Source organism: Myotis yumanensis, unplaced genomic scaffold (assembly GCF_028538775.1).
Source record: "Myotis yumanensis isolate MYYU_CA2020_CCGP unplaced genomic scaffold, mMyoYum1.0.hap1 SCAF_7, whole genome shotgun sequence".
Classification (NCBI taxonomy): Eukaryota; Metazoa; Chordata; class Mammalia; order Chiroptera; family Vespertilionidae; genus Myotis; species Myotis yumanensis.
The window spans coordinates 12,985,457-13,197,014 of record NW_027223758.1 but is presented as its reverse complement, the minus strand read 5'-3'; the positions used below and the strand labels follow the sequence as shown (position 1 = coordinate 13,197,014).

Sequence of the window (211,558 nt, the reverse complement as noted above, 5' to 3'; positions counted from 1 at the left end):
TAAACTGTCCTCTGGGCATTGGCTTTTTGTGCGGAATTGTATTGGCTTCTTTTGCACCTGTCTTCTGCCACCCACCCTGGCAGGTAGAATGCCCAAAAATATTTTCTCCAAAATTGTATAGCTGCAAGTTGAATAAAAAACCAGGAGGGGTGTAAACTTGGGGCTCAGTGTTACCCAAAGACGCTGAGAAGTATGGGACCCTGGAGCATGGTAGACCCTTTCTGGGGGCAGTGGTGTTGAGCCTCTCCTGGAGGTGGGGATGTGCCCTGGGAATGCACGCTCCCATCCTTGTCCTGTGGCTCCCAGGACACACATATGTAACTGCAGTTTATAGCTATGCATATAGACATCTCTTCTTTTTTTTTAAGGATTGGTCCTGACCATACATTGATTTTGTAACCCAGGATCAGCGCTTACCCACAGTTTAAGCTTAGTGGCTTGGACCAAGGTAATAAGCTAAGAAGCCATCAAATAGGGTCCTTTGGACTTGACTGAGGTGATGGCCAGTGGCTGCCCACTCACCACTCCTTTTTTTGTGCTTCCTCATCTTCAGTCGGCCTGTCAGGCACCTATAAAAACACTAACAGCTTGTATTTTTACTTTATATCCTATCTCATTCCCCTTAGAAAAGGACCTGCAGCCTTTCACATAGACAAAAGGTAAAACAAACAAAAACATGAAGAACCCAGGCAGGACAGGCAGGTCTGAGATAATATGAGCAGATCACACCCACTTCCTTGGCTGAGAACTTGACTTTGAGTCTCAGGGACAAAGCCAGAAGAGCACTCCAGCCTCATGAAAGGGCTGTCCAGCCCAGGGGGCAAGTGGTGTTTAGTGGTTTTTGGAGCCTCTGACACAGAGCAGTTACACAGTAAGATGCTACTGGACCAGGCCCAGGTGTCCCAACTCTCACCTGGCACAACGGTGCCTTACAGGCAGTGCTCACACCTAGAAAAAACATGGACTTCAGGACAAGAAAGAGTCTGTTCACGTTTCAATCCCAGTTTAAGAAAAGTGAGCATTTCCCAGATGTGAGAAGCGCCATGGGCAGTTCTAAAGTGTCCCAGAAAGGGGGTGTCACCTGCTTTGGCCTCTGGGCCCCCAGCAAACCCCAGATGCTAACACTGGCCCTAATGCCTTGGAGGACAGGCAGGCAGGTGAGAATTTCTGACCTGCTGAGTCTGCTCAGTTCCAGAGCCTAGGACCAAGGGGAGGAGAGCCAGCCATCAGGAGAGGCTGTGTCCCAGGTGGGCTTCCCTACACTGAGCTGGGACACACCTGAGGGGGCAGCTCAAGGCCCCATTCTTACTAAGTTCTCTAAGAGGTCACCAGTGCCAGGGGAGAGGAGAAGCTGGTTTGACAAAAAGCCAAACAAGACAAGAACCACCATCAGTTGAGTGACGGTGGCGATGGTCATAGGCTAGACTCAAGTCCCTGCACTCTAGCAGCTGCCCTGTCAATAGTCAGGGGTTCATCTAGGGTCCATGGAGAAACCCCAATGCCCATCCTCTGACATGGCCATGTCCAGTAAGCTTGCTAAGCATGAGGTTCAAAGGGTCACCTATGTAGGCCTATATTTTAGGAAAATACCATCTGCCACATCTGGAGAAGGCCCCTCCCTGGAAGGGCCTTGCCCACAGGCACCCCTCCACCCATGTGGCCAGGCTCTGTGAGTGGCCTGGGGTGGGGGCAGGTTCTGGGTGGGGCTAGAGGCGGAACTGAGAAGGCAAGACGGACCACCACCAGATTTTATTAAATAAATGCTCAGTCTAGGGCCAGGTTAGGTGGGCAGAAAGAAGAGGAAATGCAGATCACAGGCACCTCTGTGAGTGGTGGGACCCGCCTAGGGAGGCAGGGACATCAGAGAAGGCAAGCGGGGTATGTAGGGCAAGAGGGATGATGGAACCATTAGAGTCCGTTCTGCATGTGCTGGGAAGGGACAGGGCCCAAGGATCCCACATTCTCATGGGTGGTGCTGGAAAGCTCAGTGTGGTCCCAAGACCTCAGACCTCCTGCCCCGTTCTCCATGCCCAGCTCAGAAGTGTGGGACTGACAGGCCAGTGGCTGGCCTGCTGTGTTACTCTTTCCAAGAGCTCAGGTTGCGTGGCAGCAAGGAGGAGAGAGGGCCACATGCCTGCCACTCACATTTTCCACAAAAATCCATGCTTCTGGCCACCAGTCTGCCAGAGCCTCTTCTGCCTGCCATAGCTGGCATCCAAGTCCTCTCTCCAGGTGCACCGCAGACGCTGGCACCCGGTCTCCGGGGTGCTGGGTTGGTCAGAGGAATGGGGAGGAGGGCAGAGGTCTTCAAGCTCCTTCAGGCAGTGAGCTCAGTGCTGGAGCTCAGGTTCCGACTTCCCCAGGAATTCCCTAGGCCAGAGGACAACGGTCAGCCAAACCCGAGATCCTGCCTCCCCCCGTCCTCACAGCCCATCTAAAGAGCAGAAGCCTGGAGAACAGGCAGGGCACCAACGGCATCACAGTGACACGCAAGAAGAGAGACTAGCTTATGAGCTCTTCTTAAACTTCGGAGCTATACTCTGGTCTAAGTTTTCTATAATGATAGGGAAAAATTACAACCTCAGAGCAAATCCATACTCTTTCAGCTCATTGGTCCCTCTCAACAACCCAGGTCCGTGTGGCAAGGAATGGCAAACTGCGACAGAAACGTAGCTTTGCCTCTGGAACTCTCAAGGCAGCCAGAGGAGAACTCACGTGTGAAGTACAGTTACACACGGGATGAAACCCGCTGACGGCTGATTTGGGTGCCCCTAGGCTCAGAAGCCCAGGGAGGTGAACGCACAGCCAGGAGCACAGCCTCACTCCGAGAGGCAGCTGGGGACAAAGGTATTTTTGAGGAGCTGGTCCAGGCCAGAGCATCTGTGTGCTGTGTATGTGGGGGCAGGACCTGTCGGGTACGTGGGAAGGGACCAAGGCCTCGGGTGTGTGTGGGGATGGGTGGGGGATAGCGCCTGTACATGGATGTCTTGTGCTAGACGCACCCCTGTGTGGGCCTGCACAACCTGTACCCGGGGAGATCATGGGAACAGTCCAGGAGGGAAGGGCGATAAACACTCAGCTCCTCTCCGTGGAAATAAAAGGCTCATCAATCCTCCCACTGAGGCAGCGTTGGTGGGTGAACCGCTGTGTCTGGCCTGCACTGGCGCCACCCAGGACGACATCCCTGGAGAGAAGAGAATCTCTCACCTCAGTATCCGAGGAAGCTCAGGGCTCTTGTAGATGTATTTGTGCCTGTAGCCGAGGTCTGAGTGAAAGGGCATAAACTGAACTTTGAAGTCTCGGAAGCTGCGAGACAGTGCAGCGATGTTGTAGAGCTGAGGAGGGAGAAACAGGTCAGTGCCCAGAGATGGCGGCCCTGTAGTGACCTGCCTGGTGGCCTTCCTTTCAACAGGGGCCCGTCAGAGGCGGCTGCCTCTGCACAGCAGCCCATGGCCCCTCAAACAGCCCAGGAGCCTGCCATGGCCAGGGCCAAGGTGCTGGCAGAGCCAGCCCAGGCGCAGCCCCTCGGCCTGCAATTTAAGAACCTACCTGTCCCCACACCTGTTTCTCAGACTGCCCCTTCCCTAGGTGAGGTGCATGAGCCAGCACCATGTGCTATGATGATGTGGTGTAAGAGCCGGGAGCAGCCCTGAGGGCTCAGCCCTGGGGGCTGGGATGGGTCAGGTACCTCAGACTTTGCTGTGTGCCGGGTCAAGGCCAGTCAACAAGCTCTCTCAGGTTCTGTCCTGGCTCAGCCCCTCCCTCCTCCTACCGCCAGGACAGCCAGACTGTGTGCCCAGACTCGCCTTACCTCGGACCTGTTCACCCCCTCTAGGCTGCCCCTGCCCCTCTTTCTCACCATGGCCAGGCAATGCTGTCTCCTGCCTCACGCTCACCTACAAATTAATCCCGCTTCGTGGCAGCAAAGGCAAAGCAAATTCAGCAAAAGTACACACGGAGGCCCCGAGACTACATGGTACTCCTCTAGCATCGCTCCAATCCCAGAGCAGGAGAACAAATGAGAGAGTCTATGTCAACACTACTGACTGGGACGCCTGCGTTGAGGCTGGAGGAGTCTTGTCATCAAGGGGTCCTATCCTCCAGCCAGTAAATGGCGAGCCCTCCCAGCTGGGTCCCCTGTAGTCAAGTCTCTGTCAGGCCAGGACCCTGTACTGGGACCTGGGAAACATTTGCTTATTTTTTATGCTTCCTCTTGTGGATGGCATTAGCTGTCTAGCCTGACCCTCACCCTGCCAGCAGCAGGCCCCTCCTGTACATCTGCCTGTGCCCAGTCCAGCTTGAACGTGGGCCTGAGAGATGTCTCTTGCACCAGGGGCTGCATGGACACCCACCTTTCTGCCAAGATGGAAGGGCACGACCGGATCATCCTCGGCGTGCAGGATGAGCAGAGAGCAGGAGATGTGCTTCACACTGTGGGGGGTGGGGGAGAAAGGACTAGACCAAGATCTCAGGAAGATGGCTGGGTCTCCTGGCACCCTGGCCCCACCCTTGGCAGGGACCTAAGTTTAGGGAGTATTTCATCATGGTGTTTAACAGCTCTAATTCTGCTGGGCTTCTTTTTACTAGCGAACTAAAAGCTGATTTCTCAGATGTTTCTATCAACATCTATTCTAGGTGTCCATCAAATCTGGAGATCAATTTATTCACCAAATCTGGCCTCTGCATAGTTTCTGAAAATTGAACATTATTTTCGCCAGTAGACATATTTTTTTAAAGTTACAGAACAGTATTTACAAACTGAGTATTTTAGGGGGGGCCAAGAAACTTATTGCAAATGAATGTTACTAGGCATCTGTTGTTAAGTGTCTATACCAGGGGTGGGCAAACTTTTTGACTCGAGGGCCACAATGGGTGCTTAAACTGGACCGGAGGGCCAGAACAAAAGCATGGATGGAGTGTTTGTGTGAACTAATATAAATTCAAAGTAAACATCATTACATAAAAGGGTACAGTCTTTTTTTTTTTTTTTTTTTTAGTTTTATTCATTTCAAACGGGCCGGATCCGGCCCGCGGGCCGTAGTTTGCCCACGGCTGGTCTATACCCTCTAATTTATCTTTGGCGTAAATAACATGAGGTCACTCTTGAATGTTTACAAGCAAATTAACATTTGCAATAGGTTCACTTACTTCAACCCCTTTAGCAAACCACATATTAGGCTGAGTGTCTCTTGGCTGCCTCACAGAGGTCTCATGGTGAGCTGGTGGACACAGCACCCACCTGTGTCCATACTGATCACTGATCTGGGGGCTCTGTGAGGGCAGTGCTGGTGGGCAAGCCTGGCACCTGACAGAACCTGGGACAGGGGGCTCGTCATCCCAGAAATGCCCAGCCCATCCACTCTGACCTCATTCCACTGCCAGGGTGGAGCGAATCAAACTCTGAACTATCCGCTTTTTAGATTTTCACTGTGGGCAGTTTCCTTACCTTTACCTGCTCTGAAAGAGACCTAGCTCACATGCTTCACCTTGGCAAGTAACTGGCAACAGACCTGCCCACCAAGAGGGGGCTCCTGAATTCCAGTGGGTGAGGGCTGGGCCACGTGGGGGTGAAGTGCTTGCTGGACCCCACAGCTGCCACTACTCAGCTGGGGGGCAGGGCCTAAGGCGGCTTGCGGGGGAGAGCAGCACTCATTGCTGCTGCTGTTTAGAAAAAGTCCAGTTCAGATAATTCTTAAGTTCCAAAAAAACAACTGTATTTACAAATAGGTATTTTGCTTATAATTTTTGCTCAAATTTTAGTTCTATTTTTAGAACCAAAAAAATATAATTGAGGGGAAAAATATGCTATTTTTCAACATTCTGTTTCAAAATGTAGGTTTTTAGATATTAACTGAATAGATAAGAATTTTTTCCTTTCTTTTTTAAAAAAATTAAGAGATGAAATAAAGATATAAAAAAGACAATGTTAACAGAATATGAACGTTGTTCAGAGAATGAACCCTTAACTAGAATATTTACTTTTGATTTACCTAATAGAAAACACAGCCAACATCAATCAAATGGCTGAGGAAAAGTCAGTTTTTGAGTAAAAGTTACTATTACTGCTTTAACGCCTATTCAGGATTTGGTTTTGCCAAACTATTTTCACATACAAACCATGCAGACTCTGCTTTCACAAAGCTTTCATTCTGCAGTCTTCCCAGACTCCTCTTTCTCTCAGGTGCAGCTCTCTACCTGCTTTCCCTCTATAAAGAGAGGTTAGAGAAGAACCAAAGTCTTCAGAATCCCATCCTACTTGGTTAATGTGACTGAACAGGCTTATCCTGGAGGTTCTCAGTGTTTTTCTAAGTGAAAAATTAGATGCTCTACCACAGTACTCACTTTTCATCATTTGCAAATTTAATTCCATTGTTTGTAATGGGATCGAGGAAGAACCAGTCAAACCCAGGGAAGAATCGATATACCTGAGGAAGACATGGACACAATGTGCAGAAGAGTCATTAAACGGCCAGTGTGGCTCAGGTGAATGGAGTGTCGTCCCGTACACCAAAAGGAAATGGATTCGATTTCCAGTCAGGGAAGATACCCAGGTTTCGGATTCAATCCCAGATTGGGGAGCATGGGGAAGCAACTGATCGATATTTCTCTTTCTCCCCCCTCTTCCTCTCTCTAAAAGCAATCAATCAACTAATCAATCAAATAAAATACCTACATGGAAAGCCAAGGTCAAGGGTTCAGACAGTGGGCACTGAGTGCCCAGGGGACATCCCTGCTTCCTAGTATACTGACCTGCAGCTCGACCAGGGCTCTACTGGGCCACCCCTGCCCCTCTGTGCCCTGACCACAGATTCCCTGCTCAAGAGGACCCCAGACTTGCTGCAGCAAAAGCTGTCTGCAAATGGGGCTCCTACACCTCAGAGCAGCAGCCTGGAGACCAGACATCCCACAGACATCAGGGCCACCACCTCAAGAAAAATGGGGGTCCATACAACTTGGGAGAAAAGCAACAAACATCAAAAAAGCAAGACTAAAGAGGAATCTTGGTCAGCAACGGAGCAGTGTGAGGTCAGATGGTAGGCTGACACAGAAAACACAGCCAGTTAGGAAACAGTGGGATGGAAAAGGATGGAAAGGCCACAGAGGAAGTCCCTCTAGACCACACGTTACCCCGAAATCCAATGGTGAGAGCCTGGCTGCTCAGCACTAGCACTGTCTGTGGGGATGGAGAGTGAAGGCACTCACCAGCTCACCCCTGAGGAAACAGCTGGGGTAACAGCACCCAGCCTGGGCTGAGCCTCACCAGGAACAATGCCTGGTAGGCAAACCAGGCCACGGGGGCAAGGCTTCCTGAGGGTCCTGCCACTCTAGACAACCCAGCTGTGAACCCGTCCTACCTGGCTGCAAAGTTATAAACTTCCTGGGCAGCTCTGGATTCAGACCAATGCCCAGAACTAAACAAAGGTTCATTCATAATAAATCTGCCTTCATTAGAATATTTACATAATTTTTATGATTATTGTTTTTATACTTATTTACTATAGTCACTTCACAGTAATTATTTTAATAATGGAAATAAGTCCATTTTAAATAAGATCTGTACTTGCCACTGAGAACGGATGGCTCTTGGCTTCTTCGCGGATATTAGTGAATGGAGATTCCAATATAAGGGCATCTGGAGGCGTCTCTAAATTATTGGTAAAATAAACAGGAAACTGTGAGATAGGTAAGAAGCCCAGACAAAACACAAGCTCCATGGCCCCATGAGGGTCCATGGGAGGGGTGGCCCCCCAGAAAAGACAGTGGAAGGTGGGGTGCCAACCTGGACAGCTGCACCCCCTCAGGCCCTCCCACATGATTGGCATGAGGGACCCACACAGGGGACCCTCAGGTGGCCTTGGGTCACTCCTGAGAACCACATCTGATAAAGCTGGATTTGGAGCCTGGACCCTGGTGAGGCTGCACCAGCTGCTCAGGAATCCCTGGGGGGATGCAGGCTTCGGGCAGCTGAGGGTCTGCCAGGCCCTCGCCTCAATACCCAGCTCCAGGGGCTCCAAGGGGACACAGAGCACGGGCACAGTGTTGCTTGCCCACAAGCACCCACTTCACAAGAACTCACAGCAGGGCCTGGAACACAGCCAGGGCCCGAGCACTCTGCCTGCCCCAAGGGAGCGGGACCAGGAGGAGCCCTGCCCACACACCAGAACTCATGCCATGTGAGCCCCTACCTCGTTCACAGAGGCGCCGCACCAGATTTGTTGCCACTCTGAAGAGAGAAAAAAACAACAGTTCAGTTGAATTTTGACAAAAACTGTTTTATATGAGACTGTTCTCACACTAGAAAGTGAGCAGAGAAGCTGTGGGATCTGGGAAGAAATTGGTAGCATTATAGGGAAGGGGGTGGGGAGACAAAAATGCTCCAGGATTGTGGGTGGGCCCGGCTGCCCCAGCCTCAGCCAAGCCCTCTGTCAAGGATGGCGATGACAGCCATCCTTCATGTCCTCAAGGCGTGTTCTGCAGCCTCACCAGGAACAGCCTCCTTCAGGCTGCACAACACTGCCCCTCAGCTCACACCTGGTTGGAGGGAGTGCTCCTGAGACAGCTAAGAGCAGGCTGTGGTCCACCTGCCTGGTTCTGGGGGCCTCTTGCCATACCAGCCATGTCCTTTGCAGACAGCCATGGCAAGATGGCCTGGTCCCCTCCCCTTTCCAGGCACATTTTTGAGGGCTATTTTCTCCATGAGGAGAAGCCAAGAGGCCCTGGCCCAGACCATGCCCAGCCTGAAGGCCTGGCCCAAATGCAGCATGCTGAGCTCGCTTCAGCAGTACATATGCAAACTGCAGCATGCTATCAAGATGAGCAGCAACCTGGAAAGGTGTCGCAGCCACTGCACTTGAATGAAAGGCAGCAGGAAAAGATAGGGTTGCTGAAGGTCCTGGGCTTCTGGGCACTGACATCTTTCAGAAAAATTCTGGACCTCACATCAGCAAAAACAATGTAGGTGACCCCAAATGGAACACTAAAGTGCTTCCTGTCTTGGCACTGCTGCCTCCCCCAAGTTCTCTGGTAAGCCAAGTACGGCCTGTGTGGCCCAGTTGTTACAAATGCCCCAGCGTAGTGATCAGAGTCCTGGCACTGGGGCTTGCTGGCCAGCACACAAAGTCCAAAACCAGGAGATGCGAAGCCCAGGTACATCTGGAACTTGAACTCCATCTGGTCTGCTCTGCTCTGTCCCCCCAAGGGCAGAGCACCCTACAACTGCCCATGTGTGTCTCGAGTCACTTCTTGGGTTGAGGAGGTAAAGTAGTTCAAACCTTTATGGTCTCTGTGGCATCGCATCCCCTGCCCTGCATGCAGACGAGAGACAAGGCTTATTAGAACTAATGGTGCTACAGGATCTGTAGGGCACCGGGGCACCCTCGGGGACCAGGCTGGAAGGTCGCCCCATGAAGACCTGCTTTCCAAAAGGCCACGCCATGCTGGAAACTCTTACCCAGTGCCTAGGGAGTGGCCCCAAATATACACAGGGTTGTCTCCACTTCTTGCTTTGATCCAGTCAAAAACATGGAGTGCGTCATAGGTCATGCCCGGCTCTGACGGTGTGCCTATTGAGTCACCCCAACCTGGGGAGAGGCAGAAGAGAAGGAAGTCAAGCCCAGTTCACTGAACCTCTTGGGGGCAGATTCAACTCCCCTCTTTCTCCACAGGCAGGCCCAGACCATTAGGGGCAAAACAAATCTCTGCCATCACCATCGTCTCCATCCACAGCTCCACATGGAGGGTGTCCCGACAAACTTGTTCCTATTTCTCCCACCTCTTTACCCAATTACAACCCCTGAACCCAAATGCTGTCACACGCCCTAGATTGAGTCCTGATGAGCAGCAACGAAGAAGGGAGTGGTCCTGCTGGGACATCAACCCTCCCAACACTGGGGGCTTGCCAGTGGCTGGCCCAGGGTGAGGGGCCAATGAGAGCCCAGCCTGCCAAGGGACCCCTCAGCCCAATCCAGACGCCCTGGCTCAGCTTCAGCCCAGCTTTGAATAGGCAAGAGAGTCAGGAGAGGCTCTGATAAACAAGGTGGATGACAGGGTAGGTGGGGGTAATTCCAGGCTCCAGGCAACTCTGAACCAGAGAGACAAGGGCTCTAAGCATCTTGTTTGCATAACAGAGGAAAGCCAAACACATCTGCCTCCACTCTGGGTCCTCCCCAAGGGCCCTTCCACCCAGTCTCCAGGAAAGGTCAAGTGCCCTTGTCATTTCCACCAGCTCAGCAGTGAGTCATCATCAAATGATCTGAAAGTACCATAAGGTTCAGAAAGAGCAGGTTCTGCTGCATAAGCAAAAACCCACAGAGTAAATGGGCACAATAAGTCACTTCCCCTGGGCATCCCAGACACAGATTAGGGAATAAGTCACATGAGAAACAAGGCAAGAAAGGGCACAGTGGGAGGCAGGGATGCGGGGATAGGGAGGGACAAAGACACACAGAGCAAGACACAGACTTGACAGGGACAGTGAGAGACACTTAGAAGCGGAACTGCTCTCTCACAGGGCTTAGAAATGTAGAGACTTAATATACTGGATTTTATTTCTTGGCAGAAGCACAGGGAGGAAAAGAAGGAAGAATGCTGGCCCTTCTCTTTATCCTGAGGGCTACAGAGTAGAGCAGAAACAGAAAACCCTTTTTAGCAGAGACAAAAGGATAAATGGGTGAACTGATTTCAGGACCCTCATTTCAGAATTTTTCCCCAACCCTAACTTTCAACCTGACGGAACCAGGAACTAACTTCCTTCATGAAAGAACCATTCCTGAGGTAGGCAGAATGATGACCCCCCAGAAGCCCACATCCTTATCCTTATCCCTCGAACCTGTAAATATGTTATGTGAAAGTGACGCAGGTTAGTGAGAAACTAAGAAAATTCCCTGGCAAGCGAATGAAGAAACTGAGACAAACGGCTGAACAACCGGCCAGAATGGCTGAGCAATTAAAAGCAGGTAATCACAAGAATCTACCCTTCCTAACTAAAGATGTAGAAGAGAAGGTGGTTTAAATCACCTTAGTCTGACAGACAGATAACAACAACAAAAACAATTAGAGCCAGACTAATACAAGAAAAAGGTAAAACCAGAAAATGACCCCAGACCCCAAAAGTCAGGGTCCGAGTAATGCAGATACGAGGGGCCACCAGTCAAGGAATGCGGGCGGCATCAAGAAGCTGGAAAAGGCTCTACCTGGTTTGGCTCAGTGGATAGAGCACTGGCCTGTGGACTGAAGAACCCCGGGTTCTATTCCAGCTAAGGGCACATGCCCGGGTTGCGGGCTCGATCCCCAGTAGGGGCCATGCAGGAGGCAGCAGATCAATGATTCTCTGTCATCACTGATGTTTCTCTCTCTCTCTCTCCCCCTCTCTCTGTGGGTTCTTGATCTCTTCAGGGGCAAGCCCTCTGATTTATTCAAGAAGAAATACCACAGGGGCAAGAATAACAATCTTCTCTCTTAGCAGTTCCTGTTCCTGTTTTCATAACCTCAATAAGACAAACTCTCCCAAGCATAAAACGCATCTGATGTCCTGCTGTAGAGAAAGTCTTGAGTCCAATAAAGAAAAAAGACAGAATCTTCCACATCTCCCTTCCTCTCTGAAGTAAAATATATAAGACAAGCTGAAAAAGACAAGAAACCAGATGCTCCCATAGTACCTTTTGAAGGAACCAGCCCTGCCAACAGCTTGATTTTAGATCAGAGGCTAAAGATTTTGGACTTCTGACCTCTAGAACTGCAAGATAATAAATATGTATTTTAAGACAGTTAAGTTTGTGGTAATTTGTTACAGCAACAAGAAGAAACTAACATAACACCCATATCCTCGGTCTGAGGATAGTGGACAATAATGCCCTCCAAGAAGGTCAAGATAAGCCAGCCAAGTGGCCTTCAGCCTTTACTCTCTCCAACTAAGAACTGGGGGGCATACACTTCTCACACAGCTGCTCACTATTAATACAAAGTATTTCCTGGCTCACTGAGGTAGAATGTTGTTAGCTTACATCAAACTGTGGGTTCTTGATCTCTTCAGAGGCAAGCCCTCTGGTTTATTCAAGAAGAAGAAATACCGTGGGGGTGAGAGTAACAATCTTCTCTCTTAGCAGTTCCCTTTCCTGTTTTTACAACCTCAATAAGACAAACTCTCCCAAGCATAAAACGCATCTGATGTCCTGCTACAGAGAAAGTCTTGAGTCCAATAAAGAAAAAAAAGACAGAATCTTCCACATTTAAAATGTTGCTCACAGATGGCACGTGCCAGGGTTCCAGGCACTAGTGCCTGCCTGTAAGAGAGATGCCCCTGGCGGCTGCATGCAGGACACTCACTGAAGAACCGGTCTCCCTCTACTACCTTCACACACAGTTACTACAGGTTAGGAACCTGCTAGCTACACATCGAACATTAACTAGAGTGGGACAGGCCAGTAAGCCAGGATAAGCAGAATAGGGAAACTGAGACAGATAAACAGCAGTTTGCAGCCATCTAGAAAATCCTATCTTCCCTAAACCGGGGACACTTGAGAAGAAAGGATTTGCACTTCCCCTCCCCAACCAGCGTGTAATTAGCCTAAATCACCTTACTCAGGGAGACAGCGGAAATCCAATTAGTGCCATTTGTCAACCATACCCAAGGACAGATGAAGTTAAGAGAATTAAATCTCATTTTGTAACATCAGCATATACCTGATAATATTCTATTGATCCTCCCCTAAACACCCAGCCTTTAAAACCCCTCAAAACGAAGGTCCCAGCAGATCCCAGCATGCTCTCTCCCAGGAGCACAAGGCGCCTTTCCCCTCCCCCTCTTCTTTCCCCACAGGCAGGCATCTCCTAAATTCTAAGGGACCCCACGAGGCTTGCAAGCAGGGCAGCAATGGGCAGTGGCAGCTCATCCCAGGCTAACTCCCTGAATCTGTTCCCAAGGCCTCCTTTTCTCCGACTTCTTAGTAAGCCAAAGCAGACCATCATAGGCTCATTTCCCCAGCATTTTTAGTTTCACTGCCCCAGCTTTAATAAACATCCTCTAAAATTCACCTGGACTCATGTTGTGAAAATTTTCCTGCACAAAGTCAAGAACACACACACTATAGCAGACAGCCCCACCAAGGACCAGGTCCCCTGTCCGGTAACAGGAGGAAGCGGGAGGGCTAGGAGATGCAATTTCAAAAGAACCCTCACCTCTGTAGTCAAAGGTGACCACGTGGTAACCAAGGGAACTCAGCACCTGTAAAGTGAAAAATAACCATCTGGGCAAAAAGATCCTCGTACCTTGGACAGAGGGTAATTTGCCCCTCACTAAACCCATCCCAGTTCCGTCCTTACGCCCTGCACACATGGGAAACTTAACAAAGACTTGTCATCATGTTGCCCCAATCCCAGTGGGATCTTATAAAACCTAATGCCATGCTGCTACTGGATACACCGATGCCCTCCACCTCAGCAGTGTGAGCAGGAAGCCTCTCCCTTGGCTGCCTGCCACACCTGCACCTCTGCATTCAGGGGCTCACAAGGGGACTCTGACCACCCAGCAGCTCAGGAGGAGGAACTCCATCTGCAACCTAGCATGTCTCAGACTTTAAGCTTTCACTGAATTGTTTCTGTTATTAAAAAACCCTCTAGACTTGATGATTTCTCATTAGATATCCACTTACAGCCTCCTTCCACTCCCCACTCCACCCGCCAGGGTGGCTCGAGTGTGCCCACAGGCATGTGGAAGCTGCCAGCCACCAAGTCACCCAAAGTCACTGTCGAGCCTTTGCTCCTTTCTCCTTAGGCCGCCCAGGGCAGTCTGTAGGCGACCTTCTAGCTCCCAGCCTCCCGCAGATCCTACACTCTCCAGAGCCACACTGTTCCTGGTGTGAACCATTCTATGGACAGAAACCTCAAAACGGGACCTAGAGTTTTCCAAGCATTCCCTTCCCTGACCTGATCTAATCCACACAGGGAAACAAACACTCCAGAGCCCAGGGCAGTCCACCTGGTATATGATGAACAGAGCAGTGCCCGCACAGTACTGATGTTCCCACACATCTGCTTGTGTCCCTGTCTGCCTGTAGCAAATGCAGATGCCCATTTAAGAGAAGGATGGGGGAGACAGGCACGGTGACCCTGGACACTGGTAACAACTGCACATTTCAGGCTCCTAAACCCAAGCACCTGAGGAAGACAAGAACCAAGTAGAAGGGAAGGCCACAAGCCTGCCTGCAGCACCCCTTTACCTGGGGAGACCTGCTGGGCTTGAAATCCAATTTAAATGTGATCATATTTCCTGTGAGGCGAGAAACTTCTGTGGTGGCCCAATTCCTGAGCCTGCAACTTGGGAGTAAAGTATAGCTCCCTGACCCCTCTGTCCTCTCCATCCCTTTTATGTGAGTAACATACTAGTAAACAATTTCAAACAGCTTTTATGTAAATCAGCCAACATCTGGCATAAGATCTACAGGGTCCATTTATCCTGATTTTGGAAACTTTCCTGGAGGCAGCATTGTAGGAAGCACTCCATGATGGAGACACCCACAGAGGCAGTGCAAGAAATGCCACCATGATTAACAATCAAAATTATCAGGGGACTCCCTGCTGTTCATGCCACCTGGAAAGAACAGACAGGAAACAACACTCGGGCAATGCCCCCTCCATCAGGGACCCCTGTGGACACTGTTCTGTCCATCATACACTATCTGGACACTGCTCCCTCAGTCACAGACTGTGTAGACACCGCTTGACCCATCACAGACTGTGTGGATACTGCTCTCTCCGTCACATACTGTGCCATGCTCACCTACCTTGTAAAGCTCCACTCGGTGGTCACCTCCTCTAGAATGTCAGGGAGAAGGAAACAAGAATAGGTGTTAATGCATGTTCTCAAAGAGGCAGGCCCAGGGTCAATACTGGAGCATCTGGGCTTTTAAGGACTTGGTTCCCAAAACCATAAGGGGAGGGACGGGGGGGCATTGGTGGACAGGTGACCTCCTCCTTGGGATACCCTAAGTGGCTCTAAGCTTGCCTGTAGTACTGTGCCAAGCAAGGGATAGTGTTAGTACTTTGGAGATATTTGTTAATTACTATCTTACTTTTATTTTTGACTAGGTAATTCCTACATGCAGTACAAAATCCAAAAGACATAAGAGGATACACAGCAGGCCCACCCACTCCTGCCCCAGTATCCAGCCTCTTCCTCAGCCTCCTATTGTCCAGGGACCACCTATAACAGAAGCAAAGGCCCTTCTTTACTTGCAGACACACATACCTCACTTTCCACTCAATACATCACAGCCAACTCTCAAGCACACCCTTTTTAGCGGTGGTCGCTTTGCTTGTCTTGTGGTCATTTGGTTCTTTACCACCTGCTGCTGACTTAAGTTTTGCTGCCATGGCCAGATATATGTGAACCATGTGTGGGACTCATTCCTACACAAGGAACTACTATCTGAAGGCGTGCAATCGTAATCTTGACAATCACTGCTGAGTCTTTCAGCGGGCCCTCGCCTTTTATCCCAAGAGTGTGAGAACAGCCGGCTCCCAGATTCTCACCAAAAGACTAGTTTTTGTGGGCATTTTTTATTACCAAGGCTGAATAGGCTTTCATACATTTGAACTATTTCACATGTCTGTATTCTCTGTCCAAGGACCATCTATTCCTTCTCACTTTCTGTCCAGTTGTTGGTCAGTTGTCACTGTGGACAGACAGACTCCAAAGTGGGAATGGGGCAGCCTCAGAACAGGGCCTGAGACAAGAAAGCAGGTGGGCTCACCCTCTACAGACTGCTCAGCTGTATGTTTGTTTGTTTTTATGACGAGCATTTTGTCCATTTTGGGTGTGTATGTGGGGGTGGGGGAGGGTGTGTCCTTGGGAGAGACAAGGACCAGATGGAGGAGGAAACCAATAAAATGCAGAAACAAAAATACAAAGAAATGAGTTTCAAGTCTAGAATGAAATACTGCACAATATTTGCAGTTAACTTTGGAAGAGTTCATGGTGGCTCTTATCTGAATTTTTCAAATGTCCTACCTTGAACAAAAAGAAGGATTCAGAGCATAACACAAGGGTGGCAGCAACTGGGGGTCTGAATCTCAGGGAGCGGCATGAGTGTGGTCAAAGAGCAGGGACAGGCAAGATCTGCAGCACAGGCAGTCTCTGGAGCAGTGGGAGGGAGCAGCAAACCTTTCAACGTCACAATATTCCTTTAAGCCTGAAGTTACAGGCAGTTTGTTTTATTTACCATGTGACTAGCATTGCTTAACTGAATCTTATTCACAATAAACTTCAAAATTCTCTCATTTACAGAAAAATACTACAAGAGCTGTTTGTAGCCACTTGCTCTTTAAAAGAAGAAGAGAAACGCTCTGTGACTTGTTCCAGACACAGAAGAAAGCAAACAGCCAAGTGCATACATGATTTAGTAGCTAGGCACTCTATTCCTTGGCTCAGAAACCATCCTCGTGGGCCAGGCTTCCTGGACTCCCTGCCTGTCCTCTGCACAGCCCCTCTGCCCAGACTCCCCACTGTGGCCTGCTTTCCCCTCCAGAAAGGCCCGTGCAGTATTCACTTGCAGGTTCTGTCTATAAAATGACCACACCCCAGCCCACCACCATGGCCAACACGCCAGGCAGTGGCCCTGCCTCCTGCCAGCTCCTTGCCGGCTCTCTCACACGACCTAAGGCAGCTGCAGCAACAGGGACCCTCCCAAGGGATTCAGGCAGAGCTTTGTTCAGAAAATGCACATGCCCCCCCCACCCCACCCCCACCCCCAACACACACACAGCTCTCCCAAACAGACTCTTCTGAGTAATTCTGGCTACATGGGATGGAAGGAGCCCTCTTTAAACCAAGGGCGGTGGTAGCTCCAATCCCAGCTGGTCTGAAGAACATGGCATCAACGTCACTCTTGAAGCTGGGATAAACCTGGACAAGGGCTTTGTGTGCCAGCTGTGTTAGCACACTAGCCCAGCAGGATGCCCCGGCACTGCTGGCTTACAGCTGGAAGCAGAGAACTCACGAAAGTCACCCTGACCTGACAGCATGTGGGGCACCTCAGCTGGGGTCTCTTGGCTGGACTCCCTCTGCCTTTGGCTGTACCTCTTCAGTGTCACCCCTGCCTCTTCTCAGCACTCACTGGCCTTTCTAGGAGGTGTCCCACCTCCCCCAGGAGGGCATACCTGCCAGGAAGGAAGTGCCAACCTGCCTGCAGTCATCACACAGGGCTGACAGAAGCTGCTACTGAACAGGAGACAACTTTCATGAGGGCATTCTTTGGCCCTGAAGAGTCACACCACCCCTCTTTACACCGAGGGACCACTGCTTCCTTACCCACTGGAAAACCTTGTTCCCCAAACATGGGCCCTCAGACTGTTTGCCTTTTAAATTACACCAGGCAGGACACATCCCTTTCTGGCCCAGGATCTGGGTCACTCTGACAGAGATGCAGCCTCCTCCATCCCACCCAGGCACTGTGAGCTTCAGATAAGGGGTTTCTGCTTCACATGTTGGCTTCCAAGGAAAGAGGATCGGGGCCCACTTTGCACACAGCCCTGCCTTGCTCTGAGCCTGTGGGAACGCTGCTTCATGTGAGTTCACCTAGACCCCGCCCCCCTTCCAGCAAACCCCATAGGAACTCTGTCTTTTCCTCTGTTCCCCATGTGCCTGCTCCCTCATTGCAGTAGGTCAGTAAGCCCGACTGGGCCAGGACACTCCTGCTCCCAAAGGAGCCAGCAATGTATGGAGGACACATGTGTGAGCTCTCCTTCCTCACCGGGTGCCTGCATTCCCGTGCAGGTACAAGATGACAGGGTGACTGGAAGCCAAGGCATCCTCGTACCACATCTGGTCCTTCCCCTGGGCGGTCTTCCACCAGACAGCGGGGACAGTGTGCCTGGAAACAAAAGCAGAGAGGAACAGCACGACCAGATGATGATGGCTGTAGAAGGAACAACTATGAAGCCAATGTCCCACCGAGCAGAGAGCAGGGGATGGGTGTGCAGAAGAGGCAAACTGTCCCTGTCTCCAGAATAAATTACTGAACTCGGAGCTCCAAGGTGTAGGGATGGCTTTTGACTGCTTACACATATTTCCTAACTTGCAAATGGATATCTGCTGGCCATAGAGGCTCACACATAGCAGTTACTTGGGTGTGGGGACAGCTGTTTCTCCAGGAGGAACTAGAAGCTCTGTGAGGAAAAATCTCACCTGGATGGGTCACCAGGCCTTAACGTGGGACTAGCACAGAATGAGCACTTGATAAATATGAGCTGAACAACAGCATTTCCCTCATACATACCCATACCATATTTTCAAGCTGTAAGATAGTATCATGTTGCCACAAGTGCTAATTCAGCCAACACTGATCTCGTGAGCTGCACTAGAAACCTGGCCATCCTTAAAGTACCATTTCTAAAGTACAGCACATTCCAGACCCATGTCTGCAGACCCATGTCTGCAGGAGGACACGTTGCAGGCTGCCCCATCTCATGACTGAGCTTACAGTCAGCCAACTCATTCCATACCCGGCCAGGTTCTCAGAGACTCACTCAGTCTATCTGGCCAAACCCTCCTTCAGAGAGATGCTCCAGTTAATCTTAACTCAGGCCCACATCAAATACTGTTAATCACTGGGGAGAGTCTGAATTAATAAGGCTTTCTGTAAAAGTTATTTAAATTAGTAAGAATCCTTTAAAAATGCTGTAGTCAATGGCCAATTTCTTATTTTCTAGCTCTTAAGTTTCAGCATCTCATTTCTAACATATTTTTTTACTAGTTCCAGGGATAACACTGTGGGTGTTTCTGACCACTGTAATTATCACTCTCCTATAATCATAAACCTATGGAATGGAAAGGTATATATATATAAATTTATCTTTATTGTTGAAAGTATTATATTTGTCACCCTTTTTTTCCCCATCAACCCTCTCCACCCTGCACCGCCCACCACCTGCCCAGGCCTTAACCACACTATTGTCTGTGTCCCTGGGTTATACATATCTATACTTATAAAGGGTAATATGCTAATTAGACCGGGCATCTTCCGGACATCCTTCCGGATGTCCTTCCAGACAAAGCCATAGTGGCAGGGGCCAAGGCAGAAGCGGTTAGGTGCATCAGGCCAGCAGGGGAGAACAGTTAGGGACGATCAGGTAGGCAGGGAAGAGCAGTTAGAAATGATCAGGCCAGGAGGGGAGAGCAATTAGGGGCGATCAGGCTAGCAAGGGAGAACAGTTAGGAACAATCAGGCCAGGAAGGGAGAGCAGTTAGGGGCGATTAGGCAAGCAGGCAGAGAGGTTAGGGACGATCAGGCAGGCAGGCAGGCAGGTGAGCAGTTAGGAGCCAGCAGTCCCAATTGTGAATCAGACATCCCCTGAGGGGTCCAGATTGGAGAGGGTGCAGGCCTGGCTGAGGGACACCCCCCTTCCCCCGTGCATGCATTTCATGCACTGGGCCTCTAGTATGTATATAAGTTCTTTGGCTAATTTCTCCCTTCTTATCTCCCCCACCCCCACCTTCCCTCTGAGATTCATCAGTCTCTTCTATACTCTATGTCTCCAGATCTATTTTGTTCATCAATTTATTTTGCTCATTAGATTCCACATATGAGTGAGATCATGTGATACTTGCCTTTCTTAGACTGGCTTGTTTAGCTTAGCATAATACTTTCCATGTCCCTCCATGCTGTCTCAAAGGGTAAGAGATCCTCCTTTTTTACAGCTGTATAGCATTCCATGGTGTAAACGTACCTTTCAGTACTGGGAGCTAAGGCACTTCCAGTAGACAGCCTATAACAAATGTGGGACTCTTGACAAAGGCCCAGGAAGCTTCCAGCAAGAGAAAAGGGGAAATAGTCCTGGGGCTCACCTCTGTCCTGCCAGATGGATAACTCTGCCCACGACAGGCAGCCGAGATTGAGCTGACGGCCAAGCAAATCCTCAGCTTTAGATCTGATGAGGTGCCTGATGAGAGTAGTTGGTGCCCAAGGGCCCACACTGTCCTCCCAACAGCATGAGACAAGAGCAGGCAGCAGGTGCCCACCAGCACACAGCCTGGCTGTCACTACCAGAAGCTGTATTTGTTGTCACTAAATACAACTTTCTTGGGTAACTGCTATGAGAGCTCTCAGCCTAAGTATCAGCACCACAATCCCCCCCTTTGCAACAGAAGGAAGAAGCCCTAACTAAATCCCATGTCTTCAAAGCACAAACCCCCATTAACCAGCAGGAGGGCCAACCAATTCCCACCAAAGAGCTCTGGATGGAGAAGCAGAGTGCCCCCTGTGCACACAGTGGTCAGTAAATGCTAGATTAAATCAAATTGGAAATGACAAAGGACTCTATAGAGTCTCAGCACCAACTTGTAAGAACAAAAATCTCCTTTCTCATTTTATGTTCTTTACCCAGGACCATTATTAGAAATGCCTGAACTCCTCGCAATCCACACTGGGAAGCTATTCACAACATTTCATTTAGAAGCTTCTCACATACACAGTGGTTTTCTGAGACAGCAGGGAGAGACTTTATGGTACTGAAAAAACACCCCATCTAGATTAAGGGACAGCAATTCAGAGTGATTCTGAGAGGGAAAAGCACAACATACCACAGAAAGGTTGATCAATTTAAATTTAGTTGTTCGAAAACACCCACTTGTCCCCAGAAAAAAACATTAAAACATATTCTAAAGACAAAGAAATCACAGAGCTTAAGTCCAATTCAAATTTATGGCTACAAAAAGTACATACTCAGATAGCAAACACCAAAATTACTGCCAAAGTGCTGTATGTAAAAAGAAATCAAGCTGTTTTCAATATCTAGACATTCCTGCCTCTGAAAAGAAATGGTGTATCTCAAGCCTGTGCTCACAATTCTGTGCGTATATTCTCTGTTTCTAGTACTATCTTTTCCCCTGGAAATGAGGCTCTCTACAAAAAGCAATCTGGTTCACAAAGCCGTTTGAAAACCTCAGGATAGTTTGGTGCCATCTCATTGTGCTTCATTAGGATCAAATTTAGCAGAGCTCTTTGCTTTGGAAATAAAGTGGGTAAAAATAAAAATGGACATGCAGCCGAAACCGGTTTGGCTCAGTGGATAGAGCGTCGGCCTGCGGACTGAAGGGTCCCAGGTTCGATTCCGGTCAAGGGCATGTACCTGGGTTGCGGGCACATCCCCAGTAGGAGATGTGCAGGAGGCAGCTAGTCGATGTTTCTCTCTCATCGATGTTTCTAACTCTCTATCTCTCTCCCTTCCTCTCTGTAAAAAATCAATAAAATATAAAAAAAAAAAAAAAAATGGACATGCAACAGTTTTAGAGACTGCTGCCAAGGACAGCAGTGACCACAGTGCACAGGGTCCTTCCTGCCTCCTGGAGAGTCCACACAGTGGGTGCCTCGACCCTGCAGTCATTTGGCCAGACACTCACCAGACTCCAAGGGTCACGTCTTCTTCTGGCTGGAGGTAGTAATTACAGGTGTGATTCAAACCTTGATCCTGTGGTTTTTTCAAGTCAATGAAATAGGGAACTCTCACTGTGGGGGACAAAGAGATGAAAACCAGGATTACTGGGGTATACACACACACACACACACACACACACACACACACGGTAAAGCTCTCAAAAAAAAAAAAGTGCCAAGTCTTTTCCAACACAATAATGCCAGGCATACCAGACCCTCCAGCCTCAGGTGGAATTGTAGGCAAGCCTGCTCTGGGACACTATGAGTGAATCTTCAGAACCTCTAGCAAGGGTGAGGTCTGATTAGAGATGGACACACTGAAGTTTGATTATTCAAGATATGAGAAAGGAAAGATCCCTGAGAGACGTGAGGGTCAGCTGATCCCACCTTCGATAAGGAAGCTGTACAGATTTTTAGTTTTCTTTGGTGAAGAGAGTAGTTTCATTAAATAACCTCACACCATCCTTGTCCCCTTCTAGCTGATCCCACCCTCGATAAGGAAGCTGTACAGATTTTTAGTTTTCTTTGATGAAGTGAGTAGTTTCATTAAATAACCTCACGCATCTACGTCATATAAAAGCCAAGTGTGCTCATCTGCCACCCTTGTCCCCTTCCTGAGCTGCACTCATCAACCTCCTGCTCCAGGGCCTTTGCACTTGCCGTCCCCTTTGCCTGAAAGCTCTCCTACCACATAACCTGCACATCTGGCTCTCACTTCCTAAAATGTCCCTGCGGCTCAGTACACATTTGCTGAAGAAATAAAGTATCCCACTCCTGAGGATATGGGGTTACACCATGCTCTTTCCTCAGAAATTCCCTGAGCAAACGTTTCAGACCATGCAGGCAGACAAATCCTCCCACCAGGGCTGCTTTCATTATCTCCTGCTTCTTAATCCATCTCTTCCTCAAGAAGCAGGATACATTTTTTTAAAACACTAATTACTGTTTTCTCTCAAGAGAAAAATGGCAACCAAAGGAGGTGGCATAATATTTCCTCGTGCTTTTATGGTGCCAGCACTATGTTGTTCATGCCCTCACCACAGCACTTCTTGTAATCTGCACACCATCCTGATAGGCTGGTACTACTGGTGTTTCATAGCTCTGGTTAAGTCACCAGCTCACATGGGACAGAATGAGGATTTGCACCTTGGCTGCCCAACTCCATGACCCACACTCTTGACTAATCAGACAAGAAGTGAGAAAGGTAAACTGGTTCTAGTCCTCATTGACCCCAAGTGCCCTGTTATGGGTTGGCTTGTGCCCCCACCCCTGCCCAAAAGGATACACTGAAGTGCTCAGAATGTGACCTTATTTGGAAATAGGGTCTTCACAGAGTAACCAAGCTTGTTAGTTAGATCCCCATCCAATATAACTGCTGTCCTTCACAAAAGGGATAACTGAGACATACAGAGAGACAAGGACAGAAAAAGACAAAGTAAAGACACAGGGAGAAGGTAGCCATGTGACACTGGAGGATAGACTAGAGTGGAGTAGCTACAAACCAAGAAACCACGAATTGCTGGCTACCTACCACCAGAAGCTGGGAAGAGGCAAGGAAGGATTCCACCCATTCTCAGGGAGCATGGCACAGTTGACACCCTGCTTTCAGACTTCCAGCCTCCAGAACTGGGAGGGAGTAAATTTCTATTGTTTTAAATCTGCCCACCAGTGTGTGGTACTCATTTCACAACCTGGGAACAAATGTAGCCATGCCATGGAGTTCAGATTTTACTCTGGCAATGAGACTCAGAGAGAGGGCCTGAGAAGGACTTCTGTTTCTCGCGCTGTTTCAGATGCAGGCACCTACTCCTGCTGTCCCAATTCTGTGACTGTTCTATGCTGTGGAAGCTGAAGGCTGCAGCCGGATATGACAGCTCCTCATCCGACAAGTGTGAGGCGAAATAACTTACTCAATGAAACTCTGAATATCCATACCTAGTGCCCACTGTCAACCCCACACCCAAACCATTTAATCAATTCTGCTCCTAAGGCTGGAATTACATACCCCAGTCCCAGTGCCAAACAGAAAGTGTGTGCCATCAAGGGCTGAGGGCACTTGGCTTCCACTGGCTCAGTTTCTGAGCCTTGACTGGTTCTGTGTCCGGAGAGAAGGCAACCAAGCTATGTACACATTACCCCAGAGCTCAGAGGACGTCCCCCCGCCCCAAAGTATTTACGAAGATTAGCAGTTGATCCCCAAAGCCTCCAAACCCCAGAAAGTTAGGAACTGAGGAATCAGATTCTACTCCAGAATAGACTCATTCACGAAGCTCGTCTTCCAGTTCACTTTTATTTGTGTTTTAGAAACAATCATGAAAAAGGAGGTAGTAAATGCCCCAAGTCCAGCAGATGCTGTCCATGCATCTACCCTCCAGCTAATGGGGGCCTCTGGTTACTCTTGGGGGTCAGACAACCCTAGAGCAGTGGCCAGAGGAACTACCTTGCCACTACTGGTGTAAGTGAGCAGAAAAGCCACAAAGGAATGGGGTTGAGGGGTATAGGAGACCTAGGCTGGCCTGGGCGAGAACACAGTAACAGGCCAGGGCTCACTGACCTCCCATGTGATCATATACCTTGGCCTCACTGACTCTGAGATGCTGGCTGGAGCCCACCCTCTAGGCCAGAGCATTATATACAGGGTTGGAGTAGGGACAAAGCACATGGCCTGCAGGCAAGGTAGTCCACTAGGAGTTACAAACTCTACCTCACACACAGGTTGACTGCATGGCCCAGGAACCCAATATACAGGACCCAAGGCACATCCAGCCACTGGGACCCAGGTCTCTGGCTTTTCCTCCTTCCTGTTTGCATTGTCTACTCTCTGGCCATATCCACCATTTACCAGCAGCCACAACCATCAACAAACATGAGTTAGAAAGGATCCTGCACAATGGTTCTCCATGAATAATCAGTGAGTCAATATATGAATGAAGGGGAAAAGACCTACTCTGTCTTCTTTTTTTAAAACTAATCTGGAAAATATTTGATAGGGTAAGAAGCTGAAACTACTTACCTGCAAAGAACATTTTTGACTGCCTGAAGATTTTAAATATCGGGGCTATAGTTGATCCCAGTTACTGAGCAAGGAGCAACCCTCAAACACTGGATGACGTGTAGAGCCAACAAAGGGAGGGTTAAGAGGGCTCTCTAGGTTTTATATAATTACAACTCCATGATGCAGGCTGTAGGGGCTTCCATAAGAACAGAATAGAAAAGAAAGCTATCAGAAGGTAACAGGGGCTGCTACAGGGACTGCTACAGGGAAGCAAAAAGAGGAGGCGTAAGCACTATTGTCCCAGTAACCATTGAAGTGAACCGGCTGGCCTTTTGCTTTAAAAACAAATACATATGCCCTAGCCGGTTTGGCTCAATGGATAGAGCATCGGCCTGTGGACTCAAGGGTCCCAGGTTCTATTCCGGTCAAGGGCATGTACCTTGGTTGAGGTCACATCCCCAGTAGGGAGTGAGAAGGCAGCTGATCGATGTTTCTCTCTCATCAATGTTTCTAACTCTCTATCCCTCTCCCTTCCTCTCTGTAAAAAAATCAATAAAATATATTTTTAAAAAAATACATATTTCGCCCTGGCCGGTGTGGTTCAGTAGTTAATAGTGTCAGCCCAAGTAACAGAGGGTCTTAGGTTGAATTCCCAGTTAGGGGCAGGTATCTGGGTTGCAGGTTTGATCCAGGCCCTGGTTGGAGCGAGTGCTGTGAGTATCGAGAAACATATACATTTATGTTTATGTGTAAGACAGACAAGAGACCAGCAGGAAATAAATGACGATGTTAACAATTTTCTCAGAGTGATTTTCACTTTCTTCTTCATTGTTATTCAGGCATTTTCAGTTAATCTTTTAGAATGATGATGTATTTTTTTGCTTGTGAAAACATTTAAAGTAAGAATAATGCCTTAAATCATAAGTGCTAACCTTCTTCTAAAGCGTATTTATCTGATTTATAAATTTGGCTTCAAACAGATTTATTGTGAACTTAAAAATATATTCTTTAATAATATTCTGAGGCCTAAAAGATTGTTACACTTCCTTTGATATCTAAATGGAAAACCACAGGCTCATGATTCACATTTTGAGGAGACAAGAATAGAAGCATCACCCCAGCAGCATGAGGTGAAACCGCCAAGTCACTACAGGGCTGTGTTAGAGACCCCACCTCCTCTGCAGGGGAAGGGGGCACAGACAACTAACCAAAAATCTCCTTTAAAAACACCACTGTGGCCCAAGCCTCCTCTTCTGTGCCATTGGGGCTGGCAAAGTTCCATCCCTGAGGAACATCTGCAATTTCATTAGGAAACCAACAAAGCAAAATCTGTGGGTTGTGTCTAAAGTAGCCCAAATAACTGATCTGAAGTAAATCAATTCAATTCAAATATTTGCTGTAGGACCCACAGAGCAGCATGCCACACGTACCTGCTGCCACAAAGACACCAGCCCAAGGTACCTGCAGACCAGCAAAGGTGGAAAAGTGTGCAAGGTCAATTCTAAGGTCTGCCATCAGGAAATCTGCAGCCCTGTAGCTTTGTGTTTATATATAAACTCTAATTCTCTTCTGTGCTGGATAGACTGTGGACATTTAAGTCAAAAAACAAAACTCCCTTTTTAGAATATTGTTAGTTCCTTTTAAATTTGAGCTTCTCACAAGTGATAAAAACTTATAGAGATGATAAATTCCCAGAAGTTCAGCTATGTTTCTGTTAGAAAAGTCAAATGCCTCTTAGTATACTACATGTATTTTTACAATTTAAAAAAAATTTTTTTGAAACATGTCCTGTAATTTTATTAGAAAAAAATTTCGTATGATTTATGTTTCACCAGTCTGTTCTGGCATGCTTCTACTGATATCAGAATCCCTGCATGAATAACAGCCAGTGTGCACACCTGTAGTATATTCCACAGCCTGTGCCCAATTCAGTATCATTGCCATGGTAGTGGTGGACAACAATCTTAGCCAACATGCTGTAGTGCCCTATTTCAGATTTCCTCAAGGCTAGGCAGTTGCTGGCAAGGATGACCAATTTCACTTTACCTTGTCTGATTATTTTCAGAGTCTGCTTGTACTCCAACATGTAATTTCCACTTTTTTATAACAAGTTGGAGCCTAGAGCTGATTGACTCCAGCAACTTTGTCATCTTCTTTGTGGTCACTGTCTTTCTACCGTAAGTGTGGGACAGCCCCCAACCAAGAGCAGCTGCCAAGGTGGCCAGGGAGCAAGAAAGTTCTAGTTTGACATCAAATAAAAATACTGTTGTTACTCTTCAGAGCAGAAATTCCTTTTTAACCAGCAACTTCCAAGTTTTTGTCAGTAAATCTATTACAGACTTAACACTCCAAACTTATATACCCAGACACCTGGGGAGCTGGGAGCACTTCTGTTACCACAGGAAAGGGGATCTGGATTTCTATGACACACCCACCCCAGTGTGTCTCTCCTAGCATGGACCAGGCCAGTCACACATGGACCATCTCAACACCTCCTGTCTGTCCTCCCCCTGGCCCTCACGTTCTTCCTCCTCCCTCCCCTCTACTTGTTCCCCTGCTGCCTCCACAGCACCATCCCCAAATTCCCTAGTCTCTGGCTCCCAAACACATAAAGTTCAAGTCCACTCTCTGCAAACCAACACAGCCAAAGAGCATACACAGAGACCACTTTCCTCTCTCATCATTGATGTTTCTATCTCTCCCTCTCCCTTCCTCCCTAAAATCAATTAAAAAATATATATTTTTTAAAAAAAATGGTGCTCCTTAAAAGGATTATTCCCAACAATCACAGAACTTCTATTTCATATGCGTGATACTTCTGCACCTTTCTCCTCCCACTTGCGAAAAAGTAAATACATAGCGCGCGCGTGCACAAACACACACACATACACACAAACACCTTTGAGAATCTAAGTAACAAAATAAACTGATGAATGGAATGGATCCAGAGACATAGAAGCATGGAACAGAGTGAAGAATCTCAGAGGGAAGGCGGGGGAAGGTGAGTTGGTAGGAGGTAATAAAAAAAACAAACAAACCGCACCTTTGGAACACACAAAGTCCAAGATAACTCAAGGAGACTATTACACCTATAAAGCCAGCATATACTTTCATAGAAACCAAAGCATGTCAGGTGTTTTTAAGTGAAAACAATAATCTATTTTTAAAAAGAAAAAAAGGCCTAATTATTATTTTTTCAAGTGGTCATCTTTTCCAAGGACAGTTGCCCTTCTAGACTGTACAAGTGACAAGCATCTCCACATGACAGCTTCAGAAGGCTCTCCATGTGGTCAACCGTTTTACCTACCTCAGCTAAAAGAGGACTCCACTACCATGCAACAGTCATCTGTGCACACAAATGCCAGCCCTGGAGAGCAAAGCATTCCTTACAGCCTGTAACTGGGAAGGTGCCCAAGGGAACTTTCTGGGTAAAAGAAACATGCTATCTCTTGATCTGGGTGGTAGATATATAAATACAGGGTGGGGCAAAAGTAGGGTTACAGTCATGAGTACGTGAAACACAGTTTCTTCTTGTATTATTTATTGTATAATTTTCCAGAGGAACAACTGTAAACCTACTTTTACCCGTATATAAATCATCATCTTACTCAGGTTAAAGAAAAAACAGACACAAGGCACTTACCAAAATTTAAGAAAATCAATTTGGCCTGTATCCCAGGACATAGTCTGATGAGGAATGGAATGGCAACATATAATCCCAAAATACAGAGAAGGATCTTCCTCAGTTGGAACCACATGCCCTTTCGCCTGCGAGAGAAAAGCAAAGAACAGGTCAAAGGCAGTAGGTACAATTTTGCTAGTTTATTAATAGCATTATCGAAATCACTAACCAAGATCCACAAGTATCTTTTCCCACAAGAATACTATCAATAATAAGAATAGCTTCCCGCCTACTTTTGTTAAAATAATTATTTTAGGTCTTTTGATTTGATCTTAGAACACTTCTGTAAATTTCTTTTCCTGAAAGCTGAAGAAACAGTCCTGATGATTTCCTATGCTTGCCCTGGGATCAGAACACAGCATAGATATCAGATCTTCAGGAAGTGCCCAACCTAATATCAGACCATGGCTGCAACTTCATGTCAAATAATAGTGACTACATCTGGGCCTTGTGATCACCTTGTGATATAAGCCAGCCACAGGTGTAGGTTACCCATTATCTCATTGTAGAAAGTGCATACATCAACAGAATCTGCCTAACCAGGCCCTGAGAGGGAGCAAGGGCTAAGATTAAACTTGGCCATCACTGCAGGTCCTCCCATTTCTGCCTTCATCCCCTGTGGCACCGCCCAGTGGAGGCCCCTTCTCCGGACACTTCGTGTCAAGCTGTCATCCCAGGTCTCAAGATCCTCTTCTAATCTCTAACCAGCTTCATGACGTTCTCTTGCTGTTCCTGATCCCTTTCAAAAATGTCTCTCGCCCAGAAATTCGCAAACTTCTTGGACTAAGGGCCTCTCTACAACTAAAAAATTGAGGACCCAAAAGAGCTTCTGTTTACATGTTTACATGGTTTACATGTCTTACTACTTGTCATATGAGAAGTTAAAACAAAGGAATTATTAAACATCTATTAATGCATAAAACACATAAGCACACATTACATATTAATATAATTAACATTTGTTGTAAAAAGTGATTATATTTTCCAATACAAAAACTTTTATATTATTTTACTTTTTATTATTTTTTTAAATCCTCACCCAAGGACATGCTTTTATTGAATTTAGGGAGAGACAGAAAGGGAAAGGGAGAGAAATTTCCATCAGTTGCCTCCCACATGTGCCCTGACTAGGGAATCGAACACGCAACCTTTCGGTGTATGGGATGACGCTCCAACCACTTGAGCCACACCAGCCAGGGCAAAAATACAAAAACTTTTTTTAAAATATATTTTTATTGATTTCAGAGAAGAAGGAAGAGGGGGAGAGAGAGAGAAACATCAATGATGAAAGAGGATCATTGATGGGCTGCCTCCTGCACACCCCCAACTAGGGATTGAGCCCACAACATGGGCATGTGCCCTGGACAGGAATCGAACTGTGACCTTACGGTTCATAGGATGGTGCTCAACCACTGACCCACACCGGCCTGGCAAAAATACAAAAATTTTTAGTGAGGAGAGCAGCATCAATACTTTTACAAATTTCTTTAAAGGCAGACAACTCACTAGAAGACAGACTGGATTCACGTATCTGTTTTTTTCATTCAATCTTATTCCAACACCACATATCATGTAGTATCTGGAAACTCTACAGTACTCCAGGAAAGAATGAGTGAAAAAGCAAATGACAGCTCAGTGTTATTATGAAAATCATTTTGATCCTTATGGACACTCTGAAATGATTTGGGGGACCTCCCATGATTCCCTAGAGCAGCCTTGGGAACCACTATTCTAACTTACCATAACAAGTAAAATCTTAGTGGGACTAGTTATTTATTTCTGGACTGTTTTAAAAAAAAAGTTAAGGCAGTTTTAAAAACAGGTACAGATTATCTCAAAAGCATTATGCTAAATTACATAAGACACAAAAAGACTATGTACTGTACAACTCCATTTATCTAAAATTCTAAAAAAGGCAAAACTATATGGACAGAAAAACAGAACAGTAGTTGCCAGGGGCTGGGTATGGAGGGAGGAGGTTGCAAGGGGCACAGGGAACTTTTGAAGTGATGTAATATTTTGTATCTTGATTATGGTTACACAATAGTATACAATGGTAAATTTTTCTATCCTATATAATAAAAGTGTAATATGCAAATTGACCGAACAGCTGAACAGTGGAACGACCATCAGGACAACCAACAGGACGACCAACGGGACAACCATCCAGAACCACGCTATTAGCGCCAGGCCAGCCAAGGCAGTGCAATGTGATTGGTCGGGGGCCTGGCCATCGCTCCATGATTACCCCACAGAGAGATTGGCAGCAAAGGAGGCCCAGGCCACGGGCCGGCAGGGCGATCAATCAGGGGGCTTCACAATCGCCCCAAAGAGGGAAGCCCAGGTCACCAACCGGCAGGCTGCAGTGGGTGGGTGGAGCCTCCCTCTGCGAGAGAAGCCTGGGTCTCGGTGGTGGCCGGAGAGAAGCTGGTGCTGACAGCCGGGGGAAGGAAGGTCTACTCTTGCACGAAATTTGTGCATCAGGCCTCTAGTATGTAAATAATGCCTTAATAAAGCTGATGACAAATATGCACATCTGATAATGTCATTCAATCATTCATCTGGTTTATTCAGGTCATTATTGAGCACCTAGCACTCTCAGGCAGTGGACAATAAGGGCAGAAAAGGAGGATGTGTGCATCTATGTTGTGCTCTCAACTCAGTGGAGCAGACATAAGGGCTTTCAGAGAGACAACTGGTTTTACTCAGAGCTATCAAGTGTATTGGGACTCCCCAGGAAACCTGAAGCCCAGGATGGGAGGTGAGGACAAAGCAGGAATGGTAGTTAGTGATTAGTAATTTTAGATAAAACCAAAAGTAAATATTATACTAAGAAATTCACAGAACAAGAGAAAACTATTTAGTTTTGAAAACTCCATAGATCTTATATTAGAAATTTTATATCATTATTTTTATCCGAACGTTCTATACTTGTAAATAAATTCTGTAAGAATCTCATAACTAAAATCAAGGTTTCTGTAATTTAGAAACAAAGCCAGGACAGGGTTCTCCCCAGAACCTTTCTCTCTCCTGGATTACCTTTAGAAGTGCACTTGGGTAGTTCTTTTGGGTATGTTTCTTTCTCTCTCATCCTGGGAGTTTCTTCTTATATAGGACATCAGTTTCTAATGTTATCTCTTTATATGAATATTTAATAATGAAATACATAATTATTTAATAGCTGAGAGTATATGTTCCCACAATAAAATTTAATTTCTCTAAATTCCTTTTTATCTTTTTTACTTTTATTGATTTCAGAGAGGAAGGGAGAGGGAGAGAGAGAAACATCAATGATGAGAGAGAATCACTGATCAGCTGCCTCCTGCACACCCCCTACTGGGGATCGAGCCCGCAACCCGGGCATGTACTCTGGACGGGAATCGAACCTGGGACCTTTGGTCCGCAGGCCAATGCTCTATCCGCTGAGCCAAACCATCTAGGACTCTAGATTCTTTTTTAATCAGTACCATATGATCAGAAGTAAATCTTGTCCACAAGTCTGAAAATCTTTTTAAAAAGCACACAGAGAAAAATTTTTTACAAGTCTGTATTACACTTGCATAATCAGCAAGATAAAAATATTTTCATGTTGCCCTGGCAGGTGTGGCTCAGTTGGTTGGGTGTCATCTGGTGCACCAAAGGTTGCTGATTCAATTCCTGGTCAGGGCACGTGCCTGGGTTGCAGGCTTGATCCCCAGTGAGGGGCGTGTAGGAGGTAGCCAATTGATGTTGTGCTCTCACATTGATGTTTCTCTCTCCCTTTCTCTCCCTCTCTAAACAAGAGCCTAAGCGATCAGAAGACCAGACAACCGGATGACGGGCTGGTAGTTATGATGCACACTGACCATCAGGGGGCAGAAGCTCAACACTCAGCTTACAGGCAGGCGCCAGACACTGGGCTCAGGGCGGTAGCGAGAGCCTCTCCCAAGGACACTCTCCCTGTGTGCCCAAGCGGCTGCAGTGGCAGGTGCAGCGGGCCCGGGGGAGCGGGAGTGGTGCGGCACCCAGCCCGGGCTCGGGCTCCTCCCCAGCTGCCTGCCGCTTCCCGCACTACTTCGTGCTATGTGAGATTGACGAGTGCTGTGCGAGATCAAGGCGGACAGTGGGCTGGAGCCTGACAAGCTGGCGGGTAAGGCCAGGCTGCCATGGCGCGGGGAGGTCCATTGATCCCCACAGGCCAGGCCGAGGGACCCCACCAGTGCACAAATCTGTGTCCCAGGCCTCTAGTAAACTATAAAAAAATCTCTTTTTTTCATGTTTAAAAAAAGTCAGATGTAAGAAATACAAAAATTGATTAACAAATCCAAGAGTGGTTTCTTCAAGAAAAAACAAGAAACAAATTAAGTTTAGGGCTAGAAAGACAACATACAAAATTAGGGATGAGACAGGTGTGGACCCTGAGAAAGAAGATACTTACTAAAAAGGGCTCCTGGTGGATTAACTGGGCTTAAATTTAAAAAAGAACAAACAAACAAACCACAGGCTAGCAGCTATTTGTAAACAGGGGTCTCTCGTGCCACAGTATTTTAGGGCGAAGCCCGCACTAAGCTAGCTGCCTGCCTCTTGCAATGTTTCTGCCATCTGAGTCAACCCTAAGAGGAGCTCCTGGAATCCTTTTAACCAACGGGACTGGGGCTTCCTAGTCCAACTGAAGGTGTGCAGCTGTCTCCCCATCAATATCTTCACCGACCAATCAGAGCAGCTCCATTCTGACCAATCTGGATAGTGCCTTTTGGATCAATCAGAGGATTTAGAGTCCTCATGTGCATGAGGACAGACTAATCAGGGACCAGAGGCAAGGACATCTGTCCATATAAGCCAGATCCCCTCAGGTTCAAGGAGCACACACTTTCCCTTTACACCATAACTGCAGATTGCTTTTCCCCAGGCTAGAGCAGGCTGGAGCACAGACCAGTGAAGACTAGACCAGAGCAGAGCTGCCTGGCTGAAGAAGGGCCTAGCCCCACGCCACCTCCTCACAGCCATGCTATTTTCTTGCCGCAGAAAATCGCATTTGGAAGTAAACAAACACCACAGTCAGAGTTTGGCCCAAAAGGCTGTTCCTGTTTGCAGTGCCAGTTCACAGCTGGGAGGCTGGGGGGGTGGGGGGACATGTTAGGAGATCAAACAGGGGTGCATGCTGTCCAGAAAGCAGGAGAGGAGCAGGCAGGAGATCTGGGGAGAGCATGGTGCAGGAAGGACTAGGAAGGAGGCTGTAGCACCTATAAGCTCACAATGCCGAAAGTAGGAGGATCCCCCAACTGATTTCAGCTCTGGCACCAGAATACATCCTTCCACTGAAGTTCATTCACTGCCGGAAGCTGGTCCATCCTTGCTGCTTGACACAGTTGCTGCAGGAATGAAACATCTGCACAGCATATGTTTCAAGGGACCTGGCGTATATAGCATACTGTTCTTAATATGTTTGCTCCCCTTAGCGCTATGTGTTTTAACCAAGGTCACCTCTCCGAAAGGTTTCCCCAGGTAGGGATTTTTCCCTGAAGTTAGGGAGGGGATAAAACCCCTTAACTAAGTGCCAGGCGGGTAGTTAATCACTTTAACTACAAACAATCACGCTTAAGCTACATAATCTTTACTCCCTGGAATGGAGATAAGAAATGCCCTAACCTTTGCAATAGAAATTGACAGGATTAAAATCAACTGGTATAAATACAGATGTAACAAGACAATAAACACCAGAACTTTGCTGGAGATCCTGACCAGAACTTGGCTGGAGATCCTGGTTAGAGATCCTGGCTAGGCTGCTGATCAACTGAAGGCTGTCTCCGTGTCATTCCTTCTTCGCCGACTCCGTCCACACCTTTGGGGACCCCTGGACCTGCTGGGGTTGGACCCCAACAATTCACATTTATGGTTCAGAGTGTGTTTAAGCATTCTGGCTTTTCAGCATCAACTGGTAGGCCAGATGCCTTCTAGGCTAATATATATATCATGCTAAACATGAAAAACTGAGGCTTGTGTACATGACATATTGTCCATGTGGAACTGAATGAACACAGAGGAGGACACACTTGGGTCACAGCATTCACAAAGACACACAGGATCCCACATGGCCTGGGGTACATGGTAACACCACAGAAATCGAGCAGCCAAACTACTGAATCCACAAAATCTGCAAGACAGGACTGTATTTTAGAAGGAAAAAAAATGAACTTGTCTGGTTTGTTCAGCTTTTGCCCATCCCTTCCATCTTCTTCGAATACCAGTGTTCAGACCCCCTTTGGCAGTTCAAAGTTAGAAACCTGCCCCAATCAAAAGTTCCCATTTCTGCCCTAACTGGTTTGGCTCAGTGGATAGAGCGTCAGCCTGCGGACTCAAGGGTCCCAGGTTCAAGTCTGGTCAAGGGCATGTACCTTGGTTGCAGGCACATCCCCAGTAGGGAGTGTGCAGGAGGCAGGTGATCAATGTTTCTCTCTCATCGATGTTTATAATTCTCTATCCCTCTCCCTTCCTCTCTGTAAAAAAATCAATAAAATATATTTTTTTTAAAAAGTTCCCATTTCCTCATCTGACTTTACTTTCTCTTTCTTATCTCTCCTTTTCTTCTCCTTCTGTGCCTTCTAAAGAGATACTTCAAACTGTGCCTACAAACATAATTAAACTGCCTTGAACAAAGAGGACTTTTTTTTCCCTAAGAGGTACGAGCTGTCAAAGACTGTATATGAAACTGGAAAAAATAAATGGCTGGACAGTCCCAAAATAAATTCCCTCAAATAAATGCTATCACATTCCTGCTAAGCTACAGCTGGATCTTCTGGATATGATACTGAACCAACTGGTATTATCAAGTGAACATGTTTTTTATCCATTTGCAGACTGAAAAACACTTAATGCAGGATGTCAAGACTAGCAGAGATTTACTTTCATGTTCTGCTATTGCCTACCAAAAAAACAAACAAACAAAAAACCTAACAGGTAAAAAACAAGTAAGATTTTAAACCACAGATCCCTATTCCCAATTTTAAGGGCAATACAGAAAAATAGAATGAGGATGAGCTTGGATGGAGTTGTCATTTCGTTTTTATTTTTACCATTTCCTGCTAAAAGGGCATAATATTTTATTTGGATGAATTTAAAAGGTATATTTTTACAAAGATCTTTCATTGCCTTTCACCAAATGAAAGTTGTCATTTATAGTTTAGAGAGCCTATCTTCTTTTTCCCCACTTAGAGCTGTGAAACTAGGGCAATAATATGAACCACTGATTGACAGATAAAAAGGGTCCCCTTTCCTGAGAGAACGGAAGCTAAAATAGGAAGTCCAACATATAATTTTTAGTAAGGAAAACTTTGGTGAACGAGCTTGTTTATACAAATGTAGTTCCTGCACTTGAAGTTGAAAAAGAAAAGCATACCTTAAGTGTGTAATCTACAATCTTTCAGTCAAACGGCATCTCAAAACTGAAAGGGGAAAACGATACCCAAGGTCAGGCCACCACACTAGCTCCTGCTGGTTGTCTCTGAAACAGCTATGGTTTCACTTTCCACTTTCCATCGGGCCCTATGTGGGGCAGCTGGCACCAGCCCTCAGACTCCCCTTAAATCGGCACATATCAATAAACACTCAGTGAGTCTTTCCAGACAGTGGCTTTCCCATGACCCGATTTGGCACCCAGTGTTTAAAACTGTTGGGAACCGCCACCTTCACTTTCCTGGGGGTGTGATCTCAGCCAGTGCATCCCTTGCTGCTGGGACATGCCCACCTCTCCAGCATCAGGACCAGAGCCCTTCATGCGCCAACTCTGCCTGCATGACCCCCTCCATGAGAATTCCTCAGGTGTGCCACAGAGGAGGGACACACTGTCTGGAAAAGGGCTGGAGTTACAGGAAAACTGGTGAGAATAAGGAGCAGGCCTTGCTGAGCAGGGAAGTGGAGAACTGGTGCCTGCTTCCCCTCTGATTTCCAATTTGATAGTGATTTGCTTTTCATCTTACTGTTTCTGGGGTAGATGATTCCTCTGTGAGGGGAGGGACCAAGACCCCAATCTGGTAATATGTTCCCCCTCAGGCACTTGGGGCCCCAGTGTGCTGCACTTCCTCTAGAGTGAGCACAGGGTGAGGGAAGTGTGCAGCACAGGTCTCTCAACCTAGGCTCCTGCGTGAGAGCAAGGAGCTGCGATGACCAGATCCCTGGGCAAACCAACTCTGTTTCTTCTGTAATGGAATCTACCTAAAAGGCCATTGTGCAGAGTAAATGAGCAATGAAGTGAAATGCTTAGCACAGAGTCTCACACATGCAGCAGGCAACATTAAGCTGAACTGAAAGGGCCTCCACCAGGGCTGGGAAAGAGGCAAACACATCCTGGCTTTGTCCAGGCCTCACTGACACTGGCCCCTTTTTCTTGGCAAAACCATCCAGCTGAGCTCTACTTTCTTGCTCTGGTATCTTGTATTACAATCACTCTTTAACTACATTAGTGCTTAAAAGCAGTTTGATGCTTCAGAAATGACTCCAGTAATGCCACGTGCAACATCAAAAGAGAAGCTAAGCTGCAAGCAGGCACAGGGCTGCCAGCCTCCTCAGGGGAGTCAGCCCAGCCCTGGCAGCTCACTTCTCCTGCAGCCCTCAGTCCTGAGAACAATGACACCTATAGCCAAGTTAAAGGACCTTTCTGAAGAAGTTCTGCTTGAGTGGTTTCTGCCAGAGGTTCCCAGAGCATGCCCTAAGCCCAGGAAAGGCAGGTAGGGCACAGCGTTCTGTGCTGCACTAGCCTAGTACTGCTCCTCTGTCATCTGATACAAAAGGCTACCCGTTAGTTCCGCAGAATTACGTGGCAGTCGCTAGGGCCACTCACCAGTTATCTCTGGTTTTCTTTGGGCCTATAATAGAATGGTACGTTTCCACCCCTTTCCCCCGTAAAGTTAGAGGTGGGCCAAGTCACTCACTTTGTTAAGGAAACAGAAGAGCAGGGAGCAGAGCTGTGTCACTTCTGGGTGGATGTTTCAGGAGTAACCACTGCTGATGAGATGAGGTCCCTGCTGGCCTGGCTTCCCAAGTAACCACAATGAGCAGAGCCCATGCAGGGCATGTTGTGGGAGCAAGAAACACAACAATGAGTGGGGGTTCTGCAGCATGACCTACTCCATCCTGACCTGCACTCACTTCTTTACCTGAATGGAGGGTCCTCAGGTAAGATGAACAATGTTAAGACCTGAAAGGACTGGGCTGCAGGTCCCTATGTCCAGCGATCAACTTGGCTTCTTCATTTGGAGTTTCATAGGCAACTCAAAAGTAACTTGTCCAAAACCAAATCCTTTATCTTTCACATTCTCCCTACCCTAAGCCTGCTTCTCCTCTGGGTTTTCCAGGCCCTAGGCAGATCCCCAGGGATCATTCCTGATACCCCCTTCTTGCCCTTATCTCCACTTCTAATCCACATGATGTCTCCAAAATACATTTCAAATCCATCTACCTCTAGTCACCTCAACTGCTCCCTCTCTTGTCCAGGCCAGCGACATGTTGTTTAGCCCTGACGCAATGGCAGTCCCAAATCTTTCTGATTATATATTTGATCAGTAACATTTGAGCATGTCCACAATATATTAAATAATATATATGTACTAGTATAATTGTCTCTATGTGTATGTTGGTTCATTTCTAAATATGAATATAATTAGAAGTCCCAATATTTCCTTCCTATACCCCAGTGACCATTTCTCATATACCCCCCAGGGTCAACCCACCCCACTTTGAAGACCACCACTACCTGGGCCTTATGAAAGACCTACGGAACCTCAAAGACCTCAATACCCATCCACTTGAGAATCTCTAGGCCCTGGGGTTCCTTGTACTGAGAATGGAGCTCAAAAGCCTATCCTGTTGAATCCCACTGGCCAGGTAAAAAGGATAGACCACATGTCCCAGCATCATGCCATTCAGCCCTATGGGTTAAGCCACCCTGAGATTGTACTGAAATGTCTCTAAATGATTCCCTTTCCATTTTAATTTGAACAAAACAAAAACTCACAATGAGGCAAAACTCAAAATTTATCTTCATATCTACAGAACTATTTTGAGATATTTCCTGTTCCCAAAGCATGTGGCATTAGTTAAGATGACATGGAGAAATACAAATTAAACAATGAAGTTCCATCTTCATCTATATTATTGGCAAAAAATAAAAATACTGACAAAATGATATGAGTGAACACTCTCCTGCTGCCAGTGAGACCTTCTCTCTGATGACCAAGCAATTTCACTCTGAAGGACTGACCGCACAAATGCAATCATCCCAGTATGAGAGGAAGGCCCTGCAAAGACACCCTCTCGGCAACATGGTCTGTGACAGGAAAATGGAATATATTTGCAATATTCACCAGGGGTTACTTTTCATAGCTTTATGTCCTGCCTGATAACAGATAAATGCAGAACATTTTGCATGTTGCAAAAAGGATTAAAAAGAAAATAAAAACCATCTCAAATTACATGACTGTAAACAAGCCACTGTGAGTTAATGTACTAGTGTAGTATGTGTTTATAAACAGAGAAGCATATTGGATCTATCTTATAAAATTGGGTTCTGTGGCAGAGATGGCTAGCAGACTACCAAGTTTATACGCGACCTTCCTAAGGAATAAGCTGGTGATGGGAAGTGGCTGCCCATTTGGGTCTACATTTCCAGTCCAGCAGGGAGTGAATGGGGCCATGTGAGTCAGGAGATATGTGTCTGGTCATAGGTACTGATTTGGTAAAGCAGCTAGTGTCATCCTAACTACTATGAAATTATACTCTGTCTACATGCTCATTTTTGCTTTTAGCCTACCAAGAACTTTTTAAAGGTTCTATGTTTACATAGCTTAAAAATAAAACAATAATCTCACTGCCAATTTGGTTCCATGTGCCCTTGTCCCCTTCTTGCCCAGATAACCATTTTTAATAACTATTTTCTTATTCTTCCAGTGCTTCCTTATGCAAACACATGTACATGTATAAGTACAAAATACATGTACAAAAGGTGGCATACTGCCCTAACCGGTTTGGCTCAGTGGATAGAGCGTCGGCCTGTGGACTGAAGGGTCCCAGGTTCGATTTCAGTCAAGGGCATGTACCTTGGTTGTGGGCACATCCCCAGTAGGGGATGTGCAGGAGGCAGCTGATCGATGTTTCTCTCTCATCGATGTTTCTAACTCTCTATCTCTCTCCCTTCCTCTCTGTAAAAAATCAATAAAATATATATATATTTTTAAAAGGTGGCATACTACATGTTGTAAACTGTTTTACACCTTGATTTTCCTCTCTCAACAATATATCCAGGCAATTTCTCCATTTTAATTCCATTGCCTTTTTCCAGCATAGTATTTCTTTGTATTGATACATCACAGGTTTATTAAAGCAGTCTATCGCTGGACACTCAGATAACTGTTTCCAGCAATCAGTGTCACCATGAATCATTCTGTCCACATATAATTTTTTTCTATGTAAGCACACAGAGGACAGTCCTACAATAGACACTGTTGCGTCAAAAAAATCACTCTTTCAAACCCCTGGCTTCCTGAAAGCCTCACTAACGAAGCAGTGGTTGTTAAAGATGCTGCAACATGGCAAAAGATGTCTGCCCGTCTGATAGGTAAGAAATGGCATTGTGGAATAATTTTAATAAGATTTCTCTAATTATGAGTAAGTGTGGCTGCGCCCTTTCACATATTGAAAGGTTATGGTATTTTTTTTCTGAATTATGCATGTCCTTTGCACATTTCTCATTGAGTTTTGTTCTCTTTCCTTTCTTTTTTTAAATATTTATTTTTATTGATTTCAGAGAGGAAGGAGAGGGAGAGAGAGAAAGAAACATCAATGATGAAAGAGAATCACTGATCAGCTGTCTCCTGGATGCTCCACAATGGGGATCAAGCCTGCAACCCAGGCATATGCCTTGACCAGGAATCGAACTGTGACCTCCTGGTTCATAGGTTGACGTTCAACCACTGAGCCATGCCAGCCAGCCTCTTTATCCTTTCAATTCCTAAAAGTTCTTTATCGAATACAGAAAGTAGCTCCTTACCTATGAATTGCAATTTTTTTCTTTTGTCATTAGTTATGTCATGCAAACGGTTTTCATATTTATGAAATGAAAAACATCCTCAGGTGAGGATTACCAAAAAAAACACCCTTTTAATATAATTTAGAAAGATAAAAACAAAAAATAAATAAAAAATAAATAAATATAATTTAGAAGTTCTTGTTAGAAAGGCCTCTTCCATCACAAGACTATAAAGAATTTCACTCATGTTTCTTCTAGTACTTTTTTTTTTCCTACTGTCTCATTGACTTGTTACTCAAAGTTAGTGCCAAACTGCCTGAAGTGAGCAATGAAGTATGAACCCCTCTATTCACCACTCTTCTTTCTCCAGAGAGCTCCTGGGATACCTGTATGCCACATTTTCATTGAACTTCAGAATCAGCTTATTAGAACCCAAGAGAAAAAGTTGGGCATTTGTGTCTGGAATCTTGTTAAATGAATAATCTAACTTAGGGAGATAAGGCAGTTTCTGATGGTGAGCCTTCCTATTCAAGTACGGTTTCCTTATATTTGTTCAAGTCTATTTTTGTGCCTTTTGGTAATGTTTTCGTTTTACTCTCACAGAATTTGAATATTTCTTTCTAAGTACCCTTATAAGCATTATTTTTTTGTTATTTTCTGGGGTCTTCTCTTCCATTATATCCCACAACCAATTGTTGTTTGTATATATAGAAGCACACTACTTTGTGCTTCTATATATACACTAGAGGCCCGGTGCACAAAAATTTGTGCACTGGGGGGGGCGGTCCCCCAGCCCGGCCTGTGCCCTCTCCCAGTCTGGGACCCCTCGGGAGATAACGACCTGCTGGCTTAGGTCTGCTCCAGGGTGGCAGAGGGCAGGCCCAATCCCTAGATGCAGCCCCTGGTCAGGCTCAGAGCAGGGCCGATTGGGGAGTTGGGGCGCCGCCCCGTCATGCACAGAGCAGGGCGGATTGGGAGGTTGCAATGCCACCCTCAGTCACGCTCAGGGTAGACTGATTGGGGGGTTGGGGCACCGCCCACTGTTACACTCAAGGCAGGGTCGATAGGGAGGTTGCGGTGTCACCCCCGTCACGCACAGAGCAGGGCCAATCAGGGGGTTGGGGCGCTGCTCCCTGTCACTCACAGAGCAGGGCCGATCAGGGGGTTGGGGCGCTGCCCCCTGTCACTAACAGAGCAGGGTCCATCAGGGGAGTTGGGGCACCGCCCCCTGTCACACACAGAGCAGGGTGGATCAGGGGGTTGGGGCGCTGCACCCTGTCACACTCAGGGCAGGGCCAATGGGGAGGTTATGGCTCTACCCTGTCACACACAGAGCAAGGCCTGTGGAGGGGGGTTGGGGCGCCACCCTCTATCACCCACAGAGCAGGGCCGATCAGGGGGTTGGGGTGCCGCCACTGTCACACTCAGGGCAGGGCCGATGGAGAGGTTATGGTTCTACCCTGTCACCCACACAGCAGGCCCGATCAGGGGGTTGGTGCGCTGCACCCTGTCACACACAGAGCCGCAGGGCAATCGGGGGATTGGGGAGCTCCCCCCCTATCAGGCACAGAGCAGGGCTGATCAGGGGGTTTGGGCGCTGCCCCCTGTCACACTGATCCCGGTGCCGGGAGCCTCGCTGCTCCGCTGATCCCGGTGCCGGGAGGCATATTACCCTTTTACTATATAGGATAGAGGCCTGGTGCACGTGTGGGGGCCGGCTGGTTTGCCCTGAAGGGTGTCCTGGATCAGGGTGGGCGTCCCCACTGGGGTGCCTGGCCAGGCTGGCTGAGGGGCTGAGGGCTGTTTTCCTGCTGGCAGTTGACTAAAAGCTCCCAACCGCTCCTTGTTTTCTTTTCTTTTTTTTTTTTTATTCTGGGCCAGCTTTAGCTCTGAGGCCTCGCTGCTGAAAACATGGACACAATGTTGCGGTCCGGGGCTGACTGAAAGCCAGTTTTGTTTAGCTTCTTATTTGCAACATAGTAATAGTTGCTTAGAGTTGCCGTTGAGAGTCCGGCAAGTGAGGAGTCCCTAGAGGAAGCAAACCTCCCTGCTCACTTCAGTGCATGGCTGCCGGCCGCCATCTTGGCTGACAGTTAATTTGCATAAGGATACGCTGATTAGCCAATGGGAAGGGTAGCGTTCGTACGCCAATTACCATGTTTCTCTTTTATTAGTGTAGATAGCACACTACTTTGCTATTCCTCTAATAGGGAGTGCATCCACACAATGGATGGATGACATGCAGTTGTTAAGAACAAAGAACGCATGTCTATGTAGTGACATGCTGGGGGAGGAAGGACTTACAGTCTTCCAGGAGAAAGAACTTCACGTCGGTGATGGGGGAAGTGTGGGGCAGAGAATTCAACACAAATGTTTCAGCATACTAAAAAATGCTACATATATTTCTTTTATATAACAAAAAGATTTCAAAAATTGAAGGTTGTATTAGCATAAACAGGCTACACCATGCTACAGTAACAAATCCCCATCAAATCCAGTGGTATACTTTATTTCTTGATCTGGCTATGTGTTCAGCACAGGTTAGCAGGGGATTCTCCTAATCCTATTCACTCAGGAACCTGTCAAGAAGCGCCATCACTTTGTGATTTTGCCATCTCCATAAATGGCTTTAGGAAAGAAGGTAAAGAGAACCACAAACCTGCTATGAAATGCTTCTATCTAGAGAGTTACATGTCACTTCCTTCAAATCATGAGACCATGTCTCATTTAAATTGGGCAAGATCCTGAACTAGAAATTCGGTGAGCTGTAATGATACGCTCACAGGGTGAAACAGCTATATGTGCATGCACAGCGCTTACAAAATGGATAAAATGGGACATTTCACAACTTCACACTGGAAAAACTTACTCTTTAAAAGAAGCCCAAGTAAATTTTTTACAAAGGACTATTTTTAGATGTAAGTGAACCTGCCCTCCCCGCTTTAATTTTCCTATCTGGGAAGCCTAAGCTGCTGGGTAATTTTTTTTAAACCAACGCATACCGGCATTGCAGAAATCCCTACTTAAATTGATTACAGTAGACCTGGACATGTATACCCTTCAATGTGCCTGGTCCCTCCTGTTGATGACTTGAGGTCCCCATGATTCACAATGACAACATCAGAAAGCCAGAGGGGAACAAGACTGGCTTCACGTGAAGCTTCCCCAAGGCATCTGCAGCAGGTGTGTAGACCTAGAGAGCCACTCCAACGCTCTGACAAGGTGGAAGGTACCAGCCAACAAGGCGGGCCCAGAGTCGGCCACCAACCCCAAAGGAAGGCTCTGTGGCAGGCTTGTGATCTCAGAAGCCGCCCTCAGCATTACACTGTGTTCAATACAGCGGTCAGAGAAGGAATGTGACATCCTGGTTAACTCACTGATTTCCCTCAAGTGACACTTGACCAACATTTTTAACCTAGTATTTCCCTCTTTTAACAGACAGGATGTGTAAGAGAGACAGTCCTAACAGAGTTGGAAAAGTACAGTAGTTACAGCACAGACCTTGAACCCTGCCCAGCTCTGTCTTGGATGGCTGTGTGACCTATCTGTGGCTTGGTTTCCTTATCTGTGAAATGAGGATAACAGTGCCTAACCCATGAGGTAGTTGGAAGCATTTAATAATACATATAAAGTGATTAAGAGAATGGTATCTGTATAGAGTATTCAACGTTATTCTTAATTCTTCCTGTGTTTTCTACTGACTCTTCCCTTTTCCTTCTCTTCATTTCTTTTTGATTTATTGCCTCTACTACCCTCCTTTGCTTTGCTTCCCTCCCATCATTAGCAAACACCAACTTGCCAGAAGCTATTTTTGAAAGACTGAGGAGTCTAGGATACAAGAGATACTGGGCCAAATAGGAGACTATTGCTTTAAAAGCACAGCAAATATAGACTTCCTATTCTTCAGGGACTGAGAGCTAGAGTGGTAGCCTTGGCTCCCACACAAAGGTCCCCTTGGGTGATACAGGCATTTAAGTGCGGTAAACCTGTACCATGCCAATGCACCTAAGTGGCAGCCTGTATCACATTTCACTGTGACCAGCTCCCATAAATCCATTACATCCTGAGTCAGCAGCAGGCTCAAATGCATAGAAATGTCTGACTTTTAAAAGCCAAGTACTCCGTTATAAAATACTTAGCAATCATCTTGACTGTTTCATCTTTAACCTAGTCATCTGTCTCCAGAGGTGGTTCCTCCCAGCCTACTCCTACTCTCCTCCCTTCCCCCTCAAAAGAACTGGTCCCTACATTTTTGTATTTCATGGACTAAATTTTCCACCAAATGGGGACTGACATACTGTTGCCAAGTTTTTATTTTACCAAGTAACGATTTCAAACACAAGCTAATCTAATGAGAACATTTTAACACTAAACAATGTTTCATAATTCAAACATATAAATTTGTTTTTATGAGGGATTCTCTACACTGTCCTTATATTTTATTTCCCTTCTAGATAATAAAAATTTAGTCCAAAAGTGCCAGTATTTGGCACTCTCACTCCTCTGGAATAACACTGTAGTCTTTCTTCCTCTCTCCTCACTTCTTCTTTAGGTCCTATTTTCTATCCACTATGGATTCCCAAGAAGGACCTGGCTTCAGAACAAAGCAGGCTCTGGAAGCCCCCAGATCCAACTTAGGGCTCCCAGTCCTGTACTCCCCCTTTCATATGAATAGTACTGATTACAAGCTAGAAGATAAACTTCTGGCATCATCCCTCAAAGGGGTCTGGGGTAATGACATCTTTTTAGCATCTTTTTTTTTTTTTTAATATATTTTTATTAATTTTTTACAGAGAGGAAGGGAGAGAGATAGAGAGTCAGAAACATCGATGAGAGAGAAACATCGATCAGCTGCCTCTTGCACATCTCCTACTGGGGATGTGCCCGCAACCCAGGTACATGCCCTTCACCGGAATCGAACCTGGGACCTTTCAGTCCGCAGGCCGATGCTCAATCCACTGAGCCAAACCGGTTTCGGCCTTTTTAGCATCTTATATGAGGTTTTGTTCTTCCTGATCCAGGACAGCACAGGTCCTGGGTTTTCGATGAGTAAGAGTTAAGTGCACAAATGGTAAGAAGGTACACACTGAAGAAAAGCAATACCATACACTGCTTTTCTATTTTATCAGTAGTACAATTATGAAAAGTGACTTTTATTTTCTTTACCCCTAATAAGTCCATCTCAATAAAGAGACAAATTGTGGTATATACATATTCAGTCTTGAAAAGGGAAGGAAATTCTGAAATATTCTACAATTTGGATGAACCTTGAAGACATGCTAAGTGAAATAAGCCATACTTATTTCAAATACTCTATGATTCCACTTATATAGCTACCTAGAGTATTTAAATTCATAGAGACAGAAAGTGTAACAGTGATTATCAGCAGCTGGAAGTGGGGGTAGGGAGTTAGTGTTTAATAAGTAAAGAATTTTAGTTTGGAAAGATGAAAAAGTTCTAAAGATGGGTAGTTGCAATGACTGCACAACTTGTGAATATGCTTATGCCACTAAATTGTACACTTAAAAAGTATTAAAATGGTGCCCTGGCCAGGTGGCTCAGTTGGTTGGAGCTTCGCCCCGTACACCAATCTACCACCAGGTTAGACTCCTGGTTAGGGCATATACCTAGATAGTGAGTTTGATCCCCAGTCAGGGCATGTACCTAGATGGTGAGTTTGATCCCCAGTCAGGGCATGTACCTAGATGGTGAGTTTGATCCCCAGTCAGGGCATGTACCTAGATGGTGAGTTTGATCCCCAGTCAGGGCATGTACAGATGGCGGGTGTGATTCCTAGTCAGGGCATGTACAGGAGACAACAGATCAATGTTTCTCTCTCGCACTGACATATCTTGCTCTCTCTCTCCCTAAAATCAATAAACATATCAATGGGTGAGGATTAAAAAGATTAAAGTGGTAAATTTTGTTATGTATATTTTACCACAATAAAAATATTTTTAAAAGGTTATCTCATTTGGGAAATTATAGGTCCTTTTTCATTTAGTTCAATAAATAAACATTCTTTTGTGCAGCTCTAGAATTGTTTGAGACATTATGAATCTCTAAAATAACTAAGCACTCTTTAACAACTAGAACTAGAAACTACCTGCTCTTCAATGCTATTTTCATAGCAAAAAAAGTACCTGAGAAAGTTCTGAAACCTGTGGCAATACAAAACAAAAACACAAGGACTTAACATATATTAACAATATACACAACTTAATAATCTCTCTCCAAAAAAAGTATAAAAACTGGGAAAACAAGTTAACGTGTAAAATAGGTGTCTCCTACTAACTTCTTTTAAATTAACAGAAAAAGCAGATGAGGTGAGTAAATTGGGGGGAGGGGAAACCTGATATACCACTTTATAGTTGAATAATGCTGACAAATCTTAGTACAATTCTGTGGAGTAGGCAGAAGAGATAACACACCCCTTTATACAGATAAGGAAGCTAAACTCATAGCTATTAAGTAAGTTGCTCAAGGTAATGCCTCAGCTGGGGATGAGGTCAAGTCCTGGGCCTCTAAGTCTGGCCCATTCTTACCATTCCACCAAGTTTTCACTGGGAATGAATGAATAAAATATTGCCAGAAATTGAGGGGGAAAAATTGGAGAATAAAAGTTGGGGAATATATTTTTTTCCAAAATGTTCATGTAAAAGCTCTATATCTTAAACAGCTTAATTCTGGTATAATTGACATAAACTGCACATATTTAAAGTGTATAATTTGTAAGTTTTAACATTTATGAAAGCATCAAGTTATGTAGACATCGATATGTAAACATTTGTGAAACCCTCAAGACAGTGGACATTATCCATCATTTCAAAAGCTCCCTTTGCCCATTTTAATTCCTCCCTCTTGCCCCTCTCTGGTCCCCATTCCCCACCCCAGGCAACCACAGATCTACTTTCTGTCACTACAGATTAGACTGAATTTGCCAGTTTTTATAAATGGAATTTCTTTTGTCTGGCTTCTCTTAGTCAGAATTATTTTGCGATTCATTTCCTCATTCATTGTTGCCAGTATCAATAGTTCATCTTTTTAAAAAACGTTATTTTTTAGAGCAGTTTTAGTTTCACAGCAAAACTGAGCATTAGGTACAGAGACTTATCATTAACTCTGCCCCCGACACATGCACAACCTCCCCCACTATCAATATTCCACATGAGAGTGGTACATTTGGGTTGTCTCCAGTTTTTGCCTATTATACTATTACCATTTTCTATTTTGACTTCTGATTTGATTTTTACTATATGCTTTTTTTCCTGCTTACTTTGGGTTTAATTTGCTCTTTTTTTCTAGTTTCTTAAGATGAAGCTGAAGTCACTGACTGAAGACCTTTCTACCTTCCCACTATAGGCATTTAGTGCTATAATTTCCCTAACGATGCTATAGTAGGGCATACACATCTTTATTTTCATTAAGTTCGAACCACTATCTGATTTCCTCTTTGATTTCTTCCTTGACCCATGGCTTATTCAGAAGTGTGTTATTCAGTTCTCATATGCTTTGGGAAATGTTTTATTATTGACTTGTAATTTAATTCCTTATGGCAAGAGAACAGACTTTGCATGACTTAAATTATTTTAAGTTATTGAGATTTGTTTTATGGCTTAGAATATAAATATAGTCTATCTGGTAAATATTCTGTATGCACTTGAGGAGAATGTGTATCTTCTGTTTTGGGGGGAACTGTCAATCAAGGTTAAGTTGGCAGATGGTGCTGATCAAGTCCTCACTGATTTTTCTGCCTCCTACTTCTATCAGTTATTGAAATTTCTAGCCTCCAAAATTGTGAAAACATTAATTTCTCTTGTTTCAGCCATTCAGTCTGTGTTACTTTGTTATAACAGCCCAAACAAACTAATAAATCTTAAACTGGATGTCAAACCTTATGAATTTTACTTCGTGAGTGCTGGATATTTACATATGCCTATAATTGTGTATATGTCTATTTCCTTGCATTTCTATTTTTTATTTATTTTTAAATTATTCTTTGAATTAATAAAGCATTTCTTATTCCATTTTATTTTGTTAGGCTGCTATTAACTCTTTTTTCTGTTACTTTAGTTGTTTAATGTTTACACTATACATTTTAATCATATTGACCAAGTGAAATTATATTATTGCACATATAATATTAAGTACCTTACAAAAGTATACTGCCATTTATTCCCTCCTGGGCTAAATGCATTTGTAATGAGAAATTTTAATTTTATATATTATAAACCTCTCAAAAGCATTGTTATTTTTGGATAAAATATTTTCATTTAAAGAAATTAAAGTATTAATAAAAAGAGCTTATATATTTTCTTATGCAGTCATTTCCAATGTTCTTCATTCACTTGTGTAGACTGATTTCCATTTGGTATAATTTTTCTTCTGCCTGAAGACATCCTTTAACATTTCTTACAGTGTGGATCTGCAGGTAATGATAAATTCTCTCAGCTTTCATATGTCTTTGTTTTTCAAAGATATTTTCACCTGGTAAAGAATTCTAGGTGCACAATGGTTTTTTGTCCCGTTCCCCCTCCCAACCCTATCCTTCCCAGTGCTTTAAAGATGTTGTTCCAGCCCTAGCTAGTTTGGCTCAGTGGGTAGAGTGTCGGTCTGCAGACTGAAGGGTCCTGGGTTCAAATCCAGTCAAGGGCACATGCTCGAGTTGCGGGCTTAATCCCCAGTGGGAGTGTGCAGGAGGCAGCCGATTAATGATTCTCTCTCATCATTGATGTTTCTATCTCTCTCTCCCTCTCCCTTCCCCTCTGAAACCAATATAAAATATAAAATAAATATGTTGTTCCAGCCCTGCTCAGTGGTTAGAGAGTTGGCCTGAGCACCAAAGAGTCGTGGGTTTGATTCCCAGTCAAGGACGTGGACCTTGATTACAGGTTCGATCCCTTGCAGGAGGCAACCAATCAATGTGACTCTCTCATACTGATGTTTCTCTCTCTCTCCTCTGTCTCCCTCTTCCTCCCTCCTCTCCACTCTCTGAAAAGCAATAGGAAAAATATCCTCGGGTGAGGATTAACAACAAAAAAGATGTTGCTCCACTGCCTGTTTTTTTGTTTTTTCCTGACAAGAAATCTGCTGTTGCATACATCTCTGTCCCTCTGTACAGGACATGCCTTTTTCCCTCTGGCTGCTGTTTAAGATTTTTCTCTTTATCACTGGGTTTGAACAAGCTGATTATGATGTGCATTGGTGTAGTTTTCTTCATGTTTTTTGGTGGGGGTGATTCACTGAACTTCTCAGTGAGTTTACAGTTTTCATCAAGTTTGAAAAGTTTCTGGCCATTATTTTCTTTCCCCTGCTTCTTTAGGGACTTGAACTACCCATATACTAGTATTAGGCAGCCTAGAGTTGTGCTACAGCCCAGTGCTGCTTCTGAAAATTTTCTATTCTATTTCATGTTGGGTAGCCGAATCTTGTTTTCCAATGTCTAATCTACCATGTCCTTCAGTGTATCTTTCATATCACACAGTTTTCATCTTTAGAAATTTTATTTGGGTAATTTTCCTATCTTCCATGACTCTACTGAACTTTTTTAACAGATGAAATACAGTTCAGCCCTGACCAGTTTGGCTCAGTGGATAGAGCGTCGGCCTGTGGACTGAAGGGTCCCAGGTTCGATTCCGGTCAAGGGCATGTACTTTGGTTGCGGGCACATCCCCAGTGTGGGGTGTGCAGGAGGCAGCTGATTGATGTTTCTCTCTCATTGATGTTTCTAACTCTCTATCCCTCTCCCTTCCTCTCTGTGAAAAATCAATAAAATATTTTAAAAAAAGAAATACAGTTCAAATAATTATTTTAATGTCCTTCTTTGCTAACTTTGACATCTGTGTCAGTTCTGGGTTGGTTTCCATTGATTGATTATTCTCCACATTATAGATCATATTCTTTTATCTCTTTGCAGAATATCTCTTTGGTGTTACGAACAGAATTGTGTCTCCCTCCTCCCCCAAATTCATATGCTGAAGTCCTAACCCAGCAGTACTTTGGAATGTGGCTGTATGTGGAGTCTTTAAAAAGGTAAATAAACCCTGGCCAGTTTGGCTCAGTGGATAGAGCATTGGCCTGCAGACTGAAGGGTCACAGGTTCGATTTCAGTCAAGGTATGTTTAGTCAACATACCTTGGTGGCAAGCTCTATCTCTGGCTCTGGTTGGGGGGCATGCAGGAGGCAACCAATCAATATGTCTCTCTCACATCAATGTTTCTCTCTCTGTGTGGCTCCCTCTCCCACTCTCTATATATAAAAGGCTAATATGCAAAGTGTCCCCTCGGGAGTTCACTCGCTCGCTATGATGTGCACTGACCACCAGGGGGCGGCACAGAACATGGCGGGCAACCAGTGGCAGCAAGATGCTGAGGGAGTGAGGGAAGGAGGAGGCGGGGAACCTGATCAGCCCTGATCACCACCAGGCCTAGGGACCCTACCCGGGCACGAATTTCATGCACCAAGCCTCTAGTAAATAAGTAAAAAGGTAAATAAGTTAAAATGTGATCATTAGAATGGGATGTAATCTGATAAGATTCTCGACAAAGACATGATAGAGGGGAAAACCATTTAAAGATACAGGGAGAAGATGGTCATCTATAAGCCAAGGCCAGCAGCCATAGAAGAAACCAATGCTGCCTCCTTCATCTCAGACTTCTAGCCTCCAAAATTGTGAAAACATTTATTTCTCTTGTTTCATCCACTCAGTCAGTGTTACTTTGTTATAACAGCCCAAACAAACTAATAAATCTTAAACTGGATGTCAAACCTTGCTGAATTTTACTTTGTTGGGTACTGGATATTTTCATATGCCTGTAATCTTGTTTCAGGATGTAGTTAAGTTACTTGGTAACAGTCTGATTCTTCTGCGTCTTGTTAGGTGGGTCCAGATTTGATAGGATGGTACAGAGCATTAATCAGTCTAGTGCCCATTACTGAAGCACAATGTTCCTAAGCGATCTACTAAATTTCCTGGGAATTACGTTCTTGCTATAGAGAAATGGAACTATTCTATCTAAACCTTCTTTGAAGTTCTTGCCCCAGCCTCAGATAGTTCTTACCCGCATGTGCTGAGCACTGCTCTACTGAATACCCAAGATGGCTCCTCTGCAAATGTCTCTGTGCCCCTTTCTCCTCATTGGTCCTCTCTCCTATAAACCATAGGCACATAGGTCTCCCCAGACTCTCAGCCCCTTACTCACAACTCAGAGACTGCACCAGGCACCACATCAGTTTCTCCGTTTCTGGGCTGCAGCAGAGAAACTCTCTCCCGGCAGTAAGCTGGAGTCATCTCAGGAGTCACCTTATTTGTTTGTCACGAGATTACTGTCTCTCATTATTGGTGCCCAGTGTTAAACTTTTGTGTCATGCATTTTGTCTGTCTTTTGTTGTTGCTGTTGTGATTACTTGAAGGTAAATTCAGGCCCTGTTACTCCATCTTGGCTGCAAGTGGAAGTTCTGTATTTCTTTTAAAATGTGTCTATCTCACCCTAGCTGGTTTGGCTCAGTGGATAGAGCGTCGGCCTGTGGACTGAAGGGTCCCAGGTTCGATTCCGGCCAAAGGCACATGCCAGGGTTGTGGGCTTGATCCCCAGTAGGGGATGTGCAGGAGGCAGCCGATCAATGATTCTCTCTCATCATTGATGTTTCTATCTCTCTCTCCCTCTCCCTTCCTCTCTGAAATAAGTAAAACTAAATTTAAAAAAATAAATAAAATGTGTCTATCTCTGGTTTTCATCAATTCCTCCATAACTGTAACCAGTAATGTTATTAAGAAAGAGTATGTTTTATTTCATTATGTTAATAGATATATCCCGTAATGTATTATATGATAATATACTTACATTCTATAATATATGTCCTATTATATCACATATATTCCATTATATTCTTTCAGAAGGAACAAAAGAGTAAAGTCAAGATTCATTCCCCGACTAAAATTTGGATTAAGTTCTTCTCAAGTTATAGGTGGAAACTGATAGACAAAGTTCAACATTTTATTTGACCAGTCAATATCGGGAGCAACTTCACTCAACAAAATTGAAAACTTTAAGCCCTTAATAAAATATACAAGAGCAGCCTATAAATGTCTCTGTTCCCAGAGGAAAGAAACAACAAAAAAATCATGGAATGTTTGCATAACTGAGTAACTGGTAGGTATCCTACTGTGAAAAGGCCTTACTCCCCTGGCAGAGATAAACGAAACAATAATGTTTTACCACCAAAGCACAGCTCATTTTCAGGTGCTTTACACACAACTATATTACCTACTGTTAAAAAATCAAAATTCAGCTGAGTGTATTTTGAAGATCTTACTGGCTTTATTCAGCAATTCATGAATCAGAAAGCATCCAATCTAGCTAACAGAAAGGAACTCAGAGAAGCTGTATAAAATGAGATTTTACAGGCAGAAGGGAGCAAGGACAAGGAAGTTGTACTAGGCAAAAAGGCTGGTTGGTTGTTGCAAGGTCACTTTCCTTTAGGGGAAGGGAGGGGTATGTCAGGCAGATGGCCTAACTAGTGCTAGCGATAGGTATCCTCATTGACTGGTTATGATTCCATTGCTGGGAGAACCCAAACTCTTGGTTTGGTAACACCAGGCCATTTGGGGCCTATAGTCTTGTTTTAACACTGCATTGCTTAGTTTTCTTCATAGTATTTTATCACTCCTTGAAATTTTACTGAATATTTACCTGCTAGCTTTTTGCTGTCTCTCTCCTTCATGAGAATGTAAGCTCCATAAGGGTGGGACCTGTCTGACTCTTGTGCAATGTTTTATTCACATCCTCTAGCACACAGTAGGCCCACAGTATTTATTAAATGAATGAAAGTACAAACAGGCAAGCAATATCCTTGCTATATGGCATAACGTAAACAGTAATTATCCAGGGATTTTTCATTTTCTCAGTTATCTTCTCAGTTTTAAAGTTTTATTAAGAAATCTTTTTACTTTTGTAATGAGAAAAAAGATAAAATAGAAGAGAAGCAAATGGAGCCACAGAGGGTGCCTCAGGGGCCACCTTGACCAAGGCAACTACCATCCCCCAGGAAGGCCTCACACCTGGAGATTCCTGCAAAATTTCCCTGGAGCTTTCCCTTGAGGCCCTGTGGCTGACTGGCAGGCTCCCAGCCAGTCTACACCACTAGTGTAACAGCTCCTTCCTTCTGGAACCCTAAGACAAATATCAAATATCCTAGAATAGCAGTTTTCTTATTTTCCTTCCTATAGGTTCTGCCATGACATTCCTTGTCAAAGTGTTCTGTGTTCCCAAAATATGAGAGTTTTTCTTATCTACAGATTCCCTGATACTCCAGGGATGAAGTGAGAGCCTAAAATATGAGATACTCTGAAGAAAAATCAGCACACAAAAAAAGTCAGAGTAACAAAGGCTGAATGTGAGATCAGACTAACCATCTCCAGCCATTCCTGAATTTTTTCTCTACTACAGACATCATTAAAATAGTTAAGCATTGCCCGGCTGATGTGGCTCAGTGGTTGAGCGTCGACCCATGAACCAAGAGGTCGCCAGTTCGATTCCCAGTTGGGGCACATGCCCAGGTTGCAGGCTTGGTCCCCTGTTGGGGATGTGCAGGGAGCAGACAATCAATGTCTCTCTCTCTCTCTCTCTCTCTCTCTCTCTCTCTCTCTCTCTCTTCCTCTCCCTGCCTCTCTCTCTAAAATCAATTTTAAAAAATATTTGGAAATTAAGAGCTGATGGCTGCTATGCAGAAAGATGGATAGACAACAAACTCCCTGGGGATAGGTACTGTCGTCTTCTTTTAAAAAATTTTTTTTAATTCATTAATCTTAAAGAGAGAAGAAAAAGAAGAGAGGAAGAAACATCAACCTGTTGTTCCACCTATCCATGAACTCACTGACTGATTCTTGTATATGCCCTGACCGGGGATCAAACTTTGATGTATTGGGATGATGTGCTAACCAACTGAAATCTTTTTATTTTTGTAATGAGAAAAAATGAGCTACCAGGCCAGGGCCAAGGTACTGTCTTCTTTCATCTTTACAGACCTAATGCAAAGCATGGCTTCTGTTGACATGATAACTGCTTGATAAACACCCAGCAGTGACATGGCCACTTTCAGGTACAAACAACATGTTATGCCAGGACCAGGATGGCACAAATCAGGATGAAAAGAATAGGGAGTCTCTGGTGTACACAATATTAGAAGAAAACAGATGAAGGTTAAAAGCTATATATCTCTTTTAAGGCCCTGAACTACAGCATCAAAATGACCTGCTTCGACTTTGAACATTTTCCCCTTCCCATTATGAATAATTCAGTCAATATATCTAAATCTTTTTTTAATTGTTTGCAGAAAGGAAAGGAGAGGGAGAGATAGAAATGTCAATGATGAGAAAATCATTGATTGGCTGCCTCCTGCACAGCCCACACTGTAGATCAAGCCCGCAACCCGGGCATGTGCCCTAACTGGGACTCGAACTGTGACTTCCACGTTCAACCACTGAGCCATGCCAGCCAGGCAATATAGCTAAATCTTATGTGGAGAGCCCACAAATCTGGTAAGAACTGAAAACTATCTGAACTTCCTTTCTTTACCTTAAAGCTCAGGCTCACTTCTTTCAAGCTTCAAGAATAAACCCTAAATCCTAGCATTCCTGAGCTGCACTTGTAGTATTCCTTCACTGATACCCTTTCTCTGCCTTCATCTTTGCAAAATGGAAGTATTAATCTTCTGAAACTCCTTATACTGACAGCCATCTACTCGGTCCTCTTTTTACCTTCTCAAGACGTTTTCATACCTAGTAAATAGATCACCTGATTAAGACAAAGTCCACAAGTACTATCTCAAGATAAATTCTATTTAGAAATTTAGCTATTTGTGTAACAGCAAAACCTGAGGTAAGAATTCTACCGAGGTCCCACATAATCACTCTATCTTGATCTTAGTTCATGTTGATCTTTTTCCCACTTCCTCCTCAAACCCAGCTCTAACCCCTTCCTCACTGGGATTGTGTAGGGACCTCCCTTCCCCACAGGGACCTCGTGGAATGCTGTCTTCCTGCTCAGTGGCCCCAGAACTGGGCAGCACTGTGCAAAACATGCATGGCTTCTCAGACACACCGCAAGTCATGGATGAAACGACTTCCTAGGGGAGACATTTTTGTCATCCATTTTTGAAACATTACATGTCAGAAAGAAGAGTCCTTAGCAAGCAATTTGATTGTTCATATTAATGAGAATTTAGGAAATATGGTAGGAAATGTCTGATCATATCAAGAAGAGAGAACTAAGACTGGGTCCAGACAGAGAACTGAAAAGGAAAGACCTTCTTTCCCTTCAGCAGGTGACCTTGTTCTTATTTCAGAGAAAACACAAGTAACCAGAAGAGAACTTCCAATGGTTCCCAAAGAAATCCCTGAACCTTCACAGCATCCTTAGCCTGCCTTCTTATCTGGGGACCCTCCAGTTGGCCTTGGGGCACTGGGTCCCAGAGACACCACGCCCACAGTGTCTGCAGAGCCAGTCTTTCTCCTACTGGGTTGTCCCCATGAGCATACCAAGGCCTCTAGCAACACTGGTCAGAAACCTCCTCCCACTTCAGCTTCCCCCTCATTTCTGTTCCCTTTTATGGCAAAACTCCTTGAAAAAGCTACACTTCTACCTCTCCCTTGAGCTACTCCATCAGGCTCTTACTCCCACCACTCCAATTGGCCACACTCGTTAACCACTCATCTCCATGTCATCAAATCCAGTGGCAGATCTTGCTTTCCTCTGCAAGAGGCCTTCAAGTGGCTGCCTCGACCCCTTCCTCCTAGCTCTCCTTCCAACTCCCTCCCCTCCAGGTCTCCTTGGCTTGAGCCTCCTTTTGTCCGAGCCCCTAACCATGCAGGGCCCAGGCCAAGCCTATGATCCCCATCATAACTCTGAACACCATCTATACGCTAACAGTCATATGTTGCTCTAACTCTCCCTGAACTCCAACTCCTCCTAGCTATTCCACTTGAACATTTAATAAGCACTCACTATGCCCAAACAAAACTCATTACACCCCAAAGCACCTACTCTTCCCATAATCACCCCATTTCAGCATATGGAAGCTCCACTCTTCCTGTTGCTCAGGAGAGAACTGGTGAATCCTCTCTGACACTCGTTGCTCTTTCATATTAATTGATCAACAGCAAATCCTGTTGACACCTACTTCAAAGCACATCTAGAACGCAACACTTGTCATTTCCATAGCTACCCCAAGCCTAAACCCCCATCATCTGTTGCCTGGATGACTCCTAACTGGTCCCTCTGTTCCCGCGGTCTCTCCAGTCTGTCCTCATCACAGTAGTCAGGGTGACATGGTAATGACATTTCTCTGCTCTAAAGCAGCCAGTGGCATTCCTTTCAAATGTCCCTTTATCAGAAAGGCCTTCTACCACCCAAATTGTGCACATACAGTAGCTGCTCCTTACTGGCTTTACTTTTCTCTTCCAAGCTCTGAGCACCTGATGCGGTATCTGTCTCCCCCTGTAAAGTCCAGAAGACAGGACCTGCACCCACTGCTACAGCCTCAGCACTTAGAAGAGTTACTGTGTGTAACAGGTACTCAAACTCTGCTAAATAAACAGGTGAAAAAAAGTGTTGAATAACCAAACAGTATTGTTTAAAATTGTTCTAATACCAACACATATGTTAATTAATCATGAAGACAACTAAAGTATAGGCATGAAAACTGGCTAAGACATACTATAACAGTTTGGGGGCTAAAAAGGAGGGGAGGGGTAAATGCTATTTGACTTAGTTAACGGAGCTTTCTCAACTTCGAAACATCAGAGCCTTACCCTAATCCTACAGGGAAGATATTTTTATCCCCACATCACAGAGGAAGTAACAAACTCAGAAAGTTAGGCAACTCACCCCAAGCCACAGAACCTGAAAACACTCACTTGGGGCTCAGTTATCTCTGCAAGCTTTCCTCTACAATAGCAAATGATACCACAATGGGCACCAAGCCTAAATAATGAGTCTTTCTGCTAACTGGACATTTTCATCAAGGCTTCCTAGATATTGTTCTTCCTTGTGTCAGCATCCCCTTTTCTCAATGCCAGTCCAGATTTCAGTTCAGGATAAAACAAACGACTTACCCACTCTCCATGCTGAAAGAATTCTCTGGCAGAGCATAAATCCACTGACACCCCAGTTCTGTAGGCACCATCTCTGGGTAAAGAGTGTTTACTTAATCTGTCAGTTTTCAAGATCCTATTACAGAAATTGTTCTACAGACATCATTTTTGAAAGAAAAGTGCTCTAATGGGAGGAAGACCCTGAGTCTGGAACAGCATCCCGTTTTTGTCACTGTCAACATCCCTGAGAAAATGACCCATCTTCTATACCTCTTTCTAAGGCTATCTCCATCAAAGTGTCTTCAGGAGCTTTTAATCTACCCCAAAATATGTCCCACATTTGAGCAGTGTCTGCTCAAAGTTACTGCAGAAGACAGACACTCCCTTGAGAAGGGAGTACACACTAGCTGAAAAGAACTGGGAAGCAAGCACACATACAAGGACACAGAGTTCCCCCAAATGCAAACAAAGAACCAAGTTCCAGAGTCCTGGAATCTGGCCTTGATAAGATAAACCACAAATGGGAAGAGATGGACCCAACCAGGGGTCCCTGCTGAGGCTTCATAACAAAGTCTTCCCCCTTGCTTGTCACAGTCCCGGCACAAACTATACTCTGGGGGAGTAAGAGGAGAAAGGGGATGGGGAAAAAAACAAACCTGAACTATAAAGGCTAACTCAGAACACATTCTCATCTTCTTGATGGATAAAGAGAGGCTTAGAAGATGGGCTTAATATTAACTCCCAGGAAGGCTAATGTTAACCTCAGTCACCCACCTTTCTAGGTTATGGTGAAGCCATTAGCAGTTCTAGATGAAGTCCCTTCCTTTGGGTCAAAGAGGAAACAAGATGATACCTCAGTTCTTCTGTGTTTACGTGCAAGGGTTCCTCATCACTATGTGGATGAAAAGGGGCCACATACTACAGAAAACCTGACAAGCTCAGGGAAGGCCTGCTTAGTGGCCTTGTGTAGTCAGAGACCTAAAATAACCACCAAAGATGGTCTGAAATTAAAACCTTTTAAACTAAAAGCAGTTTATGGTGGGTACTCATGTCCTAGGCTAGAGTCTTCCCTGACAAAGGTCAATATTTACCTTAACTAAGCCTGTCTTATTGTCTTTTGCATCTCTAATAACATTCCTTTGAAACGTCAGGGTAACTCCCCTTTATCCAGACCCCTCAGGGTACAACCAACACATCTAGGTGGAAACTATAAATCCTCTCATTATTTTATCTTGTTAATTGTTGACATGATAAAACTATCCTGTACTGACCTATGTAAAAGATGTGTCTATCATTTTACTTTTCCTCCAATCCCAGAGGTTTCCCCACTTTGCTATCTCCCACCACCCTAATCACCAATGGATTTCATGTAACCCACTTAAGTCTCCTCTTTTGATTGTAATGTATAAAATAAGGTGCAAAACTGCTATTCTCTGGAGCATTATCTCAATCCATTGAGACTTGCCTCCCAGCAATCATGGACAGTTTGGCTCAAATAAACTCACAAATATTCTTCACAAGTTTGAATGTTTCCTACGTTGACAGCTATGCCACCTCCCATGCAGCCCAAAGATCTCGGTCATCCTGCAGATCTGGCCTGAGGGCTGGAAATTGAAGGATAAAGCCTAGCTGACTGAAACACACAGACCTATACATCTCATTATTGCCTTCATAGGGTCCAATTTAGATCACTTATGCCTTTAATGCATATTTCCAAGAACTCTAGGGTTACTGAAAAGAACATGAAAGGCCCACAAAATCTCTCATTTGGCAAGTTCTTCCTCATACCAGATTGCAAAGCAAAATTATTATCTAGTTTCTCCACCCGTGGAATGCAGGGTTGAGTTAGATAAACATTTACCTTTAAGAATAACCAGAAATTTAATTTTAGTAAATTTAAATTTAATTTAATCCATAAATTTAAAAACAAAACAAAGCTAGGTATATGTTGACCTCCCCAAAGTTGTTTTCATCTGAATTAGTTGCCAATGTTTAAAAAGTTAGCGATCACCCTGCCCAGTGTGTTCAGTGGTTAGAGTGTTTGCCTGCTCACCGAAGGGTAATGGGTTCGCTTCCTGGTCAAGAGCACATACCTTGGTTGCAGATTGCAGAAGGCAATCGACATGCCTCTCTCTCACTGTTTCTCTCTCTCTCTCTCTCTCTCTCTCTCCCCCTCTCCCTCTCTCTCTCTCTCTCTCCCTCTCTCTCTCATCTCTCCCTCTCTCATCTCTCTCCCCTACCACTCTCTCTAACAAAAACCAATGGGAAAAATCCTCACTCCTTGGATGAGGATTAAAAAGGAAAAAAAAAACTAAATTAAAAGTCAGAGATCTCACACACACAACCACAACCAGTTAGTCTACTGGAGAGACTGGAAGATCTGGCCACCCTGGTCCCACATTCCTGCCAGGCAACAACAGGAGAGAATACAGTAGCTGCTGCCTCCTTCAACAAAACAAGTTCTCAGCACTTCTCTGCAGCCCTCAGCATCATCCTGGTCTCCCAGAATTAATAAATAATATATGTTTGATATGTGTGATACCATTGTTAATAATCTGGTTGTTATTTAACAGGAAAGGAGTAAAGGGAAGACTAGATAATATAGGCATGGCATTTACACAGCTTTGCTAGAAAGCTGTAAATTAACATTCTCCCAGTCTATTCCCTGCTGATCAATGGGGGACTGGACAAAGGCAGTTTGGACACACATCCAGGAAGGTCTGAGTGATGTGGAAGGTGGCTGTTTTGTCAATCACACCTGGGAACAGGTAAAATGGCCAGAATAGGTGTGGCCACTGAAAGAGTGAAAAACCTGAATATTTAAACTTCTAAAAAAGGAAGTCCCTTCTCTTGGCGCTTGCAGGCCAGGCTCCTGGCTCTCCTTTTGCAGGGGCTGCGCTCCCCTGTGCCCACACAATGAACTAATGGACTTTAATTAGTCTAATACTGTCCGGACCCCAGCTGCAACTTGGAACAGACACTCTGGATGGACACTAGCATTGCTTTTGGCTGTACTGGAACCCCAGCTGCATCACTTTCAGGACTGGTTTAAGGGACATGGGACTTTACAACCCAAGGAATGTAACTCCATGCAAATAAAGCCTTCTACCACATCTCATTCTCCCATGGGGGCTCCTGAAAATGCTTACTTCAGCAGTACCCCAAGAACCTCATGCCCACTTGTGCCTGGGAAATCTGGCTCACTGATTTATCCGATGACAGGTGCATGGGTATGTAGTAGGTGTAACAGTGCCTGTATGGACAAAAAGGTGCCATGCTAACCTGACAAGCTCAGAGAAGGCCTTGTAAACTCTGAGACCTAAAGTAAACACAAAGGATGGTCTGAAATTAAAACTTTTTAACTGAAAGCAATTTATGGCAGGTAGTCATGTCCTAGGCTAGAATATTCCCTGGCAAAAGTCAGTCAATCTTTACCTTAACTAAGCCAGTTTATTGTCTTTTGCATCTATGATAACATTCCTTTGAAATGTCAGGGTAACTCCCCTTTTTCCAGACCCCTCAGGGCACAGCCAATGCACCAGCGTGAAGGCCACAGAGCCTCTCATTGTTATTATCATGTTGTTGACTGCTAACTATCCTGTACCCACCTATGTAAAAGCTGTATGTGTCTATCATTTTACTTTTCATGCAATCCAAGAGGTTTTCCCACTTTGCTTTCTTCCATCTCCCTAATCTATCACCAATGGATTTCATGTAACTCACTTACATCTCCTCTTTTGATGGTAATGTATAAAACAAGGTGCAAAACTGCCATTCTCTGGAGCAGCGGTCGCCAACCTTTCGGACCTCACAGACCACCAGTGGTCCATGGACCACCAGTTGGCGACCGCTGCTCTGAAGCATTGTCTCAGTCTGTTGAGATTTTGCTTCCCAGCGATTGTCGACAGTTTGTCTCAAATAAACTCACAAAAATTCTTCATAAGTTTAATGTTTCTTACATTGACATGTAGCCTAGATCAAGGGGGGAGGGGGAAAGAGGAGGGAGCTATACAAAATGGGGAACAAGACTAGGGAAACAGCCCCAGGTACAGAGGAAAATCTGGACATAACTAATGATTTCCTATGAGCATATAAATCACCAAAACGAACCCAGAAAGAAATAACAAATGTAAGAAACTGTAATAGTTATTCAAGTTGCTTATATTTTAAAAAATCGGTAGTTTTATAGGGGAATTCTACCAAAATTAAAGAAACAGATAATTTTAAAAGTATTTAAACTGGCTAATGAAAAGAAAGAGAAGGCTTTTAATAGAAAATACTAGAAAAACTTGATAAAAATGGCATTAAAAAGAAAATTACAGACTAGTCTCACAAATAATAGTGTTAAACTACCAAGTAAAATAAATAGAATGTAGCTGACTACACAATAACAGAGTTATCACTGATGATTCAATAATGATGATTCAGTAATATAGTCTATTACTACAACTGAAATGAAAGGAGAAAATCTATATGATTAGTTCATAGATGCTAAAACAGCCTTTGATAAATCTCAACAACCATTTTTTATTAAAAACAAAACAGCAACAACACACCCCTTAGTAAAATAACTAGTGTGGCAAAAACACTAAAAACATGCTCATTAAAATCAGGAACAAGACAAGGGTACCCAATATCATCCCTATTATTTAACCTTGTTCTGGAAATACAATGTAATAATAATTAAAAAAGAAACAAGAGACATATAAATTAAAAGCAAGAGACAAAATTCTTATTGCTTGCAGCTGACAAGATAAGATACCTGGAAAATCCAAGAGAACCAACTGCAAAAATTACTAGAAATTAAGATTATGTAAATTGCAAATTATAAAATTATTAAATAACAACTAATAACAGTATGTAATATAAGAGAGGATCCTTGGAATAAACTTAAGAAATGTACAGGATTTAAAAACAAATCAACCTAAAGAAGACATTTCTGAGACAACTGTAAAGATGTATGTAGACTATTAGATAATATTAAGTTAATTACAGTTAATTTGTTAATTTTGATAAATAATAGCATTGGGGTTATTTTATTTCAAAAGTCCTTATTTGTTCAAGACATACTGTGAAATATTTATAGTTGAAATAATTTTATTTATTTTAATAGATGAAATAATTTATTTTAAAATAGTCTAGTCTCCCATCCTGCAAAAAACGGAGAGGAGGAATAAATAATTCCAAGAAAGACAAATATGGAAAATTGTTGAAATGAAGTGATGGATACATAGAGGCTCATTATATCGTCTTCTCTACTTTTGTATATTTGAACATGTACACAATAGAGAGGCAAAAGAAATGTGTAGGAGGACCCCAAACAAAGAAGGATCTTAAAAGATGTAAATAATCCCAAAGGTATATAATAGTTTATAAAAGCACACAAAAATGGCCAGCGCACAATTAAGAAATGCAAATTAATGCTACAAATCAGATGCTGTTTTCTTCAATCAAATAGAATAGATAAAAATACATGGTACTATTCAATACTTGGGGTAGCAGCTGACACTGCTGGAGGAAGTTACAGATCACAACTTCTTTGGAAGGCACTTTGGCATCACCTTTCAAAGTTAACACACAACCTTGGCCCAGCAATTCCAGTTCTAGGTATTTATCTTAGTCATTAATTCAGTAAGTATTTTCTCCCACCTACTGTGTGCCAGGCACTGGAGATCAGAAATGGAGAAAACAATATCCCTGCTCTCATTCTTATGAGGGAGGAGACAACCCACAAAGCAAGTCAAGTATGCAGGCAATTACAAGGTCAGGTAAGGGATAAATGCAATGAAGAAGAAAATAAACAGAATAAGGGGGTTGGGGTGGCATGAACGCTCTTTTGGATGTGCCGGTCTGAGAAGGCCTCTCTGAGGAGGTGACAATTGAGCAAAGACCCGGATACAGGAGGAAACAAAGCAGGATAATGCCCAGGAGAATTACAGGCAAGGGAAGGAAGCCATGGTATAACACACACATTTGCCCTTTCTGCCCTCCGCTTTTCTCTCTATTCCCCTAACAGCCTTTTGTTCATCCAGAGGACAGGAACACCACTTGAAGGTCTCTCTTTTGTCCCCCATACAAATCCTTTTAATATAGCACATCTTTCAAGGAAGGTATCAAGTCAGCATTGTTTCTCCAAACATTACTGTGCATCACCCTTTGATTTCTTTAAAGAATTTCCCAACCTACCTCAGTGTTATGCTAAGCCTGTTCATAAAAGTGCACTAAAGCTAATCATGATTTTTTAATCAAAAATATTGTCGTTCCCTGCCCTTCTAGGACTACGGGAAGCACTTACTCAGAGGAGTACGTAGTTTAATTTCATGATTAAAAAAAATAAAATTGAATTTTGAAGGAGCTACTGTTTTTAGTTACCCAAACATTCATATTTTAAAACAATTCATATTTTAGGCAACTGATATTTTCAGGGACTATTTGAATAAATATTTTACACCGAAGTGGCCAATGTCAATTAAGGGCATTCCAGTTCGCCCTGGAGGAAATGACTCTGATACAGCACCTGAGAACACACCAACTTCTTCCAACACCACGAAACATCAGGACTTCAAAACTGCCGTGAACGATACGTTCTACAAACAGCCAGATAGTTAAGAAACCAACTTATGGGAAGAGAAATTTGGTCACGGTAAATACACTATCTCAATTCTGAAATCAGTTTTACATTCAACGTATTCCTCTACAAAGAGGCAAAACCCAACCAAATGCCTTTCCCAGGAGACACCCAAGCGGGCAAATTTCAAGCACGAGGAGCCAACTGCAGAGCGCACGGCAGGTTTCCCTCCAACAGCTGGGAATGCGGGGCATCCGTCCTCCCCCTCGGGCACAGCAGCCCATTGAACTTCTCCCTAAAGGTCCGGCAGCTCCGAGCAGGGACTGCCGCTCCTGACCACCAGTCCCCCTAGAAGGATTCGCTCGGTGAGAACCGGGGTCCCCGCCGGCTTCCGTGCACCTGGCCAGCCTGGTGAGGGGGGCGCTGGGCTGAGCCCGAGGCGGAGGAGGAGATCCGCGCGGAGCCAAAGCTCTCGGATCCGGCGCCCACCCTGCCGCGTCCCACCCGTCCCCATCCTCCTCCTCTCCCGCGCGGAGCCGTGATTTCCCAGCCTCTCCATCTCCCCGGGAGACGCGCGTCCAGTTCAGCTCGTAGCTGAAGGGGTCCCTAAGGGCTCACCGGGGAAAGGGTAGGGGTGCGGGGCTGGATTTGGAGCCCTGGGTGGGTGGGGGCCAGAAGACGACTCGGGGGCTGGGGCGCTGGCAGGGGCGCTCCTGCGGGTAGGGACCTGGGAAAGGGATGCAGGGGTTCAGGGACCGGAGAGGAGAGGGAGGGCGTCGGGAGGTCGGAGGCGGCCTCCGGAAGGATGGAAGGTCGGTGTGGGGCGCTCCCGCAGGCCGGTAACTTATGCGGGGACCTCACCTCACCTGCCTAGCGCTCGCTTCATGCCCGCGTCGGCGGCGCAGCGCGGCTCAGCCGGCGCCTTGCCCGCCAAACGCAAGTTGCGCTTCAGGCGGCAGTCGGCGTCCAGCACCGAGGCGGTCAAGCCGGAGGAAGACGAGCCCAAGGCGACGCAGCTCTCATGCTCCAAGGCGACGGGCTCCGTCCGCTTCCTCATCCCGCGGCCGTCACGGCCGGCCACCGAGCGCAGCTGGCCTGGTCCGCGCCGCACTCGCCGCAGTCGCCGCCGCTCCAGGAGATGCCGCCGCCGGGAGCCCGCCGCCCCTCACATTCCAGCTCCTGGTCGCCGCAGCCGGCTACGGGCCGCGGGGGCCAATCAGCGCGCAGCTCCCGCCGGGCCCGCCCCGGCCCGCCTCCTCCCCCGCTCGGCGCCGAGCGCACCCAGAGTCCCCTGCGCCGACCGGAAGCCATCTTGGAAGAGGGCGGATGTAGCCGCACGGTACATCCTGGTTGAGGGCGGCGGAGCGGCTGACTCGTACCCCGTGGGGCCTCCGTCGCTCGAAACCCCGCATCGTCCGGCGGTCAGTGGCCGAGCGGAGAGGACGCTGGCCGGGAAGGGAGCGCCCACCAAGCCGGAGCCGCAGTAGGAAGTTAGCTCCCCCGCTCCCACCCCAGGCTTCCCGACTTGCCCCCAAGGCTGGAAACCCAGTCTGTATCTTTCCTTGGAAATGCCCTTGTAAAGATTTATAAGAACAAAAAGGAAAAGGTAACAAAGTAACAGTTCTTTTCTAATGATTTGTAACCATTCCCCCACCAGGACTTTACTTTAAAAAATAATGCTTTCAGCTCTACCTGGCTTGGCTCAGTGGATAGAGCGTCAGCCAGCGGACTGAAGGGTCCCGGGTTCGATTCCGGCCAAGGGCACATGCCTGGGTTGCGGGCTCGTTCCCCAGTAGGGGGCGTGCAGGAGGCAGCCGATCAATGACTCATCATTGCTGTTTCTAATGTTTCTATCTCTCTCCTTCCTTCCTCTCTGAAATCAATAAAGAAATGTATTTTTTTTAAAATGCTTTCAGGTAGTCTTATTTTAATTGGAAGCAAATGTATAGATATTTAATTTTTGCTTTGGGCCTGAAACTATTTTTGTAAACCTGCATTAGGTTTTATATTTTTCTAAGACAATTGGAATTAGCTGATGGGGGAAAATCTATTTCAAAGGTAAATTCCCATTTGTGAAAGACTAAGTACTAACTCAACCCATCCTAAAAAGAGAAGAAAATAAGAGAGCAGTGTCACAAATTTGGTGTTATAGCTTTTGCTTCCTTTAACATGGTAGTAGTATTTTACAAACGATCTGCAACCAAGAGATTTGCTTACTTATTCCAAAGTAACTTTTGGAATTTCAACATTTGTGTAAGTGAAAACTATTGGCAACTGATCATTTAAGATCAATTAGAAATTCTTGAAGAAATGCAGTAGCTCCTGTAGTGATACTTAGAAATTGCAAAACAGTTTCATTGATCATATTACTAAATAATCACAGCCATCATGCATATTTGTCCAAACATACTTTTGGAATTTAAATGGTGAATTCTTTAAAGTGATATAGCAACACATACTGGAGATTGGGAATCCAGCAACTAAACAGTAAATAATTTTTTTCCACTTTAATACTCAATTGAATCCTTTTTAATAGAAAAAAAAAGCTAGGAAGGTAGGGCTGGAGATAAGAGCATAAGGGGAACTGTGTCCTTGGTACCAGGCCTTGCCCATAGAGTCCTCAACTCTTGGACCACACTTACTTTCTGAGTGGTGTTATCCAGGCTTTCAATACCACATTGGTGACACCGACATTTGTATCTCTTGTCCATATCCTACAGGCACCTAAAATTATACTCAAAGCTGAGCTCTCTACCCTTCTCTCACCTCAGCTCCATCCATAACCTTCCTGACCTCAGGTGACAAGGCCCTCCTTCCAGTTCCTCAGGTTAAACCCTGGGATCATCCTTGACTCCTCCCCCGTTTTGCCACAGCATGTCTACCACTTGTCAGATCTCCCTTCAAAATCTACCTAGGATCCACCCACTTCCCGTCACCTGGACCAAGCTGCCATCATCTCTCACTTGGATGATTTTAATAACCTAAGTGATCTCCTGCCTCCACCTTTGCCCCGTTTCTGTCTACTTAACCCAGCTGCCACAAAGGTCTTTTTTAAAACCTAGGTTCAGTCCTGTCACTTGTTCACTCAAAACACTTCAATGGCTCCCCATCTCACTGAAAATACAATCAACGTTTAGGAAAGAGCCTCTAGCCCTGGATCTGCTCTTAGCCAACAGCCTCTCCATTGCTCATCTTGCTCCAGCATCACTGCCTCCTTGCTGATACAGGGGCCCCCAGGAGGGGTGTGGGTGGCATGCGTGCCAGCCACCACACAACCCTCCTCGGAGGCCTTTGCCCTACATTCTTGCTGCCTGAATTTTCTGCCCTCCCAATGGCTTACTTACTCCCTTCCCCACTTCAGGTCTGTGCCTTCTCTGAACACTAACTCAGAATCCCGAGGCCCTCTCACCATCACTCTGCTCACCTTCCTTGGCTTATTTTTAACGTCTTTTTTTTTTCTTTTTTCAAGCTTTTCACTAATATATTGATCAATGTATTTGTATTTGTGTGTTGCTGTTTCCCCACACTAGAATATAGGCTAAGATCAAGGACTTTGTTCATTGCTTTATCTTCAGTGTCTAAAACAATGTCTACTACATGTAGACACATCATAAATAAATATTAGCTGAAGGAATAAAGAATCATCATAGCCCCTCAGAAGTAGATACCGTTGTCCACACTGTACTGGTAAGGGAGTGAATCTCAGGCCTGAGGTTCAGAATTAGAAAGGTTTATGGCAAAGGAAAGCTGTGGATGCTTTTGCTCTTTGGATCACAGTCCACTATAGAACTGTGTATTTAATAAAAACCCTTCCCTAAATTATCCCTTACTGTAGAGCTGAAGAGGAAATAGCACTCAATGTAAAGAGGTCATTCCCATGCTCATTTGTCAGATCATACATCCATTGTATATTTGCAAAAGAGGAACATAGTTTCTCAGGTTAGCTAGAATGAATCCAAGTAATATTGCTCATTTAAAAATACTGCTTTTTAAAAAAAATGGCCAAAAATGAATTTTCTATAGCAGTAATTCTTACCTTTTGAATCTTATGGTTATGAAAATTTCCATAATTATGTAAACAAGAATAGGGCTATGTGAATTGATGTTATAATCTAGGGCATTTTTCCCTCTCTGTAGACCTTGTGACTAGAGCTGTTTTACAATTTTTTTTTTAATCCTCACCCGAGGATATTTTTTTCCATTGAGTGGAAGCAAGAGGGAAAGACAAATATCGATGTGAGAGATACACATTGATTGCTTGCCTCCTGCACAAGCCCTGACCAAGGCCTGGGCTGGGGAGGAGCCTGCAACCACGGTATGCGCTCTTGATCGGAATCAAACCTCGGGACCCTTCGGTCCACAGGCCAGTGCTCTACCCACTGCGCCAAACCAGCTAGGGCTGCAATGACTACTTTAATACCAAAGGTGGTGCCGTGGAGTCAAAAGCTTAAGTACACGGTCTGTGTGACCTTAAGCAAGTTACCTAACTTCTGTTTCCTATTCAGTACCAAGAGTCTTAAAAACCACCTTAGGGTTGGTTAATCCTGAGAAGCAAATGAAATATGTCATCGCCTCTACCACATAGTCATAGGAGATGCCCAATAAAAGTTGGTTTTCCTTTACCATGAAACAAAACACCCACACTGCAAAACTAAACAAAGGAAATGCTGTGTCATAAGATTAATGCTGCCCTAACTGGTTTGGCTCTGTGGATAGAGCAATCGGCCTTCGGACTGAAAGGTCCCAGGTTCGATTCCGGTCAAGGGCGTGTACCTTGGTTCGGGCACATCCCCAGTAGGGGGTGTGCAGAAAGCAGCTGATCGATGTTTCTGTCTATCCCTCTTCCTTCCTCTCTGTAAAAAAACAAACAAACAAAAAAACCCACAATAAAATATATTTAAATAAATAAAATAAAAACCAATATTTAAAAAAAAGGTTAATGCACACCAAGTTTCTGAGCCGTTTTACGAAATTATATATATATATATATATATAATTGCTTTCAGAGAAGGGAAAGAGGAGAGAAACATCAATGATAGAGAGTTATTGATCAGCTGCTTCTTGCACGCTCCCTACTGGGGATCCAGCTCCAAACCCAGGCTTGTGCCCTGACTGGGAAGCCTGGATCTTAGGTCCACGCTCAACCACTGAGCCAGGCAGGGCTGAGCCTTCCTTAACCTCAAAGTGCACACCTCTTTGAACTTAAATGAAAATGAATTAGTCAAATGGGAAAAGGAAGTTGACCAACATGCGTTTATGTGAAGCTGTGCTGCGCTCCAAGTTTCTTGCTTAACCGCTTGGGAATTCGAAAAGAAAGCTGCTCAGTTTACAGGCTCCAGCAATGGCCCGCCCGCTGTCCCCTATTCGCCAGGGAAGGACTCTTTTTGTAGTGCGGCTGCGCGGTGGAGGTTAGTGTCCCTTTACGGCCGCCGTAGGCCAGGAGGCTCATCGGCGTGCTCCTATTGGCTGGGCGCGTTTGGCGCCAAAGCGCAGATCGGAGGCGCAGGCAACGATCCGGAGCGGTGGGACCTGGAACTGCGGGATCTGAGAATTGCGGCCGGGAGCTGACCTACCGTTTGTCGTGAAGCGGGCAGTTGACGAGGCCACGGGCCTGGGGCGACTGCGCCATGTTCTGCGACAGGGCCATTGAGCTGGTCCGCGAGCTGCACCGGGCGCCCGAAGGGCAGCTGCTGGCCTTCAATGTGAGGGGGACCGGGTGGACGGGATGGGCGTGTTGGTGTTCTTTGCTTATCCAAACGTTTATTGCTTGCCTGGTCATCTAGCATTTGCTGTGCACGCCCGGCAAAAGCTAGGCTTCTGCCCTAGCCGGTGTTGCTCAGTGGCTAGAGCGTCGGCCTGCGAACTGAAGGCTCCCGGCTTCCATTCTGGTCAAGGGCACGTACCTGGTTGCAGGCTCGATCCCCAGCCCCAGGGCAGGGTGCGTGCAGGAGGCAGCCAATCAGTGTGTCTCCCTCACATCTATGTTTCTCTCTGTCTCTCCCCCTCTCTTAAAAAAATCCATGGAAAAATATCCTCCGGTGAGGATTAAACGTACTTTTAAAAATTAAAAAAAAAAGCTAAGCCTCTGGAGCCAGGCTGGGATTCTGGCCCTGTCGGGTGACTTGGGGTCAGTTGCTCAAGCTTTCTGTGTGCCCAGTTTCCTCTTCTGGGAAAATGGGGATGATGATAAAAACTGCCCGGTTCTTGGTGTAGAGAGGGCTCAGCGAGATGGCATACTTAGGGTCCCTGAACAATACTTGACACAGGAGTAACTAAGTCTTGCTGCTGCTGCTGCTGCTAATAACTGTTATGTTTTTTCCTGTTTTTTTATTGCTACTACTCCAGTCAGCGTGTGAAACACTTGATCTATGTGATCTCTTGTTCTCTTTATCATCCTGCGATGTTTAAACTGTTGTTTTCCATTCTTTCTGTCTCTATTCTAGGTATTTCAGATAAGTGGACTCATACAATATTTGTCCTTTGTGTCTGGCTTGTTTCACTTAGCGTAATGTTTTCAAGGTTGATCCAGGTTGATGCATATACTGCATTGCTTTTTTTTGTTTTGTCTTGTTTTGTTTTTTCATTCTATTATGCTTTTTGTTGTCCCCCATTCTCACCCTTTTTATCCACCTCCACCCAACCCTGCCCCGCCTCTCTCTGGTCATCATCGCACTGTTGTCTGTGTCCATGAGCTAACCCCATTGCTTTTTATGGCCAAATAATATTCTATCAAATGGATATACCATATTTGGTTTATCAGTTCATCAGGGAATACATTCAACTTTTTGGCTATAATGAATAATACTGTTTTAAACATTTGTGTACATGTTTTTGTAAGATTATGTTTTTTAATTCTCTTGAGTATATGCCTAGGAGTGGAATTGCTGGTTAATATGGTAATATGTATCTTTTTTGAGGAACCATTAGATTTTTTTTCAGTGCTGTACCATTGTACATTCCTATCTGCAATGTACGAGGGTTCTAATTTCTCCCCATCCTCGCCAACACTTATTATTATAGCCATCATAGTAGGTGTGAAAGGACTATTGCTTTTTGATAAGATATGTAAATCAAATATAAACATAGTATAGATAGAATATTGCTGCAGACTTGGTGGGGGAATTAATGAATTTGGATCAATATCATTTTGTATATTCCAGGAGGATGGACTCAGGCAAGTTCTGGAGGAGATGAAAGCTTTATATGAACAAAACCAGTCTGATGTGTAAGTTTTGATAAAATTCATATTTTAAAACAATTGAAGAAATGTGATATTGAAAGATAATCTTACATCAGTTTTTAGATGTGACTTTTTTTAAAATTCCGAGTCTGATTATACTCTAGGTATACAGTATTAAAGGGATTTGTGTTCATTATGGCTATCTCTACAGCAGTGGTTCTCAACCTTCTGGCCCTTTAAATACAGTTCCTCATGTTGTGACCCAACCATAAAATTATTTTCATTGCTACTTCATAACTGTAATGTTGCTACTGTTATGAATCGTAATGTAAATATCTGATATGCAGGATGGTCTTAGGCGACCCCTGTGAAAGGGTCGTTCGATCGCCAAAGGGGTCGTGACCCACAGGTTGAGAACCACTGCTTCAAAGGGATTCAGGTAGTGCTTGGTATATGGTACATGCTCGATAAATATTTGTTATTTGACTGATATGTCTTGAAAGATATTAGGGTAAACCTAAAAGAGATGAGAGTTGAGCAAATAAAAACCCTAACAAACTGAAATGTATGGTTTCCACTGCTTGCTTTCACTTACAGAATGAGAGAATGGGTATTTTGTAAACTTAGCAGGAACAGTAGTGATTCCAGTAGCTTGAGTGAAGGTCATTGAGACCTAGGGCTACAAAAGGCTACAGATTGGACCTGAGAAGGCTCTAGATTTATAGGCTAGTTAGAGCTAAGCGTTTGGGCTGTATAACAAACTTCAGAGGTCCCTGCGATTTGGTGAAGAATAAGACACAAAAGAGTCTTAAAACACCAAATTCTAATCAGAAATGAGGTATTCAGATCTCAACCTAGAGCCAGGTCGGCAAACTGTGGCTGGCGAGCTACGTGCAGCTCTTTGGCCCCTTGAGTGTGGCTCTTCCTAAGTCTTAGGAGTACCCTAATTAAGTTAATAACAATGTACCTACCTATATAGTTTAAGTTTAAAAAATTTGGCTCTCAAAAGAAATTTCAATCGTTGTACTGTTGATATTTGGCTCTGTTGACTAATGAGTTTGCCGACCACTGACTAGAGAGAAGTTATATGTGACATGAGGTTTCATCTTTGGCCTTGTTAAGTACAATGATTTTATCAGTTACTTGGATATTCAAATCAGTAGTGTGGTGGAGCTTACAGAACAACAGGAACACTTTCAGTACAGTGTTTAAGAATGGATACAGAAAATCTTTATAGAATGTGGGACTGAACCGCAACAGATTTGCAGTAAATCTAAAGTCCTAAAAGGAAGTTCCTGAGACATTCATTCATTCACCCAACAAATATGTATTGAACAATTATGTGCTGGTAAATGGCTCTGGTTGTAAACACAGTAGTCAAGATTTCTGTCACTATGGCCCTCACAGTCTAATGCAGAAGACAGATAGACCAAATTGGGATACATGCTATGAAAGAACACAACAGAGTGCCAGGAGAGAGAACACTGAAGTGAAGATATAATCAGATCAAGGAATCTGAGAATTTCTTTCCAAAGAAGAGACATTTCAGCTGAGGCCTGAAGGAGAAGCAGATTTTTAGCTAGGTAGTAATTGTGGCAGAGAGCAATCCAGGTAGAGGGAACAGCATATGCAAAGTCCCAGAGTCATGAAAGAGAGTGGGATGCTCAGGAAACTGCTAAAGAAGGCCAGTGTGGCTTAAGCTTGTAAGCAAGCAAAGCATGACACCACGTAAGGATTTTAAATGTGTGGGGCAGGTGGTAGCATGTTTGTGCTTTGAAAGATCACACTGACTGCTATGTGGACAGTGGAAGGAGAAGCTGAGAGGAGAGGGAGGCATGCTGGTCATCTAGGTGAAAGGAGAGGTGACTTGGAGTAGATAAAAAGTGAACAGGTTAAAAACATGTTTGGGCCCTGGCCGGCTTGGCTCAGTGGATAGAGCATCAGCCTGGGGACTGAAGGGTCCCAGGTTCGATTCCGGCCAGGGGCACATGCCTGGGTTGCAGGCTTGATCCCCAGTGGGGGGCGTGCAGGAGGCAGCCAATCAATGATTCTCTCTCATCATTGATGTTTCTATCTCTCCTTCTCCCTTCTTCTCTGAAATCAATAAAGAAATATATTTTTTAAAAAAACATGTTTGGATGTGGCCTAATAGACCTTAGTCCAGTAAGGGAATGATTTTCCTGTATTTGTACCATTTGCAAATTCATAATCCCAAAATTCTATTCCTTATCCTCCTAGTTTATTTTTAAGGAGACAATCACTATTACCAGTTTCTGGTTAAACTTATTTATCACAGGAAATCTATTTTAAATTACTCATGTGAATGTAAATTTTTTAGCAAATCCTTCTGTGCTTAATAAAGTACTCTGAAGTTAAGTTAGATGTATTTTATTTGTACTATTACTTTGTAATCCAGAGCATATTGTAAACAGTGTGGTGAATAATCTGACTTAGAAATGTGTACAACAGATCCAGAAGACATGATTGGATGGCACATAAATTTTGGCTCTGTTTGCAGGGCCTGCAACATACACTGCATGAAGGAGTTGTTTTTTATATTTATCTGGTTCCTTTTAAAACTCTAAAGTTGGTTCTTATTCTTTCTGTACATCTGGTCTTGTTTTGTTTTTGTTTTTCCAATTTTTAAAATATATATAACAAAATTTGCCATATTAACCATTTTTAAATGTACAGTTCAGTAGTGTTAAATACATTAATAATGTGCAACTATCACCACCATTCATCTTCTTAACTCCTCATCTTGTAATAATGAAATTCTATACCCATAAGTAATTGTACATTTGATTTTAAAATGTCATACTTGCCCAATATCTAAGGAGATGTACATAGGGTAGAACCAAAATTTCCTTTCTGTGTGAAGCACATTGAAGTGCAGTACATGCACATTGTTGAAGATCAACAGATATTTGTTGGATGAATGAAGGACCATGTTGACTCCCATTTTTATTCACTTAATTATAATGGGCAGTAATACATATAAAAAATATAATAGAGGATCATAATGTTATGAACCATGACATTCATTTTGTCTCTTATTCTAGGATGATAAAGGAATTCCAATGTTTGTCTTTTGGAAATAATGGAGATTAATCAGTGTACAAAAGTGCAAAGTATTAAATCGTTAAATGAAATGCTGATAGCCTGATCTTAGGCAAATTATTTGGCTTTAGGCTTTTTTATCTTTTAACATATTAATAAAAGCTCTGAAATAGAGGCAGGTACTGCTTAGGTTAACTGCTAATAAAACCAAAAAAACAGGTACACCCCTATGTTCATAGCAGCACAATTTATAATAGCTAAGATTTGGAAACAGCCTAAGTGCCTATCAGCAGATGAGTAGATTAAAAAACTGGTACAGTGCTGGGGTCCAATCCCAGCAGGTCCAGGGGTCCCCAAAGGTGTGGACGGAGTCGGCAAAGAAGGAATGACACGAAGACAGCATTCAGTTGATCAGCAGCCTAGCCAGGATCTCTAGTCAGGTTCTCTTGCCATGTTTTCTTGCTAGGTTCTGTCTCTAGGTTCTGTCTCTAGGTTCTCCAGCCAGGTTCTCTTGCTAGGTTCTGTTTCTAGGTTCTGTGTAGGTTCTGTCTAGGATCTCCAGCTAAGTCCTGTCTCTTGGTTCTCTCTCTAGGTTCTCTGTCTTGTTACATCTGTATTTATACCAGTTGATTTTAATCCTGTCAATTTCTATTGCAAAGGTTAGGGCGTTTCTTATCTCCATTCCAGCGAGTAAAGATTATGTAGCTTAAGGGTGATTGTTTGTAGTTAAAGTGATTAACCACCCGCTTGGCACTTAGTTAAGAGGTTTTATCCCCTCCTTAACTTCAGGGAAAAATCCCTACCTGGGAAAACAACCTTTCTCGGAGAGGTGACCTTGGTTAAAACACATAGTGCTAAAGGGAGCAAACATATTAAGAACAGTATGCCATATACGCCAGGTCCCTTGAAACACATGCTGTGCAGATGTTTCTTCTCTGCAGCGACTGTGTCAAGCAGCAAGGATGGACCGGCTCCCGGCAAATTCCCCCTTTTTTATTTTTTAAATGATAGCGCATGTAAATCAGCGGCCACCTCTCTGATTGGGTTGCTTAAGACTTGGAAGAAGACTGACAAGCAATGATAGCGAGCATAGCTATAAACATAGTGGATGGAGCGCACATGGAGCCTTGTTCCTGTAGAAGGTTGCTGGCCTCTTTAGTCAAGGGATTTCAGCTGTCCTCAAGTCGGTGGTTTGGTTGTCCATATTGATTTGGCTAGCGGGTGGCGTCATTGGCGACGGGCTTCCCAAAGCGTCAGCGAGTTGAAGGGCTGTATCAAAGGGTCCATCAGGGCCGTGCTTGATGGTGGTGTCGTTGTCTGGGGAGGAGTCACCTGTGCCCTCTGGGTTCAGACGATATGGATGATACCGGGGAGGAGGAGGATGAGGAGGAGACGGAGGGTGGTGTGACATAAGGTCGGATTAGACGATCTGGAATCCACACAGGTGAGTCTGCATCCTGTGGAAATATACAAGCATCTCCTCTCCCCCAGGTTAAAAGTACATCAGGTCCCTTCCAGGCTCCTGTAAGTAAGTCTTTCCATTTGACGAAATAAGTGAGTTTCTGATAAATGGAAGTTTCTTTTGCTGATTTACTCAGAGTCCTCGGACTTGGCTGAGAGAGTAGCTTCCACTTCTTGCTTTTCTACCATCTGTTGGGCCTCAGTTGTTAACTTCTTCAGCTGACCCCATGTTGGCACCTCAGTCCCTTGCATAGCCTTCCTTTTCTTTTTTCCGCTTTTCTGTCATCGGGGCAACTCTAAGTCTCTGGAACGATGAGACAAGGAGCTTCTCTGGGTCCATTGTGGTGATGCACGTAATGCATTTACTCAATCCAAAGCAGGCATTAAAAAGGAAAACCCCAAATGCTCTCTTGTATCCATTTTAAGAGTAGGATTGGCGCTTTCCGCTGTTACCTGAGTCCTGATCTATCACCCCAGGGAGAGCTTTCCAATCCTGCACTTTTCTGGGGTAGAAAGGCTGCAGTGGGGTTAAGGATAAGGCTCCTTGGGCCTACCTTCACCCATGCCTCTACATTTACCTTTCCGGCACCTTTCCTTCCTCAGAAAAGCATGGACATACTTCTTGTATAAAACATTCCGTCTGACTGGGAGTAACCTTAACTCCTCTGCTAGCAAGCATATGTGTTAAAAGATCAATACAGAGTCTTTTTTCTTTAGACCCAGTATGGCACATCTTCTTAATCTAAAGATCAATACAGAGTCTTCTTTCTTTGGACTCAGTATGGCACATCTTCTCAATCTAAGTTCTGTACTATCCACCTTCTTACCCTACTTATCCTCTATAGGGGGGTCTGTAGCACCCTGGTGGAGTCCTATCCGTCCCGAGTGTGGGGGTTCTCAATGGGGGGGGGCTTACCTAGGGGAATCCTGTTCCAGGGGTTCCCAAAGGTGTGGACGGAGTTGGCGAAGACTATCCACCCTCTTCCTACGGTGGATTCCTATCCGTCCCGAGAGTGGGGCTTACCTAGGGGGATGAGGGGCTTACCTAAGGGTCCCTGTTCGGGCGCCAATTGCTGGGGTCCAACCCCAACGGGTCCAGGGATCCCCAAAGGTGTGGACGGAGTCGGCGAAGAATGAATGACATGGAAACTGGTTTCAGTTCATCAGCATAGCGAGGTTCTCCCTCCAGGATCTCCAGCGAAGTTCTGGTCAGGATCTCCAGCGAAGTTCTGGTCAGGATCTCCAGCGAAGTTCTGGTTAGGAACTCCAACCAAGTTCTGGTCAGGATCTCCAACCAAGTTCTGGTGCCATGTTCTCTCGCTAGGTTCTCCAGCTGGGTTCTCCAGGTTCTCCAGCCAGGTTCAGTCACCAGGTTCTTTAGCCAGGTTCTATCCAGGTTCTTTTGCCATGTTCTGTCTAGGTTCTCCAGTGAAATTCTGTAGCCAGGTTCTGTCCAGGATCTTTTGCCATGTTCTCTGGCTAGGTTCTGGTTAGGATCTGATGATTATTGTCTTGTTACATCCGTATTTATACCAGCCGATTTTAATCCTGTCAATTTCTATTACAAAGGTTAGGGCGTTTCTCATCTCCATTCCAGGGAGTAAAGATTATGTAGCTTAACTACCCACCTGGCACTTAATTAAGGGGTTGTATCCCCTCCCTAACCTCAGGGAAAAATCCCCACCTGGGGAAACAACCTTTCTCGGAGAGGTGACCTTGGTTAAAACACATAGCGCCAAGAAGGTGAGCAAACATATTAAGAACAGTATGCCATATATGCCAGGTCCCTTGAAACAGCAAGGATGGACCGGCTCCCGGCAGTACAGCAATCTAAAATTACCTAACAAACTGCAGCTGGGTCAGAGAAAACCAGAACATCCAAAAGAAGGCCCAAGGCCCCACAGCAGCTTGCATTGCTTCACAGTTGGGCCTCATCTGGGCACCTCCAAATCCCAAACAAAGAAGAGGAATCTGAGATCTCTCCATAGCTCCTGCTGGGTAGCCTCAGGCAGAGGCTAAATTAGCACCTCCTTAGAGATCCAAGAGCCAGTGTACCCAGTGGTCAGAGTGGGACCATCCAGATTACAGCTCCTCAGATCCATAAGGGACACACTTAGCAGGCAGACTCAATGAGCACCAAAGCCCCACTGAAGCAAACCTTGCCCCATAAGGGTGTCTCCAGCACAGAAGTTCTCCCACCGTAGACATAGGTGATTCTCACTGCCAATTGGCCTGGAGGTCAATTCTTCCCAGTGATACCTACAACAATCAAGGCTTAACTACAACAAGACTGTGCACAAAGCCCACAAAGGGGTGCCCCAAGAGTGTCCACCTCAGGTAATTGGGGAGGCTGAGCCACTGCGCCCTATAGGACACCTAGCACAGAAAGCCACTCTATCAACACAGGGAAGCATAAAAAATAAGGAGACAAAGAAACAGGTCACAAATGACAGAAATGGAGGAAAGAAAACTACTGGATATAGAGTTCAAAACCACACTTATAAGGTTTTTCAAGAATTTTCTAGAAACCGCCGGTAAATTTAGTGAGACCCTCAAGAAATCTAGTGAGACCCTTGAGGATATGAAAAAGGACCAACTAGAAATTAAGCATACACTGACTGAAATAAAGAATATTATACAGAGTTCCAACAGCAGACTAGAGGATCGCAAGAATCAAGTCAAAGATTTGAAATACAAAGAAGCAAAAAACACCCAACCGGAAAAGCAAAATGAAAAAAGAATCCAAAAATATGAAGATAGTGTAAGGAGCCTCTGGGACAACTTCAAGCGTACCAACATCCGAATTATAGGGGTGCCAGAAGAAGAGCGAGAGCAAGATATTGAAAACCTATTTCAAGAAATAATCACAGAAAACTTCCCCTACCTGGTGAAAGAAATAGACTTACAAGTCCAGGAAGCACAGAGAACCCCAAACAAAAGGAATCCAAAGAGGACCACACCAAGACACATCATAATTAAAATGCCAAGAGCAAAAGACAAAGAGAATCTTAAGAGCAGCAAGAGAAAGACAGTCAGTTACCTACAAGGGAGTACCCATACGATTGTCAGCTGATTTCTCAACAGAAACTATGCAGGCCAGAAGGGAGTGGCAAGAAATATTCAAAGTGCTGAATACCAAGAACCTACAACCAAGATTACTTTACCCAGCAAAGCTATCATTCAGTATTGAAGGTCAGATAAAGAGCTTCACAGATAAGAAAAGGCTAAAGGAGTTCATCACCACCAAACCAGTATTGTATGAAATGCTGAAAGGTATCCTTTAAGAAGAGGAAGAAGAAGAAAAAGGTAAAGATACAAATTATGAACAACAAATACACATCTATCAACAAGTGAATCTAAAAATCAAGTGAACAAAAAAATCTGATGAACAGAATGAACTGTTGATTATAATAGAATCAGGGACATAGAAAGGGAGTGGACTGACAATTCTCGGGGGGAAAGGGGTGTGGGGATGTGGGAAGAGACTGGAATAAAATCGTACAACTATAGATGAGGACAGTGGGGGAGGGGGGTAAGGGCAGAGGGTGGGGTGGGAACCAGGTGGAGGGGAGCTACGGGGAGAAAAATGAGGAACAACTGTAATTGAACAATAGAGATTTAATTTTTTAAAAACTGGTACATCTACACAATGGAATACTATGCTGCTGTAAAAAAGAAAGAACTTTTACCATTGCAACAGCATGGATGGACCTGGAGAGCATTATGCTATCTTACTTTTTTGTAGAATATAATGAACAACATAAACTGGTGAACAAAAAATAGATCCAGAGACATAGAAGCATTGAACAGACTGTCAAACCTCAGAGGGAAGGCAGGGGAGGGTGGGGTAAGAGATCAACCAGAGGACTTGTATCCATGCATATGAGCATGACCAACGGACAATAGGGGTGTGGGGGCATGTGCTGGCAGGTGGGGAGAGGTCACTGGGGGAAAAAGAAGACATGTAAAACTTGCAACAATAAAGAATTAGAAAAAATGAGAAATAAACATGTTAGTTTTTAGTTGGCTTTAAAAATTTTATTTATACTGAAATAGACATATTTGTTCTTTTCCTATTCAAATGTTACTAGGAATGAAGCGAAGTCAGGTGGACGAAGTGATTTGATACCAACCATCAAATTTCGACACTGTTCTTTGCTAAGAAATCGACGCTGCACTATAGCATACTTGTAAGCCTCTCAGATTTTGCTTCGGGTGTTAGGGAATAATGGAGCATTTTCCATGTGGTTTCCTTTTAACCATTTCAAATGGAAAACAAATTCTTAAATTTGTCTCTCTCTATAAACATTCTAAATTATTTTTTCCATTTTAAAATTTTTATTATGAAAAATTACAATATTCATAAAACTAGGAAGAATAATGTTATGGACCCCCAAGGACCCACCATACATGTGTAACAATTTTTAACATTTTGCCATAAATGTTTTTTGTTTTTGTTTTTTTTTGTTTAATATTTTTATTGATTTCAGAGAGGAAGGAAGAGGGAGACAGAAACATCAATGATGAGAGAGAATCATTGATCAGCTGCCTTCTGCACACCTGGGGATTACACACCCCACACTGGAGATTGAGCCAGCAACCTAGGCATGTGCCCTGACCGGGAATCGAACCGTGACCTTCTGGTTCATAGGGACACTCAACCACTGAGCCATGCCAGCTGGGCTGCCATAAATGTTTTATGTTGTTTTATTTATTTATGCTCCACTATTGTAGAGCATCATGACATTTTTACCACTGAATACTTTAGTATGCATCTCTAATCAATAAGACTTCTATCTAATCAACATTATTATTTTCTGCCTTGTCCCCAAGATGGCAAGTTTTCAGTTTGTTTGTCTTGGGAGCTAAATAAAGTCCACATACTAGTAGTACATTTAGATTAATTTGAGTCTTTTCTGATCAAAACAGCTTCTGATATCCCTGTTTTTAAGCATCTAATACCTTCTTAATCTCCTAGGTATGACCGATTGCTTCGGATTAGAGCACTTAGGTGGGAATATGGAAGTGTTCTGCCAAATGTTTTACGATTTCACATGTCTGCTGAAGAAGTAAGTTAGCACTATTATTCAAATCTATGAATTTGGAAAATGCTGAGGTTCTGGCATTGTTCTATAATATATTTATTAGTATTTATTTTTTTGTTTTTTGTTTTAACATTTTTATTTTGTAATATGTAGTCTAGACTTGGGAAAATCAATATCAAAATAATTATAAGACATTTATAATATTAGTATATAAACATAAGTCATTCGTGTCTAAAAAAATGATTGTCTTAGTTGTATAAATAATCAGAAAAGCATTTAATCATAGTAGTAACTGGAAATTTCAACTTTTTCAGAAGTAAAAAATTTTAGTACGAATAAAAAAATCAGCACAAAACTGCGAAGATTTTGGAGTTTCTCTATCAGATAAGAATGTTCTGTTTTCTGTAAAAGCTACCAAATAAGAAGATACGATTTTTTTTTCTTTTTTTAAAAAGTAGACTGAATAGGCAAAGACCATTTCTCCCTGAATTGTTAGTTTTTTCTGTTTATTATTCATAAGGTTCTCAGTTTCATAATTCTAGTATAACTTTATATGTAAGTGTAAACATACTGGTACAGAAATGCATATAAACGAGATGAAAATTTTAAAGCTTAAATTTCAGCCTTTAGATATATTAACTGTCATTAATTTATATAAAACTATGAATGTACTACATCACATTTATCATCATAATTAGAGCTTTACAAAGACCAAATATGTGTTGCTTATTTTGCATTGCCTTTGTAATTTCTATCTTTAAACTTTTAATCTCTTAGAAAGTGTCCAGATAACCAAAGATTTCAGATAACCAAAGTTTATCTACAAATTAACTTAATATTAGTCCAATCCCTAAGGATGTTGGAAATTATATTTATTTATTTTTATTTTTTATATATATATATTGATTTCAGAGAGGAAGGAAGAGGGAGAGACAGATAGAAACATCAGTGATGAGATAATCATTGATCGGCTGCTTCCTGCACGCCCTCTACTGGGGATTGAACCTGCAACCTGGGCAAATGCCCTGACTGGGAATCAGACGGTGACCTCCTGGTTCACTGGAGGATGCTGAACCACAGCCTCGTCAGCCAGGCTTATTTATTTTTATTTTATGTGTGTGTGTATGTATGTATGTATGTATTTATTTATTTATTATAATACTTTATTGTTGAAAGCATTACATATGTCCCCTTTTTTTCCCCATTGACCCCCTTCAGCCCACCCCCACCCCCCACCTCAGGCCTTCAGCACCCTATTGTCTGTGCCCATGGGTTCTACATATATTCATATAAGGTCTTTGGTTGATTACCTCCCACCCACCCACCCTCCCCCGCCTTCACTCAGAAACTCTGCACTCTGTTCCTTGTCTCTAGATCCACTCCATTCATCAGTTTATTTTGTTACTTAGATTCCACATATGAGTGAGATCATGTGATACTTGTCTTTGGTTGACTGACCTATTTCACTTAGCATGATACTCTCCAGGTCCCTCCATGCTGTCTCAAAGGATAAGAGAGTCTTCTTTTTTTACTGCTGCATAGTATTCCATGGTATAAATGTACCACAGCTTTTTTATCCACTCATTTACTGATGGGCACTTGGGCTGTTCCCAGATCTTAGCTATTGTAAATTGTGCTGCTATGAACATAGGGGTGCATACATTCTTTCTGATCAGTGCTTTGGGTTTCTTAGGATATATTCCTAGAAGTGGGATCACTGGGTCAAATGGCAGTTCCATACTTAATTTTCTGAGGAAACTCCATACTGTTTTCCATAATGGTGCACCAGTCTGCATTCCCATCAGCAATGTACTAGGGGTTTCCTTTTCTCCACATCCTCACCAGCACTTGTCATTTGTTGATGGTAGTCATTCTGACAGGTGTGAGGTGATACCTCATTGTCATTTTAATTTGTATTTCTCTGATAATCAGTGACTTTGAGCATTTTTTCATATGTCTCTTGGCCATCTGTATGTCCTCTTTGGAGAAGTGTCTAGGTCCTTTGCCCATTTTTTAATTGTATTATTTGTCTTCCTTTTAAGTTGTATGAGTTCCTTATATTTGGGATATTAACCCTTTATCAGATGTGTCATTGTCAAATATGTTCTCCTATTCAGTGGGCTCTCTTTTTGTTTTGTTGATAGTTTCTTTTGCTGTGCAGAAGCTTTTTATTTTGATGTAGTCCCATTTGTTTATTTTCTCTTCAGTTTCCTTTGCCTTAGGAGATGTATCTGTAAACATATTGCTACGAGAGATGTCTGAGATTTTGCTGCCTATGGCTTCTTCTAGGATTTTTATGGTTTCCCAACTTACATTTAAGTCTTTTATTGAAGAGACTGCCTCGACTCCTTTGTATGTTTTTGCCTCCTTTGTCAAATATTAATTGAATGTGTGTGTGTGTGTGTGTGTGTGTGTGTGTGTATATGTATATATATATATATTAGTTGAGCGTACTGGCTTGGGTTGATTTCTGGGTTTTCTGTTCTGTTCCATTGATCTGATGCCTGTTCTTGTGCCGGTACCAGGCTGTTTTAATTATGGTGGCTTTGTAGTATAACTTGAGATCTGGTATTGTGATTCTTCCAACTTTGTTTTTCTTTCTCACAATTGCTGCAGCTATTCAGGGTGTTTTTTTTTTATTCCATATACATTTTTGGAATATTTGTTCTAGCTCTGTGAAATATGACATTGGTATTTTAATTTTAAAAGATGAGTATACAATTTCTGCAAGTTTGTTTTCTTAAAACTTTGTCAAATGCATTTTTATGTTTGCAGGTGGAATGGTTCAATCATTACAAAAAGTCTCTTGCTACTTATATGAGGTCATTGGGAGGAGATGAAGGTTTAGATATTACACAGGATATGAAACCTCCCAAAAGTTTATATATTGAAGTAAGTATACTTAAAAGTGGATTTAAGCCTAAGTGACCATCCGACCGGTAACTGTGATGTGCAATGACCACCAGGGGGCAGCCACTCAATGCAGGAGCTGCAGAGCTGTAGTGACTTGGCAGCTGCGGTTTTCAGGTGACATACCTGAAACCAGAGAGGAGGGAGCCCGATTCCAGGATGCGTCACCCAAGGACCGCCCTCTCGAAATCTGGGACCTCTCGGGGGATGTTGGAGAGCGGGTTTTGGCCGATACCTGCAGGCTAGCCCGATTGATCCCATGGGTGCACAAATCCATGCACTGGGCCTCTAGTTTTATATATTATTAAATCAAAGTGGGAAACCAACCCACAAATTTTGAAAGCAAAATGAAATGAACCTATGTTTTAAATTGGTGGATTAGTCAAACTGGAATTATTTTAAATTACTTTAAAACACATAAATTGATTGTATGTTGCTAGTGGGTATGTTCTAAGGATGAAAAGAATTGTAAACATGTTAATGTATTTTTATAGTCATATTCTCAGTAATAATAGTTACTGTTGCCGAAACCGGTTTGGCTCAGTGGATAGAGCGTCAGCCTGCGGACTCAAGGGTCCCAGGTTCGATTCCGGTCAAGGGCATGTACCTGGGTTGCCGGCACATCCCCAGTGGGAGATGTGCAGGAGGCAGTTGATTGATGTTTCTCTCTCATCGATGTTTCTAACTCTCTATCTCTCTCCCTTCCTCTCTGTAAAAATTCAATAAAATATATTTAAAAAAAAAAATAGTTACTGTTATTTTGAAACAATTTATATGTTGAAGAATAGAGCAAAAAAGTATAGCAATAGGAACCAAGATTTTTAAAATAAGAGAAAAGAGATTTGAATTTTAAAATGAAAAAGTTAAGTGAAAAGTCTATATTCCCAAACTCAAGTTTGAAATATCAGCATGGAGTCCAGTTGGATCATCTCCTTTTAATTATTTATTTATTTTTAATTTATTTCAGAGAGAGAGAGAGAGAAACATTGATGTGAGAGAAATATCCATTGGTTTCCTCCTCACATGCGCACCAACCTGGGATCAAACCTATTACTTAAGCAGCAATTGAACCTGCCCCTTTTGGTGTGTGGAATGGCGCTTCAACTGAGCCACACCTGCCAGGGCAGGGCCATCTCTTTCTTTTTGTTGAAGTACTTTTTAGCTCTTTCCACTGAAAACGCCTAGAAACAACCAGCCCAGTAGTTATGAGCATTCAAATTGTGGAGTCTAAATGCAATTTCCCAGTAAAGAAAACCAGGACTCCTTGGGGATAAAAAGGCTAATTCTTGGTCTTAAATAAAAAATGTACAAACTGAGCATGGGATACCTTGTCTTTCTAGAAAGCACAGAAAGTATCAAGGTCTATGTGAGTGCTCTAAAGTTTGGGAACTGATTTAAAGGAGTTCCCACTTGCCAAAGAAGGGGCACTTTGAACATGAAAATGAAGAGTAACTGCATTGAATTGAGTCACATCAATTATGTTAGAAGTCTGAATGCATAATGATACCAAACAATAACAGTTATGACAAATATAAAAAAATAAAACCTCTTTGGGTCCCCTTGGAGAATATGAGGGCTGCAACTCACTTTGAAAAGCAATAAGTAAAAGAATGGAATAAAGCATCCATCTGCCTTTACTGTACAAACTCTATCTCAGGGTAGCTAGATTATAAGGAAAAAATTTTTGTAGAAGAATTGCTGCTAATAAGTGCACCAAGAATAAAAGAACTAGATTAATAATACTTTGTAACCCTAATGCATGGAGGCAATTCGTTACTAAAACCTTAAGTGAAAAGTTAATAGAGACCTTAATAATGAATGGATATGGCCCTGACAAGTTTGGCTCATTGGATAGAGCGTCAGTCTGTGGACTGAAGGGTCCCGGGTTCAATTCCAGTCAAGGGCATGTACCTTGGTTGCGGGCACATCCCCAGTAGGGGGTGTACAGGAGACAGCTGATCGATGTTTCTCTCTCATCGATGTTTCTAACTCTCTATCCCTCTCCCTCTCTGTAAAAATCAATAAAATATATTTTTAAAAAAATAAAAAATAATGAATGGGTATGGACCTAGACCCACTGATTAACTTATCATTCATTAGGAAATTCAAAAGGCATTGGAGCAGAAAAAGGAGAGACTTTATTCATGTAATAGTTTGCAACCCAGGGAGAAACAGCCTCTGGCAGAAAGAAAGGGTTGTTCTACTGAAACAAAGGAGAGGTCATCTTTTTTCTAAAAAAAATATTTTTTCAAGAGAGAGAGGAAGGAAGAGGGAGAGACAGAAGCATCGAAGTGAGAAAGAAACATCAATTGGCCTGGCCGTGTGGCTCAGTGTTTGAGCATCTACCTATGAACCAGGAGGACGCGGTTCGATTCCTGGCATGCAGGAGGCAGCTGATCAATGATTATCTCTTCTCATTGATGTTTCTATCTCCCTCTTCCTTCTTCTCTGATACAATGAAAATATATTTTTTTAAAAAAAGGAAGAAAGAAACATCAATCGGTTGCTTCCCATACGCACACCAACTGGGGATTGGGCCTACAACTTGGGTATGTGCCCTGACTAAGAAGCAAACCCAAGACCTTTCAGAGTATGGGATCAACCAACTAAGCTACACTGGCCAGGGCAGGAGAGGTCATTTTTTATAGGAAATTTTCTTACCCATAGGTTCCGTTTTGTTCCATTTCATGTAAATGAGGTTTTCAAATTGTACAGTTCTGATTGGTCCAAATCATGCAATTCTGGTTGGTTAGTATACATGCAAATAAGGATATAATTTGCATAGTTCCAGTTGGACAAGGCAGCTCTCAGTCCATTCCTCAAAAGATGAAACTAGGGCCGAAACCGGTTTGGCTCAGTGGATAGAGCGTCGGCCTGCGGACTGAAAGGTCCCAGGTTCGATTCCGGTCAAGGGCATGTACCTGGGTTGCGGGCACATCCCCAGTGGGAGATGTGCAGGAGGCAGCTGATCGATGTTTCTAACTCTATCTCTCTCCCTTCCTCTCTAAAAAATCAATAAAATATAAAAAAAAAAAAAAAAAGATGAAACTAGGGCATCCCTTCAGACGGTGTAAACCAGTGTGGCATAGTGCATAAAGCAGAGATTTCAGTCTTCCTGGCTGTTCCTGGTATGCAGAGTATGTGAGAAGGAGAAGTCCCTGTCAGCAAGTGGCCATTAGGCTCTTATTACAGGGGTGGGCAAAAGGACGGTTTACAGTTGTGAGTACGTGAAACAGTTTATTTTTGCATTATTATTAATTATATTATTTTCCACATGACCAACTCTAAACCTTTTGCCCACATGATATTAGAAAATTTAGGCCCTCCCTTGATCATGGGGAGTCCATCTCAGCACATAGATTCATTTTCAAGGACATCAAATGAATCTTTCTTCTCGGGGCCCACACATCCTGAGGGATAGTCAGCCAGCTGGTGTGGATCAGTGGTTGAGTGTCTACCCATGAACCAGGAGGTCAGGGTTCAGTTCCCAGTCAGGGCACATGCTAGGGTTGTGGGCTCAATCCACAATGGGGGGTGTGGAGGAGGCAGCCGCCAATTGATGATTCGCTCTCATCATTGATGTTTCTATCTCTCCTCTCTTCCTCTCTTTGAAATTAATAAAAATATATTAACAAAATATATTTTTAAAAATACAAAAAGGGATAGACATTCTGTGCTTCATAAGGTCTTGCAAGAAAAAGGACATACATAACACTGTTTGCCAGAAAACCAGACCTGATATGATCCAGCCTCTAGACCTAACTTCCAGTTTATAGGAAATCAGGGTAGGGAGGGGAACATGTTAAATGACCCACAGGAAACCACAACAAAATCTAGTTTATGGGAAGCTACCAAAATGTTCAGTTTCTTTAACAAATTGTGAAGAAGAAGGGAAAAGGGGGGGGGAGGAACTCTACAGATTAAGAAAGAGACATTAGTAACATGTAGTGTGCAGCTTTTGTTGGACTCTTATTTGAACATGGCAACTTTAAAAAAACTTATGAGATAAATGGGGAAATTTGGATACTGACTGGATATTTCATGATTTAAAAATTCTTTTTTAAAAAAATATATTTTTATTGATTTTAGAGAAGAAGGGAGAGGAATAGAGAGATAGAATCATCAATGATGAGAGAGAATCATTGATCGGCTGCCTCCTGCACGCCCCCCACTGGGGATCGAGCCTGTGACCCAGGCATATGCCCCTGGCCTGAATTGAACCCAGGACCCTTCAGTCCGCAGGCTGATGCTCTATCCGCTGAGCCAAACAGGCTAGGGCTTAAAAATTCTTAATAAGTGCTTGCTTCAGCAGCACATATACTAAAATTGGAAGGATACAGAGATGATTAGCATGGCCCCTGCACAAGGATGACATTCAAATTCATGAAGCATTCCATATTTTAAATTAAAAAAAACTCTCAATAAGATGCAGTAATGGTATTGAGATTGTTTTTTTGTGTTGGTTTTTTTTTTATTTCAGAGAGGAAGGGAGAGGGAGAGAGAAACATCAATGATGACAGAGAATCATGGATCGGCTGCCCCCTGCCTGCCCCCCACTGGGGATTGAGCCCACAACATGAGCACATGCCCTTGACCAGAATCGAACCCGGGACCCTTCCATCCACAGGCCAACGCTCTATCCACTGAGCCAAACCAGCCAGGGCGAGATTGTATTTTTTAAAAAGAATCTCATTGAGAACCTGGCTAGAGAACCTGGCTAGGCTGCTCATCAACTGAACGCTGTCTCCGTGTCATTCCTTCTTCACCGACTCCATCCACACCTTTGGGGACCCCTGGACCTGCTGGGGTTGGACCCCATCACCTAAGTGTCAAATTGTTGGGTGCAAGATTTTTACTATTATGCTTGCATTTCTTCATATTGTAATACTTGGGGAACTTTAAACAACAAGCACCACCCACAAATCGCTAGGTCCTCCTTCGCCTACAAGAGGGCCTAGACCAGGGGTGAGCAAACTTTTTGACTCGAGGGCCACAATGGGTTCTTAAACTGGACCGGAGGGCCGGAACAAAAGCATGGATGGAGTGTTTGTGTGAACTAATATAAATTCAAAGTAAACATCATTACATAAAAGGGTACGGTCTTTTTTTTTTTTTTAGTTTTATTCATTTCAAACGGGCCGGATCCGGCCCGCGGGCTGTAGTTTGTCCACGGCCGGCCTAGACACAAGAGTAAATGAGAGATAAGGCCCTTGGATTCCTAATGGCCTAGTGTGTGGAAGACTCATTAAAAACAAAAAATTAAAGCAACTTCTATCCATTCCCTTCAGCATACTTTATTGTAGGGAATCTGAGTTTCTTAATTGTTAAAAAGAAAAACCAAGTCAGTGGCTCTTTCAAGAATGATAATAAAACCTGCCCTTCCCCACAATGTAATATTTATATGCTGGTGAGAGACTGAATATACACACAGGCGATGGCCAGACCACGTATAAAATCAGAACCCTGGTCCACAGCTGCGCTACCTGCCCTGGAAACCAACCCCCTATCTGCCATAACCGACCTGCCACGGCAGACTTGTAGCAAGTCAGCCTGCTATCTCTAATTTCGAAGTCAAATGATTAGCCCTGTAGCCATGGGCCCCAAATACCCAGGACTTGATTAATAGCTGACAGCTTCTGTGAGTTTGTCCCTGCTTCTACCTTAGGACCAATCAGAGAAGAGAAAATATGCTCCCTAACAACCACATAGGACGCCCTGCTTCTCGTTAGCCTGCCTCCTGCTTCCCCAGGCCAGCAGCCTGGGCACACTTGGGCCTTCCACTTTTCCCCTTCTAAAGAGTCCCCACCCATTCGCCTCTCTTTAAGTCTCTGCCAAAACACAAGCAAGCTATGGTTGACTCCCTTGTTATAAATAGCAAGTTCGGAATAGCCAAAAAAAATAAAAATAAAAAAAAAATAAAAAGAATCTCATTTTGTAGAAATAGATACTAAAATATTTATAGATTAAATGAAATTATGTCTAGGATTTGCTTCAAAATTTAGAAGTAGATAAGGGAATAAGATTGGCCAGATGTTGATAATTGTTGAAGCCAGTTGATAGGACATTGAGTTTGGTAGTATTGGTCTTTTTACTTTTTTTGTTGTTAATATCATTTTATTGATCTCAGAGAAGAAGGGAGAGGGAGAGAGAGATAGAAACATCAATGATGAGAGCAGATCATGGATCGGCTGCCTCCTGCACACCCACTACTAGGGATTGAGCCCACAACCCAGGCACGTGCTCCTGACCAGGAATCGAACCCAGAAACCTTCAGTCCACAGGCTGGCGCTCTATCCATTGAGCTAAACTAGCTAGGGCAGTCTTTTTATTTTTTTAAAAAAAAAATGTTTTTATTGATATTTAGAGAGAGAAAAGGAAAAGGGTTAGAGACATAGGAACATCATAGAAACATTGATCGGCGGCCTCCTACATGCCTAGCCCCCTACTGGGGATCTAGCTGCAACTCAGGCATGTGCCCTGACCCGAAATCGAATCAGCAACCTCCTGGTTCACGGGTTGATGCTCAATCATTGAGCCACACCAGCTGGGCTAGTGTTTTTACTTTTGAATATGTTTGTGATTTTCCATAATCTGTTTAAAGAAATAAAAAGGTGTTATTGGTACTAGGTAATTTTCTAGAATAGCATTTCTCAAACTAAGTTAAAATACCTTGAGGAGTCATGGTAGAATTCCAGAGGAAGTACAGGACATGATGAAATTACCTAGGAAAAGTAGATGACTGAGACTTATTTTTGAGTTGGCTTTACTAATACTAATCCTAGTACTCAGGAAAATAAACTCCAGTTTTGAGTTCTTATATAAGATGAAAAGATGTCCTGGTTTCCTGTGGCAGCAGTTGGAACTATAGTCAGGAATGTAACCTTCTCTCTAGGAACATTTTGCTCTGCAGTTGTAGAGGGTCTATCAAAAGGCAGTCTGATGCCTCCCACCTTCTGACTAAGAACCTCTCCTGATTCTTACAACATGAGTCTGCATCTGCTCTTCCATAGTTTACGTGTAAGTATTTTTGGGAAAGAGTCTGTCAAATGAAATTGAAAAAATCTTTTTAAAACAAGTTTTGCAGACTCACCTATGGTCTGTTTTCAGATATTGATATTTCATGGAAGGGAACCATAAAGAGGCAGGTTGGAATTGATCTAGAACATTCTCTTTTCTTTGTAAATATATATTTTAACTGCTTGATAGTTCAGGATTTGCAGAGGGAAAAGAACGCAGCTCCCTGGGTTTCCTTGCTGTCGGCACAACACACTTTACATTTGAAGATTTAGCCATTCTTCTTCCTCTCCATCAAAACAGGACAGTTAGAACCACTAGCATTCCACAGTAGGAGTATGAGGCTCAAGTACTCAGAGAGTATACAAACCAACAGAAAGCCCAATACTTTTACTTTGTGAGTATTTAGATAATCCTTATTTACTTTGTGGTCATTTCATGTTAAAAAATAATTTAGATAAAACATCAGTTTTTCCTTTCAGGTGCGATGTCTAAAGGACTATGGAGAATTTGAAGTTGACGATGGTACTTCAGTCCTATTAAAAAAAAATAGCCAGGTATTTTTTGTCTAAAGATACTTTAAATCTTATAAGAGTGTTGCATGATGGGAACGTTGAAAGCAGTAACAAAATAAATATCATATTGTGATAACCATTTATATATCTAAGCATTTTGGTTAGTGTAAGACTACTTTTTATAAATATAAAAAAAGGTTGAGGGAAATGTTGCATATATTAAAAGGTTAATTAATTTCCTAGAATATTGCTTGTATTTAACACTAAGTCTTTTCCAGGGAAATGATCACAATGGGCTTTATTCTAGTTAAGGCACTATGAAAATGTTGGATTTAGATCCTTTGAATTATATTTTAACAGGTGATAAGCACTTATTTTTAGCTTGTACTTTACATTATAAACCCTAGTTCTTTAGCAAATAATGAGATAGATCAAAATTTTCTAAGTAATATATTAACAGAATTTAATAGGGAAAGACTAAAACTTTGAAGTTGTAACAAATCAAATTTTTCCTTACAAAATAATCTTAACATTGTTTCCTTAGAAATCTTCAAGTTCACATTAGATTAATTTCATATTAGCTAAATTTATCCTATTTTAATTTTTTGTAGTCACACTAATACAGGAGGAAAAATGACTTAATGAAAACCACTCTTTCTTTATTTTCCATCTTGTTATCAGCCGGTTAGTGTCTCTGCTTATGCCTGGAGGAAAAGCATGCTTCAGGTTTTGTGGTTTTTGGACTAATTTCCTTAAGAGAGGGTGACTTGATCTCTTATTTTACAAATACCCTTAGAGCCTTGAGTAGTTTCCTAAAACAAAGACTGAATATTTTAAAGACAGATTTTCAGGGTGCACTAAATAAAATCTCTTTGTTAAGGCAAAATTTCCCTCCCAGTGTCCTCTTGGAAGTAGGATACTGATGAATTGAATAATACTAGTGGATTAATATTAATACTGATAAATTAATGCTTTCATAAAAATCTGTATTTCTGGAGGACCCAGTGTGAAGCTCTGGTTCACAAGAATAAAGCTTATCCTCAAAAAGCAAGATATGAGAAAATGTCACTTTCCCCTAAACACTGTCCTGTGGTTGAATTTCTTTCTCAAGCTTATGGCTGATCTTCCCACCAGTGTGCCCAGATGGTGGTGATTGCTCAGTGGCAGGGAGTCCTGGGTGGGGCTGGGGCAGGTGGAAACCCAACTGAGCCCCTCATCCTGCTCCTGTGTTAGTTGTTTTCTGTGTGGACCATGCAGAAGCCTTCCCCTTGGTGATGCTTGTAACTTAGTTTCTCAGTATCGCCCCACCTCTCATTATAAAAATGGGAACAAAATTTAAAAACGTAATCTACTATAGTTGGTATTAAGGGGTTTCTAAAAATGTCTGACCACATCTAAAATCAGTTTTCTATGGAATCTGTCCATATCATATAAAATATTAATAGATATTTTCTTACCATACATTCATTTATGCTTATCAGTATGGCAAACATTTATCTGTTTGTCTAGAAATCAGAACCCCTTCTTTTTAGAAGAAATTGGAATAACTTTTAAACACCTTAATAATGTCACCCCTCTTTTTCTTTTGGGGTAGTGGTGGTGATAGGCCCCCTTTTTTATATTATTCATTCTAAAGACTTTAATAATTCAGTTAACATGTTAGGTAAAAGTCCTTGGCCTGTGTGTTTTCATGACACGTTTGGAGGTATGTATTTGGTCATGGGTCTTGCATAAGACCTTTTGAGTTTGTGAGGAGGAACCTTCAGGTGCACAGTGCTGCTGAAGTTACATTTCGCTTCCTTGAATAGTTTTGATAATTTCTCCTACTGCATTATTTCCTAAGGCTGTTTGCTCTGTACTTTCTAATATTTTTCATTTTTACCAAAGTATGTCTTTCTTTGAGATTTCTTTGCTCACATGAGCTTGCTTCCTGTTCCTCCTCACTCCAAAGTTTAGGACATGTTTACTTCTGTTTTAACTCCCTGTGTGTTGAGAGGGGATCAGACAAGAAGACTCCTTTCCACTTCAGAATGAGAATCGGTGCCCTCTCAGGACATGGAGGACAAGCGTTAGCTGGCACTGGTGTCTTCACAACACGGTGTGTGAACAGCACCTACTTCATAGGTTACAAATTCTTTTAATCCTTGAAAAGGACAAAGAGAATAGTTGTCACTTGTTATTAGAATAAATGTTCAGACTCAAATCCTAGAAAAGGTTTAATGGAAACGTGTCCTTGTTTTTCTTCCTGTGCATGAATTCAAAATGCAAACCCTTAGGAAAGTACCAACTAGAATTCAGAAGTCTTTAAATTTAACTTAAACAAGCTACGAATTTGCTTATAAAATCAGAATTCAGTACAGTTCTGCATACTATCAGTTTCAGTAGATGAAAACAGCGGATACGCTATAAGTTTAACTTTTAATTATATAACTGTTGGAATTTGAATAATATATAATCAGTTGCCGCTTTTTAATGATGTAAAATGTAATTTAAAACTCTTCTACATTCATTTCTCTTTCTTTCCCCCACCTGTTCATTCAGCACTTTCTACCTCGATGGAAGTGTGAGCCGCTGATTAGACAAGGTGTTCTGGAGCACGTCCTGTGGTGACCTTCTGTGGTACGAGGCTGTACCCAGGCACAAAACTTACACACTTCCTTCTCCCTTCCCTTCTGCCCACCCATCTCTGGTTTCAAAGGTTACAGACACTCTTTAATATAACCAGGAATACTTAGCTGAGAATGGTTTGTTTTTATATTGTATAGGATTCTTTTTTGTAATCTTCATCTATAATTATAACATTCCTACAGTTACAATGTCTGTGTGTGTGTTTTTTTTCATGAAAGTAAATGTTTATTACACTCGAATCTTTTTTTAAAAAATATATTTTTATTGATTTCAGAGAGGAAGGGAGAGAGAGAGAGACATTAATGATGAGAGAGAATCATTGATTGGCTGCTTCCTGCTCACCCCACACTGGGGATCGAGTCCACAACCCGGGCATGTGCCCTTGACTAGAATCAAACCCGTGACCCTTCTGTCCATAGACCGACACTCTAGCCACTGTGCCAAACCAGCTAGGTCTACACTTGAATCTTTTAAACAATAGGAGTTACCCTTGGCTGTTCTGGGATAAAGTAGGCCCCTGTGCATCTTGTGTTGTTTCTGACAGTGTGCATTGTATAAGCCAAGGAGCTGAATTTCTGGAGTATGTGTTTTCAGATGATGTGGGCAAGTGGAGATGGTGGTCTATAAGTGTTTTCAGTATATGTAATGTTTAATGACAACTGCCTGGCTATTTGGGAAGGAAGAAGTAAGGACACAATGAATTTGCCCATTTCCAGCAGTGGTGGGTGGTCTGGCTCATGCCTGCCTGTGAGCTTGTAGGGTGAGCACCAGTATCGCCACTTTGAAAAGGGAAATATAAATTGGGGCTAGGAAAGAACCTTTGTACAGTGTTCCCCCAGATTCACATTGACAGAAAAGCCACATGAAGAGTTGGTCAGCTGAAGGGAGGGAAGTTTCTGTTGTCTGATGATCTATGAATGGTAGGGGTTGGAGAGGCACAGAGTGGTCCTGCCTGGTGGTCAGTGGCCTTTCCCCGCTAATCCCCTCCATTACCAGCCCAGTAACATGAAAGAGGCTTTCAAATGTAAAAGACTCAGAAGCCTAGTACCTGGTACATACTATACATGCAGTTTCGTTTTTGTATAAGGGACTGTTTCTGGCCAAAATCAAGTCACAGAGAGGCTTTCCAAACTAGGATGTGGATCTGTATGTTTTCATAATAGACCTACTTAGGTCAGTAGGCTCCCCTTTGCAGATTATTTTCATTGTTGAAAATGATTTCTCCCCATTGCTTTGGTAGCCAGATCAGATTTTCAGCTAAATTTCTGCTGATAAAGAATAAGGAAAATTTTTCTAGTGAATGGGATCAATAATGTTGACATTTTAACTATGGGTCTGTAGTCACTTCGCTCCTATATATTTACTCCCAGAGCACAGAGAACCATGTAGACAAGTGAGCCTCCTGTCTTTGTGTGGTCTCTCCATGTGGTTTTTTCTAGCAAGCTGGCTGGGCTTCCTACCTGGCAGCTCAGGACTCCCACAGTGCTAAGAGGATGGAAGTGGGCATTGTTAGAGTTCTGAAAGGCTAGGCCTGGTACTGGGCTAGCACCACTCCTGCTGCATTCCGTCAGTGGGTATGTGTGGTCACAGGATGCCCAGATGAGTGAAGGGACTACATGAGCCACATGAAGGTGGGAACACTGAGTAGCTACTAGCTTTGGTGTCAGTGTCTGGTGTATAAAATGAGTTATTTGTTCCTTTACCTATTTTAAATAGAAATGTAATAGCTTTAATAATGATAGAGCTTGCCGAAACCGGTTTGGCTCAGTGGATAGAGCGTTGGCCTGCGGACTGAAAGGTCCCAGGTTCGATTCCGGTCAAGGGCATGTACCTGGGTTGCTGGCACATCCCCAGTAGGAGATGTGCAGGAGGCAGCTGATCGATGTTTCTAACTCTCTATCTCTCTCCCTTCCTCTCTGTAAAAAATCAATAAAATATATTTTTTAAAAAAATGATGATAGAGCCATCTGGGTATGAACCTTGGGGATAGATGTTGATATTTGTTATATTTTTTTTCCAGTGTTAAAAGAACTGTGTTGTTGGCATAACCCCACTGGATTTGATTTATTAAAATTTTGTTTATAATTTTTGTATCTATGTTCATGAGGGATATTGGTCTGAAATGTTCTTTTCTTGTCATGTCTATGAGTAACCCTGACATATAATGAGCTAGGAAATACTTTTTCCTCTTCAATTTTTTTTAAGAGTTTTGTAGACTTGATACTATTTCTTCCATAAATGTTTACTAGAATTCACATTTAAAACATCTGGGCCTAGAGTTTCTTTGTAGGAAGGTTAACCACAATTTCAGTTTCTCTCATAGATATAGGGCTATTCAGCTTATTTTTCTAATTGATAATTTTCATCTGCTCCATTATATCTAAGTTATTGAATTAGTGCTGTTTATTATATTGTCATAGATTTTTGTAATGATGTCCCTCCCATCTTGATGTTGGTAAATTTTTTTTCTCTTTATCATGATCATCCTGGCTAGGGGTTTACCAATTTAATATTAATGTTCTCAAAGAACCAGCCTTTGGCTTCATTGGCTTTTTCCGTTTTTTGTTTTGTTTTCTGTTGCAGGGACCAACAAACCTTTTCTGTATCTTAGACTTTGTAGGCCAGAGTCTCATGGTTGCTGCTGTAGCACAAAAGCAGGCAGAGACAATACATACACGAATAGGTGTAATTGTGCCAATCAAACTTTATAAAAACAGGCTACAGGGCTGGGCTTGACCTATAAGCATGTCGTTTGCCAACCCCGGTTCTTCTATTCCTTAACTTCTACTGTGATCTTCATTATTTCCTTTCTTCTGATTACTTTGGGTTTAACTTGCTCTTCTTTTTTCAGTTCTTTAAGGTGGAAGCTGAGGTCATTGATTTTGAGACCTTGCTTCTTTTCTAATACAAGTATTTAGTGCTATGAATTTTCCCTTAAGTAATGCTCTACCCCACAAAGGTTAGTATGTTGCATTTTTATTTTTATTCAGTTTGAAATATTTTCTGACTTTTATTTCTTCTTTGCTTTGTGTGTTATTTATCAGTGTGTTATTCATGTTTCAAATATTTAGGGGATTTTTAAGATATCATTCTGGGCTTGATTTCTAATTTAATTTCATTGTGGTCAGAGAACATACTTTATATGACTTGAGTCCTTTTCATTTTTTTGAGACTTGTTTCAAGGCCCAGAATTTGGTCTAGTTTGGTAAATGTTCCAGGTGCACTTCTGCTATTGTTGGCTATTGGGTTCTATAAGCATCAGTTGGTTATTAGTGTTATTCAGGTGTATTAGACTAAATCTCCTTGTTACTCCAGTCCCAGCCAGAAGCCCAAAGTGAATGAAGACGTGCATCCTTTGAATTTTATTTTGTTTTAATTGATTTCAGAGAGGAAGGGAGAAGGAGAAAGAGATAGAAACATCAATGATGAGAGAGAATAATTTATTGGCTGCCTCCTGCACGCCCCCTACTGAGGATCCAGCCCGCAACCCAACACATGCTCTGACCGGGAATTGAACCGTGACCTCCCAATTCATGGGTCGACACTCGAAAACTGACCCACACCAGCTGGGCTAGCCTTTGAGTTTTGACCAATGTATTCACCCATGTAACCCAAACTATATTGAGACTTGCTGGGGTGTTTTTTTAAACATATTTTTTATTGATTTCAGAAAGGGAGAAGGAGAGAGGGATAGAAACATCAATGATAAGAGAGAATCATTGATCGGTTGCCTCCTGCACACCCACACCGGGGATTGAACCGCAATCCAGGCATGTGCTCTGACCAAGAATCAAACTGACCTCCTGGTTCATAGGTCAACGCTCAACCACTGAGCCACGCCACCCAGGCAAGACTTGATGTTTTAATAACTGGTAGAACTAACCCCCTTTCATTGTTTTTTTTTCCCCTCGTTTCTCAGATTATTTAATTTGTTTATCTAGTTGTACATATAAACTTTAGAACTGCCCAATTCTGGACAAAGAGTTCATTGAGCAGTTTGTATTTTTATTGGGAATATGTTACATTAATCAGTTAATATTGTTGAATCTTCCTACCCAAGAACTGAGCTTTCCATTTATTCCAGTCTTTGGGTCTTTCCTTTAAGGTTTTTCACATACGTACAGTAAATATGCAGATAGAAGAGGATGGGCACAATAGCTACAAGACAACGGTTAATTCCAGGAAGGAAGAGGATGAAATGTAGCAGAATGGGGTTGTTGTTTGTTTGTTTGTTTTAAATATTTTTTATGATTTCAGAGAGGAAGGGAGAGGGAGAGATAGAAACATCAATGATGAGAGAACCAATGATCAGCTGCCTTCTGAATGCCCCCTACTGGGGATTGAGCCTGCAACCCAGGCATTTGCCCTTAACTGGAATCAAACCTAGGACACCTTCTGTCCACAGGCAGTGCTCTATCCACTGAGCCAAACCGGCTAGGGCTAGCAGAAGGTTTTTTTTTGTTTTTGTTTTTTTAAACAGCTTTCTTTTTTATATATATATATTTTTTTTTTTAATTGATTTTTTACAGAGAGGAAAGGAGAGAGATAGAGAGTCAGAAACATCGATGAGAGAGAAACATCGATCAGCTGCCTCCTGTACATCTCCTACTGGGGATGTGTCCACAACCTAGGTACATGCCCTTGACCGGAATCGAACCCGGGACCTTTCAGTCCACAGGACGACACTCTATTCACTGAGCCAGACCGGTTTCGGCAGCAGAAGGTTTTTTTTTTTAGTGCATCTTGTTGATGGGCTCAGGAATGTTTCTTATAAAAACTATTTTTCTGCTCTAGCCAGTTTTGCTCAGGATAAAGCATCAGCCAGCGTTTGATTCCTGTCAAGGGCATGTACCTCGGTTGCAGGCTCAGTCCCTGGCCCTGGTCCGGAGTGTGTGTGGGAAGCAACCAATCGATGTGTCTCTCTCACATCCATGTTTCTCTCTCGTTTCTCCCCCTCCCTCCCACTCTCTCTAAAAATCAATGGAAAAAATATTCTTGAGTGAGGATTAACAAAAAAAAAACCCCACATCTATTCTTCTATATGTTTGAGATATTTTATTTTAAAAAATTAAGCCCGGGTTTAATTGGTTGGAGCATTACACCAAAAAGGTTGTGGGTTAAACTCAAGGTCAGGTGCATATGGGAGGCAACTGATCCTTGTTTCTCTTTCACATTGATGTTTCTCTCTCTTTCTCTCAAAATCAATAAACATATTCTTGGATGAAGATTTAAAAAATTGGCCCTGGCCAGTGTGGTCAGTGGTTAGGGCATTGTCCCATGCACTGAAGGGTCTCGTGTTCCATTCTGGGTCTAGAGCACGTACCTGGGTTGAGGGTTCGATCCCTGGCCCCTGTGGGAGGCAACCAATTGATGTTTCCCTCTCTTCCTCTTCTCCCTCCCTCCCTTCTATTCGCTCTGAAAAAGCAATGGGGAAAAAATATCTTTAGGTGAGAACTAACAAACAAAGAAAATTAAAAACAAACTTAGAAGTTGAATCAATTTTAATAGAAAAATTTATTGCAAATAGTGACTCTTCATATTACAGTAGTTTATTCTGATAAACCAAATGACCATAATTTGTGTATTTTGGATATAAAACTATACTTTTTAAAAACTATATAATACATTTTCCAGTGTGATGACATTTCAAGGAGGAAAAGATTGCATTCACAATAAATATCATTATCCCTGAGCACATAGACTTAAAATAAGCATTGTCCAAACACCTTTCCATGGTGCAGCGGTCCCTAAAAAAGGGTTTTCCCTCCTTTGTCCCTTCTCACTGGGTGACAGTCACAGAGAGTGAAGGCTTTCTGGAATTTTTGTATAGACTCACCATTAAGAATACTAATGATTTAAACCCAAAGCAGTAACAGTGGAATGGTGAAACTGTGCAGAGCTCTAATTTTGCACATTAATCTCTGCAGCCAAAGTCAAAAGCACAACATTGAAATTGTTTTTACTTTATCATTGTCTTTTAGTCATTCCTAGCTGAGAGCCCCCATGATCTGATTTCACCAGTGACTAACACAATTGGAAATTACCTCGGACTAATAAAGGTGTAGTCTTTTCCAGCATGTCTGTTTCCCCAGCATCTGGCTCATATGTCCAGGGGTGCATGGCCAATGAACCATAGAAAATTATGGCATCACAGTGGCTTAATTTTAAAAGATGCTCTTTCAGAATGAATTTCAGGAAAACAAGCAGTCTACACAGAGAAGGATGCTGAAGTTATTCTACAGATTAGTTTGTTGAGAGCTCTTACTTTTTCTTCCAAGATTCGGTTTTCTTTCTCAGCCCCTCGTTGCTTCTCTTCAGTGACCTGAAGTGCTTTCATCAGGTGAGCATTTTCCACATAGAGCTCCTTGAGCAGCAAATCGGATTTTGTGTTCTTTTCAAACTAGAGAGGGAAGAAAGCCATACTTTATTGTGAATCTAGTGCAGAAATGCTACACAACCCTTTTACTCTTCCATCTTTATTCAAACCATATTTTGGGGTTCTTACAGATCTGATACAAACATTGAATGTCATAATTTTTGTTATCTTGGCATGAAACAGGAAATTAGAATCTGAGGAACTATGTGGTAGAGAACATTTAAGTCAACTTTATCAAAGATTTTACCATGAAATCACATGAAAGGCCAAAATCATAGGTCTCGAAAAGAACTATTCTGGGCAATGTAAAACAAGGAACTTGTCAAGAGTGCCAAAAATGAGTTGTTCATCAGTGTGCTCCGTAAGCCCATCTTCTCACCCAGGTCACTGAGGCACTGCACTCACCCTCACAGACCAGTGCAGTCACCACACACAACAGCCACAGGGACACAAGGCCTCTAGTCATGAGTCCTTGTTCAAGATACAAAGACAAGGACGTCCAGACCTTGTGCTTCTTAAGTCAACACTGAAATCATTCATTCACAGAGCACCCCTCATTGCCTGGCACTGCCCTAGCAACAACCCTTCACTCATAGAGCACATATTCTAGTGGACAGAGACATGAGAAACTCATGTAGTGTGTCAGGTGGTGAGAAGTGCTAAGAGGAAACCCAGACAGCTGAGGAGGGTTCCGTTTTGGTTAGGGAGAACAGGGTGTGTCTGTGTGTGACATTTGAACAGGTCTGAATAAAGCACGGGAGTAAGTCCCAAGGCTGGCTAGGCCTGAACATTCCAGGCAGGGGGAGGAATAAGTACGAAGAGCCAGAGGTGCATGCTGTGGGTGACAGGATGGCCAGCAGGGCATGGTGGCGAGAGGCCTAAGGAGAGGAAACCACCTACGAGGCTGCCTGTGCAGGGCACTGATCCTGCAGAACCTTTGAGGTCACTGTACAAGCTCTGCCTTTTACTCAGGGACCTGGGAAAACAAGGGTTCCAAGCAGAGGAGGGCCAGCACCTCAGCCACATTTGGTGAGGACTGTTGCTGCTCCAGGGTTGGTAACAGATTACAGGAGGAAATAAGACATGCCAGTTAGGATGCCGAAGATGAGTGTGAGAGCAGTGGAGGTGGGGCTGTCTCCACTCTGAAGGCGGAACTGGTGGACTAGATGGAGACAGGGTGGGTGGGGGGAGGAGCCCACTGCACTCCAAGGTTTTGGATCTAAGTCAATGGCAAGTGAACCAAAGACAACTCTTTGAAGGTATTTCTGTGAAGAGCAGAGAACTGGTCAGATGAAGCCTCCTAAGGTTTGTGTTGGGTGGCAGCCAGGGCCCCCGAGGAAGGAGGAGATGGGGTGGACCAGGCAAGGTGACACAGGCCAGGTCTAGGTGTGCATGGCCCGAGTACAGTGCATATTCGCTTTGGGCACTTCGGGTCTCCCAGGGACCGCTGAGAGAAGACATGCGGGAAGTCAGAAGGGAGGGCAAGGGCTCAGAGTGCTAGCAAGCCAGGAGGTGTGGGCAGCGCTGGTGGGCAAAAGCCACAAGATTAAACTAGAACTGGTTTTGCCAGGTGAGGAAGCACACAGTGTGCAAATGAGTGACTATAAGGGGAGTCAGACTCTGACACTGGGAGGAAAAGAGGACCAGGGAGAGTGAGAGGGTTAGTGGGTGGCAGAGCAAAGCCAGGAGGTTAGACAAGGAGCGGGACGGGCCTCAAAGAGTGACTCAGCCTGGGAACCTTCCACGAAGATTCAGGAACAAGAGGTGACACAAATGTTTCATCGGCTCAGGAGCTCTCATAAAGCATACTTGATTACTATGTAATACAAATGTTTCTACAGATTCTCACATTCCTCTTAGCTGCCTCTAGCACTACAATAGAACTTTCGGGAGTAGCTGGCATTTGCCTTTGTGTCTCTTCACCTCTAGCCTTGCCTCCCCTCTCAGCACTCCCTGTGCAGGTAGGTGTTCCACTGATTTAACTGCTGGCTGGGCGAGATTGTAAATGCTCAGGGCAGCTGTGATCTTTTTGTGTTTTTTTTTTCTCTAGAAGCCCAGGTTATCTCCCCACCCCCATTGGTGATTTTTCAAAAAAATATAGATCAGCCTGGCTGGCGTGGCTTGGTGGTTGAGCATTGACCTATGAACCGGGAGGTTGCGGTTCAATTCCCAGTCAGGGCACATGCCCTGGTTGCAGGCTCAGTCCCCAGTGTGGGACGTGCAGGAGGCAGCCCATCAATGACTCTTCATCATTGATGTTTCTATCTCTCTCTCCCTCGCCCTTAAAAAAAATAATAATAATAATTATATATATATCAGATCATGCTCTTACTTGAACTCTTCCAATAGCTTCTAATTATCTATACTATATAATAAAAACCCAGTGACCATAATGGCAGAAAGACTGCTCGACCAGTCACTATGAGGTACATTAGCCACCTCTCAGTCCCTTTCCCCAGGCAGCAGGCTCCGATCGCCCGATGGCAAATGGGGATCTGGGGGTGGGTGGTGGGGGATGCAGGTAGCACCAGGTCAAGGCCCCCACCAGTTGCCCCACACACAGAGGGTGACCCACGGTGGGGGGTGGGGCCAGTGAACGGGCAGGAACAGCCAACCTCTCGGTCCCTCTCCCTGGCTGTCAGGCTCTGATCGCCCAATGGCGAATGGGGAACCGGTGTAGATGGCAGCTGGGGGGGGACAGGACTGGCTGCTGGCAGCCAGGGAAGATGACCCTGATCACAGGCTAGGCCTAGGGACCGTACCCATGCACAAATTTTGTGCTCCTGGCCTCTAGTCTATATATATAAAAGCCTAAGTGACCCTTACGACTAAACGACCATAACGACTGGTCGATCAGTCACTATGATGCGCACTGACCACCAGGGAGCAGATGCTCAACACAGGAGCTGCCCCCTGGTGGTCAGTGCACTCCCACAGCCAATCTCCTTCGGCCAGTCAACCGCCCACGGTCCCTCCTCCAGGCCAGCCAGCCCACATCGGCCCCTGGTGCTAAACCATTCATAGGCAATCTGCTTCTGGGTTGGGGTTTCGTACATAGCAGAACAGCTCCCTCGTTGCAATCTATTGAAAGTCAGCCCTCAACACAAGGGTTTGTCTTGCTCCCATCCTCTCCCTTCCCCGGGGGCTGCCCACCCACCATGGTGGCAGTGCAGTGGTAAGGACAGGAGTGGGGCTTGGCAGGGAACCATGCAGTGGCAGAGCGGCATCGGCGTCCATTCCTTCTGCGCCCAGCTCGGCGACCATCACTTCCTCTCCTGACCCCACCAAGGCCTTCAGGCCCCAGGCTGGGTCGGGGAACCAGGGATGGTTGGCAGCGGACGCAGCCTCTTTCCCAGGGCTGGCCAAGGGCCAGCTCCCTCCTTGGAGCTGGCAGCCAAGCCAACCTCTGGCGGTCCTTCCCCCGAACCCCCGCTGCAGGAATTCATGCATCGGGCTTCTAGTAATTAAAATAAAATCTGAACTACTGACTTTGATGGGACCCTGTCTACCTGTTCCTGCCCATCAGTTCACACCAGCTACAATGACTCCTCCCTTGCTATGCCTGGTCCCATCTAAGGACATTTACCTGCACTGCTCCCTCTGGAATGCACCTTGTTGGGGATCTCCATGTCCCCCACCACATGTGGAGACTGTCCCAGTGATTGGAGGTACTATTGGCATTTAGCACTATAATGCACAAGACAGTCCCACCCAATACGCATTCTCCCTTCTAAAATGCCAACCTGGCCTCTATTGGGGGACACAGCTAGACCTTCCCATGGCTGGGCCATCAGGTGCCTGCCCCCACACCATGTCCTGACCATCCTCACCAAATCCCCACCATCACTATTTCCTTTTCTTCAGAGCACTTCTTACAACCTGAGGCCAGTTATGTTATCTGTCTCTGCCTTTAGAGTGTCAGGTCCTTGAGGGCTTCTACCGAGGACAATGCCTTGACACTTAACAGGTGCTTGGAATGACTGAATGAACAAATGAAAACAGACATCTTTTCTGAGGTTATGTGAACACCTCAATATCTTAAAACAATTTCCAAAAGAAAATGAGCACAATGTACAAATATAATGTAGGGTATGTATAGATTTAGTAAAATCAGTTTCCTATTGATTGCTTTTAATTGTTAATCTGAAAAATATTTGTACAATCAGATTCAAAAAATGAAGTTTAGGCAGAGCCCCAGATTCATTGGTTCCAATGAACACCCATAAAAAGAAAAAAAAAATGTTCTGAAAGAGTATATTGATGTGTACTGACAGAAGCCCCTCACTCACCTGCTCTCCCAGCTCACCCACTTTTTCTTGCAGGAGCATTTCCATGTTCTTTAAAATCATTTCCACCTCTTCCACCTGCTCTTCTGTATCTTTAAGCTGCTTTTTATGTTCTTCCTGCCACAAAAGAAGGTTACACACCAATATTTTACATTTTAAAAAAGAATCATCTCAGGCTTATTTATTTTAGAGTGGAAATTAGCTAAAATGTACAAATATGAGAGTGTGTATTGATAACCTTTCATCTGTATAGAGTAAGTTAAAAAAATGTTCTGTCACAAACCACAAAACTGTTATTTCTTTTTGTAGTTCAAGAATTAGCAGACCACCCTATCTGGTTTCACTCAGTGGACAGAGTGTCAGTCTGCAGCCTGAAGGGTCCCAGGTTCGATTCCAGTCAGGAGCACATGCCCAGTAGGGTGCTTGAGGCAGCCAATCAATGTTTCTCTCCCTCTCCCTTCCTCTCTGAAATCAATAGAAGTATATTAAAAGAAAAAAGAAAAAGAATTAGCAGACTAAGTATTCCTAAAGAATTTCTGATTGTATTTCCTTGTTTTGTCATTAATCTATTATAGTTTATCATTATCTCTAGCTGAACACTTTTGCATAATGCTGAAAGGTTATTTGATGTAGAATTTATGCTTTAAAAACATTAAATTTTACCTACCTTTCAAGTCTTGCTCTAATTTTTGCCCTCTGGTTCCTGATCTCCACATCCCTCCTGCCTTGAACTTTTCCTCATGAACTGTGTTACTCAGGATCAAGTTACTTTCTCAGGCTTTTAAATTAAACACTTACACAGGGTGCACACGTTCCACAGACCATTCAAGCACTTTAGAAGTGCTAACTCATCGATGCTTCACAATAATGCTTTGAGGCTGGTATCGGAATTTTACAGATGAGGAAACTGGAGCACAGAAAGGTTAAGTAACTGGCCCAAGGTTACTCAGCTGGGAGGTGGGGGAGCCACGGTCCCAATCTCCTCAGGCAATGCTCTGAGCCACCGTGTCCTGCTGCCCTTTAAGGCAGTGACCCTCTTTCTGCATCTCTAGATGCCTGGCACACAGCAGGCTCCTCAGGTCGATCCTGTTACCTGGCTGACCTCTTGTCCCACTGCCATCCCCCTCCCGCCCTCCCTCCAATCCTTGCTATTCTTTTTTTTTTTTTTTTTTTAATCCTCACTTGATTTTTTTTCCATTGATTTTTTTAGAGAGTGGAAGCGAGGGAGGATGGGAAGAGAAAGAGAAACATTGATGTGAGACACATGAATTGGTTGCCTCCCACACAAACCCCCACTGTATCCGAGAACCAAACCTGGAAACTTTTGGTCTGAGGGCCGCTGTTCTAACCACTGAGCAAACCATCCAGGGTGACCTTGCTGTTCCTAAACATGCCAAATACATACCCACCTCAGGGCCATTGCACATGTTGCCCCTGCTGCCTACAGTCCTCTTTCCCCAGGTAACTGGATGGCTTGCTGCCTCAACAACTTCAGACGTTGGCTCAAGAACCACCTTCTCTAGCTATCCTATTTAAGACTACAAGCCCCCCCCGCCCCCCAGCACTCACCACCATCTGACGTGCTATCCACATGATTCATTTTTTTTATTTTTGGGCTCCCTACCACCACTATAACTTGGCTCCAGATTTTTGCCTTGTGTGTCCTTTCTGTATCTCCAATACCTAGATCAGTGTGTACCCAATAAATAACTTCTGTATTTCTTATGTGCCTTTGGGTGGATTTTCTTTTCAGTCTGCATAATAGTTTAAGATTGTTTTTTTAATTAGGGGCATCATTTGGAAACTGGGAGTGTTTATATAAAAATCTAGTTTTTAGCTTTTCTTTGAAATCAGGAGCATTGAAATGCAGAGGCTACACAGCTGAGGAGCAGCACCCATTGCCTCACTCACAGCCTGTCCTCTCCACCTTTCAGGCCCTGTAAGCATTCAGTGTGGGGCCCCTAACGGGCCTACCACAGCTTCTGCAGCCCCCAAGGACAGACTGCAGCTGAGAGGAACTAGACCCCAGGAAAGAGACCTTCAGGATCAGCTCACGCAGGGCCTCCCAGAGAGGCTCCCTGCACCTCTCACCGCCCTGGTCCTTCCTCAGCATCTGTTAAGAGTCCTCATTATTCACAGTGGAAATCGGGGTCCCACAGCTTCTGTACAACCAGTGCTCATGGAGATAGGATGGCTGTTGGGCCATCTTCCCATTGGCACTAGGACAGTTTTAGGCTGAGTGACCCACGATCCAACCTCTCCCTCCCCCCCACCCCCGACTTCACCATCAGCTGGAACCTCAGGGCTCTTGTTCCCACTCACCCGCTGTCGCCTCCCTTCCTCCTGCTGGAGGCTGCACTCCTGGCAGAGCTGCTGAGCTGCCCGCTGCTCCCATTCCAGCAGCTGCCGCAGCTCTGCCACGCAGCCCACAGGCACGCTCTGCTCCGTCTGCTTCTGCAGCTGGTGGACGTCCTGCAAGGGCTGGTCAGGGCTCAGGTTGGCTCCGTGCAGCTGTACCAGGGAAAAGGCCACAACAGCGTTGGTGTGACTGCTGAGAGTTACAGGGTCACTGCCAGACACGAAGGACTGTTTAAAGACACCCTACAACTGGAAGCACAAGGAAGGCATCTGCTCTCCTTTGTGGTCCCTGCATATGCAGCAAAATGCAGAATTTGTAAAGGGCCTATTCATTGGAATTCTGACAGCAAAACTCCCAGGGAGCCAGAGCTGCACAGTGAGAGGAAAAGTTGTGCCTGTGATCCTCAGAATGACGCTGAGCCTTCACATTGGATCCACGGGAGATCACGGTATATGCTGTCCAGTCTACCGTCCAGCATGCCTCATTGGAGCCTGATTCCTCACACACTATATAACCCATGCAAGCCAGACATGGTAATAATCTAAGTGGGGAATTTACACTTCTGAGACCCACTGAGGCAGGGTCACAGGGTAAGTAGCACACAATGAGAGCAGAAGGAAACTTGGGAGCAGCTGTGGGATGAAGCTCCCCAGCCACAAAGGACTGCCCAGAACTCATGGAGTTATGCTGAGTCCTCATGACTGAACTGCGTATCATGTGGCCAGTGTTTTCACTAAGCAAGCGGGAGGTCAGATCCAAACGCCATTTACTAGTAATTCACTCTGGTTCTGGGGGCTTCATCTAGAATACACACCATTCCCTTGGCTCCTAAAAGAACTGGCCACAGCAGCCCTCATGCACCTCTGAGGCTCTATCAAATGTCGCACTCAGGAGGGTATCTTTGCTCCCCTGATACATGTCATCAGTTTAGCTCAAAGACACTCTCACAAAAATTTCAAAAAATGTCACACTTAGGGCAGGTCTCAAAGAGGCCACGAGGCCAGAAAGGGCGGGTGCCACCCAAGAGTGAGCGGCTGCAAACCTCCAGCCCAGGTTCCTCTCAACAGTCGCTGCTCACCTCACATCTCTGGAGGGCCCTGCGGGACCACGTCATCACTGACACACAGCAGTTCTAGGACAGGAGTCATCCCGGAGGATGCCCTGGTGCACGCTTCCTTTGAACACACTGCTTACCCTCCTCACTGCCGCCTTCTACAGCCACCCCGTTCTCTGAATCGGTGCCTGACATGGACCTTTACTGCGGGGAGAGCAGGGGAGTCCCTGCAGTGCTACTTTGCGACTATCTACACGGGCAGCTAGCCCATCAGTACCCACAAGCTGAATTCTGTCCAGTCCTTTTCATCTCCCTCTTCATGAAAGTGAGACGCAGATGGAGCTGGCCCAGCTCCGGAGTGCACAGGCGGCTCTTTCTCCCCGTTGGGAATTGGGCTCTGAGCCTCTCCCTCATTCACAGGTGGGGACTGTGCTGTCACCCACTGACCGGTGGGCTCTGAGCCCTCCCCTCGAATCCAGGTTGGACCAACAGAATGTTGGATTTGGTCAGCATGTTTTTAAAAAAACAGCACTGGGACCTCCCTTGGCCTCATCCAAGCTGCCCCCCTGCTAGTGCCTGTCCCACCCGCTTGGCTCTGTGACCTCCTAGACCAGCCGTGGGCAAACGGCCCATGGGCCGGATCCGGCCCATTTGAAATGAATAAAACTAAAAAAAAAAAAAGACCGTACCCTTTTATGTAATGATGTTTACTTTGAATTTATATTCGTTCACACAAACACTCCATCCATGCTTTTGTTCCGGCCCTCCGGTCCAGTTTAAGAACCCATTGTGGCCCTCGAGTCAAAAAGTTTGCCCACCCCTGTCCTAGACGTTCCTCCTCAGAACCATCCACGGATGCACCAGTGATAACAATGAGTCCGTCCCACGTATCTCCACACCCACTCTCCCACAGCACACCCAGAGGTGCCTTAACTGCTCTGTAGATGCCTCTACTTCCCTCCTCTGGGCTTTCATCAGTGTGGTCTTGGGGGGAATCTTCTAAATCACAAAGAAGCTCGTGCTGCAGCAGATTAAGTCAGGTAACTTCTGCCTATGACGCTGGCTGACTCAGTCTCAAAGGGCTCAAACTGGCCAATGCTATTTCTCAAGGGTCCTTTCAGACTTAAAAACAGAGAAGGGAACCCCCAAATACAGAGGTACCCCTGGGAAAGTTCTTGTTTGCAGTGGGAAAGCTCACAGCCTACAAGATCCCCCAACAGCCTTACAGGGCCCCACACCCAGGCTGACCCCTCTGCAGCTTTGGGCATCTTGCCCTCACACCAGGCAACCACGGCCGGGCAAAAGCCAGTAGGGGAACCCGCAAAGAGGCTCAGAAGAGGCAGGCACTCAGGTGCCACACTCAGGTGAGGCTGTGCTGGGACTGCGGCCACAGGGGTTAAGACCCCTTCCATACCATGCTTAGGGTGGTCTCTCCCACGGCCCCTCCTTCCTCCCTACAGCCCCCGGGCCCTCCAAGAGCACCCCACACGAGTCTGCACTGGGCTCTCAGTACTCAGGATCCCTCCTACTGTCACACACCTGTCATCCCCTCCCCCTCTTGAGCCTGGCTCTCCCAGGAAGAACTGGCTACCCACTCTGTGTCCCTGCACCTCACACTGTCAGGGCACCCTGCGGTTCCTATTCGCAGCTGCGAGCTCCCTGCCTCCTTGTCTCGGCACCTCGTGAGCCTGGCATGTGCTGGATAAATGCTGGAGCAGGAGAGAGTGGGAGCCAGCAGACAGGGACGTGCAATTTGAGGGCTTCACTGTGCATGTAAATGTGTGTGAGACGAGGGCATGGAGATCCTCACCCATGGGGTCTACTCTGCCCCCGGGCCTGGCTGGCTGCTTGGATCTGACACCACCTCCCCTCAGAGGCTACCCTGAAGCTCTGCTCTGGCTCCTTTGTTCTATAAAGGGCACCAAAGACATGCTCACTGAGAGACAGCTCTTCACACGGCTGCTCAAGGTCACCCGACTCTGGACTAGGCTTGACTTCAGTCCTGGGCCTGGTAAGTGCCCCACTGGCTGTGCAATCTCAGGCCAACCCGAAAACTCTTCTGGGATGGATTAGTCCTAGGAACGCTCTATCAGACTGACCTGCATTGACTCTCCTTCCCAGACGGGACCCAGCGTCTCAGGCCATCACACACACCTTCCCAGCAGGACCCAGCGTCTCAGGCCATCACAATCACCTTCTCAGCAGGACCCATCGTCTCCAGCCATCACAATCACCTTCCCAGCAGGACCCAGCATCTCAGGCCATCACATACACCTTCCCAGACGGGACCCAGCGTCTCAGGCCATCACACACACCTTCCCAGATGGACCCAGCGTCTCAGGCCATCACATGGACCTTCCCAGCAGGACCCAGCGTCTGCAGCCATCACAATCACCTTCCCAGACGGGACCCAGCATCTCAGGCCATCACACACACCTTCCCAGACAGGACCCAGCGTCTCAGGCCATCACACACACCTTCCCAGACAGGACCCAGCGTCTCAGGCCATCACATACACCTTCCCAGACGGGACCCAGCATCTCAGGCCATCACATACACCTTCCCAGACGGGACCCAGCGTCTCAGGCCATCACACACACCTTCCCAGACAGGACCCAGCATCTCAGGCCATCACACACACCTTCCCAGACAGGACCCAGCGTCTCAGGCCATCACATACACCTTCCCAGACGGGACCCAGCGTCTCAGGCCATCACATACACCTTCCCAGACGGGACCCAGCGTCTCAGGCCATCACACACACCTTCCCAGACGGGACCCAGCGTCTCAGGCCATCACAATCACCTTCCCAGACAGGACCCAGCATCTCAGGCCATCACATACACCTTCCCAGACGGGACCCAGCATCTCAGGCCATCACACACACCTTCCCAGACGGGACCCAGCATCTCAGGCCATCACATACACCTTCCCAGACGGGACCCAGCGTCTCAGGCCATCACATACACCTTCCCAGATGGGACCCAGCGTCTCAGGCCATCACGTACACCTTCCCAGCAGGACCCAGCATCTCAGGCCATCACATGGACCTTCTCAGCAGGACCCAGCGTCTCCAGCCATCACAATCACCTTCCCAGACGGGACCCAGCATCTCAGGCCATCACATACACCTTCCCAGACGGGACCCAGCATCTCAGGCCATCACATACACCTTCCCAGATAGGACCCAGCATCTCAGGCCATCACATACACCTTCCCAGACGGGACCCAGCATCTCAGGCCATCACATACACCTTCCCAGCAGGACCCAGCATCTCAGGCCATCACAATCACCTTCCCAGACGGGACCCAGCATCTCAGGCCATCACATACACCTTTCCAGACGGGACCCAGCGTCTCAGGCCATCACATACACCTTCCCAGACGGGACCCAGCGTCTCAGGCCATCACATACACCTTCCTAGATAGGACCCAGCGTCTCAGGCCATCACATATACCTTCCCAGACGTGACCCAGCGTCTCAGGCCATCACACACACCTTCCCAGACGGGACCCAGCGTCTCAGGCCATCACATATACCTTCCCAGACGTGACCCAGCGTCTCAGGCCAGCATGTACACCCACCTGGTTTCGACTTTCTTCAAGGGTCTCTCTCAGTTGTGACCATGACAGTCTCAGGCTCTGGCATTCCTGATTTATGAGTTCAAGTTCAAGTTCGAGTTTTTTAATTTGGTCACCCTGTTTTAAAAATAATCAACCTCCTGAGTGTAAGCAATAGCAATTTGATACATGTTTAATGTAGAAATGTCAGACAATTACAGAAGGACAGAAATTGCAAAATTTAAACCACCTGTGCTCCCGGCAGCCCAGAGCCCCACCTGACATTGCGCTGTCATCCTCTACACACAGCGTTTTTACCATAAGACTGGTACAGTGTCATATGCTGTGCTTTTCTCATTATATCTTTCATTTCCCCACGACATTAGATATTATTTGAAAACATGGATTTTAACAGCTTTCAGTTAAATTTACTGACTCATTCAGTAAACTGTTGATGGATGATTCAAGCAGATTCCAATTCTGTTTTGCTATTACAAATACCACAGCAACGAAAATACTTCCAGCTCAGTCTTTCCACAATACTCCAGTGAAGTGCCCATAAGAAGAATCATGAAGTCAGAGGATACTGACATTCTTGAGGCTCTTGATACATAGTTTGCCCAACTGCCCTCCAGAGAGGCTGACAATTTTACTCTTTTACCATCAGAATGTAACTCCTTTCTGCTGCCTAGGGACCTGCAAAAGCTGCTGAAGTCCACACAGTTCCCAGGGCTTGCCTGCTCGGAGCCTTACGCTCACCTGCGGGGCAGTGCCTACCTCTTGGCACGTTAGGGCTGCTCCTGATATGTGTGGGGCTGCCTTTCCTATGTGCCTGCCCCTCTGTACCCCACTGACCCGGCCAGTACTCACCTGCACCTCCTCCCTGCGTCCAGCCTCCTCCAATCTCTGTGTTAACAGCTGAATGGTGATGCCATTGTTCTCAATGTGGGCCTGCTGGCTAGAGGCCTCCTCTCCAAGCTGAAGGACCCTGTGGTTGAGCTGAAGCAATTCATCATTGCATTTCTGACTCTAGAACAAAAGGGATGAAATGGATGAAAAAGTCATTGTTTTTTAACCAACAGCTCAATTCAGATCATTTCAGTGATTCTCAACCAGGAATGCTTTTGTTTCCCAGGGGACGTTTATAATGTCTTGAGACATTTTCGGTTACCACCTGTGGGAAGAGGACTGCTACTGGCAGCTAGTGGGTGAGGTACTCAGCACCCTGCAATGCAGAGAATGATCGAGCCAGTGCATGCACAGGAAACTCTCCTCTACCCCAGGAAAAAGGAGCCACATCTGGAAAACCAGAGGTGGTTATATGCCATGAAGATCCAAACCACTGTTCTGAAGACCTTTCACATTTTTCCTATTTCTTCCAGTTATTTCTAACATTATTTTAAGCAATTTGAAGGAAAAACCCTAAATGAAATTTATAAATCTCCTCAAAATACCCTCTGATCTTTTTCATTAAACACATAAATGCAGCTTTTAGTAGGGTATAGGAATTGATTGAATTGTGTGTTTTGCTTTTTCTAAATAACCACCACCCAGCTGATAGTGGGTGCTGAACAAATGCTCATTGGAGGATGTGCAAATGCACTGAATTGAAACAGCAACTAGGAAGTCCCGCCTTCAGAATGGGTTAGGGGCTGAGGAAGGTAGGCAAGGAGAAGGTGGGTATGGTTATAAAAACATGAAGGGTCCTTGTGGAATTGGAACTATTTGGTATCTTGACTGATGGTGGATATATGGACCTATACAGGGGATAAAATTGTGTAGAATTTAATACACACACACACACACACACGAGTATAGAAGTAAAACTGGTGAAATCAGAATGCGACCCATGGATTGTATCAATGTCAATAGATTGGTTGTGATATTTGTAATAGGCTGATTTGTGTCCTCCCAAAATTCACATGTTGAAGCCACAATTCTCAGTACCTCCGAATGTAACTGTACTATATTTAGAAATTGGGTCTTTAGCGCGAACAGCATGGCTCAGGGGTTGAACGTTGACCTGTGAACCAGATCACGGTTTGAGTCCCTGCCAGGGCACATGCCCGGGTTGTGGGCTCAATCTCCAGTGTGGGGCGTGCAGAGGCAGCCGATCAATGATTCTCTCTCATCATTGATCTTTCTATCTCTCTCTCCCTCTCCCTTTTTCTCTGACATCAAAAATATGTATTTTTAGCCCTAACCTGTTTGGCTCAGTGGATAGAGCATCAGCCTGCGGACTGAAAGGTCCCAGGTTCGATTCCAGCCAAGGGCATGTACCTTGGTTGCGGGCACATCCTCAGTAGGGGGTGTGCAGGAGGCAGCTGACCGATGTTTCTCTCTCATCAATGTTTCTAACTCTCTATCCCTCTCCCTTCCTCCCTGTGAAAAATCAATACAATATATTTAAAAATACACATATGTATTTTTAAAGAGAAAGAAATAGGGTCTTTAAAGAGGTGTTTTTTAAAAAGCCTCTAAAAAAAAAGAGGTGTTTAAGGTAAAAGGAAGTCATTCGAGTAGGCCCTAATCCGATATGATGGTGTCCTAATAAGAAGAGATTAGGACAGACACGAAGCAGGGAAGACCATGTGAGGACATAGGAGATGACAGCTGTCTCTAAGCCATCAGTAAATGATGGTAACATATTATAACCCATTGAATAAAACAGGGCCCTATGATAGGAATATAATGGTGTAAATAAATAAATAAATGGGGAGAAGAGACATTTCTTCCTTACACTGGAATACCAAATAATAAAACAAAAGGAATGGGGGAGTTCATCACCGATTGGCCACCATCAGAGTGATAACTGACTCCACCAAGAAACAAACGATGCTAAGGTAAGTGGGTGAGAGTTTGATGAAGAACAGAATATTTACATGATATCAAAGTGCTCACCCATAAAATGCTCATTAATTACACAGGGAAAAGCGACTTTACTGTGGAGCAGCCTGGCCAGCACCACTAACCGAGAATTGTTAGTAATGGGACAAATCACTGTCCCCTTGGCAGGATGAATGAGAAGAACACAGTATCACTTTTTTTATATTCTTTTTTTAAAATATATTTTTATTGATTCCAGAAAGGAAGGGAGAGGGAGAGAGAGATAGAAACATCAATGATGAGAATCATTGATCAGCTGCCTCCTGCACGCCCCCCCAACAGGGGATTGAGCTCGCAACCCGGGCATATGCCCTCGACCAGAATCGAACCTGGGACCCTTCAGCCCACAGGCCAACGCTCTATCCGCTGGGCCAAACCAGCTAGCGCTCATTTTTTTATATTCTTACCAACAATGCATTATCTAAATCTAATCACAAGAAACATCAGAGAAACTAAGCTGAAGAACTTCATACAAAGTAACTGCTTGTTATCATCAAAAGTGCCAAGGTCCTAAAAACCAAGGGCAGACTGACAGAAGGGGACTAAATGCCAAGTGGGATTCTGAATGAGGGGGGCGGCTGGCAAAACTGAACAGGAGGAGACTGAGGTGGGGTCTGTACCACATTCATTTCCTGACTTTTGAAGGATGAGGGGGGCAATGGGTCAGCAACTCACTCAGATCTTTCAGAAAAAAAGTTCTCTATTTCCTTATAGTAAGTTTGAAATTATTTCAAAATAATGAAGAAAAGGAGGGTAGCATTAGCGGCATGCCAAGTGTCGATACTTGACCTGTTTGTTGAGCTCTTCCATTTCGGAGCAGGCCTTCTCCTTGTCTCTCTTTAAAAGCTCAATTTCCTTCCTGTTGAAAAGCAAAATTAACAATATCACTCTGACCAACAGTTTCTTTTTCCCAGTCATCGCCCATGGCAGTGATGGCGAACCTTTTGAGCTCGGCGTGCCAGCATTTTGAAAAACCCTAACTTAACTCTGGTGCCGTGTCACATATAGAAATTTTTTAATATCTGCAACCATAGCAAAATGAAGACTTACATTTTTGATATTTATTTTATATATTTAAATGCCATTTAACAAAGAAAAATCAACCAAAAAAAATGAGTTTGCATGTCACCTCTGACACGCGTGTCATAGGTTCGCCATCACTGGCCCATGGTAACCGCAGCACCTTGGATCTGTGGCCACATACCACTCTCACACCTGCTCTTGGCACCCACAGCCACCACTCTGTTCCTACTGTACACTATTCCCGCTGCTGATCCAAGCGGGTCCCAATCCTCAGGACCAGCGGGTGCTGCCAGTGTTACAGAACAAAAGCCTCTACAACACCCCTCAACTGCACCCATGAATCTCTCTCGGGCACAGCATGCAACTGTTCACTACCAACAGCATGGAGACCCAAAGGGCCCTACATCCACTAAGGTCTGTTGTCAAAGGGGGGGCTGGCAGCAAACGTAGGGGGGAAATGGTTCCTAGAGTGAAAAAAACTCTTAGATTTCAGAACTTCTATAATGTGATAACAATCACTTGTTTGCCTACCTGTTCTGGATTCCATATCTTAATTAATCATGGCAATTTAATCAAATCAGTACCACATTCTCAGCCTTTTAGAGCTGAGCTCTTCTTCAATTTCAGAGCTAAATAAAAGGTCAACCCACTGTCCTTGGATAAGATAGGGCTACGGGAGTGAACGCAGAAATCCACCAGCAGCTTTTCTGTGTCCGCCTCACCCCCAACAGACTCACTAAAATCAATAGACAGAACTGAATCTTGGAGAAAAGCATAGCTGAAACCATTATCAGGACATGAGTGAACAGATTTCCTTGCCCAGAAAGGCCTCTGGGGCACCACTTACCCCTACAAAAGTACCTGCTGCTCCCCCGCGCTTAGCATAATGGGGACTATTTCTGCAGCGGGGAGAAGCATGGGAACATTGACTTCAGAGGTAAGCGGGCCTGTGCTGGAGCTGCTCACTGTGGTGATGACTGTGCTGCATGCTCGCACTTTCTGCCCAAACTTCTGAGATGAGACCAGACTCTCAGGAAGGAAGGCGGTTGCCAGCATTTGGAAGGAGGCCTGAGGCCTCTCATGCATGTCCAGGCTGGTCAGAGGTCAGCACGGCTCTCCCACTTAGGGTTTTCTGGAATGCGGGATCGCTCTGTGAACATCTCCCACTTTCTACAGCAATACCGTCTAAGCTCATTCTACAAAGAGTAACATGTGTCATAGGCTGTAAGTTCTGAGCGAACCAATGAGACAGGGCCCTTACCTTTGTGCATCATTTGTCCTTTCTGTAGATTCAAGCTCTTGCTGCATTCTCCCCAGCTCATTTTTCAACACTGTGTTTTCTTCAGAAAGCCTATCCAACTTAATTCTGCATGAAAAACAGAAAAGAGAAAGGACTGGAAACTCAGGCACTAGGTACCATTTGCAGCCCACATCAGTCGGGTCTTGAAGTCGGAAGTCATGGTAGTCCTGCCGTCTCCATTTCCCCTTCTCCAGATGATGGCACAGGACATACTTTTCCTTTTCCTTTCTCTCTATCCAGTTACAACAGGCTACAGTCTGCATCTCCCCAGAGAGCAGCTTCAGAAAGCAAAGCTTTCTTAGCTTCCAAAATGGTCACACAATCAACAACTCACTAATATATTCAGTACCTTGGTTCCATTTACTCTGTGTTTACAGTTGACCTGTTCCTGCATCTTATAAACTCTAACTGAAATGTTTCTGTGGTTGGTACCAGTGCACAATGTTGGGTGTGAGTCCTCGGTTATTGCAGAGGATATCCGTCCTTCCACCAGTGAACTCCAGCACGGAGCTAAGAAACACAAGGAGTAAGAAGATCGAAACACATGGGCACGTTTTCCTCCTTAGGTAGAGTACCTCCCCCTATCCTGTTCTCTGAGGCCACAGCACTGGGAGGAGAAACCTAGGAAGATACCCACATCGATTTATGGAGAGAAACCTGATATCAGGTGAATTCTTCCAGGGAGAAAAAAGCAAGTATAAACAGCTACTACATAAACCAACTGTGTCTAAAGCCACCTTTGCTCTCTGATGATGCTAGAGTCTCTGCTTATATAACACCATCACTGTATGACAGATGAGCAACTTACCAATAAATACAACAAATGAGGCGGCCAAAACCCATACTTGCTGACCAGAGAATTTATTCCTGTTTTAAAAGCTACATTTTTTAAAAATCCTCACCTGAACATGTGTCTTTTTAAAAATATGTTTTTATTGATTTTAGAGAGAGAGGAAGGGAGATGGAGAGAGAAGAAGAAAAAAACATTGATGAGAGAAACACTGACCCCCTAGTGGGGATGGAGCCCACAACCTGGGCATGTGCCCTGACCAGGAATCGAACCAGCGACCTCTTGGTGCATGGGACAATGCTCAATCCACTGAGCCACACCAGCCGGGCCAGAGACTTTATTCTTACTACATGTTGGTCTGGCTGACATTTATTACCCCCAATAGGTTTCTGGCATTAGCTTGTAATGTTTTCAACCTAAAAATACTCAAAGCCACATGATCTCATTAACGTGACAGTTTATGTATTATGGTTATAATATCAAGTACCTCTTTCATGGCTTCATTTTATCTCACAAGGAACTAAAGAGAAATATAAAAAAATAGAAATCACTGGAATTTTAAAAGCAGCAAAGGTTTTCAAGCAGGGGAGTAAAAAAAAATGAGATCTGTGTTTTGAAACTGTCACTCTGGCTCCAGTATGGAAAACAAATTGATTCAAGGCAGGTATATGTGTGTGTAGTCGGGAGGGGCGGGGGGGGGGGGAAGGGGGGGCGGGGGAAGAAGGGGAGATAAGGGGAGGGAAGCAGGGCATCTACTTCCAGCTTCCTAGATGTCAGATAAGCTGATGGTTGCCCAATCCCATCCCCCACACACTCACCAAACAAGTAGAATCTGTGTGAAGCTTGTCACACAATGTGTGACTGTTCTCACTGAAGGTAATGGAAACCACCAAGGGCCCCCAAATAAAACAAAAACCTGGAAGCTGAAACCAAAGCTGTGAGCATTAAGTAACACAAAGCTGGGGTTACCCGAGGCCAGTGCCTATGTCAGCAGCATGGAGACACAGCACAGTGGACAAGTGCATTAAGCCAGTACCCTAGAAGGAGGTTAACGTGGTCCCAGATTAGTAGGCCCCCAATTGTGGGCAAAAGCAAAATGCCTTCTTCCTGCAGAAAGCATCCTCTACTATAGCTCCCAGGATTTCGAGATTAACATCACATAAACAAGAGCTCACAATAAAAAATCACCACAATATACATGGAAAAAAACCACCTATCAGAGTCAGCAGGAGCAAAAACAACAGAATTAGACCCCATAGAAATCTTGGATATTGGAATCATCAGACACAAACTAAAGATAAGTATTATGGAATGTTTATGTAAGTAAAAGATTGAAATTTAAAAATGAACATGAATAAATTATCAAGAGAGTCCAGACAGGACCAAACAGAGTTTATGGAAATAAAAGAAAACCACAAAATTTTTGGAAATGAAAAAAGTCAATGTTAAACACTGAATGGGTTAAATGGCAGACTAGACACAATTGAAGAAAGAATTACTAACCTTAAACACAGAGATATGAAAAAAGTACCCAGAATGTGACAGAGAAAACAGGATGGAAGATATGAAAAAGAGTTTAAGAAATGGAAGAAAAGAGAAAAGTTCTAACATCATTTATTTAATTCAAGAGGGTGAGAGGAGAGGCAATAGTTTAATAGCTGAGAGTTTTTTTAATATGTTTTTTCTTTTAATTGATTTCAGAGAGAGGAATGGAGAGGGAGAGATAGAAATATCAATGATGAGAGAGATCATTAATCGGCTGCCTCCTGCACGCCACCCACCGGGGATTGAGCCTACACCCGGGCATGTGCTCTAAACGGGAATCGAATCGTGACCTCCTGGTTCATAGGTCGACACTCAACCATTGGGCCGGGCTGAGAGTTTTTTAAGACACAAATCTATACATTTAATAGGCATAATATTTTAAGTAAGGTAAGTTAAAAGGAAACCGCATCTATTCCCTATGGCCCAACAATTCCATTCTTAGGTACATCCCAACCTACATGCTCAAAAAGATATTTACAAGAACTTTTTCAGCAGTATTACTCGTGATAGCTAAACACTAGACACTACTCAAATACTCATCAACAAGTGAATGAATACATTGTGGTTAATTCACACAACGGACTGCCATAGCAACACAAATGCACAAACTATAGGTATAAGCAAAAACCTGGATGAATCTCACAAACATATGTTGAGCCAAGAAAGACAGATACAAAAGAGTACACATTGTGTGAGTCCTTTACATAAAGTACAAAAATTGGCAAAAGTAATCTATGCGGTTAGAAGTCAGAATTTGGGGAGCTGTTTCTTGTTCTGGCTGCTGATAACATAGATGTGTTCAATTTGTTGACAATTCTTCTAATTGTGTATTTTTTCTTGTGTATATAATAAAAAGTTAAAAATATACAACTAGCCCTGACCGGTTGGCTCAGTGGATAGAGCATCGAGCCATGGACTGAAGGGTCCCAGGTTCGATTCCTGTCAAGGGAATGTATGTACCTTGGTTGCAGGCTCGATCCCCAGTAGGGGGCGTGCAGGAGGCAACTGATCAATATTTCTCTCTCATTGATGTTTCTAACTCTCTATCCCTCTCCCTTCCTCTCTGTAAAAAATCAATTAAAAATATTTTTTAAAATATACAACTAAATACATAAAAGAAAAACTGCAAAATATAGATTTAAAAAGCAGCCATCCTGGCTGATGTGGCTCAATGATTGGGCATCAACCTATGAACCAGGAGGTCATGGTTCGATTCCCAGTCAGGGCATATGCAGGTTCCATCCCCAGAGTGGGTGAGTGCGGGAGTCATCCGATCAATGATTCCCTCATCATTGATGTTTCTATCTTTTTTTAAAAATATATTTTTATTGATTTTATAGAGGAAGGGAGAGGGAGAGAGAGATAGAAGCATCAATGATGAGAGAGAATCATTGATAGGTTGCCTCCTGCATGCCCCTCACTAGGGATTGAGCCTGCAACTCAAGCATGTGCCCTTGACTGGAATCGAACCCAGGACCCTTCAGTCTGCAGGCCAACTGAGCCAAACCAGCCAGGGCTGATGTTTCTATCTTTGTCTCCCTCTTCCTTCCTCTCTAAAATCAATTTAAAAAAATATTATTTAAAAAAAAAGCAGCCAGAGAACTTAACTCAGATAACCTACCATCGCAGGCAGAATAACGGACTCTAAAAGATGCCCATGCCCTAGTCCCCAGAACCTGTGACTGTTGTATTACATGGAGAAGAGGAACTGATGTTGCTAATTAGCTGACTTAGGGAGAGTATCCTGAGTGATCCAGGTGGGCCCAATGTAATCACAGGGTGCTTAAATGTGGAAGAGGGAAGCATAAGCGTCAGTGTCAGGCCCTGGCCGGTGTTCTCAGTGGTTAGAGCATCGCCCTACGTACCAGTGGGTCAGAGGTTCCACTCCCAGTCAGGGACATGTGCCTGGGTTGCAAGTTCGATCCCCGGTCCCAGTTGGGGTGTGTGCAGGAGGCAACCAATCGATGTGTCTTTCTCACATCCATGTTTCTCTCTCTCTCTCTCTCCTCCCTCCCTCCTTTCCACTCTCTGAAAAAACAGTGGAAAAAATATCCTCGGGTGAGGATTAACAAGAATCAGTATCAGAGTGATGTGATATAAGGAGGGCCTGACCAGTCATTGCTGGCTTTAAAGATGGAAGGGGTCAGAAACCACAGAATGAGAGAATGAGAGCAGTAGCTGAAAAAGGGAAAGAAAAGAGATTCTGAAACTGTGACATCATAGACTGTGTTGTTTTAAGCCACTAGCTTTGTGGTGATGTGTTACAGCAGCAATCGGAAGCTAATACACATACAAAGGGACAACAATTAGACACAGCACAAACTATTCAATGCCAACAAAGGAATCTCGAAGATACTGAACATGTACAGCAGACAGCTCTTGAACTGTTAACCTAGATTTGTATCCCTAGGAATACTCTCTTTCAAAAATAGACACATATCTGAGACACATTCAGACAAACAAAAACTGAGGGAATTTATTCCCAGGAGAGTCTCACTAAAAGAACTTTTCCACAGGCTCCACATCAGAAAGAAAGAACATGGTCCTCTAAGGAAGGCATGAGATACAGGAAGAAACAGGAGCCTCCACATGACCAGCTGAGGAGGATGCAATATCAGCAAACAGTAATCTCGCCTAATATACTTCATCTGAATCGAGCCATGAAGAAAACAGGCACCCAAACTGAGGGCCAGTCTGCAACACACCTGGTGTTGAGTCTTTTAAAATGTGAATGTCCAAATGCCTAGAAAATACATGATCTACCAAGACTGACTCACGAAAAAAACAGAAAATCTGAAAGACCTATAACTAACTATTAAGGAGGTTTAATCATCATCAAACACCTCAGAACAAGGAAAAGCCCAGGAAGCAGATGGATTCTCTGGTGGATTTAGCAAACATTGAAAGAATTAATAGCAATCCTTCTCAAACTCTTCCCAAATACTGAAGAAGAGGAACTACTTCCTGGCTCATTCTATGAGGCCAGCATTATTCTAATACCAAAGCCAGACAAAGACACTCGAGGAAAACTACAGACCAACATTTCTTATCAATATTGCTGCTAAAACCCTCAATACAACACTAGCAAAAATTACTGTTTAATAGGCACAGAGTTTTTGTTTGGGATGATGGAAGTTTTGGAACTGCATAGTGGTAGCAATTGTGCAACACTGTGAATGTTTAACGCCACTGATTTACACACTTAAAATGATCGATTTTTACTGACAAAAATTAACTTAAAAACTGATACACTCTCTTAGATGAAAGGAAATTAAAGAGCTATAACTAAAGGCATAGCAGAATCCTTGATTGGGTCTGGAGTGTATGAACAATAAAGAACATATTGAGCCCTAGCCGATTTGGCTCAGTGGATAGAGCGGACTGAAGGGTCCTGGGTTCCATTCTGATCAAGGGCACATGTCCGGGTTGTGGCTCAATCCCCAGTAGGGGGCATGCAGGAGGCAGCCAACCAATTATTCTTTCTCATCATTGATATTTCTATCTCTCTCTCCCTTCCACTCTGAAATCAATAAAAATATATTTTTAAAAAAGAACATATTGAAACAATTAGGGATAACTGAACATGGAGTGTAAATTAAAAATAGCATTGAATTTATATTAAATTTCCCGTATCTGATGATGATATTGTGGATATATAGGAGAATGTCCTTGTTCTTACAAAATAGCATGCTGAAGTATTTAGCAATAAAGTGTCTGCAATAATGTCTGCAATTATCTCAAATTCAGAAAAAATAAAAAGGGTGTGCATATGGATGTGTAGTACAAAAGAGAGAGAGATGGAGAGAGGGGGCGGGAAGGGGTGACAACCTGGAGGAGGACCTGGCTGCACACCTGGGCTCTCTGTCCCTTGCCAACAGACGGACATCCCTGCTGTTCTCTAACCTGCTGGCAGAGATTCTTTCACGACTCAAATCTGGTCATGTCACTCTCTAGAATTTGCTTTCTCTATGATAAAGGCCAAAATCCTCCCTGATTTCTTTAAGATCCTGCAAGTCTGACCTTCGCCCAGCTAGGGTCCTGTAGCTGCTATGCTTGGGAGATGGTTTATTTAGAAGTGGCTATAAGACCACACACTGGAGTTGTGGCCAAGGGCCCACTGGCTGGGGACAGACCTGCCCCCACAGAGCAGGAGCCGAGGCTGGGGGCCCAGCCTCGGGATAAAGGATGCTGGTGGTCTCCGGGGGTGCCTGCTCCTTCGGGCTCTCAGTGGCTCCTGACACAGGTGTCCCTTCCTCCTACAGCAACCTTCTCCAAAAGACACCAGCCCCTCCGTTTGGGATCCGCCCCCGTCTCCTCACCCAACCAGCCTCTACAGGGGACAGTACCAAAGGCTCCCCAAAAGTAATGCAATCCCACCCCCCTTTCTTCTCCCTTCCTGGTGGCATTTCCTGGGAGTTCTTTAATTGCTCTGTGACCCATTTCCAACCTCCCTGCCCATATCCCATCCACCCATAACCCATCAATTCAGTCTCCAACTTCTGCCGGTCAACATCCCGCACCTCTGCGGCCATCACTATGGCCCAGCCACTGTCACCTCCTGCCTGGGCAGCTGCAGCAGCCACCTCCTCGGCCCTCTCATCCACTGCTGTGCCCAGTCCAGGCCCCCAGCAGCTTGCTCTTAGGAAGCCCTCCCATTCCCATTAGAGCAGGCACCTGCCCACCTTCCCCTCGAACATTGTCTCCTCACGCTGCAGATCCCTCTAACCCAGTGGTTCTCAACCTTCTGGCCCTTTAAATACAGTTCCTAATGTTGTGACCCAACCATAAAATTATTTTCGTTGCTACTGCATAACTGTAATGTTGCTACTGTTATGAATCGTCATGTAAATATCCAATACGCAGGATGGTCTTAGGCGACCCCTGTGAAAGGGTCGTTCGACCGCCAAAGGGGTCACGACCCACAGGTTGAGAACCGCTGCTCTAACCTGAGACAAGCCTCTTTCCCTGTCAGACACACAGTAGGTCTCCTTGGCCTGATGGGGGCTGGGCCTGTGCCATGTGGTCTTCCCAGACCTGAACCCCAGCCTCGCAGGAAACCCACAGCTTGAATTTGGGTTGATTCTTTCTATATATTCTCTTAGGATTTCACCACACATGCATGTGTCCCTGAAAAATGGACCTGGTTTGAGTGGCATGGCCTTTGTTTCCTCAACCTTTGAAGGATGATGCATTTCCTTTTAACACGGGGACATGCGGGAAGCATGGTGCTTTGCAGTGGGATGAAAGCTCCAAACGTCTGTTTTGCTCCCAACTGCAACCCTAACTGTGCTGGCAAATAGCAGGTGACCCGAAACACTGTTAAACAAGTGAAGACCCTGCTGAGATGAACTGTGACCAGCTGTGGGGCCAACAGGCCGGGGAATGTGCATGTCAGGGAAGCAGGAAGAGAGCAGGGCAGCCCGCCAGGACTTGTCAGTGAGTGGCGGACCACTGGGGGCTGGGGTGGAGAATTCGAATAGCACAAATCTGGGCACACATGTCTATCCACAGAGAAGCATTTGAAAGGGACGGCAGAGTGGGATTCCAGGAGCTAGGCTGCTTCTGTGCCTGAGTTCCTGGTATGTAGCTGTGGACTCACGCATGGAGCAGGTCCCCAAGGTGCTCGCGCTGGGCCCATGAGTGGCCTGTTTATGGGGGACTTGCTATGGAACAGCCGCAAAGGTAAGCTCATGTTCACACATTCATCTCATGCTTCTTGCCCCTGCTTTTTTTTGTTAATTGTCACTCAAGGATTTTTTTCCATTGCTTTTCAGAGAGAGAGAGTGAACGGGAGGGAAGGAGAGAGAGGACGAGAGAAACATTGATGTGAGAGACACATCAATTGGTTGCCTCCTGACCAGGGATGGGGAGTGAACCCACAACCCAGGTACATGCCCTTGACTGGGAATCAAACCTGTGTCTCTTCCATGCCCAGGCCTACGCTCTAACCCCTGAGCACCACCGGCCAGGGCTCCATGCCCTTTTTGAGGTACAGCACCATCTCTCTATGGGTAAGGAAACTTAGAAGTCAGGCCCCCACAAACAAGGTCCCACATTGTTCAGGAACACCCACCTAAGAGGCAGGAGCATGAAGCAATGCCTAGAGGGCAGTGAACAGCCCCTTCAGGATAGGCACCTCCCAGGGGAGGGAGTGCCCAGGGACCTCTAGCACACTAATGTTTTCTTTGTTAAGCTGGGTGGTGTACTGACATTTATTCTTTTAGGTTTATCATAAATCCTACATTACCTTTTATTTTTTCAATAAAGCAACTTGTCCATGGTCCCAGCTAGAGGAGCTGGCGCCTCAGCTGGAATGCAGGTCTCCCCACACGCCTGTGATCACGCTCAGACAGCCCGCGTCTGCTGTGAACCAGGATCACCCGCTTGGACAAATGACACAAGACCCCAGCCAGCTTCCATCTCCACATGAAGCAGGCACCTCCCAGGTGGGACCTGATGGCTCTGCATGCAGAGCAGTGACCATGTCACACAGTCGCTGTGGCATGCAAGTGCCCACAACACCTCCCAGGGCAGCCCTGTCTCCCGAGGAGCCGGAAGAGCACCTGGAGCCGAGCTCTGCAGCATCGGGAAAGACCTAGAACTCCAGGCTTCTGAGAAAGAGCATGTGCCGGCCTGAGTCCCTCATGGGAGCCTGGAGGAGGACCTGGCTGTACACCTGGGTTCTCTGTCCCTTGCCAACAGACAGACATCTCCAGGCCACCTCCCCACCTTGGGGTGCCCCTGAGGCACCGGCTGCAGCAGTCTCAGGGCCTGTTGGGGCACCGTGCCCAGCCCTGTCGCTGCAAGCCCACACACGGCAGCACAGGGACACTCTCCTTAATGGACGGCCTCCTCTGCTGCTGCCCCAACAGCACAGAAACCTGCCGTTCAAGGACAATGCCTGGTACACACACTGGTGGGCGCAGTGGTGCATCCTGCTTAGTCACATGGAAGAGGGCGCAGGTGACCAAGGATGAAAAGGGGCTCTGGGCACAGCGTCTTGTCTTGTGACACCACCAAGAACTTCCTAAGGACAAGGGCAGGGGACACCAGAGCCAGCTGAGATGCCCCCTCTTGGGAGCCTGGAGATCTGTGGGTGCCTGAGGTCGTGTTCGGGCTTAGGACCCCTGCACAAGCACCTCATCAGCAGCTGCGAGCTGGTCGGGGGAAAGGCACATGTGCAGTTAGTGAGAGGTTAGAGGGTGTAACTTGCCATTCTGAAAATGGGAGACACCACACCTGTTGTTTTCTCTTGAATCTGCCTTTTTCTCAAGAGCCCAAATAACATCTTCCAGGTACGAAAGTTTGGTTTTCATGTCATTCTTCTCTCTTTCAGGGCCACCTCAGCCTCTGCCTCCCCCAGGGCATCGAGCTCTTCCTGCCCAGCCACCCGGGGGCCAGTGAGCCTGGGTGGGGCTCGAGGTGCCCCTCCTGGCCTTTCCCCACTGGGCTGCAGCCCCACTCCAGGGTGGTCTCACTGCACTAGGCCTGCCCCACGGTCCCAGCAGGGGTTGGCTCCCTGCTCAGGTTCCCAGCTTGCTCCTTGACAAGAGCCCACCCTCTGGGACTCAGTCCACCCTCTGTTCGCTGCGTTTCAAGTTGGCTCAAGCCGGCTGGGCCATCAGAAGGCATTAGGTCCTCCGGGACCCCTCGCCTGTGGTAGCAGAAGCCACCTTCTCGGGGTCCAGCACACTCCAACCGCGCTCTCTGAGGCTGACACTCTTTGAGGGCATTCTGGGTGCCAGGGCAGGGGCTGGGCTCTGCCTGGGGCCACCATGGACAGGCTGCTCCCTCCTGCCTGCACTGAGGATCATGGGATCACCTGTACCCTCCTGCTCACCACCTCACACTGCTGGCCCAGCCTTCAAGAAGGCCACAGCCTCTCTGCTCCCAGGCAAGGCTTTCCACCTGCTTCCTAAAGGTGAGCTCCAACCTCACGGGCAAAAGACTTGCAGAGCTGTGCCTGCTCCTCACTCATCCACGCCTGCAGCTGAGTGGCTGCTGTGGACAGCGTGTGAGGATCTCCCTTTCCCTTTCTTCCCTTTGCTCCTTCTCCATGTCAAGCTGCTGTCATCTCTCTCACGTGCAGCAGATGTTTCTGCGGCATCTCTTCCTTCTGCTCATGTTGTGTGAATAAGTTCTTACAGTGGGAGGCCAGCTGGGCTTCCATCCTTGAGAGCTTTAGGTTCAGCTCAACTTTGGCCTCTTTTCTATAGAAACAGGAGTCACAGGCCCTGCAGCTGCAGCTCTAAGCCCCAGAACTTCCTGTCTGGTAAGTAAGGCTACAGGCTTTTCTTATTCTAGCCTCAGGCCTCCTCTCTGCTTGGCTGGCTTTATCCCCTCTCACTTCCCAGGCCCTAGGACTCTCTTAGAGAGGCTGCAGGACTATCTCTCACTACGGTTGGGTCCACATGCAGAAGCTAATACAGATGCCATTCACCAGGTGACTGATGAATGCAAGATGATTAAAAATGAACAATAAAATTCAGTCCCTTAGTTGCCCAGGCCACACATCCACGCTCAGCAGCATGTGAGGCTGGCAGCGGCCTTCGCACCCAGCAGACACAGGGATGTCCCTCGTCGCAGGAAGTTGAGGACAGCCCAGCCTGGTCTTAGCTGAATGAAACTCACCCACAGTCAAAACTGCCCTTGAAAACTCTATAAGGGGCTGAGCCTGAGGCCTTGGCAGCCGGGAGAATTGAGTCGAAGCCGAGGTGAGGGCCACATAAGGGCACCAAGCCTGGGGCAGGTGTGCTCTCTGCTTCTGCCAATGAAAGCCTGAGCCAGACGGACGGTGAGCAGTAGGAGCTCCTCCCAACAAAGGCATCTCGGGCTCGAGATGGGAGGGATGGGCAGGAGGGCACCGCCCTGCCCTGATCCTCTGCTGTCTGGTGGGAGTCTGGAGGGAGCTTTGGTCCCGTATCACACAGCTCTTGGGTTTCAGAGAAAATAACAAAGCTCAGGGGAAGCGTGTGACTTAAAAATGACTTATCAACCCAGCCGGTATGGCTCATGCACCAAGAGTTCGCCAGTTCGATTCCTGGTCAGGGCACATGCTCAGGTTGCTGGCTCAATCCCCAACAGGGGGCATGCAGGAGGCAGCTGATCGGCGATTCTCACTCATCATTGGTATTTTCTCCATCTCCCTTCCTCTCTCTCTAAAAAATCAATAAAACTTTTTTTTGAAAAAGACTTATCCCCTCCAGGAGTGTCAGCCAGTCCCTGCAGGCCCGAGGGTGTCATCTGGAGTGGAGGGAGGAAGGGAACACAAGCGCACCCTCACCCAGTGGGAGGCATGAACTCCACAGGAAGGGCCCTGACACCTGCACTCAGTGTGCTGACTGGGGGCATGTCCACTTGGCAACAACATCGGCACCCGAACAGGTCCACACAGAGCCCCCCTCGAGGGCAGGTGTGTGGTGGGCACCTTCTCCGTGAGTCGTACGCTCAGCTCTACGCCAACATGGATGGGGTGTGGCCATCCTCTCCCGAGCTGGGAGGATCCAAGGCTCCACGCGGGACAGGGAGGGATGGCTGACCAGCACTGAGCCTGCAATAACTAGTTACTACTAGTTACACTGTAACAAAAGACCACATTCCAGTTTTCCAAATAAGCCTTTTCTCTCCTGTGCTCATCATATATTTTAGCCTTTTCAAGAATCTCACTAACCCAAATTAATGGTTCTTCCCATTGTTTTAGGGCTTTTAGATCTCTTATCCATCTCCCCGTGTGCTACAACACCATGTCCTAGGAAATTAGAGCAAGATATTAAATGATGAAGAACATACTGCCTTTGCTATACCAGACAAGTCTGAGGCAGAAGGTGAAAAACACTGAGATAAAATTCTATAAGGCAGACTGTTTCATGGCCTAAGCTCTGGTTAATACACGTCAAATCTGAAGTAAAAGTCCTTATACGATGACCTGATCTGCCAGTGCTCACCCATCTGCCCTGAGAAGAACCACCTGGTTGACAGGTCCTGCCCTTCTGCACAGTGAGCACAACCCAATTTTACATTTTGGTTCTTGGCAAGAAACCCCAGACATGAAATCCTGCAGGGACAGGGAGCTCGACCTGAACTGCTGCAGCTCCTGCTGGTGCCTCCGGCGCAGCTCGGCCTCCAGCTGCTCCTTCTCCCGGGCCAGCTGCTGCGCCAGGCCGGACAGCGCCTGCGCATAGCACTGCTCCATCTCCGCCCTCTTCAGCTCGAACGTCCTCTCCAGCTCAGGGCCCTGGCTTGCACTCTGCAGCTGGTCCTGCAGGACTTGGATGACCTCCTGAGATTTCACGTGGAGCTTCTCCAGGTTGGCTTTCTGGTCCTCCAGCACACTGACCTCACGCTGGAAAGCCTGCTCCATTTCTTTCCTCTTATTTGCAAAGTCCTTTTTCATCATCTCAATTTCTCTTTCATAGCAGTTTACCTGAGAGGAGAAATATGAGCAATGTCGATCAGGAGGTCCCCAAAATGACTCACTGACAATACAACACAGAAGTATGAGGCTGCCAAGTGGCACCAAGAGCAGACAGCCTAGACCTGCTGAGGCGCAGGGGACGGCCACGCCAGCAATGCCTACGGCTCCCCACGGGCCCAGGTAGCTACAGGCTTTATTTTTCCTGGTAACCTTCCACCAGCCCCACGAAGCAGATCCAGCAGGTGGGGATGGGAGGCTGGAAGCAGCTGGGCAGGTGCCTGGCCAGGAAGCATGAGGAGGGCGGAGGGTGTGACAACACAGAGAACAGGGAGCCTTCATGAGGTGGGCAGGGCAGTTCTGAACTCCTTGGTGGCTTCAATGGGAAGGAATACTATCCAGCCATGGGCAAGGCTACTACAGCAACTACCAGCTAATACCTCTAGGGAACCCACAGGCATCACTGCAAGACAGAGGTGGCCCTGCCTCGCTGCTACTCAGACCCAGACGTCTGACCCCCGATAACAAGTCATGGACACCAACCCTTAGCAAAACCCACCACAATCTGATAACAGAGCAGGAGACCTGGTCATCTGAGAAGACAGAGCTGGCCAGGCCACGAGGCCACGAAGTACCCCACCAAGGGTAAGTCCCAGGGTTATTTTAATGTAGAACAAAGCCAGGAGCTGTGATTCCTCAAAGACAGAGCAAGCAGGGAGGTCGGGCCTCAGCAGTGCCCTTGTGACACTCCAGACACACATAACCCCATTCCCTCCCACTATTAGTTATTCCTTATGTCCCACCTCCCTCCAAAGAGGGCTTGAGGTTGAACGTCAACTTTATTTCCCTTCCCCCACACTTTCCTTCCCGGAGCAGGCTTATTCCGGAGCAGGGGGCCGGGCAGACATGTGCAGGTAGCACAGTGAGCGAAGCTTTCAGGCATGCAGCAGGAAGTACCCAAATCTCCCTGCGGCCTCCCCATCCCCCCTGACCTTGGTCTCCAGCTGGATCTTGAGGTCTTGGTAGTGTTCCTTCACCTGCTCCATCATTATCTCCGTTTCTAGACTCACGGGAGTGGAATCGCCCAGGAAGGAGATGATGCCTGCAAACAAGGCCATGTCTGTTTATGTTCTGCTCGGGTGCCCTGATCTGGTCCACACCCTCCCATCCGACATTTGGACGGCACCGAGAATTCACCCCGGATTTCCTCCACCACCCAGGACAGTGCACGGCCTTCCACGGGCACCTTCTGCTGGCGGTGAGGGGAGGCCCTTGCGGGTTTCCACAAACGGTCTGTTCTGCTCCATTCTCAAAGTTGGAGCTCTGAGAAATCAACATTTTGAGTCTTTGCCAGACACAGATTACTCCAAGATATAACTAGGAGACTCCCTGCAAGATTTGTCAGGCCCTTTCATTCCCTAAAAGATGCTGCGCATGGTACAGGTATTGCACCCTAAATTGTGTTCCCTGACCCAGGTACACAGAAAACCTGTGAAGACAGAAAAAAAGTGTGACCTGGAGCACAGACAAACCTCCGTGACAGTCAGTGCTTTATGATGAGGCATGTACACCACACATGCCCCACACACAGGTCATGTGGGGTTTCAGCAAATAAGTCAGGAGTGGAGTGAAATGCTTGTGGAGTCAAGGTTCTGCGAGATCACAGGAAGCGACATTTTCTTTTCTTCTTTTTTTAAATATATATTTATTAATTTCAGAGAGGAAGGGAGAAGGAGAGATAGAAACATCAATGATGAGAGAGAATCATTGATTGGCTGCCTCCTGCACGCCCCCTACTGGGGATCAAGCCTGCAACCTGAGCATGTGCTCTTGACTGGAATTGAACCAGAGACCCTTCAGTCTGCAGGCCAATGCTCTATCCACTGAGCAAACCCAGCTAGGGCAGGAAGCAACATTTTCTTCCAGAAGATCCTCCTCACTGACAATGTCAGACATCTGGGCAGCTCATTTTAACGGGCCACCTGTAGGCCCACAAGTTCTGCCAGCTCTCCAGGGTACCAGGCATTCCAAACATTGTGTATGTGGAGGATACACCACAGGGTTCCCTCAGAATGTGGGAGTTGGCCAGTGCCAAGGTTTCGTCTGTGCTGGTCCAGGGGTCAGAAAACCGACAGGAAAAGACACACTCCCTAATCTCACCATCTCCCATTTCCCAAATCATTTTCCATGAAAAAATACTGACAGACTCAGAGACATGGGCTGGAAAGCCAAGATAAGACCCCAGGAAAGAAGGCATTCCACTGTCCTGACAGCCAGAAGCTGCCATCTGGGTCTGGCCAATGGGCACAGATAAGTGGGCACCACCAGGAGTGGCTCTAGCTGAATGCCCTGATGGCCAGGCCACCATAACTCACATGGCCTCCTCTCTGTAACGCCGCCATTGTGACTGTTCCCTACGGCAGCAGCCAGACCCCTCCTCCCTTGAGGAGGCTGATGGAACCTCTACAATCAGATGCAGGGGTGAAGGGGAAGGAAAAGGCCCCAGCTGGAGACTGTTCTAGTTTTATCAGAGACACACAAAGTGGGGGACTGCTTAGAGTGCCACATCCTGAGACCTGGACAAGGACAACACTGGTATAGGACCCCAGCTCTGCATGCCCTATGCTACAGGAACACCTGGCTCCTGATGAGAGTCACACACACTGTGCAGCTCAGCTTCCACCAGAGCCCACCTGGCCGGACATCACAACTGGCCCGGGATCTGGTAACACCCGATGAGCTGGCCACACCCTCCACCCACCCAGCTGAGGGCAGTCAGGGCTATGGGTCTCAGAAGCCATCAGATTCCACTAAAGAAGCTGCAGGTGAGGGGTTTCTTTATCGGCCAAGGAAGCTGGGCCCACATGCACAGAAAACCCACGTGGTTCCTGTGGAGGTTCCCATACGGCTCTCTTGAGCACACACTTTCTTGTTTTATTAAGTAAGCTTTTCCCAAGCAATATGGGAAACTCTGAGCGCTCTCAGGGCTACAGATGGGAGCATGTTCTCTGAGGAGCTGTTTGATCTATGGTAGCAATCAGGTTGCTGGGGCAGTCCCTGTGGTCCTGACTCCCAGGGGCAGCAGCAGGTGTGAAGCCACATACGTCATGTGACCCTGCATGGCACCTGCCCGGTACAATTGCCAGGAAGGGTAGCAACCAGCCATAACCACCCTGTCCTCCAAAAGGACCACAGAAACCTCAAGCATAGCTCCGGCATCTGAAACTCCACCCCCAGCCTGATCTCAAAAGGAGCCCAAAACACTTAACCACACACAGGGCATGAGGGCCTCTCGGAGCCCAGAGCTCATCCCAAGTCTATGGCTTGTTTAGGAAGCATGAAGCCTGGTCTTTCTCAAGTTACAGCTTCAACACGCAGCTCTGTGTTGAGCAGGTGGGGGCGCTTCCAGAGTGTAGCAGGGAATAAAAACTTTATTCTACTCGACTCACCATGAAATGGCAGTAGAATAAAATGTACAAACAAACTGATAAAAGGAGCTCACACACTGAGTTTCCTTATAAGCACACTGCAGGCATCAGCAGTCCCAGCTCCTGCTTGTACAGAAATGGCCTTGACCACGACTTTGGTTGACGCAGATCGTCCGACTGCAGGAATCTGCTGGCACTGGCAGTTCCAGGGTGCTGACAACAATGATCCATATCGAGACCAGCAAGGGCACTGCCCACACGTCCACAGCCCCTCCTCCTGACCGCTTTGTCCTGCTTCCCTCTCCCTCCCCATAAAAATCTGCCTGTACTGGGAGGCTGAGGTGAGCTTTGCCGCAAACTCCCCATTTTCCCAGGTGATCGACACTTGAATAAACCTCTTTCCCTTTTCACCAGCATCTGTCTCATGAGTTTGGCTTTCTTGGCAGTAGGCAGCCAACCTGGGATTTGGCTTCAAGAGCTCGAGGGAGATGCTATCCACATAACCCAGGCAGTAAACACCAAGTAAGGTCCACCTCAGTCCACACAAGGCCCCTGTGAACACAGGGAGTCCCTGACCCATTCACATGATTTAGTGCCTTCCCTTTCTAAGAGCTGTCACAGACCTGTGACAACCCCCCTGCTCACCCCCAGAACCCCGCTTCCCTTTTCTAGATGACCATCTCTGCATCTGGCCCATGCTGACCACTCACCTGGATCCCCTGGGTACCTCTCACAACACTGTAGAGTCACTTGGATACATCTACCCTACGGTCATGCATCCTACTCAAATGGTAAAGCCCTCGCCCTCCTTGACCTCTCTCTGGGTTCTGGGTGTTGTGTCAACCTCTAGCCTTGGGTTACTGGCCCTTCTCCCACATGCGGCAGTCGGAGGGGCACGTGACCATCTGGAGGCTGGGCTGGGCCTGATGTGCTGTGAAGCTGGCCTGCCCAGCACTGTGCTCCCTGGAACCAAAGGCGGCCTGTGCAGTAGAGGTAGGTAGAAGCCCATTGCCCCCACCATCCCCAGCAGGAGCACATCACTGCCACCTCCCACGACTCGGCTCCTACCTGCTCGGCCATGTCGAGAGAGCAGACGTCCATTTGGCTGTGCATGGGGCTGGCCGCGCCAACTCTGGGGCAACTGTGCCCGCAGACCCTCCACTGCAGCCTGCAGCTCGTCGTTGCTGTCCTGCAGGTCCTGTGGGGCAGAGCCAGACACCTCTTCCAGATACTGTGACCACCGGCATGGAGACTGGGCCACCCAGGGAACAGCTAAGCCCAGTGCCTGGAGCAACCAGCTGGGCCTAAGTAAGCCACACATTTTGGGGGTGGGGGGTGGGGGCTGAAGACCTGCCCACAGACAGGCAAAGGTGGGTGTGAGGGGTTGGTGCATGTCTCCATCCACTTGGGATGCTATAACAAAAATACCACATTAGGGGCTTAAAAACAACAGAAATTTCTCTCTCAGTGTTTTGGCATCCTTTTTAATCCTTACCTGAGGACATGCTTAAAGAGATAGAGAAAGAGAGAGAGAGAGAGAGTTATGTGAGAAAAAAACATCGATTGATTGCCTTCTGTACATGCCCAGACTGCCGATCAGACCTGCACCCCACGTATGTGCCCTGACCGGGAATCGAACTGGCAACCTTTTGGTGCACAGGATGACACTCAGCCAACTGAGGCACTTTGGCTGGGCAAGCTCTCAGGGTTTTGGAGGCTAGAAGTGATGAGTCCCTTTTATTAAAGCACTAATCCCCTTCTCTGGGCTTACCCTCACAACCTCCCAAAGACCCCACCTCCTAACACCATCACGGTGGGGGAATAGGGTTCAACATATGAATTTAGGGGAACACAAACATTCAGTATGTGGAAATACAGAAAAAAAATCTGCATTTGGGATTTCTGACCAAGGACATGCTACTCCATTATGGTGTCCACTCAAGACAACAGCGAAAACATTTAACTGCAAATAATCTCTAAGGAGGATCTGACTAACATTTTACACTCCCTTTTACCAAAGGCAGCCTTGCCAAGAGAACTGAGGCTGACAGAGAAAAAAAACAAAAAAAAAACACAAAAAAAGCTAAAATGGCCCTAACCGGTTTGGCTCAGTGGATAGAGCGTCGGCCTGCGGACTGAAGGGTCCCAGGTTCGATTCCGGTCAAGGGCATGTACCTGGGTTGCGAGCACATCCCCAGTGGGAGATGTGCAGGAGGCAGCTGATCGATGTTTCTCTCTCATCGATGTTTCTGGCTCTCTATCCCTCTCCCTTCCTCTCTGTAAAAAGTCAATAAAATATATTTAAAAAAAAAAAAAAGCTAAAATGATAGTTAAATAGAAAGGGGATTTGACAACAAGGGAAGGCATGGTTTCCTTGCTAACAAATGTCCTGGTTAGAAAATAAAAGGAAACCCCAAGCAGTGACTTTGAAAAGACCAGGTGATACACATCAGGGAAGGTTCAAGGTTACCTGTACTTCTGGAGACTGACTTTAATGTCCTCAGCCAAGAGGCAGAGACCCCATCCCCTCTGCCAGCACACCAAGCACCCAGATCTAGGTCTGTGATACCTCGTATAAGAAACAAGGACGCCGTGGAGAAGTGACTGGTCCAGGGCAAGTGTAGGTAAAGTACAAGAGGAGTCTGCAGCACCTTATGATGCTAGAAAGTATAGAACTAAACAATAAAACAAAACAAATGATGGAGACATGTCTCAAGGACGTGGCTGCAAGCTAGAAAACACTCCCATTGGCCAAATCTTACACAATTTGAGCTCCAAAATAATTAGACATAGCAATGAATCACAATCTACTGGGGGGAAATGGGAATTCATGAGTCCAAGCCAATAGATATCTAGATAGATAGATAGATTGACAGAAAGAAAGAGAGGAAGGAAGGGAGGGAGGGAGGGAGGGAGGGAAGAAGGAAGGAAGGAAGGAAGGAAGGAAGGAAGGAAGGAAGGAAGGAAGGTCAGACTTCTCTGGCTTAGAGTAGAATGCCAAGGGCCAACTGACAGATGTGGGGAGTGGGTGCTGAAGTTGGAAAATCGTCATTTGCAATCATCATGGTAAAGACTGGAGTGGGCAAGAATTATCAATGGATACTAAACCCAAGGAAAATATAGATGAATAATAGGATATTGCATGTTCTTAAAGTGCCTCCCCACTGCTCCTTACTAGTTACTACCAGTAATTATACAGTGGAAAAATCAGGTAATGCCTTGACCAAGAGAACAAAACCAACATCACCTATGCTGTCCAGCTGAGAATGTATAACCTCAACTTAATCCAAAGGAAGTATCAGAAAAACACAAAATGAGCCCAGCCGGTGTGGCTCGGTGCACCAGGAGGATGCAGGTTCGATCCCCGGTCAGGTCACATGCCTGGGTTTTGGGCTAGATCCCCTGTTGGGGGATGTGCAGGAGTCAGCCGATCTATGTTGATGATTCTCTTTCATTGATGTTTCTATTTCTCCCCCTCTCCCTTCCTCTCTCTTTAAAATCAATTTAAAAAAATGTTTAATAAAAGAAAGAAAAAACACAAAATGATAAAGTTTCTATTAAAAGGGAGGGGGGATTGTATTCTTCAATAATATCCATGTCAAAGACAAAGAAATGTGCAATAGCCTGAATGTGTCTTTCCAAATTCCTATGTTAAACCCTAACATCCTATGTGATAGCATTTGGAGGTGGGATCTTTGGGAAGTGATTAGGTCATGAGGATGGAGCCTTATAAGAGACCCCAGAGACCACCTTCATACCCTTCCGCCATGTGAGGACACTGAGAAAACAGCCAGCTATCTGCAACCAGGAAGAGAACTCTCACCAGATACCGAATCTGTCTGCAACTTGATTTTGGGCTTCCCAGCCCCCCAGAACTGTGGGAACTAAATTTATGTTATTTATAAGCCCGGCCCCCACCCCATTCTACGGTATTTTTGTTGTAGCAGCCTGACTACACTAAGACTGTTTCAGATTAAAGGATGTTAAACAGTTACTAGGAATATTCTCATTCTGCAGTGCATTGGAAAGCTGGCTCTCCAGGAAGAAAATCCCAGATCTGTTGCTTTTGCACATTTCTATGATCCCACCATAGCCTATTTCAAGTATCAAAGGTTTAACAAGAAGCTAGCAAAATTCCTGAACATTTAACAATCAACTCTAGTGCACTGCACACCACTTCAAGGTTTTAGGATTAAGCCTGTTTTTAGGAAATGCACACTGACCTGTTTAGGGGTGGAGGGCCATAATGCATATAACTTACCCTCAGATGTTCAGAAAATAACTATGTAGATACATTCACATCAGGATGCATGCATGCTCACACACACACACACACACACACACACACACATGCACACAGTGAGCAAGTACACAATGACAGAGCAAGCAGGGTAAACAACAGGTGAATCTGGGCAAAGGGTAATCTGTATTCCCTGCATTACTTTTACTTTTGTAATTTTATGTATTAGGAATTATTTTCAAATAAAAAGTTTTTTAATGCACTAAATGTTAGTTTGAAATAGCAAAAAATTAGAGGGAAAATTTCTACACAGATTAGCACTAAAATGTAAAATATTTCTGCTGATGTTTCAAAAATTAAAATCTCAAGAACTAAATGTGAAATGAGTGGCAGTTATTTGAGTAAGAGAGTCATGCTACAGAAAGACGGAGTTTATACTTGTTAGAAAAATCCAGTGAATTAAAGCAGCGATTTTCAACCGTGGTGCCACAAGAATTTTTAAACATGAATTACCTGACTATTTAGTCAGGGGCACTGACCTCTTTTCCTTTAGACTATCCAATAAAAAAAAAATGACAATAGCCAACACAATAGCTATCTGATGTGAATGAATCAAAATTATACCTATTTTTTTTGTCAGATTGACAAAAATATATTTTTTGGTGTGCCACAGAATTTTAGTAGTTTATGTGTACCATGAGATGAAAAAAGTTGAAAATCGCTGCACTGAAGTAAGATGAATTAATGGTGACTTGTAGGTTCTAAGTCTTTGCAACAAGCTTAAAGGGAGGGAAAAGGCACAGCATGGACCTACAATTCCAGCAGACGGTTGTGTGGCACTTCCCACCTGCGTGACAGCCCCACAACCCTGACCCTCCACACAGCAATCTGGTTCAGGAGCGGGTGACACCGCTGACCACACACAGGATTCTCAAAAGGGCACCCAGGACTCAGGGTTTGCAGTGGAGGTGAGAACACAGGGAAGGAAACAGCAGATCACATCACACTCCAGAACAGCGTGCCTCACCTTTATCCTCTGGTGTTGCCAAAGCAATGTGAAGCAGGAACAAAAGTCAGTTTTTACTTTAATTTGGAGAGAGACCATTAAGAAGTGAATTATGCCCGGCCAGTGTAGCTCACTGGTTGAGCATCAACCTATGAACCAGGAGGTCACTGTTTGATTCCTGGTCAGGGCACATGCCCAGGTTGCAAGCCAATCCCCAGTAGGGGGCATGATTCTCTCTCATCACTGATGTTTCTATCTCTCCCTCTCCCTTCCTCTCTGAAATCAATTATGTGTGTGTGTGTGTGTGTGTGTGTGTGTGTGTGTGTGTACATATATATATGTTTTATCTGTTGGGGGGGTCTTCGATCATTTTAAGAGTGTAATGGGGTCAGCGCCACTAACACTGTTCACCATCTCTGCCCTGCTCTGCACTGCAGTGTCTCCAATTGAATGGACTGACATCGGTAGGTTTGGCCCAGGAAATCTAAACACTCAACAACAGAAAACACGATGAAGCTTTACATGGTGCCTGGAGACACAGAGGGGCCTTCGGAATTGGTGCTGGTCTAATGACTTAGCCAGCCCATGTGGGGCTAAACACAGGGGCTGTGCAGGTAAGTCCTGTTCCACCTCCTAGCAGAACAGGAGGCTTGGAGGACCCTGTCAGCCAAATGCAGGCCCAAAGCAGAGGCTCTTCCTGCTCTGCTAGGAGAAGGATGCTCCTGCCACCCATGCTGGACCACTTCGTGTGGACGCCAGGAGTGTGCCCTGCCAAGGATGCCAGGCCACTCCCGGGCAGGAGGTGGAGGGATGAAGCCTGCATACCACCACCCAGGTCTGAGCCAGACAGACCCTGATGACTTGCAGGGCCAGCCTGTCTCATGGGCTCCAGCACCCCATTCTTTGCAGGAGTAGCTGGGAGATGGTACCACAGCTTATGGCACAGGAGGTCTCTGAAGGCTCAAGCTCTTAGAAAGAACCACCCCTGCTATGGGGGCGGGGGGCGGGGAGAGACAGGAGTGTGTGACGGCCCAGTGCACAAAAGACAAAAGCGACAGCCTGGTCCAAGACAAAGGGCATGCTAAGGCTCAGGACGGTGAAGGGGCCAGGGGAGCACATACCCTGCACTTGAGCTTGTACTCCTCCAGGACCTCCTCGAAGTGCTCTTCCTGGGCCAAGAGTTCTGTGCTCTGTGGCTCCAGCTGAAGGTCATACCAGAAAAGGAGAATGACACACAAGGTAGAGGGCATGCTATCACACCCTCATGCTCTTTACTTAAGGCTCAGCACTTCCAGTTACACCCTCCAGTCCCTTCCTCCTCCTTCCCTCCTCCCCTTGTTTAAAAGGTCTCAGGGCAGTAGGATGATCGGGCCTTGGCCCCGGGGACACCCCCGGCCTGGATCCTTCCGGAGTGCAGCAACTCCTCTCCCCACCTACTCCCCAGGGATGGACAGGGCCTGGTGGGTGGGAGACCTCGTGGTGGGCACCAAACTCTACCCTCTCCTTCATGTCTCTCATCACTGAGAGCCTGTCACTGAGGTCGATGGTGTCAGCTGGCCCTGGTCTCGCCATTAAAAGGCCCACATGCAAGGCCCTGCATTGGCCTGAAGGGGGCGGGGGGGGCGGCGCGCGGGACAGAGGGAAATTCACCTTGCTCATTTTCTCTCTGAAGTTTAACAGGAAAAACTAAACCCAGCCACCTCGATATTCTTTTTCAAGACCCTGATACTTTTTACCCAGCTCCCCAGGCTCCTCTCTCAAGACTAAGAGTCAGCAAAAGGACTTGCCTTGTCTTTCAAAACAAACTCCAGGTCAGTCTGCAGTTTCAGGACCAGCTTCTCTGATTCCGAAAGTTTTTCCACAACTTCAATGATCTCCTTCTGTAATCGGCTGTTTTCCTACAAGACACAGGCTAGTGGTTGCCAGGCTCTGGGTGGAAGAGGGAGCTGTGGGCAGGTCTGCCCTTCCCTCTGAGTGAGAGGCCTGTTCCCAGTAGCACTCATAACCAGGGAAGAGACCTCGTGGTGCCTGGCACTCACGCCTTGATGTGCAGAGGCGGCTGTCGCAGGGGCCAATGCAGAGCTACCCTGGGACAGACCTGCAAAGCCCTCACCAATGCTCATTGCTCTTCCCTTGGCCTCTACTCCTCCCATTCCAAGTGCTCAGAAGGCCATGCGTATCACAAAAAAAGGCTAGTGGCAGGCCCTTCGGAGCTGTTATCTAAATGAGGGATTTGGAGCTGCACCACTACCACTCAGAGGTCCACAGGGGAGGAAGGCAGCAGTCAGACACGGGCAGCCTGTAAGGAGAGGTGAGGCCAGCTCGGGGGAGAGCCCAGACAGGCAGAGGAGGCAGGGCCTGTGCTCGCTGCTGTCGAGGCCCCTGGGTGCCTGGCTTCTGCTCCTGAGGGAAGCAGGCAGGTGTGGAGAGAACCCACAGGCTCTGAGTTGGGAGAGGAAGAGAAAGGCAGGAGCACAGGAGGAGCAGGGGACATCTCACTGAACCCAATGCAGGACGGCTGTGGGTTGAGGGATACTCACCAAAGCCCCGAAACCACCTGTGCCCCAGGCCGCACACACGGGTTTGCTGACTTCACAGGTGCTCTGGTCTCCAGGGCTGCTGGCCCTTCCTAACCTTGGCCTACAGACCCAGAGAACAGCGCAAGGGGCCTGCAGGTCCCCACCTGTCCTGCTGCCCCAGTGACCAGAGAGCACACTGGGGCAGTGCCAGTGCTGGCGAAGCCGGTGACAAGAGCAGAAACAAAACCCAGGGTCCCCTTTCTGCTCTGAGAAATGTGCTATCTTCATGGCAAACGTTCCTCAGTTTGAAATCCTAGGGATTCCCCTACCACAGAGATGTAAAATTCCAGGAGGTGTTGAATCCTTGACTAGGAAAATGTGGGGTGTGGGAGAGGGACCGGCAGGTAAACTCGTTTCTGTCTTTTCCTTCTGGGTGGGGTGACCTGTGGAGGCGTCCTTCCCCTCCTCCGTTTCCTACCCCTCCCTGCCTACCTACCTTCAGAGCCAGGGTCAGCTTCTCTCGGAGGCTGGCCTCCTCAGCCTGCAAGCGCTCCAGGTCCCTCTCCAGCATGGTTCTCTGCCTGCAGGCCTGCTCCCAGAATAGCTCACGCTCCATCTCCACCTCAGACCGCAGGAGGTTCAGCCTTTCTCTGTACTCCTGCTCCAGGTGTCTGTAAGGCACACAACAGCACATCACACTGGGCTTCCTGCCTCTGCAGCCAACAAGACCTCTTCATTCCATGGAATTCCCCTTCACGAGCACTTGGCAACGGTCTTGGACTCAATAGTTCCTGCTTGACAGATGGGGTCACTGTTCCTCAGCTAGACGACACGTGCTGTGAGGCCAGGGCCCTCCTTTCAATCCTACACCTGGGCCTGACGGTGGGCGCCCCTCCTGGGAGCTGGAATGTGTTGTTTAAAAAGGAGTTTTCTTCTGGAACAACACTGGGGGCTAAAGAGCTGGCAGTGCTGCACAGAGAGCATTGTGTGGAAGCTGGGCTGCTGCAGAGCCTGAGGCCCCTGTGGGCCCTCGCCTCCCGTGTCCCAAACAGCCAGCAACCTAAGGTCTCAGTGTCACCAACCGGGGTGGCTGAATAGGTTCTGCACACGCTCAGGTGAGATACCGAGATTTCCAAATATGTGACGAGGCTGATGACAGCATCTTGTTAAAAGGGCCATTAGGAGGCTGGGAGAGGCACCAAGAAACGGGGGGAAATGTGCTAGCTATTGCACTCTTGGCTTCTTTCAAGATTCTTTTAGTTCCTTACACCCTATTTTGCGAAGTCAGGGAACTAAGGATAATATCTCAGAGGAGCAAAGTTAAACATCTATAGCTACAAGAATCAACGGTTTGAATTTTCTAGTTTCACCCATAGGAACTTGCTCAGCAAGAAATGGTAAATGGGGAAGCTTATGGCTAGACATTGCAAGGGAACCAGCTGAACAGAGACTGTTGACAAGAGCAGAAACAAAACCCAGTTGTTTCTTAACCACATTCTCCTTTGTGATGAACACTGCACATGTTCCACACCGAGCGGCTCAGCAAGGCCGCGGCCAGTGCGTCTAGGCGGAAGTCAAGATGTCCATGGCCCATCTCTCCACACTGGGGCTCCCGGCCTTGCAGACACCACTTTACTGGTATAGTGAGGGAGACCATATTTATTTAGTTTCTCAAGTTTGATTGGAAATAGTTTTAAAAGTTTGGTGAAAGGATATTTAATTTTTAGCTTTCCTGAAAATTACTATTATCCTGTTAAGAGTACAGGAGCTGGTGGAAGTGAGTATGCAGGTGTGTGTGCTCACCTCCACACCTGCACACTTACTCATACCCATGCACTCTCACTCATACCGATACTCTCACACACTCACATCCCTTGATGCAATCTCTCACATATGCCTTCTCAACACCCACAGAGGTAGGTGAGGATTCCAACTGGTGAGCAGACCAGTATCTCAACCTGCTGCACTTGGCCTTCCCTAGCCACCCCAGGAAGGCAAAGAGAAACCAGGCCTTTGGAATCAGGAAACAGGAAGCATGTGGATGCGGATTTGAGGCCGCTCCCCCACAGACTGAGATATATGGAAAGGTGGCAGTTCTAGGAGGGGCAACCAGGGCTGTCCCAGCAAACCCTGAGTATATGAATTGTGTAGAGGGAGCTGGTGGGGCCCTTGTGAGCTGACGTAGGATGTCCATGGACTGGACAACCCCATCCTGGGACAGTGATGCGCTCTCTACCCCTCAGGGCTCCTCTTGCTTAAGGGTCCATTTCTGACACTCCCAGGATAAAGGAGGCCTGGGCCTATGCTCTCTCAGAAATAGCGTAAGACCAAGAGAGAGGACCTGGGGTTTAAACCGCAGGCCACACTGGTTTTGTGACTGTGGCGAGTGAACTGTACCGTCTGTCTAGCTACCAGCCCCACAAGTAGTATAGACCATTCACCAGGGGTCTGCCCAGTGCAATGCCTACAGTCAGGTTTTGAGCTCTGAGCTTCTTCCACCATGTCAGGCTCCTTCTTGCTGAGCCAACAAGCTCCAAAGCCATCCACTAGCCCTGTCTCAAAATGTCCATCTGTCTCACGATTACAGACACACAGAACACGTGGCTTGAGTGGGACAGACCCCATAAATGAAGCAGAGCAGAGTGAGGGAAGCAGAGAGGACTTTTCCCTGCAGCTCACAGGCGTGCACAGCTAGATGCCTCCACCATGCACCCCGCCATAAAGAGCAGGGCCACTTTTTATTTTATTTTTTTGAGATTTTTAAAAATATTTTTTTAATTAAAACATTTTAAATATATATTTTTTTATTTCAGAGAGTACGGGAGAGGGAGAGATAGAAATATCAATGATGAGAGAGTATCATAGATTGGCTGCCTCCTGCACGCCCCAAACTGGGGATAGAGCCTGCAACCCAGGTATGTGCCCTCTGATCGGGAATCGAACTGCAGCCTCCTGGTTCCCAGGCTGACGCACAACCACAGAACCACGCCGGCTGGGCTAAATATATTTTTATTGTTTTTCAGAGAGGAACAGAAAGAGAGAGAGATAGTAACATCAATAATGAGAGAATCATTGATTGGCTGGTAAGGCCACTTTTAAAAAAATATATATTTCTTTATTGATTTCAGAGAGGAAGGGAGAGGGAGAGAGAGATAGAAACACCAATGATGAGAGAGAATCATTGATCGGCTGCCTCCTGCACACCCCCTACTGGGCATCGAGCCCGCAACCCAGGCATGTGCCCTTGGCTGGAATCGAACCTGGGACCCTTCAGTCTGCAGGCTGACGCTCTATCCACTGAGCCAAGCTGGCTAGGGCAGGCCACTTTTTAAATGCACCCCTCTCTCTTCTTTCAAGGAAAGGCACCCCCAAAGGTGTGTCTTCTAGATTCCTACTGGCTCAGGTGAAACAAGAGGGCCGCGGCTCTGCCATGGTCATGACCACAGCCTCGGCTGGTGGCAGCCCTCTGTCTACAAATGCCCTCAGCTATGGCTGGGAAACTGCTGCCCTGCTGCGAGGAGCTACAGCTCTGGGCTCGGACACCACTGGCAGAACCTACTTGATCTTCTTCTCTGTAAGCTGCTCCAGGGCCGAGTGGCAGTCGTCCATCTCCTTCACAAACTCCAGGTTCCTCTTCTCCGCTTTCTCTAGATCTCGCCTTGCCTTGTCTCGTTCCCTCACCATCTGCTCCACTTGCCCCCTGCGCAGGAAAGAGACAACATTAATAGAACACGTGGTCTGGGCCCAATTCACCCCTGGCACTCACTATTCTGGTGACAATTTCTCCCACTGAAGGAGCACAGAGCCTCCCATCCCACCCCCAATGGATTAAATACTCAGCGAATCCAAAGCTGATCCCAATTAAAGTGGAATGTATTCTTAGCCTGTTACTTGGTGGCCATGTTTAAAGAATTCTTCTTTTTCCTCTCCAGCCACCAAACCCAAGTGCCCTCTGGCTGTTCTCAGAAGCACAACCTACTGACTGGAGGGTTTGCACCTCTGTGCTGCGAAAGCCCCAGCATACGCAGGATGAGCGTCAAGTTCAAATCCTTCCCTGTGGAACTGCTAGAAGGGGCTAAGGGATGACTTTGACAAAGATTTCTAAGTGGGAGAGGCCAGTACCCCTTAAATTCCGTGGCCACAAAAGCCTCAGCAGCAACCACTGAGCAGTTCACTGGCTCCTCAGGCCCCACTGAAACCACACACGTGGACAAAACCTGAAGGACAGGGAGCCTTCGTCCTGCTCTCACGGCTCAGTTTTTTCCCAGTCCCACTGCGGGCACCAGACCAGACCAGCCTGACTCCCAGGCCCACCCCAAGCACATGTGGTCTCTTACTGGCAGAATCTCAGCTCCTGGCGGTAGCAGGACAAGGCCGCCTGCTGAGTGGCACCGTGGATCATCATGAGCTCGTTCTCAAGGGCCCAGGTCAGCTCCAAAAGGTTCACCTTCTCATCCACACTAAAGTCGAGGCTCTGGAAACAGCAAAACCCATCAGGCAGAACAGGATTAGTGGCTTCTCTAGACATTTCCTGGCTGTCTTAGGGACAGTCCAGGCCGTGATCCATGCTGTCCTATAGGCAGCACCTGCCACTTTTCCTTCAGCAAAGTCTCTGCCTCTTGGACATGCCTCTCCCCCACCCATACAACTCTCCCCCACCCTGTCAATGCTCAGTTCTGCCCCCTTCATGGTCCCTGCATCAGCGGCGGGAGTGACCCAGGCCAGACAGCGTTTCCCTCTCTGGGCAGAGTGACTGACACAGAAGGGGGCCATGCCTCAAGCAGAGGACTCAAGGGGATTGACAGGGGATGGAGGAGAGGCCCTTTTCCCTGTGAAGTCAGATGCTGTAAGGACCTGTGGGTGTGGGGAGATGCATGGAGAAGCCTGAGCTGACGCCAACACCACCAAGAAGCAAGCAGAGGGATGGAAAAGAACCCTGACAAGGGCCTGGAGCACCAAGTGTACCACCACCCGACATCCTTCTCAACAGAACCTATGCAGGCCAGAAGGAGTGGCAAGAAATATTCAAAGTGATGAATAGCAAGGACTTACAACCAAGATTACTCTACCCAGCAAAGCTATCATTTAGAATTGAAAGTCAGATAAAGAGCTTCCCAGACAAGAAAAAGCTAAAGGAGTTTATCACCACCAAACTGGTATTACATGAAATGTTAAAGGGTCTTCTTGAAGAGGAGGGGGATGAGGAGGAGGAAAAGAAATAAAAATTAAAAACATGAATAATAAAATGGCAATACATACATATCTATCAGCAATTGAATCTAAAAGTCAAAATAGCCCTAACCGGTTTGGCTCAGTGGACAGAGCGTCAGCCTGTGGACTGATGGGTCCCAGGTTCGATTCCGGTCAAGGGCATGTACCTTGGTTGCGGGCACATCCCCAGTAGGGGGATATGCAGGAGGCAGTTGATCGATGTTTCTCTCTCATCGATGTTTCTAACTCTCTATCCCTCTCCCTTCCTCTCTGTAAAAAATCAATACAGTATATTTAAAAATAAATAAATAAAAATAAAAAATAAATAAAAGTCAAAAAAAAGTAAGCAGAACAAAAACAGACTCATAGATATAGAGAACATTTTGCCAGCTGCCAGATGGGAGGGGTGTTGGGGGGGATGGGTGAAAAGATGAAGGAATTTAGAAGCACAGAGTAGTCATAGCCCATGGACACAGACCATAGACAGGTAAAGGCCTGGGGTGGGGTGGGAGATGGGTGGAGTGGGGCAAAGTGAGGGAAATGGGGGGCATCTGAAATACTCTCAGCAGTAAAATAAATTAAAAAGAAAAAGGTTTTTTTAAAAATATATTTTATTGATTTTTTACAGAGAGGAAGGGAGAGGGATAGAGAGTTAGAAACATTGATGAGAGAGAAACATCCATCAGCTGCCTCCTGCACACTCCCCACTGGGGATATGCCCACAGCCAAGGTACATGCCCTTGACTGGAATCGAACCTGGGACCCTTCAGTCCGCAGGCCAATGCTCTATCCACTGAGCCAAATCTGTTAGGGCAAAAAGAAAACGTTTTAAAAGGGGAAATATGCTCTAATAACAGGAAAGCAATAAAAAGAGTAAATTCTGAAATGTCAGAGGCAAGGCTGAGACTCCCCACCGGTCAGACTATCATGGCAGCCAGCCTACCTCCAAATATGGGGACTCAGGAACAGGGCTTCAGGGAGAATTTCAAACCCTGAGCCCCTTCCCTCTTTGCCCTTCCTGGGGGCAATTTCTGTGATCTAGGCTCAGCCTCTAGTTCTCAGAATAGTTTTGAGGGCCAGCTGTCCAGGTCTGGCCTTGCCATCTGGACTCTGCCCAAGGTTGCTGGCTGGCCAGACATGGCAAAGGCTGAGTTTAGGCCCAGGAGGATTTGGCCCAAGGAGTGAGGCAGACTATCTTAACGGTTGCCTCTGGGCTCCTTCACATTTGTTGGTTTGTGCTAATAAGGGCATTTTTGGAGGCAATATGACAGAACCTATCAAAAGGTAAAATGTGTAACTTCAGGAATCTAACCTACAGAAATGCAATCATTAAAGCAGGAAGATATACAAGCACTTTAAATGCCCAGATTTATAACAGGAAAAACCTACATGTACAACAATAAAGAAAAAGTAACATAAATTAGCAAGATACAGGATATAATACCAATTTTACCAAAAAAAATTTTTTTTAACTGGGATGTTTAAATATGTATTTCCTTTTTGTGCCAGGGAAATGCTCTGTAGAATGTGGGGAGGCGTCCTTCCCCTCCTCTGTTTCCTCCCCCTCCCTGCCTACCTACCTTCAGAGCCAGGGTTAGCTGTTGCCATTCCTGGAGAATGGAAGCAAAGGGGCGGCGGGGGGCGGGGGGGGGGGGGGGGGCGGCTTTACTATATTATAGACTTCCATAGAGTTGACACTTTTTTTTCACAACAGGAAGTGAAACGTGGAAATGAAAATAGTCAGTCACCACACTTTCCCCAGCATTCTTCCCAGGGTCTGGCCCTGTGGCCCTCGGGGAGGTGTGCCTGGCCCCTAGGAAGAGGCCTGGGCCCATCTGAGGACAGTCTTCTGGACCAGCCCCTGAAAGAGCAAGGGGGAGCTTGGGAGGAGCCTCCCCATGCCCGGCCCAGTGGGGGAAGATCTGGGGTGAGCAGGGGCTATGCAGGCAGAAGAGCTCAACGAGCTGGGCAGGCAGCTCTGGGAGGAAACGTACAGATTCTCGGAGAGTAATGTTCACTAAGACATCTCCACCACAAGGAAGAGGACATCTGCACCACCTGGCCTGTCGGACTGACCTCCTTCATCCAGAAAAACAGAATGTCTCCAAGGCTGAAATGCACTGGGGGAAATGCCTAAAGTATTCAAACCGACCTTCAAATGGATTCATGTTTCCTCTGCTCTTTATTTATTATTTTTAAGTGAAAATTTCCTCTATTTTAACAGCAAAGAATAAAGAAAAAAGTGTTTCCAACTGGCCTTCCTTCCCTACATGGGGTTCTCCACACCCAGTGTCTACAGGGTGCTCTGCCCGGCCGCCCCTGTGGGCAGATGGCCCCGGGGTCCCTTCTGGCCCCACACAGCCTGGATGCCTCCCGGAGTGGCAAGCTGTGAGTGAGCAGTTCCATACCTGCAAGACTTCCTTGCCATTATGAATCCCCTCCTGGGCCCACAGGGCAATGAGCTGCTCGGGAAAGGCGAAGCCGGTGCCATTGTCAACGCTGCAGAAAAGGCGCGGGCCTGAGCACAAGGACACGAGAGAGGATGTCGTGGTGGTGTGGCAGCCACCCTCCTCCAGGACCTGTGTGGGAATCAGGGAGATGCTGTGAGCACAGGGCCTCCTGTTCATCTTTAACATTTTCCAACCTCGCCAGCCTGGGCTCGGCTCTCCACTGTGTCATTGAGGCTTCATAAGAACAACTCACAGACAAGGAAACAAAGGCACGGCACCGTTGCTCAGTGTGCCCAAGATCACATGGCACTGCAGGTGGCAAAGTGGGGATTTGAACCCAGGACTCCTTACACCCAGTTCAACTCTCTCTTGAGGACCCTGGGTACCTCCTCTCCTACCATCCACCGAGGCCTTGTGCATGGAACATGTCCCAGCACCCTAGTGGCCCGGCCTGTCAGCACGCACCGCCTAGCGGGAGACATGAAGAAGTCTCACATCTCTCCCCGAATCGGTAATGGTGTGCACCTGGCTTCACAAAAGAGCCCAAGAAGGCACGTGCCAGCACTAGGAAGTGCAGTCTGTAGAAAGAAACCCAAGACAAGTTAAAGAGAGGAGGTGGGACAGCCCGAGCTTCTCCTCAGAAACAGTCTCAGGGAGTTTTAAGATGAAGGCAAAAAAATCGTGGCCAGCCCTGGCTGGTGGCTCAGTTAGTTGGAGCATCATCCTATGCACCAAAAGGTTGTGGGTTCGATTCCCCGTTAGGTTGCAGGTTCTATCCCTGGTCTGGGCACATACAGGAGGCAACCGATCTCTCTCCCTCGCTCTCTTGCTCTCTCTCATCAATAAACATATCCTCAAGTGAGGATAAAAAAACCTCTTGGCCGGAAAACTGACCTGCTAGGCTTAGGTGCTATAAGAATCCACAAGGCAAGGTTATTTTCCTTGCTGTTTTCTAACCCATACAGGCTCTAGTGCCTCCTTGCTCTTCCTGAACATTGCAAGCCTGTCCCGTTGCCTAAAACACTTCCCCCCAATGCTTCGATGGCCGCTCCCCTACTCAGATGGTATTCCCTTGGCCTGGCCAAGCCCCTGCCAGCCCACACCTCCCTAACAGCACTCACTCCTTCAGCAGGGATCACTGGCCTTAATGCCGCCTGCCCTTCCTGTGGATGCAGCAGCCGCCTGCCCTGCCCTGCCCTCGTCTACCCTCAACTGTGTCCCTACCACTTCCCAGTCACTTAAGGACTGAGTGCTCACTACGCTGCGCTGGGCACTTTACAGCCCTACAAAGTATCCTGTTTACAGAGGGGAGAGGGCACTCAGAATGCATGGCCACCACAGACAAACTCAGATACCCAAATGCACCCAGACCACCTACTCTCCCTCCCTCTGCTTCGTCTCTGAGGACTGAGCTTGGGAGCAGGGGCCACCCTGCGGGCTGGATGGGGCTGAGGCAAACCTCCATCTGTGGCACACATCTGAGAGCCAAGCACTGCCATGTGACGACAGAGTCCACACGCCCAGGATGCGACATCTTCCACCCCACAGCCATGTCAGCCTGGACAGTCTTCCTGGACAGCTAGGTCTCGCTTGGGCCACCGGCATCTGACCAGTGGTGGGGTCCCAGCCGGCCGGGCGCCTGCTCCTGTGGCTCAGGCCCCTCTCCAGCTGTGCCTCCATCTCAGGACGTGGCAAGAGGCCCTGTGTGTGACTTGTGGGACTTCCTTGTGGTCTCTGACTCTATGTGGCCTGACAACACTCCTTGTTTCTTCTTTGCTCTTCCCTACTTCAGATTCAGAAACATGATGATCAAATTACCCAGCCTGGCAGAGAACAATGTTACTGGTTTTGCACCATCACCCACAAACCAAGGGATCAGCCATGTCAGCAAAGAAGTATCAGGAAGACTCCCAGAGCGCCTGCCTGTGGTGGGAGAGGGCGGCCTTACTGTCCTGGGGCTGAGAAAACCAAGTACTAGGCCAACAGTCACCAAACAAAATTACAACTGCCTGAAATCTGCTCTCCTCCAACTGCAGACACCTGGTATTTGTATGTGAGGACAGAGAACACAGGCTAACGAGCACTTGGAGGGTAATCCTAGGGTCAGTTCAGAATCCTTCAGTGACACTGGCCAGGAGGAGGGAGAGAGGGTTCTCTTATTGGAACATTGATTCCCACACTAGGAGACATAGAGAAGAACTACCAAGGAATCCTCATAAAACCCCAATGATGCGGGTGCCCATTTCACAGATGAGGAGCCTGAGGCTCAGCAAAGGTCACACCCAGTGACACACAAGTAGGGAGAAGCAAGCCAAGATCTGTGTGGATCTAGGATCTAAATCACACTGCCTCCCACTTACACACGTGTGTGCACGCCCTGACCAACTGCTGGGCTCACTGTGGTAACATAGGCAGAAGGGTCAGGCCTGTGAAAAAATGCTGAAGGCCAGAGGGTGACAGCAGTTAACGCTGTGATTCAAGACTTAATTGTCCCATTTTACCTGGGAATGAGACCAGGACCTGCTCAGTTTGACGGGAGAGGAAGATTCCAGAAGTGAAGTGGGCCCGTGATTGAACAGGCCACGCTGGAATTCCGCAAGACTCACTCTGCCATCTTGGTCTTGGTCCAGTTTGTTAAACAGGTCTTCCAGTTCCTAAACAAAAGCCACCACACCTGTGCTCAGAGGCTCTTCCCACAAGCAGCTACGTGCCAGCTACAGCCATCCCAGCCCACCATCCACCCTCCCACTCACCCTCCCTCTCCAAGCGGGGCAGTTTGCTTGTCCTCATCCAAACTCAACTGTTGGGTCACACCTGGCCTCCCCAGACTCTGGCTTATATAATCTACACATCTGATCAGTTTTCATCCTGCTGTGAATGGGTGCTACCTGAACTTCCTAAATTCCAGTGTCTAATGTGGCAGGGACTTGCTGGAGGATAGAAAAGATGTATACATGGAGCATGGCCTGGACCCAGAGGTTCATGGTCTAGCAAGGGCAGTAGGGCTGAGGGGGACTTTAGCAAGAGGGGGCGGGATTGCCCCATCACCACTGCTTGTTCCTCCTCCCCTTGGCCCTTGCAGGAGGAAAGGAGGAGTGAATACAGCTGTTGGGAGTGTAGCCAGGCTCCGAGGGCATTGTGTTTGGGCTCAGAGGTCGAACAAGGCCACATAGGTAGGGGGAAAGGTGTTATAGGCAGAAGAAGAATCCTGAGTGCTTAGAGGTCGGCGAGGCTGAGGTCATGCCTGGTCAGAGACGGACCCTCGAGGGTGCAGACTTCAGCAGAAGCACTGGGATCACCAAAGATTTTCAGACCAGAAATTAATACAATTGAGTCAGCATCTGCAGGGTGAAAGGATTTTCCAGATCCAACATCAACCACGGCCATCGCAGTCATGGAGGGCGGTCTGTCCCGGCCCCTCGTACCTCTTTCTTGAGTCCTTGGAGCCCGATGCTCTGGCAGACCAGAGCCAGCTCCTGCTCATTGAGGTGGCCACTGCTGCCGACGCCCAGCTCTTCCCAGATGGCCCGGACCTGGCTCTCAGGGGTGTCGAAGAAGGGACTGCAGGACTTCTGGGTATTCCCAAAGGCCTCAGAACCCCAGAGCGGCAGCTGGCCTGAAGCAGAGGGAGTGACAGGTAAGCCTGATGCTCCAGGAGAAAGCCCCGAGGGGGAACACACCTGCCTGTAAGTTCTCTGAAATCAGATGGACATAGGTGAGTAGCAAAGCATCAAAAGTGAAATCTAGGTGGTGGGTACAATTCTTTCAACTTCATTCTGTTTGCACATTTCATAATCAAACCTCTCTGCTCCATGTGGGGAAAGCTTTTTCTGAAAGGAACCTACTAAAGTCACATCATTGAAAGCACATAAAAGAGGACTGCATTATTTGTATGTACAATGAAAAGTTTTTAAAAAACTAATTTTTAGAAAAATTTCAAACCTACCCAAAGTAAAGAGCACAGTCCATTGAACCCCGGTGCACCTGTCACCCAGGCTCTGTGATGATAAAGGCTTTGCATGCTGACTTCAACGATTCCCTTTCTGCTATTGCTGAAGTGCTTGAAAATAAATCCCAGATCTCGTTTTTACCCTACCTAATTTAATATATAGTATGTATTTCTGAAGTATATGAACATTTCTTACCCAATCACAATGCCACTTTAAACCTAACAAAATCAACAATTTCCCAACTGTCTCAAAAAAGTCTTATAATTGACTTGTTTGTTTGAACTGATACCAAACAGTACATTTGGTCACTACTTATTCTTAAGTCTTTCAACCATGAGTTACTTTCCTGTCCCACAATTCCTAGCACTGCCTTGTTTAAGAATGGGACCAGTAGTGGTTCTACAGAATGTTCCCCATCTGGATTGTCTGTTTGCTTCCTCATGGTTTCATCTAACTTGTGTCTCTATCCCTAATATTTTCTGTAAACATAAATTTAGCATCAAAGGCTAGTTTGTAATTTGGGTTTAGGCTCAGTTTTTTCTTGGCAAAAAACACTACACAGGTGAGATTGTGCGCTCCACACCACCTCACATCAGGAGGTGCAGGTGTCTTTGAGATGCAAAGACTTTTCAGTGGCTCTGGCCCGTGTGACTCAGTTGGTTGGGAGTCGTCCCATGCACCAGAAGATTGCAGGCTTGATCCCCAGTTAGGGGCATGCAGGAGGCAACTGATAGATGTTTCACTTTCACATTGATGTTTCTCTCTTCCTCTCTCTATCCCTCTCCCTTCCTCTCTAAAAATCTTTAAAAAAAAAATACTCATCAGTAGGTTTGGGTGACAGATGGCCAGTTTCCATAACTTTTCCACTTTAGCCAGTGGCTTACTAATGTTTCTGAAGTTTTGCCAGAGAAACAACTTGTGGAAGAGGACATAAGTTGAGGGTGTCCACGAGAAGCTAGCCATAGATAAGCTATGCTTCAAACCAGACATTCACCTCCACAACCAGCCCAACACAGAAAGAGTTCACCACAGGGCCACACCTAATTCAGACTTGAGTTCTATGTCAGTGGTCAGTACCTTTCAGGTAGATGAGCCCCCTTGGTGTTAATTACTTTGATAAACCAACTAATAACCAGAAAGACACCTTCCCCAAGGAAAGCCAGGCCTGCGTGCTCACAAATATTGCTATAGGTTTCAGCTGAAGAAAATGCAAGAATAGAACCAGGCAGAAAAGGGCCACCTCTCAGATCCCTTCCAACTTAAAATATCTAAAATTTCTAGAAAAATGTAAAAGCAATTCTGATACTGGGGTTTGCTTCTCAAGGCTGGCAGGGGAGGTAGATAAATCCTTTGAGGTTTGACGTGAGTGTTCTAACCCAGATGGAGAGGTTTCTGTTCAAGGCTGGGAAGAAGCCAGCCTGCTCTCTGGACAGAGAGCAACACCAAGTCGTTCTGTAAATAACCTGCCCCAAGATCCCTTTCTCAGGCTCTGAGTCTAGAGCAGCCGTGGACAAACTACGGCCCGCGGGCCGGATCCGGCCCGTTTGAAATGAATAAAACTAAAAAAAAAAAAAAAAGACCGTACCCTTTTATGTAATGATGTTTACTTTGAATTTATATTAGTTCACACAAACACTCCATCCATGCTTTTGTTCCGGCCCTCCGGTCCAGTTTAAGACCCACTGTGGCCCTCGAGTTAAAAAGTTTGCCCACCCCTGGTCTAGAACATTAACATGTGATGGCCTGGATGCTCTTCCTAACACAGGGTGTCTATCTGCTTCATCCAGTGGCACAGGCGATGTTCAGATCCGTTCACCTGAAACCTGTGCAGGTAAACGTTGAACAGCCCTGCACTTGAGGGCCACAATCTAGAAGGTACTCAGTGCCAAATGCTGATACTTTGCTGCAGCAGAAATTCAATGTCAATTCGGGCATCCCTCTCTCCAGGTCACGTTTCTGCCCTGAGACACATCGCAGGCCGATGTACTGCAATTTGCTTAATATACTTGTTGCTCCTTCCTGGTTGCTCCCGTAAGGCTCCCAAGGACCAGGACATGTCTTGCTCTCCATGTGGGACCCAGGCAGGGATCCTGGCAGGTGCTAAGGCTACTCATCCACAGCAGGAAGGGGGTGCTAGAACCACACTGCCTCCTGAGCCAATGGTCTCCGGCTGAGGTCTGGCCTCGGGTGATGCTGAGAATGCAGTGGCAGCCTCATAGCTAGAACCACCTTGGAGCAGAGGCCCACCAAGAACACCATCCACACCACACGCTTCCCAGAAAATGATCCTTGGCTGGCTCACTGTCCAAAGACCCAGCTGCCGGGGCTTTCGGGGCTCTGGTGAAAGCACCAAGCGTGAGGCCAAGGCTTTACCTTTTGCTTCAAATAGCTCATTCTGAGGTCCTTTAGCACTTTCCGCTTCTTCCTCTGACTTGAGACTCTGCACAAAAAGGAAAAGAGGACATGAGTCCCCGAGGAGGTGGCAGTGGGCAGAGCAGGAGTAAGTAGACGGCGTATCTCGGGGGCGGGTAGGGATGACTGAGGAAAAGGAACAGCATCCTGGTGAGATGCAGCAGCTCCAAATAAAACCCCGCCCTGCAGGGTGGCCCTCACACACAGACAGTAGTTCACAATAAAAACACAGCCAAGAGCTTGTCCCAGGAGAGGCAAGGTGGCTGCAGAGTAACTTGAAGCTACATGCCTCACGGTAGAGAAGAAACTCTTAGCCTTTGCAAAGAGCATGGATGATCCTGGAGAATATTATGCTAAGCAAAATAAGTCAGTCAGAGAAAATCAAATACCATATGATCTAACTAATAAGCGGGATCTAATGAACAAAATAAAATGATGAACAAAATGGAACCGTAAGCATGGACACGTGGAACAGACTGGCCAGTGCCTGAGGCGGGGTAGGGGTGGGAGGGGAGGATTGGAGGTGACTGGATAGAGAAGGTGAAGGGATTAGCTAGAGAACATATATGCATAACCCGTGGGCACGGACAAGTTTGGTGAAGTCCAAGGGAAGGAGAGGAGGCCAAGGGATGGGGGGGAGGGGACACTGAATAATGTCAACATCAAACATTTAAGAACAAAAATAAAAGAGCTCCTACCCTACCTAACTGGAGAGAAAAACGCTCCCCCAGCCAGCATCTCTTCAAGAATAGCCCTGGAGCTTTGCTTAAACGCTGCATCACAGGACAGGATCTCAACTTGAGGTTTGATGGTCCTCAACTCATCCCTCATCACCCATATCATTTCTGCAAACAGTCGGAGGAGAGCAGGTCTCTCTGTCCCTGCAAGAGCTCCGTGGACAGCACGGTGCATAGCAAGCACCTGACACCTGGGTGCCCTTTGAGAGCTGCCTCCTGAAGGGGGAGGCCCACCAAGAAACTCCTGACTAGAGCAAAAACCTCATGTTTTGTGACTCGGGCGGCTGACCACAACATCAAAGTTTGCTTTTCACAGGTGCCGTGTGTCCTATGATGGATTCTGGAATGAGTGCCGGTTACCAAGACTCGGCACTCCTCAGAGCCAGGACTGAGCTGAGGGCGGGAATGTAGGAGCAGTGGAATGTCCCATTTTTCAACCCAACTGACAACCATAAAAGCAATGTCCCCATGTTCTAGTTCTAGAGATCAAAGGGGTTTTGAGAAGTAGAACAGCACCACAAAGATGCACCAACACAGCCCTCCATCCATGAGGGCCAAGTTAAAAATAGAATAAAAAGGCAAATGTGTGGGATTTGTTGGTGGGGATCGCAATTCCTATTTGTTTGTTTTCTTCTTTGTCTCAATAAATGATGAGCATATAAACAAATTAATCTGGGGGTCCAGGGCCATCTGACAGAAGTGTCTTCACGGAGAGCAGGAACCAGGAACCTTCTTGAACCCTTGAAAATAGGTCCAATTGCCCTCGCTGGTTTGGCTCAGTGGATAGAGCGTTGGCCTGCGGACTAAAGGGTCCCAGGTTTGATTCCAGTCAAGGGCACATGCCTGGGTTGCGGGCTCTATCCCCAGTTTGGGGTGTGCAGGAGGCAGCCGATCAATGATTCTCTCTCATCATTGATATTTCTATCTCTCCCTCTCCATTCCTCTCTGAAATCAATAAAAATATATTTAAAGAAAAAGAAAATAGGTCCAATTAACTCACAGGCTGTGGATCTGCCCTATGGACATGCTCCTGCAGCCCAAGTCCTGGGTCAATCCCTGAGCCGCAGGGAACAGCTCAGGGAGACTGGGAGCTAGAGCCAGCTCCCAAGGCCCCAGAGGATCTGGCACGTGCACACAAAGGTATAAATGTATGGCTCGGATATTCTAAGTGCTCGAGGCAGGTGGGACGGTGGGCTTGATACATCCAAATCCCTAACCCTGTAGCTGCATCAGAAAACAACTTCTTTTTTGTATCCTTGGCCAATTACCACTTCACTCCTGTAAAACCATAAAAATAGTCTTCTTGAAAGGTGGTGGTGGTGAGCAGCGGAGGGAGAGAAACCAGTGATTTGAGTACAAGCTCTCTGCCACCCCACTGTCTGAATTCCCCGCAGACAAGCAGGCCTAAAGACACTTCAGGATGAAATGTCATTATCCAAAGTGCACTGTGCTTCTTGGTGACAAAATGCTTAGAATGCCCGCCTGCCCCTTCACATCTTCCTGCAGTGAGCAGCGACGAAGTGAATCGCCATTTCCCCGATGCCTGGCAGCCTGGGGTGGGGAAGGGGGGACCCGACTCACCTCCACACTTTCCAGAGATGCAGAGCGTCGGATCTGGCTTTTCACGGAGGCCTTGGCTTGCTGTTCTGGTAAACATTTGGTTCTGGTTGCAGAGTCGCACAGCTCAGGCCGGCTCCTACGGCCGTACCACTTAGAGCCACTCACATACTTTGGTGGGACAGCATGGGAGGCAGCTGGAAAGAAAATGGGAGGTTCGGAGGGGTGGGCCTTTAAAGCAACCTCTGGGCCCATGCAAGCTACTGAGATGCCTTTTAAGAAGGCAGAGATTTGGACACAGAGTGCATGTCTCACTGACGGATGCACTTTTATGTTCACAGAATCACCTGAGAGAACAGAGGGAACAGTTAACAGCAGTTATCCTATTCCCCGGGCTGGGGACTGAGAAAGCCAGGCTGGGAGACAAGGACTTTCCACTGTAAACTTTACATGCTGTTTAAGGTTTTTGGTTTTTTCTTTAGAGATAGAGGAGGGGGAGGGAGGGAGGAAGGGAGGGGAGGAGGGAAGGAGGGAAGGAGGGAAGGAGGGAGGCCGAGAGAGAGAAACATCATTGTGGGAGAGAAACATCAATCGGCTGCCTCCTGCATACACCCCAACCGAGGCTCGAACCCTCAACCTGGTGTGTGCCCTGACCTGGAATTGAATTGGTGACCCCCTGGTGCACAGGGCAATGATCAATCAACTGAGCCACACTGGCTAAGGCTTTAAGTTTAGTTTTGTTTGTTTGTTTGTTTTTTTAACCATATTTTGCTTTTATTTAGGTAATAAAAAGCTAATACAAAATCTAGCTTTTTATACAAAGAAAAAAACCTTCCCAATAACCCAGAACCAGACCACTCCAGAGACAGGGAGGTCACTTTCCACCCTGCTCACTTCGCTCTAGGCCTGGATGGAGGATGCGGGTGGGCACAGACCTCAGATGGAGCTGGGTAGGCTCAGGCTCCATGCGGGTCTCAAGTCTAGGGCACAGGCAGGTATGGACTTAGTTTTGAGGTTTATGAGAATCCCCTAAACCTGAATAATTTTGCACTTCTTTTTCCCACCTTACCTGTCCACATCTGCACAGAGCAGCTGGGATCTCTCAGGCAGAGAAGACACTCGCTGACTCTGTGCTGGAGCCTGGCAGGCAGGAGAGAGACAGGGAGGGCAGCACAGGACAGGGCTTCAGAGGGAAGCAACCAGAATGGGCCACTTGGAGAGAGAGAGAGCCCAGAGAGGCCAGGCCAGGAAACGAGGAGCATTTCACTGCAGATGCGTCTTGAGCCTCACCCCAACAGAAGTCACGCCCCTTAAGGTCAAGTACCACCACATTTCTTTCTTTATTTCACAGCCACTAACCTTGGGACCATCTGAGGAAGAATGGTGATGCCAGTGACAGACGAAGCTGAGGCTGCGAGGGCTGAGCCCCTTGCACGAATTTTGTGCACCCAGCCTCTAGTATGTTCAATAATGGCCTCTAATGAAAAGAGTAGAATGATGGGAAGCAGGGATGTCCTTCAAAATCCCAAGGATTTGATTCCACAATGACACTCTCCTTCCTGGAGTATCAAAAGCACACTTTTCTGATCAGGGTGGGAGATTATAGGAAAGACTGGCAAGCAGATTAGAAAACAAGAAGAGAGTGATGCTATGAATGGAGTAGCAGGTGGTAAATGAGGCACTGAGGAGGCAGAGGCCTAAACCACATTTGACAAAAGGGGCCTGAGACAGAGAAGGTGAACCAGGGGTGGAAAGCTGAAATGAACACAATCCTGGAGGGCACCAAGCTTGTTCTGACTCTCCAGGACCACCAGTGCTTGGTCAGGCCTTCGAGCAGTGGGCACCCTGCCTCTGTGGATGGGTGCGTGGAGAAGGACACTGGCATGAGCCCCATCTGCTGGCATGAGAGCGAGAAGGTGTCTCAGGGAGGGCATACATACATCTTGTGCTTTTTTTCACTGATGACAGTTTTGTTTTGTAATTTCTTTTAGATTTCAAAGCTTTCCTCAATTAAATTGCTGTATGCCCTCCCTGAGACACCTTCTCCCTCTCATGCCAGCAGGATGGGGTTTGGAGAACTTCTGGGTTGGTGACCATTTGGAGACTGGGGAGACTGGCATACGTAGAGAGGACCTGGGAGCTCCGGGCCCTTCCCCACGCCTTGTCTTATGCATCTCTTCTATCTGGCTATTCCTGAATTATTTACTTTTTTAAAAAACATGTTTTTATTGATTTCAGAGAGAGGGGAACAGAGGAGAGAGAGATAGAGTCATCAATGATGAGAGAGAACCACTGATTACCTACCTCCTGCACACCCCCTACTGGGGACTGAGCTAGCAATCCAGGCACGTGCCCCGACCGGGAATTGAACCCTGACCTCCTGGTTCATAGGTCAACGCTCAACCACTGAGCCACACCGGCCGGGCCTGAGTTAAATACTTTTTTAATAAACCAGTGATCTAGTGAGTAAAACTCTGAGTTCTGTGAGCTGCCCTAGAAAATTAATCGAATCAGAGGAGTAGGTTTTGAGAACCTCTGACTCATAGCTATTGGTCAGAAGCATAGGTGACAACCTGCATTTGCGACCAGCATCTAAAGTGAAGCATTAATGGGATTCAGCCCTTAACCTGTCAGATCTGACACTATCTCTAGGTAGATCATGTCAGAATTAATTAATTGTAGAGCACTCAAATGGTGTCAGAGAATTGCCAGCATGGGAAAAACTACCACACATCTGTGACCAGAGTGTCAGCAGTATTCAGAGTATTGTGCACAGTTTAAAGGAAAATAACAGGATTTCTATCTAATAATACTATTTTACAAATAAGAAAATAGAAGATAAAAACAGAAATGTTTTGTCCCAGTTGTCACCGCTCAGCAGTGATAGAGCAGGGTTAGACTTTAGTCTCAACCTACTAGATTCTTCAATCAGGATATTATACCCCAAAATGTTATACACAGTGAAAAGAAACTAAAGTGAGGGGAGGAAATCCTCTTACCTGATTCCAAAGAACTACTGTCTTCATCTGAGGAGCCAACACCAGCACTTGATGATAACACTGCCACAAAACCTTCCTTAAAGTCCTCAAAGTTAACCTGGGTGAATTGAAGAAAAGAGGTCAAAGTTACTTTCAACAGGACAAATATATAATGCATCAGCCTTTCGTTTGTTTTATTTCCTCAGATGGAAAACTCTTATTGTTGCCTTTTTGCATTGAGAACTTTTATTTTTCCCAAAAAATTTACCTAAGATATTTTAAAAGGAGGAGGTCCAAGATGGTAATAACACAGGAAGACACTGAAAGCACATTGAAATATACACCTATTTAGAGAGCAATCATTCCTGAGAGACAACTGGGGACTGATTAGACAACTTATGAATAAAGGAGAGAAAGAGAACGAGTAGAGGAGGCTAGGAAACCACGGGAGCCCCGAGTCTCTGCAGGAATTCTCCAGAAGTGAAGGCGCCAGTGAGCACCATTGTTTATGTCCCTTGTCCACCTCCATCAGTCAGATGGGGGCTCTATCCACGTGCTCTGGCTTACCTGCAAGATTGCCCTAGCACATTCTGGGAGTCCATTTTGGCTCCAAACAAAGGAAGCAAGCAGGATCAACAGGACATTCCTACATGAACCTGGCCTACCCTCCCAGACTACTCCAGCGTTATAGGCCAGTGCCTCAGATGCCACAGGCACCTGCTTGGCTCCAAATGGACTCTCAAAACCACCCAGCACACACAAGGTCACCTTTTCAAGATTGGGAGAGAGAAATATTTTGTCTAATTCATATAAACAAAGAAAGGTGAACAAAATGAAGTGAAGAATACCTCTCACATGAAGGAACAAGAAAAATCAACCAGAAAATAAAACTAATGAAACAGAGATAAGCAATTTGATAAAAAATTAAAAGAAAAGTCATAAGGATACATACCAAACTTGAGAGTGAAATAGAGAAATTTAGGGAGAACTTCAACAAAGAGTTAGAAAGTATAATAAGAAACCAAGAGGGCTGAAGAATATAATGATACACTAGAAGTAATCAATAGTAGCTTAGCTAACACAGAAGAAAAGATCAATGACCTTGAAGACAGACTAATGGAAATCAACCAATTAGAACAGCAACAATAAAAAAAATCAACTGAGGATCATTTACAGGGCCTTTAGGACAATAGCAAGCACACTAACATTCACATTATAGGGGTCCAAGAAGGAGAAGTCAGAAAGAAATAAGAACTTTATTGGAAGAAATAATGGCTGAAAACTTTCCTGACCTGTGAAAGAAAAGAGACATACAGCTCCAAAAAGCACAAAGAATTCCAACCAAGATGAACTAAAAGAGACCAAGACATATTGTAATTAAAATGGCAAAAGTTAAAGAGACAATCTTGAAGGCAGCAAGAGGAAAACAACTAGTTACAGAGAAAGGAAACCCCATAAAGGTATCAGCTGATTTCTCAGCAGCAACTTTATAAACTAGAAGGGAATGGCAGAACATCTTTAAAGTGATGAAAGAAAGGAACCTATAACCTAGAATAATTTACCCAGAAAGGTTTCATTCAGAATTGAAGGAGAGAAAAGAGTTTACTGGACAAGCAAAAAATTAAGGAGTCCATCACCATTAAACCAGCTTTATAAGAGATGCTAAAGGGCCTCCGATAAACAAAAGGAAAGGCCATAAATAGAAATAAGAAAATATTAGATAGAAAAAAATCTCACAGATAAAGGCAAATCCTATATAATAAAAGGCTAATATGCAAATCGCCCCCTCGACTGGAAGTTTGACTAGGAGTTCAACCGGGAGTTCGACCAAGGGGCAGGGCCGGCCAGCCAACCACCCGCGGCCTCTCCCCACAGCTGGCCCCTCCCCCAATCGGCCCCTCCTACTCCAATCAGGGTGGACCGGCCAGATCCCACTTGTACACGAATTCATGCACCGGGCCTCTAGTATTTAATAAATAGAGTGAAATTCACCAAAAACAAAGTGTAGAGGGGGGAGAAAAAATGTAATCCTTTCAGATATAGTCAAACTTAAATGACTATCAGCTTAAAATAAACTGCCATAGATACAGAACCTCATGGTAACTAAAAACCAGAAACCTACAAAGGATATACACAAAGAATAAAGATAAAGGTCCCCAAACAAACACTAAAGAAAACCAGCAGATGACAAGGAAATCCATTTTAAATGTAAATGGATTAAATGCTCCAATAAAAAAAGACAGACAGGATGGCTGAATAGATTAAAATACATGGCCCATCTATATGCTGCTAAAAATTGAAAGACACATACAGACTGAAAGTGCAAGGATAGAAAAAGATATTCCATGTAAATACAAATGAAAAGAAAGCTGGAGTAGCAATACTCATATCAGACAAAATATACTTTGAAACAAAGAATGTTTAAAAAAAAAAAGACAAAGAAGGCAATTACATAATGAGAAATGGGTTAATACAAGAACAGGATATAAACAATTGTAACTATACACCAAACATAGGAGAACCTAAATATAAAAAGCAAATAATAATGAATATAAAGGGAGAAATTCATGGTAATTCAATAAGAGTAGGAAATTTTAATGTCCCATTCACATCAATGAATTGATCATCCAGACAGAAAATTAATAAGTGGTCATAAATGTCACATTAGACCAGATTAACTTAATAAAAAGTAATAGAACATCTCATCCAAAAACTTCAAAATAATATACTTTTTCATGTGCACATGGTACATTATCCAGGACAGATCACATGTTAGGCCACAAAACAAACCTCAATAAAATCAACAAGATGTAAATCATATGAAGCATATTTTTTGACCATATGACATGAAAATAAAAATAAATTATAGAACGAAAACTGGAAAAAACACAAATATGTAGAGACTGAACAACATGCTACTAAACAACTAATGGATCAAGGAAGATATCCTCAATGGGCAAAAACTAAAAGCATTTTCCTTAATATCAGGAACAGGACAGAGATATCTGCTTTCACCACTCTTATTCAACATAGTACTGGAAATTCTAGCCACAACAATCAGACAAGCAGAAGAAATAAAAGGCATCCAAATTAGAAAGGAAGAAGTAAAACTGTCATTATTTGCAGCTGACATGATATTGTATATAGAGAACCCTAAAGATTCCACCAAAAATACTACTACAACTGATCGTTGAATTCAGTAAAGTAGCAGGATACAAAATTAATATCCAGGAATCAGTTGCATTTCTATACACTTATAATGAGCTATCAAAAAGGGAAACTAAGCCCTAGCCGGTTTGGCTCAGTGGGTAGAGCATAAGCCTGCAGACTAAAGGGTCCTGGGTTAGATTCCGGTCAAAGGCACATACCCAAGTTGCAGGCTTGATCCCCAATAGAAGCAGCTGATCAATAATTCTCTGTCATCTTTGATGTTTCTATCTCTCTCTCCCTCTCCCTTCTTCTCTGAAATCAATAAAAATATATATTTTTTAAAGGGGGGGGGAACTAAGAAAAAACAATCCCATTTATAATTGCATCAAAAAAATAAAATACCTTGGGATAACAGGCACTGTTTTTGGCACTAACATATTAACATCTGGACACATTCAAGAGGTTGGAACAAGGTGAGTGTTTCTATCAGCAAAGTTTTTATCTAGGTTTTGGATCACCATTTAGATGATCTTCAATTTCCTAGAAAAAAGAACTATCTGAGTTCATTTTCTTTCTTGCTTATATGAAATCACAAAATACTTCTAAACATAAGTATCCTTTGCTCCTTAATAGTAGATTGAAATTTTGTCCAATTGCAAGATGAATTTCAAGCTGTGTAACTTTCCTTTGACAAGTATCTATTCAGCTGATATTTATCAAATGCCAATAATCGCCAACAAAAGTATTCTGTGCCGCCGAAACCGGTTTGGCTCGGTGGATAGAGCCTCGGCCTGCAGACTGAAAGGTCCCGGGTTCAATTCCGGTCAAGGGCATATACCTGGGTTGCGGGCACATCCCCAGTAGGAGATGTGCAGGAGGCAGCTGATCGATGTTTCTCTCTCATCGATGTTTCTAACTCTCTATCTCTCTCCCTTCCTCTCTGTAAAAAATCAATAAAATATATTTTAAAAAAAAAAAAAAGTATTCTGTGCCTTTCTTAATGAGAATGAAGTCAAATACCCACCCTGGCAAAGTGGTCATTTCCAAGAAGTGTCTGCAGAAGGATGGGAAGCTGCTTTTCCAGATGAAGCTTAAGACAGAGTTGGGTCAGCTCCTCCCGATCCAGAAAGCCTGTCCCTGTGGTGTCACAGCTGCTGTAGACTTCCCTGAGCTGTGAAACATAGTGGTCCTCTTCTTCTTCATCCATCCCATAGCAGGCTGGACATGACATGCGAAAAAACAAAAACAATGGTACACTATTACTGCCATACCTCACACATTCTCTCACTGCTATGCTCCAGACAGTGTGGCCCAGGCCCAGGGTAGAAGCTGGTGTGTAAGGAAAGGTCACCAGAGCCTCTCGGGTTTATGTGGGGCTGGGAGGCATCGCCTGCACCTTTGCAGAAGAGGCCAAAAACATGTCACTAGAGAGCCAGTCCTCCTTCCGAGAAGTAGAAATTTTTGTTCTGTCAAAAAAAAAAAAAACCACAAAAATCTATTACAGAATAATCAGGTAAAACTAAAATCATCTAAAATTTCACCACCTAAAAAAATCATTAATATACATTCTAATTGTTCTCTAAACATTTCAAGTATGATTTTTCCCTTACAAATATAAGAAAAATGGAAACTCCAATAAAAAGAGAGAATTTAAGTAGACAAATCATTAAAGGAGAAAAATATATGGTTAATAACCACCTTAAAATGTTCAAATTATTAAAACAAAGAGATACTATTTGTGACTGTCAAATTATCAAGAATGAAAATTTCATTGCTAACTGAGGCTGTCAGAGAAGGAAATCTCACACACCCTGGAGGAAGTGATAGTTAATAAATGTTTAGGGAGGCTACTTGGTCTATATATCAAGAAATTTTAAAGTATTTTGATTATCTGACCTAGTTACTTAAAATAATGGAATTTTATAATCCCTTTTAAAATTCCTTTATACTAAAAGAAACAATGCTATACACAAAGATATGAGTTCATCAGACTACTACTTATATATGTACAGAAAAAAACCTAAACCATCCAACAAAAGAAGTTTGCTAAATTATAGTGTATGTACATGTCAGAATAAGAACTAGCCTTGAAAATCCATTTCTAAAAAATATTTAATAGCACAGAAAATATCTTACCTAATAATAGACAAACATGTAAATTGACCGTACTTTCGCTACACTAACCAGCCAATCAGGAGAGTATGCAAATTAACCCAACAAAGATGGCGGTTAATTTGCATATGTAGGCTCCAAGCGGTGGAGCAAAGACTGAAGGCAAGCCGGAGCAGCAAAGACGGAAGACAGAAGGCAGCTCCGGCCGGAGCAGCGAAGATGGAAGACAGAAGGCGGCTCCGGCTGGAGCAGCAAAGACGGAAGACTGAAGGCGGCTCCGGCCGGAGCAGCGAAGACTGAAGATGGAAGGCAGCTCCGGCCGGAGCAAAGGCCTGGGTCCCCAGTGCCGGAGGAAAACTGGTGCTGGCAGCCAGGAGAAGGGAAGGCCTATTGCACAAATCTCTTCATGCAACAGGCCTCTAGTAGTTAATAAAACATCAAGAAAGGATAACTACTACTTATAATAATTAGAGCTAATATATTCACTGGTCACTATACATATAATTCACTTATGGCTCATAATAGTTCTATCAAAAACTCTGCAACTTCCTGAGGAAAATATACAGAGTGGGGCAAAAATAGGTTTACTAGTACAGTTGTTTATATGGAAAATAATACAATAATTAATAAAAAAATTATACAAGAATAAACTGTTTCCCATACTCACACCTATAAACTTACTTTTGCCAAACCCTATATTCAAAAAAGAAAAAAGAAAAAAACAACAACACCAAAATAGTAAGGGATGATTTTGTACTATTACATATTTTTCTAATTTATATCCTATACTAGAGGCCTGGTACACAAAGTTTGTGCATGGGTAGGGTCCCTAGGCCTGACCAGCAATCAGGGCCTGATCGGGATCTTCCTGCTGCCAGGCAGGGCCTTCCTTTATTCTGTGCCGCCCCCTGGTGGTCAGCGCATGTCACAGCAAGTGATTGAACTCCCGGTCAAACTCCCGAGGGGACACTTTACATATTAGCCTTTTATTATCTATGTCATGTTCATTGCAGCATTATTCACAATAGCCAATAGGCAGAGGCAGCCCAAATGTCCACTGACAAATTAATTAATAGAGAAAATTATATATATACTAGAGGCCCGATGTACAAAATTCATACAAGGGGCTCCAAGGGCCGAGGCAACAGCCCCGGCTGCCACCGCAGCCCTTGCAGCAGCAGCCCCGGCTGCTGCCCCAGCCCTCACAGCAGCAGCCCTGGCTCCATCTGGAAGGTAGTCCAGAAGGACGTCTGGTCTAATTAGCATATTATGCTTTTATTATTATACTGGAGGCCCGGTGCACAAAAATTTGTGCACTCGGGGGGGTCCCTCAGCCCGGCCTATGCCCTCTTGCAGTCTGGGACCCCTCGGAGGATGTCCACCTGCTGGCTTAGGCCCGCTCCCTGGGGGATCGGGCCCAAGCTGGCAGTCAGAGATCCCTCTGGCAGCCTGGCAGCCCTCAGGGGATGTCTACTTACCAGAAGGGAGCAGACCTAAGCTGCAGTCGGACATCCTTAGTGCTGCTGAGGAGGCGGGAGAGGCTCCCACCACCACCGCTGTGCTGGCAGCCATCAGCCTGGCTTGTGGCTGAGCAGAGCTCCCCCTGTGGGAGCGCACTGACCACCAGGGGACAGCTCCTGCATTGAGCATCTGCCCCCTGGTGGTCAGTGTGTGTCATAGTGACCAGTCATTCCCAGTCGTTCTGCTGTTAGGGTCAATTTGCATATTACCCTTTTATTATATAGGATAGAGGCCTGGTGCATGGGTTGGGGCCAGCTGATTTGCCCTGAAGGGTGTCCTGGATCAGAGTGGGGGTCCCACTTGGGTGCCTGGCCAGCCAGGGTGAGGGGCTGATGGGTGTTTGCAGGCTGGTCACACCCCCTTCAGGCTGGGGGTCCTCACTGTGGTGCCTGGCCAGCCTGGGTGAGGGGGCTAATGGCTGTTTGCAGCTGGTCACACCCCCTTCAGGGTGGGAGTCCCCACTGGGATGCCTGGCCAGCCTGGGTGAGGAGCTGATGGCTGATTTCAGGCTGGCCACACCCCCTTTAGACTGGGGGGTCCCCACTGGGATGCCTGGCCAGTCTGGGTGAAGGGCTGAGGGCCGTTTTCAGGCTGGCCAAGCCCCCTGGCAATGGAAGCTCCCAGCCTCTCCTTTTTTTCTTTTTTCTTTTTATTCTGGGATTTATTTACCTTCTATAATTGAAACTTTGTAGCCTTGAGTGGAGCTCAGAGCCGGCCAGGGTGGGCGGGAAGCTTGGCTTCCTCCATCGCCAGGGGCAACCCAAGCCTCCTGCTCGCTCCAGCTCCGTGGCCACGGCTGGCTGAAAGCAGGTATGTGGGGTTTATTTATCTTCTATAAGTGAAACTTTGTTGCCTTGAGTGGAGCTCAGAGCCAGCCGCGGCAGGTGGGAAGCTTGGATTCCTCCATCACTGGAGCAACCAAGCCTCCTGCTTGCTCCAGCTCCGTGGCTGCCGGCCGCCATCTTGGTTGGGTTAATTTGCATATAGTCGCTCTGATTGGCTGGTGGGTGTGGCTTAAGGCATAGTGAAGGTACGGTCAATTTGCATGTTTGTCTTTGTTTGTTTGTTTGTTTGTTTGTTTTGCAGGAGGCAGCTGATCGATGTTTCTCTCTCATTGATGTTTCTAACTCTATCCCTCTCCCTTGCATGTTTGTCTTTTATTAGTGTAGACTAGAGGCCCAATGCACTCGGCCAGCCCTCACGGCCCTGGCTTCATCCCAAAGGTCATCTGGACAGTCGTTCTTCTGTTCAGTCTAATTAGCATATTAGCTCTTTATTATATAGGATATATATACTGGAATGTTATTCAGTCTTTAAAAGGTAGGAAATCCTGTCACATGCTACAACAGATGAACCTTGAGGACATTATTTTAAGTGAAATAAGCCAGTCACAAAAGAACAAATACTGTATGATTCCATTTAAATGCACTATTCAAAGTGGTCAACGTCATGGAGACAGAAATAGAATGGTGATTGCCAGATGCTGGGGGAGGGAAAAATGGGAGGACTTGTTCAATGGGTATAGAGTTTCAGTTCTTTTGTCTGAGTGGGGTTTTTTGGTTAATCCTCACCCAAGGATATTTTTTCCATTGCTTTTCAGAGGAAGAGTGGCAGGGAGGGGAAGAGAGAGAAACATTGAGGTGAGAGAGACACATCGATTGGTTGCCTCTCAAATAAGCCCCAATTGGGGGCACACGAACCTACAATCCAGGTATGTGCCCTTGACTGGGAATTGAACTCGAGACCCTTGGTGTGAGAGCTGATGCTCTAACACTGGCCAGTTTTGCAGAATGAAAAAGTTCCAGAGATCTGTTGCACAACAATGTACATATAGTTACTACTGCTGAATGGTATATTAAAAAATGGTTAAGAGGGTAAATTTTATATTATGTGTTTTTTTCCACAATTAAACGTTTTTAAATAATTTTTTAAATGCTTTTTTAAAAAAAACAAAAAGCTCTAAATTTGATGGCTTGCTTTCTGAAATTTCCTGGTTCTGTTTTATGGCACTTTCATCTGGATTTTCCTTAAAAAAAAAAAAAAATCAATCCCAAATCTCTAGGCATCCTCTATGAACAAAGTAAAGAAACCAGAAGGGAAGGGGGGTTACTAGAATAATACAAGACTTTTCCAAGCAGACAGATGGCAAAGTCCCACCACGTGAGACAAGAAAAAACATACCACTGGCGAGGATGTGGAGAAAAAGGAACCCTCATACATTGCTGTTGGGAATGCAGACTGGTGTAGCCACTGTGGAAAAGAGTATGAAGTTTCCTCAAAAAATTAAAATGGAACTCCTATTTGACCCAGTAATCTCACTTCTAAGAATATATCCCAAGAAATCAGAAACACTAATCAGAAAGGATATATGCACCCCTATGTTCATAGCAGCACAACTTACAACAGCTAATATTTGGAAACAGCCTAAGTGCCCATCAGCAGATGAGTGGATTAAAAAACTGTGGTACAACTACACAATGGAATACTATGCTGCAGTTAAAAAGAAAGAACTCTTACCATTTGCAACAGCATGGATGGACCTGGAGAGCATTATGCTAAGCAAAATAAGCCAGTCTGAGAAAGATAAATATCACATGATCTCACTTATTTGTGGAATATAATGAACAACATAAACTGATGAACAAAAATAGATCCAGGGACACAGAAGCATCGAACAGACCATCAAACCTCAGTGAGAAGGCATGGGATGGTGAGGGGGACGGTAAGAGATTAACCAAAGGACTTGTATGCATGCATATAAGCATAACCAATGGACACAGACAGTAGGGGGGTGAGGGCCTGTGCAGGGGGGGCGGGAGTAGGTGGGGAGAGGTTAACAGGGGGAAAAGAAGACATATGTAATACTTTCAACAATAAAGAATTAAAAAAAAAAAAGGTCAGGGTCACCATCAGAAATAGAACCCAAGGGAGCAAACAGTTTGGTTCCTTTTCCCAAAGGAACACTAGAATTTTCAACTGAGTACCTAAGAGCAGAATCACTTTGTCAATGTAAGAGGTACCCAACACACCAGGATGGACATTTATAGTCTGACAGTTTCACTACTGAACCACTAGAATGAATAGTGCAACAGGTGATTTTTAAAAAACAGCCATTCTGTTAGTCTTATCCAAAACATTTTTTGCAATAAAAATATATCAACTTTAGAGGAGAAGCAATAAATTTTAGGAATAAAGTGAATAAAAACAGCAAAGTCTTACAATTCCCACTGGAGGTTTCCAAATCTGTTCAAGTTTTACATATTAATTTTATTTTAAAACTCTGATGATCCCCAAAATGTTATAGGGTTGCAAGAGTTTGTAAATATAATGCAACATAATTTCATTTTTAAAAAATCATCACACCAGAACCGGTTTGGCTCAGTGGATGGTGCGTCGGCCTGTGGACTCAAGGGTCCCGGGTTTGATTCCGGTCAAGGGCATGTACCTTGGGTTGCGGGCGCATCCCCGGTGGGGAGTGTGCAGGAGGCAGCTGACTGATGTTTCTCTCTCTATCCCTCTCCCTTCCTCTCTGTGAAAAATCAATAAAATATATTTTTTTAAAAAAAATCATCACTTCCTTTCTGCATAGTGTGTACGGTCTGTGTGCTACCCAGCAAGACTCCACTTTAGTGATATGGGCCATACCGCCTCCACAGAGTAGGCAGGAAGCAAGCAGTGGTGCCCCTCCACCTGGAACTGACCACAGCCTCATGTTACACAACAAGTAGCTTGCAGATAATTACATGAACTCTTGTTAAAGGACCTAACCAACCAATCTGGGAGTTACCAACCTCTCCTAATATCAGGTTCATCTCCACTATGTAACTGTAAATACACTTCTAATAAAAATGTTGCTGGACAAAAATATTTTAAAGAAAAATAATTGAATGTCTGAAAAAAAAGAAAAGAAAAAACATACCCATACCAAGTACATCCTCATGAAATTTTAGAACAAACAAGTCAGGAAAGTGTCTAGAGAGAAAGGGGCAGTCCCACACTGACAATGGGGGGTTGGGGGGGGCAGGAGTGGCACAGCATGGACTCTCAACAGCATGACTGAGAGTTAGAGGACTGCTTTTGACACACATCCTCTGGGAAGAACCCTTTCAACCTAATCTGGAAGCTACCAGAATTTGTACTGCAAGGTGGGGGATTAACCAAGAAAGAGGAAGATACAGGATCTAGGCTCTGGGTCACATGCAAGCAGTGGGGACTGTTCTAGGCCGAAGTAAGAAACATCCAAACCTGTGGAGAATTTTATAAGAGTTTATTTGAACCAAACTGACAATATACGCCAGGAAGCAAGATTTCAAAGCTCCAGAGAATTAACAGTCCTGCAGCTTCCTTTTATGCACTTGATTAAAGAAGGAATGTAAGGAAGATTACATGAAGGTAGGAGGAAGCAATGCCAGGGATAGAATTACAAGGCAGTTAAGATGAATGTGCTCTCCTGCGGGATCTGAGAGAGCATTTCAAAGGTGTGTTAACAGAGTCAGGGGTGGGGAATGTCTGACCCAGGCCGCATAAGCCCACACATAAGGCCCACGAAATCATTTGGTCTGGCCCTGCCAAGGAAACCGTAGGCAGGACTCGAAATGCAATAAATCTAGGAGCTTTTTTTCATAGCAACATAAATTCATATTAAGTGAATTATATTAAGTGACTAATGTTATAAATATACAAATGGCCCTTGGCAGAAAAGGTTCCCCACCCCTGATAGATGCACAGAAACAATGGACAGGGCTTGCTTAAGGGAAAGATAAGCCTTTTAAATAAAGACGTTACATGGGATGTGACTACTAACCATGACCTACCCAGTTAGGAATTTATGATCACATCACCCTGTGAGGCTACTTTCCCAGACACACACCCCTCTTTTTTGTCCACAGAGGGCAGCCCTGAGCAGGACCAGAGAGCAACCCACACAAAACAGACAACCAGGGAACCAACAGATCCTGTGTTCTTGTCACCATATGGAAAATAACACGGTTAGGTTTCTGACAGAGCTGATGGAACAATATATTGAGAAGTAAATAAGTAAAAACTAAGAAAACATTAACCTCTAGAAAGCCAAACTTGGCACAAGAATGGAAATGTTATGCCCCACAACATGCCAGTGTGGCAGTCAGGCAGCACCAAGCTCCTGGGTGGACAGGGAAGCCTCAAAGGGGGCGGGGAGGGGGGGGGCATATGAGTTAACAGTTCTGAGCTGTGCAAGGGGGCAGAAGTCAGGGTGTGGGGGACCTGCAAAGAGACGTTTCCTCAGGATGCTCCGTCCCATTTATGGCCAGAGTAGGATTTCACAGGCATCCATAAAGAGCTCCAGAAAAGAGTCGAAATAAGTCTACCACTTCCATTTGTGTTGTGCATTCTGCCTCCCTTTTTGTCTCTCACCTCCCCCCCTTCTCCCTCCCTCCCTCTGTTTCTCTCCCAGCCCTCCTGACTCTCTCTCTGGGAACTGGCCTGTCTCTGCCCCACTAATAGTGAAGTCCTGGGTCAGCTCCTGGGGTTATCTGAGTGAAAGACGCCTGGAGTTGAGACACTGGTGACCGGCCTGTGCACTCAGGTGAGCTGTGGCCGGTCAAACCCTGGTGTATCACCTGAAAGATAAACATGACACCATCCAAACGGAGTAAACAGCAAGGAAATCAATGCGGCCTTTCCAACTCAGATCACTGTCCTCCACGTGGAATGATCACTGTGTTTTCATTTACTTTTCTTCCCTGAGGCAGGGGTGGGGAATGTCTGGCCCGCAGGCGGTATGAGGCCCATGAAATCATTTGGTCTGGCTCTGCCAAGGCATGAGGGGTGAGTTAATTAACTGTTTGACCAAATATAGCAGGCTAATTTTTTAAGTTGATCATTTTGTATGGCCTGAGAAGGATGTTACAAATATCCAAATGGCCCTTGGCAGAAGAAAGGTTCCCCGCCTCTGCTCAAAGAGAAGCTAAACCTCAAAGAGCGCATGTGGACATGCACACGCTTTTGTCTTGCCTATGACATTCTGAACAGGCCTGGCTCCAGAGCTGGTGACGTCCAACAGGAAGCAGGTCTATAATCCCAGGTTTGAGCATCTACTGCTGCTGTCTGATTTCCTGATCACAGTGACCTTCCTCCTCTAAAAATACTACAGGGAAAATTTTTATTCCCCCACAAGATGAGTTGATTGAAATTTGTTTTCCTAGTTCTCTCAGTTCATCCAAGCTTCCTCTGGGCCTGGACCTGGTGCCGGTGGTAAACAGAGCACAAGGTGTCTCCTGCAGGACAGTCATGTTCCCTTGGCCTCTCCGCCTGTGGTGGCTGACTGGGTGGTCACAGAGCTGGGCAGGGAAGAGGGACAAGCAGTGGGCTGCAGGCTCAGACACAGAGGGTGGTGACAGAAGACACTCACTAGGTAGGAGCTATGAGGACAGAGTTGCCTGCTGCTGCACAATCCGTCGTACTGAATTTCAGTATTTGATCAAATCACGTGAGCTTTGCCTTTTGATGTCAGGTGGGCACTTAACATAAGTTATCAAAATGGACACTGAAATGGGCTGGGTTGCAGTCCATTCCCACAAAGCAATGCTGAAGCCCCCAAATCTGAACCTATGAGCCTCCAGGCAATTGATTTCCTGCATGTTAATGTCAGCTACAACACTGCAGGGTAAGGTGTCCAGAGAGTGGCACATACCTGCCACCAACATAAATGGAAATGGGCCAAGGATTTTGCACAAATGTTTTAAAGAATCCGAATCTTTCTGGCTGCTGCAAAGATGGCTCTAAGTAACCGAAGAGGTTGGCAATGCTGCCTTCACAACTAAGTGCCCTTTCCCATACCCTCGCTGCAAGGTAGTCAGACACCAGCCCCGCATGACGCCTCAATTGGGTCAAAAACATCTTCACTGGGCTGCTGAAGGAACAGTTATAGAAAAGGCCAGGGCTGGATACAGAGAAACTGCTACTTATTCTTAGAGCTCATTATAGTACCAATAACATCAGAACTACTCTCCCACACAGAGGACCCCAGCTTCCCAGTCTTCCTCCTGCTCAAATCCTAATTCTACAAATGCCTCACTGAAAACTGCTTCTCCCTCCCTCTCTGGAAAGGCAATCAACCTAAAGTACTGGCCACTAAGGTAAGAAAACCAAGCTGCCTTAATCCTGCCCCCTGCTGGGAACCTAAGGTGCAGTAACCCAGGAAGGTTGTTTAGACTCCCTCAGGTCCATGTGTGAGAGCAGAGGCCAGAACACCCCGTCCCCTCTGATCCTTCCACGGGCCCCTGGCAAGGAGAAAAAAAACACAGCGAGTGCCTTCCTCAAACTCTCAGGTGGGGCCTGGGGTTGAGTGCAGGCCTCACAGCAAAGTAGGTAAAATGTTCATGGGGCCTCACGGGCCTCTTCGGTTTCTTCTTCTTACAAACTGAATTACTTAATTCTCCTCCGGATTCCACACATGCACAAAGTGTTTCCACATCAAAACCACCCGAAAACCAGGACAAATTCAGTGGCTGAATGCAGAACTGTGGACAACATACAGATAAAGAGAAACACTTGTTTTTATTCTTTGTGTTGTTGTTGTTAATCTTTACTCAAGGATATTTTTTCTATTGATTTTTAGAGAGAGTGGAAGGAGGGGGAGAGACAGAGAGAAACACCAATGTGAGAGGGACACATAGATTGGTTGCCTCCCAAATGTGCCCCACCTGGGGCCAGGGATCGAGTCTACATCCGAGGTATGTGCCTTGACTGGAATCAAACCCGAGACCCTTCAGTCCATGGGCTGACATATCCACTAAGCCAAACTGGCTAGAGAAGTTTTATTCTTTTGAAATTGGAATTAGTAGAATCTCAATAATTCTATTGCTATAAAGCTTAACTTAAAATGCAAGCACAGCCCTGGCTGGTTGGTTGAGCCTAGTCCAGGGGTGGGCAAACTTTTTGACTCGAGGGCCACAATGGGTTCTTAAACTGGACGGGAGGGCCGGAACAAAAGCATGGATGGAGTGTTTGTGTGAACTAATATAAATTCAAAGTAAACATCATTACATAAAAGGGTACGGTCTTTTTTTTTTTTTAGTTTTATTCATTTCAAACGGGCCGGATCCGGCCCGCGGGCCGTAGTTAGCCCACGGCTGGCCTAGTCCCATGCACCACGAGGTTGCTAGTTCAATTCCCAGTTAGGGCGCATGCCTGGGTTACGGGCTCAACCCCCAGCAGAGGGTGTGAGGAGGCAGTCCATCAATGTTTCTCTCTCATTGATGTTTTGCTCTCTCTCTCTCTCTCTCTCTCTCTCTCTCCCCTCCCCTCCCTCTCCCTCTCTTTCTCTTTCTTTCTAAAAAATCAATAAAAAGCAAACATTTTTTAAAAAGGTGAAGCAAAATCTTGTTTTCATCCTGAGGAGAAAAACCTGCCTGCCCCAAACAAATTGGATACTGGCCCAGAGACAGATGCTGCTTGCCAGCATTCTGCACAACACAGTCCTCTGTAGGCTGACGAAGCAAGGTGTTGGTTTGCATTTAATTGATGCACAATGATGGGGGAATTTAATCTGTGCCCCTAGAAACATACTGAGTATTGAGGATAGGGACGAGAATTGTGGTCTCTCAGAGCAGCTAGGTGTGCTGATGTTTGCAGACCCAGACTATTGTAATGAGAAACAGTTCCCAAAGAAGGCCCTCCATAAAAAACTGCTCACTCATAATGAATAGGACCAAGGGTAGCCATTCTAATTAGGTTCATTCTTTATCTGGAAAGATGTTACAACCCTATTAAATATTGAAGCCAGTCCTTGGGTTCCAGCACAGCAGACCTCGATGCCTCTTTAAATAGCCTTGCGGTTAGTAATTAACCTTCCTACTTAAGCTGAACATTCTGAGCTTTTGGGATTAGTTTCTGCATTACATTTTCATGTTTTCTTCTTGTTTTTCAAAATGTATACTATTTATTTACTTTGCCTATGTAGGCCCTAAATATCAGCAATCAGGCTTGAAAAGCTTTCTTTTTTTTAAAATATATTTTATTGATTTTTTACAGAGAGGAAGGAAGAGGGATAGAGAGTCAGAAACATCGATCAGCTGCCTCTTGCACACCTCCCACTGGGGATGTGCCCGCAACCAAGGTACATGCCCTTGACCAGAACGGAACCCGGGACCCTTCAGTCCTCAGGCCGACGCCCTATCCACTGAGCCAAACTGGTCAGGGCAAAAAAAGCTGCTTATTTTTTTATCAAAGAGATTTTCCAGTTTCAATAATATATACATAAGCTGATACCTCATTTAACTGGTAGATATTTAGACAGAAAACTATAAGGATATCAAATTCTAAAACTGTCCTAGAAAACCTAATTATCTAGGGTCTCCTAAGGAAGACATTGTGGTACATACTGATGGCAGATTCTAGGGTCAGAAACTCCAGTTTCATTAAATATGGACACCTTCTATCTCTGGGATCTTGAACAAGTTACTTCAACTCTCTGTTCCTGAGTACCTCATTAGGACATTGTAAGAATTAAAGGAGCTATTATTAGACACTAGAGGCCCGGTGCACGAAATGCATGCAGGGGGTGGGGGAGGGGCCCTCAGCCCGGCCTGCACCCTCTCACAATCCAGAACCCCTTGGGGGATGTCTGACTGCTGGTTAAGGCCCGATCCCTATCCCACAATCCAGGACCGCTGGTTCCTAACCGCTCGTCTGCCTGCCTGCCTGCCTGCCTGATCACTCCTAACCACTCTGCCTGCCTACCTGATCACCCCTAACCCCTCTGCCTGCCTGCCTGATCACCCCTAACCGCCCCTGCCTGCCTTCCTGATCGCCCCTAACCACTCTGCCTGCCTGTCTGATGCCCCTAATTGCTCACCTGTCTGCCTGATCGCCCCTAACCGCCTCTGCCTCAGCCCCCACCGCCAGGGCTTCATCCAGAAGGATGTCGGAATGATGTCCAGAAGGTCATTGGGCTGTCTGGTCTAATTAGCATATTGTGCTTTTATTATTATAGATTTTAATGTGTTAAATGTAATACTGAGACCAGTGTCTGGCATACAGCAATTACTAAATAAAACACTGTTATACAGGCATATGTGTCTGAGGCTATACACACATCTGTAATCATCTATAAACAAGGAAGGTGTCTGTGGCTTTCAAAATAAACTATATACAGTTAACCTTGTAAGTTCCTATTATATGTCAAAATACATATTTTTTCAGAAATTTATTTTTTTCTATTCTTTATTGTAGAGTATTACAGATGTTGCCTTTGTTTTCCAATTGCACCCTCCACTAGGTTCCCACCGCACCCGTCCTTCACCACCCTATCTCTGTCCATGGGCAATGCATATATAAATATAAGTTCTTTAATTAATCTCTTTCACTCCCCCTTCCCTCTTCCCTCTGAGACTCTTCAGTCTGTTCCATATTTCCATGCCACAAGTTCTATTTTATTCATCACTTTATTTCATTGATAAGAATACACATACAAGTGAGATCATGTGATACTTGTCTTTCTCTGATTGGCTTATTTGCTTAGCATAATGATCTCCAGGTCCCTCCATGCTGTCTCAAAGGGTAAGAGATCCTTCTTTTTTACAGCTGCATAGTATTCCATGGTATAAATGTACCACAGCTTTGTTATCCATTCATCTACTGATGGGCACTTGGGCTGTTTCCAGATCTGGGCTATTGTAAATTGTGCTGCTATGAACACAGGAGTGCATTTACACTTTGCACCCCTATGGTATTATTAAGATATAATCCGAGAAGTGGAATCACTGGATCAAATGGCAGCTGCACCAGGTCCCGAACCCGGGACCTTTCAGTCCGCAGGCCGACGCTCTATCCACTGAGCCAAACCGGTCCCGGCTGTATGTCCCATTTTTTAATTGGACTGTTTGTCTTCTTTTTGTTGAGTTGTATGAGTACTTTGTGTATTTTGGAAATTAACCCCTTATCACATATATCATTGGCAAATATGCTCTCCCATACAGTAGATTCTGTTTTCATTTTTATGCTGTTTCAATTGCTGTGCAGAAGCTTTTTATTTTGATATAGTCCCATTTGTTTGTTTTCCTTAGTTTCCTTTGCCCTAGGAATTGTATCAGTGAAAATTCTGATATGTGAAATGTCTGAGATTTTGTATTCTTCTAGAATTTTTATGGTTTCATGGCTTACATTTAATTATTTTACCCATTTTGAGTATATTCTTGTGTAGGATGTAAGTCGGTGGTCTAGTTTCATTTTTTTTTTTTTTTGCATGTACCTGTCTAATTTCCCCAACACCATTTATAGAAGAGACTGTCTACCTCATTGTATGCCCTTGCCTCCTTTGTCAAATATTAATTGAGTATAATGGCTTGGATTGACTTCTGAGTTCTCTGTTCTGTTCCATTGATCTATATGCCTGTTCTTGTGCCAGTACCAGGTTGTTTTGATTACAATGGCTTTGTAATATAACTTGATATCTGGTATTGTGATCCCTCCAACTTTGTTCTTCTTTCTCAAGATTGCTGAGGCTATCTGGGGTCTTTTTGGCTCCATATAAATTCTTAGATTATTTTTTCTAGATTGTGAAATATGCCATTGGTATTTTACTAGGAATTGCATGGAATCTATAGATTGCTTTGTGCAGCATGGACATTTTAATGGTGTTAATTTTTCCAATCCATGAACATGGTATAAGCTTCTACTTGTTTATATCTTCCTCTATCTCTTTTTTCAACATCCTGTAGTTTTCTGAGTACAGGTCTTTACCTCCTTGGTTAAGTTTACTCCTAAGTATCTTACTTGTTGTTGTTGTTGTTACAATAGTAAATAGGATTGTTTTTTTTAGTTTCTCTTTATGAGAGTTCATTATTGGTGTATAAAAATGCCATAGATTTCTGCATGTTAATTTTGTATCCCACTACTTTGCTAAATTCATTTATTTTTTAAGTATATTTTTATTGATTTTAGAGAGAGAGGAAGGGAGAGGGATAGAGAGATAGAAACATTGATGAGAGAGAAACACATCAATTTGCTGCCTCCTGCACACCCCCTAGTGGGGATTGAGACTGCAACCCAGGCATGTGCCCTGGCTAACCTCTTGGTTCATAGGTCAACACTCAACTACTGCGCTAAACAGGCTGGGCCATTTATTATATCTAGTAGTTTTGAGGTGGAGTCTTTAGGGTGTTCTATGTCATCTGCGAATAATGAGAGTTTTACTTCCTCCTTTACTTTTTCTTCTTGTCTGATTGCTATGGCTAGGACTTCCAGTACTATGTTGAACATGCTGTTATAATTTGCAGTAATTTCCTTCAGTATCTTTATAACCATTGCTTTGAACTCTAAGTCTGATAGGTTGTTTACCTCCATTTCATTTAGTTCTTTTTCTGGAGATTCCTTCTTTTCCTTCATTTGCAGTTGTTTCTTTGTCTCCCCATATTAGCTGTCTCTCTGTATATGCTTCTATGTATTAGATATAACTATTATGCCTCCCAGTCTTTGTGGGATGGCCTTATGAAGAAAGTGTCTTGAGGGGTCAGTGGGGCAGTCTCTTTGTTCATCTGAGCTGAATGCTCTAGGAATGCCCTTTGTGTGCATTATTTGGGCTCTCCTGTTGTAACTGAGATTTGATTGTTGATGTCCCATCCATGGGAGGGATCTCCCCTCCAACTTGCTGCCAGTGAGGTTCAAGCCCAGTGTCACTGTGCTAGCTGTTATACATGTGCTACCAATCTTCAGTCTCTTCAGTTTCCTCAGTTCCACAGTTCAATAGGTCCAGGTCAGAGGAGATTACACCCACCTCCCAGCCTTTAGCCAAAACTGAATATTTTATCCCTAGTATCAGGAAGAAGACAACAACGTCCACTCTTACCACTTCTATTCAGAATCATACTGAGGAGTCCAGCCAAGGCAATTAGGCAAGAAAAAAAAATGGCATCCAGATTGGAAAGGAAGAAGTAAAATTATCTTTATTTGCAATGGCATGATCTTGCATATAGAAAATCCCAAGGGATTCATTAATAAAACCATGAGAACGAATAAACAAACTCAGCAAAGCTGCAGACTATAAAATCAATAATTAATTCTATGTCTATACACATGCAGTCAATAATTCAAAACTTACATTAAGAAAAAAACTGCATTTCTAATATCATAAAAAAATACTTGGGTGTAAATTTAACCAAAGAAATACAAAACCTATACTCTGGGGGTGGGGTGGGGGGAGAACACTTGTAGCCTGGTGCGTGGCTCAGTGGTTGAGCGTCTACCTATGAACCAGGAGGTCATGGTTCAATTCCCAGTCAGAGCACATGCCCGAGTTGCGGGCTCCATCCCCAGTGAGGGGTGTGCAAGAGGCAGCTGATCAATGATTCTCTCTCATCATCGATGTTTCTATCTCTCTCTCCCTCTCCTTTCCTCTCTGAAATCAATTTTTAAAAATATACCTGTAGTGAATAAATGGAAAAATAATCTGTGGTAGGATGAACAAGGGCCCCCTAAAAATATATTTCCTTCCTAATCCCCAGAACCTGTGAACATTACCTCTTATGTTAAGGCTCTTGAGAGAAGTTTATCCTGGATTATCCAGGTAGGATTACTACAATCAAATGTGTCCTTATAAGGGAGAGACAAGAAGTTTGAAAGAAGTGGAGGTGATGTGACCACAGAGGCAGAGACTGGAGTGATGCAGTCATAAACTACAGAATGCCTGGGGCCACCAGATGCTGAAAGAGACAAGGATTGAGTTCTTCCCTGGAATGTATGGAGAGAGAGTGATTCTGTCGACATTTTTGGACTCCTAGACTCCAAAACCATAAGAGACTAAAGGTCTATTGTTTTAAGCCACACAGTTTGTGGCCATTTGTTACAGCAGCCCTAGGAATCTAATACAAAAGCCCAAGTCTTAATATTGTTAAGATGGCAATACTCCTTAAACTGGCCTACAGATTCAATGCAACCCCTGCCAAAATTCCAGCTGGTGTCTTTAAAGAAATTGACAAGCTGATGATCTTAAAATTCATATGGAAATTCAAGAGACCCAGAATAGCTAAAACCATCATGGAAAAGAAAAGAGTTGGAAGACTCACATCCCCAATTTCAAAACTTACTACAAACATATAAGCCAAAACAGTATGGTACTGGCATACAGGTAAACATATAGACCAAGGGAATAATAGTGAAAGTCCAGAAATAAAACTCACATTTATAGTCAATTGATTTTGACAAAGGGCCAAAATAATTCAATGGAGAAAGAACAGTCTTTTCAATGTACGGTACTGGGACATCTGACTAGCCGTATGCAAAAGAATGAAGTTGAAACCCTACCTACTTCCCATCATATGTAAAAACTGATTCAAAATAGATCAAAGACCCAAATGTAGGTTCTAAAACTACAAACCTCTTAGAAGACAACACAGTAGTAAATGATGACCTTTGATCAGGCAATGTCACATCTTGGATTAGATATGGCACTCAGGCATCAGGAGGATAGTCTGTACTCCCTGCTTCAAGTAAGAAAGAACAGAGCGGAACAGACCAACAGGGAGATTTTCCTTGGTGTTTGAGGTTCATGCCTAATGCCTGGAAAGCCACACCAAAAACTGCAAATAATTTGAGAACAAGACTTCCAACCTGAGACCTGAAAGCAGAGTGTGGGTGGGGCAAGATGAGAGGCCCTCTGCAGAGAAGCCTAGGGAACTGAGTGTGAATTCCCTCTTAGAGGCAGATATCAAGAATTGGCAAAGAGTTTGTCAAGGGCCGGGGGGAAAAAAGGACACTTATGTAATACCCTTTGTAATACTTTTAGCGAAAAATTAAAAAAATTAAAAAAAAAAAAGATTTGGCAAAGAATCAAATACTCAAGGATCGAGCCATTTGTACAACTTGTTTTAAAGTTATTTTTCTGGAGAGAATCGAAGATGGCGGCATAGGTAAACACCGGAGACTGCCGCCGTGGACAACCACTTCAAAAATACAACTAAAAGTCGGAGCGGACATCAACCAGAACCACGGGAAGGCTGGCTGAGGAGAGTCTCTTCAACTAGAAGCAAAAACAACAGCATTCCGACGCTCAGCGGAGGCGCAGTGTGGAAAATTTAAAGGTACAGCGGTGCGGTGGTGAGGGTGCGCGCGCAAAGCGGGCTGGCGGCTGAGGGCGCGATTGTCGTTTTCAATCAGGAGCGAGTCTCAGACTCTGGGCTACAGATCCGGGCGAGTCTCTAGGGACTCAGACTCAAACGGGAGAAGCGGGACTGTCTGGCTACGGCCCCTCGGAGGTTTGCAGCGATTGCTGGGACAGAGAGGCAGAGCCCCTGGGGAGGGACTGAGAGCGGCCATAGCTGCTCCCTCCCCCCGCCCTGTTGAGCCCGCCCCGCCCAAACCCTGCGCACAGCCATTTGCCTATCGCCTCAGGCAAGGGCGGGACTAGCGCCTCCCCTGAGGACTGAAGTTTTCCCACAGCTGATTTCCACCACCAGTCGGCCTGGTGGTCAAATCCCTCTAGTGTTAACTACAACAATTAAGGCTTGGCTAGAACAAGACTGCGCACAGAGACCACAAGGGGGTGCACCAAGAAAGCATAAAAGATGCGGAGACAAAAAAACATGACAGAAATGGAGGATATGGAGCTAAGAATCGCAATTTTGAGGGCTTGCCATAAATTTGTGCAGAGCCTCACGAAAACTAATGAGACCCTCGATGCTACGATAAAGAAATTAGAAAGTAAGCATACACGGACTGAAATAAAGAATATTATACCCAATAGCAGACCAGAGGAGCACAAGAATCAAGCCAAAGATTCGACAAAAAACACCCAATTGGAAAAGCAAAATGAAAAAAGAATCCGAAAGTGTGAAGATAGTGTAAGGAGCCTCTGGGACAGCTTTAAGCGGACTAATATCAGAGTCATTGGAGTGCCAGAAGATGAGAGACAGCAAGATATTGAAAACCTATTTCAAGAAATAATGGCAGAAAACTTCCCCCACCTGGAGAAAGAAATGGACTTACAGGTCCAAGAAGCGCAGAGAACCCCAAACAAAAGGAATCCAAAGAGGACCACACCAAGACACATCATCATTAAAATGCCAAGAGCAAAAGACAAAGAGAAAATCTTAAAAGCAGCAAGAGAAAGAGGCTCAATTACCTACAAGGGAATACCCATACGACTGTCAGCTGATTTCTCAACAGAAACTTTGCAGGCTAGAAGGGAATGGCAAGAAATATTCAAAGTGATGAATACCAAGAACCTACAACCAAGATTACTTTATCCAGCAAAGCTATCATTCAGAATTGAAGGTCAGATAAAGAGCTTCACAGATAAGGAAAAACTAAAGGAGTTCATCACCGCCAAACCAGTATTATATGAAATGCTGAAAGGTATCCTTTAAGAAGAGGAAGAAGAAGAAAAAGGTAAAGATACAAATTATGAACAACAAATATGCATCTATCAACAAATGAATCTAAGAATCAAGTGAATAAATAACCTGATGTACAGAATGAACTGGTGACTATAATGAATCAGGGACATAGAAAGGGAATGGACTGACTATTCTTGGGGGAAAAGGGGTGTGGGAGATGCGGGAAGTGACTGGACAAAAATCATGCACCTATGGATGAACTCAGTGGGTGGGGAGTGAGGGTGGAGGGTGGGGTGGGAGCTGGAAGGAGGGGAGTTATGGGGGGAAAAAAGAGGAACAAATGTAATAATCTGAACAATAAAGATTAAAAAATAATAATAATAAATAAAGTTATTTTTCTTCAGCACTCGGAAGCAGTGTATTACTCATGTGACTTCTGCAGCCAAGTTGCTAAAGACAAATGTGTGTCCTTTGTAGCAAACCTCCTTTCCACTCCGATTATCAGATTTTGGGTTTTGTCTTTATCATTTTTAAAAAATGTTTTTTAAATATACAGTTTTACTGATTTCAAAGAGGAAGGGAAAGGGAGAGAGAGAGAAACATCAATGATGAGAGCCCGTTCCACATCTCTGCCCCTCCTACAATCTTGACATGTGGCTTCTTCTATATATTCTTAGTTATCAGACTTCTGTTCATCTACATTTAAGGGGTTCTGAATGATGGCTCTTCTGTAGTTTAGCTGCAATTGTGATGTGTTTGTGGGAGGATATGAGTACTGTATTTACTATGATACCATTTTGTCCAGAAAGCTTACCTGCATTCTTAAAAGATATTTCCACTGGATATATATAGATTTCTTGTAAAAAATAAAAAAATAAAAAGATTTCTTGTAACACATTGAAGATCACCTGTCTTCTTTTCAGTTATTACACTGAAAACTCAATTGTCAGTCTACCTGTTCTCTCTAAATATATTTTTCTTTTTTCTGGCTGCTTTTAATAATCTCTATTTTAGTTTGTTTTCTATCATTTCACTCTGATGTACTTTCTATCTATCCTCCCTGGGAATCACTAATTTCTTAACTCTATGAGCTGATGTTCCATTAGTTCTGGAAAATTCTCAGTCATTATTTCTTTAATCATTGCCTCTGCTCCATTTCCTCTTTCCTGCTGAGAACCAAATTTAAAAAATGCGGTGGCCTTTCTTACTCTAGCCATTCTGTTGCCTAATCTCTCTTTCACATTTTACTTCTATATGCTGCGTTCTGTATAATTTTTATTTACCCAGCTTTGAGTTTATTAATTCTTCAGCTTTGTCTAACCTGCCATTAAGCATGCCCACTGATGTCTTAATTTTAGTCATTATGTATTTGAGTTCTAAGATTTCTTTTCTAATGTGCTATATGTCACTTACCATTTATTTACTAAATAATTTCATGCTGAAATTTCCAAATTTGGCTTTTATTTCTTTCATTATAATCGTGAGTAGTTATTTTAAAGTCTCTGCTTGATAATTCTAATATCTCATGATTTTTGTGGTTGTTTCTGTTTTTCTTTGTTTCTGCCAGTCCTGACTCATGATACTTGGTTCTTTGTGTGTCTGGTTATACTTGACTATTTGTGAACATTGTAAATGAAAAACTACTTGGGGTATTAATTTTTGATGCATAGAATAATAAAATTTTCTGCTGGAGAAGATTTTCAATTTGCTTCTGCCAGTAGCTATCTGGGGCAATAGTAATCTGAGACCATTTTAATCTACTTTCAAAATTTCAAATTCTTATGAACCACATGAATCTGTGCTACAAACCACTGTAGAAAAACTGAATGTTTCACTCCATTCCCCAGTTCAAAATGAGAGATGGTCTAATCAAATGACCTAGAAATAAAAGCCTTACCTGAAATTCTCATCGCTGAATAACCCAGCTTTGATAGTATTCCTCATGTGTATTCAAAAATATATTAAAATGCAAGTATAAATTATCATTCTAATATAGGAAGAGCTTACTCCTGCATGTACCACACAACTTCCTATTGATGAACATAGGTTATTTCTAATCCTTTGCTATTAGAAATAATGCTACAGTGAATACTTTTGTACATAAGTCATTGAGCAAATCTCCTAGCATATCTGAAAGATGTATTACTAGAATTGATAAATATTAAAACAAATGATCTATCTGTATACTCATAATTTTTTTATTAAAATGTTTTTACTGATTTTAGAGAGAGAGGAATGGAGAGATAGAAACATCAATGAGAGAGAAACATCGATTGGCTGCCTCCTGCATGCCCCCTATGGGGACTGAGCCCGCAATCTGGGTATGTGCCCGCAATCTGGGTATGTGCCCTGACTGGGAATCGAACTGGTGACCTCTTGGTTCATGCATCAACGCTCAACTACTGAGCCACAATGGCTGGGCTACATTTACATTTTGATGGATATGACCAAATGCCCTCCATAGAGGTTGTATCCATTTAAATTCCCACCAGTAGTTTGTGTCCTCATCCCTCATCAATACAGTACTACAGGTATTTTTGTTTATATTTTGGGCTACTATAAAGTACATATTACTGCATCTTTTATTTTAAATTAATAACATATAATAAATAATTGTTCAGGTAGGTAAAGAGCCTCTAAAACATCTTCTAAGTAAAACTTATACTGAAGAACAAATATTCAAAGACAAAAGTGCACAAGTTATATAGGAATGACTCAAGGAGTCCTTACCAAGAGAACACAACCATGTCACTACCATCCAGAATAAGAAAAAGACATTGACAGAAAACCCTATTGCGTCATTCTCCACAAAAGTAATAAAATGATTCTAACACCCAATCCCAACATGGGAAGTAGGTTACCACACCACATGCTCTGATACCATCTGAATAACTTAGTATTCTACTCAATTTTGACACTATCTACTTGAAGACAGCATCAAATTCAGATTCCACAGGTTAAGAGCTCCACCCCACAAGATGGCCCTTTAAATGGGTGGCTTTGACTCCAGCCAGCTCCGCCTCTCCTTGGCAGACAGAAACCTTGCTGCCTTTCACAGCTAGATGGTGCATGGGTGCCTGTTCCTGTCTCTGGCGCTCTGGGCTGGGAAGCCTGTTCTGGGGCCTAGGCTTCATGTTTCTCAGGGTGAACCTCCAACAGCTGAGATATCCCTCCATGACCTTAGTCTACCACCCGTGGGAGTGGGGCTGGCCCCCCTTTGAGACTCCACCCTTCCTACCAGTCTCGTGGTGGCTTTATGCAGTCCTTGGTTAAAAGTCTCCTCTTCGGATAGTCTCCAGTCAGCAATTCAGAGTGATTGTTCCCCAATTTAGCTGTAACTTCTTGTCTGGTTCTGGGAGGCTTTGCAAGCAAGATCCACCTACTCCATCACCATCTTGAACCCCCCTTAGCATATTTATTTTTAGACAAGGTAGCATTGTTTAGACTTTCTATGTTTTACTGATTTTTTTATAAAATCTAGTTCTATCATCTGCCAAGATACTGGTATTAAAATTTTTAACTATGATTGATAAATTGTCTACTTCTCTCATTCTGAGAGTTTTTGCTCTGCAGCTCTATTGTTAGGCACATAAATATTTATTTACTAGGGGCCCAGTGCACAAATTCGTGTACCTTGAAAGGAACTGTGGGCCGCAAGGTTGCAGTAGGCACAGGGGCAGGTCTCAGCCCATCCTCCACACCCCGGCCAACAGCCCTACTCCCGCCACCATCACTCCCACGCACTGACGGCACCAGCCCCGCTCACATCCACTGATGGTGTGAAGCAACTGAGGCCAGTGCCAGCAGCTGGTGCAAGCGGGGCCAATGCTGTCAGCGGGTGCAAGTAGTAGCTGCTGCCCTGATCGCCCCTCAGGAGCAGGGGGAGGTGAAGAAGCCCTGAGGGGCAATTGGGGCTGGCTGCCGCCACTCATACCCTCTGATGGTGCTGAGCAATTGGGGCCAGCGCCAGGCTCCGGCAGCAGGTGCAAGTGGGGGCAGAACTGGCAGCAGGTGCAAGCGCCTGGCAGGACCACAGCGTGCAGGAGCAAAGAATTTTCAGTAACCACCAAGGCTCGCTCCGATGACAGCAACTGGCGCCCAGCCGTGGTCTGGCGCCCCGGCTCATCTGCTCCACCATCCCACCACAGCCAATGCCCACCATGTTCCGCGCTCTGCTGCCTGTTGCCAATGCCCACCATGTTCTGCATGCGCCCCCTTGTGATCAGCGCATGTCATAGCAACCGGTTGTTCAGTTATTCATTTGTTCTGCCACTCGGTCTACTTGCATATTAGAGTTTTATATATATATATAGATAGATATGTCTTCCTGGTTAATTATCACTATGAAAAGTCTATCTTTTGTAATATTCTACTTCTAGAAGTCTTTTAATATGGCCTCTTCAGCATTCTTAGATTTATAGTATGCATGGTATGGGTTTCCCACCACTTACTTTTTTTAAAATAACAACATTACTAACATATAATTTACATAGCATGCAAATCATCCATAAAACATATGCATTCTAATGGTTTTTAGTATATTCACAGAGTTGGGCAACCATTACCACAAAAAATTTTAGAACAGTTTCATCACCTCAAAAGAATTCCACATTAGCAATCACTTCCTAATTCTTTCTAACTCCTTCCCACCCCCGTTAACCATAAGTAACCACTAATTCACTTTTTTCTATAGATTTGCCTATTCTAGACATTTTGCATAAACGGAATCATACCATAAGTGGTCTCTTATAACTGGCCTCTTTCACTTAGAATAATGTTTTCAAGGTTCATCAGTGTTGTAGCATATATCAGTACAGTCATGCATCACTTAATGATTGGGGATATGTTCTGAGAAATGCCTCCTGAGGTTAACTCATACAACTTAACAAAAGGAAGATGAACAATCCAATTTAAAAATGGACAAAGAACTAAATAGACACTTCCCCAAAGTGGACATACAGATGGCCAAGAGACATATGAAAAAGTACTCAAAGCCACAAAGCATCAGAGAGATGCAAATTAAAACTAAAATGAAGTATTACCTCCACCTGTCAGAATGGCAGCCATCAACAAATCAACGAATGACAGGTGCTGGCGAGGATGAGGAGAAAAGGGAATAGTACACTGCTGGTGGGAACGCAGACTGGTGCTGCAGCCATTACGAAAAACAATATGGAGTTTCCTCAAAAAATTAAAAATGGAACTGCCATTTGACCAGTGATCCCACTTTTAGGAATATATCCTAAGTAGCCTAAAACACCAACCAGAAAGTATATATACATCCCTGTGTTCATAGCAGTGTTATTTACAATAGCTAAGATCTGGAAACAGCCTAAGTGCCCATCAGTAGATGAGTGGATAATAAAGCTGTGGTATATTTACACCATGGAATACCATGCATCTGTAAAAAAAAAGAAGGATCTCTTAACCTTTAAGACAGCATGGGACCTGGAGAGTATTATGCTAAGTGAAATAAGCCAGTCAGAGAAAGACAAGTATCACATTACCTCATTCATATGTGGAACCTAATGAACAAAACAAACTGATGAACAAAATAGATCCAGAGATACAGAAGCATAGAACAGGCTGTCAAATCTCAGAGGGAAGGTGGTAGGTGGGTGGGATGAGATCAACCAAAGAACTTGTATGCATATATATGCATAACCCCTGGACACAGACAATAGTGTGGTGAAGGCCTGGGGTGTGGAGCAGGAGTGGGCTGAAAGGAGTCAATGGGGGAAAATAAGGGGAAATATTTTCAGCAATAAAGTATTTAAATTGTTAAAAACACATAAAATAGAATAAAAAGAAATGAATTTAGCAAAGTAGCAGGACAGACAATTAATATCCAGAAATTAGTGGTATTTTTACACACCTTTAGTGAACTATCAGAAAGAGAAACTAAGAAAACAATTTCATTTACTATTGAAACAACAAACATTAAGTTATCTAGGAACAGACAACCAAGGAGGTAAAAGACCTGTCCTCCAAAAACTAGAGCATATTGAGGAAATAGAGGAAGATAAAAACAAGTGGGAACATACCAGAAAAGTGTGTTGGTGGATTGGAAGAATTAACATCATTACTACTTTTTATTAAATGTATTGGGGTGACGACATCATTAGAATGTCCATCCTACCCAAAGCAATCTACAGATTCAACACAATTCCTATTAAAATACCAATGGCATATTTCACAGATCTAGAACAAATATTCCAAAAATTTATATGAGTGTTAAATGTTATCTTGGGGAAAACACTCATGAAAGCAAATGGAAAGGTTAAAACAGTTACTTCCTCTCTCAGCCTCACCACTAGTGTAACTAACCCTGGTTCCCCTCCCCACCTCCTCTCACTCACCACAGAGCTGTGTCCCCTAGCAGTCCTTGCAGGGTCCAGGAAGCCCACAGGGCCAGCACGTGAGGCCGTGGGGCTCTTGCTGACTTGCTTGTCTTTTGGAAAGAGATTTCTTAGCGCCCACCAGAGAGGCACCCTGAGCTCCACCTCCGCCTCCTCTGCCCCTCGTCACAGAAAACAGGAGCACACGCGACTTGACGCTACAGCAGTGGCCCTCCCGGGGCCGCTTTTCCAGGCCCCTCACGTGCCATTGTCCCTCCCTAGACCTGGGAGCCCCCTGCCCCAAAGGAGCCGAGTTGGGTGGCAGCAAGTCCCCTGCCAAGTTGTGTGAAAAACCTGCCCAGGGTTTTCAGCCAAGATCCAAGGGGGGTTCATGAACAGAACAACCAGCAGGCAGGAAGCTGGGAGGCGAGGAGGCCGGGCCAGGCTCTGTTGGTGGAATTGGGGTGCCCTCCTTCTCAGGGTGAAAGTCTTGGCCCTCCCTCCTCTACACTGGCAGGACCAGGGTGCACTCACCATATACACACCTGTGCCACCTCGTGCTGGGGAGCATGTGGCCTACGGAGCAGTGCACAGCCAGCCAGCTGCCACCTCGGGGTACATCGAGTCCAGAGCCAATAGCGTCTACATGTGTGTTCACATGTGCCCCAGAGTAAAGGGAGATGTGCATTTGTATGAATCCATGCATGGTGTCCTCAGTCACCTTACTCTTTTCTCTTCAATTTTTAAATTCTCTACTCCTCAGCACCCATGTGGCTATTGAGAAGAAGCCCTGGTTCCCTTCAGAGTGTGTTTATGGCTAACCAAAACTATGCAGCCAGAGGGATCCAGTACTCAAGCATAGTGTTTCTGGAGCCCTGCCAACAAAATGCAGTGAAAAGGGGAGTTAGCCTGTGTTCCTGTTAATGGACAGGGACCGACCTGCAGAGGGTCTGCCTCGGGCTGGTCTGTAGTGTGTGGGTCCTTGACATCATGTAGGGAAGAATTCGTAATACGAGCCCAGATGGTTTGACGGTACATTTACTAAAGCTGGGGACAGTGAAACAGGGAAGGAATTAGGGTAGAAGCAGCAGCAGGGGAGAGCCTAGGGGGTGCTCTGCTCTGGCTCTAGAATGTTACAGGAAAGAACTGAGCCAAGGATGGGCTGTTTAGCTCACTGGGAAGTCAGAGAAAAGGGGGCCTTGGAGACAGGATCAGGGGTGAGCCCGGGTCAGGCTTCAGCTGCCCACTGCTCCCCTGGTTCCAAGTCTCGTGAGGACCCTTACAATTTAGGAAGAAATAAAAAGTTCATGCCCTGCTCTAGAGAGAGCCCACATTGAATCTTTGTCCTGAGGGTATTTCATCCTTTCTTTTTCTGCAGGTGAGAATCTTAGGGGAGGGTTTCAGCAGAATATTCATCAGCTTTCCAGGTACATTTTTAATATGCTGACGCATTAAAATTAGTGTACTGGGAGTTTTGGATTTTTCTTTGGTCTGTTTTATTGTTTTACTTTTATCTTAGTTCTGTCTGGCTTTCATGGGGTTTTTGTTATTTTTCCCCAACTTTATCTGCCCTTGGGTTCGCCTGGCACAAATTGGGTCTTTGTTCTCCATTTTCCCAGACCAGCGTGATTAAGCTATGTATTCTCTGGTTAGGGAGGAGAGGTATGAACCATTTGTTCTCAAGTGTCCTTGGTTGGGGAAGATAAGGTCCTGCTATTCCTAAACTGGCTGCATGCTGCCCAAACTGTTTGGCCTGTTTAATTTTCTTGTCTCAGTTTCCGTATTCCGCTTGCTTAGGAATTTCCCTAGCTTGTTATTATCTTCCCACATTCCCATTGCATACACATAGCAGTAGACACCTAGAAAGTTGTTTGTTCATTTTTGAAGATTAAGCCACAGAGGCAAGACACAAGCTTGCATCTGTGTTTCTATCAAAAAGGCTGTTTTTCTGCCAAGGTCTTCTCCAGGGTTTTACATGTTTTTAACACTGTTACTTTTTAGCAATTACCTGCAAGGTTCTATCTGTCAAGAGATATGTACAACCTTGTTCAACATAGGGAATTATCATGTAATGACTCCCACAAAGCCTGAAAACACAGGGCCAGTGTCAGGTGAGGGATCTGCACACCCAGAGAGCCTCGCTCATATGAATGAAGCCACCACAGGAGCTCTGTGCTACTCCATACTAAGGAGCAAAGGCCCCATTGCATGTTCGCTGCCATAATGTGCTCTGTGTGGCTGGAGGAACAGGAGGAAGATCAGGATTAGGTTACAACACAGTCCTTTAAAGGGAGGAGGTGTCTGGTGTATCTACAAATGCCACAGGAGGATCTCAGAAAGAGCTTATTTAAAAAAAAAAAAAAAAAAAAAAAAAAGCAAGGCCCTGACCAGTTTGGCTCAGTGGATAGAGTTTCGGTCTGCGGAGTGAAGGGTCCCAGGTTCGATTCTGGTCAAGGGCATCTACCTTGATTTCGGGCACACCCCCAGTTGGGAGTGTGCAGGAGGCAGCTGATCGATGTTCCTAACTCTCTATCCCACTCCCTTCCTCTCTGTAAAAAAAAACAACAAAATATATTTTTTTAAAAAGAAAAGAAAAGCAAGGTGCAAAATATTATACATTTATTCATTCGACAAATATTTCCTGAGCACCCACTATGTGCCTCGCACATTCTAGGCCCATAGCGTACTACAGCAAACAATGCAGACAAATCTCTCACCTTATGGCACTTACATTCTAGTGGAGGTAGACAAAAACAATAAAAACACAAATTATATTTCAGATAGTGAGAAGTGGTATGGAGAGAAATTAAGCAAGGTGAGGTGGTAGATGGTTTATATATATTTTTTCAATCCTCACTCAAGGATATTTTTCCACTGAGTTTTAAAAATATTTTTATTAATTTCAGAGAGGAAGGGAGAGGAAGAGAGAGATAGAAGCATCAATGATGGGAGAAAATCATTGATCGGCTGCCTCCTGCAGCCCTCTATTGGGGATCGAGCCCACAACCTGGGCATGTACCCTTGACCAGAATCAAACGTGGGACCTTTCAGTCTGCAGGCCAACACGCTATCCATTGAGCCAAACCGGCTAGAGCTTCCCACTGATATTTTAGATAGAGTGGAAGAGAGAGGGAAAGACAGAGAGAAACATCAATGTGAGAAACACATCGATTGGTCGCCTCCTGCACTGGCCCCAACCAGGGCCCAGGCTAGGGAGGAGCCTGCAACCAAGGTACTTGCCCTTGACCAGAATCAAACCTGGGACCTTTCAGTCTGCAGGCCAACACTCTATCCACTGAGCCAAACTGGCTAGGGCAATGGTTTATAATTTTAAATAAGGTGGACTGGAAAGGCCTCACTGAGAAGATGACGTTTCTTCATGTATGAAAGTGCCCTCCACTAGTCTGCATACATGTGTATACAGAGAAAACCACTGAAAGGATGCATTGTTCCTGTCCTGAAGGACCTAAACAAGGCACCATCAAAGCCAGTCCAGTTGCCCTCAAAAGATTTCAGAAGGTCCCTGAACGCAAGTATTCGCGGCCTCCTTTTTAAAACCTGAAATTCCCTTAAATGGGGAGAGGGTGACTACTTAATTCCATACTATCCAAGGGAAATACCTGATGGTTTTCGAAAAGCTAGCATGCAGTGCTCCAGTGTCACCAGGTGACCATGGGAGCATACGGCTGATGACTGGGCTTTGCTCATTTACAGGAGAAAGGGTGCTTAAAGTCCAAGAACACAGGGGGTCACTGAGTGAGGAGCAAGGGCAGATAGAGTTAACAGGCAACTTCTCAAACAGCACTTACCCCAACAGACACAGAACACAAAGAAGCTAACACATGGTGTTTCTGCCTGTGGCGGAAACACACCCAATTCCAGTGCACCAACTTTATAGAGTTTGTACAATATTATTTAGCAGTGAACAGCCAGTGCTCAGCAGTGTTGCTCAGTGGTTGAGCATCAACCTATGAACCAGGAGGTCACGGTTTGGTTCCGGGTCGAGGCACATGCCCGGGTTGTGGGCTCAATCCCCAGTGTAGGGTGTGCAAGAGGCAACCAACCAATGGTTCTCTCTCATCATTGATGTTTCTCTCTCTCTCTCCCTCTTCTCTGAAATTAATAAAAATATTAAAAAAACAAAAACAAAAACTGAACAAACCCTGGAGATTCCCCACTGTGGCAGTACTAAGCTGACATCTTGTTCTCTTTAGACCATCCATATGAAGATTGGAGGTGGAGCTTTGGAATAGGGTTTCTCGAGCCCAAGTCTCCCATGTTCTCAGGCGTCAGTTTTCTATGTAAAGATAGAAAACTGTTTGATCAATAATCACCTTTCAACGAAGCTATGCCTCAACAATTCAGTGCTGCCCTGGCTGGATGGCTGTTGATTGGAGCGTCGTCCCATACACCGAAAGGTTGCAGGTTCAATTCCCAGTCAGGACACATAACTACACTGTGGGTTCGATCCCTGGTTGGGGCGCCTATGGGAGGCAACCAATCGATGTTTCTCTCTCACATCTCTCTCTCTCTCCCTCCCTCTCTCTTCCGCACTCTCCCCCTTCCTCCATCCTCTCTCTCAAATAATTAAACATATCCTTGGGTGAGGATTGGAAACAGAAAATTCAGTGCTAGTGTTAGCAGTTATGTATTAGCTAGCACCAAGTGAGGCCAGAGGGCTCATAGGGAGCCAGGGAGGCCTCAACCACTGGCTGTGTAGAGGTTCTTGTCACCATGGAAGAAAGGATTTGAGAGCAAGACAGAGAGATTCAGCACAGTGAGTACGCACTCAGAAGAGGAATGAGCACAAACTCATGAAGTGAGTTGCCCCAGGGAGTCTGGGTAGAGGTTTTTTTTATTAACTTTGGGCAAGGACAGGGAATGGGTGGTTCATGGTCTCTGATGCTGGGGAAGGGGGCAGCTCATCTCAGTCCTTCCTCTCCGGACGATGGCTCTTTCTTGGGAAGGGGGGGGATGGGCAAAGCAGTTTCAAAACCACGATGTGGGCCAACATTGCTGTGAACTGTGGCTGAGACTGGTTTTCATTTGTCTCAATGATTTCTTAGCCCAGGACTTGGGAGGGGGGCAGCGAGGAGACAGATGTCTAGCCACAAGTCACACCACAGTGCTCTGACTAGAGGCAAACTAAAGTCATAAATGTACACTTTGAACACCAAGTGACATCATGGCCTGTGGTGCAAAGGTTTTGCCATAATCCAAAAAGAACAAGGGAGGAGATACAAACAACCATGTGGCATGTGGTGGTAAAGAGGAGTGATAGAAGCAAGGTGCCAGAGGGGGCAGTATGGAGGCACTTGGAGGTGGTGGCAGAGATATGTCAAATCCAGAGCACTGATACCACAACAGCCATGAAATGTTCATGGGTCCTGTGGAGATTTTGTTCTGGCAAAAAAACACTAATCCATTAAATTAATTCTCCCTGGATTTTAATTATTTTATAGCTTTTTATTATTTTAAATTTTATTTTTCAATTACAATTTACCTTCAATATAATTTCTATTAAATTTCAGGTGTACACCATAGTGGTTAAACACCCACATACTTTATATCAGTGACCCCCCCAATATTTCAAGTACCCACCTGGCATCATATAGTTATTTTATTCTTTAGATTCTAAATATGTGAAATTATATGGTATTTGTCTTTCTCTGTCTGACTTACGTCACTCAGCATAATACCCTCTAGCTCCATCCATGTTGTCACAAATGGTAAGATTGCATTCTTTTTATGCCCGAGTAATATTCCATTGTATATCCATTCCCCAGCTTTTTACCCACTCGTCTACTGATGGGCACTTCGGTTGCTTCCATAGCTTGGCTATTATAAATAATGTTGCAATGAACATAGGGCTGCATATATTTTTTTTAGCGTTTTGGATTTCTTCAGATAAATACCCAGAAGTGGAACTGCAGGGTCATTTAGTGTTCAATTTTTTAATTTTTTTAGGAACTTCCATACTGTTATCCATAATGGCTGCACCAATTCACAATCCCACCAACAGTACACAAGGGTTCCCTTTTCTCCATATCATCGCCAATACTTGTTTGTAGATTTATTGATTGCAGCCATTCTGACAGATGTGAGGTGATATTTCATTGGAGTTTTAATTTACTCTTCTTTGATGATTAGCAACATTGAGCATCTTTTCATGGGTCTGTTGGCCATCTATATGTCTTCTTTGGAGAAGTGTCTATTTGGGTCCTCTGCCCATTTTATAATTGGATTATTTGTGTGTGTGTGTGTGTGTGTGTGTGTGCATATGAGTTCTTTATAAATTTTGGAAATTAGCCAGTTATCTGATGTATCATTGGCAAATATCTTCCTCCATTCAGTAGGTTGTCTTTTCTTTTTATTGATGGTTTCCTTTGCTGAGCTAAAACTTTTCACTCTGATATAGTCCCATTAACTTTTTATTTTGTTTCCCTTGCCCACAGAGATAAATCAGGAAAAAATATTGCTAAGAGATATGTCTGAGATTTTACTTCCTATGTTTTCTCCTAGGATTTTTATGGTATCAAGTCTTACATTTAAGTGTTTATTTTGAGCTTATTCTTACATATGGTGTAAAAAAGTGATGTAGTTTCATTTTTTTTGCATGTATCTCCCCAGTTTTTCCAATACCATTTATTGAACAGACTATCTTTACCCCACAGTATATTCTTGCCGTCTTTGTCATAGATTAATTGACAACATAGGTATGGATTTATTTCTGAGCTCCCTATTCTATTCCATTGATCTATGTGTCTGCTTATGCCATTACCATGCTGCTTTGATTACCATAGCCTTGTAGTATAGATTGATAACAGGTAGCATGATACATCTAAATTTGTTCTTCTTTCTCAAAATTGCTGTGGTGCCCTGGCCTGTGTGGCTCAGTTGGCTAAAGCATTATCCTGTACACCAAAAGGTCCTGGGTTCAATTCCCAGTGAGTGTACATACCTAGGTTGTGGGTTCGATCCCCAGTCAGGCCATGTATGGGAGACAACTGATTGATATTTCTCTTTCTCCCTTCTTCTCTTTAAAATCAGTAGACATACCCTCGAGTAAGGATTTAAAACCAAACCAAACCAAACAAAAAGAGCCCAGCCAGCATGCCTCAGTGGTTGAGCATCGACCTATGGACCAGGAGGTCATGGTTCAATTCCCGGTAAGGGCACACGCCCAGGTTGCAAGCTCAATCACCAGTGTGGGGCATGCAGGAGGCAACCGATCAATGATTCTCTCTCATCATTGATGTTTCTATCTCTCCCTCTCCCTTCCTCTCTGAAATCAATAAAAATATTTTTTAATTAAAAATATTTTTAGAAGATTGCTGTGGCTATTCATTGTTATGGTTTCATATAAAATTTAGGATTATTTGTTACAAATAGTTTTAGTTTTTTTTGTTTCCCATGAATAACTAAATCCAAATGTTACATAAAATGTCCAGGGGCTGAGAGACTGGAAAGAGGCAAACAACTTCAGGACAGTAAGAGTTTATTAAAGCAAGGTACGTACAAGGCTTGTTCTGGGCGGCACTCAGAGGACGTGGATATCCTCCATGCCTTTCTTCCCTCAAGCTCTGTGCTTGCATTTCCTAAGCTGTAAAAAGGTGTGAATGATCAAGGGGATCAGGAACAATAAGGCTCTGGTGCCAGAGCATGTTAACATGGAGGGTGACTTGCCCCAGCGAGAGAACTAATGGGAATCCTGAGATTAGCCTTGGGCTGATAGGACTCCAGAGCTCACCAGGGGAAGAGGGTCAGGGTCAAAGGTCCGGGTTTTCCCAGATGTCAAGATGGTGAATTCACTTTAATATGCAGCCACTTCCGCTCTGCACAGCAGAATATGAGAAAATGTCTCTTGTAGCTCTAAACTACAGTACACCAGAAAGGCCTACTGTTACATAAGAATTTTATATTAGGGAAAGCAATTAACTTGAGTAGTACCCAAAGTTAAAAAGCAAAACTTGAACCAAATATTCCATTATGTCAACCCACTTCTATCCATCTATTTGGAAAATACCAAGACACTGTTCGCCAGAACCATGGTGTAAGCTTTGTTTCATGTTGGTTTAAAGAAAGTAAGAGGACACATTTGTAATTCCTTAACTAATAAAGAATTTAAAGATTTAAAAAAAAAAAAAAAAAAGAAAGAAAGTAAGAGAAGCCCTCACCAGTTTGGCTCGGTGGATAGTGTTGGCCTGCGGACTCAAGGGTCCCGGGTTCGATTCTGGTCAAGGGCATGTACTTTGGTTGAGGGCACATCCCCAGTGGGGGGTGTGCAGGAGGCAGCTGATTGATGTTTCTCTCTCATCAATGTTTTTGCTCTCTATCCCTCTCCCTTCCTCTCTGTAAAAAATCAATAAAATATATATTAAAAAAAAAAAAAAAGAAAGTAAGAGAAGCCCAGCCGGCTTGGTTCAGTGGTTGAGCATCGACCCATGAACCAGGAGGTTGCAGTTCAATTCCTGGTCAAGGAACATGCCCGGGTTGCAAGCTCAATCCCCAAGGGGGAAAAGGGAAGGTGGCAGCTGATCGATGATTCTCTCTCATCATTGATGTTTCTGTCTCTCCCTCTCCCTTCCTCTCTGAAATCAATAAAAATATACTTAAAAAGAAAGAAAGAATAAAGTGGCACAGCCTATAACATATATTTAGAAAACTATAAGAACAATTCACTCCTTTCTCATTATTATCCCAAATTTCATCTGAATTCCAGACATGCAAATAGGAGCCAAAAGGCACATCACACACTGTTAGTCTTCTTAACTCTCACTATAGTATATTTAAAAGTCCACAGATTCCAAAAAGGTACTGAATATTTGGGTTTTCTACTTCTAAAGGATGAGCCCATGTGAAGGTCAGTGTCAACACCAAGAACTCAATGGTTCTAAAAAGCACATTCAGAATTGCCTAGAATTAATCATCTTAAATGTAGATAAAATAAGGCAGTCCAAGAAACTAGGCCATGGGGAAATCGCTGTGTTTTGCTATTACAGTTAGTTGAAGTCCATGCCAAACAAAATAAATTGTAATAATATATTACAATCCTGGGCTGATGCAGTTTCCTCTGAGTCAAATGGGACTAGAAAGTACTAAAAATACTTAGGAAAGAACCATTTCCAATCTGACAGAGTGGTGTTCAAGATCTAATGAGACTTGATACACTACGACAGAAGTTTCAGACACTGCAGTGGCTGGTGAGCCAGGAGAATCAGGCCACCACGAGTTCTATAAAACGTGCCTGTTCCTGGTCCCTACAAATATCAAAAGTGAAGCAACCAGATGAAGCGATGCTGTTTTTTCCCCTATATAACTCATCCCCTGGAAGTCATCCAGGACCCAGGCCTTTAGCATTAGCCTCCCTGTGTCTCCAAGCAAGGACCACTTCCTAAAAATAAACCCTTACTTTCTTTGCTGCAAACTCCTGTTCATGTGTTATTGGACTTTGATAGACCTCATTAGTCCGGTAACACCACCCCATCTCCCTTATGAAAACCGGCACAGTTTCCTATACTCCTTCGACAAGGACATTCTGGAACCATCACTCGCTAAAAATCAGGTTTCACCTGAGACAGGAAACACAGAGGAAGAGCATTTTGGTGCTGATGGAGGTAAATATAGAAATTCAGTCTAGAATATGTTGAGTTTGAGATATCTATGAGGCATGGCGGTGGGGATGAGCAAAGGGAGCTGGATATCTGGTCTGTAGCATAGATGTGAGCATGAGGGACTGAACATTTTTATAGATGAAGCTGCTCAAAGATCTGTCTGCCCCACCACCACCGTGACCACCTCTTCGGACAACAAAGCCAAAGAAAATACCACATTTCATAAACCCAAGATGCCACTGATTCTAAAACAAATGACTAAAAAAGAAAAACTGCTGTCAAACTCTGACACAATGCCAAGACAGCACTAATTTTAAAATGTATCCCAAATTCGAAGATGTTTATAAGATGACAAAAAAACATGCACCTTAGAATAGATGAAATACAGTGAGCTTTTTTTATTGGTAGGAGGTATTTAGATTGCAGTGAATATAGGGTGGACATTTGTTTTTGTAAATTTTTATTCTGAAAAAAATTTCAAATTTATAGAAAAGTTGTAAGAACAGTATGAAGGATTCTTGAATACCCTTTACCCAGCTAGTTTCTCCAATGAACTGTTTCATTTTGACCCACTTATCATGTCTATTTTATCATTTTCTCTCCTCTTTCTCTCCCCTTCTTTCCCTAAGTTTCAGACTTTGTGCCCTCTTATCCCTAAATACTTCAGTATGTATTTACTAAATTCAAGGACACAGTCACAGTACAATGATCAAAATATGGCACTGAGGCAATACTACTCTCTAATCTGTGGCAGGATAGTAAGAAACTAGGGAATCCCTGGGCATGTGGAATGGGGAAACTGAGACAAGAAAATTAAACAGGCCAAACAGTTTGGGCAGCTTGCAGCCAGCTTGTAAATTCCAAGACGTTATCTTCCCCAACCAAGGACACTTGAGAACAAATGGTTTATACCTCTCCTCCTTAACCAGAGAACACATAGCTTGAATCACCATGGCCTGGGAAAATAGAGAACAAAAACTCAATTAATGCCATTTGTGCCAGTTGAACCCAAGGACAGATGATGTCTGGGGGACAAATAACAAAAACCCCAAAAGCATTTGGATAGTATCACTTGAGTGGGGAATGTTAGGCAGGAAAGAGAGCTGCTAGGGCAGGAGGAGGGGGAGGGGAGAAGCAGAGGGACAATTTATCTTATACACTGAACAAAGAAGTCAGCAGTCTTGGGACTTGCCAAGATAAAAGAAGAAACAAGACCAGAATTCCACTTTTGCCAATTTTATTCAACATAGTATTGGAAGTCGTAGCCACTGCAATCAGATTGTTTTTTAAAAGCAAAGGCATCTAAATTTGAAAGAAGTAAAATTTATTATTTGCAGATAACATGATACCATATATAGAAACCCTAAATATTCCACAAAAACACACACACCCGAATTAATGAATTCAGTAAAGTTGCATGACACAAAATTAAGATTCAGAAATTGGTTTAATTTTTATACACCAATAATGAACTATCAGGAAGAGAAATTAAGAAAACAATGCCATTTACAAATGCATGAAAAAGAATAAATCTAACCAAGGAGGTAAAAGACCTGTACTCAAAAAACTATAAAACACTGAAGAAAGAAACTGAAGATACAAATAAATGGAAAGATATTCCATACTCATGCAAAGGAAGAATTAACATCATCAGAATGTCTATACTACCCAATGCAATCTACATAGTCAATGCAAAATCTACCAAAATATCAATGGTATATTTCACAGGGCTAGAAAAAATAATCTTAAAATTCATACAGATCCACAAAAGACCCCAAAAAGCAAAAGCAATATTGGGAAAAAAGAACAAAGTTAATTTATTATATTATCTTATATCAAATTATACCACAAGACTATGATAATCAAAACAGTATGGTGCTGGCATAAAAATGGACATCTAGATCAATGGAATGAAACAGAGAGCCTAGAAATAAACCCATGCCTACATACACAATTAATCTATGACAGAGGAGGCAAGACTATACAATGGGATGAAGACAGACGCTTCAATAAAAGGTGTTAGGAAAACTGGATAGACATATGCAAAATGATACTAGACCACTCCATATACAAAAAAAAAAAACTTCATAATGAATAAAAGACTTAAATGGAAGACCTAACACTATAAAACTTCTAGAAGTAAACATAGGCAGCAAACTTTTTGACATTACTCTTTGTAATATTTTTTGGATATGTATCCTTGAGCAAGGGAAACAAAAGAAAAATAAAAAATGGGAGTACATCAAACTAAAGTATTTTTGCACAGCAAAGGAAACTATCATCAAAGTAAAAAGGAAACAAAAATAAATAAATAAATAAATAAATAACCTACTGAATGGGAGAATATATTCGCTAAGGGGTTAATATCCAAAATGTATAAAGAACTCATACATATTAACACCAAAAAAGCAAACAATCCAATTACAAAATGGGCAGAGGACCTGAATAAACACTTCTCCAAAGAGGACATACAGATGGTCAACACATATGAAAAGATGCTCAATGTCACTAATCATCAGAGAAATGCAAATTAAAACTGCAATGAGATTATCACCTCACACCTGTCAGAATGGCTATCATCAATAAATCAATAAACAAAAAGTGCTGGTGAGGATATATAGAAAAAAGTACCCTCATGCACTGTTGGTGGGAATGCAGACTGGTGTATCCACTATGGAAAACAGTATGGGGGGTTCCTCAAAAAAATTAAAAATAGAACTACCATATGACCCAGTAATTCCACTTCTGGGTATTAACCTGAAGAAATCCAAAACATTAACTCAAAAAGATATATGCACCCTTATGTTCTTGTAGCTGAAAGGGCGAGGGCTAGGCCCTCCACCTTGCCCCAGGGTAAAAGCTACGCCCTCCATCTTGCCCCAGGGTAAGGGCTACGTCCTCCATCTTACCTTGGCCACGTGCTTGGCAAGGAGCTTCTTCCCGGAAGTCTAAGACTCTGCTAGCCACACCCAGGAACAAGACATCGACTTGCGCCTGGCCAATCGGCAAAGCACAGTCCTTTCTCCTCCCCTTACTCCAACCCCCCCTTTAAAACCTGTCTCTATGCGGGGTTCTCTCTCTCAGCCACTTGGCTTTCCATTGTGTCGGTGAGTCTGGTGGACGGGGAGCTCAAGCTAGCTTGAAATACAGATTCTTATGCTTTTGCATCGGATTGGCTGGCTCCCTGATGTGGTTTCTTGGGGATCTTGAAATCTGGGCATAACAGTAGCCTTATTTATAACTAGAGGCCTGGTGCATGAAATTCTGGAACGAGTAGCGTCCCTAGGCCGGCGATCAGGGCCCATCAGGTTCCGTGCCTCCCCGGCTCCCTGCCTCCTCCTTACCTCACTCCCTCAGTGCCCCACCACCACCACAACCACCACGGCTGGTCACCCACCATGTTCCATGCCACCCCCTGGTGGTCAGCGCACATCATAGCAAGCAATCTCCTGGTCGAATTCCCAAGGGGACACTTTGCATGTTAGTCTTTTATATATAGACTAGAGGCCTGGTGCACGAAATTCGTGCACTGGGGAGTGGGGTTCCCTCAGCCCAGCCTGCCCCTCTCACAGTCCGGGAGCCCTCAGTGGATGTCCTACTGACGGCTACAGTCTGGCAGTAGAGGCTTGGAGCAGGCATCGTGTGTGTGTGTGTGTGTGTGTGTGTGTGTATGTGTCCACTGGGGGCCTGCCCCCAGCCGCATTGGAGGCTCAGAGCAGGCGCTGTGTGTGTGTGTGTGTGTGTGTGGCCTCCACTGCGTGTTTTTCTCTCCCTTGAGCTGTGGCCAGGGTGGGGTGCTGCCTGCAGGCTGCACTTTCCTGCTCATGGATCACCGGATCACTGCAGAGACCGGGGGCAGGCCCTGCTGGGTGCTGCCTGTGGGAAACTTTCCTGCTCTGGGATCGCCATGGGGTCCCAGCTGGGGGCGGTCCGCCCTCCGCACTTGCCTGCTCTGGGATCGCCATAGGGTCCCAGCTGGCAGCGGGGCTTAGGCAGCACATGGGGGGTCCCAGCTGGGGGTGGGGCTTAGGCGGCAGGGGCTTAGGCGGCACATGGGGGTCCTGGCTGGGAGCGGGGCTTAGGTGACGCGATCACACCGCCTAAGCCCGGCCACCCAGGGACGCACATGGGGCCCGGATGGCGTCTGGCGCTGGCCAGCCCTGCCTGCAGTATGCAAATTAGCCGTCATCTTTGATGGCAGTTAATTTGCATATGGTGCTGATTAGCCAATGGGAAGCGTAGCAAAGGTACGGTCAATTACCCTTTTTGTCTTTTATTAGATAGGATAGCCAAGATATAGAAGTAACCTAGATGTCCATCGATAGATGAATGATAAAGATAATATGGGGCACACATACAATGGAATATTCCTCAGCCATAAAAGGAATGAAATTTTACCATTTGCAACAACATGGATGAATGCAGAAGGTATTATGCTAAGTAAAATAAGATAAAGACAAATACCCTATCATTTCACCTATATAAGGAATCCGAAAGAAAAAAAAAAGAACAATCAAAACAAATAAACTCATAGGTACAGAGAACAAACTGATGGTCACCAGATGGATGAGAAGTTGAGGAGGGAATGGGTGAAAAGGTGAAAGGGATCAAGAGGTACAAATTGCCACTTATAAAAATAGTCACGGGGATGCAAAGTACAGCATAAGAATATAGTCAATCATATTGCAATAGTGTCAGATGGGTACGAGACTTATTGGGGAGATCACTTCCCCAATAGTCATGTAAATATTTAATCACTATGCTGTACACCTGAAACTAATTCAATACTGCATGTCAACTATACTTGAAAAATGTTTTTTTTTAAAGGGAGAGCTACAAAAGCCAAACCTCCCTCTCATTCCACCTGTGAGTGAGACAGCTGCCACCAATCTGACACTATGCAGAAGCGGAGTGATTTCGGGCTCCCAACCACTGGGTCAGCCAGGGAAACCATCCATCCTGAAGCCCTGGGTTTTCCTTCCAGGACCTCTCTATTTGTTTAATCTGAGACTAGATATTCCATCACTGGCAGCTAAAAACATACTAACTGATGGACACCCACAAATGTGAAATTCCTTACTGGAACCTTGAAAATCTAGAAACTGTGGAGAATGATTTCCTTTCAGATCTTTAACAACAACAATAAATGATGAGCATTCTGAGAAACTCCAACACCCCAAAATCTTAACTTAGTAAACAAAGCAGATCTCCAAATACGGTAACTGAATTAAACATGTTTCTCATAACACAAAAAGATTTGTCAGTTTTGCCTAATGAAATACAAAATAACAGTCAACGCACAAAAACTGGCATATGCCAAAGCTTCTCAAGTTTGAGTGCATCACAGTTACCTGGAGGACTTTGGTTTATTTGACAAACAAATGATTTCAACTGAAGGCAGACTGTGAATCAGACTGAGAAGCTAGAAGTCATTTTATCCCTAAAGCCTAGAGGACAATCCAGGATTGAGAGAGACAAAAAATAGGCAGCACCAGAGGCATGCTCCAACTTTTGTGAAAAGAAGATAAAAATAGAGAACATGCTCCGTAAGTATCTCTACCCATGGTTCAGACAACAGTCAGAATCCTTTGGCGGGGAACTCTCACCAGGAGGCTCAACTTTATCCCAAAGATGGGGAAGCAAAAACCTTCTGCTAACCCCACCCTCCAAATAGCTCCAGGTAGTCTGACCCAAAGTTTTGGCCTCTTGCTTGTGAATAACAAAATCTCTGGCCTTGAGCCTGAATTCCTAATTTGTACTTGAAACCAAGGACTAAGCTAAACCCAAATCTAGAGTGCAGTTATGGCCACTGCCATTCATTACGGAATGACCATGGAATTGGAGAACAAGGAAGAGGACATGGCCCTGGAAATGCCTTTCCAGGCTGGAGGGCGCCATTCCCTCTAGTCAGGAGGGAGGCCAGGACACTGCGTTTTGGCTCCTTTTTCTAGACTTTTCTTGAGCCAGGGAAGAAAAGATATCTAGCAACCACCTGTTTATGGCAAAACCAAACCTAAGTGTCCAAAGTAGAAAGAATGTGATCAGAAGGACCTCTCAGATGCCCCAAGTCTCAAACGTCACACGTTTCATCTTCAAAGAAAAAATAAAATAAAAAACTAGTATACAAAGTCAATCACCATAAAAGGGCAAGATCTAAATACCTTGGATATTTATGGTTAATATACTTTACAATTCTTTTGTTACTCTATTGTCCACCACCAAGCATTCTTAAGGACTCAGAACAAAAGATGCACTAACACTAGGGATTTACAAATGCTGTTAGCAAATGACTGTCCTTTCACCCCATCGGAGGGAAATGATTTAGGGAAAACAGTATTTCATCAAAGTTTATATAAACTCTTCATTTAAAAAAAAATTTAAAGCCTAACTTTTCCTCTATAAAGTGTTCTCTTTCTAATCTGATGGTATTAAATGTTATCTGAAGTTCAAGGTCTTTGGAAAAGGCTATTTTCTCATCCTACAAAATGATTATCCTCTAATTTTTATTGAATACAAACTATAATTAAACACATACACCTTTGTGGCAAAACAGCTTTGGTTTGCCAATATAGGCCAGTTAAATTTGTAATTTTTTTTTTTTTTAAATATATTCTATTGATTCTCTACAGAGAGGAAGGGAGAGAGACAGAGAGCCAGAAACATCGATGAGAGAGAAACATCGACCAGCTGCCCCCTGCACATCTCCCACTGGGGATGTGCCCGCAACCCAGGTACATGCCCTTGACCGGAATCGAACCTGGGACCCCCCAGTCCGCAGGCGGACGCTCCATCCACTGAGCCAAACCGGCTTCGGCAAATTTGTAATATTTTAAACCACTAGATGATTTGTACATCAAACAACAGGGGCACCACGGTGGTAGTCTGCTTCTCTAACTGCCTTAGCATTTCTCTTTTAATATACACATACTCTTAAATATATATATATATACAAATACATATATATATATATACATACACACACACACACTCTTGCACAAAGCTATTGAAATTGTGAGGCTGCTGATAGTGTTGTTTTAATAGCCCAGTTTTAACTATCATTCGTTTTTTTAAATCTTCTTCTTTTAAAAGTATTCAAGGTCCAATGTATAAAACCTGGAATCCACAGTAAAAGCCTCTAAGAAGAAAGTCACCACCAACTACCATCAACTCATACGCTTCCCTCCTATTAACGGTGTTGGTGGTGGGGCCTCTGAGCTTCTCCAGGCCATCACAGTTCTCCCGCGGACCCCCCGCCCCTGCCTCCCTGTTCCATAACTTGGCCTAAGTCTCCTAGAGCAGAAAGGAACCACCAAATGACCCTTCTGCACTTCCATCCTGTGTAAACACAGACCTACAGGGAGCACCTAACAACGCCCCGGGGCATATTTATGCCAATGAAACATCTAAAGAGATTGAGAAGACTCCTGCAGCCTCTGAGGTGAGGAAAGGGGCGATTCTGCCAAACAACTCTAGTACAATAGATAAAACGGACTTTTCCGCCCCAGACAGTGGCTTCTTAGTTCAAATCGTTTTCCAAGTGCAAACTCCTAACACAAGAAAAGGAAACAGGTACATCCTAAAAAGTTATTCTATGGTGGAACGCAATCTTATTTACAGGAGATGATTCTATCGAATAATTCGACTTGTCTGAGGATTGGGGGTGACCCGGGAGCCTGAAGGACTGGAGTTGGCAGGGGCGGGATGGGCAAAGGAGGACTGGTCACCGGCGGCGGCGGCGCATCTGGGGGGCAAAGAGGCTGCAGTCACCCTCCTAGGCCACGGCTCTCCCCCGTCTCTCCCCAGTCGGCCACCCTCCACGCTCCCCGTGAAAACACCGGCTCCGCCCCATCCCCATCCCCATCCCCAACCCGGGTCGCACGCCGGGAGTTGAACGCCCGCTCCAGCAAAGGAGCCGGGACGCTGCAAACTCTGCTCAAAGGGGCACCGACACTTGGGAAGCGGCCGTATGGAAGGACCCGGCTCAGAAGGGCCGGCCAAGCAGCCGCCTCCCGCAGGGCCACCCCGGCCCTCGGCGGCGACGGGAAACGCGGGGCGCCAGGTCCCCCTGGCCGAGCCTGCAGCCCCCATACCCGCAGCGAGGGGAAGACGCGGACCCCACGCGGCGGCAGCCCCGAGCGCCGCGGTGAGGGACGCGGGGCAGGAGAACCGCACGTTTTCACCCGTCTCCGCTCCGTCCAGGGTCGCGGGCACCTACACTTGCGTCCCACCTGCTGACTTCCAGGCTCCGCGGCTCCCACAGAGGAGCGCCCGGTCCGGCCCGCACCCCGGTCCCGGCCCGCACGTGCGCTCCGCAGGCCGCCCCGACCCCGCTCACCTGGGCAGCGGGGGACGCACCGTCTCCGCCCGCGCGCGGGTGCCTGGGACGCGGCCCAAGGGCACTGGGCAGGCGCGCGGCTCCCACCCGCGTCCGCCCGCCGCTCTTTGTGTCGGAAGGTCCAGATGCTGCGCTTCTCCGGGCCGCCGGGCGCCGCCCCCTGGTCCTCGGCGCCGGGACCGCAGGCCAAACCAGGAGCCGGGCGGAGCGGGGAGCGGGGAGCGGGGAGCTGGGAGCGGGGAGCGGGCCAGGCGGGGCGGGACCGGAAGTGCGCGGGGCAGGGCGGGGCGGGCCGATTAGTCCCCGGGGACCCGGTATGGCGTGTGCGGCGGTGTGTGTTGCTGCCGGTGTGGACCAAGGCGCCTCCGCTGCCCCTGGGGTATTTCTGGGAAGTGCAAGCCTCAGGTGTGAGCCGCTCGCCGACCTCGCTGATCCCCGTGGGATTTGGTTCTTGGTCCAGCATCCTCTTCTGGAAACAACTGGAGGCCGACAAGGCAATAGCAATAACTCAGATTTATAGTTGAGGAAACTGGGAGACCTAAGACCTCTGGTTACTATCTTCCCATCATGTGTACAATCAAGAAATTTTTATTAAGTATCCACTCATTGCCAGAAATTGTCCTAGGGGACGAGAATACAGCAGTCACAATTAGGGGGGTGCGGGGACAGGGGCAACAACAACAAAATCCCTGCCCCATTTGGAATTTACAGCTGGAAAACAGGTTAAAAACTTAAATATTATAAAGGTTAGGTAGTTACAAATGCTAAAGAGGAGCAATGTAAGCGACAGGGACAGAGCGTACAGGAGGTTGGCCAGGGAAGGTCAGTGGGGAGGTGACATTTTAAGGGAAGGCCAAAAGGAAGTCAGGGAAAGAGACAGGCAGACATGTGTGGGAGCAATTTGCTGAGGCCCTGAGGCTAGAGGATGCCCAGGATGTTTCAATGTGATGGGAAGAGTAAGCATGGGAAGTATGGTATGTGAGGTCACAGAGAAGTTAGAGATGGACTCACCCCAGCCGCTCCCACCCCCCAGCACGTGCCCTCGCCTCCCTACTGTCTGTGTCCTTTGGTTATGCTTATATGCATGCATACAAGTCCTTTGGTTAATCTCTCACCCACCCCCTCCCAGCCTCTCCTCCCTTCCCTCTGAGGTTGGACGGTCTATTTGATGCTTCTGTGTATCTGCATATATTTTATTCAACAGTTTATGTTGTCCATTATATCCCACAAATGAGTGAGATCATGTGATATTTATCTTTCTCCAAATGGCTTATTTCACTTAGCACAGTGGTTCTCAACCTTCTGGCCCTTTAAATACAGTTCCTCATGTTGTGACCCAACCATAATATTATTTTCGTTACTACTTCATAACTGTAATGTTGCTACTGTTATGAATCATAATGTAAATATCTGATATGCAGGATGGTCTTAGGTGACCCCTGTGAAAGCGTCATTCGACCGCCAAAGGGGTCGCGACCCACAGGTTGAGAACCGCTGGCTTAGCATAATGCTCTCCAGTCCATCCATGCTGTTGCAAATGGTAAGAGTTCTTTCTTTTTTATATCAGCACTTGAGGCCCGATGCACGAAATTTGTGCATGGGTAGGGTCCCTAGGCCTGGCCTACGATCAGGGTCGATCTGTGGGGCAACTGGTGGGGCAATCGGGGGAAGGGCCCTCTTCGCGGCATGGCCTCTCCCGTGCTGCCAGCCCTCGCAGCCACTGTGGCTTTCCGGATGGATGTCCGGAAGACATCTGGTTTAATTAGCATATTACCATTTTATTAGTATAGATGTTAACTTGACTCCATTGTATGCTCTTGCCTCCTTTGTCAAATATTAATTGACCATAGAGGTGTGGGTTGACAGCTGGGTTTTCTGTTCTGTTCCATTGCTCTATATGCCTCTTCTTGTGCCAGTACCAAGCTGTTTTGATTACAATGGCTTTGCAGTATAGTTTGATATCCAGTATTGTGATTCCTTCAACTTTGTTCTTCTTTCTGAAGATTGCTATAGCTATTTGGGATCTTTTTGGTTCCATATAAATTTTTGAAATATTTGTCCTGTATCTGTAAAAATATGCCATTAGTATAAATTCCATAGGGATTTCATGGAATTTATACATTGCTTTGTGTAGTATGGAAATTTTAATGATGTTAATTCTTTCAATCCATGTACATGGTATATACTTCTACTTGTCTGTGTCTTCCACTATTTTTTTTCAGTGACCCATAGTTTTCTGTGCATAGGTAGTTTATCTCCTTGATTAAGTTTATTCCTAGGTACCTTATTTATTACTAGAGGCCCGGTGCACAAAAATTTGTGCACTGGGGGGGGGTCCCCCAGCCCGGCCTGTGCCCTCTCGCAGTCTGGGACCCCTCGGGAGATAACGACCTGCTGGCTTAGGCCTGCTCCCGGGTGGCAGAGGGCACGCCCAATCCCTAGGTGCAGCCCCTGGTCGGGCTCAGAGCAGGGCCGATTGGGAAGTTGGGGCGCCGCCCCCTGTCATGCACAGAGCAGGGCAGATCGGGAGGTTGCCATGCCACCCTCAGTCACGCTCAGGGTAGGGCCGATTGGGGGGTTGGGGCACCGCCCCCTGTCACACTCAAGGCAGGGTCGATGGGGAAGTTGCAGTGCCACCCCCTGTCACGCACAGAGCAGGACCAATCAGGGGGTTGGGGCGCTGCCCCCTGTCACTCACAGAGCAGGGCCCATCCGGGGGGTTGGGGCTCTGTACCCTGTCACACACAGAGCAGGGTCGATCAGGGGGTTGAGGAGCTCCCCCCTGTCACTCACAGAGTAGGGCCGATAGGGGAGTTGGGGCACTGCCCCCTGTCACACACAGAGCAGGGCGGATCAGGGGGTTGGGGCGCTGCACCCTGTCACACTCAGGGCAGGGCCAATGGGGAGGTTATGGCTCTATCCTGTCACACACAGAGCAAGGCCCGTGGAGGGGGATTGGGGCGCCACCCTCTATCACCCACAGAGCAGGGCCGATCAGGGGGTTGGGGCACCGCCACTGTCACACTCAGGGCAGGACTGATGGAAAGGTTATGGCTCTACCCTGTCACACACAGAGCAGGGCCCGTGGGGGGGAGGGGGGGGGTTGGGACACCACACCCTGTCACACACAGAGCAGGGCCGATCAGGGGGTTGGTGCGCCGCACCCTGTCAAACACAGAGCCGCAGGGCGATCAGGGGATTGGGGAGTTCCCCCCTGTCACACACAGAGCCGCAGGGTGATCAGGGGATTGGGGAGCTCCCCCCTGTCACACACAGAGCCGCAGGGTGATCAGGGGATTGGGGAGCTCCCCCCTATCAGGCACAGAGCAGGGCTGATCAGGGGGTTGGGGCGCCTTCCCCTGTCACAAACAGAGCAGGGTGGATAGGGAGGTTGTGGCCCCGCCCCCTGTCACACACAGAGCTGCAGGGCGATCAGGGGGTTTGGGCACTGCCCCCTGTCATGCTGATCCCGGTGCCGGGAGGCATATTGCCCTTTTACTATATAGGATAGAGGCCTGGTGCACGGGTGGGGGCCGGCTGGTTTGCCCTGAAGGGTGTCCTGGATCAGGGTGGGGGTCCCCACTGGGGTGCCTGGCCAGCCTGGATGAGGGGATGATGGCTGTTTGCATCTGGTCACACCTCCTTCAGGGTGGGGGTCCCCACTGGGGTGCCTGGCCAGTCTGGCTAAGAGGCTGAGGGCCGTTTTCAGGCTGGCGGGTGATTGAAGCTCCCAACCGCTCCTTTTTTTCTTTTTTCTTTTTTTTATTCTGGGCCAGCTTTAGCTCTGAGGCCTCGCTGCTGAAAGCCGGTTTCTGGCCTTTGTTTTTCCTTCTGTATTTGATACAATGTTGCGGTCAGGCTGGCTGAAGCCCGGCTGACTGAAAGCTGGTTTCTGGGGTTTTGTTTAGCTTCTATATTTGTTACAAAGTTTCAAACTGCCAGCTCAGAGGCCGGCAGCGGCAGGCGGGGAACGTTGGAGTCAGCCATCACTGGAGCAAGCAAGCCTCCCTGTTTGCTTCAGTGCATGGCTGCCGGCCGCCATCTTGGCTGACAGTTAATTTGCATAAGGATATGCTGATTAGCCAATGGGAAGGGTAGCGGTCGTACGCTAATTACCATGTTTCTTTTTTATTAGTGTAGATGTTGCAATAGGATTGTGTTTTTTTTGGTTTCTCTTTCTGAGAGTTCATTATTAGTATATAAAAATGCCACCTATTTCTGGATATTAATTTTGTATCCTGCTTCTTTCCCAAATTCATTTATTAAATCTAGTCATTTTTTGGTGAGTTCTTTAGGTTTTTCTATATAAAATATCATGTCATGTGAATAATGAAAATTTTACTTCCTCTTTTTCAATTTGGATGTCTTTTATTTCTTCTTGTCTGATCACTGTGGCTATGACTTCCAGCACTATGTTGAATAAGAGTGGTGAAGCAGACATCCCTGTTTTCTTTTTGATTTTAAGGAAAACATTTTAGATTTTGCATATTGAGTATGATGTTAGCTGTAGGTATTTCCTA

The 211,558-nt window shown here is 45.2% G+C and overlaps 3 protein-coding genes and 1 non-coding gene across 7 annotated transcripts; 2 read left to right on the top strand and 2 right to left on the bottom strand.

The window, feature by feature from the left end:
• Positions 1-1,734: 1,734 nt before the first annotated feature.
• On the bottom strand, positions 1,735-64,953 carry ABHD12 (abhydrolase domain containing 12, lysophospholipase). 2 transcript variants are annotated; one of them, XM_070419798.1, is made up of 13 exons: positions 64,630-64,953; positions 28,067-28,191; positions 21,395-21,500; positions 17,748-17,867; positions 14,781-14,811; positions 13,177-13,222; positions 9,452-9,581; positions 8,187-8,224; positions 7,566-7,645; positions 6,343-6,425; positions 4,353-4,431; positions 3,208-3,335; positions 1,735-2,370 (listed from the first exon to the last, which is right to left on the bottom strand). In XM_070419798.1, the coding sequence occupies exons 1-13, from the start codon at positions 64,818-64,820 to the stop codon at positions 2,331-2,333; spliced, it is 1,197 nt and encodes a 398-aa protein (XP_070275899.1). In that variant the 5' UTR covers positions 64,821-64,953; the 3' UTR covers positions 1,735-2,330. The 2 variants fall into 2 exon arrangements, with proteins under 2 accessions (XP_070275899.1, XP_070275900.1); XM_070419799.1 differs by having other exon boundaries at positions 64,625-64,681.
• A 213-nt stretch (positions 64,954-65,166) lies between these two features.
• GINS1 (GINS complex subunit 1) lies at positions 65,167-93,752 on the top strand. Of its 3 annotated transcripts, none has more exons than XM_070421407.1 (7): positions 65,167-65,369; positions 70,924-70,988; positions 79,556-79,654; positions 80,443-80,533; positions 83,285-83,401; positions 90,916-90,990; positions 93,490-93,751. In XM_070421407.1, exons 2-7 carry the CDS (start codon positions 70,954-70,956, stop codon positions 93,556-93,558), a joined length of 486 nt encoding a protein of 161 aa, XP_070277508.1. In that variant the 5' UTR covers positions 65,167-65,369; positions 70,924-70,953; the 3' UTR covers positions 93,559-93,751. The 3 variants fall into 3 exon arrangements, with proteins under 3 accessions (XP_070277508.1, XP_070277506.1, XP_070277507.1); XM_070421405.1 differs by lacking the exon at positions 65,167-65,369 and adding an exon at positions 69,280-69,465 and having other exon boundaries at positions 93,490-93,752; XM_070421406.1 differs by lacking the exons at positions 65,167-65,369; positions 90,916-90,990; positions 93,490-93,751 and adding exons at positions 69,280-69,465; positions 87,900-87,994.
• Positions 87,716-87,822, top strand: LOC139014837 (U6 spliceosomal RNA). Its single transcript, XR_011472362.1, has one exon. It is a non-coding gene; the product is annotated as a U6 spliceosomal RNA (small nuclear RNA).
• A 5,329-nt stretch (positions 93,753-99,081) lies between the features above and the next one.
• On the bottom strand, positions 99,082-207,255 carry NINL (ninein like). Its single transcript, XM_070419797.1, has 23 exons — positions 207,039-207,255; positions 163,830-164,023; positions 159,677-159,773; positions 156,702-156,874; positions 154,345-154,411; positions 151,447-151,637; positions 150,523-150,675; positions 147,980-148,150; positions 144,698-144,834; positions 143,920-144,060; positions 140,857-141,031; positions 139,629-139,739; positions 138,963-139,043; positions 133,664-133,793; positions 130,160-130,269; positions 128,833-129,179; positions 116,383-116,487; positions 114,888-114,957; positions 112,083-112,241; positions 111,237-111,350; positions 106,561-106,749; positions 104,242-104,355; positions 99,082-99,976 (listed from the first exon to the last, which is right to left on the bottom strand). The coding sequence occupies exons 2-23, from the start codon at positions 164,010-164,012 to the stop codon at positions 99,785-99,787; spliced, it is 3,210 nt and encodes a 1,069-aa protein (XP_070275898.1). The 5' UTR covers positions 164,013-164,023; positions 207,039-207,255; the 3' UTR covers positions 99,082-99,784.
• Positions 207,256-211,558: the final 4,303 nt, after the last annotated feature.

What these genes read in the sequence shown, in the direction of transcription:
- ABHD12 (XM_070419798.1), bottom strand. Translation starts at nt 64,820, where the DNA reads ATGAGGAAGCGGACGGAGCCCGTCGCCTTGGAGCATGAGAGCTGCGTC. An exon ending in GACGTGACCCTTGGAGTCTG is followed by an intron (nt 17,868 to 21,394) that starts GTGAGTGTCTGG and finishes TTTTGTTTCCAG; the next exon opens with GCACACTGTCCCCGCTGTCT. An exon ending in ACCGAGTGGAGCTTTACAAG is followed by an intron (nt 13,223 to 14,780) that starts GTAGGTGAGCAT and finishes TTCACTTTACAG; the next exon opens with GTGCTGAGTTCCCTTGGTTA.
- GINS1 (XM_070421405.1), top strand. Translation starts at nt 69,391, where the DNA reads ATGTTCTGCGACAGGGCCATTGAGCTGGTCCGCGAGCTGCACCGGGCG. An exon ending in CGCTGCACTATAGCATACTT is followed by an intron (nt 79,655 to 80,442) that starts GTAAGCCTCTCA and finishes TTAATCTCCTAG; the next exon opens with GTATGACCGATTGCTTCGGA. An exon ending in CCAAAAGTTTATATATTGAA is followed by an intron (nt 83,402 to 90,915) that starts GTAAGTATACTT and finishes TTTTCCTTTCAG; the next exon opens with GTGCGATGTCTAAAGGACTA.
- NINL (XM_070419797.1), bottom strand. Translation starts at nt 164,012, where the DNA reads ATGGATGAAGAAGAAGAGGACCACTATGTTTCACAGCTCAGGGAAGTC. An exon ending in GAAATGACCACTTTGCCAGG is followed by an intron (nt 159,774 to 163,829) that starts GTGGGTATTTGA and finishes CAATTCACCCAG; the next exon opens with GTTAACTTTGAGGACTTTAA. An exon ending in TGGAAGAGCTCAACAAACAG is followed by an intron (nt 112,242 to 114,887) that starts GTCAAGTATCGA and finishes CTTTTGTTCTAG; the next exon opens with AGTCAGAAATGCAATGATGA.